This window comes from Hemiscyllium ocellatum, chromosome 2, assembly GCF_020745735.1.
Source record: "Hemiscyllium ocellatum isolate sHemOce1 chromosome 2, sHemOce1.pat.X.cur, whole genome shotgun sequence".
Lineage (NCBI taxonomy): Eukaryota > Metazoa > Chordata > Chondrichthyes > Orectolobiformes > Hemiscylliidae > Hemiscyllium > Hemiscyllium ocellatum.
In genome coordinates, this window is record NC_083402.1 from 43561602 (window position 1) to 43828629 (window position 267028).

Sequence of the window (267028 nt, forward strand, 5' to 3'; positions counted from 1 at the left end):
GATGTGTGGACCTGTCCTGGGCTGTGACTCTGGGAGGGGCTAGGGAGTGGGGGTGGGGGTAGAGGTGTGGACCTGTCCTGGGCTGTGGGGAGGATATGTGGACCTATCCTGGTCTGCCTGACACTGGGAGGGGCTGGGGGAGGATGTGTGGACCCTGTCCTGGTCTGCCTGACACTGGGAGGGGCTGGGGGAGGATGTGTGGACCTGTCCTGGGCTGTGACACTGGGAGGGAGATGGTGCAGGCTGACTCGCTCTGACAGCAACAGCCAGCCACACGGGGTCGTGTCTCTTTAAATCGGTGTCAAAGCGGATTCCAGCTGATCTCTCCCACGTGATTCCCTCTTTACCGTCTGTTCCCTTTTGCTCACCAGCCGCGTTCTCCCTCTGGATGGCCGTGTGTCTGCACTCAGTTCGGAGTTTGCTGTTGGATCCCAATGCCTGGCCCCTCTCTGCTCCGGCTCTGTGTGTGCAGACTTCTCGCAGAGCAGCGGCTGCTCGCCTGTCTAAGTTTCTATCTGTGTTGCTGACTTTGGGGCTAATGGGTTTCTGTCTAAGCCGGGTGTCGGGGGTTCCTGAGGGGAGACAATAATACAACAAAAGTAGTTTTCTCCTCTAACCCTCACCCACCCCCCTTCTCCCTTTAAATAATCATCCCTCCTTTCCCTTCCTTCCCCCCCCCCCCCCCAGCAAAAACAATCTTAACGCGCCAGTCAGACGGAAAATGCAGAAAAGCATCAGGTTGAATGAGGGGCACGCTATGTATTTGGCTCTGATTGCGCGGAAAGAGGGGACGAAACGCGGCTACCTGAGCAAGAAGACAGCGGACATCAGCAAGTGGCAAGACAAGTGGTTCGCGCTCTACCAGAATGTGCTCTTCTACTTTGAGAACGAGCAGAGTAGCAGACCCTCGGGGATTTATCTGATCGAAGGCTGCACTTGTGAGAGGGTCCCGTCCCCCAAGCCACCGCCAATGGGCAAGGAGACGCTGGAGAAACAGGTATGAGACGGTGAGGTGGGAAATCCCGCAGCCTCGGGCACAAGCCCTGACTGTCCATCAGCTCCTCACTGGCTGTTGTAGCTGTCACTTGTGAAGGGGGAAATTTGACCGTACAAGCCATTTGCTGTGATTTAAAAGTACCAGTAAAGGTGACATCGCTCAGTAAAACTCACGTGATTGTATTAACACGATCTAGACCCTCCCTGTTAGAGTCTTGTAAAGAGTATTAGGTCCGGCGTGTAACCTGGGCAGACCTTGCAGTAACTGTGCGCTCCTCATGCCTGTTGCTATCTCGGGAGACCCTGCAGCTTCGCTGAAAAGCCACTCCTGAAAACAACTTTTAGCCACTTATTCATGATCAAATGGAGCGCGCACCTCCTGGGATTAGACATTGCCACCGCCTGAGAAAGCGTGCCCACTTCTGCGTTAAGACGGCGACATTGAGTGAACGGCACGTGTTCGAAGCTGAACATCGCTCGGCAGTTAGCAACACTTCATTCGGAATCGTAGCGCTTTTAACATAGACAGCATGGTGAAAGAATGATGTTCCTTTAGGAACGGAACATTACTGTTTACAGGATTCACACTGATGCAGGCGACATTTGCAGTTTAAATAGAGCTAATAGGGAGACAAAAGGTCAAAGCTGTAGTCATCAGGACGAGGACTCAAGCAGACTTTTAAAAAGGGTAGTTAGCAGCACCTTAGCCCTCTGCTGTATATCATGGTTTCCTCTTTTCTAAATCTGCTTGGATTTTTGAGAGGTGGTTTTGATAGACCCATTAACATGCACGTGGGACAGTCTCTTAAGGAGCAGTGAGAATTTACTCCGTCTTTTCAAAGAAAATTACTCAAGTATTGCTTCTCTTTCTAAAATATTTATTTCAATCCCGTTTGCCACTTCAGGTGACACTTGTTCACCAGACAGCTTGGAAATAAGGCGCACTCGGTCGTTTCTTCCACAACTAATACAGAATGTTAATTCAGCGTGAAATCCAATTCTCTCCCGAAACATTTTGTGACAATTTGCGTTGGAAAACATGCGGTGATGAGTGCATATTATCTAAGTACAAGTAAGGGTATTTTATGGAATCTGGTTAACAGAGATATCCTGTCTTCATTACAAAATACTTCAGAAGACTTTTTGGAAGCAATCCAAGAATTAAGTTTCGAGATATCCCCTTTTACTTTGAACGCCTCCGTTCGCTTCAGCAGCGTATACTTGAGACAATGAGAGTTATCACTCGGTTGTCACCTTAAAGCTTTGAGGGTCAAAGGCACCACGCGAGAGTCCCAGACTGGCTCTGCGCCTATCATTTGAACACACACGCATACAAACAAACAACAAAACGTTGCGGAGTTATGTCATTTGCCCTACAGTCAAACACAACTTATAAATAGAAATGTGTGTGTACCACCTGACCTATCTTTAGTGCTAGGAAAGAGAAAAACACTCCTGTGAAAATATTCAGCCTCGGTGGTTTTCCACTAATTAATACTCTTACATTTTTGTTACAGTGCCTCCCAGCACATTTAAAGATAAGACATAGCATTGCATAATTTTGCATTCATGTTAATTGGACCATATTTTGCATGTCAGCAATTGTTACCTTAAGGAATTATGGATAACATGTAGGAATGCTGCAGTATTTTGAGCGGCCCTAATGTAATAGGGCTCCAAACGTTAATATGCCATGTGTTATTCTGCAAGGTACTGTGTTTGCTGACATTTTCCTTACATGGTGAATTTAATTTTAATTTTTGCTAATACAGGATAGATCAGGATATCTTGGGGAGTAGATGGTAGCATCCCTGCCTCTGGGCCAGAAGCTCCAGGTTTCAGTCCCCCCCCAGGATTTGGGCTTGATGGCCATGGGAGATGAGCAAATAACATGGTAGAATAGGTTGAATATGAATCTGTAAATACTTCTAATGTATGACAGACAGCAAGGGTGGGGATGATTGCTATCAGCCTTGTGATGGAAAGGACATTAAGGCATCCCATCACTATCCACATTTCCAGACTACTTCATACATGCTGGCCTCTTTAACTGCCTTCAACACACCCCATCCACCTGGACACTCTGTGCTGGCCTCTTAATTCGACGGCTGGAGGAAAAGCGCCTCAACTTCCCCATAGGAACCCTCCAACACAAGGGATGAACTCAGATTTCTCCAGTTTCCTCATTTCCCCTCCCCCACCTTGTCTCAGTCAAATCCGTCGAACTCGGCACCGCCCTCCTAACCTGCAATCTTCTTCCTGACCTCTCCGCCCCCACCCCCACTCCGGCCTATCACCCTCACCTTGACCTCCTTCCACCCATCGCATTTCCAACGTCCCTCCCCCCCCCCCTAAATTTTATCTTAGCTTGCTGGACACACTTTCCTCATTCCTGAAGAAGGACTCATGCCCAAAACGTCGATTCTCCTGCTCCTTGGATGCTGCCTGACCTGCTGCGCTTTTCCAGCAACACATTTTCAGCTACATTATACATGTTAAAAGTACATGTTGCAAGGGCACTTGGGATTCCTTGAGTGAGCTTAACGTATCACCAGAGAATATGTCAATGGGTCCACAGCAATTTGCAAAGATAAACACTGCTTACATTTTAAAAATCTCACAAAGCCAGGTTATAGTCAAACATGTTTAATTGGAAGCATACTATCTTTCGGAGCATTGCTCCTTCATCAAGTGATAGTGGAGGGCTCAATTCTAACACAGAATTTGTAGCAAAAATTTACAGTGTGATGTAACTGAAATTATACATTGAAAAATTGATTGTCTGTTAAGTCTTTCATCTGTTTGAATACTATGATAGTTTCACTTCTTTCATGTGTAAATCACAAAACCTTGTTTAAAAAGTTGCATTCTCAGGTTAGTTGTTAACAATGGGTGATAGCTAGACAATATGTTAATGGTGTTAGCCCCCATGCTCTCTGTCTATGACCTGATGTTTAGATTGATTCTAATCTAAAAAGTGAGATAACTGAGTTTTACGTGAATTCATGCAGTTTTTGAGCAAAGTACAATATCATCCTGCAAGCACAAATTCACTCCACAAAATGTATGTGTGTGTGTGTGTCTGTCTGTCTGGGTTGGAGGGTGTGTGTGTAGTGAGTGTAGAGTGTCTTAAGTCTGTGAGGGGGTGCATGTGTGAGTGTGGGGGTGTGTGGGTGCCTGTGTGTGTCCATGTGTATATAGGAGTGCCTCTGTGTGTGTGTGTGTGTGTGTGTGTGTAGTGCAATGGTGGTCACCTGTAATGTGACATGAACCCAAGGTCCCGGTTGAGGCCCTCCCTATGGGTACCGAACTTAGCTATCAGCCTCTACTCGGCCACTTTTTGCTGCTGCCTGTCCTGAAGTCCACCTTGAACGATGGTCACCCGAAGTCTGAGGTCGAATGTCCTGGACCTTCGGGTGACCATCCTCCAAGGCGGACTTCGGGACAGGCAGCAGAGAAATGTGGCTGAGCAGAGGCTGATAGCTAAGTTCGGTACCCATAGGGAGGGCCTCAACCGGGACCTTGGGTTCATGTCACATTACAGGTGATCACCATTGCACTACGCACGCACACGCACACGCACACGCACGCACACACACACTCGCACATGCACCCCCACATAGACCTAAGACACTCTCCACTCATTACATACACACACAAACTTTCTCACACTCTCAACTCCCAACCCAGACAGACACACACAGACGGACAAAGACCCACATGCACAGATATATTTTGTGGGGTGAATTTGTACTTTCAGGGTTACATTGTACTTTGCTCAAAAACGGCATGCATTCATGTAGGGGTCGGGTATGTTTTGGCGCCGCCCTTTTGGTGCCGATCATTTGGTCCTGCCATTTTGGCTCTAAACTGTTTTGGTGCTCATTACTTTGCTGAGCTGTTTTGGCACCAATTCAGAATAAAAGTGTTGTTTGGTTAAAAAAGGGAGGATGACTAACGACCCGATGTAATTTTCTCAACTAGCAAGAGTTGTTAGTCAAAGCTGTAATGACCCGCTATAGATTCAAATCTCGTTTTGTAATCATTTTCTCATTTAACAATTGTTAATAGTCACCTACTGCCTTGATGATAGTTAAGCCCTTCTGTCTTCACATTGGAAAGCTGTAATACAATTTTCTTTCTATTTTCTTGTAGAACCCATACCAGAAATGGCTGAAAACATTTTAAGCAAGAGAGACAAACCAATTTTCACATGATGGTTATCTATATGTACTGGCGCCAAAAGAGCTCAGGGCCAATACGGTAGGGCCAAATTATTGACGCCAAATAGTCCCATTCCGTCATGTAGAACTCTGAGCTCAAAAACTGTATGAATTCATGCAAATCTTCGTTATCTCACTTTTTAGATTACAATCAATCTAAACATCATGGCATAGACAGAGAGCAAAAGGAGCCAACACCTTCAACATATTGTCCAGCTATCACCCATTGTTAACAGCTAACCTGAGAATGCAACTTTTCAAAAAAAAGGTTTTGTGATTTATACATGAAAGAAGTGAAACTAACACTGTATGCAAACAGATGAAAGACTTAACAGACAAACAATTTTTCAATATATAATTTCAGTTACATCACACTGTAAAGTTTTGCTATAAATTTTGTTAGGATTGAGCCCTCCACTATCACTTGATGAAGGAGTGATGCTCCGAAAGCTAGTGTGCTTCCAATTAAACCTATTTGACTATAACCTGCTGTTGTGATTTTTAACTTTGTACACCCCAGTCCAACACCAGCATCTCCAAATCATGCTTACATTTTAGTTATTTTAAGACTGACATTCTTTTGGGTCTAAATTGGTATCAAAAGTCTGGGTGTTACAGACTAATTTGACTGTATTAATATTATGAGCATGTTTAGGATACATTGCTACATGAAACTTCATTCCATCTCATTTTCCCACAGCTGGGAACTAATTCCAACATGTCCTTGTGTTTGTAACATGTTTACCATTTAATCACCAACATCTTTTCCTTTTGAAGCTGCTTAGTCTTTTGCATTCTATTGCACAAAAAGTGTCTCTAAGACATGGGAAACTTCAAAGGATATACAATACCTGATTAACTTAAATGGCCCATTTTTTGGGAGAAAACCCAATGAAAATCTATTTTATTAAATATAGTTTATAGTTTTGTTATACTTGCTAAACATTCCAGTCAAATTCACTGTGTAAATATAATTTGCTAAGTTGTATGAAATGATATTATTCATAGTAGGAAATAGACTCCCAATTCACTAATATGATACTCCTGCACTTACTATTTTACTGTCATTAATTTAATATGTTATCATCATAAACAGCATATTACATCTATGTATGTAAGTTTGCTGGCTGAGCCAGAAAATTCATTTTCAGGCATTTTGTCACTATACTAGGTAACATTCAGTGAGCCTCTGGTGAAGCACTGGTGTTAGTGACCTGCTTTCTATTTGTGTTTAGGTTTCCTTGGGTTGGTGATGTCAGTTCCTGTGGTGTGGCCAGTTCCTGTTCTTTTTCTCAGAATAGCTGATGTGGTTGTTGATAGCTTTCCAGTTGCAATGCCGTACTTCTAGAGATTCTTGAATTCGCTTGCCTGGGGGTGCATCTGTTGTCCCAGTTGAAGTGGTGTCTCTCCTCATCTGTATGTAAGGTTACTCATGAGAGAGGGTCATGTCTTTTTGTGGCTAGTTGATGTTCATGTATCCTGGTGGCTAGTTTTCTGCCTGTTTGTCCAATATAGTGTTTGTTACAGTTCTTGCACGGTATTCTGTAAATGATATTTAGTTTTGCTTGTTGACTGTGTAGGGTCTTTCAAGTTCATTAGCTGCTGTTTTAGTGTGTTGGTGGGTTTGTGGGCTACCATGATGCCAAGGGGTCTGAATAGTCTGGCAGTCATTTCTGAGATGCCTTTGATGTAAGGGAGAGTGGCTCAGGTTTCTGGACGCGTTTTGTCTGCTTGTTTGGGTTTGTTTCTGAGAAATCGGTGGACTGCATTCATTGGGTACCTGTTTTTTTTTAAATATGCTGTGTAGGTGATTTTCCTCTGCTCTTCATAGTTCCTCTGTGCTGCAGTGTGTGTTGGCTCATTGAAATAATGTTCTAATGCAGCTTTATTTATGTGTGTTGGGATGATTACTTCTGTGGTTCAATATTTGGTCTGTATATGTTGTTTTCCTGTAGATGCTGGTTTGAAGTTCCCCATTGGCTGTTTGGTCTGCTGTGACATCTAGGAAAGGCAGTTTGTTGTCCTCTTTAGTGAATTTTATGCCAATAAAGATGTTATTGATGGTCTTGAAATTTTCCTCCTAATTTATTATGTTTAGTGATGACAAGAGTGTCATGGTAGCCCACAAATCCACCAACACATTAAAACAGCAGCTAATGAACTTGAACCATACAGACAACAAGCAAAACCTAATGTCATTTACAAAGTAACTTTACCAGAACTGTAACAAACACTACATTGGACAAACAGGCAGAAAACTAGCCACCAGGATACATGAACATGATCTAGCTACAAAAAAGACATGACCCGCTCTCACTCACTAATATACTTACATATGGATGAGGAAGGACGCCACTTCAACTGGGACAACACATCCATTCTTGGGCAAGCCAAAACAGAGACACACAAGAATTCCTAGAAGCATGCATTCTATCAACAAACACATTGACTTGGACCTCATTTACCACCTTCTGAGAAAAAGACCAGGAACTGACATCACCAACCCAAGGGAACTTAAACACACAAATAGCTGGTTGCTAACACAAGTGCTTCACCGAAGGCTCATGGATCATGTTACCTAGAATGGTGACGAAAAGGCTAAAAATGAACTTTCCAGCTCAGCCAGCAAACATACATGCAGAACCTCAACCTGAGCTACAAGTCTTCTCAAAACTCGCTAATATTACATCTGTGTTAAGAATGTGTTTCTATTAACTTGTAAGATAAACATTTCTAAATACTTTAGTTGGCTCAACTATAACAACCATTGCTTTTATGAAAATCAAGGAGAGATCCTTTGGATGACTATTTTTGGTTCACCCCACCCCTCCCATCATCAATACAGTTGCCCTTAGGTCCCTTTTAGATCTTTCCCCGCTCACCTTAAACCTATGCCCACCAATTTTGGACTCCCCTACTCTTGGGAAAAGACCTTGACTATTCACTCTATCTATTCTGCTCATGATTCCAATTAAACCTGTTGGACTATAACCTGGTGTTGTGATTTTATGAACTTCTAGAAGGTTACCCCTCAGTCTCCAGTGCTCCAGAGAAAATAGCCCCAGCCTATTTAGACTCTCCTATAGCTCAAACACTCCAATCCTGGAAACATGCATGTAAATCTTTTCTGAACCCTTTCAAGTTTCACAACATGAAGCAAGGAGACCAGAATTGAATGCAGTATTCCATAAGTGGCCTAATCAATGTCCTGTACAGTTGCAACATGACCTCCCAACTCCTATACTCAATACACTGATCAATAAAGGCAAATGTACCAAACGCCGCCTTCAGCTCTGAGGGAGGATCACTTGACCCAAAATGTTAACTCTGATTTCTTTACACTGTTGCTGCCAGACCTGTTGAGCTTTTCCCAATTTCTGTTTTTGTGCCTTTTCACTATCCTGTCCACCTGTGACTTTGCTTTCAGGGAACTATGAACCTGCACCCCCAAGGCTTATTTGTTCAGCAATGCTCACCAGGACCTTACTGTTAACTGTACAAGTCCTGTCCTGGTTTGCCTTACAAAAATGCAGGACCTCACATTTATCTAAATTAAGCTCTATTTGTCACTCCCCAGCCCATTTCCCCAACCCATCAAGATCCTGTTGTACTTTGAGGTAATCTTCACTGACCACTAACCCGCCAATTTTGGTGTCCTCTGCAAACTTATCACCCTATATTCACATTATTGGGCAAGAAAAGAAAAGCATCTGGGTTTCAAATGTGCTTGATAGTATTGAAGTAATACTACACTGTCAGATGTGCCATCTTTAAGATGAGGCATAAGTACTATTTGCCTGCTCGGGTGGCCGCATTAGATCCTATGGCACTATTTTGATAGAAAGCAGAGGAGCTATCCCGTGTCCTGGTGAATATTTATCCCTTGATCAACATCACAATAATGAGATTATCTGGTCGTTGCTACTTTGCTGTTTATGGGAATTTTCAGATTACTTATTGGTTGCTGTGCTTCCTATGTTAGGAAAGTGCCTATATTTCACAAGCCCTTCATTGGCTTCAAAGTGTTTTGAGGCATCTGTGGTTATGAAAAGTATAATGAAAACAAAAGTGTTTAAAATTTCTTTGAATGCAAGTAATAGTATTAATTAGGGATTGTTTTCTGAAAGCAAGATACTTCTTCAAAGGTTTTATTCAGGTAAGTTTTTAATGTTGAAGTTTTTTTAAAACAAATACTTGAATCTGTGAATGAGAATAGAAATATGAGAGAGTGTGGTGACTGCACACCTTTCATTTATTTAAATTGTAACCGATTATTTATAGAAATTCTGTGCATACAGCTTCAATTGTATGCTTTAGAAAATCATTTGGATATGAACAGAATGATGAATTTGAATAGGTTTATGCTTAAACTGTAGCAAGCTAATAACATTTTTTTAATTTCATGAAGTATGTCAAGCTGAGAAAGAAATACAGAAACACTTGTCCTACTTGCATTTATTACACCAAAACAAATTGCCATTTACATAAGATCGCTTTTACACTGTGTGTAATGCTCATTAAGTGTTGGGGAGGAAAATCAGTTGATCCTCCAGGTGTAAACACTTCATCAACACTGCATGTTGATAATAGGAACTGAACTTTAAGTTAGAGCGATCAACATTCCATTTTTAAAAGAATCCTTCTACATTCTGTAACTTCATTGATGGTCTGCGTCTCATGTATTTCCAAAGCTTTGATTGGCTAGTGACCTGGGAAGTGCCTGGTATCCTACCTTTCAGCTCCCACATATCATTTTTATTAATCAGCCTTGCTGTGATCAAAACGTGATTGAGACTCCAGAGACCAGCTGGTTCTGATGGCAGGTTTGAACCAAACTTCATCTTTCAGCTGAGTCTGTTCTTGTTAAAGACCCTCCCTCCCAACACCCCCTCAAACCACCTGGCAAACCCTACTGTCACAGTCACCATCACCTGAGGTCTGGTCTCGCGACTGAAGTGTCTTTATTTTATTTTCTAAGAATTGGTCAACATGCTTTAAGATGAAGTTTGAGAAAAACCTTAGCTCAGAGCTGGATTTTGGATAAGACATGGGACAGAACCAAAGACTTATAGAATCCCTACAGTGTGGAAACAGGTCATTCAGTTCGAGTTAACCATACTGCGCCTGTGAAGAGCATTCACCCACCTACCCTATTTCCCATAGCTAATCCACCTAACCTTCATCTCCTTGGAGCCTGATCACTTGCACACCTGTGTATACACAGAAAATATGCAAACTCCAGTCGCCCAAGGGTGGGATTGAACCCAGATCCCTGGCATTGTGAGACAGCAGTGCTAACCACTGAGTCGCTGTGCTACCCAAGACTTTGGTACCTACTTGGATGAATGTAAACCAAAAACAGAAATTGCTGGAAAAACCCAGGTCTGGCTGCATCTGTGGAGAGTTCATATGTCAGATCCAGTGAACCTTTTCCAGAAACCCTGTGGAGTTTTTCCAGCAATTTCTGTTTATGATTTCCAGCAACCACAGTTCTTTGTGTTTTTGAATTGAAATGATTTTGATGTTATTTGAAGAAATCCTGGTGGTATCCAATTTTTCTCTTTCAATAAAATGAGTTTGGTCACTGTACTTCGAGTCAGAATTCCCAAAGTGCAGAGAGAGGCCATTGAGTCTGCACAGACCCTCCAAAGAACACCCTTCCTAGACCCATTCCTCAACCTCTGTAACCTTGCATTTACCATGGTTAACCTGCCTAGTCTGCACAATATGGGTAATTTAGCTTCACCTGTTAATCTAACCTGCACATGTTTGGACTGTGGGAAGAAATTGAAGCACCCGAAATAATCCCATACAGATATGGGGAGAACGTGCAAACTCCATGCAAAACTGGATTCGTTCCCAGGTCCCTGGTGCTATAAGGCAGGAGTGCTAAGCCTCCATGCTGCTCCTAAGTTCTCTGTCTACATTGTGGAGAATTCAGTAAAGATCAATGATTTGGATATTTTGAAAAGATCATATGCCAGAATGACCTTCTGAGATGCTGAAGCATAATGGCATAAAGTCAGGTGACATTCTCCATTACTGCTTTGGTGAAGCATGGGCTCCTGGACATAGCCGCAATTAATTGGCAAATAGGGCTGAAGTCAAGGTAACCTGTTGAACTAGTCCAGTGAAACGTTTAGTCAGTGGTAATCTTCGTGATCCTGATTGTGGAGATTAAATGCCTTTCATTCTTTCCCAGCTCCAAACTCCCCCTCTTATCACCTGACTCAGCAGCAGTGTGAAATTAAGCCAATTTGTTCTCTATTTGTTGTCTTGTGTTATTCTGAGATGAGCTTCTGACCCTATATTAGTACCATCGCTAAAACTGTTTATTTCCATCTATGTAACATGGCTCCGATCTCCCGTTGCATCTGTGGTGACAGTTCTTGAATTACTAGCAGTTTGATACATATGGGGGACTTTGAATAGCAGTCTAAAAATTAATGACTTTGGTATGAAGCTGGAGAAACATAAAGGCCAAGTCAACTGTAGGATCAATTAGAATTTCTTTTCTAAAGGGTTTAAAGTGAGCTGTGTCTATCTTTATGACTCTTGGATATCTTCAAGGTGGTTTTTGTTATCAACATTCATTTAAAAAAAATCAATCCTTAGAATAGCACTGTAGAATTTAAAGACCTGTTCATTGGATTATTCCTGTAACATCACCATGAAACTGTGCCACATTTTAGTTTGAGTGAAGAATAGCGCTGAGGATGGACACACCACGACATTGTTCCTCATCTCTAAATGAATGGGTGACCCTTATAGTTAAGATCTCTGGTTCTAGATTCTCCCACAAGAGAAACATCCTTTAGGTATGAATCCAGTCAAATCCCCTCAGGATCTTATGTTTCAATTAAATCACCCCTAGCCTTTCCTCATAGTCAAATCCATTCATTCCAGGTATTAGTCTAGTAGAGCTTCTCTGAACTGCCTCTAATGCATTTACATTAGGTATAGTGACCAGTACTGTTCACCATTGTTCCAGATGTTGTCTCACCAATACCCTGTCTATTCCAGGTTTAAACTCCTTTCTTTTACACTCAATTACCCTAAAAAAAACTATTAGCTTTCCTGATTACTAGTGGTATCTGCAAACTAACCTTCTGTGATACATACATTAGGACACCAGGATCTCTTTGCATTTTAGAGCTCTACAACCTCTAACCACTTAGATCATATGTCATTATTTTACTCTTTCTACCAACATCATAATTTCACATTTTCTCAGTATATTTCACTTGCCAGATCTTTACCAACTCACTTAACCTATCTATATCTCTTTGTAGGTTCCTTATGTCCTGTTTGCAACTGATTTACCTATCAATCATTATGCCACTAGTAAATGTAGCTACCATTCCTGAAGTCCTTTCATTCCAAATTATTTGTATAAACTGCAAAGAGTTGAGGCAACAGCACTGACTTCCTTGGCACAATATCACTTGTGACAGCCTGAAAAGACCCATTTATTTCTATTCCCTGATTATTGTTCAGCCCACTTCTATCCTTGCTCATACGTTACCTCAACACTGTGCTAATCTTTGCTAATCTCCCATGTTAATCTTTGATGTGGCGCATTGTTTTCTGGAAAAATATGTATGATACATCCACTAGCTCCCCTTTACTGACAGCGTAAGTTGCTTCTTCAAAGAACTACCAAAAGTTAGTTAAACCTTCTTTTTGACAAAACCATGGTGGCTGTGCCTAATCCTAACAGAACACTGGATGATAATAATAACTTCTAACGTTTAATGTCTTTAATAATAGCTTCTAACATTTTCCTATGATAGAATCTTAATCTAACTGGCCTGTAGTTTCTTGTTTACTGCCTCCCTCCTTTTTTTTGAGTTACAGTAGCTTTTAACCAATCGAAAGGAACCTGTCCCAAATCTGCATTTTGGAAAATTAAATCTAATAGGACAACTATTTCACTGTACTTTGAAGACTCTAGGATGAAATCCACTAGGATGCATGAGATACATACATGTCCCTACTTGCAATGTGATTTGGCAGAAGCATTCAAGTCCTAGGTGTCCCTGAGCACACCAAAGTGAAGTGTTGAATGGGTGAATTGGTCAAAAACATAACCAGGAGCAGCAAAAGATGCTGAGGCTGTTGGTTTGCTGATGCTGACTTGCAAAGATGAAGGGTTGATGAGGATGGTGACTGTAGAGACTACAGGGACTTTATTTTGAAGAAGCAGTTGGTTGATGGCCTGGATAAACACATAGTGAGCTGTGGTTAACTGTGACTCACTCTGACCTACATCTTAGGAAAAGAGAGGAAATTGGAAGTGGCATATAAAATAGCGAGTTGGGGGTTTTACTCTGATACAAGCACATGGGAATAAGTTTGCCATTCAATGATAAGATTCTGAAATTGTCAGAAGGCTTTTGAGGAGAAAATTGCAAAAATGTTATTTGATGTACTGGTTGGAATGTGCGAGGTCCTGAACAATCTTGACAAGATGGACATAGAAAAATCCTTTCCATCTGTGGGTCAGTGCAGAATTTGAAAAGGTGTAAAAGCAACACTAGGTCATTCATCCCATTGAATCAACTCTGCTGTTCAATGAGATCGTGGTTGATCTGATAAGCCTCAACAGGGCGGCACGGTGGCTCAGTGGTTAACGGTGCTGCCTCAGCACCAGGGTCCCAGGTTTGATTCCAACCTTGGGTGACTGTCTGTGTGGAGTTTGCACATTTTCCCTGTCTGCGTGGGTTCCTTTCCACAGTCTAAAGAATTTGCTATGACAAATTGTCCATCATGTTAGGTACATTTGTCAGAGGGAAATGGGTCTGGGTGGGTTGCTCTTCGGAGGGTCCAGTGTAGACTGGTTGGGCCGAAGGGCCTGTTTCCACACTGTAAGGAATCTAATCTAATCACTTTCATACATTATTCCCACAGCCTTTGATTCCAATATTTTATTAGTAATCAGTCTCTATTATCCTTGAATATTTGTAATAATCCTGCCTAGAGTGTTCTGTGGTAGAATTCCACAGATTTACTACCCTCCGAGAGAAGAAGTTCTTCCTCCTCTCTGTCTTAAATGCGTGATTCCTTATCTGGGATTATGCCTACTGGTTTTGACTCTCCCCAAGAGGAAACAACCTCTCAGTATCTATTCTGTCAAATCACTTAAGAGTCAATAAGGTTGTCTCTCTAGAGGACGCTATCTTAAAATTAGGGGTCGCCCTTTCCTACTGAGATGAGTAATCTTTTCTCTCAATGTTGTGCAACTTTGGAGTTCTCTACTTGAAGAGGTGGGGTCATTTTAATATTTTTCAGACCGAGATGGGTAGATCCTTGTTGTGGAGGGGAAATTGAGGGTCATTACAGGTGGATGGAAATGTGGATTTGAAACACAAACTAGTCAGTCCTGATCTTGTTGAATGAAGGTTCTGGATGGTTTACTTCTGCTCTTATTTCATACATTAAAATGTTTATCAAGAGTCTGATGTTTTAAAATTTCAACATTTTCCCACCTTTCTTACTGTCATATTATATGAAGGAGAGGAAAATTTCAACTGCTATTTCTATTATTCTACAAGAAACCTCAGCATTAATAGATCAGATCAGATCAGATATAGCCTCGAATTTCTGGGAGTAAGAAAGTCCTCCTCTTAACTTGTAGTTAAAATGCACAAATTTGAGCAGTAAATTTCTATATTGTCATGCCACTTATATTATTTGTTTTGATTTATTTGGCAATTTAAAAATGTTTTAGCTTGTAAATCTTTTTTGAATTGTTGGAAGCAGGCAGGGGCTCTAATTAATGTTCGAACAGTTCATGCAGTGCAGTTATTTAAAGACAGGAGTCAGAAAGTCTTAGATTGCTTGGATGCTGCTGTGAGAATGCCCAGAACTGAATGTCCTGCTGACATTCACATGTGGATAATGAATACTTTGGAAAGACAGTGCAGAGCAACCAGTGTTGAAGGGATTATAATGCACCAGGTTTAATGCCTTTGGAAGAAAAATTCAAAATAAAGTTTACAAATTAATAATTTTCTTAGTTTAAGTTATTTATGTGAGGAAAGTTTGAAAATATACTCACTAAAATTACAGGACATTGCACATAATGTCTTGCATAACAGTTTAAATTAATTTAGTAAGCATGACCTGGTGTATCTAATCAGTTCTTAGAAGCACATAATAATGGAACTTGAATCTCCTTAGTAGTTGACTCAGATTAAGGATTCAATCTAATTCTATTTCTGCAAAATAGAGTTCATTTTAGTGTTTTAAAATTTTATCAAACTATAAAGCATGCATAAGATGTATTTGGAAATAAATGATGAGATATTACTTAAAAATAACAAAGTAGGTTTCTCAGCACCAAAGAATCTGACATTAGGTTAAAACTGCAATTGCTTAAATTGAAACCTATTTCTTTTTAATTTTGTGGATCCTGAAACTCAATTTACAGTATTATTTATTGTGTAGAACTGAGTTTGGATTTCATGAGGGAATGGCAAAACCAGTGATATCTTACATTAGATAATGGAAAGTGTACACCAATGTTCTTTGGTGTAACTGAGTGACAGAAAAATCGTTTCTCTAAATTCCAAAACCAAGGTGTCTTCTTGCACAATCTACAGTGGAATCATTTAAAATTTGCATTTTTCAATTCACTTGCTGGGGTTGAGCCAAATAAGGGGCCATTTTGATATCTCAGGTACGACATTGAAGAACATCAGGGAAAACAAAATCCAGCAGTAGATTTTGTGCAGGCTTCTGTCATCAAAGTCTGCATGTTTTTAGTGTCATGAAAGTGGCTGTAATCTTTACTTTTTTTTCTTCTTTCTGCTCCTCTGTCTTTTTGTTATCCTTTTTTGCAGATTAAGAATTTGTAGAGCAAAAGTGGATCAAGCTTGCTGTTTTGTCAGACTCTATACTCTACTCTATGTGAGATATTCCATCCAAATTTGAGAGTGTGGTGCTGGAAAAGCACAGCAGGTCCGGCAGCATCTGAGGAGCAGGTGCGCATGAGCCCGGCATCCAAATTGTCCAGTGTGTTGTTTGATAACTGGTTAACCTGAGAATATTGATACTCAGATTAAATCCGTGGTGAGAAGCAGAAATTCATCTTGAAAAGTACCCTTTAATAGGTGACATTGGACTTTATATGTTACACTGTTAGTTTTATTGGAGACGCTATATCCGACAGGGAATGTAACAACGCCACACAACATTTCTATCACAGTGTGTCCAAAGCTCTTATCTCAAGTCTGGGGACTACTTTCCTTTGATACAATGGAATATTGTGATTACAATTTTGCAGTGTAATAAGTCCATATATTTCACAACATGTTTGTATTTTTTAATGAATTATAGTGAGTCTTCAATCATTAGTGGGTACCCATTGCCCTTCATCCTGCCATACAGACTGTTCTCTGGCACCATTAAGCTATGTTTATTTCTAAACTGGCACAAACACAGGATCACAATATTAACAGCGTTGATGTGAAAACATTGAATTTCTGTGCAGTAAAAAAAAATGCAAGACAATACAATCCGACAAGATGACCACACTCTCATGAGCAAACCGTAAGTTCTCAGCTAGCAGAGGGTAATAACTTAAGATGGTACAGAATCTTATGTGTCCTTTCTTATAATTGCATCTAAATGGTACAACACGTCTGGCTTCACTTTGTCATGCACCCCCCTCAACTTTGCTCACTATCCCTATCAGCCATGATCAGTTAATTTGCAAAATCTAGCGTAAGATCTTGAAATCATAGAAACTGGTGTGGATTATTCACACAACGTAAGATAACTATTGGATGAACCTTCATGGAAATTATTACAAAGAAAGAACAATTAATTAGATTTAAAAAGTCTTTTTTTCAAATGAAAAGTGGTTGAGGATTGTTCTTTCAATATCTTGCAACACTTTCTTAAATTATGACTTTTCTAATGCTGTAAAATATGAAGAAAAATGTTATATATCTCAACAGATTGCTTGCAAATTGAAACAAATCAATAATGGTGAGGAATTTACAATTCATTCTGTTTCAAAGCCCTCTGTTTAATGTTCTAGAATGTTATTCTAAATCAGGACAAACCAGCAACAGGGATAAATGGTATTGTTCTTCATTCAGAGTCGAGCTAGACTTCCAGATTGTGTGCAATGGTAAAGCTACAGAATCAATATGCTGTGTGCTATATGGGTTCCAGCCTTTTGAGCAGAATATTTCTGGGATCATTGCAGCACAGCATACCTCAGATGTTCATCTACATGTTCATTAAACTCTATGCCTACATCTTTCCCCAAGTATTTTCTTAGTTTCATCAACTAAAATAATTTTTGAATATATTATTGGCTGAAATATTAAACTGGCAATATTTCTCTTTAACTGAATGTATTTCCAACAGCATCATTTGCACTCTGCAAAGTCTCTCGATTGAAGTCCTTTAGAGAGTCTCATTTCTCCCTTATCTGTTCATTCAGAATTCTGTAGGAGGGTAATGATCTCACGGCTGATCTGGAACTGTACTTTTAAGCATCTGAAAGAAATTGTGTAGACCTACAATAAAGAGTGGATGTTTGTTCATCAGATCGTGGTGCTGTCCAGATATAATAAGGAGATATTGTTGGCTATGTGTAAAAGTCCCAAGGCAGGGCATGTAGGAATACAGAAAACGCAAGGATTGATAAACAAGAATTTTTACTGGCCAAGATTTCATAAGAATTCCATGTGGTTCTGTAGGACATGCCGTTGATGTCAGGTAATGGTAAAACCTTAATATACAATCAAACTGGCACCTTTCATATCTATAGTTGGTTCTTCCAAAACTATTAGTTGAGTGTTAGTAAACTGTGTTGGACCATTACTGAAAATAAGTGGGACATCAGTTTATACCTAAAATTATGGGTACCAACTCCATTTCTAGAAGCCTTTCCTTTGAAGAAAATTGCAGCTTAAATAGTGGTGGAAAAAATTGAATCAATTTTCTTACTCATTAGAAACTATGTATGGAAAGGCAGTTGGTCAAACCAAGATTCCAATCTTATGTCTAAAATTTTTTAATACGTCATTTGTGGGATGTGAGCATCACTGGTTGGATAATATCAAAAACTCAGAGAGTTTTAAAAAGCCATCATCCAACTCTCCAAGACCATGATTAAAGCATGGTCATAAATGTTCTCAGGACTGGGACAAAGGTTTGACTTTTCTGTTATTTGCTACCAGAGATACCAAATGAATCTGTTGGATTTAGTCCAACTGAATTAATCTACGGTTGAGAGTTAAATGGTCCATTAGAATTAATCAGAGAAAAGTTTTAATATTGAAAGATGAATCCCAATACTGGCTTATATGACTGACTGACTGTGTTCTCAGGAGCCACAACTGCTTCATCAATGACCTTCACACTATTGTAAGGTGAGAAGTAGAGATGTTTGATGATTCGGTATCATCTGTGAAGACTTCGATATTGAAGCAGTCTGTGTCCACGTGCTGCCATTCCTGGTGAAGGGCTTGTGCTCTCAACATCGATTCTCCTGCTCCTTGGCTACTGCCTGACCTGCTGTGCTGTTCCAGTGCCACACGTTTGACTCAGACCTGGTGATATCCAGGCTTGGGCTGAAAAGTTCATGCTGCATCAGACAATGACCAGCTCCAACAAGAGAGAGCCTAACTATTGCCCCTTGATAGTCAATGGCACTACTGTTGCTGAATCCCCAGCTATCAACTTCCTCAGGGTTGCCATGTACTAGAAACTCACCTGGACTTGTCCTATAAATACTGTGGCTTCAAGAGTTGATTTAGAACCTAGGAATCCTTGAGTAAATATTCTCCTGACTTCCCAGAGCCTGCTCACCATGAAAAGTGTGATGGAATATTCTCCACTTGCAGCTTCAACAACACTCAAAACCTAATATTATCGAGCACAAAGCAACCCACTTGATTGGCACTACATCCATAAGCATCCGTTCCACCTCTCCAGGCCCCCACTACCAATGCTCAGTGTCAGCAGTGTGTACTTCTACAAGATGCAATGCAGAAATTCACCAAAGATCCTTAGTTAACTTGCAAACCCACAACCGATACCATCTAGAAGGACAAGGGCAATAGATGCAACCATCACCTGCAAGTATCCTTCTAAGCCACTCACCATCAAGGCTTGGAAACATATCACTGTTCTTTCAGTGTTGATGGATCAAAATCCTGGAATTCTATCCCTAACAGTACTATGGATATGCCTACATCAAACAAGATGGCAGCAGTTCAAGAAAGCAGCTCACCACCAACTTCACAATAAGTGTTGGTGTCAGTGAAACCTACACCCCGTGCATGAATCGCTTAAATAAAAGAGTATGTAAAATAGCAGAAGAACATTTAAAAACTTCACAGAGAAAGATTAAAGTGTTTGTCATATGCTGGAACCAGAACATTTTGCCATTACTTTATTTGCCATTTCAAGATGATCTCTGAAAGCATGATTCACTGGTACTGAAATACTGAGGAATCATACATGAATCAGAAAATGATATGTAGCTACAGCAAGTGATTAGGAAGGCCAATGGAATGTTGTCTGTTGTAAATGGTCACTAGTCTTTGGAATGCTCTTCCCAGAGAGTGGTATAAGAGGGTCATTGAATCCTTTTAAGGTAGATTCTTGACTAATTATGTCAAAGGGTATCAATGATAGGTAGGAAGCTGTGTTGAGGCTGTAATCGCTTATTAAATAACGCAACAGGCTCAAAGTGGCTGAATGGCCTACTCCTCCTAACAATCCATTCATGAAAGTGTGGGAGAAAAGGCTTTTTCCCATGAGATCTGCCATCATAGTGACAATAGTTTTGGTCAGAGAATTGGTGTGGTTAACCTGTTACTTCACAAAGAACAGAAGTAAGCCTGTGTTAGGGGAATGGAGGGTATACCCAGTAGCATGTCATCAAAAGCTATGGACAAAAAGAAACCAGTACACAAAGGGATCTGAAGATAATATAGAACATATTACATGCAATATTCTGCCCCAAGGGACCTTGTTAAGCCCAGTAAGGACAGGGGTAATAGGAATGCAGCCTGTAGTGCAAACACAATTCTCAGAAATTTTAGCTTATAGTGGGTGGAAAGATTGGCAAGGAGGATGTTGGTGAAATTCACCCTCCACAATAAAGAGATGGATTACAGTTTTGGCAGCAGAGGAGTTGGAGGTGGGCAGTGTTGAGGATCTGAAAATAAAGTCTTTGTGACTGATTAGATTTAGGAAAAAGGGGGAAGTAGAGTTTGGGATTATAAAACTGTTACAAGCTTGACTTTGTTGATTTAAAGAGCTAGGAGCAAGAACTACACTAGAGACGCACTAACAGTTTGAGAAGAGAAAACGGCCAAGACTTTAAGAAGTTCATTCTGTATCCCTTACTCGAATGTTCATGTGTTTGTATTCTTACTACTTCCTGAACGTTTCTTTGTGGCTTTTACCATGAAGATAGATAAAGTATTCAAAATGCCACTTTCTGCACCTCTGCACTTCATTTGAAATGTCACATGGCTTGATTGGTAGTATTGTGGCTGGAAGTTGTTTTTTATTTGCTACTACTGTTCCAGCTTTAGACAAGTTGAGTTACTGGGCAAACCTATGCAGTAGCAAATGCTGTACATTGTGGCTTTGTGAAATTAAATATGATCGTGGATAAAACAGGCACTATTATTTACATGGTGATATACTGAAGTATGGATGCATAAAGAAATCTGAGGGGTCTTACTGAGCAGTCAATGAAAGTAGACAGCCAGAAGTAGAAAGTAGTTAGGAAGGCAAATGGTATATTTGCTCTCATTGCAAGAGGAATTTGTGTCTTGAAGTAGGGATACCTTACTGCGGTTATACTGGGCCTTGGTGAGACCACATCTGGAGTTTAGTTTCCCTAATGAAGAGAGGATATACCTGCAATAGAAGGAGTGCAATGAAGGTTCATCAAGCTGGTATGGGGGATGACAGGACTGTTCTATGGGGAGAGATTGGTTTGAATGGAGAATGGAGTTTAGAAGAGTGAGAGTGGATCTGACTGAAATATATAACTTTCTAACAGGGCTGGACTAGATGCAGGGAGGATATATTCCCTGGAAATAGAACTACAGATGTTGGAAATCATAGTGGATAAAGAGTAGAGCTGGAGAAAGCACAGCAGGTCAAGCAGCATCAGAGGAGGAGGGAACGTGACTATTCAGGTTGGAGCCTTTCATTAGGACATATTCCCTGACTGGGACGTCTTGAACCAGGAAACACTGTCTCAGGATAAAGGATCGAACATTTAGGACTGAGATGAGGAACAATGTATTCACTCAGAGGATAGTGAATCTGTGGAATTCTCTATCACCAAAGACTGTGAAGCCAAATCACTGAATAAATTCAAGACCATAATAGTTCCATTTTTGCCTTTTTAAAGGCATCAGTGAGCATAGGGAGAAAGCAGACAGGAAGGTGACATTGAGAACAAGGATCAGCTATGATCACATTGAATGGTAGATCAAGCTCAAACGGCTGAATGGCCAACTTCTGATTTCTAAATTATTGTGTTTTGCAAGTATTTTTAGCTGAGAAGCAGAATCGATTAGGATGATATTTACCCTCCATTGAAATCATATTTAAGAATGTAGGACTGGATTTTCCGAGGAGTAGCAATCCTACACGGATTGCCACTCTGTTCCTTATTTTTAGGTAAAGGAAAAGTTTTGCATCTCTGATGGGAGATTCTGATCAGTGCTCCTTCAGAAACACCGAGCTGTACCATACATCTGACAGGCCAGTTGTTGACCGAGAGGAAGAAGGTCTTTGGTTACAGGAGAATACAGATGGATTGGTCAGATGGGCAGATCAGTGGCTGATGAAATTTAACCCTGACTTTGGAGGAAGTAACAAGAAAAGGGGGTGCTTAGTGAATGATAGGACACTAGGAAAGTCAGAGCAACAAAGTGATCCGGGGTTGCTTATTCCCAATCACTGGAGATGGCAGGACAGGCTAATAGTGAAGTTAAGAAAGCACATAGGCCACGTGTAATTGCCAGTTATGACATAGATTAGAAAAACAGGGAGGTTCAGATGGAGTTTTAAAGAATTTTGGTTGGGCCACAGCTGGAGTACTAAGTGCAGTTCTGGGCAGCACACATTAGGAGGGGATGCTGAAGAGATTCACCTGGACATTGCCTGGGATAGAGCTGGGATGAAGAAATGCTGGATAAGCTCAGCTTGTGTCCTTTAGGGCAATGAATGCTGAGAGAGGAACTGACAGAGGAACATTAGTTTGAGGGGATGAATAGGATAGACAGCAAACAGCTGGTCCCTGTAACTGAAAAGTCAATAATCAAGCACACCTTTTTTAAGGTAGAAGATAAGGTTTAGAGAGGATTTGAGGAAAACTTATTTCATTTGAAGGGTGGTGTGTGTCTGGAATGCACTGCCTCTCAACCTTTGCATGCTGTGAAAGAATACTTGGGTAAGCACTTTAAATGTCTTAATATACAAGATTTTGGGGCTAGTGCTGGAAAGTGGGACCTAGTACAGGTTAAGTGTAGTTTTGGTGGTATTGACTTGATGGGCTAAAGGGTCTCTTCTGTAATGTATGATTCTACATTTAGTATATTGTCATCTTTTTGTGGAAAGGTGAGAATGGAGTGTATACCTTCAAGAGCTATGCTCATGACTTTGTGTCATTTCAAGTGAACTGAGAATATAATGGTATTTGATTACATCTTAACTCCGCTTATTTGAAACATGACATGATACTGGAAGCATGCTGATCTGTGCTCCTTTATGCATCATAATAGTTTAATGTTAGCCCCAGACACAACTGTGTCTGTGAGATGCAATGATTGTGTATGATTGTTTGCTGTGCGAAATGTGTGCTAAATTCTTCAATGCCATGATAACCACTTCAAGTTTCTGGTGGTACATGGAGTAACATAAGCATTGCGTCATCCGGTAAACTAGTCAGCTGGGGGCAAGACTCCAATCCCTACTGTGTGTTCGAAGTGCTGTGAGCTAACATTCCCTGTAAGCTGCATGGCCACACACATGGCAATTATTCACAGCATTAACTTCCGGTTATGGAAGTCTCTGCCACACTCTAGCCTCAGAGACCCATGCAGCTAGAAAGAAAATTAGACAATGCTTTTCTGAACTATAGTAGAAAGTGAGGATGGCAAATGCTGGATAGTCAGAGTTGAGGTGTGTGGCGCTGGAAAAGCGCAGCAGGTCTGGCAGCATCCAAGGAGCAGGAGAGACGACATTTCAAGCATAAGCCCTTCATCAGGAATGTGGAGGGGGAAGGTGGCTGAGAGATAAATAGCGGGGTGGAGTTTGGGAGGGGAAGGTAGCTGGGAAGGTGATAGGTGGAGGGTGATTGTGATAGGTTGGTTGGATGGGTGGAGCAGGCAGGTGGGAAGGAAGATGGACAGGTCAAGAGGGTGGTGCCAAGTTGGAGGTGGGATCTGGGATGAGGTGGGGGAGGGGAGATTTTGAAACTAGTGAAGTTGCTGTTGATGTCGTGTGTCCCAGAGTTATTTCCTGAAATGCTCCGTGAGTGGCGTCCTGCCTCCCTGACGTAGAGGAGACCACATCGAGAGCAATGGACGCAGTAGATGAGGTGGGTGGATGTGTAGAAAAATCTCGGCTGGATCTGAAAAGATCTTTTGGGGCCTTGGATGGAGGTGGGGGGTTAATGTGGATGCAGGTTTTGCGGCAAGGGAAGGCGCTGGGTGTGGAGGGTAATTTGATGAGGGGCATGGACCTAACAAGGGAGTCATAGGAGGAATTTGGTCTCTGTTGGGAGATAGAAGTGAGGAAGGAAATATTTCTCTAGTGGTGGGGTCTGACTGTAGGTGGTGGTAATGGCGGCGGATAATGCACTGTATTTGGAGATTAGTGGGCTGGGAGGTGAGGACTGGGAGGTCTATCCTTGTTGCAGTTGGAGGGGTAGGGTTCAAGGGTGGAAGTGTGAGAAGTGGAGGAAATATGGTTTATAATGTCTTCCAGCACATGGGAGGGGAAATTGTGATTGTTGAAATAGGCCATCTGGGAAGTCTGGAATTGCTCCTCCTGGGAGCAGATACAGTGGAGATGGAGGAATTGAGATGTCTGTGTTGAGTCTGTTGCTTGAGACAGAGCTGGAGAGGTCCTGGAAGGGGACGGAGGTATCAAAGGTGATCCAGGTGAACTTAAGATTACGGTAGAAGGTGTTAATGAAGTTCATGAACTACTCAACCTCCTCATGGGAGCACAAGGTGGTGCCAATTATAGTCCTCAGTGTAACAGAAGAAAAGGTGGGGGATGGTGCCAGTGTAACTGCGAATGATGAACTGTTCCACATATCCTACGAAGAGGCAGGTATATGCTGGGGCCCATACAGGTGCCCATGGCTACCCCTTTGGTCTGAAGGAAGTGGGAGGATTTGAAGGAGAAGTTGTTGAGGGTGAGGACCAGTCCTGCCAATCGAATGGTTGGGTCAGCGAGAGAGGAAGAAATGGAGAGCCTTTGCCTCCTAGCGGATGGACAAATATAGGGACTGGATGTCCGTGGTCAAGATGAGTCATTGGTGACTGGGGAAACAATAGTCATGGAGAAGATGGAGGGTGTTGGTGGTGTCCTGAATGTATGTGGGGAGTTCTTGGACCAAAGGGACAGCATAGTTTTGAGACATGAGGTACGTTCAGTGGGGCAGGAGCAGACAGATACAACAGGTCAACTGGAGAAGTCAGCTGGATTTTGGGTAAGAGATAGATTTATAGTGAATGGATAGATTGTAGATGGTAGTTTTTCCAAATCCTTACCCATGGTGATGGATTTGGACATCCATGAGTGCACTTCTGGCAGAGTAGGTATTTTACTAGAGGCCATAATTAGGAAAATCTGTTTCCATTATTACATCTCAATTTACAGTACCCATTCAATTAACCGTTTTGTTTGGGGAAGGCATTGGTCTTGTGGTATTATGGCTAGACTATTAATCCAGAGACCCAGTTAATGTTCTGGGTCCCAGCTTCAAATCAAACTATGGCAGGTGGTAAAGTTTGAATTAAGAGTTTAATGATCATGAATCCCTTGTCGATTGTCAGAAAAACCTACTTGGTTCACTAATGTCCTTTAGGGAAGGAAACTGCTATCCTTGGCCGATGCTGTGGGCCCAGAGTCACACAATATAGTTGACCTTTCACTGTCCTCTGGGATGGGCAATAAATACAGGCCTAGCAAGCGATGGCCATCTTCTGTGAACAAATTTTGACAAATTTTTAATAAGTCATTCTGCATATGTGGCACAGAAGTCTTTCATCACTCAAATAATTACAGTATTTAAATCAATTTGTTTGATTTGGTTCTTCAAACCGAAAAATAAAATGGACATCTGAGGATCAAAGGATTGCAGAAAGGAAAGTGGTATATCAATTGTGAGTGAAACATTTTGATCGTATGCTATTTTTTGAATTTTGCTGTTGTACATCTGATCATCAAATATCACTTCACTTTGGCTGTCAAAGATATTTTAAGGTGGGGTTGTGCATTGTGTGACTTGACAGGATTCTGTGATGGGAAAATGCTTGTTAAAATCTACATTTCACAATAAAATGCTTTATGTATTCCAAACATGCTTATTTATTTTCCATGCTTTTAAATCTGTAGCATAGCATTCCTGCTGTCAAAATGGAAGGTTTGAAACTTTTGAGAATAAAATGGAGAATTCCTGCCTTTTTAGCAGTTTCTCTAGATGAATCTTATGTGACCCTAACAAATGATTCTATTCTCCTAATGGCTTTACTGAATGAATCCCCTTCTTAGCAGCTCTATAAGGTCATTCCTTTACCACATATCCCCAGATAATTCCCATGGCATGCAATTTTATTAACAATCCCCATTACAACACAGGTTTTCTTTCTGGTTTAGCCTCATTGTATGCAGTTCAGGAACTGCTTTCTGCATTTCCCATGGTTTAAGAATGGAACTGCCTGCCTTATCTGCGGTCTCAATAGTCTCCTAAATTTCTTTGTGCATTTTGTTCGCTTAGACTTGCAGTAGCTAACAGGTGAAGTTTAAGACAGTACTAAATGAAAGGAAGAAGCTCATAATGTGCAAGGATGTGGTTTTGGGATTCCAGGTTAGGTACAATTTGACATCCAGAGCAATAGCAGGGATTCCAGGTGAACTGGCCAGTCTCCCACTGACCCTTGAACTCTGCCTTCAAGCTGCTAGCTGGAATAAGCCCACTTTGCTTACAAGAAGCTCAGCTCACTGTAGAAAATATTATTGGACACCTAACCTCTGAAAAGCTGTGAAACATCTGAATTGATTTTTCATAGCACTGATTTACCAAAACCTGAGAGTTATAACCTATCTGCTCACCTGTTCTTTTCAATTTACATTGTTTTTATAAATGGAATGGCATAGCATGTACTCAGTTCGGAGAGGCTTGTTCATAATCACTGCCTTGGATTTCAGCTTAAAATATTTTTCAGTCGATTTATTTCCAAAAGTTAAATCTGAGATTCGGGGACAGGGGAAACCCCCTTTGGCTTATCACAGCGAGTGACAGAGTTAAAAGGGAAAAGAGTGAATTAGGTTATACCTGACTCTCTTAGGCTTATGATAGCAAAAGTAATCATAATTTAAATTCATCTTTGTTCCCACTTTGTCCCTGACCTTGTAAATGTGGATCTCTTGGAGGCAGAGACAGAAGAAAATTATGATCGGGAATAAGCAAATGACAGTTATCGCAAATTAATACTTGATATCCATCTTGGAGGTAAAAGGACTTGACAAAACATTCAAAGTTATGAGAACGTTGAAATAGGAACTGAGACATACAAATTGAAACAACCTGCTTCTTAAAATCTTTGTTATTTTCTCTTATAAAATGAATGAATACTTCCAGTTTAGTTCTAGTCTTGAATTGTTTGTTCTTGATTCTGAAGTCAAACTTGGTCTATTTTTATCAATCAATAATATTGAGAGAGAAGGGGAAAAAGTGGTTTTATGGTGGAGGACATGTAGGCCAATGGGGTCTGCAGGGCATGGTGGGGAGAGAGGCTGGTGTGGAAGTTTGGCTCCATGTTGTCTTGGCCATTTTTCCCAGAGGTAGGATTGGAGTTGGTAGGGTTACCCAAAAGAAGCAGGAAGCTAATGAATGACAATTAAAATCTGGTTGAGGGCTATTGCCAGAGGCCAACTAAGAAATTTCAGTCGAATTGTGGTCCTTCTGAGACACTGGGCCCCTGGTTAGCTGCCTGGTGGTAGAGCAGGAGGACAGAACTCCAGACCATGAGGTCTTCCAGTGCACAATGGTGCCCTGGCTCTTGAAGACATTTTGAAATTTAAGAATTTTTAAATGTTGCTGATTGCATGCTCTCTCATTGGAAAGCCAAATTTCTGCATTTTCAGCAATCCACCAATTTAGAGAGCCTACACAGTGCCCTTAAGTGGACAGTGAGCCCACCGTCTGGCTATGACTTGGCTTTTCTATGGATAATCAATGCTAGAGAACATGCCAGACAGGGTTATAATCTACATTTAAACATAATGTTGAAGCCCCAAACCAAAGTACGTGTTTTCGGTTGCTATCAGCCTTGATCACATTGCAGAGGAAGCAGGCTTGAGGGACCTACTCCAGATCCTGAATTGTTACTGTTATTGAACTATCCAATCAAATGGGGAATGCACATGACGTAGGGAAGCAACTTATTGTGACTTCAGATGCATCTAGCATTTGCTGCCTTCTATGACATGACCCATCTCTATTGTCCCAAATACTGATGGAGCTAGATGTTTTCAGCATTTAATTAGCTGTAGATTTGCTTTTTGTTAATAAGTGGCTTTGAAATTTACATTTGCACAATTTTGGTGAAATCTGACTGCCATCAAATTACTACTTGTTCTAATATTTCAGGACACCATCAAAAATCGGTGTGATTAATGTTACCATGTTCTATTTTTGCAGCATTACTTTACCATAAATTTTGGACATGAGGGACATAAACCATTGGAGCTCCGAATTGAGGAAGAGGCTGACTGTGAGACATGGGTGGATGCTATTCAGCAGGCCAGGTACAGCTGCTTACATTCTGTACAATTCTGTCCATCACCCTGCCCAGAGGATGACACCAACTTACATTTAACAACACGCTATTTAAAAGAAAATGTCTTGAGCACAGTATTTTACAGGCAGGAGACTAGGAATGAATCGATTAAAGAAAAAATTTGAGAAAGCAAAATTGCAGAGGAAATCACAGTGGGCGAAGGTGGCAGGAGATAATGGCTGAACATTGCTCAGAAAATTTGGATTAGTGGAAATCTATAAAGAGCGGAACATGAATGTTGGAAAACATTTTAAAATAAAATCATGGTTCGGATTTGGCAAACGTTGAGGTAGAATGAGTGGTGTAAATTGATAATGGCTTCTTCACAATTGTCTTGATTGATTCAATCTGAAGGGATCAGAACTGAAAGTGGTAAGAAGGTACTGAATTGAATGATCACCCATAATTATACTGAATGGCAGAGCATGCTCGAAGCACTGAATAGCCTACTCCTCCTATTTTCTTTACTTTTATGTGACAGAACTTGGTAGTGAAATGTGCAGAAGTGTTACATAATTTTGAGTGATTCAGAATGAGTATTGTTGTTCTATAGTGATTTTGCTGGCCAAAATAGAAGTATAATATCTCTTTGAAATACGTAGATAAAGGTTTAATTTTTCAAAGGAACAATGAAGCATTTTACGATGCATACCACATTCTTGTGGCAAACTGAAGTGTTTTAAAACCAGTCAATTAACTTTGAAATGCAGTCACTGTAGGCAATTGCAAGGTGCCACATGTTGTAAGTTAATAAATAGTTAGATAATTTAATTTGGTATTATCTGAAGGAGAAATGTTGGCCAGAACAGGAGGCCGCCTCAATCTGCTCCAAGTAGTTTCATCATACCTCTGTTTTTGTACTTATTTATTTTCTTCGGATTAACTTAATATGTTTCGTTAGTTTCACTAACCCCGACATTCATTTTACTGTGTAATTAAAGTGAGATTATAATGCAGTGCAGTAAAATATTTACATAAGCTTCTCACAAATAAAACTTGATCTAAAGAAAAGACAATCTGTCTCCTGCCTTTCTATAAATGTGGAAATCAGTAACAAAATCTCGCTTGAAATATTCGTTCCCTAACACAATTTTAAAAATCCCATTTTTGATCCAGCAAGCAAACTTGAGATACTTTTAATTCCTGGTTCTCTCAAAATTAGATGAGGGTATTTCCCTGCACTTGGGGATCATCGTCGTCAGTGGTCCCTCATTATTAAGATGACTGTCTTTCTCTCTCAGGATGAGTCATAGGTAGCTGTACAGACCGATGTGGTTACCGCAGGCTCTGTTACACTTGGGGCAGATGGTGGTCATGTGAAAGAATTGGTGGGGAGTTGGTGTGGCAGTACACTCCTTTTGCTGTTTTCACCTGGCTTCCGTTTTTTTTCCCAACGACCAGTGTCAAGGAGCTTGATACCTTCCCAGATGCTGCTCCTCCACTTTGGACTCCACTTGGGGATACCCAGCTATTTTCAGTACAGTAGCCAACAATTCAACCTGAGCTGTATTTGAAGTGTCAATACTCCTCTTAAAGTAGGATCCTCCTGGGGGTTAACATGGAAAAGGTCAATTTGAAGTGAAAGGTCTAGCCTGTGGCAGGCAGATCCCAAAGAACCAAATGCACCATGCATACAGCTGAGACTGACAGCATAAACCATTGAATCTAAATTCAATGCAAGCAGAACTCATGACTTCGCAAAATGTAGCAAGGGTAGGTAGAATTTTCCAGCTCTCCATCTTTCTCAACAGCATGTGGCAACAATGCTTTCTTTCCTTCTTCAGCATGCTCAACAACTCCATCTCATACATCACAACATTTTGAGTTTGAGTGCATCTTTGAGAATCCATATTTAGGGTTGTGTAAGTAACGTATGTATTATGAGGCAAAAGTGAGGACTGCATTTGGTGGAACCCACAGTCTAGATTTGAGATGTACTGAAAAAGCACAGCAGGTCAGGCAGCATCTGAGGAGCAGGAAAATCGACTTTTCAGGCAAAAGCCCTGAGCCAACCAGAAGTTCGGCCGAAACTATATAGGTTTTTTAAGTACGTTTGCTGAGGTTATAAGTACAAGCACGGATATACAATTTACTGACTGATTTGTTCGTAGAGGGTAAAACCTTTGCTTAGTTGGAACATGCTATCCACCAGGCCAAACAGATGAGCCAGAGGGTATCTCGGGATCCAGACTGAGATGACTGTCTGGTTCTTTAATCCTTTGTCTCTCAACATTTGTTTTTACAGTAGCCCAGTATTTGCATTGTGCATCTGAGGGTCCAATACATTCCATACACCCACTCAACCAGTCCGTTTCAGCTGGTGTGCCCTGACAGTGACAGATGTCCCAAAATGCCATTGTAGTACAGAACCTCACCAATAGAGCTCCAATGAAAGGGACCTCTCCGATTTCGCAAACATCAGAAAGTTCCATGGCAGAGATCTAGCTGTGGGGCAGTTCACTTTGAAATGCATTACTTTGTGGCTACCAGTATTAACAGCAGTAAATTTACTGCTAACTAAACTAATGAAAATTGCAGCTCGAACGAACCAAGTAGAATCTATATTTACAGCAAATGAAAAGTCACACGGGATCTGAAGCATCCTTGCCAGACAATCTGTACAGGAAAATCAGAACTTTATTACTTTCCATTGAATATTAGTAAATCTTGTCAGCCTGTGCAAATAAACACTTTCAATCTCCAGTAAATGTTAGATTGATTTTAATAAATTCTGGATTAGTGGTGCTGGCAGAGCACAGCAGGTCAGGCAGCATCCAAGGAGCAGCGAAATCGACGTTTCGGGCAAAAGCCCTTCATCAGTTGATTTTAATAAAGTCAAGGATGTAAAAGTTGGCAGTTTATAGCAAAATAAATAAAATTTTGATTGTCATTTATATGAATACTTAGTGGGGGAAAAGAAAAGCTGAAGCATTTGCAACCACCTTCGGTCAGAAGTGTTAAATGCATAATTCGTTCTCAGCTTCCTCCTAAGATCTCAAACACCAAGTTTCCACATGGTAGACTAATTAGTAAAGTTAGGTCATGTGGGATTCAGGGTGAACTTACCAATTAGTACAAAATTGGCTTGGTGGCTGGAGGCAGAGGGTGGTGATGGATTGTTGTTTTTCGGACTGTTGGCCTGTGACCAGCAGTGTTCCATAAGGATCGGTGCAGAGTCAACTTTTGTTTGTAATGTTATATAAATAATTTGGGTAAAAGTTTAGGAGACATGGTTACTAAATTTGCGGTGACACCAAAATTGGTGGTTTAGTTGACAGTCAAGAAGGTGATCTTAGATTACAAAGGGACTTTGATCAATTGGGCCAATGAGTTGAGGAGCAGGGCAGGACTTATACAGTAGGGACCTGGGTAGTATTGTCAAACTGAGTGACTTAGGGGTTCAAGTACATAGTTCTTTGAAAGATGCATCAAGATAGACTGGATAGTTAAGCAGGAATTTAGCATGCTTGCCTTGATTGCTCAGATCATTGACTACAGGAGTTGAGGTGTCATGGTGAGGTTGAACAGGGCATTGGTGAGGCCCCTTTTGGAATACTCTTTACAGTTCTGGTCACCCTGCCTTAGGAAGGATATTATTAAATTGGAGTGTGTTTAGAAAAGATTTACTAGGATGTTTCTGGGACTGGAGAGTTTGAATTCTCAGGAACGACTGAATAGGCTGGGATTATCTTTACTGGAGTATAGGAGGCTGAGGGTTGACATTATAGAGGTTTATAAAACCATGAGGAGCATAGATAAGGTGAATAGCAAAGGTCTTTTCCCTAAGTAGGGGAGTTCAAAACTAGAGGGCATATTTTTAAGGTGAAAGGAGAAAGATTTAAAAAGGACATCAGTGTGGCAACATTTTTACGTATAGAGTGGTTTGTGTGTGGAATGAACTGCCAGAGGAAGTTGTGGATGCAGGTACAGTGACAACATTTAAAAGATATTTGGACAGGTACATCGATTGGAAGGGTCTAAAGGGATTTAGGCCAAATTCAGGCAAATGGGACTAATTTAGTTTCGGAAAGTTAGTTGACATGGATGGAGTTGGACCACAGGGTCTGTATCTGTGCTATCCCACTTTATGACAATATCACAGATATAAGACTTTCGCCAATTTGTTTCACTTTATATGAAGTTGCACATTTAACAGAGGGTTTTTTTAACTAAAATATAATGATGGATTTTGGAATAGTCTTGAACATTTGGATGTTTTCATAAGATCTTCTTGAGATATTTTTAATATTATTTTTAATATTAATATTGGGAAGTGACATTGTATATTCTCTCATCAAACACAATATCCTTTGGTCCCTTTACTACCTTACTTAACATGTATGAACTTAGTAAGCTAACAATGAAAACTTATATGGAAAGAGATGTTCACAGATATGATTGTTAGGTCATCTCATTGATAGCACTTATTATTGCCTATCTCCTTCCCAAAGCTATCAGTCTTAGGAAGCTGAAAAATGTGTTGCTGGAAAAGCGCAGCAGGTCAGGCAGCATCCAAGGAACAGGAAATTCGACGTTTCGGGCATAAGCCCTTCAGGAATGAGAAAGTGTGTCCAGCAGGCTAAGATAAAAGGTAGGGAGGAGGGACTTGGGGGAGGGGCGTTGATAGGTGGAAGGAGGTCAAGGTGAGGGTGATAGGCTGGAGTGGGGTGGGGGCGGAGAGGTCAGGAAGAAGATTGCAGGTTAGGAAGGTGGTGCTGAGTTCGAGGGATTTGACTGAGACAAGGTAGGGGGAGGGGAAATGAGGAAACTGGAGAAATCTGAGTACACTTTCTCCTATCAGTCTTAGGAAACCAATCACAAGCTACGCATGTATTCTTTAGCCTGTCAGAGAGAAGCATGTGCTGTTTGTGTGTTAGCAAGCCAACTGGAGTACAGAAATGTCACTGATCATGCTCAGGTGGTGGTTAACAAGATTAGTAAGAAAAAGCACTTAGTTGCTATGTGCACAGTAAAAACACCAAAGAAACACTTCAGGCAACAGGATAAAACAAGGTCCAATCAGCCAAGAGCCAGTGTCCCAAGTATTGTATTGGATAGATAGACTGTGACTTTTTTTTACTGGAAGTTGAGGGGTGACCTTTTACCGTAACTTTCATTTAAGTTCATGCTTTTATATTTTTATGATTAACTTAATACATTGTGAAATTTGCAAAATAAACTTGTAATACAGAGTAGTCTTGCAGAAAATTAGTAGGATTTTCGACTGTCTTGAGTCTAAAAGTGTGACACTGGAAAAGCGCAGTAGGCCAGGCAGCATCCGAGGAGCAGGAGAGTCGATGATTCGGGCATAAGGTCCCTCAACTCAGTTCGAAATTGTAATCAACTTAAGTCTTACAAATAAAGTTAAATTGCACAGTCTGGGCATCACTAAGATAACAGACATATGGGAGCATTTCCCATATATTTCTGTTCAGGTTGTATACCATTTTGATTTCAAACTGAAATGCCATTCCTTCATTGTTCCCAAGTCAAAATCCTGGAAGAACACTGGGAGTGTACCGGCACCACATGGACTATAAAGGTTCAAGAGGCCAATTCACCAACACCAGTTCATGACCAATTAAGATTGACAATTAGTGCTGGCCTGACACATTATTCATGAATAACGAGGAAAAGATTTGCAGATGACCGTCAAAATTTCTGAATCTTTGTGCTTTCCTTTTTGTCACATCTAAATTATCTTTGAAATGATTTGTCAACACTTTCTCAGATTAAATCAGTCATAGGTTTACATGCTTTCTATGAAGAGTATCTGTGAAGAGAGAAACAAATTCACTTGGGGAGAAAATTTCTCCTCTTTAAAAATAGCTAGATTTGGATTGTGCGAGAAGTGAAAATGTTTCACACCAACTCGAACCTGTTTGAAATTTGCCTCCCTCCGTTTTAAAAATGGAGTGACAGTGTACAGCACATATTCATTCTGAGGAAGAGTAGTCTGCTAGTCAGGTATTTAAAGGAGGCTCTGTATTTTCATTGAACAACCATTTCAATGTTTACTCCATGTTAGCTATGCTTCTGCGGTTTTTGAGAGATGGAATAGCTCAAGGCTCAGTTTGCTACACCTTAGTTTTTAATTCATTCACGGGATGTGGGTGTTCCTGACTAGGCCAGCGTTTACTCCCGAGATTGCCCTGGGGGTAGTTAAGGATCAACCACATTTCTGTGATTTGGAAGTCCAGACTGGTGAGGGCAGATGAATGTTTCCCAACAGTTGACAATGGTTTAATAATCATCATTAAATTCTTATTTCTAGATCCTACCATGGCAGGATTTGAACCCTGGTCCCCAGAACATTACCTGTATCTCTGGTTTAATAGTCTAGTGATAATACCACTAGGCCATTGTCTACCCAAAACTTTGGGGCACGCTCACTACCTGTGCAGTCAATGTACCAGTGACATTACTACTCGATATGTCATGGGTAACTTCCTGTCACAAAGAATTTTTTTATTTACAAATGATTTTAAATCCATTCAATTAAAATCCTGGGATTGCTTCCAATATTTGGCTGCCTTACTGCCTCCCCCAGATCTCTGCCCTGTTCCTTTGCTGTACTGTTCTAAGTCGCATGGTCACCTGAACTTCAAACAGGCCAATAGTGAGATTGGCAACGAATGGCAGGAGAGCTGAATGGAGCAGAGACAAAAGTGGGGCAGCAACTAGAATGTCAAATGTAAGTGTGCTGTGAGCTCTCCTTGCCTATAGGGCTGTCAGTGACACTGTCCTCACCACCAATGGGCAGAGTGGATGCCAATTTCTGGAGCTGGACCCAAGTCAATGATGTTAATGTCACAGGCAACCTGAGACAGTGAGGTGCCAGGAGATATAAAAGGCAGAAGGAAAGGCCATGCTTAAAAGATCGGAGTGTTCACAATAATGCATATGGTCCAGGGCAAACACAAATGTTTTCTCTAGTGCAACAAAATTGCACAGTCCCCAAACCCTAAAAGGATCTCTCTGATCCAACTTTCAACTTTGTACATCTCCCCGTGAGACCATCATCTAGCCCTTGGGAAGGCTACAAAAACAAACTGAGGATAACAAAGAGTAATAAGAAAAGAGAGGATCAAATATGAAGGTAGGCTAGCCAGTAATATTAGAAATGATAGTAAAAGTTTCTTTCAATACATAAGAAACAAATGACAGGCAAAAGTAGATATTGGGCCACTTCAAACTGATGCTGGAAGCCTAGTGATGGGCGATAAGGAAATAGCAGGAGAACTTAATGAGTACGTTGCGTCAGTTTTCACAGTGGAAGACATGAGTAATATCCCAACAATTAAAGGGAGTCAGGGGGCTGAGTTGAGTATGGTTGTCATTAGAAAAGAGAGAGTGCTAGAAAAGCTAAAAAGTCTTAAAATTGATAAATCTTCTGGCCCCGATGGGATACATCCTAGAGTTCTGAGCGAGGTGGCTGAGGAAATAGCGGAGGCATTGGTTGAGATCTTTCAAGAGTCACTGGAGTCAGGGAAAGTCCCGGATGATTGGAAGATCGCTGTTGTTAACCCCCTTGTTCAAGAAAGGATCAAGACAAAAGATGGAAAAGTATAGGCCAATTAGCCTAACCTCGGTTGTTGGTAAAATTCTAGAATCCATCATTAAGGATGAGGTTTCTAAATTCTTAGAAGAGCAGAGTCTGATTAGAACAAGTCAACATGGATTTAGTAAGGGGAGATCATGCCTGACAAACCTGTTGGAATTCTTTGAAGAGGTGACAAGTAGGTTAGACCTGGGAAACCCAATGGATGTGATCTATCTAGACTTCCAAAAGTCCTTTGATAAGGTGCCATACGGGAGGCTGCTGAGCAAGGTGAGGGCCCATGGTGTTAGAGGTGAGCAACTAGGATGGATTGAGGATTGGCTGTCTGACAGAAGGCAGATAATTGGGATAAAAGGTTCTTTTTCGGAATGGCAGCCGGTGACGAGTGGTGTCCCGAAGGGTTCAGGGGTGGGGCCACAGCTGTTCGCATTATATATTAATGATCTGGATGAAGGGACTGGGGGCATTCTAGCGAAGTTTGCAGATGATATGAAGTTAGGTGGACAGGCAGGTAGTACTGAGGAAGTGGGGAGGCTACAGAAGGATCTAGACAGTTTGGGAGAGTGGTCCAGGAAATGGATGATGGAATTCAACGTGAACAAGTGTGAGGTCTTGCACTTTGGCAAAAAGAATAAAAGCATAGACTACTTTCTGAACAGTGAGAAAATTCGTAAAGCCAAAGTACAAAGGGATCCGGGAGTGCTAGTCGAGCATTCTCTAAAGGTCAACATGCAGGTTGAGTCCGTGATTGAGAAAGCGAATGCAATGTTGTCACTTATCTCAAGAGGGTTGGAATATAAAAGCACCGTTGTGCTACTGAGAGTTTATACAGCTCTGGTTAGGCCCCATTTGGAGTACTGTGTCCAGTTTTGGTCCCCACACCTCAGGAAGGACATACTGGCACTGGAACATGTCCGGCGGAGATTCACATGGATGATCCCTGGAATGGTTGGTCTAATATATAAGGAATGTCTGAGGATCCTAGGATTGTATTCATTGGAGTTTAGAAGATTAAGGGGAGACTTAATAGACACGTACAAGATAATACATGGCTTGGAAAGGGTGATCGCTAGGAAATTGTTTCCGTTAGGCGAGGGGACTAGGACCCGTGGACACAGCCTTAAAATTAGAGGGGGTCAATTCAGAACAGAAATGCGGAGACATTTCTTCAGGCAGAGAGTGGTGGGCCTGTGGAATTCATTGCCGCAGAGTGCAGTGGAGGCCGGGACGCTAAATGTCTTCAAGGCAGAGATTGATAGATTCTTGTTGTCTCAAGGAATTAAGGGCTACGGGGAGAATGCGGGTAAGTGGAGTTGAAATGCCCATCAGCCATGATTGAATGGTGGAGTGGACTCTGGGCCAAATGGCCTTACTTCCACTCCTATGTCTTATGGCCCCCCAACGCCATACCCAGTGACCCTTGTGCCATGTGTCTGTCCCCTAACCATTGATTTCTCCATCTCCAATATCCACACTCTCCCCATGATCTCTGCCCCATGGTGCTTTCCTCTCACTCTGAAATTTCTCTCTCCATCACTGTTTCCTCTGCGATTTGGTTCACATCATCAAATAATGTCTCAAATTAATCTTGAAGTTGACCTGTTTGTATGTTTCTGAAACATTAAAATTCATAGCAATGTGGTGTAAAGCTGTGAAATTGCAATCTTTCTTTCTTTCTGTTCTCCACTCCTTGCTGTGTTTTCTGGTAGCTTGGTAAGAGTTATATATTCCATCCTCTGAATTTTGATGCTTTGTCTGTTCAAAATTGGGATGAGACTAATTCTGAATATGTAATTTATTCCAATTAGAATAATTATTACTCTTGGATAATGCAGTGTCTGTGAAAGCAAATAAAGCAATACAGAATGATGGTAGAGAAGTTAGTTCAGAGGAACAGTTATGAACTGTTGAAAGGAAAATTGCGATAATAAAAAAAAGACATTTGTAGTAGGTTTTGAATGAATAATTGGCAAATTATTGCCTTATTTTAAAATTAATCCAAAATGGTATCCATGGTGTATTCAGATGGTTGGGGTGAATTGGACCAGATACCATACTGGAGCAGCTGTTTACTGTTTGCACACCAACATTTCTGGAAGTATGTATTGCAAGAGAATCATGATATCTGTTGGTGCACTACCTATTTTGAGTCAGTGGTGTTACTTTGGAGCCCACTGTCCAGCTAACGTTCTCACTTAATCCCTCACAGCAACAACCTGAGAGACATTCTCTCCTCTCACTACATCAAGAGATTATTACTTACAGGCTAGTTCCTGATTGATTTTCATGGAATCCTAAAATCCCTACAGTGTAGAAGCAGGCCATTTGGCCCATCGAATTCACATTGACTCTCTGAAGAGCAGCCCACCCAGATCCACCCTCTACCCTAACCCTGTAATCTTGTATTTCCCAGGGCTAATCCACTTTCCTGGACACTACAGGCAATTTAGCATGGCCAATCCACCTAACCTACACATCTTTTGGACTGTGGGAGGAAACCAGAGTACCTGGAGGAAACTCATGAAGACACAGGGAGAATGTGCAAACTCCAAATAGACAGTTGTCCCAAGGTGGAATCAAACCAAACTCCTTGATGCTGTAGGGCAGAAGTACTGAGCCACCGTCCCATGCCAAATTCTATTGGCTTTTGCCAGGATTCTACAAATGTGTACCTTCCTTCATAATTTTAAGTTAAAATTCTCAACGGTATGGTGTGGCAGTTTGCTGGCATTTTGCTGGCTTCATAACCTGTGCCCAAACCAGTCACTTACAGACATATGTTAGTGCAACTCTATCAAAAAACACATTGAGTTGGACCCCATTTACCACCCCGAGTAAAAGAACAAGAAATGACATCACCAACCAACTTAGTTTGGTGATGAAACGTTTGGAAATGAACCTTCCAGCTCAGTGAGCAAACCTACATCCAGAACAGATGTATGTGTAGTGATTAGCATCGCCCAGAATTCTAGGGAATAATTATCAAAGTTTGATAATTTGATGTTTCATAAAGGATGTGGGGAAATCTGCCAGCTGTTGCAAACACAATTGCAATTTCAGAGCAAGGATTACACTGCCAGTGGCTATGAAGGAGACGGTGATGATTAAATTTCATCGCTTTGGTTCCTGCCAGGTTGAAGTTGAGATATTTGCAATATTTCTGTTCATGATCCTGTACATCATAGAGGAAGTCACTCAGAGTCTCTCTCCAATAAAAATTAAGTCCAAATAATTTTTACTTGCCAGGGAAATGTAGGTTGAGTGAATGCAGTTTTTTTTTTGATGATTTCAGGCTTCTGTGGGTGCTATTGACTTTTGCACATCACACTGCAGTGCTGCATATTAACCCGAATAAAACATAAGGGGTGCAAGAGCAGAAAGCTCTGGGTGTATATGTGCACAGATCATTCAAGGTGGCAGGACAGGTAGAAAGAGCAGTTAATAAAGCTTACAGTGTTCTTGCCTTTGTCAATAGAGGCATGGAGTTCAGCAGCAAGGAGGTGATGTAACTTTGATGTGGAGATGCTGGTTTTGGACTTGGGTGGACAAAGTTAAAAATCGCGTAACACCAGGTTATAATCCACAGGTTTATTTGAAAGTACAATCTTTCGCAGAGCTGCTCCTTCATCAGGTAGCAAGCAGGGCAGGGTCATATAAGGGTGTAGGTAGTGCGATTCTGTGGTAGAGTGGGAAAGGGGGAGGGGAGAAATGCTCAATTGGATCGCTACCCAAAAGTTAGACTAGGCTTTTAATAGTCTAACTTTTCTTGATTGCTATTTTCTTACATTCAGAGGACCCAAGCAAATTCTGTGATTTAAATGGATATTTACAGAAGGGAATTGTCCATCAGTTTCCCAGACAATTCCCAGAGAGTGTGCAATACTGGGAATTCACAGGGTGACTATCTATGTTTCCTGTCATTTTATTTTTCCACAGTGCAGATCTCCAAGGTCCATATACTTCAAGATAGTGGCTTCCAAAGCAGAACTCAAAGCATTGGTGTGCTCATTGGGTACAGCTTAGAAGGAATGTTGGTGCTGATGTGCAACTCCAATCTATGTTGCTGAAGCGAGTAGCTGGCCATCAGAAAATGCAGGCCAGTGTACTATACAGTATATTTCTGTGATGCTACATCTATTTTAAACATCAATGAAAGCGAAATGTATTGTCTTCCAGAATACAAATATCTACCACCAATAGGCTTACCAATTTGCCAGCAACATGGGCATGAGGTCGTAATCTGATACTTTTCTGGGCCAGGATTGCCAGTCCTTTCCTCCCACCTTTTGAGAGGGGGGCCAGTTCACACAGAGCATTCAATACAGTAAGGTCTTTCCTGTACAAGTTTTAGATAATTGTTCCCCACATTCACAAGGATTATTTGGTTCTGTTGCCTTAAATTAGAAGATTTAGTTACACTGAATCAATTGTGTTTGAGGAAAGTTGATGGCATAGTGATTAGGGTTAGTAGGCTTAGGGTTAATGTCATGGTGTTTTTAATCTAGAACCCCAGGTTACAGGGCTCCTACCATGGAAAACATGAATTCAATAAATTTCAAGTGAATAAACTAATCTGATGGTGACCATGTGACCACTGTGTCAATTGTTGTTAGATAAAAAAAATTGATCCAGGAATGCTCTTTCGGGAACACAATCTGCCATATTTATCTGGTCTGGTCTACATACAACCCCAGACTCTCAACAATGTAATTGATTTTTATCTGCCCTCTGGGCAATTAGGGATGAGCAATAATTGCTTAGCTAGTCAGTGATGCACACATCCCATGAATGAAAAATAAGTAGGATGGAAGGGACCAGCAAATAATGGACTGAAAGAGAAACAGAAAATGGTGGAAATATCCAGCAGATCTGACACTGCGTGCAAAGGCAAGAAGCAGTTCATAAAGAGCCATCAGATCTCCATGCAGGTTATTTCTTAATTAAAGAACTTTTGTGCTGAGATTCTAAGCAGACAGAGTTGTGTAAACATTTAGAAAGATAATGTGATGTAAAAAGTCACTGCTAGCTACTTAGGAGAACGTTTGATACAGTCATAGCTGCTCTGATAGTGGCCTCGACTCCACATTCCACTGCCTACCCTGAACCCCTTGCTTTTTGCTATTTTCTAAGGCTTTGCTGATCTCTTTTGCTATTTTAGTGAAATATATATTTGTACTCTGAGATCCCTTTGCTTTGTTCTACCTATCTTTCTGTCTTTTGAGTAATAAGGAAGTGACCTACTCACTCATTTGACTAAAAATGTATGATCTCGCATCTGTCTGATTTTAACTTTGTTTGCCTTTTCTCCTTATGTCTGATCCAATAAACTGCCTCTGCAGTGGAGATATTTAGATTTAACCTGTTCATTACATTTGTAATCAAACCTTGTTCAGGTCATAATCACAAATCTATCTATGCCTTGTTCTGAAAGAGCACAATGCTGTGTCACAATCACACAGACACATGCTTTTTCCTTGTTTCATCTCCATACAAATACTATCTCTTAACAAATCCCCTTTCCACACAATGGTACCAGACATGAGCAAAATGTGAATCTCATTAATGTACACCCACATTTCATAATAACAAAGGTTACATCGGGACAGAAGTTCAGCCGTTTTCCATCACCGGCAAGACGCAGAAAAGAAAAAGACTTGGAGTTATGTAAGGAGTGCTGTATTCATGAAGTGCAGGCGCTACCATAATTCTGGAAACACAGCAATTAATCTGTATGCAATAAGCAGTCATAAACAGCAATGCCACAGTAACCAGAAAGTTTGATTCTGTGACATTTAGGGAAACATATTAGCCAGGACATTTGGAATAATAGTAACCATTGCATCTTTCACATCCACCTGATTGGCATAGCGATATTACCATAGAATCCCTACAGTCTGAAAAGGGGCCATTTGGCCCATAAAGTCCACATTGACCTTCTGAAGAGCAATCCACTCAAATACAGTCTCCCACCCTATCTGCATTTTACCATGGCTAATCCATCTAGCTGGCATGCTACAGGGCAATTTAGCATGGCCTATGCACCAAATTTGCACATCTTTAGACTGTGGGAGGAAGCTAGAGCACCTAGTGCAAGCCTTTCATGCCTGTGAAAAAAATGTGCAAACTTCACGCAGACAGACATTCACCCAAGGCTGGTATTGAACCCAGGTCCCTGGTGCTGTGAAACAGCAGTGCCAACTAATGAGCGAACATACCATCATACATTAGGCATAGTGGTATTTGTACTGGACAAGTAATCAAGGGCTAATCTTGCTAAATAGTAGACCAAGCACAATGGGCTGCATAGAGTACAAGAAAAAATGATTCTTATGGAGATTTATACTATTTTTTATAAATTTCAGTGTTCCAAAACTAGAAGAATTCCTTTATTGCTTACAATAATTGCATGGTTAAATGAAACAAATTGGTGTCGCCTAACTATTGCTCATCTTCTCTACTTCTGGTTTTTAATCACTATGGTATAGGGCATCAAAGCTGGCCATTTGGCCCATAGAGTCCACACTGACCCTCCAAAGAGCCTCCCACCCAAACCCACCGCTACTCTATCCCTGTAACTCTGCACTTCCTATGGCCTATCCACCTAACCTGCACATCTTTTGGATGTTGGGCTCTTGTCTGCATTTCACAATTAAAAAACATAAAAATATTCAGAATTCTGTAAGATTGCAGAGAAAAAAAAAATTTAATTCTAAGTCCACATAAATTTTCAAGCAACATAAAGAACATTGGCTCTAAGAGGGTTCCTTGGTTGGCAAAGAGTTGAAGCCAAGAATAAATACCATGCAGCAATTTCAAAAGTAAATATCTACCACATCACCTAAGGTTTTGAAAAAGCTGCTGGGAGGTGTCCAGAAAGACTGAGAGAACATATCCTTCCTTTGAAACTGCAGCAATCTGCAGCAGTAAAATTAACCATTCACCTTTAGACATCCTTTGCCTGGGGAAGATGCACAGAATCAAAAGTGATAGTAACAAAGGAAGTGGTGTCGGGAAAGAAGGTAATCTTGTGGATGATTTCTTCAAGATTCGTCAGATAAAAGCAAGAAAATTCAATACGTTCCATTTTTTGAATTCCCAGACTCTGGAATTTAGCCTCCTCTAATCAATGGGAAACTGAGTGTGTTCGAGTGGAACAGGTGACTGAATTGAAATTAATGGAAAGTTGTTCCTACCTAACAGCACTGCAGACGTATCTACACATCATAGATTCATTTTAAAAAGGCAGATTATCACCACCTTCTCAAGGGTACTTGGCAATGGGCAATAAGTAGTGACCTATTTCTCAGTTTCGAATCTTGCAATGCACACTATGTCAATGTATGAAAGCAATGACATCCAGGGAACACCACCATTTTCATGTTCCACATGTAGTTTTCTACCATCTTCATTTAGGCATTTACAGACATCTGTTCTTCAGTACTGAACCATAATCCTGGAATTCCTGACCTAATTGCATTGTAGGAGTACCGTCAGCACAAATGGTTCAGTAATTAAACTCACTAACTCCTTCTCCAAATCTTTTTGGGGAGATAATAAGTGTAGTATTGATAATGTTAGCAATGTTCTGATATAAAATAAGGTAATGCATATTTAGGACCAGCAAACTTAATTAGATTTGCACTTAAGTGGTGAAGATAAAAATATAAACAGCAGAGACTGTGCCTGATCACCAGGACACAATTGAGCATTCAAGCAAGGAGGTCTAGAGAGAAGCATCACAATGGTAATTATTAGTGTCAAAGGTTTTAGTTAAGCCTTGAAATTTTCAACTAAAAAGTTATACAGATTGGAGTATGGAAAGGTAAGTTAGGAAAATATATTGCAAGAAGACACCGACTCAGTCTAATAGAAGGCAAATTTGTGAGAAATGAAGTTCACTGCCAAATAATTTTAGTCCGAGTCAAATTCCGAAGCAGTCTTTATTCATACGTTCTTGCAAGCCCGGGTGACCACAAAGTAGGCACACTCCTGAATAGTATTAGTGCACATTTATGCAGTTTCTATGATCCTCCCTGTACTTTCCCTTTTACCTCATATGTGACAGTTGTATTGCTCTGTGCAGCTACTATTCTAATCATTTTACCACATCTGTCTGTGGCCTGTTGTTAGCATGCAACCCCCCATTGATATAAGTCTCATTACTTATGCTGATGCAACACTGAGTCTTATCACTTCTGCACACTGAGTCTTTATGACTTCTGAGTACGTTACTTTTGTAGAAGCAACATTTAAACACACTTTCCACAAATTGAAGACTGATATCTAGAAGTTATCTTCTCCAGGTATGTTGAGCCACATTTTCTGCAACACTGGTGACCATGTATCCCTGGTTCTTAATTATAGAATTAGAGATTTTTTCCACATTGCAGCATTTCCCTGATGGCCTGGGAATGATGATGCTGGCCAGAAAACTTATGTGGTGACTGAACTAATGAGCTCAGTGCAAAGACTGTGCAGCCTTTGTAACTGCCTGGGGGCAGTGCATAAAGTTGAAATTTGGAGGTGATTTTCTATTCTTCCATCAGTGCAGCTCTGCCAGGATGGTCAAGTGAGTGGCTGGACTAAATACTTAGAAGGACCATTAATAGAAATATGGGAAATGTGGTTCATGTTCTGTATGCCAAGAACCATTATTGTTGACTTGCAACTTATTAATTTGCAGTCCACTTTATGGAATAAAACAGCATTTCAGGCACCCATAAAATATTTAATTCTTATCTATAAAAATGTATAGATGTCCCTTGGTATTTATCACTGCAAAATATTAAATATTCAATTTCAACTGAAAATAAGGAAGATAGTTATTGCAGCTGACTGACACACTATTTTATCCCCTAATGTCTGTTTACAACTGCAGAATGGATTTCTCTTCTGAGCAGAAACGTTTTCTCTGAACAAATTTAAAACTCTGATTTCAATTAGCATTAGGGTTTTATTTGCTTTCTTTTGAGGGAGCCTATAGTTTGGCTAAATTTGTAATTTCTAAATGTTGTAATGTTACAGCATAATAGCTTTCAACAGATTCTTCAGTCTTCTGTGGAAAAAGTTGCATGCTGTGCAAGTTATATTGTTGGGAATTTTTAATTTCGTGTTTGGCATAGCAATTTACAACAAAAAAACCTACCTTGGCTTTTTACATCAATACATTTGTCATCTTTGAGTTGCTAAGTTCTTTGTCAGTTATGATCATTAAAATGAATGATGACAAACTCAACTTTCGTTTATATAAAAATTTAGATTTAGCGAAATGTCTGAAGGTTCTTGATGAAATGGGATGAATATTCCAACTTGGGCTGAGATTTTTAAATAAGGATTAGAGGATGTGACTAAAAGATTGATTTAAGAGAGAGCTTCTGCAATTTTGGATTCTTTGGTCAAGTTTTTTTTGTATGAACATATGAGTTAGTAGATCTCTTGAGCCTGCTCTATCTTTCAGTAAGATCATGGATGATCTAATCACTCACATTCAGACTACCCCAATTAACTTTTTTATTCTGGTTGTTGCTGAACAATCTGGCTATCTCTGCCTTAAAAATATTCCAAGGCTCTGCTTTCACCATTTTTTGACAAAGGGTCAACAATGTTCAAACTTAGTGGGAATACAAATTACCGTGTTTCTTAAATAGGGTAACACTCGATTTTTACACAGTAACACCTAGTTCTAGAATCTCACATTTGTAACATCCTTTCCACATGCACCCTGCAACCCTCAGGATCTTGGGTATTTCAATCAAGGTGCCTCTTATTCTTATAAACTACAGTGGACATAAGCTAGCCTTGCTTTCATGATCTTATGATTTTCTTGACTTTAATGTTATAGTAATAAAACAATTTAGTGATCAATACCATTGTTACTGTAATATTGATTTGGTACTGATTTTTATTTTTTGAAATATTTGCTGACATCAACAATTGGTCGATAGTTTCTGACTGTGTATATCACTACCTGCATTCTGTGCATATGCAAATTTTTTAAAAACTACAAAAAATTACTTTGTATAACACTTTATTACATGTTATTCAAATCCTTTTATTTTTGAGTTTGCTTGCTTTTAATTAGTGTTTTAAATCTCTTATCATTCTTATTCTTCTTGGGGGTCAACAGAGGCAGCCTTTAATTTTCATTTGTTTAAAGCATGTGAACATTGCAGACCATTTATTGTCCATCATTAATTGCACTTGAGAAAGTGGTGGTGAACTGTCATTATCACAGCAGTCCATTTGGTGCAGGTGTATCACAGTGCTGTGGGGCATAGAGGCACCCACAATGGGATTTTGACCTAGTGACAATGGTGATATTGTTTCAAATCAAGATGGTGTGTGTCTTGTAGCATCTGTAGAGAGTTTCTCCAGCACTTTGTGTTTTTGCTTCAGATTTCCAGCAGCCACATCCACTCTTTGCTATATTTAAGATGAAGTAGCTGGTACTCCCATGCATCTGCTGTCTTTGTACTTCTAAGTGGAAGAGTAATGGGTTTGGTGGATATTGAGTAAAAAATGAGGTCTGCAGATGCTGGAGATCACAGCTGAAAATGTGTTGCTGGTTGAAGCACAGCAGGCCAGGCAGCTACTCAGGAATAGGGAATTCGACGTTTCGAGCATAAGCCCTTCATCAGGAATGAGAGAGAGTAGCCAAGCAGGCTAAGATAAAAGGTGGGGAGGAGGGACTTGGGGGAGGGGCGATGGAGGTGGGATAGGTGGAAGGAGGTCAAGGTGAGGGTGATAGGCCGGAGTGGGGTGGGGGCGGAGAGGTCAGTAAGGAGATTGCAGGTTAGGAGGGCGGTGCTGAGTTGAGGGAACCGACTGAGACAAGGTGGGGGGAGGGGAAATGAGGAAATTGGAGAAATCTGAATTCATACCTTGTGGTTGGAGGGTTCCCAGGCGGAAGATGAGGCGCTCCTCCTCCAGCCGTCATGTTGTTATGTTCTGCCGGTGGAGGAGTTCAAGGACCTGCATGTCCTCGGTGGAGTGGGAGGGAGAGTTAAAGTGTTGAGCCACGGGGTGGTTGGGTTGGTTGGTCCGGGCGTCCCTGAGGTGTTCTCTGAAGCGTTCCGCAAGTAAGCGGCCTGTCTCCCCAATATAGAGGAGGCCACATCGGGTGCAGCGGATGCAATAGATGATGTGTGTGGAGGTATAGGTGAACTTGTGGCGGATATGGAAGGATCCCTTGGGGCTTTGGAGGGAAGTGAGTGTGGAGGTGTGGGCGCAAGTTTTACATTTCCTGCGGTTGCAGGAGAAGGTGCCGGGGGTGGAGGTTGGGTTGGTGGGGGGTGTGGATCTGACGAGGGAGTCACGAAGGGAGTGGTCCTTGCGGAACGCTGATAGGGGAGGGGAGGGAAATATATCCTTGGTGGTGGGGTCTGTTTGGAGGTGGTGGAAATGACGGCGGATGATACGTTGTATGCGGAGGTTGGTGGGGTGGTAGGTGAGAACCAGTGGGGTTCTGTCTTGGTGGCGGTTGGAGGAGCGGGGCTCAAGGGCGGAGGAGCGGGAAGTGGAGGAGATGTGGTGGAGGGCATCGTCGATCACGTCTGGGGGGAATCTGCGGTCCTTGAAGAAGGAGGCCATCTGGGCTGTGTGGTGTTGGAACTGGTCCTCCTGGGAGCAGATGCGGCGGAGACGAAGGAATTGGGAATATGGGATGGAGTTTTTGCAGGGGGCAGAGTGGGAGGAGGTGTAGTCCAGGTAGCTGTGGGAGTCAGTCGGTTTATAGTAGATGTCTGTGTTGAGTCGGTCGCCCGAGATAGAGATGGAAAGGTCTAGGAAGGGGAGGGAGGAGTCTGAGACAGTCCAGGTGAATTTCAGGTCGGGATGGAAGGTGTTAGTAAAGTTGATGAACTGTTCAACCTCCTCGTGGGAGCACGAGGCAGCGCCGATACAGTCATCGATGTAGCGGAGGAAAAGGTGGGGGGTGGTGTCAGTGTAGTTGCGGAAGATGGACTGTTCCACATATCCTACGAAGAGGCAGGCATAGCTGGGGCCCATGTGGGTGCCCATGGCAACTCCTTTAGTTTGGAGGAAGTGGGAGGATTGAAAAGAGAAGTTATTCAGGGTGAGGACCAGTTCAGTCAGTCGAAGGAGGGTGTCAGTGGAAGGGTACTGGTTGGTGCGGCGGGAAAGGAAGAAGCGGAGGGCTTTGAGTCCTTCGTGATGGGGGATGGAGGTGTACAGGGACTGGATGTCCATAGTGAAAATAAGGCGTTGGGGACCGGGGAAGCGAAAATCCTGGAGGAGGTGGAGGGCGTGGGTGGTGTCCCGAACGTAGGTGGGTTCCGCAAGTAAGCGGCCTGTCTCCCCAATATAGAGGAGGCCACATCGGGTGCAGTGGATATTGGTGGATATTGCCAAAGGATCTTTGGTTAGTTACTGTAGTGCATTTTCTAGACTCTGCCACAGTGTGGCTATAGTAAAGGGGATGAATATTGATGGAGATGCATTGGGGGAGGGGAGGGGAAACGGGGAATGGGGGAGCTTTGTACTAAATGGTGTTGAGATTCTTGAATGTTATTGTTGCATCATGTAGGTAAGTGGAGAGTATGCCGTGACACTCCTAACTTGTGCCTCGTAGATGGGAAATTAGATGATCATTGTCTGGCATTTTGTGGTGGAAATATCACTTACTACTTATAATCCCAAACCTGAATGCTTTCCAGGTCTTTCTGCATATGGTCATGAGCTGATTCTTTATCTGAGGAGTTGCAAATGGTATTGAACATTGTGTAATCATCAGTAAACATCCTCACTCTGATCTTATGACAAAGGGAAAATCATTGATGAAATAGCTAAACATGGTTTGGTCTAGGACAGTACCCTGAGGAATTCCTACATTGAGGTTCTGTGGCTGAGATGATTAATCTGCAACAGTACCGACCATCTTCCTTTTGTGCCATGTTTGACCAGCAGAGACTTTTCTCCTGATTCTTATTGATTCCTTTTTTCTGTTATGCTTGATTGCATACTTGGTCAGATGTTATCCTGACGTCAAGGGCAGTGAAATAGTGGCCTTTATTTCAAGGGGTTGATGTACAAGAGTAGGGAAGTCTTAAAGCAACTGTTTATGGTCCTGGTGAGACCATATCTGGACTGCAAGCAATTTTGGTCCCCTTACCTAAGGAAAGGTAACATTTCACTGGAGATAATTCAGAAAAAGTTCGCTAGAATGATCGCTATTATGGAGAGAATGTCTTATGAGCAAAGGTTAAACTCATTGGAATTTAGAAAAATATGAGAAGATTGCATTGAAACATATAGGATTCTTAAAGGGCTTGACAAACTAAATACTGTAAGGATGTTTTTCCTTGGGGGAGAATAGAGGACCAGAGGGCACAGCCTCAGAATAAAAGGGCATCAATTTAAGATTGAGATGAGAAGAAATCTTTTCTCTCACAGATAGTTGTAAGCGTTTGAGCTCTTTGCTGCAGCGAACTGTGGGGGCAGAGTTCTTGTATATATTTAAGATTGAGATAGATTCTTGATTAGTAGGGGAATCGAGGGTTATGGGGAAAGGGCAGGAAAGTGAATGTGAGGAATGTTAGATCAGCAATGATTATCTTGAATGATGGAGTAGGTTTGGGCTAAACGCCCTATACCTGTTCCAATTTCTTATGGTTTTATGCTCATTCCAATCTTATCTATAGAATTGATTTTTTTTTGTCCATGTATGAACCATGGTGAATTAGATATGATTGCCATGTGTAGAAAATAGAAATAAACACATAAGTCAAATGTTCAACGTTTACAGTCCTTCTGAAATGCTTAGCCATGGGTCTGAATCTGGGCCCTTCCATCCTGACTTTTTGCTGTGCCGCCCATCACTATCTTGCTGCTAACAATGGTGCCTCCACCATGGACTGCACTGTGCAAGTCTCTGCACTTCAGCTGCCGCTGAAGCTGTCAGGTCCCACACTGGACTCTGGGACCAAATTCGCCACCCTCCTCCACCACCAGCCCATCAGGAACACATTCTCGCCTCCCTCCACCACCAGGAACATGGTCTCATCTTCCCACTCCACCACTCCCACCAGGAACATATTCTCATCTGCCTCCACCACCACCCACCAGGAACACCCCTCTCCTCCAACACCACGAGGAATACTCACTGCCCTCCCTCTTCCACAAAGATGGATAGAGGGATAGGTAGCATTGAGGAAGTGGTGTGACTGCAGAAGGATTTGGACAGGTTAGGAGAGTGGACAGAGAAGTGGCAGATGGAATACAACATGGGAAAGTGTGAGGTCATGCACTTTGGATGGAAGGATGGCGACATGGACTATTTTCTAAATGGGATGAAAATTCAGGAGCCTGAAGTGCAAAGAGAATTGGAAGTTCTAGTCCAGGATTCTCTCAAGTTAAGCTTGCAGGTTGAGTCAGTAGTTAGGAAGGCAAGTGCAATGATGGCATTTAATTTCAGAGGACTTGAATTTAAAAGCAAGGATATATTTCTGAGGCTCTATAATGCTCTGGTCAGACAATATTTGGAGTATTGTGTGCAGGTTTGGACCCCATTTATCAGGAAGGATCTACTGGCCATGAATCGGGTTCAGAGAAGGTTCATGAGAATATTCCCAGAAGTGAAAAGCTTAACATATAAGGACCGCTTGGGGACTCTGGGTCTATACTCAATGGAGCTTTGAAGGATGAGGTTGGGGGGTGGGGGGTGGGGATGATCTAATTAGATTACTGAATGGCCTGGATACAGTAGATGCTGAGATGATGTTCCCATTGGTAGGAGAGACTAGGACCTGAGGGCACAGCCTTAGAGTAAAGGAAGATTTTTTAGAATGCAGATAAGGAGAAACTTCTTCAGTCAGTGAATGGTGAATCTATGGAATGCATTTGAACAGAAAGCTGTGGAGGCCAGGTCATTGAGTATATTTAAGACTGAGGTAGATAGGCTCTTGATTGTCAAGGGGATCAGAGGTTATGGGGAGGAAGTATGAACATAGGTTTGAGAACTTTATCAGCCATGATTGAATAGCGGACCAGACTTGATGGGCTGAATGGCCTAATTTCTGCTCCTATGTCTTCTAGCCTTAAGCTGTTGGTGGCCCAGATTACCTAAAAGATGCCCAGTTTTGAGCCTAGCTCTGTCAGTAGGCTGTCTCATGAGTATCCTTTAAGTACCACAGAATACATTGTGTTCCCTTGCCACCCACAGTGCTTCCTCCAAGAGGTGTTCAACATGGAGAAGCACTGATTCATTTTCAAAAGGGTTTGATAGGTGGTAAATGGCAAGAGGTTTTCCTGACCCTGATTGGCCTTTTGCTATGAGGTTTCATGGGATCCAGAATCAATGCTGAGGATGAGTGTGCTGCGTGAGGCTAGGGAAAGATTTTAGACAGAGATTGATGCTGTTGCAGTCTTGTTCATTTTCTGCAGGAGGTGACACTGGGTAGCTATTTAAATTAGTCAATAATTATGGATAATTTGTGCTGTTATTGCCTGAGTAACATTGGATGCATAAGACACCTGTTTCCAACATTGCTGGGTGAACCAATCCATACGTAATTATCCAGACAAGGTCGGAAATGTAGCGGTATGCCAGCTGCTTACAGGTAGATCTTACAACATCAGTGCAACAGGAAATTTGGGGCTGCATGCCCTTTTTATGTTAAAGTGAACCAGAGTTTTTCCAAAACAGCTCTCAAAGTAGCACAATGAGTTACAACTGAAAGAAATAGCAAAGGACATGCATTTCAAGGATTCGTTGAGAGAATATGTGTGTGTGTGTGTGTGTGTGTGTGTGTGAGAGAGAGACAAGGTGAGGATGGATTAGGCTCAAGGCTCAGGTGTGATGCCTTATGGGTAAATAGTCTATCAATTCTCCTTGACTTGGTAACACATGAAGCACAGTATCAAATGTAAATATTGCAGAATTGTTAGGAGTAAAAAAGTGAAAATGTGAGAGTGATTAATCAAGTTGCCAATTTTCCTTCCAGATCTTCTTTGGACATCTTGATACTGACATTTTAAACTGGGAGTCAGTGGAACACATCACTTGTGTTGTGTGAACAACAAATCCTTTGTGCGCTGATAGCACAAATAACATTGAAATGAGACCATTCAGTACAACAGAGCTCAATGTCAATCTTAATGTAAATTAAAGCAAAATTAAAGACTGAAAATGCAGGGAAATGCCTTTGAAGATTTATAAAATTAAAGCTTTCTCTTGAAACATTAGCCTGCTATTTCACCCCTTGCTGACCAATTTCCTGATTAGATGGTTTGGAAAGAACAAGAACTCCTTCCTCCATTAGAATGAGTCATTGTTCTTTTTTTTACATTGGTTAAATCTCCAATCTCAACAAGGAGTCAGCAGTGATGGTTGTAATGAATAATGCACATACCAAAGTGAGTTTGATCACAACAGGAAAATGAATGGCGTGAAAAGAGCTGATCAGATGGTGGAAATCTAATGTACTGAACATTCAGTTATACTTGGGTATCAGAGAAAGAAGAATTTTGGTTGCAGCTGTCCACACAATATGCCCATATGAATTTTGTTCTCAATTACATCAAACAAAAAGGAAATCAACGGTAATTATTCTCTCTGCTACAAAACGCATGCAAAGGGTGGGAGATAAAACTGATGCCACTCCTGGTGGGTGTAAGGCATGGAATACACTGGTTATCCAGTCAAAGAATGGTAGACAATGTGCCTCCATTTTCAATCACCAGATCTTCACAGCAATCAGGCTTAGGAATTCGCTTAACAAACCCTCTAAACACCTATTTATAGGCAAACTGTTCCCAATGTTTTTGCCAAATGAGCTGAGCTACAGAAAAAAAACAGTTGTGATAAAATGACTGTCCAGTACCTCAGATGGATATAAGCATCTTTTGGAAGCATGTAAAGTAGATAAAACTTCCCTCTATTATGTGTGTACCTTTACTTTTCTTTAAATGAATTCAGGACTCCAAGTGCCATACAGTGTTATTATACTGCCTGACTTGAGCCTACTGTCGGTTCGCAAGCGACATAGAAATCAGTAGGTTTGCTGTAATATTTGCTTCATGATGGTGTGGTTTACTGTTTTAAATAAACTCATGCACGATTTGTGACCAAAATGAGGTCATGGCATGCTGGTATATCTGCAATTGCTGGTCTGATGTAGAACATCTACAATATTTACATTGCTTGATTGTAAATGTACCCCAGCTCAGTTGATTCTACACATGAAACTGTTGAATTGTCATTTGCTGAAAGTTTAATGTTGAAATAACTTCCTATTTCTGTGGGTACTTTTGAAGAAATGGGTAGTATATTTGCACTCGTCCTTGAGTCAATCTTGACCAATAATAAATTGTCACCAGTTTTCAGAGGACAGATATTTTGATTTTTGGGAACAGTTTGGACAGCGTGATATTTTCTAAGATTGGCAGTGTGAACATAACATAACATAAGTCAGAACAGGACCAGGCCATCTGGCCCCAGAGCTGTTCTGCCATTCAGTAGGATCATGGCTGATCTTTTTCATGGACTCTGCTCTGCTTACCCACCTACTCACCATAACCCTCAATTCCTTTACTGTTCAAAAGTCTATCTTTGCCTTAAAAACATTCAATGAGGTAGCCTGAACTGTTTCACTGCACAGGGAATGCCACAGGTTCACAACCCTTTGGGAGAAGAAGTTCCTCCTCTGTTCAGTCCTAAATCTCCTGCCCCCTAATTTTAAGGCTATACCCCTTGGTTCTAGTTTCACCTACGAGTGGAAATATATGTTTGACATTTTATGTCTTGTTGTGGACATCATCAGGTTCTGGATTTTGACCATTTTACATATAAGCCTCTGATGGGCTATCAGATGGTCTTCAATGAAGATACTCCTGGAGCTGAGTCTGCTTGGGTTGGTGCACTTTGTAACTGCATCAGCAATTGTTTATGAGCACTGCCTCCATCAATAGTCTTTTGTGCCAGATGAAAATTGATTGAAAGCTGGATGGTTCCTTGGTACAGTCAGAAGGCCAATTCTTTTCCATGTCTTGATAAATTTGAGTGTTCAACCATGCCAACTTCAACTGGTGAGAGTTGCTTTATACTTACTTCCATTCTTCACCAGCTCTTCAATGCTGTAAGTCTAGCAAATCTTTTTTTGAAAAATATCCAGGGGGGTGGATGTGATCACCAGCTAAACAATTCTGTTTGCTAGCTGCCTATCTGTAAAATCACGCAATGAGCCCTTTTCTGCTCGTGATAGATTCTGCAGGTTTTTACATCAATGATGTGAATTCTTGAGCGTACTGGCAAATCTTTAACTGACGTAATTCAGAATGCAGCTGAGCTTTAGTGAAAAATTAGTAATGACAGATTTAAGTTTGATGTCAGATGCTAAGGTGATTCAGAAGAGACAAGTACAAACAGAGAATTTCGTTTCCTTGTCTTTCCAGAAAGCATCCTAAGAGAGATCATCGCAAGTGAGAAATAGTCCTCAAATAGTATGACTGAGGAAGTGTGCATATTATTTTCACCAGTAACACAACCACTGAGAGCAAATGAAAGTGTCCAACCTACTCAACAGGTTGAAATAAAATGTCTTCATGCTTCAACATGGATTTACCAGCAGATTGGGAATAAAACTCTGCTGACACAGATAGAAAACATGGTGCCTACAACTCCACGGAAGCCACCACTGAGAATGGATGATCAATGTCCAAAGATTCAGGATATGGTCAAGAAAAAATTGCTTGGTTCAGAAATCCAGGATGTGCAAAATGAAAGTGTGTCTTTCAAAAATCCTCCACAAAGGAGGTGTTCCAGTTCAAAGGGCCTTGCAGACCTTGCATTGTGATGAATAGAATCAAAGTAATGGTACTCAGGCAATGCATTTTGGGAGAACTTCCAGACCACCTGAATTTGTGGTCATGAAATCTGGGTTGGGGGTTTGAGGGAGATTGAGTGGTTGTAAAATTAACAATATGTATGAATGCTTAAATATGCTTAATGTTGATTTAAAAACATGTGGAGGAAATTTTCTGAAAGTGATGAAAGGTCTGACAGGGTTAATACTGAGGGGTGCCTTAAACATGACCCCCCCCCCCTCTGATAATATCACATGGATATGTGGGGAGATTAGGATCTCGAAGAAATGAGATTCATCACCTGGATCATCTTCATTGTTCCAGAAACTATGTCTAACATATTAGTATAACTTTACCCAATTGTTATCATAAAACAAACCTCATTTTCTTTAAGACAAGAGCCTTTTCTTGTTGTCCCACAACATAGTCTAGTGCGCTTCAGGAAAACTAACTTAGCACTGGAGAAGGATACTGCCAACAAAGGCTACCTTATAGTGAGCAATGACACAGAGAGTTCCTGTAACATGATGAGCAGGAAAATGGATTGCTCATACAACATAGCAGGCTTACGCTATCCTGTGTTTGTCATCCAGCAAGCTGCCTTGGAAGCTTTCCTCTAAGAGTGAGAAGGAACAAGCTATTTTTATTCTTCTTGATTTCTCAACCCAAGTACAGATCCCCAGTCCAGTGGGTTCCACCCAGGGTAGAGCAAAGGGGCAGGTCCTGAAACCACCCCAGCTAGAAATGGGTTTGAACCCTGTTCTGTTGTCACCAATCTGATCCAGACCAGCTATCTAGCCAACCATTTCCCCAGAGTCCCAGTTGCTATGGCAACATACACTTTGCATGTCTGGTGTATCCTGAAGCTATGAATAGCGAAGATGCAGGTTACAATTTTCAATCCAACACATGCTGACCAAGATTGCTCCCACTCTTACTCCCTGCCATGACGTTTTGGAAGGATTTACAGATTAACACTTGGTTTGGCTATCTTATTTGATGGCTGAGGAATATTTGAACCAGGAGCTCCTGGCTCAGAGGTGTGGAAGCTACCCACTGTACCACAAGAATGTCTCTACTTCTGTAATTTTTTAAAAAAATGTCTTAAGATTTTATAAAGATATCATGTGTATCAACCAACAATACCAAAATTAGATAATCAAATCTAGCTAATGATCAGATTATTTGTCAATTGTGGAATTTTGATGTGTAAAACCTAATAGTTGCAATTGTGTAACAACAATGACTACACGTCAAAAATAATTCATTGAGGTTTGAGGTCACCCTGATTCCATGCTAAAGCAGGAAATAAATAAAGTTTATTTCTTTTATTGTATCACACATACTAAAAAATAAAAGGGCAATATTTCCATTACCTCGAACTAATATTGCACAGAGTTAATCATAATTAGCAATTGATTAGAAGAAAAACATGAATATTTTCAGTTTGAGTGGTATCTGTTTGTGTGTACAGGGTAGGGGAGGTATTACTAATTGAATGCATTTCATGTTTTAAAACAATAGAATGGATCTCAGGATTGTCTGTTTTGCTACAGTAAAAACCTATAGCTGAGATCTATAGTGAGCTTCAGATACTGTCAGGGGAAACGTTAATCCATGAGCTAAGTAATAAGGTTTTCATACAGAGGTTGGTATCAGTGGTGAGCTGGCATGATGGATACAGAACTGATTGAGAGACAGGACATAGGAGACAGAGGGTAATGATGGAAAGATACTTTTCGGAATGGAGGGCTGTGACTAGTGGTGTTCCGCAGGGATCTGTACGGTGACTTCTCCTGTTCATGATCTACATAAATGATTTGGAAGAAAACATAGCTGGTCTAACTATTAAGTTTGCAGATGATACAAAGATTGATGAAGTTGTAGATAGTGAGGGGGATTGTCAGAGGATACAGCAGGATAAAGATCAGTTGGAGGTATGAGTCGAAAAATGGCAGATGGAGGGGTCAATCACAAGGGGATACAAGTTGTGTGGGGGATCTTTTGAAAGAGATGTGCAAGGCAGGTTTTTCACACACTGGAACACATTGCCAGAGGTGGTGATGGAAGAAAACACAATAGCACCATTTGAAAAGCACCTGGACAAATACATGAATAGGAAGGGAATAGAGAGATATGGATCCTGTAAGTGAAGACAGTTTTAATATGGAAGGGCAAAATGTGTTGATGGAGGCTTGGAGGACCAAAGGGCCTATTCCTGTGGTGCATTGTCCTTTGTTCTTTGTTCAAATTGTATTTAAATAAACCTGGAGAAGGTGAGGGCTGCAGATGCTGGAGATCAGAGTCGAAAAGTGTGGTGCTGGAAGCTGGAGAAGTTGACTCCTGGTTGTCTGATGCTGTATGACCTGCTGAGCTTTTCCAGCGCAACACTTATTGATTTAAATAAACCTGCCGAGTTTTTGTCTGTGCAAACTTTCTAGCATGTCTCCACCATCAGCATAGATTAAAGCATTTTCTAAAATATCATGAAAAATTAGTATAACTAGTAAACTGAAATGAGAAAATTGGATTGTGTCTGCTATAATGTTCATTCAATAAATCCAGTGTTAGTATCAGATAGATTTATGTAATCTGTAGTCAGCAGAGATTATTTCAGATTACTGAATCAAATTGTGAAAAGTAAATTTGAAAAAAAGCTGCAAAAGTCTGCTATCCTATACCAGGGAATTAAAGACAGAGAGCGGTGATACCGTAGATTAGATTAACTTCTGCAGCCTTGTCGTATCCAGTTGTGAATGATACTGGATTATTAAACCGCTAACTGCAGGCGAGTCCACAAAACTCTCCATCCTCAATGTTGGCAGAGCCCAGTATGTCAATGCAAAAAGCAAGGCTGAAACATTCACAACTATTTACCTGAGGAGCCCAGCGAAGAGATGGCAGTCATCAGCCAACTTGATGCACTTCATGTGTTACCGTGAAATACCTGAAAGTGCCAGATGCTGCAAAGTCCACAGGTCCTGACATTATCTAGTTTGAAGACTTATGATTTATAAATATTTGTTTCTTTAGCTGAGCTGTTACAGTGTAGCTACAATGTACCAATATGGAAAAGTAACCTGGTATGTCCTGTTCCGGAAAAATCAGGACAACTCAAACCAGCTCATTAGTTTATCCCTGATAGTGATGGAAGGTCTCAATTGGCACTGGCACAGTAATTGCCTGCGTGCTGATCAGTTTCTGTTCCATCTAGACCGCTTGGCTCCAGATCTCATTACACTCTCTCTCCAAATATGGACCAAAAAACTGAGTCCTGGCCTTGACAAGAAAATAATATTTGAATGAGTGTTGCATTTGGGAATCTGAATAAAATTAAAATCCATGGGATATTGCAGGGTGGTTCTGTACTGGTTGAAGTCATAATGATCACAAAGCAAGATAGTTATGATTATTAGAGGCCAAATACCTCAGCTAATTAGGAGTTTGTCATGGTATTTATTTTTATCAATGCGACAATGTTATAACACTTCTGGAGCAGGTGGGACTTGAACCCAGGGCCTCCTAGCTCAAAAGTAGGGTCACTACCATTGCACCACAAAAGCCATCAGTTCATTATGTTGTGTCCTTGGCTCAGCCATCTTCAGTCGTTTCATCAATAACTTCCATCTGGCATAAGGATGGAAGTGGGAATCTTCTCTAGTGATTAACATTCAAATTTGTGACAGTGCTTTGCATTAATTGATGTTATTTTTCTCCTAGCTACTGCGATCTTCTAATTGAGCGTGAGGTGCTGATGCAGAAGTATATTCATCTGGTTCAGATAGTAGAAACGGAGAAAATTGCAGCACATCAACTGCGGCAACAACTTGAAGATCAAGACACCGAGATTGAGAGATTGAAAGCTGAGGTGTGTTACCCAAATAATCAGATAAACCAGCTATGATTTATTTTTCACCCACCAGTGCTTTTGTCCTTACATTTTGCTTTGTTCTGAATGCCTTCCCTACAGCTGTAGTGAATGTAGTACACATTGATCTTCAGCATTAATGATAATATAAATCCATTCAGATGAATGATTAATGATGCTGGTGTGAGTTAAACTATATATTTCTATTAACTTCAGGGTTAAGAACTTGATTCACTCGGTTTTGTATTTGATTTAGAAAATAGAAGTTTGGACATCCATGAAGTTCAAAGTGCAGGTTGAATTGCTGTTATGTTACTGAAGGCTTGGAATCAAAATCACTCAAGACAAACAGAAAGAAATCGGGGGATGTATTTTACAAACTCCAGGTGGGGGATTTACTATAGGGACCCCAATAAGTAGCATGGATGTCAAATCAAGCCATGCCCTGCCTACCTGCTCTTGCCATGATGTTACCATCAATGGGGGAGGGAACGCACCAGGGACTGGCCTACACTTGGGCTAATTGAGGACCTCACATGACCAACTAATGACCACTAAAAATCTTATCCCATCACTACTTGGATTTAATTGATGATGGCCCAAGCCAAATGTCCAGTATCCACTATGTGAGTTGATGTTGGACAAGGGTTGGCTGTCTTCTAAACAGGAGGAATGCAGTTAATTGAGGCAACATTTCATTTGCCCTTGCTTGGTCAACTTTGGCGAGCCCAGTTCCCTTGCCTCACTTGCTGGATCCTGCCTGAAACCAACCCCATCCTGAACTGAACTTTAACTCTGGATCCATGTCCCCTCCTGCTGAAAGACTGAATACACTCCAAAGAATGCAGGCACACCTGGAAACGGAGAGCCATTTATTTGGCTGGCAATTCTCAGAAGTGGAAGTTCCTTCCCCAGTGAAGGTAAATATCCTGCTTTAAACCAATTAATGATCCAACAGCCTTCAGGCCACTGCAGGTCATAGGGGAAGGGGAGGGGATATGTGGGGACCCAGTCTCACGTGCCTTATGTTGCGACTGGAACAAAAGGCAAGATGAAGGTATTTAACCCTTTGAGTCTGTTTCACCAATCAATGAGAAAAAGTTGATCTGCGACCCAACCCCCCTTTTGCCATATTACCTTTGGTTAACAAAAACAAAGAGATATAAGATGATGTAAGGGTGAAAAAATGATCACATGACTATGTCTTTTTGCCTTGCAAATAAAGTCTGATTTTTTTTAATGTATTTAACATATTTATTGTATCTGATGAATTTTTGAAGACTGAAGACCAGTTAGCAGTAGGGAGAGGGGAAAAAAGTATAAGGAAAATTGGTTCATATGTTAAATTAGACCCTTCACCATTAAAGGATGTAAATGAAAATTTCTGCTCTTCACTTGTTATTGCTGATTGCTGCTCCTATCAGGCCATCTGCCAGTATGATTCGTCATGCACATCTGTCTTGTGTCATCTTCACGCATCCACTGTCACTCAAATGCTTTGTGATATCCATCATCCACTGGACCCATGTCAATCCCTCTTTCCACTGCTCTTTGCCGGCACGGTGGCACAGTGGTTAGCACTGCTGCCTCACAGTGCCAGGGACCTGGGTTCAATTCCTGCCTCAGGTGACTGACTGTGTGGAGTTTGCACGTTCTCCCTGTGTCTGCGTGGGTTTCCTCCGCGTGCTCCGGTTTCCTCCCACAGTCCAAAGATGTGCGGGTCAGGTGAATTGGCCATGCTAAATTGCCCGTAGTGTTAGGTAAGGGGTATATGTATGGGTGGGTTGCGGGTCGGTGTGGACTTGTTGGGCCGAAGGGCCTGTTTCCACACTGTAAGTAATCTAATCTAATGTCCAGATGTTCTGACCAAATGGCCAAAATGCTGACATTTTATTTTCTGAAAGCCACTTTAACGAGTTCTTTTTGCTTTTGCTATTTCAAGGACTTCATCATTTAATTTGTCTTATGGTCTGTATGTGGGATGCGAAGCATGTTTATTAGCATCACCAATTCAAAGACCTCCCTATTATTTCACAGATCTTTATCAATTGTCCAGGTTTCTGAGTTGTACAGGAAAGTAGATAAAGTGGAGCATGTTATTTTTTTTGTTACAAGCTTGAGTTTTTTAGTTGTGTACACATTATTCACCTTCACAAAATTACTTCTGGCTATTGCTATCCTTGTTATGACTTTAGCATTGCATCTATCAATCTCTGTTATCACTTGTTCTAAAACAAAACTTAGCTATTTTTTCCAGGATACACCATCCATTTCGATCTTCTCTCTAGTTTATTCCAGTGTATTTATCCTACTGGTCTTTTTTTAAATTGGTGTTTTTACTCGAGCTATATCATATATTTTGAGATCTTTCTTATTCTACGTGATATATTGTAGTGTTTCTTTGATTCTTCCATAAATTGCATTATCACTGTACAACATGTTTGATGTACTTGGCTCGCAAGTACATTTAATTTTCTAAATATTTTTTGTGCGCAGATTGAATTATTTTGGCAATATTACACAGTATTGTCACACTCGTTCATGTTTTTGCTTGAAAACAATCTGATAAAGTAGACCATTCAGCACCTTGAAGCTTCTCTCCCATTCAATACAATCATGGCTGACCTGGTGATCGCCTCAAATTCTCATTCTTGCTAATCCCCGATAACCTTTCACTGGCTTGTTTAACAACAATCTATCTACGTCTGCCTTAACAATATTTCAACTCTACTTATACCACATTTTTCAGTGAGAGAATCCCTAAGATTCCTGAGCCTGTGCAAGAATTATAGAGTTGTAGTGTCATACAGCATGGTAACAGACTCTTCAGTCCAGCTCATCCAAACCGACCAAGTTTCCTAACATAAACTAATCCTACTTGCCTGCATTTGGTCCATATCCTACTAAACCTTTCCTATTCATGTACAAAAGTCTTTTAAATGTTGACACAGTACCTTGCATCCACTACATCCTCTGGCAGTTCATTCCAAACATGAACCATTATGGATGTGAAATAGTTGCCCCTCAAAAGTCCCTTTCAAATCATCTTAAAAACATGCCCCTAACCATAGGGAAAAGACCTTTGCTATTCACCTTATCTATGCCCCTCATGATTTATAAACCTCTATAAGGTCACTCCTCAATCTCCTATGCTCCAATGAAGAAAGTCTCAGCCTCTCCAGTCTATATTTGTAACTTAAGTCCTTCAGTCATGAAACATCCTGGTTATTCTTTTCTGAACCCACTCCAATTTAATAATCTCCTTCCAATAACAGGGCGATCAGAGCTGTCCATAGTACTCCAAACATGGCCTCACCAATGTCCTGTACAACCTCACCATGATGTCCCAACTCCTGTATTCAGGTGTCTGAGCAATGAAGGCAAGCACGCAAGTTGCATTCTTAATTACGCTGACTACCTGCGATGCCACTTGCAAAGATCTATGTACCTGAACCCCTAGGTCTCTCTGTTGCACATCTCTATGTAGGGCCCTACCATTAACTGTACAAGTCTTGCGTTTGTTTGTTTTACCAAAATATAATACCTTGCATTTATCCAAATTAAACTCCATCTGTCACTCCTCAGTCCATTGGCCCAATTGATCAAGATCCCTTTGTAATCTTAAATAACCTTCTTCCTTATCTACTATACCAGCAATTCTGATGTAATTCACAAACTTATTAATCATGCCTCCTACATTCTCATCCAAATTGTTCATATAAATCACAAACAAAAGTGGATCCAGCACCAATCCCTGCAGAATGTCACAGGTCACAGGCTTCGAGTCTGAAAACAAACCTCCACTACCACCCTCTGAATCCTACTGTCATGCCAATTTTGTTTCCAATTAGCAAGCTCTCCATAAATCCCATGTGATCGAACTTTACTAATCTACATGCAGAATCTTGTCAAAGACTTTACTGAAGTCCACGTAAGACTATGTCTGTTGCTCTGCCCTCATCAATTGTTTTGGTTACATCCTCAAAACAAGTCAATCAAGTTTGTGAGATACAACTTCCACGCACAAAGCCATGCTGACTACCCCAATCAGTCTTTGCCTCCTATCTCCGAAACCCATCCAACAACAACTTATCCATCACTGATGTCAGACTCATAGGGGTATAGTTGCCAGGTTTCTCCTTGCAGCCTTTCTTAAATAAAGGCACGATGTGCAGGTGCTGGTGTTGGACTGGGGTGGGCAAAGTCAGAAATCACATGACACCAGGTTATAGTCAAACAGGTTTATTTGAAATCACAACCTTTGGGAACATATCCCCTTCATCAGGAGAAGTGTCAGGGAGGCACACAGAACACAGAATTTGTAGGTAGAGAGATGAAAAGATCATTCAAATGGTGTGGGTGGGGTTTCAAATAATAAGCCTCTGGAGGTGACCAAGAGGATTAGACGGTGTGAGTAAAGTATCAAAAAGTGTGGCGCTGGAAAAGCAGTTCAGGATGAAGGGCTTATGCCTGAAACGTTGACTCTCCTGCTCCTTGGACGCTGCCTGATCTGCTGTGCTGTTCCAGCGCCACACTTTTCGACTCTGATCTCCAGCATCAAATGAGGCAGAGAGATAATTACAAAAAATGGAAAATAAGATGGTGCTGGAGACAAACCAATTGACTGGAATAACGTGGAACAAAACCAGGAGTTTCTGGAAAAGCTCAGCAGGTACTGCAGCATCTGTGAAGAAAAACCCGAGAAAGGGTCACCGGATCCTAAACATTACCTCTCAGATGCTGCCAGACCTGCTGCCCATCCCCAGCAACCCCGGACTGCCCCTGCTCCTAATTTACAGTATCCACAAATCTTTCAGTTTTTATTTGACTGGAATAACATGATAGTTATATGAATCGCATGTTGAGGGCCTAACCAAAGTAATAAGTAATCCAAAAGTGTACAAACTAAGGTAGATAGATCATAACAATTTATCAAGGTGCTGGTATGAAAATGGGACAGTAAAGAAGATTTTACAGATACGGGACAGTGTGGTGGAGTCACATGTAATACGACATGAACCCAAGGTCACGGATGAGGTTGTTTTCATGGGTATGGAACTTAGCTATCAATTTATATCAGTAAATAAAAGCATAACATTAGCCACCCTCCAGTCTTTTGCCACCTCACTGTGATTGTAGATGATACAAATATCTTTGTTAGGGGCCATGCAATATCTTTCCTAACTTCCCACAGCATCCTGTGATATATTTGATCAGGTCTTGGAGATTGACCGACCTTTATGTTTTTTAAAAGACCTCCAGCACTTCCTCTTCTGTAATATGGATGATTCTCAAGACATGAATATTTATCGCCCTGGGTTCCCTAGCCTCTATTTCTCTCACCTTCAAAGAGTGAACATAGAAAGTTAGGTACAATGTTTATAAAAAAAAAAACCTCAAAGGTAGTAATCTCTGGATTACTCCTGGTGCCAGGGGCTAGTGAGATTAGGAGGAAGAAGATGGGGCAGATAAATCAATGGCTGAGGAGATGGACATGGATTCAGACTTTGGATCCTTGGAATCTCTCCTGGGGCAGAAAAGATTCAAAGAAGATAGGTTTCACCTGAACTGGAAGGGAACCAACTATTTGAGAACCTTTAACTAGTGGGGAGAAGGGGATGGAGAGATCCCCAGTAGTAATAAGAACAGAAAGCTAGATGAGGATTTGGCTGAATTTAAAAAACCCACAAACCCATTTCCCTCCCCACCCCTATCTGCTTTCCGCAAAGACCGTTCACTCCACAACTACCTGGTCAGATCCACGTCCATTAACGAGCCACCCTCCTCTCCTGGCACCTTCCTCTGCCACCACAAGAATTGCAAAACCTGTGCCCACTCCTCCCCCCTCACCTCCATCCAAGGCCCCGAAAGGATCCTTCCACATTCATCAAAGTTTCACCTGCTCTTCCACACATGTCATTTATTGTATCCGTTGCTCCCGATGCGGTCTCCTTTACATTACAGAGACTGGAGCACCTGCACATCGTGCCTTTATTTAGAGAACATCTCCTAGACACCTGCACCAATCAACCCCACCACCCTGTGGCCGAACAATTCAACTCCCCCGTCCTACTCTGCTGAGGACATGCAGATCATGGGCCTCCTCCACCGCCACTCCCTCACCACCCGATGCCTGGAGGAAAAATGCCTTATCTTCTGACTTGGGACCCTTCAACCACAGGGCATCAATGTGGACTTCATCAGTTTCCCCATTTCTCCTACCCCTACCTTATCCCAGTTCCAACCTTTCAACTCAACACTGTCCTCTGGACCTGTCCCACCTGTCAATCTTCCTTCCCACCCATTCGCTCCACCCTCCCCTCCAACCTATCTGCTTTACCCCCACCTCCATCCACCTATTGCACTCTGAGCTACCTCCCCCCTAGCCCCACCTCCCCATCCATTTATCTTTCCATCCCCGAGGCTTCCAGCCTCCTTCCTGATGAAGAGATTTTGCCCAAAATGTTGATTTTCCTGTTCCTCAGATGCTGCCTGACCTACTGTGCTTTTCCAACAACACACTTTCAACTCTGAATTAAAAACAGCAAGCTAATTTCAAAAGTCAGAGTGTGAGATTACTCTGATGAATTAAAGTATGTTTATTTCAATGCAAGAGTCTTATAGTTTAAGCAGATGAACTCAGGACAGGTCTGGGAACATAGGATTGGGGCATCATAGCTATTACAGAATCATGGCTGAAGGAGGGTCAGAATTGGCAGCTCAATGTTCTATTGTTTAGGCTCTATAGGAAGGATAGAAAGGGAGGCAAGAGAAGTGGGGAAGTGGTCTTTTTGATTAAGGAAAACATTACTGCTGTACTTAGCTTCACTGGATGATCCCTCAGATATATCCTATCTGGGTGGAACTCAGAAATAAGAAGGAGATGATCACTTTTATGAAATTGTACTAGAGGGCCCCCAATAGTCAGAGGGAAATTGAGGAACAAATATGTGTAGAGATCTCAGGTGTACGTAGATCATAGGATCCCTATAGTGTGGAAACAAGCCCTTTGGCCCAGCAAGTCCACACCAACCTTCTGAAGAGTATCCCACCCAAACCCATTTCTCTACATTTACCCCTAACTAACACATCCCTGAAAATTATGGGCAATTTAGCATGGCCAGTTCACCTAACCTGCATACCTTTGGATTGTGGTAGGAAACCGCAGCACCACAGGGAGAATGTGCAAACTCCACACAGACAGTCCCCCAAGGCTGGAATCAAACCTGGGTCCCTGGTGCTGTGAGGCAGTAGTGCTAACCACTGAGTCACCCTGCCACCTGTTAAGAATAACAGGGTACAATAGTAAGGAATTTTAACTTTCTAAGCATAGACTGGGACTGCCATAGTGTTAAGAGCTTGGATGGAGAGAAATGTGTTCAAGAAAATGTTTCTTATTAATGTACAGAGGCACCTCGATTATCCATATGACACAGGCGGGGAGTATTTAGTTCAGATAATCGGATAATCGAATGCCAGATAATGCTGTTTAGCCTAGCACTGGGACCGTATGATCTAGATAATTGAATGCTGGATAATCGAGGTTCCTCTGTAAGATGTACCTACTGGAAGAGGAGCAAATCTTGACCTTCACTTGGGAAATAAGGCAGGGCGAGGGACTGAAGTGTTAGTGGGGGAGTGCTTTGGGACCAGTGATCACAATTTTATTAATTTTAAAATAGTTATGGAAAAAGATAGGCCTTCCTTGTATAAAAGTTAAAGTTCTTGATTGGAATAAAGCAAATTTTGATGATATGAGATAGAAACTTCCAAGAATTAATTGGAGTAGACTGTTTGCAAGTAGTTGGACAATGGCAAGTGAGAGGCTTTCAAAAGTGAGATGAGAGTTCAAAGGCATTACATTTCTGTTAGAGTGCAGGGTAAGGCTGGTAAGAGAAGGGAACAATAGATGAATAAAGATACTGTGGCTCTGGCCATATATTAGGTATGGACAACTGGGATCAAGTGAATATCTTGAAGAGTACAAGAGGTGTACGGGCATTCTTAAGATGGAAATTAGGAGGCAAAAACAGCATAAGAGAGAGCTTTGACAGATAAGGTTCAAGACAACCCAAGAGATTCTACAAGTACCTTAAGAGCAAAAAGAGCAATGAAGAGAGAATAGGGCCTCTTACATATAAAATAGATCATCCAGGCATGAAACTACAAGAGATGGGAATGATACTAAACAAATATTCTGTGTCAAATTTATTGTGGAGAAAGAAGTGGAGGCTAGAGAACTTGGGGAAATAAATATTGATGTAAATTAGTTATTGTCTTATGCCACAACCCCTGTATGTTCCTGTTAAGTTGCCTCTTACTCCTCTAAACTCCAGTGGATACACGCTCAGCCTGTCCAACCTTTCCTCATCAGACAACCCACTCATTAGTAAAGCTTTTCTGAACTTTGTTCAATAGAGTGACTAATACTGTGGTCTCACCAGTGTCCTGTGTGACTGAAGCATAACCTTTGTACTTTTGTGTTCAATTCTTCTCATGATAGATGGTAACATTTCTAAATTTTAGCTTTCCTAATTACTTGCTGTACCTCATGCTAATTCCATGTGATTCATGCACTAGGCCACCCTGACTGCTTTACATCTCAGCACTCAGCATTTGGATAATATACGTCCTTTTCCTTGTTTCTGCCAAAATGGACCATTCCACATTATAATCCATTTTTCAACCCTTTGCCCATTCATGTAACCTATCTGTTTCTTTTTGTAGCCTCGTTACTTCCTACTTATCTTTGTGTCATTAGCAAACTTGGCAAACATACCTTTTTAGGTAAAAACAATGACTGCAGATGCTGGAAACCAGATTCTGGATTAGTGGTGCTGGAAGAGCACAGCAGTTCAGGCAGCATCCGAGGAGCAGTAAAAACAAAGTTTCGGGCAAAAGCCCTTCATCAGGAATAAAGGCAGAGAGCCTGAAGGGTGGAGAGAAAAGCCAGAGGAGAGTGGGAGTGGGGAGGAAGTAACATAGAGTACAATGGGTGAGTGGGGGAGGGGATGATGGTGATAGGTCAGGGGGGAGGGTGGAGTGGATAGGTGGAAAAGAAGATAGGCAGGTAGGACAAGTCATGGGGACAGTGCTGAGCTGGAAGTTTGGAACTAGGGTGAGGTGGGGGAAGGGGAAATGAGGAAACCGTTGAAGTCCACATTGATGCCCTGGGGTTGAAGTGTTCCGAGGCAGAAGATGAGGCGTTCTTCCTCCAGGCATCTGGTGGTGAGGGAGCGTCAGCGTGGATCTGACCAGGTAATCGTGGAGGGAACGGCCTCTCCAAAAAGACCCCACCACCAGGGGTATATTTCCCTCCCCACCCCTTTCCGCCTTCCACAAAGACCGTTCCCTTCATGACTACCTGGTCAGGTCCACGTCCCCCTACAACCCACCATCCCATCCTGGCACCTTCTCCTGCCACCGCAGGAACTGCAAAACCTGCGCCAACACCTCCCCCCTCACCTCCGTCCAAGGCCCTAAAGGAGCCTTCCACATTCATCAAAGTTTTACCTGCACATCACCAATATCATTTATTGTATCCGTTGCTCCCGATGTGGTCTCCTCTACATTGGGGAGACTGGACGCCTCCTAGCAGAGCGCTTTAGGGAACATCTCTGGGACACCCGCACCAATCAACCACATCGCCCTGTGGTCCAACATTTCAACTCCCCCTCCCACTCTGCCGAGGACATGGAGGTCCTGGGCCTCCTTCACTACTGCTCCCTCACCACCAGACGCCTAGAGGAAGAACGCCTCATCTTCCGCCTCGGAACACTTCAACCCCAGGGCAGCAATGTGGACTTCAACAGTTTCCTCATTCCCCCTTCCCCCACCTCACCCTAGTTCCAAACTTCCAGCTCAGCACTGTCCCCATGTCTTGTCCTACTTGCCTATCTTCTTTTCCACCTATCCACTCCACCCTCCTCCTTGACCTATCACCCTCATCCCCTTTCCCACTCACCTATTGTACTCTATGCTACTTTCTCCCCACCCCCACCCTCCTCTAGTTTATCTCTCCACCCTTCAGGCTCTCTACCTTTATTCCTGATGAAGGGCTTTTTCCTGAAACGTCGATTTTACTGCTCCTCAGATGCTGCCTGAACTGCTGTGCTCTTCCAGTACCACTAATCCAGAAACATACCTTTTATCTGGAGATTTCTTTATCAACCTGTTCAGAGATGTTAGTACAAACCTGGAGCAATGGGACTTGAACCCCGGACTCTACCACTATACCACAAGAGGCCTGTCATCCCATCTGCTAAGTTATTCATATAACTAGTAAACAGCTGCAGTTGCAATGTCGATCCCTGTGGCAGATCATTCATTACAACTTGCCAGACTGAAAAAGACCCATTAGTACCTATTCTCTGCTTCCTGTTAGCCAGCTACTCTTTTATCAATGTAAATATGATAGCCACTTCACCATGAGCTTTTACTTTCCTGCCATAACAATTGATATATCACTTTATCAAAAGCCTTCTGGAAATTTAAGTACAGTGCCTGTTACCTCCTGAAAAAAAACTCCAGTAGGTAGGGAAATCATGTTTAAACATTCACAAAACTGTTGACTCTGCATGTTAGCCATGAATTTATCGAAGTAATGTGCTATAACAGATTTAATATTAGCTTCTCACATGTTCTCAGCGGTAGATCTTAAGCTAACTGGCCAGCTTACTGTCTCCCTCTCGTTTTGAATAAAGGAGTCACATTTGTTATTGTCCAATATGAAGGAGAATTGTCAATTCCTGATTCAAGGGAATTTTGGAAATTAAAACCAATGTATCAGGTAACTCACAAACTACTTTGTTTGGGATTCTAGGATGGAATTCTTGCGAACCTGACCACTTGTTCGCCCCCAGCTCCAACAATTTACTTAGAATCTGGTGATTTCTCTGCTGATTGTGGCTTTTCAGGGTTCCTCCCTTCCATTTCCTGATGTATCACTGCTTCTGGAAGACTATTCGTACCCTCTACAGTTAAGACAGATGTGAAAATACCTGTTCAATTAAGTGCCATTTCCTTGTGTTAAATGATTAATTCTCCATTTCAACAGGACCTATGCTCACTTCATTGATTGGGTTTTAAGAATATTTACATAAATGCTAACCATGTTTTATATTTCTGACTAGCTTTGTCTTGTACTCTGTCCTAAATTTTATTATTATTGTTGTTGATTCTTTGGTCAGAATATAAAAAGCAGCAATTTTCTGATCTGCCACATGTCTTGGCACAATTATATGCTTTATGTTTAATACAGTCTTTAATATTTCTGGTTGACAATGGATTCCTTGAGATTTTTTCTTATTGTTTGGATTGTATACATCTGTGTATTCAAAGATATTTCCTTCGATGTGTGCCACTGCATTTGTGTCACTTATCCTTTAACCCTATTTGCCAGTTTGTTCTCGCCAAGTCTGTTTTCATACCCTTGTAACAATGATTTTTTAATACTCTCATAACAATGATTTGTTAATTGTAAGAAAAAGTCTCAAACCAACTTCTCTCTTGCTCAAACTGAATGAAAATCTCAATTATATTTCGGTTACTGCTACATGGAGGTGCCTTCACCATGAGATCATTATTTAATCCTATCTCAGATATAGTATGGCTTGGTCTCTGGTTGGCTCCAGAGTGCTCTTAAAAAAACTCTTCTGAATACATTCCATGAACTCCTCAATTAAGCTTTGCTCATCTGACTTTCCATTCAATAGGATTTAAAGTCTCAGATCATTATTGCTGTTTTTCTGACATTATTTCTCATTATTTCTTGAATTATATCCCACCCTCTGGTATGGTTACTGTTAGGAGCTAGTAGATCATTTCCATACATTACTTATTGTCTTTATCATTCCTCATCTCAATGCCATCAGTTTCCACATCCTGGGTTTCTTAAACTTAAGTCATATACCTCTATTATGTTGATGTCATCATTAACTAACATAGATTCAGAGGGTCATAAAGTCATAGAGTCATACAGCAAGGTATACCCTTTGGTTCAACATATCTATGCTGACCAGGTATTGCAAAGTTAACTAGTCTCATTTACTTGCATTTAGTACATGTCTCTCTAAAACTTTCCTATTCATGTGCATGGCAGTATGTCGGAAGGATTGGTTCTGGTTCCATTGTTGTTTGTCATTTAAATTAACAATATGTATGAGAATAGAGGAGGTATAGTTAGTATGTTTGCATTTGACACAAAAATGGTGCTATAATGGATGGTGAAGAAGATTATCTAAGAGTAAAAAGAGATCTTGATCAGATAGGTCAATGGGCTAAGAAGTGGCAGATGGAATTTAATTTACATAAATGCAAGATGTTGCATTTTGGTAAGGCAAAACCGGTTAGGACTTTCACGGTTAATGGCAGGGCCCTGGGCAGTGTTGAACGTAGAGATCTAGAGGTTCAGGTACATAGTTACTTGAAAGTGGCATTACAGGTTGACAGGATGGCGACCTCATTGATCAGAGCATTGAGTATAGGAGTTGGGACATCATGTTCAGACTGTACAAGAGGCCACTTTTGCAATACTGAGTACAGTTCTGGTTACAAGGTATAGTAAGAACGTTGTTAAACTAGAAAGGGTGCATTAAAAATTTGAGGATATTGCTGGGACTGGAGGACTTGAGTTATAAGGAGAGCCGGATAGGGTGGGACTTTTTTCCTTGAAGTGTCAGAGGGTGAGAGGTGACCTTATTGAGGTTTATAGAATCATGAGGGGCATAGATAAGGTGAATAGTAAAGGTCTCTTTCCAAGGGTACAGGAGGGCATAGATTTAAGATAAGAGGGAAAATATTTAAAAGGGACTTAAGGGACAACTTTTTCATATACACACCACCCTCTATGTGGAATGAGCTGCCAGAGGAAGTGATAGGGGTGGGTACAATTGCATATTTAAAGAATAACAACCTTCTGCTCCCACCTTCTGTCTACTACCTTTGAGTCAATTTTGCATTCAATTGGCCACCTGTCCTGAAGCAATACAGGAATGCAAACACATTAGACTAACAGTGGAGAGTTCAGGACCTTGAACTTGCTCTCTATTCAATACCTTCATATCTGATCTCTGCCTCAACTTCATTTTCCCAACTTCTCAATTGCCCGACAGACCAAAACTCTTTCTATCCCATTGTTAAATATATTCAATAATGGAGCATCTATAAAACTTGCAGCAAGAAAATTCCAAAGATTCACAAACCTTTGAGAAAATAAATTTCTGTTCATCTCAATTGTAAATGATCAGACCCTTCTCCAGAGATGCGCCTCTCCTTTTAGTGAGCTGGCCTCTCCTTCTTCTAAAGAACCTGGATGAGTTACTCTGCCACTCAGGGACAACATTCTCATTCCAGGCTCTAATCCATTCACTGTATAACCTGCAATGCAAATATATTCTGTTTTAATGTGAACACCAAAACTGCACCACGTATGGAGTCAGCTATTACGAGGGGTCATAGCTTTAAATTAAGGGGTGGTAGGTATAGGACTGATGTTAGGGGTAGATTCTTTACTCAGCGAGTCGTGAGTTCATGGAATGCCCGGCCAGTAGCAGTGGTGGACTCTCCCTCTTTATGGGCATTTAAACGGGCATTGGATAGACATATGGAGGATAGTGGGCTAGTGTGGGTTAGGTGGGCTTGGATCGGTGCAACATCGAGGGCCAAAGGGCCTGTACTGCGCTGTATTTTTCTGTGTTCTATGTTCTATGCACCGAGAGCTCCAGCTTGTCTCTTACCAAAGTTCTGTAATGCACTGAAGCCAAACCTGGATGGATACACCTTCCTATGTTGTTGTGAGTAGACCATATAAAGCAGAGAACAACAATTTATTTGATCGTTACAGGTCCAATTTTTTTCAAAGGATTGGCATACCCACGGGAGCAGAACCACCTCCTTGTCTTTTCTTAGCGTTCTGTCCTTTGTAAATGTCCTGTAGCTTATAAGATTCATATTTCCATCCATGTCATTCGATCATCATGGATCTGTAATGGGTATCAGAGAGCACTTACTTATTTAATTTGTGCTGTCAGTTAATTAGTTTTGTTTTGAATGCTACATGCATTCGGGTATAGACTTTATTTTTAATCTCTTAATCGACTATGTAAATTCTAGCCTTATTAGTTGGTTTACTCGTAAATTTATACTCTTATCTTCTCACTGTCTGTTCATCATTTCGCATATCAATACCTTTCTCCTTGGCCTTGACTTTTAGTCTTTGATTTATCACATGTTCCAAAATTGGTCCCTCCCCCCACTCTTTAGTCTAAAATCCTCTCTACTTCCTTCGTCACATTGTTGGCAAGAACCCCAGCCCCAGCATGCTTCAAGTGGAGACCGTTCCGTCAAGTATAGATCCCACTTACCCTAGTATAGGTGCCATAGCACCGGGTATCAGAACCCACTTCTCCCACATTAGTCTTAACCCACACATTGGCCCACTAGTCTGATTTGTCCAATGTCCATGTGTACATGCCTCAGGTAACACACTGGAGATTATGGCTATTGAGGTTCTGCTTCTTGATTTAGCGCCTTGCTCCTTAGACTGACTATGCTGAATCTCTTTCTTGGTCCCACCTATGTACTTGAGACCTAAATAGACTAGGATAACTGGATCCTCCCCCTCCCATTGTAAGTTCCTCCCCAGTCATGAGCAAATGTTGACAACCTAGGCACTGTTGACCGACATAGCCCTCTAGGCTTGTGTACTTTGATGCAGAGAATCATGTCAATCCCTTACCTATATTGTTCCCTATGAGCACATTCATCCCTACTCCCTACTCTTGAATGACTTATTCTACATTGACAAGACAAAGAAAGAGATTCAGCACAGTCAGTATGAAGAGCTAGGAACTAAATTAAGAATCAGAACTTCAAAGGTTGCAGTCAGTTAGCTCATTTCCCCTGAAACCCTCACTCTTACCCAAACAAGTACAAAGAGCCTCAAACCTATTGAACAATTTCAAAAGCTGATGTTCCTGCCCTTTAGCTGCCTTATTTGCTGTCAGACTCTACTGTCTCTGACCAAACCATAAGAGATGTGACTTTTATGATGAACAGACACTCAAGGTAACTTTGTCCCTTCCTGATGGGTTGTAATGTCTGTAGTTCAGCCTCCAGCTCATAAACCATCAATTGAGGCTGCTCAAACCTTGAACAATTACTGCAACATGTTTATTAGCTTTTGGTGATAACACAATTGAACATTTTTTCCATAATCTCAACATTTATGTTTACTTCTAGATATAAAACAAAGCTGTTATCAGGTTAAATATTCCCCCTCATTTCTATTCAGATTTAAATCCAGACTGTGTTCCACCAATTTGTGCTTCAAATGTGTTGTTATTGTGAACATGATTAGTTATAACATAGGTCTGACAGCATCTGCAGAGAGAAAAACCATATTAATGTTTCGAGTCCAATGCTGCTTTGTCAGAAATGGGCGCAGCTAGGAAATGGTGGTATTTATACTGATGTCAAAGAGTGGGGGGGTGGGGGGGGGGCAGTGGGCAGGGCATTGGTGCAGTGCGGTGGTGTTGTTGAGGATTTAAGTCAAATAGATGGAGACAGTGAGGAGAAAGTGAGGACTGCAGATGCTGGAGATCAGAGTCGAAAAGTGTGGCGCTGGAAAACCGAGCAATTCAGGCAGCACATGCTCAGGCGAGAGAGTGTGAAAAAAAAGAAGCAGACAAAGAGGTTGCTGATGATGAGCCAGGAGAAAAGTAAATGCTGATTGAGTCCTAACAGAAAGGGCTAATAATTGAAAATAGCATGGCTGTGCTGGGAGAAACCCATATGGAGTAGGACATGGGGTATGGTGTGGATTATGAACACGTAGAGGGATGTTGATGTTCTGAAATAATTAAACACAATGTTGAGTCCTGAAGGCTGTCAGGTACACAGGCAGAAGGTGAGGCTTTGTTCTTCCAGCTTGCTTCACCACTGCGAACAAAAATAAAAAGAATTTGTCAAAAATTGTAAAACTAGCTTTGTATGCACACTCACTTTTCTGACATTAAATATTTCTCAACATTCAGGATTTGGTTGTAATATAAATAATAGGAACTTTTCAAATTCTTTTGAAATAATGTTTCCTTTATTAAATAGGTCAACATAATATATCTACCTCAAATATTGTATTTGTTGAGCTGATCAATGGATGAAATTGACAGCTTCAGGGACAAATAACAGGGTCAGAATATTGATAATGGTAGTACTACTGGAAAGGTTAGCTCCAATAAAAAGGCTTGCAATATAAAAGTGACAGCTAATATGTTAGAATATTTAGAGTGAATTAAAACAGTGAATCATCAGAATTAGAACTTTGTTTAGTCTCCTGATTGCAATCTGGATATCCAGTGCCATCTTAGGTCAACAGTGCAGTGCAGAGTTTGACAATCAAGATAAAATGATATGAATTTTGCAGTTCAATTTAAGTTTTATGCTTAGGACCTTAACTTGAAATTGTTCTACACCATTCTGGGAAGTCTAAGGAAATAAACTTGATTAGATTAAAGTGTTCACTTGGGAAGACACTGTATGTACATGATTACAAAAAGAGTAGCAGTGACACCTTCTATTTGTTGGAGTCAGATGTAGTCAGGAAATTTGCAGAAAGAATAAGATTTAATGGCATGTAAAATGCTCCATTAAATCAAATAATACTAATTTCTAAAGTCTATAATTAAGGATAACATTACTGAACATGAACATTTTTAATTGAAAGCCAATTTCATTTTTAAAGTGTACTTCATTCTTAACAAACTGGATTGTTTTTATTTTGAAGAAATGGCTGAAATAATGAGTGGAAGAATACCTGGAATGAATAGATTGCTGGATGAGGAAAGGTGAGGCAGGTTAGGCCTGTATCTTCTGCAGTTTGAAAGAGTCTGAGGTGATGTAATTGAATCATATAAGATGCTGAGGGAACTTGACGAGGTGGATGTGGAAGGGATGTTCCTGTTGTGGGAGAATCTGGAACTCGGGGGTCATAATTTTAAAAACAAGACCTTGTTCATTTAAGACTGGGATGAGGAAACATCTTTTTTTCTTGCAGAGGGCTGAGAGTCATTGGAATTCCCTTCCTCAAAAGGTAAGGGATGCATAATCTTTAAATATTCCAATGAAGGGATACGTAGATTCTTGATTATTAGATTAGATTCCCTACAGTGTGGAATCAGGCCCTTCAGCCCAACCAGTTCACACAGACCCTCTGAAAATTAACCCACCCAGACCCATTTCCCACTGACTCATGCACCTAATACTATGGGCAATTTAGCATGGCTAATTCACCTGACCTGCACATTTTTGGACTGTGGGAGGAAACCCACACAGACATAGGGAGAATGTGCAAACTCTACACAGGCAGTCACCCGAGGCTGGAATCAAACCTGGGATCCTGGCGCTGTGAGGCTGCAGTGCTAACCACTGAGCCACTATGCTGCCTATGGATGTAAGGGGATGTAAAATTGTTGGGTATTCACAGGAATGTAGAGGTGAGGTCAAAATCAGATCAACCTTGATCTTATTAATTGCTTGTTAGAAATGACAATGAATGTTATCTGTTAAAAAAAATCACACAACACCAGGTTATAGTCCAACAGGTTTAATTGGAAGCACACTAGCTTTCGGAGCGTCACTCCTTCATCAGGTGATAGTGGAGGGCTCGATCGTAACACAGAATGTATAGCAAAAATTTACAGTGTGATGTAACTGAAATTATACATTGAAAAATTGATTGTCTGTTAAGCCTTTCATCTGTTAGAATATAGTGATAGTTTCACTTCCTTTATGTGTAAATCACAAAACCCTTTTTTTAAAGTTGCATTCTCGGGTTAGCTGTTAACAATGGTGATAGCTAGACAATATGTTGAAGGTGTTAGCCCCCTGTGTTCTCTGTCTATGACCTGATGATTAGATTGATTCTAATCTAAAAAGTGAGATAACAGAGTTTTACATAAATTCATGCAGTTTTTGAGCTCAGAGTTCGACATGAATGTATGCAGTTTTTGAGCAAAGTGCAATGTAACTCTGCAAGTACAAATTCACCACACAAAATATGTGTGTGCATGTGGGTCTTTGTCTGTGCGTGTGTGTGTGGTGAGTGCAGCGTGTCTTAAGTCTGTGAGGGGGTGCATGTGTGAGTGTGGGTGTCTGTGTGCGTGTCTGTGTGTACCTGTGTCCGTGTATATGTGAGAGTGTGTGTGTGTGTGTGTGTGTGTGTGTAGTGCAATGGTGATCACCTGTAATGTGACATGAACCCAAGGTCCCGGTTGAGGCCCTCCCTATGGGTACCAAGCTTGGTTAACAGCCTCTGCTCGGCCATTGTCCTGGACCACTGAAGTGTTCCCCAACTGGGAGGGAACCCTCCTGTCTGTTGATTGTTGTGCAGTGCCCATTCATCCGTTGTCGTAGCCATTGTTGTAGCATTCAGCCTCGGACATTCGGGTGACCATCCTCCAAGGTGGACTTCAGGACAGGCAGCAGAGGAAAATGGCTGAGCAGAGGCTGTTAGCTAAGTTCGGTACCCATAGGGAGGGCCTCAACCAGGACCTTGGGTTCATGTCACATTACAGGTGATCACCATTGCACTACATACACACACACACACTCACACACGGACACAGGTACACACAAATGCGCACACAGACACCCGCACTCTCACACTCCCACACTCTCACATGCACCCCCTCACAGACTTAAGACATTCTGCGCACGCGCACACACACACACACACACTCACTCACTCACTCACTCACTCTCTCACAACCCCCACCCCAGATAGACGCACACACACAGACAGACAAAGACCCACATGCACACATATATTTTGTGGGGTGAATTTGTACTTGCAGAGTTACATTACACTTTGCTCAAAAACCGCATACATTGGGTAACGAACCAGGCCAGGTGTTAGAATTGGAGGTAGGTGAGCACTTTGGGGACAGTGACCACAATTTGGTGACTTTTACTCTAGTGATGGAGAGGGATAAGTGTGCGCTACAGGGCAAGAGTTATAGCTGGGGGCAGGGAAATTATGATGTGGTGAGGCATGACTTAGGATGCGTGGCTTGGAAAAGTAGGCTTCAAGGGAAGGGTGCAATCGATATGTGCAGCTTATTCAAGGAGCAACTATTGAGTGTCCTTGATAAATATGTACCTGTCAGGCAGGGTGGAAAGGGTTGTGTGAGGGAGCCGTGGTTTATTAAGGAATTGGAATCTCTTGTTAAAGGGAAGAGGGCGGCCTATGTAAAAATGAGGCGTGAAGGTTCAATTGGGGCGATTGAGAGTTATAAAGTAGCCAGGAAAGATCTAAAGAGAGAGCTAAGAGCAGCAAGGAGGGGACATGAAAAGTCCTTGGTTGGTAGGATTAGGGAAAACCCAAAGGCTTTCCAGAGGTGTGTCAGGAATAAAAGAATGACTAGGGTAGGAATAGGTCCAGTCAAGGATAGTAATGGGAAGTTGTGTGTGGAGGCTGAAGAAATTGGGGCGACACTGAATGAATACTTTTCGTCAGTATTCACTCAGAAATAGGACATTGGCAACAATGTGAATATTGAGTCACAATTAATTAGAATGGATGGCTTTGAGGTATGTAGGGAAGAGGTGTTGGAAATTCTGGAAAGGTGAAAATAGATAAGTCCCCTGGGCCTGATGGCATTTATCCTAGGATTCTCTGGGAAGCAAGGGAGGAGATTGCAGAGCCATTGGCCTTGATTTTTATGTCCTTGTTGTCTACAGGAATAGTGCCAGAAGACTGGAGGTTAGCAAATGTGGTTCCCTTGTTCAAGAAGGGGAGTAGGGATAACCCTAGTAACTTACAGCACCTGAGACCCGGGTTCAATTCCCGACTCAGGCGACTGACTGTGTGGAGTTTGCACGTTCTCCCCGTGTCTGCGTGGGTTTCCTCCGGGTGCTCCGGTTTCCTCCCACAGTCCAAAGATGTGCGGGTCAGGTGAATTGGCCATGCTAAATTGCCCGTAGTGTTAGGTAAGGGGTAAATGTAGGGGTATGGGTGGGTTGCGCTTCGGCGGGTCGGTGCGGGCTTGTTGGGCCGAAGGGCCTGTTTCCACACTGTCAGTCTTAGAGAGAATTGTAAGTGATAGGATTTATGAACATCTGGATAGGAATAATGTGATCAAGGATAGTCAGCATGATTTTGTGAAGGGCAGGTCGTGCCTCACAAACCTTATTGAATTCTTTGAGAAGGTGACTAAGGAGGTGGGCGAAGGTAAAGAGGTAGATGTGGTGTGTACGGATTTTAGTAAGGCGTTTGATAAGGTTCCCCATGGTAGGCTACTGCAAAAAATACGGAGGTATGGCATTGAGGATGAGTTGGAGGTTTGGATTAGGAATTGGCTGGCTGGAAGAAGACAGAGGGTAGTAGTTGATGGTAAAGGTTCATCTTGGAGTGCAGTTACCAGCGGTGTTCCACAAGGATCTGTTTTGGGACCATTGCTGTTTGTCATTTTTATAAATGATCTGGAGGAGGGGCTAGAAGGTTGGGTGAGCAAGTTTGCGGATGATACGAAAGTCGGTGGAGTTGTTGACAGTGAGGAAGGATGTGGCAGGTTACAGCGGGATATAGATAAGCTGCTGAGCTGGGCAGAAAGGTGGCAAATGGAGTTCAATGTAGGTAAGTGTGAAGTGATTCACTTTGGTAAGAGTAACAAGAAGATGGGGTACTGGGCTAATGGTCGGATACTTGGTAGTGTGGATGAGCAGAGGCATCTTGGTGTCCATGTACACAGATCTCTGAAAGTTGCCACCCAGGTAAATAGTGCTGTGAAGAAGGCATATGGCGTATTGGCTTTTATTGGTAGAGGAATTGAGTTCCGGAGTCCTGAGGTCATGTTGCAGTTGTATAAGACTCAGGTGCGGCCGCATCTGGAGTATTGTGTGCAGTTTTGGTCACCATCCTATAGGAAGGATGTGAGGCACTGGAACGGGTGCAGAGGAGGTGTACCAGGATGTTGCCTGGTCTGGTAGGAAGATCGTATGAGGAAAGGCTGAGGCACTTGGGGCTGTTTTCGTTGGAGAAAAGAAGGTTTAGGGGAGACTTAATAGAGGTGTACAAGATGATTAGGGGTTTAGATAGGGTTGACCATGAGAACCTTTTTTCCACGTATGGAGTCAGCTATTACGAGGGGGCATAACTTTAAATTAAGGGGTGGTAGGTATAGGACAGATGTTAGGGGTAGATTCTTTACTCAGTGAGTCGTGAGTTCATGGAATGCCCTGCCAGTAGCAGTGGTGGACTCTCCCTCTTTATGGGCATTTAAACGGGCATTGGATAAACATATGGAGGATAGTGGGCTAGTGTAGGTTAAGTGGGCTTGGATCGGCACAACATCGAGGGCCGAAGGGCCTGTACTGAACATCAGGTCATAGACAGAGAACACAGGGGGCTAACACCTTCAACATATTGTCTAGCTATCACCATTGTTAACAGCTAACCTGAGAATGCATCTTTAAAAAGAAGGGTTTTGTGATTTACACATGAAAGAAGTGAAACTATCACTGTATTCTAACAGATGAAAGGCTTAACAGACAATCAATTTTTCAATGTATAATTTCAGTTACATCACACTGTAAATTTTTGCTATAAATTCTGTTACGATTGAGCCCTCCACTATCACCTGATGAAGGAGCGACGCTCCGAAAGCTAGTGTGCTTCCAATTAAACCAGTTGGACTATAACCTGGTGTTGTGTGATTTTTAACTTTGTACACCCCAGTCCAACACCGGCATCTCCAAATAATGTTATCTGTAACTACTTCCAGAATGTGTTTCATGTAGTCCCTCAGATGTTTCTGTTAGCAAAGCTTGATATTCATGGAATAGAAAAAAGATATGACAGGGAAGGAGATTCATTGAAAGATAGGAGACAGTATAGAGATAATGATCAGGATATCGATGTCCCACAAAAATTTGTGTTGGGCCCTCAACTTCTGATTGTATTTATTCACTATTTAGCTGATGTAATAGAAAATAATATATCCACATTTGTTGATAATGAAAAGATAGACAACATTATAAACTGTGTAGGTGGTAGCATAACATCACAAAGGAAGACAGATTAATTAAATAAGAAAGAAATATGAGAAATTGATTTCAAATGAATATAGGCAAATGTGAGGTCATCCCTTTGGAATCTACAGAGGATGAAGTGGAATACTTTCTAAATGGTTGAAAGCTAGAAACAGTGGAGATCTGAACTAATACCAGGATCTGTAAATGTCATCAGCTATACAGAAAATATCATAATGGGGAATAGAAAATTGGCCTTCATGTCGAGAGAAGTAGAATGCGGTGGAGGGGGTGGGGGGTGCTGGTGGTCGGTGGTAGAAGTCATGCTTCGGCTATACAAAGTCTTAATTGGACAAACCTGCAATACTGTGAACAGCATCACAGAGAATGCTGATAGAATTTATTACCCTTATTAGGAAAGACTGCAGTGTCAATTTACCAGAATTATACCTGTGGATTCCAAGGGTTGAAATATAAGGAGAGATTAAACAAATTAGTATCACATTCCCTAGAATTTAAAATGTTATGTGGTGATTTGATCAAAAATCCTAAGATATGAGGACGTTGGTGAGGCCACTTTAGAGTTCTGTGTACATTTCTGGTCACCGTGCTTTAGGAAGGATATTATTAAATTGGAGAGGATGCAGAAAAGACTTAAAAGGCTATTACCAAGACTAGGTGGTGTAAGTTATGAAGAGAGGCTGGATAGACTTGGACATTTTTCACTGGAGCATAGGAGGTTGAGGGATGACATCATAGAGGTTTATAGCAAAGGTCTTTTCCCTAAGGTAGGGGAGTTCAAAATGCGAGGGTGTAGGTTTAAGGTGAGAAGGGAAAGATTTAAGAGGGACCTGAGGGATAGCTTTTTCAAACAGAGGGTGATGCACATGTGGAATGAACCACCGGAAGAAGTGGTAGATGCAGATACAGTGACAACATTTAAAAGACATTTGGACAGGCACATGAATAGGGAAGTTTTAGAGGGATATGGGCCAGTACAGGCAAATGGGACTAGTTTAGTTTGAGACATCTGGCCAGCATGGATGAGTGGGGCCGAAGGGTCTGTTTCCATGCAGCATGACTCTATAACAAATAAGATAGAGAGATAGAATTTATTTCTGCTGGAACCAAGTCTAGGAGAAGTCATTGACTAAATCTTCCATCGAGATCTTTCAGGAAATTTGACACCACTTTTAGAAAACAATGGTCATAAAGATGTGGAACACTCTTCCAACAATTACAATTGATTCTCAATCAGTTCAGTTTCAGTCTAAGATTGATAGATTTTTGTTAATGAAAGCTATTGAGGGCTAAGGTTTAAAGGTGAGCATATGGAATTAAGTTGCAAATCAACTATGATCCCAATGAATGGCACAAAAAGCTCCAAGGAATAAATGCCCCACTGCTGTTTGTATATTCCTAACTGTGGTGGTTATATGTAGACATGTAGCAATTATAACATGGGAACAAACCACTCAGTCCAATCAGTCAGTCCTGGATACACCCCTCCACAAATAAGTATTTCTAACTGCATTTACTATAAATCATTCCAAGATCCCTTTGTTCACTTTGCCCTTACCTATCTTGAATGCAATGCCATATTGAATGTTCTTATGATTTCTGCTTCTGTCATTAACCTGGAAATGATCTCCTCTACCTTGTAACTCCCATGTCACAGGCATTCTGTCTTTCTACATCTTGTGTCTGTGATTCTTTGGAGATTTGGTCTGCTTAGTTGAGTGGATGGCTGATTTTGCAGTACAGAGCGGTGTCAACAATGTGGGTTCAATTCCACACTAGGGAACTAAGTAACTAAGGATACCATGACATACTGTCCTCCTCAACTTCTCCCTTTGCCAGGCATGGTGATTGTCAGGTTAAACCATTTGTCTCTCTCACTAATGAGAAGGTAGCCCAGTGATTTGGTAGGACTATGGCAACTTTTCATTTCTCACCCTCTGACTGCAAACCTCAGTTGAAATTGACTGATATTTCACAAACAGCCAGCTTAATTACATAGGAATGTTAATCAAATTAAATATGAATTCATAGACTCATAAAGACTGACAGCATGGAAATAGACCCTTTGGTCCAACTGATCCATGCCGACCGGATATCCTAAATAAAGCTAGTCCCATTTGTCAGCATTTGGCCCATATCCCTCTAAATACTTCCTATTCACATACCCGTCGAGGTGCCTTTTAAATGCTGCAATTGTACCAGCCACCACCACTTCCTCTGGCAGCTCATTCCGTACACCCAACACCCTCTGCGTTTTTTAAAAAAAAGTTGCCCCTTAGGTCTCTCTTAACTCTTTCCACTCTCTCCTTAAACCTATGTCCTCTAGTTTTGGACTTCCCCACCCCAGGGAAAAGACCTTGTCTATTTACCCTATCCATACCCTTCGTGATTTTATAAAACATTACAAGGTCACCCCTCAACCTCTGATGTTCCACGGAAAACAGCCCCAACCTATTCAGCCTTTCCCTATAGTGCAAATCCTCCAACACTGGCAACATCCTTCTAAATCTTTTCTGAACCCTTTCACATTTTGCAACATCCTTCCTATAGTAGGGAGATCAGAATTTAATGCAGTATTCCAATAGTGGCCTCACCAATGTCCTGTACATCTGCAAAATGTCCTCCCAGCTCCCAATGCACTGACCAATAAAGGCAATCATAAAATGATTACAGCTACTGAAGGAAGTCATTTGGCCCAACATGTCCATATTGGCTCTGAAAGCGCATTCAGGTTGTCACATTCAACTGGCCTTACCCCAGACCCCTGTATTCTTTCCTTCAGATGTAATGCTAAATCACTTATTGAAATGATGCTTTGAAATTAATTCATAGCAGACCCTTCTATAGCAGATTTAGCAATGTGAGAAATGCAACTTAAATTCTGTAACAGTTTAACTTCAGGAACCACTGATGAAGATTTTAATGGTAGAAAGAGCAGAAAATGTCCTGTGAAGTTTGCTGCAAGGGAGCAAATAACATTGCATCTAAGTTATTGTCCCGCCATAATGTTCTTCTGGGAAAGAGCTACAGCTTTACTAAAATGACCCAGTAAGTCCAAGGATTGATCAAATATAATTGCACAACCTGGAATTGACCTAACAGACTGATCAATTGATGTTGTGATGATTATTGTTTTACTAAGATTGTCGCTGTGAACAAAACAAAAGAACGGATGCGCCCCTACCAAGGAAATGCTGAGGATGAAGACCCAGACATTAAAAAGATTAAAAAGGTAATCCAATAATGAAATGAAAGTGGAGAAACTATGTTACAAATTGAACCAAAATGGCATTTTTAAGTTTCTCTGTCACTTCAAATGATGCTATGAATCTGATTATATGAATAATTGACTGCAGGGATTATTATTTTCTAAATAAATCACTATTTAGAGGATATTTAATATTACATCTGTGAAGTATTCTTCATACTGTCACATCTAATTGTTGGAAGTTTTCTTTGCTCGAATATTCATTTGTTGTGGTGACGTAAACATATCTCGAATGGAAAAAAGTGTTAAATTGTCTAAATACATTTATGTAAGCCTAGTCGGTCCCTTTCCTCAAATGTACCCCTTATAGGAAGGGTTGGTTGATGCAACTCAGAGTACCTCAGCTGTACAGGATGTGTGTCTCAACCAAAAGATTAGACAGACATCTGGAGATTAGGATAACTGCCTTTCCACAGATGGCTTTCGGTCTTCCTCATACCACCATAAATTGAAGCTATAAATTGAGCGTTCTGTCAATTCATGATAGTTCTTCCCATGATGGAAGACAAGGTACCAATGGACATTCTACTGTTACTTTCAGGGGATCCCCTGAGTATACCTGAATCCCCCTGAATGTGGATGCACCTGCAAATCTAGCATCAGCCTTCAAGCACTCCACTACCCTCCTCATTGGGTCTCGGTACCTCAGCTCTGGTCAGATCCTAGGATTATCTGGTTTCAGAAGGCCCTCTTTCTTGTATGCCTCCGACAATAGTGGCATGGGCTGTCAATCCTGGTCTGATAGACTGCCATTGGCATTCTTTTTTGGCCAGAAGCTCAATGAGGCAAGCCTTCTCCCAGAATTGCACACATCTCCCCTCGCCCCACGCTAATGGACGCTCCTGCTCCTCAAATGGTGCCTGCTGTGCTTTTCTAGGGCCACACTTTTCGATTCTAATGGATGGGTGCTTGCCCAAACTATTCATGGGCAAGTCAGCTAAATGGAGGCAAGTTTGTCTCTGTCATTTTCATTGAGAGGTAAGGGGCCCATCCTTATCAAGTGATCCTTATTGGGTGAAGTTGTAAAGTGTGGCAGAATATTGACTGGCACTCCATCTAGTGGATCAAATTATATAGCAAGTAATACTTTAAGAGGCGCAAGAAATACTTAGATTTGAATTTAAAGCCAACACAAAATCACTCTAATTGACTGATTGTGATGTGGCAAAAATGGTAGGAAAGGACTCCTTGAAGCTCAATCAGTGACAGAATAGTGAACCACTCAAGGAGGAACCAATAAGCGTCATAGAGTCAGAGAAATGTACAGCATGCAAACAGACCCTTCGGTCCAACCCGTCCATGCCGACCAGATATCCCAACCCAATCTAGTCCCACCTGCCAGCACCCGACCCATATCCCTCCAAATCCTTCCAATTCATATACCCATCCAAATTCCTCTTAAATGTTGCAATTGTACCAGCCTCCACCACTTCCTCTGGCAGTTCATTCCATTAATGTACCATCCTGTGCATGAAAATGTTGCCGTTAGGTCGCTTTTATATCTTTCCCCCTCACCTTAAACCTATGACCTCTAGTTCTGGACTACCCGACCCCAGGGATAAGACTTTGCCTATTTACCCTATCCACACCTCTCATAATTTTGTAAACCTCTATAAGGTCACCCCTCAGTCTCTGACACTCCAGGGAAAACAGACCCAGCCTGTTCAGTCTCTCCCTATAGCTCAAATCCTCAAACCCTGGCAACACCCTTGTAAATCTTTTCTGAACCCTTTCAAGTTTCACAACAGCTTTCCGATAGGAAGGAGACCAGAATTGCATGCAATATTCCAACAGTGGCCTAACCAATGTCCTGTACAGCCACAACATGACCTCCCAACTCCTTTTCTCAATACTCTGACCAATAAAGGAACGCATACCAAACACTGTTTTCACTATCCTAACTACCTATGACTCCACTTTCAAGGAGCTATGAACCTGCACTCCAAGATCTCTTTGTTCAGCAACACTCCCTAGGACCTTACCATTAAGTGTATAAGTCCTGCTAAGATTTGCTTTCCCAAAATGCAGCAACTCGCATTTATCTGAATTAAACTCCATCTGCCACTTCTCAGCCCATTGGCCCATCTGATCAAGATTCTGTTGTAATCGGAGGTAACCCTCTTCGCTGTACACTACACCTCTAATTTTGGTGTCATCTGCAAACTTACTAACTGTATCTCTTATGTTTGCATCCAAATCATTTATGTAAATGACAAAAAGCAGAGGACCCAGCACCGATCCTTGTGGCACTCCACTGGTCACAAGCCTCCAGTCTGAAAAACAACCCTCCACCACCACCACCCTCTATCTTTTACCTTTGAGCCAGCTCTGTATCTAAATGTCTAGTTCTCCCTGTATTCTGTGAGATCTAACCTTGCTAATCAGTCTCCCATGGGGAACCTTGTCGAACGCCTTACTGAAGTCCATATAGATCACATCTCTGCCCTCATCAATCCTCTTTGTTACTTCTTCAAAAAATTCAATCAAGTTTGTGAGACATGATTTCCCACGCACAAATCCTCAAATCATTCTGGCCGCGAGTTCGCGTCCAGTTAACTACGGGCGCTGCCCAGCGTTTTGTGGGCGGCACGATGGCACAGTGGTTAGCACTGCTGCCTCACAGCGCCCGGAGACCAGGGTTCAATTCCCGACTCAGGCGACTAATTGTGTGGAGTTTGCACGTTCTCCCCGTGTCTGCGTGGGTTTCCTCCGGGTGCTCCGGTTTCCTCCCACAGTCCAAAGATGTGCGGGTCAGGTGAATTGGCCAGGATAAATTGCCCGTAGTGTTAGGTAATAGGGGTAAATGTATGGGTGGGTTGCGCTTCGGCGGGTCGGTGTGGACTTGTTGGGCCGAAGGGCCTGTTTCCACACTGTAAGTAATCTAATCTAATCAAAGCCATGTTGACGAACCCTAATCAGTCTTTGCCTTTCCAAATACATGTACATCCTTCAAAGTTTGGGAGAAGATTTGTAGCTCGGATGCTCGTTGTGGTTCTGTTCGCCGAGCTGGGAATTTGTGTTGCAGACATTTCGTCCCCTGTCTAGGTGACCTCCTCAGTGCTTGGTAGCCTCCTGTGAAGCGCTTCTGTGATCTTTCCTCCGGCATTTGTAGTGGAGACAGAATCCTGCCTGTCAGGATTCCCTGCAACAACTTGCCCACCACCAACTTCAGGCTCACTGGTCTGTAGTTCCCTGGCTTGTCCTTACCACCCTTCTTAAACAGTGGCACCACATTAGTCAACCTCCAGTCTTCCAGCACCTCACCTGTGACTATCAATGATACAAGTAGCTTAGCAAGAGGCCCAGCAATCACTTCTCCAGCTTCCCACAGAGTTCTAGGATACACCTGATCAGGTCCTGGGGATTTATCCACTTTTAAGACATTTCAAGACATCCGGCACTTTCTCCTCTGTAATATGGACATTTTTCAAGGTGTCATCATTTATTTCCCTACATTCTATATCTTCCATATCCTTTTCCACAGTAAATACTGATGCAAAATACTCATTTTGTATCTTCCCCATTTTTTTGTGGCTCCACACAAAGGCCGTCTTGCTGATCTTTGAGAGGCCCTATTCTCTCCCTAGTTACCCTTTTGTCTTTAATGTATTTGTAAAAACTCTTTGGATTCTCCATAAATCGATTTGCCAAAGCTATCTCATGTCCCCGTTTTGCCCTCCTGAATTCCCTCTTAAGTATACTCCTACTTTCTTTATACTCTTCTAAGGATTCACTCGATCTATCCTGTCTATGCGCTTTCTTCTTTTTCTTAAGCAAACCCTCAATTTCTTTAGTCATCCAGCATTCCCTATCCCTACCAGCAATTCCTTTCACCCTGACAGGAATATACTTTCTCTGGTTTCTTGTTATCTCATTTCTGAAGGCTTCCCATTTTCCAGCCAACCCTTTTACCTGAGAAAATCTGCTCCCAATCAGCTTTTGAAAGTTCTTGCCTGATATCATCAAAATTGGCCTTTCTCCAATTTTTAGATCTGGTCTATCCTTTACGATCATTATTTTAAATCTTTTGGATTATGGTCGCTGGCCCCAAAGTGCTCCCCCACTGACACCTCAGTCACCTGCCCTGCCTTATTTCCCAAGAGTAGGTCAAGTTTTGTACCTTCTCTAGTAGGTACATCCACATACTGAATCAGAAAATTGTCTTGTACACACTTCACAAATTTCTCTCCGTCTAAACCCTTAATATTATGGCAGTCCCAGTCTATGTTTGGAAAGTTAAAATCCCCTAACATAACCACTCTATTTTTCTTACAGATAGCTGAGATCTCCTTACAAATTTGTTTCTCAATTTCCCTCTCACTATTAGGGGTCTATAATACAATCCCAATAAGGTGATCATCCCTTTCTTATTTCTCAGTTCCACCCAAATAACGTCCCTGGATGTATTTCCAGGAATATCCTCCCTCAGCACAGCTGTAATGCTATCCCTTATCAAAAGTGCCACCCCCCAAACCCCTCCTCTCTTACGTCCCTTTCTATCCTTTCTGTAGCAATTGTATCCTGGAACATTAAGCTGCCAGTCCTGCCCATCCCTGAGCCATGTTTCCATAATTGCTATGATATCCCAGTCCCATGTTCCTAACCATGCCCTGAGTTCATCTGCCTTCCCTGTTGGGCCCCCTTGTATTGAAATAAATGCAGTTTAATCTATTAGTCCTACCTTGTCCCTGCCTGCCCTGACTGTTTGACTCACTTCTGTTCTCAGCTGTACCCGTCTCAGATCGATCTCTTTCCTCACTATCTCCCTGGGTCCCACCACCACCCCCTCCCCCCCACCTTACTAGTTTAAATCCTCCTGAGCATCTCTAGCAAATTTCCCTGCCAGTATATTAGACCCCTTCCAATTTAGGTGCAATCCATCCTTCTTGTACAGGTCACTTCTACCCCAAAAGAGATTCCAGTGGTCCAAAAATGTGAATCCTTCTCCCATGCACCAGCTCCTCAACAATGCATTCATCTGCTCTGTCCTCCTATTCCTGCCCTCACTAGCTCGTAGCACTGGGAGTAATCCAGATATTACTACTCTCGAGGACCTCCTTTTAAAATTTCTGCCTAACTCTCTGTAATCACCCTTCAGAATCTCAACCTTTCCCTTTCCTATGTTGTTGGTTCCAATGTGGACAATGACCTCTTGTTGGCTGCTCTCCCCCGTGAGAACATTCTGCACCCTCTCTGAGATATCCTTGATCCTGGCACCAGGGAAACAACACACCATTCTGCTTTTTCTCTGCTGGCCACAGAAACGTCTGTCTGTACCTTGGACTAGAGAATCCCCTAACACAATTGTTGTGATGAAGTTGGTGGCTTGCCAATACCAAGTTGTTTTTTTAATGAAGGGTCATGGAGAATGGTGGCCATGGAGTTACACAGGGGTGTTGTGCAGAAGAAACCGTTTTCCAGTGGTTAGCACATACATTTGGTTAACTACAGCTGCCAGGTGCCCATTCTGTTTTGCTTGTTGGTTTTTTGCACCACTTATTTCTCAATGGCGTTGAGGAGAAATGGATTTGTGATATATGTGAATTGAGAGAACAATAATATCCAAACACATGGAAAAAACTGGTTGCCACACAAAGTCGAGATCAGAATTTGCTATTAAAGTCTTCAGGGGAAAATCGTGCAAGTTGTTCCTTTCATCAAGAGTCTGATTTTTTTCGCTTAACCTATTTAATCACCTCGCTTACCATTACTCTTGCCAGGGAAGAGAAGATTGTGCCTTCTGTTTCCATTAATATCGGAATAATTTCCTCCTGTATCTGTCAGACAAAACAAAACCATTCAAGGATTTAATGAGGAAAGATACAAATGGTTCTGTGGAGAATCATAAAAATTGACACTGTGATAACTCAAAGAAGCGGTCACCATCATGCCGGTCCTTTGGTCGTGTAAATCTCAGGAAGCATTCATTCTGCAATACAATACATTTCCATTTGTATCTCGAGCAGTCCTGCTGCAGAATGAACAATCTATTATGTATGGCTCAAGGGCACTAGCAGCAGCAGAGATGAACTTTCTAACGATTATGTTAAACTAAATTTGAAATTTTAATCAATAGCCAAAATATAATGAAGATCATAATCGTTTAGAATCAATGGACCCCAAGTGTTCAAATTGTGCCAAAAGACTTCAAAGAATGCTGTTAAAACTCTAAAACTGTTATCTGAAAATATAATTCTAAGCAAAAAGAAGTGATCCCAGCAGGTACACTGAGCAGATTTGCCTTCAGATATTAACTCTTGCAATTTTACATCTGAAACTAAGAATTACCTCCAGTTGGAGGTCTGTGCTGTGAAATGAACGAGTGTGATCAGAAGCAACTGTGTATTACTATTCAGCAAGGCGGTCCTTAAAACAAGTCTGAGGTACCTGAATATTTACACCCTATTTTGTTTTTCAAGACAGACTAACTGTCCAAGGGCATTTGAGATTCAAAGGACAGCAACACATGGTGCTGGCTGTCTTATGTAAGAAATTAATGTCAGTAACTCACTTCATACAAAATGGCAAAAATGGTTGAATCCATGGAATGCACAATAGCCTTTATTGGTCCAAATCATCAACCGAGCTTCAACAAACATTGTAAGCACAATATCTATTGACTAATCAGAGCCATCCAGGTGAGAAACCATTAATCCAGCACAAAGTTGATTGTGACTGGGCCTTGCTTGAAGGATGAGACTGATCTTTGTGAGTTACATAGCTGTATTGAGCTTATTGTATGTAACTATTACAATAACTTTATCAACCTAACTGGTGACATTTCTGTTGCCATAGGCAGTGTTCTGAAAGAATTCCAAAAGATGTTTGCAAGATTTAGGACTCCAGATATCTTAATAATGATGAAGGATGTACAGAATATTCCATCTTTGAAAAGAGCTAAAGGTTTAGACATATAATACTATCACCTTAGTACTTGTAGTCCAATGACACAGCAGAAAACAATGTCAAGACTGTCAAACAACTCTTCTCTAAATGCAATGTCGCCAATCAAACTTTTTAACTTTTGTAATTTGGAGCAACTCAACATACCTAGCAAAGAGGTAGGCACAAGATCCTACAAGAGCCTTATGAGTTATATATAGAAGACACTGCTTTCTATTATGGAACCCTCCTACAGCTTAACTATTTCACTGAGGTTGACATTTGGATGCATGAAGCAATGTTAGTGATATTATTATGACAAGAATGCTCAACCACTTCAAGAAATACACTCTGCGAGTACAGTGTGCTTGAAACTCACTAGCTAGAATATTTGCACTGCTTACGGAATGTGCATCTGTTGTGTTTGAGAAGTTGCAGTTTGGATACTCATTGTTAGTTACTGTAAGTTGATGATTTGTCCATGAGTGCTTGAAATTGGGGATATTTTGAAATGTAGGTATGCAGTGGTATCTCTGAACCTTCTACCATCTTCAAAGAAAGATACCACATCTGTATTACCTGAAAAATGTGGTAGGCAAGCACCAGTTGATGATTTCAGAACTAGAGAAAAATGTTTGGCTCCATCTTGATGAAAATGCTTTTTGTTTTATAGTGGCTGCCTCAAATTGTGTGTTTTGTTTCACTTACATTAGTGTAAAAGGAGTGACACTGGATAGAACACCTGGCATTGATCTAGGCTATGGAATGGAAAATGGTAAATTCAGCTCTGTTGACCCTGTAAAATACTCCTTGTTAATGTCTGAGGCTAGTGCCAACATTGGGACAACAATCTCTCAGGAGAAAGTGAGGACTGCAGATGCTGGAGATCAGAGTTGAAAATGTGTTGCTGGAAAGGTGCAGCAGGTCAGGCAGCATCCAAGGAGCAGGAAAATCGACATTTCGGGCATGAGCCCTTCCTGAAGAATGTGTGATTGTGCTAAAAGCAACCCATGTCATAACAGGACTGTCTGTGGAGGGAGTAAAAAACATGTTAGGATGGAACCAAGCTCTATTTCCCATCCCCTCCCTTGTCAGCATTCTGCAGGAATCATTCCCTCTGGGACACCCTGGTCCACTCCTCCTCCATTCTCAATGACTCCTCGCACTCCTATGGCACCTTCCCTTGCAATCACAGAAAGTATAATTCCTGTCCTTTTACTTCCTCTCTCTTCACCATGTACCTTACAGGTGAAGCAGTGACTTACCTGTCCTTCAATCTATCTACAGGATTCCTGAAGAAGGGCTCATGCCCGAAACGTCGATTTTCCTGCTCCTTGGATGCTGCCTGACCTGCTGCGCCTTTCCAGTGACACATTTTCAACAACAATCTCTCGGACTAATAACACACCAGCCTGACATAATCATATTCACAGAATCAAACCTTGCAGACAATCTGTCCCACAGAACAATATCACCATTCTCACATATGTTTGGTGTCACTAGCAAGAAAGACCCAACAAAGTTGGGCTGCACAGCTATATATAGTCAGGGGGAGTTGGCTTGTGAGCCCTCAACATTGACTCCAAACCCTATGAACTCTCATCAGGTCAAGCATAAGCAAGCAAACATCTAGCAGATTACCAATAATTATTCTATGACATTCAATAGTATTACCACCAGTAGCATTACATCCTGGAAGTTACTATAGTCCAGAAACCAAACTTGACTAGCCATATGACTACAATGACACCAAGAGGAAGTGAGAGGCTAGCAATCCTGCAACAAGTAACTCACCTCCTGATTTCCCAGAACCTGCCCACCTTGTAAAAGGCACAAGTCAGCAGCTAGGTGGAATTCCCCACAATTGCCTGGATGAGTGCAGTTCCAGCTTGACGCCATCCTGGACAAAGCAGTCTGATTGATTGGCATCACAGGGGCAAACATCCATCACTGATACTCAGCAGCAGCAATGCGTTCCATCCTGATGAACAAGTGAAATTCATTAAGGCCCCTTTAACAGTACCTTCCAAACCCATGACCATTAGCATCTAAAAAGACAAGGGCAGCAAATAAATAACTACCTTGAAGTTTTTCTTCAAGCCACAGATCATGCTGACTTGGAAATATATTGCTGTTCATTCTCTGCCCTTGGGTCAAAATGCTGTAACTCCCTCCCATCAGCATATTGGGTGTCCATGAACAAAATGGACTACAGCAAGTCAAGGAGGCCACTGAATATCTTCTGAAGGGTAATTAGATTACTTACAATGTGGAAACAGGCCCTCCGGCCCAACAAGTCCACACTGACCCTCTGAAGGGCAATCCCACCCAGATCCATTCCCCTACATTTACCCTTTTACCTAACACTACGGGCAATTTAGCATGGCCAATTCACCTAACCTGCACATTTTTGGACTGTGGGAAGAAACCAGAGCACCTGGAGGAAACCCACGCAGACAAGGGGAGAATGTGCAAACTCCACACAGACCGTTGCCTAAGGCGGGAATTGAACCTGGGTCTCTGGTGCTGTGACGCAGCAGTGCTAACCATTGTGCCGCCCAAGGATGTGAAAAAAAATGCTGGAGAAACCAGTGAAACCCAAATCCATCTAATGAATGTAAAAAAATGTTGAGTTCCTCTGTGTTAACATTTATTTTTGGATCAATTAGGAGAATAACAAGAAATTTCTGGTGATACTTTTTGAAATATTTCATTGCGTTGTGAGCCACAGAACGGAAAATAAAATGCTAAAAACACAAAGTATCAATTTATTAATAGTGCTGTTCTTAGGCTCATGTTTTCTCACTGAAATAAATATAATAAGTATATTTTATTTTAAATCTGCAGACTTTTAGAAAATCTGTGCCTAAAATATCCTGACTGGTTAGGAATGATGTTGAAGGAAAAGTTATCAGTAAGCGTCATTTACAAGATGAAGCAGTTTCCACAGTTAATGTTTTCAGCAACAAAAATAGGATGGTGTTAAGTTTGTAGCATTGCAGGCTACCAGTCAAGGAAGCTGCAAAATAGATTTCGTAAGTCTGTGAAATAAAGCTGGTCTTTGCTGCAGAATTATTCTGTGTAGGTGTGAGTTCGTTAACATTTCTTCAGCTAACTTTATTTTTGTTTCCTTCTCATTCATACCCACAGGTACAAAGTTTCATGAGGGGCTGGCTCTGTCGACGGAAATGGAAGACAATTGTACAAGACTACATTTGCTCGCCACATGCAGAGAGTATGAGGAAAAGAAACCAGATTGTCTTCAACATGGTGGAGGCAGAGTCAGAGTATGTCCAGCAGTTGTATATCCTGGTGAACTGCTTCCTGAGACCCCTACGGATGGCTGCCAGCTCAAAGAAGCCACCAATCAGTCATGATGATGTCAGTAGCATTTTTCTCAACAGGTATTTAGCAAAAGATTCATGTCATCACTGATCTATTTAATATTGTTGAATAATTTTTGCAATAAATATTTCCTTAAGACTTGACACAAATTTATATAAAAACAGCAGCTCTTATGTATTTATCCGTAGACTTTCAGAAAATCGATGTCCAACATTTTGGTGACTGGTTAGGAGTGATGTTGAAAGAAAAGTAAAGGTGTCAATTACAAAATTTAGCCGTTTCCACAGTTAATGTTTGCAGCAACAAAAATAAGATGATGTTGTGTTTGTAGAGCACCAGTCAAGGATGCAGTATCAATATACAGTAAAAGCTCTGTTTTCCCACAGGCTTCCCTGCAGGGCTGTTAATAAGACAAAGCCTTGCCTAAGCGTTAGGAACTGAAACTTCAGGAGTGGATTTTCAACACAAAATCTTCTGATTTAGAGGCTAATAAGCTACCACTGAAGCAAGAGTAACATCTAAAAGTCCAGAACTAATGATGAATCCAAACTGCACCTTAATAAGCTTGAGGATAGTGTTAGGATCCATTATTAAGGTTAGGTAGTGTAAGAAACTTTATTGTTAGGTAGTGCTCACGTAAGGCAGTATTAGCAAGTCTGGAACTTGTTAGCTTCACTAGACAACAGTAAGCCATTATGTTACACTAAGAACAGACTGAAAAGCTGATGGCATAGCCTGAAGAGGCCCCAGGGAGGGTGAGAGATAACAGGACATTGGAGCCGTGTCTAAATGCACGTAGCTCAAACTGAGGTAATAGAATGTTATCAGGTGAGAACCAATGACATACTAAAATTCTGCATTTTACCAAATAAGGATGTAACTCTGGAATGTGAGAGAACAAAAGGATAGACAAATTAAAAATATAGTCAGAACGCGCCTTCTCCAGTGAGCTAGACACCTCACTGTACTGTGTACGATTCTCTCTCATTAAACCTGTTTATGCTTTTAATCAGACCCGGTGTCTCTCTCCTCCAAATGAACACGGGGACAAAAGATCTGTCTCAACAATAGGCATTGGGATTTGCATTCCAGAAAATATTTAAAGGCTTTCAAGAGGGTACAAGAGTTTCATTAGGATGAGAAATGTAAATATAATTAAAGAAAACCTGAAAAATCATGTTGTCATTAGAATAAAGGAAATTATGGGACAATGTGAACTTAAAAAAATAATCAAAGACTGGGAGAGAAGAGCTATAAGCAGACTCTTTCCAATAGTGATAGTACTGAAGATCCCTGTGGGACCCCATTAGTAACATCTTGCCGATGCAAGAACTTGTCTATATTCCAGACTATTTATTCCCTGTCACTTGGCCTAATCCCTAACCAGCTCAATCATTTTCCTTCAATTCCGTGAGCCTCACGTTTATTTAACAATGGAGGAATATATTAAATTTGGGGAATGTATCAAATGTCTCCAGAAATGTTCCTTTGCACTACATTAGTCACATTTTCCAAATTAATTCAAACATGTTTGTCAGATATGACCCACACCTTACGAATCAATGCTGACTCTGTAATCAGATGAATATTTTTAAGGGGTTTGGTTACTCTACCCATAATTGCAGACTTTCCTAAATTTGTCTTCTCTCCTCATCATTCTTAAATTGAGGCGTTTTACATGCTGTATGTCAACCTAAAGGAATAGATCCTGAGTTACAAAAACATTGGAAGGTTATATTTAATGCATTAGTGAAGTTCTCATGTAGAGAAGATTAGATTACTTACAGTGTGGAAACAAACCCTTCTGCCCAACAAGTCCACACTGACCTCCCGAAGCCCAACCCACCCCCCTATATTTACCCCTTCATCTAACATTATGGATAATTTAGTCTGGCCAATTCACCTAACCTGCACATTTTTGGATTGTGGGAGGAAACCTGAGCACCTGGAGGAAACCCACACAGACATGGGGAGAATGTGCAAACTCCACACAGCCTGAGGCGGGAATTGAATCCAGGTCTTCTGGTGCTGTGAGGCAGCAGTGCTAACCACTAATCCACCAACAGTACTTCATTTAAAACGTGGCGTGGAAGCGTTCTGGCCCTGGGAGATTATTGAGTTCCTAGTTCTGATTGCTATGCAGCCATGTCAAGTCCATCACATTGAGCCTGCGATTCAATCAATTTCTTCTTCATGTTTAGTGGCCCAGATTTTTTTCTGATGCCTGTGAAATGGTGATTTGGGCTCTTTTTGTGGTTTTGTATCACATAACTGACACATGTATGGCTTTATTCAGATTTTCTTTTTTTATCGTACAGAGTAGTGTACAATGTTCAGTTCAGGAGCCACAATGCAGTTTGACTGTGGAAACGAACTGATTTGTGGCTTATCTCAGTTGTTAAGGACAACAGCCAACTCCCAAACTCATTCGTCCAGCCCCTGAACCCTTCTCCTTTATCATCATGCTTCCTCTACACACCCTTGTATCTACAAGGCACCCCATGCCTGCAGCTGCTAAACTGTAATGCCATGGACTTGGTGATGGATGATGGTATTAAAACAAATGCAATTTTTTGTTTCCTTCTGGACTTGCACAAACACAATGGGCCAAGGACTGTGTTGGAACCTACACCATTCGGTATGGGATGGAGCCTTGCAGACTAGGAAGGTTACAAGATCAATTCCTGGTTCCTACTGACTTAACGGTCAGTAGGGAGGAGAAAGGATACCAGCCAGGATTCTAATTGTATTTTGGTGTCTAATGATTTTTGCTGAAAATTTAAACATGCACTAAAAGCAGGCAAATCCGATTCAGCTGTGGTATCTACATATTTGATTATACTCAGGCACTGACTTATAAATAATTTCTTTTTGAGTATAAACTCCTTCAATCTTGTTCAATTGGATAAAACATGCCCCTGTCATTTGGATTGCAGGTATTCTGTCCAATGTTCTGTTTGTGACCAAAGGAAAATATGATAGTGTAATTTCCCAAAATACTTCATGGCCCAGGGAGTATTTCAAAGTCTCAGAATTATTACCATGTGGGGAAATGTAGCAAGCAATTTATGCAGATATGTGCCCACTGAAGAGAGCAGATACGGCCTCAATTTAACATGACATGTTTGGGATAGCACGACCAGCAGTACTCCCTCTATATAGCACTGGAGTGCCAGGATGGACCACGTGACACTGGAGTGCCAGGATGATTTATTTGCTCAGATTTCTGATGTGGTTGCATGCCTGAAACCACAATTCTTTGACCAGGATGAGAGTGTTACCACTAAGCTGCGCAGTAGACTTATTATTGACAGTTTTCTGTTCTTCTGATCTAGCTAATTAGATTAATAATTCTGTGTTTCTGAAATATTTCCTTTCAGCGAAACAATCATGTTCCTTCATGAGATATTTTACCAAGGATTGAAAGCACGGATAGCCAACTGGCCTACATTGGTGTTAGGTAAGAACTGATCATGGTAGAAAGTGGGAAAAATAAACTGCATTCATTATGACAGACCAAATTTTTAAATGAACTGTTGAGTTGGAAGGAAAAGGATCTGCTGCTAAGTGCTGTTACATTTACTTAAGCACAAGCTGCGATTTGTTTGTCAGCTCCTTAAAATTAATGGAATTTACTAAAATTTGTGAGAATTAAATTGGTATCATCACTGGGAGGTAACAACATAATGATAGCTAACATTAGCCTTGTTGGATCATTTATTAAAGGTTAAATTTATTCCTTTCTCCCTTTGGGTCTATGTGATCCAGCCTGCCAGATTTTCTGTTTTACCCTCAACTCAGGCAATATTCAGATGTTAAAGATGAAACTCTGCCACTACAATTATCAAGCATCAATCACACTCTCAGTCATAATATGTATTTCCTAAGTCAACTTTGCATCAGGGAAAAGTGTTGTCTAATATAGATTTTTCCTCAACAGTGGATTGGATTATTTATTTACAATCCATCATCTGTCTAAAACCAGAGAAAGATAAATGTTCTGGATTACACAAAACCGATAACAAGCACAAGAAGAAACTACAAACAGAATAATTGACAAACAGAAAAACTCAGCCAGCTATGGTGCAGGGCAGATATATCTGTACACATGCTCTGGTTCCCTATTAGAAAACAAGGTGCTTTCTATTTAACTTTTGGGGTTTTAGCTTCACTGAGTAAACTGCATTTCTAACCATTGTGCAAAACCTGTGAGTTTACTCGAGTTATGAAGAGTAATTTCCCAGCAGCTCAGAAACATGGCCCACACTGGCTTAAATGGCTGAATGGCCTGCTCCTGCTGGTATCTTATATATTTTTTAAAGATTTCACCTGACAATTTCAGGTCAAGCCTGTATTCAAGTTTCTAAATATTTAAGTTTTGTTACAGTGCATGTCTGATTTTTCAATGTACTCGTCTGGTGCTCTTGATATTCTCTCAAGTTTGGAAAATGGCTGCTGTAATATATTACAATATATAATCTGTGACCTGCCTTAGTTTGTCTGATCCACTATTCTTCATGGAGGGAAAATTCTTCAGCTATAACTTTGGCAGTGGATCGTGACATGGTATGATAGGTTCTTGCTATGGGACATAGTTTTCTAGATGCCTTTCTGTGCCAGGTTGCTCCTCCCTACACAGTCATTAATGTATGAGGTTAGGGAGTTAGGGGTTAACTAGATTGGGAGCTCTTAAACATGCATTCTGTCTGGATTTCCAGTTGTATTGACAGAGATATATTTGGGTCTCATCAGGTAGGAAGTGAGGACTGCAGATGCTGGAGATCAGAGCTGAAAATGTGTTGCTGGAAAAGCGCAACAGGTCAGGCAGTATCCAAGGAGCAGGAGAATAGAAGCGCTCATGCTCGAAACGTCGATTCTCCTGCTCCTTGGTTGCTGCCTGACCTGCTGCGCTTTTCCAGCAACACACTTTCAGCTCTCATCAGGTAGCACAAACACCAGAAACCAAAGGGTTTCAATTTGGGATCAGTGTTGAAAAGAGTAGGACCGAAGTGGAATTATGTTTGTGGGTGTCTGTGTGGAGAGTAGAGATCTGAGGAAATGTTCTATTCCATGGTTTTTTCAAACAAGTAAGCAGCCTTGAAACTGAGAGAAGAATTTCATGGGATTATATACATTGATGTGACATTTGACACAGAGTGATTGGGGCCATCTATTTACCACAGTTGAGGCATGGGAGGGGTCAGGCTGAGAGGGACCTGATACCTCTTTAAGCCAATAAATGTCAACTAGTATTTCTAGCTTCCATGGTGGGGACTGTCTCTATCCACCAAATGCCTGGCATCTGTAAGACACCTTTCAGTGACTGCACAAACTGTGAATATGTCAGTGACAGTAATCACTAATGGCTTCTGTCCTTGTGTAATTGCTGGGTGTGCCAAGCCTTTTTGGGTTATCATTTGTAAGAGTACCCTCTGTCTGATGTCTCGAAAAGGTTTTTACGTTCTGAACTCTCTCTTTGGTTTTCCCTATCACAATTATTTCCTTTTAAATTTATTGATAGTTTTGTTTTAAGTGAATACTCTTAAATTTCCACCTCTGTTCTAGACACAACTTTCCCCACAGTCTTCCTTGTGGAAAACCATGAATCAGCTCACTTTTCCCTCTCTCCTATTCAAACACAAAGTCATTATTGCACCTCTGTGCTATTGTCTTCAGACTTGGTGGTGGCTCATAGTGTGGGCCTTGACTGTTCACCTAGGTTTCCCAACATTATAAAGGAACGCATGTTCCAAGTAAAATGTTAGTTTTTGTAGGTTTGGCTCTCAGCCACTCACTGGTGCCATTTCCTTTGGGCTAACACTGACATCATTCAACAGAAGAGTGTTAGATTTTGATACATATGCTGCAGAGATTATGATGCGCAACAAAGGTATTAGTGAATGTTCAAATACGCTATAATAACTGTATTGACATACTTGTGATGTGCTTTATACACTTGAACAGAAGGTCAAGTTTACATGTTACCTACCAATTCTGTCAAGTAGCCATGACCCCACACTAATTACTATTGACAATGTACTACTTCAGGTTCACTATTAAAAAGAGCTCTTGTAAAAAAAAACAAATGAAATGCCCAAATTTCCTGCTGTGTTGTAATTTTCTACCTAAATATTTTAGTGGAATGATAATCATTGGCTGCAAAACACTGAACTATACCCAACGGCCTGAATTATATCTGGGCTGGTGATGTTGACACATTGCTTGCATCGCCCCTCCCCACCCCCACCCAGCACCACCCCATTACAAAATGTGATTGTAAACCAGTGGATTTAAAAAGAAAGGCCACTGCAGAGGGGTGGTCCGAATAAGCAGAAGGTGGGACTTTCACTCCCTGATGGACAGGAGGTACTAACCTGGCGAGCTGCCAGGCTATCAGATTTGACCATCTGCTGCAGCAGGCCCAACAACTCCAGAACTCTGCAAGGGAACGAAACAATGAACCTTGGACTCTGGGAAACCTGGGGCCATTGTTTGGGTTGGGATCAGACTCCTCGGGGATGGGATGAGGAAAGATGTTATTGGAGGCTAGGCAGTGCAAAACAGAAGTGTTTTGTCAGGTATCATTTTAGGCTGCTCCTGATGTTTTTCTTTTATTCATTCGTGGGATGTGGGTGCTGCTGGTTGGCCAGGACTTGTTGCCCTTCCCTAGTTGCCTTTGAGAAGGTGGTGGTTGGCTGCCTTCTTGAACCGCTGCAGTCCACCTGCTGTGGGTTGACATACAATGCCATTAGGGAGGAAATTCCAGGATTTCAACCCAATGACAGTGAAGCAACAGTGATGTGTCTCCAAGCCAGAATGGTGAATGGCTTGGAGGGGAACTTGAACGTGATGGTGGAGTTTCTCATATGTCTGCTATCCTTGTGATACAAGATGGAAGTGGTTGTGAATTTGGAAGGTGCTGTCTCAGGATCTTTGGTGAATTTCTGCAGTGCAGACTGGGAGGTAATGGGTAAATTAGGTGGTGGGGCTATGATCAATAGAGGTATAGGAGCAGTCAATGAGGAGTTTGTGATTGGTCCAAGTCAAGCAGGAGTTTATCTCCCCAAAAGACTATCACTGTCCTGTTCTTCTTCAGCAAGTTTGCCAGCAGTGTCAGGACTGGAGTTGAGAGAATGGGGTGCTGCAACTTTAAAATGAGAAGTTACAATGGCAGGAGAATGGAGAAGCCAAGATAAATGATAGCAAAACAATGTTTTCGATCTGTAAGTGCAAACTGTATAGACTATACTGTATACAGGTGTGCACAACACATTATAGGAAAGAGACAAATTCGTTGGAAAGAGCACAGAGAGATTTACCAGAGAATCTTCAGCTATGAAGATAGATGGAAGAGGTTGGGACTGTTCTCCCTGGATAAAAGAAGGCTGAGAGGAGGTCTGATTTAGGTTTCCAAAAATCATGAGCAAGCTACACAGAGTAGATGGGGAGAAGCTGTTTCTGCTTGTAAACTTAACGAACAAGAAGGGCATACACTTACAATAAAGTACAATTGAAGTAAGGCTGGTGTGAGAGAGAAAAAGAACTTGTTTCACATAGCAATTTGTTGGAGTATGGAGACACTGTTTGGAAATGTCGTGGAGGCCAGTTCAAGAAGCCACTGGATATTTTTTTTTGACAGTAACGGTGTGCTGGGTTATTGGGAATGCAGAAGGTTGGTACAATATAATAGTACCAAACTAGATGATAAATCTGGAGGAGGCACAATGTTCTGAATGGCCTCCTTCTGTGATTCTGTGAACAGTGATACCCATATCCCCGAACTCCGGATCAAATAGCAGACCATTGAAGAATGACCATATAGATATAGTTTCATGAGGGGAAGAAAGAAATTTTGACTAAAAGAATTACTTTATCAGGACAAGATTACTGGATTCCCTTCGAAGACCTGCCAAATAAACTTTGATGTATCCAGATAGTTGAGAGTTAAAGCTTTACACAGTCACAGCATTTCTTTTGACAGGATTTATAACATCCTGGTTGCTGATTAGAAGCTGTGGTGTTAATCAGGCACGGCAATCCATTTCCTTTCTAGCAAAAAAAATCTGAGGCTCCTTGGAAGAACAAAATGACGGCAGATTGTAGTTTAATTGAAAACAGAACAACTTAGGAAATCAAATCTCAACAAAGCATTTCAGATAGACGATGAATCCTCAGAATACAAGTAAGTACTGTCTAAGTGCTACAGAGTTGAAGATATTAAGATGTGCAGATCATACTGTTTCTATGGATACCAAATAATGTTGTTCCTGCAGCTGCTGTTACAAGTTTGCAAAACAGCAGCGGTGATAATTTTTAATATCTTTGTTTCCTCTTCCAGCTGACTTATTTGACATTTTACTACCAATGCTGAATATTTATCAAGAGTTTGTCAGGAACCACCAGTACAGTCTGCAGGTATTAGCAAACTGTAAGCAAAACAGGGATTTCGACAAGCTGCTGAAACAATATGAATCAAACTCAGCATGTGAGGGGCGGATGCTGGAGACCTTTCTTACGTATCCCATGTTCCAGGTAAAATTCAGCTCAGTAGATGGACCAATCAGTTGCACGTACATAGCCATGTAAGGTGTAGGGTGTAGGGTGTAGACCCCTGGATTGCAGAGGCTCCACAATGCCCAATACTTTGTTATTTTTGCTGCATAACCACATATTTGACCAACTCAATGATAAGCAAGTCTTTTGACTGAGGGATTTCTGTGATTATAGTGATGGTGAACCTTATTACAATATGAAATAAAAACTGAAAGAACTGCAGATGCTGTAAATCAGAAACAAAAACAGAAATTGCTGGAAAAGCTCAGCAGGTCTGGCAGCTTCTGTGGAGAGAGAACCGTTCTGAGGAAGGGTCACTTGGCCCAAAATGTTAACTCTGATTTCTCTCCACAGATACTGGTAGAGCTACTGAGCTTTTCCAGCAGCTGTTTTCGTTTCTCATTACAATATGACCTTTTCCAAGTCAGTAAGTGAAGACTCTACATTGTCTTTTGCTTCCATTGGTTAAATTATTGTTAGAGCATTTCTACTCTGGAAACCTAACTTCCAAATGTGCCATCTTTAGCCTTAAAATTACTCTGAGCACTTAGCACTTTGGTATCAAATTCCTTTCATCACTATGTTGCAAGGAGTAACAAATGGGTTTTGTCATTTTTCTTAAAAGTATAGGAAGAAATCCAGTATGAAAATATCAAGTGTTTTATGTAAATCATCATAAACAGTAAGGGCTATTTTCACCTTCACAACTTGGTGGTGCTCTGGGAATATTCGGATCTCTTGTCCATTCTAGAAAACATTCAGTTTTCATCCCAGTGATTTTACCATTTTCTACAAAAGATGCACGATCTGTCTGTAGGAGTACCACCAAAATGGTGCAGATGAAAATTGCCCCCACTAATGAACAATATTTTGCACATGCATTTGTAACCAGAATATCTAATGCACACACATACTTACTCACACACATGCTTGCACTTCTAGATTCTGTGTACCTGATATTACTGGCCTGTTTGGCTTTGGAATTACTTGACCAATGTGCACTTAGAGTGCTCACATTGACAGCACTATTTCAGAATCTGTGGGGCCAAATTATCGTGGTTGAAGAAGTTTTGTGGAAATGATTACAACTTTATAACTTTGTTTTTAATCTTGGTAGTGCTAAGGCAAATATAAACAGATGACTCATATCATTGGTTATAGAGTCATAGAGATGTACAGCCTGGAAACAGACCCTTCGGTCCAACCTGTTCCTGCCGACCAGATATCGCAACCCAATCTAGCCCCACCTGTCAGCGCCCAGCCCATATCCCTCCAAACCCTTCCTATCTTATTTTTTTTGACCCTTACACACCTGAAGTTGTTATTTCAATTGACAAAACTCCAAACTTGGGCCCAAAACTTCCAGCAACCTGTCAACAAAAGACACCCACCATTATGTTTTGCATATTTAACCTCCATGATAGTCTCTGGAGAAATTGCTGGAAATATGAAAAGCAAATAGTGCAGCATCTCCACACGGCATCTGGAATCTGGGGTCTACAGGCAAACAGCTAAGCTGGAATTTTCCCTTTGCTGGAGGTAATGAGAGGTGGCAGAAAAGGGGAACCATTTGGGTGAGTTAGCCCTGGAGAGCTATCTTCTCGCCATTTAAAACAGGTTTTGGCCAACAAGGTTCATGGGCAACCTTCTTGACCCACCACAATTAACCGGCCAAGTAATGGACACTTAAAAGCCTCTGTTTTTCCCCTCCCCAGTTACCTGTCTTTCTGGAGAGTGAAAAAGGTGGCTAATTCCCTAACTGGGAAACTAATGTGACCTGCCTGCCAGATTAAGTGGGTCTTCTATTTGCCCCAATCTGGGAGCAATTGGAGGCATAGTGAGGGGAAATGTATATTGCAGTTTTTGATAAGATTTGTAGCTGAGGCTGAGGATCAGGTTGTAAGTTTGCTCACTGAGCTGGCAAGTTTGTTTTTAGGCGTTTTATCATCACGCTAGGTAACATCATCAGTGAGCCTCCAATGAAGTGCTGGCATACTGTCCTTTTTATTTGTGTGTCTTGGCCTGTTCCAGTGGGTGATATCACTTCTGGTTCTTTTTCTCAGAGATTGTAAATGGGGTACAAATCGATGTGGTTACTGATGGAGTTCCGGTTTGAATGCTAGGCCTCTAGGAATTCCCATGCGTGTCTTTGTTTACCCTGTCCTAGTATGGATGTGTTAGGGCGATTAGGGTGGCACAGTGGTTCAGTGGGCAGCACTGCTGGAATCCAGGTTCATTTCCAGCCTCTGACAACTATCAGTGTGGAGTTTGTACATTCTCCCCGTGTCTGTGTGGGTTTCCACGGGTGCTCCGGTTTCCCCCCTCAAGCCAAAGATGTGCACGTAAAGTCAATTGGCCATGCTAAATTACCCATAGTGTTCAGGGATGTGTTAGTTAGGGGTAAATGTAGAGTAACAGGATAGGAGAATGGGTTTGGATGGAATACTTTTCAAAGGGTTGTTGGGCCAAGGGCCTGTTTCCACACTGTAGAGATTCTACGTTGTCCCAGTCAAAGTGGTGTCCTCCTTCGTCTGTATATACAGAAGCTAGTCATAGTGGGTCATGTCTTTTGGTGGCTGGTTGAAAAAAGACAAGACAAAAAGAATTTGACTGGGATAACACATCCATACTAGGATAGGCTAAATAGAGACATACACAGGAATTCCTTCGAACCATCAATAAACACATCGATTTGGACCTCATTTATCAATCTCTGAGAAAAGAACCAGAAATGATATCTCCCACCACAACAGATCAAGAGATATCAATAGAAAGCAGGACAGAACATAGCACCTCATCGGAGGCTCGCTGATGATGTTAACTAGTGTGGTGATGAAACATCTGAAAACAAACCTGCCAGTTCAGTGAGCAAACATAAAAGCAGCATCATATATTAGATATGAGAACTGTGCTCAGAAAAATCTCTTGAAGAGTATAAGGAAATCAGGAATGTAAGGACGGGATATGAGACAGCCTTGGTAGATAAGGTTAAAGATAATCCAAAGAATTCTACAACTACATTAGGAGCGTGAGAGAACAAGCAGGACCCCTTAAATATCAATGAGGTCAACTTTGTGTTATGACTTTCCTGACCTCAGGAACTGGGAGAGAAATTAAATGAATTTTTTGTGTCAGCATTTACTGTTGAGAAAGAAATGGTGGCTAGAGAATGCAGGGAAATAAATATTGATGTTTTGAAACAGTTCACATTACAGAAGAGCAAGTGCTGGAGGTCTTAGTAAACATAAAGGTAGATAAATCTTCAGAGTCTGATCAAGTGTATCCCAGTACGTTATGGGAAGTTAAGGAGAAAACTGCAGGGCCCCTAGCAGAAATATTTGTATCATCAATAAACTTGGGTGAACTACCAGAGGATGGCTAATGTTGTGCCATTGTTTAAGGAAGGTTGTAAGGAAAAGCCTGAAAACTATACACCTGTGGGTCTGACATCGTTGGTGGGTTAGTTGTTGGAGGTGATTCTGAAAGGATAGGGTTTACATGCATTTGGAGAGACAAGGATTCATTAGAGATAGTCAACATAGTTTTGTGCAAGGAAAGTGGTGTCTCACAAACTTGTTTCAGTTTTTTGAGGATGTAATTAAAAAGATTTATGAGCACAGTGTGGTAGGGGTTATTTACTTGGACTTGCATAAAACCTTTGACAAGCTTACGCATGGAAAACTAATTAATAAAGTTAGATCACATGGAATTCAGGGTGACCTTGTCAGTTGGATACAAAATTAGCTTTATGGTAGGAGACAGAGGGCATAGTGGATGTTTATTGTTTGGACTGGAGACTTATGACCAGTAATGTTCCATAGGAATCGGTACTTGGTCCACTTTTGTTTGTCATTTATATAAATAATTTGGACGAGAATATAGAAGATATGGTTAGTAAGTTTGCAGATGACACTAGAATTGGTGGTATAGTAGACAATGAAGATTACAAAGAGGTCTTCATCAATTGAATCAATGAGCTGAGGAGTAGAGATAAGTGTTTAATTTGGATATATGTGAGATATTGCATTTTGGTATTGCAAACAAGGACAGGATGTATACAATTAATGATAGGGCCTTGAGAAGTGTTGTAGAGCAGAGAGACCCGAGGGTTCAGGTACATAATTCTTTGAAATTTACATAGCCAGGGTGGTTAAGATGGCATTTAGTACACTTGCCTTCATTGCTCAGTCCTTTTTGTATAGGAATTGGAATGTCACATTGAGGTTGTACAGAACGTCGGTGAGACCTCTGCTGGAGTATTATGTGCACATCTGATCTCCCTGTACAGCAAGGATATTATTAAACTGGAGAGGGTTCAGAAAAGATTTAGCTGGGATGTTGTTGGGAGTGAAAGGTTCGAGATATAAAAATAGACAGAAGAGACTGGGTCCTTTTCATTGGATTGTAGGAGGTTGAGGGTGACCTTATAGAGGTTTATAAAGTCATGAGGAGCATAGATAATGTGAATGACAGCAGTCTTTTCCTTAGGGTAGGCGAGTTCAGAATTAGGACGCATAATTCTAAGATGAGAGGAGAAAGATTTAAAAAGAACATGAAGGGTAACTTTTTACACAGACAGTGATTCATGTGTGGAATGAGCTGCCAGAGGAAATGGTGGGTGCAGGTACAATTAGAACATTTAAAAGTCATTTGGATAAGTACGTGAATAGGAAAGTTTTGGAGGGATATAGACCAAAAGCAGGCCGGTGGGACTAGTTTAGTTTGGGAACGTGGTCAGCGTGGACTGGATGGACTGACGGGACTGCTTCTGTGTTGTATGACTCTATGACCTTATTTAGAGAATGGAAGAAATAGAACAAGGAAAAGAATATTAGTTATTAAAACAACACCAATGAATAAAACTTGAATGAAAAGAACACCATATTTATAATGGTTAATTTTGGTGACTGAGAGGTCAGCTAACATTAATTAACATCAGCCACACAGTTCAAAGAGTACTGAAGCATAAACTAACTTGTCCTAATTTTTTTTACATCTTTGAATCAAAGATGGGAAATCATGTCTCACAAACTTGATTGAGTTTTTTGAAGAAGTAACAAAGAGGATTGATGAGGGCAGAGCAGTAGATGTGATCTATATGGACTTCAGTAAGGCGTTCGACAAGGTTCCCCATGGGAGACTGATTAACAAGGTTAGATCTCCTGGAATACAGGGAGAACTAGCCATTTGGATACAGAACTGGCTCAAAGGTAGAAGACAGAGGGTGGTGGTGGTGGAGGGTTGTTTTTCAGACTGGAGGCTTGTGACCAGTGGAGTGCCACAAGGATCGGTGCTGGGTCCTCTACTTTTTATCATTTACATAAATGATTTGGATGCAAGCATAAGAGATACAGTTAGTAAGTTTGCAGATGGCACCAAAATTGGAGGTGTAGTGTACATCAAAGAGGGTTACCTCAGATTACAACAGGATCTTGACCAGATGGGCCAATGGGCTGAGAAGTGGCAGATGGAGTTTAATTCAGATAAATGCGAGGTGCTGCATTTTGGGAAAGCAAATCTTAGCAGGACTTGTACACTTAATTGAAAGGTCTGAGGGAGTGTTGCTGAACAAAGAGACCTTGGAATGCAGGTTCATAGCTCCTTGAAAGTGGAGTCGCAGTAGATAGGATAGTGAGGAAGGCGTTTGGTATGCTTTCTTTTATTGGTCAGAGTATTGAGTACAGGAGTTGGGAGGTCATGTTGCAGCTGTTGTTTAGGCCACTGTTGGAATATTGCGTGCAATTCTGATCTCCTTCCTATCGGAAAGATGTTGTGAAACTTGAAAGGGTTCAGAAAAGATTTACAATGGTGTTGCCAGGGTGGGAGGATCTGAGCTACAGGGAGAGGCTGAACAGGCTGGGGCTGTTTTTCTCTGGAGCGTTGGAGGCTAAGGGGTGACCTTAGAGGTTTACAAAATTATGAGGGGCATGAATAGGGTAAATGGGCAAAGTGTTTTCCCTGGGCTTGGGGAATCCAGAACTGGAGGGCATAGGTTTAAGGTGAGAGGGAAGATATAAAAGAGACCTAAGGGGCAACTTTTTCACATAGAGAGTGGTACGTGTTTAGAGGAAGTGGTGGAGGCTGATACATTTGCAACATTTAAGAGGTATTTGGATGTGTATATGAATAGGAAGGATTTGGAGGGATATGGGCCGGTTGCTGGCAGGTGGGACTAGATTGGGTTGGGATATCTGGTCGGCATGGACGGGTTGGACCGAAGGGTCTGTTCCCATGTCGTACATCTTTATGACTCTATAAACATATAAGTACATTGACTTTGTGCTGCACTGAAATAGGGAGTGAAGCAGTGAGTGATGTGTCATTTTAACAAGAGTATGGAGAAATGAAACATCTCTGACTTCTTGGTTTCTGTATCTAATTGCTTCAGCTTAAAGTGTTGGGGAAATTGGGGAAATAATGGAGATCACTATTTGTTTTCCCATAATTTTGATACCAACATTTAGGCCTTGGTTTGATATCTGTCTCTGAATCTAGCACAATATTTTCAATTATAATTTATCCCTTTCTCTTTTTCTGGGCAGAATGCACTTTCCTCACATTGAAGTTAGTAATAATTATAATCAGGAGCATGCCTGAGAAACTCTGAAGGCAAAATTAAATATGAAAATTTATTATCTGCTGCCATTTAAAACAGTAAAGCAGCCCTCAGAATGAGTGTTATTCAGACTATGTCAGAAACACTGTCTCTAAGACATGTACTGTATGCATCAAGTTCAGCGGATTCGACGCACAATTCCCTGCCATCGTAAACCATTGGTGCTGAGTCTGTGAAGACTGCTTATCGCAGAATCCAAACACACTTTGTTAAGTATGATATTATATTTGTTTTCTCACCCACTTTGTCTTTCCCTGTTGAACAATTTTAGATCCCACGATATATAATCACATTGCATGAACTCCTGGCACACACACCATATGAGCACGTGGAACGAAAAAGTCTGGAATTTGCAAAATCGAAACTAGAAGATCTTTCAAGGTAGGTTAGTATTTGCATGTTTTAGAAACTGCATTTGGTAGATGTTCACCCTTAACTCCAGAATAAACAAATTAGAACCTGCCTAATTTGATGAATTTTGAGAATGGGACTGGTGCCCAACTCCAGTTAGAACATAGAACACAGAACAATACAGTGCAGTAGAGGCCCTTTGGCCCTTGATGCTGTGCTGACCTGTGTACTATTTTAAGCTCAACCCCCCCCCCCCCCATACTATCCCAACATCATCCATCTGCTTAATTGGAGGTCAAATTCATTCTTGCTGGAGATGCACATAAGTGATTGGTGGACCACCTTGCCTGTTATACAGACCCCAACCACTTCTTATTTTCATTGATTTTGGGGAAGAATTAGTGGATTAGACAACAAACAATTGGCACACTGTCACCCACATTGTGTCTCTGTTGGGTTTGAACTGCTATAACTGATTAAGCCATTGATATCTATTAACCATTGCAATGCTTTTGCTATTTATTTGAATTCACTGATTTGGTTATTTCAGTGCACTCATTATGCACTCCTCACTCTAGAGGAGGCTGTGGTCTAGTGGTATTGTTGCTGGACTGTTGATCTAGTCAATGTTCAGAGGGTCTAGGTTTGAATCCTGCCATGGCAGATGGTGAAATTTGAACATAATAAAAAGAAAATCTGGGATTAGGAGTCTAATGATGACCATGAAACCACTATCGGTTTTCAGGAAAAGCCCAGCTGATTCACTGAAGTCCTGAAGGGAAGGAAACTGCCACCCTTACCTGGTCTGGCCTACATTTGAATCCAGACCCACAGCAATGTGGTTGACTCTTAATTGCCCTCTGGGCAATTCGGGGCAGGCAATAAATGCTTCTACCCACATATAGCCAGTCATGTTATGTGTCCTCAGTCATTTGTGGCAGAAAATCCTGCAAATAGTAGGGCCAACAGAATTTTTACTTTCAGTTTTGAACATGACTCAGTCACCACCATAGGACAGGAGGAAGGGGCAAGGCAATGAATTAAAAAAAATGTATTCCAGTGTTCTCAGTAATTATTACAATCTTGCTGATTAGCCAGTGCACTTATTAAGTATTGAAATGTGCTGATTAATTATTCCAGTGTGATTGTAATGACTCTGGCAAAACACCGCTGAAGTGATGGTTCTAAGGTTGGAAGCTAGGATTTCCTATGCAATAAAGACAGTTTAAAGGTAGATAGAAGGAATACATAGATTGCTTGTTCTTTCCTTGCCCCTCCCTCCTGCTATATGATAGTGACTGAATCACCTTCAGAAATTGAAGTAAAAATTCTGCTGGCCCAACCATTTGTAGGATTTCCTGCCAGAAATGACCAAAGATATAACTATATGTGGGTAGAAGCGTTGTAATAACATACATCACCAGCTATATTTCCTGTCAGTTGTGTCACATTTAGTGCTCATGATTGGTTGCACACTCCTTGGGACCAAATTGAAAAATATTTGAACTGATTTAGCAGATTGATAGCAGCAATGTCGAGATGCAGCAGGTCTACAGAACGTTGCCCATTTAAGACAAGCTCACCACAATTGTCTAGCATTGCCATGGTCTGAGGTAAGTGGATTTGTCACCACCCAAAAGTTGTGCTGGAGTTCTTTTCAAGCACAAAATCTAATGTTCAACCTCTGGGAACAAAAGCAAGTAGCTTTTGATTTGATGCGGGAATGGATACATATGAATGGAACGTTAATAATCCTACTGAGAGGAGCGTGGAAACTCACTGTGACTTGCAGGGACACATGAGCAGTACAGGGAACAGAAACTTCAAAAGAATGCATTGCTTTAATTACTAATTACTGACCACAAAGTAAGTGTTGGAACAATAGTGTAGAAGGTGTCCAAACAAAGATAATGAGGGGATTTTTAAGTGCAAAATGTAAGCAGGCTTGCAGTGAGAAGGCAAAATAGCTTGTTGTCCTATAGTGTCAGGGAGCTGACAGCAACACTGACCTGAGCCCATCCTGTGACATGGGAGAAACCGCTGAGGGACTAATTGGTTTCTAATTAATGCTCATTAAGAATCGTTTTAAGACAGGAGTTGAGTTTTAACCATGAGATTGTGGGCATTGTGAAAATCACCCGGGAATTCATGGCAATGAGATTTGAAGGAACTGAACAAGTGAGTGCTAGGAAACCCTTTGAAAACCGAGGCTTCACATCTGCTCCTTGCCTAGAGGAAAGTTTTTTACTCAAAGGGCTTGTTATGAGAATAGTCTTTCACTGCTCAAGAAGTGATTTCCACTTCATTCGAAATAATTTCTGTTACTTCAGAGTTTATTATATTTAATAAAAACTGTAAGATGCTGGAAGTCAGAAACAAAAACAGAAATGGTTGGAAAAGCTGAACATGCCTTGCAGCATCTGTGGAGTACTGTGATTTCTCTCCACAGATGTTGCCAGACCTGCTGAGCTTTTCCAACCATTTGTGTTTTTGTTGATTTTTTTTTATCTGCCCTTTTTCTAGCTGTCAAATTTCTGTGTGACATGGGAGTCTTTACGCAGTTTCCACTTGGACCTCAGATCAGGAACAAGATAAACAGCACCATCAGCAGCAGCTTTCTGCTGAACCACCAGCCATACCCTTCATTTCTTCTCCTGAATCTGCTGATGATAGTTACAGCCATTTCACAGTCAGCAGTCTGCCAATGGATCTCACAGTGACCATGACATGTTGCGAAAAGCTAGACATTATGTGCACTCCTCAACCAATGGAGCCAGCCAGAATATGCTGGACTTTACTGAGCTGACTGACTTCACACATGTTCAGGATTTCGCCAGAGAGTTCAGGGATGATTGAGAGCACCCTGGACCATCCCTGAGTTTTCATCAATAGAAGGCGTTTCCGCTGTATAGATGTGTACTTTGTCTGCAACCACCGAAGGTTTCCCACCAAGCTGCCTGGACCAGTCAAGTGTTCCTGTGATTGCTATATCTCAAAGCAGCTCCTTGGATACAAGAACTGCCTGCTGAAGAGGTGTCTGATGACTCCCGCTCCATGAGACGCTGATGCCTCAGAAAGGTATAATTGAAACCAGCTGACGGTCAGAGTTAGGGTAAAGCAAGCAGTCAGGAGGCTGAAGATGTGCTTCAGGCGCATGGATAAATCTGGGGCATATTTTAGTATGCACTGGCCCAGGGTATCCAGGATGGTGGTGGTCTGGTGACATCTTGCACAACATAGCAGTGAGGACTGGGGTTCTAGTAGTAGTAGTAGGAGGAGGAAGAATGTACTGAGTGCTCTGTTTCTTTGGAGGAGAAGAAGCAATAGCTGGCAGCGAAGAAGCACAGTGTGGCTGCTTGAATTCAGGCAGAGTTCAGTTGGAATGAAGTAGTGCAGCCATGTGGTGCACAAGTTCTGAAGTACGAGCCCTCAGCATAATTAACCATTCATTACTGTCGGAGCGAAAGAGAGGACTGCAGATGCTGGAGATTAGAGTCAAGGTTAGAGTGGTGCTGGAAAAGCACAGCAGGTCAGGCAGCATCCAAGGAGCAGGAAAATCAACGTTTCGGGCAGGAGCCCTTCATCATGGGTTACTGATTACTGTCGGGGCTTCCATTGCTCATCTTATTCAGCTCCTGTCTTACCTTTCTTCACAAGGGAGAAAGCTAGTTTTCAGGCAGTAGGCCAAAATAAATAAATCAGGAAATGGAGCAAATAAATAACTTTCACAGTGCAGAAAAATTGAACAGCAATGTAATGGGTTAAATGGCCATTTGAGTGTCCTTGTGAATCTACAACTCCTTTATCCTTGTCCAACTCTTTTTATAAGGTTTTACCCTGCTGCTTAAAACCCTGCTCAAGGCAGGCTCTTCATGTCCATTCACTCTCTGTCCAGATGTTGATGACCAACTTCTCATTAGTCTTGTAGCCCTTCAGGTTCTACCAAACTCTGACTCACCCATCCCCTTGTCGGGAAATATGTGTTCATTGGGACCATAGGCGGCGTGCAGGGCTCTGATGGGATAGGGGTGATGAATCAGTAGTGGGGCATTTTGAACGGCCATCCAAATGTAATGTCCCATTTTTCTATCATCATTTTTGTGTTAGGCAAAAATTAACTCTAACCTTTAATCTAAACCTAACATTTTACTACACTCCAGTAAGATACTGAACCTAATAGTTAGATTTTTATTACTTGCAAAAACTGGCATTCAGAATGTCCAGGCCTTCCAGACAGCCAGGATGCACTCTGTCAATTGCTGCATCTGATGCTCCAATTGACAACTTTCCATGGATGTAGAAATCAATATGGTGTTCCTCTAGGCACCACAAAGAAACCATGGACCTCACCTATGACTGCGACTTATGCCTGACTGCCTGGGACCATTCCTGAGGATCCATGGCACCTGCCATTAGTTCACTTACCCCATTGTTGGCTATAGACTGGAGTTAGATCATGAACTATATTAATTAAGCTCGGGGATTTACGATGGCCCAGCTCTCAATTCCACCCCATGTTCAACTTTGTCCCAAGATAAAATTGTGATCCACCAGGTTTTCAGCCTCTGCGGAGAGAGAAAGAGAGCTCCCATTCCAAGTCTGATATGATTCTTCTTCAGAACTCTAATTCTGAGAATAGTCATATTGGGCTTGAAACACTCAAGTATTTTTTATTTTTATTTCAGATTTCTATCATCTGCAGTATTTTATAAAGATGTAGCTAATATATCATATTGGAAAGTAACTCATTCTCTAGGAAGAGTACTCCATTACATCAACATAACCTCCATATCCCAGAATCACTTCAAGCTCAGACGCTGTGCGACATCGCCCCAACAAGCCTCCAGAATAAAACAAACGAGAATGAACAACCTGGATAGTGACTGCTTTCTGAGGTACCCATGTGGAGTCAAAATAAACCACATGGGGGCCCTAGAGAACAGAACATCAAGTCCAGTATTGTTTAAAATAAATAGTTTCTAAACCATTTAACAAGCATAAAGTTAAAACAAGGATTTTTAAAACCATGCTAAATTTTATTTAAAGTCATTTTATTCATAATTATGTTCACATTGTCAGAGTAAAACATGAAACTTCAACTGTAAGTTTGATTCTGAGAGTGATGAGCAATAAGTGTGAGGTATGTATTAGACTATGGCCACTTAACTACTTAGAAAGGTATTTGTAACTATATAATTTGCATCAAAATCTAAATTTAGTCATCTGTAACTCAGGACACCATTATCATTTCTTTAATAACAATTAAATGACACTAGATTGTTCCCATGTCATCAAAAAAGTGCCCCTTTTAGGGCATGTGATCCATTATTATCCATGAATATTCTCTGATCTAAAACTTTTTAAAATCTCACCTTTACTTTTCTCTTATTGTACTAGTGCTGTGATCTTTAAAAGCTAGTCAAATAGTTGGTGTTTCATGCGCACCAATTTGTTTGAATATGAAGTTGTAATGATTATTTTTCCAATGCCAATTGAAATGAAATTGAAGTTGTTGATACTTAATGGTGATTTTTCCAGAGGTCTGTCTGGAATTTTCAGTCTATTTTCTAATTGATAGCTGTGAAATTTACTAAGTAGTCTTGTCTCTTGGGAAATTTTCATAAGTTTCGTGAGATTTTGCAAATAAAAAGTCTTGCATATACTTTCCAGTTTAGTATCTAACTTGTCTTGATGAAGATATGCAGCGTCCTTTTTATAAGCATAAAAGGCCTTTCATGGTCATAGGGCTGAATTTTCCCATTTTGTGGCAAAGTGATTTTTCAGTTCACCATGGTCCATGGTAACTTTTCACACACAGTCTTCTGTTCTTCATCTTATGCAGCCAGTCTCTTTAGTTTCCTGGAATCATGCAAGATAGGTTGAAATGTTCAATGCTACAAGAAGTTTGTGATGTTAACTCCTCTGCATCAGATATCAACCCCAGCTTCACATTACTTGAGTCTTACAGGCTGGGAATTGTCCTTCACACTCTGATCCTGCACTGTTATCCCAAGGGAATGTTCCAGAAAGGCAAGCTAACTCCTTGGTTCACTGACTGAGAACTGAAGGTGCTGGTAGATGGTGTGGTGGAAAGGAGGGCAGTTCCATTTTCTGCTGATTGACAAGGTAGTCAAGCCAGCCTGGGATGAGAGAGAAATCTTGATAAATGTGTAGTGTATTGGATGAAACACAGTTCAGGGAGAAAGATAATGATCTTGTGAGCACTGCAAGGGTAAGTCCTGCTACCTTCTCTTTGCTATCTCACATTCACAGGGCCACCACTCAGTTTAATTCTGTCAATATTCACTAAGGCTATTGGACTATAGAATATAGACATTTAAAATAGGAGCAAGATTAGATCATTTAGCCCTTGGAGTCTGCTCTGTCATTCATTGTGATCATGGCTGATTGTTCCTGTTTTTCCCCCTTCATGACTCTCTCAATTGCATGCAGCATGTCCACCCAGTGATTCTCACTGATCTCATCATTCTAAAGTACTAACCTTCCTGCCCTCTGCACTTGCCATTCACTCCCTGGGGACATCTCACCACCAGTCCTGCTCAACTCCATTGTAATCAGTCCTTCATTTTGTTTTACTTTGAATAAAATACCCAACTCCCCAGACTGATATCTCCATTGCACCCTGACTGATGTGCTGTAATCCTTGAACAGTTTGTACCTGACCCGCAGGACTGATCATGACTAACTCCATGGACTGGAATTTGACAAGCCACTTGACTGACTGTCGTGGTACTCCCTGACGGACTGACTGACTGTATTCCTTCTGGTCCCTTCTGACTTCCACACATTACATGTGCTTCAACCAAGTGACAGTGTGTTGTTATGAACCAGACCAGACCAGACCCCCTCAAAATATTTTAAGAAGATCGACCCTAAATGTTTAGTACTTTAAAGGTAAATGCAAAGTGCTGCATTCTCGATCCAATTTGATTGGTCAAACCACCAGAGTTGAAGCAAAACAAATTTTATTCATTCACTCTAGCTAAAACACAACAAAAGAAAGAATAATGAAAAGAATTAGCTTAGCTGTAACTCTATTGGAAAACTTAACAGAATAATAGATTAGTTAGTTACTAAACAGTAACTGTTCCAATATAGTAATATTCCATAAACACACCCTTAGCAAAAGGCAAATTCAGAAAACAGATTGTCTCACGTGCAACTCCAACAGCTGGAAGAAACCCCCTAACTATTAGCTGTAACTGAGAAAGGAAAAAAAATAACTTTCACTTTAAGATCCAAACAGCAACTGCTGCTACTGAAAAACTAAAGAAAAACTAAACTGAAAAAGATGGTTTTGTGAGAGCGTGATCACACCCATTCAGACTCCTTCTATTATTCCAACTTTGAAACAAAGATCAGAGACCTTCACAAGCTGTTTACTCTCATGGCTCTGGTGGACTGCTGGATACCTCTGCCCTAAAAGCTCTTTTTTTAAAAAAAGGACAAAATAACCTCTTAAAGCCACAGTGTTTACTGTGTAAACTGCTGGCACATGCTGAAGCACAGTGCTGAATAGTGACATGTCTACCCATCTGATTGCTCAGTTTTCTGAATTGTGACAAGTTGCTGCCTCTCAGTAAGCATTAAAATGCAATACAACCTCCAGAGGCTGGCAGCACAAAGTGAGGGAGTGCTTAGCATTGAAATTAAAAGTTATCAGATGCATCCTGCATAGCTGCATGTACGCAAAGTAACGTGGCAGAAGCACTCGTAAATTCAGATATTTGGAAACTTTATCAGGTTCTCAAGAAATTTTACTGGAAAAAAAGAAGAGCGATTTGCATTTCCTGAGACTTCTTTCCTTTCTGTTCATTTATGTCTGTGAATATAGAAATCAAATAAGCTTGTAAATAGGAGGCAAACATTGTTTTTGCTTTTGGAGGCCTGTCACCTGCAGTATACCACAGGCATTGGTGCGGGGACCCTTGCTGCTTGTTCTGCACATTAATGAATTGGACGTGAATGTAAAAATTTTAATTAGTAAGTTTGTATTCGACACAAAAATTGGGCGTGTTGTTGATAGTGAAGATGATGGTCTCAAGCTACAGTCTGATATTGGTGAATTGGGCAGAGCATTGGCAGATGGAATTTAATCTTGATAAGTGCAAGATAATACATTTTGGGAGGTCTAATAAGGGAAAGGTATACACAATGAATGGTAGGTTCCCAAGGAGTACTGAGGAACAAAGGGACCTTGGTGTACAAGTCCATGGATCTCTGAAGGCATCAGCAAGGTAGTCGGGCTGGTGAAGAAGGTATGCAGAATGCTTACCTTAATTAGCTGAATTGTAGAATATAGGATCAATGAAGTCTTGTTACAACTTCATAAGAAATTGATTAGGTCACAGATGGAATACTGTGTCACCACACTATTGGAATGTCATGATTGCAATTGTGAAAATGAAAGGATATTCACCAGGATGTTACCTGCGATGAAATGTCAGTTCTGAGGAGAGACTGGACAGGCTGGGTTCATTTTCCTTGGAGCAGAAGAGGCTGAGCAACTATCTCTTTAAGATATATAAAATTATGCAAGGCATAGACAGGGTGGATCATAACAATATTTTCCACATGGCAGATATGTCTAAGACCAGCGGGTGCAAGATTAAGGTGAGGAGTAAGTGGTTTAAAGGAGATCCGAAGAAAGATTTTTCACCCAGATGGTGGTAGATGTATGGAACGTGTTGCCTGAGAAGATGGTGGAGGCAGGTACTGGTAGTTCTCCTATAACACTATAATTGTATTCCAATGCAATGCTGTGTCAGAGAAAATTGTGCAATAGAAATATGGAGCCTATGGGGAAAAACAGGGTAAGGTGCGAACCACTACAAATACCACTAAAATTTGAAACAACAATAGTAGTTAGCCTAACACGAATGATAGCATAGTCTAAGTAAATTTTGACCTGTTGTAACTGTCCTGTTGTATGGTACTATATAGTGGAATTCATCAGAATCTTCAACTGATTACTCTCTATTGGCATCTATACCTACTGGCTGCATTATATTCTAGTCAGTCTTCTGATCCCATCCAATGGTAACACTGCACAAGTCAGAATGCAACATGCCTTGTTAGATTAAGGACTGAATTTTAATTTATTTCACTATGTGTCAGTTTTGTCAAATTTTTCAGAGGGTTTCACACATTCTGGCACCATTATACCATGTGCCATTTCCAAAACAACTCTCCACTTCCTGGATATTCCAGAATTGAACAAAGTTTGTGGTGCAGCAACATCTATAAAAAGATATCGTGCACCCAGACAAGAGCTGTCAGTTTGGAACTGCTTTGCATGATTCCTGACATCAGCCTTGGACAATGGAAAATTGGTGTCTCTCTGTATGGGCAGGGACATGGAGATGCTGCTGATGGGAATGAGGTGATGCAGAGGCAGGATGTCCTTTTCTCCCAGGCCAAAAGAGGACACCATGCTACTGTAGCCACACCAACCTGGACCAGGATTACTATCCAGGCCAGTGTAGTCTCTTCTTCCATCTGAAGGAATGCACAGAATTAGGAAGAAGTTCAATCATCTACTTCACTTTGCCAGTGAAATGCCACCATCTTCCTGATGATACTTCACACTCACTCTATCTCTGATCCTCTACCCACATTTCCTGCAACATTTTCCCCATCCACTCTCATCCTCACTAATATCTGGCCCTGAATAATCCTGAATCTTTTCTGCACAGCCTATTCACCCTCTCAGGACATCTCCACACATACACCAAAAGTAACCGTGTGCCACCCACTTTTCTCTTCCTTACCCTCTATGTGCAGAATTTCCTGACTGACTATGTCCAAGCCTCTGTGCTTGTACTTTTTTGCAGTCGGTTACCATAGTGATTAGTCACTGAAAGAAATTAACATGAGTCTGCAGGTATTCTTTGACACCTGAACATATTTTTTAAACAAAAAGAGTGAAGAAAGCTCTTAATACAAAAAAAAAAGCCAAGTTTCAAAGTGCTCCTCAACACTGTCCTTTCACTGTTGGTCAATTCTATTGAAATTTCACTCTTATCTTACCATTTAAGTTTTAAATTAACAAATTGCTCCCAGCTTCTTGTCCTCAGGCTGTAGAGACATTTTCACAATGCTTGTCCAAGTCCACTAGCACAAACATTTCACAATACTTTCATGAAACTCTTCACGAGAAAGTGCACGAGCCAACTAATCATGTGATGCTAAGATGGAGTCAAGTCCTCCATGCACCATGATTCCTAGTGCTGGGGATGCGAATTGTCTAACAGCGTTTGCTTTATTACAAGAAAAGGTCGGCAATTCACAGATCACCTTACAGACAAATCGCCTTTAATAAATGCCTGTTATAGGAGAACTACCTATACTCTCCCAATATTTAATAAGCATCTGAACGAGCACTTAAAATGGCAAGGCATAGTAGGCTATGGACTAAGTGCAGATAAATGGGATTGGTGTAGTTTGGTGTTTGTTGGCCAGCACAGACATAGTGGGCTAATGGGCTTCTTTCTAATCTATATGGCTCAATAACTTAAAATATAGACAAGGCTGCAAGGAAACCATCAGCACACCAGTCGCCATAGTCTGTTCCATAGCCATGATTTCTAGCAATTAAAGACCATAAACTCTTTCTTTTATCTCCCTAAAAGCTTCAATTGTCTTTTTCTCCAAAGTCATTTCACTTTTTGTGAACAGCAGGTAAGCTGTGGAACTCATTTTCAAAGAAACCAAAGAAGATACACCTCTCACAGACTTATAGCCCTTTACACACACACACACACACACACTCTCACTCTCTCACTCACTCACTCACTCACTCACTCACATGCACATATACATACTCTCACAGACACTCATACCCTCCTGCACGCACACGCCCACATGCACACACAGATATATAAGTTTTTGGGGTGAATTTGTACTTGCAGAATTATATTTTATTTTACTCAAAAACTGCACGAATCCATGGAAGATTCAATAAATCCCTTTTCTAGATTTAGAATCGGTCTGAACAGTTGAACACAGACAGCCTCACCCCTTCAATGCAATATCTGGGCCAACATGGCACCTATTGTTAAAGTTCACTTGAGAATGTAACTTTAAAAGTTCTGGAATTTACAGATGAAAGAACTACAACCTACATGGCCATTCTAAAAGTTGAGAGACTTAACAAACAATTCAGGTCTCTTTCAATATATAATTTCAGTTACATCACACTGTTAGCTTTTACTATAAATTCTGTGTCCTACGATCTTATACTCCACAATCACCTGCTGAAGGAGCAGTGCTCTGAAAGCTAGTGTTTACTATAGCCTGGTTGGACTATAGCCTGGCGTTGTGTGATTTTTAACTTAGTCCACCCCAGTCCAACATCCGCATCTCCAAGTCATGACATCGGAAGAAGCCATTTCAATCTGAAAAGTGACCAAAAGGTTCCATATTTTCCAATTTTGCTCACAGTCTAAGCATATAGATATATATTCCCAACATTTGCAATACCACAGGCTGACTGTTTCCCATGCCAAAGTTGCTATTGAAGTAAACTTTAATGGGCTTTTATAGCTCAAACATTACATTATATAGCATAAATGAATGTTTGGGTGCATGATTTGAATTTTCAGTAATTAATTCAGATACCTCGTAGTATGTTAAATCAAAAGTTATATTTATTGAGACTGGAAACATATTTTTCACTTGCAGACTGAGAAATGAAGGTGATACAGAGATAAGAACAACTTACACACGTTGCTGCAAAGAAATTGCAATACAATAGTGGAGAACAAATATTTTAAAATGGGTTATTGTCTGTTTAAAATAATCGATAAAAGAAAGTTTACAAAAGCCTGTGTAGTGTTGGTGAATTTATCACCGAGATCTTGTAGTGTTCTGGCCAGCTTCAATACTGCACAGTTCACTGTTAGGCAAAATTAGTTTTAGCCTAGGCATAAAATTGATCCTTGACGGAGGTAAAAAGTGAATGATAGTGAATCAGCAGCCCATTTTCCAACTTGCATGATTTTCTCTTCTGTTGAACCATCATTTCTCTATTTTCTACTTTGTGTTACCAGTGAAGACCAATTTCAAACCCTCATGATCAAGTGTGTTAAAAACCAGAACAAAATTATACAAATCGCATGAATTGATGTTTTACACTTAGAATAAAATTAAAATGAGGGAATGTTTGCTTTCTTATTTACACGACTTAATTTAAATTATTATTATTATAATAATGACACATGGCACCTGCAGCATGGTATGGTTAGTCATTTGTTTCACCTAGAATAGACAAGAATGCAATTGTTAAATAACTTAGAATTATGAAACTGATCTGAAGCCATTAAGTTGGTTCTCAAATAGGTTATAAAGCTTTATCCAGATATTATTTGAATAACATTGAAACTTCTGCCAAGCTTTATAATTATAGACACATTATACTTTATAATAATGGAGCATATTCTTGACTAAGTCTCACCCTTGCTAAGTGACCTTCATTCATATTAATTCTCCCTATGTGTATACAGTTAATTACAATAATTTGCTGTGACTAACTTTTCTGTGCAGCAAGAGCAATTAAATGCTGTAAATTGTCTACTGACTATACTGTTCTGCTTATTCAGGGTAATGCATGATGAAGTGAGTGACACAGAAAACATTAGGAAAAATCTTGCAATAGAACGAACAATTGTGGAAGGATGTGACATATTGCTGGATGCAAGTCAGACATTTGTACGGCAAGGTAAGGGTACTTCACCTATCTTGCAGCATTTGTGGTGACAGATTTAATAAAGAAGATTCGATGTGATTCTTCTTCAGAATACTACTTTTTGGCTCTGTATTTTCTGTCATTTTTTGGGGGATGACATAGAAAAGACTTATAAGAATGATTTCAGGCATGACAGACTTCAGTTAAATTGTTCAGACTATTCTCCTTAGAGAAGGGAAGGATAAAAAGAGATTTGATAGAGGTATTTAAAATCATGAGGGGGCTGGGAGGAATAGATTAGGAGGAAGTGTTTCTCCTAATGATGAATTATTTGCAGTGAAGGGCTGTCAAGTTGTTTTATATGGAAAATGTATATAATGAAGAAAAAGTTGATTACTTTCCTTGGCAAATGTTTAGAGAACAGCAAAATTCACCTTCACCTACTCCCAGTTTCTCGCAGTAAGGATTATTTTAAGTTTCTCTTGTGCCAAAGTTCAGGGAGGGAGACTATACTGCTCCAAAGATAATTACTCTTCAGTTCCTGCAGCAGAACATTTAAAGTCGTATAGTGAAAGACCGGCATTTATTTACCCTGGTCTTATTACAGTCATTGCAACTTTACAGACTTGGTTCTGTATTTGCTCATAAAGTCTACGGGGGGAATGGGTTGACATTGGTTTGACCTTGATATCAGTTTGCAGCATTATGCTGGCATGCAGCAATGAGCAGTATCAGGAGATTGTCGAGTTCTATATGTTTTGGAAGTGGTATGCTTGCAGTGATTTAGCATTAGATGAATGCAGAGATAGGATTGAATAAGTGCTCTTACAGGAGAAGGGAAAATGGTAAGAAATAGCTCAGTAGGGGCTCGACACGGTTTGTATCCCCAAAGTAGTTTGTCTCTGTGTGGGATTTCTTATTCAAGCCTTCAGGGATTCCACTAAACCACAACAGATTTCACAGCTTCTTCTTTGAGGTTACTGCGATGGTATAACATTTTCAGAAGCACAAGGGCATTAACTTCTCTCCTAAGTCTGTTATTTATTTTTGGAACTTTTGTTTTTGTGTTGTCAAAACGTTGGTCAAATTTGAATGAACAATGTCGGTGTATGTGGGCAGGCTGATATACAGCTTTTGCTGAAAGGCCACAATGTTAACCTGATTGAGATTCATTTCATTATTAACCTGAATTTAGATTTGAACAAATTGCACTTTCAGTACAATTAAAAGAAGATGAGTTACAGGAAGTACATTTAGTAAAAATCTCTTACAAAGGAAAAATAAAGAAAAAAAGGAAAGAAAAGTAGGGGAGAGGCAGTGGCCCAGTGCTGTTACCTCTTGACTATTAATGATCCAATAATGATCCTGAGGACTCCGGTTCAAATCCCACAATGGCTGATGGATTAAATTGAAAATCTGGAATTAAGAGCATGAAACTGATGTTGATTGTTGGATAACCCATCTGGATCACAAATGTCCTTTAGGGAGAGAAGCTTCCATTCTCACCTGGTAAGGCCTGTATGAGACTCCAGACCCACAGCAATGTGCTTGACTCCTAACAGCCCTCTGGGCAATTAGGGATGGGCAATAAATGTTGGCCTAGCCTGTGATATCCACATCGTACCAAAGAATAAACAATCCAAAATGGATTGGTGTCCTTTGTTTCTCCCATACTTAGCATGAAGTTGCTTAATAACTGGTTAGTGTCATATGACGCAGATTCCAAACCACGCAGACATGTTTAAGATGGTTACATGACATGAGAGTTTTTGGTGTAAAGGTGCCTACCTTATCTTCAGTCATCTCTCTATATAATGAAGTCAGTCAACTACATGTATGTGTAACATACAGTAAGATCAGCAATATTGAACCTAAACTATATGTGTAAGTCTGTGATATCGTAGCATTTAAGTGTTGTAAATACTATATGTAGGAGTAAAAGCCACAAATGTTACCAATGCTGACCTACTAGTCTGAGCTTGGTGTGAGGAACAATTAAGTGAGCCTCTGGTTTCATTTAAATAAGAATAGTGAGCAATTGAATTGTTCTGGCAATTGTAGGCAGCTTGGCAATGGATTAGCATTGACTTTGTGATAGGTGCTGTGATGACGGTAGTGTTCAATATGTGGTGTAGTGAGGTGATAGGGGAACATGATCATAAGGAGAGGAGATGAGCAAGAGCTGACACAAACCATGGCTCTGTAGTCATGATTTGGAGATGCCAATGTTGGACTGGGGTGTACCAAGTTAAAAATCACACAACACCAGATTATAGTCCAACAGGTTTAATTGGAAGCACGCTAGCTTTCGGAGTGACGCCCCTTCATCAGGTGATTCATCAGACAATCACCTGATGAAGGAGCGTCGCTCCGTAAGCTAGTGTACTTCCAATTAAACCTGTTGGACTATAACCTGGTGTTGTGTGATTTTTATGGCTCTGTAGTAGAACATAGCTGAAAATGTGTTGCTGGAAAAGCGCAGCAGGTCAGGCAGCATCCAAAGAGCAGGAGAATCGACGTTTCGGGCATAAGCCCTTCTTCAGGATTCCTGAAGAAGGGCTTATGCCCGAAACGTCGATTCTCCTGCTCTTTGGATGCTGCCTGACCTGCTGCGCTTTTCCAGCAACACATTTTCAGCTCTGATCTCCAGCATCTGCAGTCCTCATTTTCTCCCTGTAGTAGAACATATCAAAGCATTCCTTTTGGCTCCATATTCAGATAAGTATTTTCTTCAAAATTTACAGGATGGTGGTGCTTATGTGTTATATTGGGTGTTGATTTAGCTCAGTTAGCTGGATGTGTTTGTGAAACAGTGTGATGTCAATAGTATGGGTTTAATCCCCACATTGGCTGAGGTTACCACTGTCCTTCCCAACCTCTCCCCTCACCTCTGGTTGGGTTGCCCTCAGGTTAAATCACCAGCAGTCGTCTCTTTCTAATGTGAAAGCAGCCCTACGGTAAGACTTTGGCAACTTGAACACAGCTGACCCAACACAAGATAGTTTAACATCTAATATTAGCTGGTCATTGCATCATTCTAACAAATCAAGCAGTTGCACTATTTTCTTTCCCCTTGACTTTTTGAACACTGACTAAAATCTGCACAATTAACAAATTCAGTGCACGTGGCCTTTTCAGTATTCTTCCGAGTATAGCAACTGATCTGAGTTCTTTTGACATTCCAGGTTCCCTCATACAGCTCCCTTCAGTGGAGAGAGGAAAGCTTGCCAAGGTTCGTTTAGGTTCTCTATCGTTGAAGAAAGAAGGAGAGAGACAGTGTTTCTTATTCACAAAACATTTCTTAATCTGCACAAGAAGTTCGGGAGGAAAGCTGCATCTCTTGAAGGTGACCTTCACTTCTCATTAACTTTTATTGCATCCAGTAATATCTCTCAAGCATACAGACTGTGCATAAGTTAATACTTAAAATGCTTGGAGAAATATTTGGGCTGTACAAACACATACCCAGCCAGTGAAACATTTTTTAACTTCTCATTTAATATTTTTCTTGATCTAAATAGGGAAACAATTGGAGGTATATTTAGTTCAGACAACATGCAAAACTGTATTCTCTACTTATCTAGAACTTATCTCTAATTTGGAGGTTCAGAAAACAGACTGATCAGTGTGTACCAAACTGACTACGTATTAATGCAATTTTTAGCACGGTGGCTCAGTGGTTAGCACTGCTGCCCCATAGCAATAGAGACTGAAGTTTGATTCAAGCCTCGGGCAACCGTCTGTGTGGAGCTTGCACATTCTCCCCGTGTCTGTGTGGGTTTCCTCTGGGTGCTCCAGTTTCCTCTCACAGTCCAAAGATGTGCAGGTCAGGTGAACTGGGCAAACTAAATTGCTCATAGTATTCAGGGATGTGTAGCTTAGTTGCATTAAGTCAGGGATAAATATAGGATGGTAGGGGAATGGGTCTGGGTGGGTTACTCTTCAGAGGTTCGGTGTTGACTTGTTGGGCTGAAGGACCTGTTTCCACACTGTAGGGATTCAGTTGGAGATGTGTAACCTATTCCAAGGGATCTCGACTGCTTTGATTAGCCTCATTTTTTAATGTCATCATTGCCTCTGAGGGCACCTCTACTCTTAAAAACCACACACCCATATTTTCAAAGGACATTTTTGACTGCAAACAATGTTATGTGGATACGTAATGTCAAGAAAGGAAGACTGCACTGACCATTATCTCACCAAATGTATGTGCAAATCCTGGCTGATTTGCCTGGCGATGACTAAAAAGGCTTGTTGTGGAGCTGTGTTTACTGTCTAATGACGGGGCACTGAGTTTTTGCCTATGCTGGTTGTCATGGGCAATGAGAAGGACACCCCTCCCCTTGATCTTGCTCCTCCTCTTCCTTCATTCTCTATCTTCCCACTTCTTCTCCCATCCAAGCTCTGAGTAGCATGTTTTGCTGCTGATGATTGTTTTATTTATTGTCACTTGCATTTTACAGTGAATGATACGGTAAAATACAGTAAAACAAAGCTTCAACAGTTGTCACAATCTGGCCCCATTTTGAATAGTCTAAGAATAAATAGGAGAAAAGAAATAATTGAAAGAGAGTCCTGATCCCTGAGCTGGCTCCTACACTGCCTCCCCTCCTGTACCATTTCACCATCACCTGTGCCAGATTCACCAATATACGAGTCACCATTCTTTAGGTGCCCACCTTGCCAGCAAACAGGAGTCCCTGGCTCTGCTCCTGCCTCCATGATGCTAGGAATACCTGTTCTGGACATACTGCAACCAAGAATCCCCAGCTCCAGAATCCTGCTAGACCAGGCCACTGCTGCTGACTCGCGGCCGCTCCTGCCATCCTCCTCTGAGAGGTTGCCTTGCTGCTGCTGCCATCTTGAAAATTCTGCCACCTCTGCCTCCTATTGCCGGAGGAACTTTGCTGCTGCTGAACCCTGCTGCCAGTCATTGTGAGGAGCCATGTCAACTGTCATCTCCAACAATTAGTACCAATCCACGTACTGCCCGCTCTAGCTGCCTCACTGATTTTGCCAATGAACCTGCTGCAAATGGCTACAAGGATGAGAAAAACAAAAGAAAAAAGTGAAAGAGAAAGAACAGAAGTAAAAAGAAAAAGAAGAACAAAAGCACTCAGGAGTGGGTGAGCCCTGCTACTCTGTTGCCATCTTGAATCTTGCTGAACTTCCCCTCTGCAGACCATAACTATTCAGGTCAGATGAGAAGTGGTCCTTTAACGGCAATTGATTGGCCACTGAAAAGCCAGCCTCAACTGGAGTGAGGGTGAGGGTGAGGGTGAGAGTGCCATCCCAGATTTTGTTTTTCCCCTGTTAATTAAGGACAATTAGGGACAGTTTGGAGGATGGTGAGAAAGTTGACTAAGTAATTTAATAAAACCTTCTACCTGCGAACCTTCCAAAGGTGGACCACTAAATTGTGCCCATGGAGGCCAATCTCTACCATGGCAGCAGCAATACACCCAGTGGCAGCCAAGGCCATGTCCTCTCTCCATTGTTATGTCTCCAACTTCTTCACAGCCAGTATCTGATCATCTGCATCGTGTCCCACTCCAACATCTACAAACTCAGTTACTTACACATGGAGGGAAACTTTGATAGCAATGTGGCAGTCAGGAGTCTCAATCAAACTTCCACCTTTCAGTCACATTAAAACTCACAAAATAAATGCCATGGTGGGAAATTTGTCCGATGTAGACACAGCAAGTGAGGGTAGTCTGGTGCGGTCAGCAGATGCCAGATGAAGCAGAGGCAGACTGACAGAAATCATCTTTTGGCAAAGCGTTTAAATCCCATATAAACAAAGATGCAACATCTCTTTGAAGACTCTATCAAGCCTTGAAGAGGTTTTGATTAAGTTTCTTTATTTTAAAGGTAAAATGACTGCCATGCATGTTCAACCCATTCCTGCTTGAAAGTTGATATTCTGTGTGTGCGTGTGCGTGCACGTTTTTGGTGGGGGGTGGGGGAGGGGTGGTGGTGAGGGGGTGGAGGGATGCTGCAACAGGCTTTGGACTCAATTTGCATAACTAGATAAGAACTGGGTGGCACGGTGGCACAGTGGTTAGCACTGCTGCCTCACAGTGCCAGGGACCTGGGTTCAATTCCTGCCTCAGGCGACTGACTGTGTGGAGTTTGCACGTTCTCCCCGTGTCTGCGTGGGTTTCCTCCGGGTGCTCCGGTTTCCTCCCACAGTCCAAAGATGTGCGGGTCAGGTGAATTGGCTATGCTAAATTGCCCATAGTGTTAGGTAAGGGGTATATGTAGGGGTATGGGTGGGTTGCGCTTCGGCGGGTCGGTGTGGACTTGTTGGGCCGAAGGGCCTGTTTCCACACTGTAAGTAATCTAAGTAATCTAAAAAAAAACTGCTTAGTTTGGGCACAAGTATTACGTCTGTGCTTAAAAGCCTGGTTAAAAGTAGATTTAGGTGGGCACTGTGCCTAGCAGACTGCTTCAAGTAAGAAACGGGTGAAGACCACCTCATTGTTCAGTGATTTAATTCCTTTTGACTCTGAATTTTGCTCCGTGATATTGTTGCCGAAGATCAGTTCACTGCTGCAGTCCAGGAAAGTGCATCTTGCAGATGTACCACAATGGACTAGCAGAATTTCCATTAAAATTTTAGAACAACTTAAATCTCAGACAGAAATTGGATATTGTATGTGTGCCATTCTTCTAAATGATCATATATCCACCTAAATGACTTGAAGAACATAGCAGTGCAATTGCAGGAACTGGATTCAGAGGGTTGGATGAAGCTATAGAAACTTTCAGGGTAGTACTGGACTTTCCTCAAGTCACTGAACGTCTTCCAAATTTATTGCCAGACTTGCTGAGCTATGTAAGAAACAGTCACCCTGACAGTTAGCTCCTATCAGGTACTTTGGATGACTTATTTTCAAGGTAAGTTTCCTCTCGTAGCAGCTGGGAGAATACTCCTCCTCCCTGCTGCAGATATATTTAAAAAAAATCATCTCCAGGTTTGTTCTTTGTCTTTCAGGAATTTTCATTGAGGAGAAATGTCATGAATATTTATACCTCACCAGTTCATGGAAAACGAGCATTTAATTAAAATAGATTACTTGCTTGAGTTTCAAATGTTTTCTTTGTTTTGTTTTATTCATTTGGCGGATGTGGGTGTCGCTGGCTGGGCCATTATTTATTGCTTGTCCCGAACTGCCCTTGAGAAGGTTATTGGCAGGTCATTGGGGAAACTTTTATAGTTGTTGCCATAGCAACTGAGGCTTTTTATTAAAAACAACTCACCATCTGACTATTTCAGTGAAAGATGCAAATGATCTAATTGGATGATCTTGAGCACATAGCATCGTTGCCATTGGAAATTCTTTGATATGAATTAAGCTACATAATCAGGTTCTGAAGAATATTTCACTGGACTTGAAACTTTAACTCTGTTTTCTCTTTGCAGAAGCTCCTGCCAGATCTGAATTTCTCCAGCAATTTCTGTTTTAGTTTGTTTGATCAGTTTCCTTTCTTGTCAAAGTCTCATAATGACTGTGTGGTATACTAAGTGTCATGTCAATTTGTTTTCATTGACTCATGGGATGTGGGCATCCCTGACTGGGCACTTGTCCTTCGTTGCCCTTGAGAAGAGTGTATGGGGTCCGGTTAGCTCAATTGGCTAGACACCTGTATCATGATGCAAACAGCATGGGTTCAATTCCCACAATAGCTGAGGTTATTATGAAAGACTCTCCTTCTCAACCTTGCCCCTTACCTAAGGTGTAGTGACTCTCAGGTTAAACCATTGTCAGTCATCTCTCTCTTTAATGAGAGAGCAGCTCTAACGTTCTCTGAAACGATGGTGACTTTACGTCGTATTATATCTGTTTTAATTTTAATATAATGTTATATCTGAATATGATATGAGAGGTAAAAACATATTGCACTTTGCGGTTATGCAACACTCGCACAGATCTGAGAGCCAGCAACACAGTTAAGAGACTGCCTCACAAGTACAGTCAAGGCTAAATCCAGAATGAAAGATGTGCTGCTGTGCATCAATCAGAACATTTATCTAGATTAATCAAAAGCACAATCTCATGGTCAGTAAGGCAGACAATCCATTTTACTGTATTGATATTATGATATTGGTGCATGTTCCAGGTGATTAAAAGGTTCAGGAAAACCCGAATGAGTCAATTTTTAAACATTCTCCTTTACTTCTGCACAGTGATCAAATGATAGAATTCTGTGCCATGAACCTATAAAACTAGATAGAAGATATCAGAAATAATCAAAATAGGGTGTCTGTAAAAAGATTGTTTTAAATCGTTTTTCTCTTTGCTTCAGACTGGAGGTGTGATTTCTTTGATAGACTGCACCCTAATAGAAGAACCTGATTCAAGTGAAGATGAATGTGAGTACACAAGGAATCTTAATCATATGCTGTAAATACTGAGATTTTAATGATTCCTCAATTTACTTTTTACAATAATAGAATGCATTCTGTATTTTACAAGAATTTTACCTGGTTAAGTCAAGATGTTGATTGCAATTGAACATTTTTAACAAAATACATACAGTGTCTACTGGAGGCAGAATTTTCATCACCCTGCTTTAAATATTCCAAATTACCATTCTGAGAAATCTGCCTGTCGAATTTATTTTTCCTGATGCAAAGCATATGTTGTCTCCCCAGAATATTACAGCCAGTTACTAGTCCAGGAAATCAGGGGAAATATTCCACAATTTGTTGTGCTGTTAGAAACAGGTGGAACTTCCAGCAGCTTCCAACACTTGAGTAAATGGTGGAGATGGGGCCATTCTCAAAAGCTCCCGTTCAGGCTCAGTACCACACCAAACAATGATTTAAACCACAGAATCTCTGAGGAAATTGGACAGATTTTGAATAATGGGAAGAGTTAATGAGACCTGCAAATAGTAAAGAGTCAATTTGATGCACTTCTGGAGATTTCGAGTTAAAAACTTGTCAACTGTGACTGTTGTCAACAAAATTTCTTCCAATTAACCGGTGGGATGGTACAGACCAAAGGAAATGATTAGCTGTTAACATTTATACTTGGAATATATTTATGGGAGTTTCATTGTTTAGGTTTATCGAAAGCCATGCTGCTACTTTATGCAATAAATAATTTTTCATGCATTAAGTTTCATTTATATTTTATAGCGAAAGGCTCTGGTCAGGTTTTTGGGCATCTAGATTTCAAAATTGTGGTTGAATCAGCTGATGCCCCACCGTTCACAGTTGTGTTGCTAGCCCCGTCTAGACAGGAAAAAGCTGCATGGACCAGTGACGTAAGCCAGGTAAATATCATTTATGTTATTCCAAAATGTTCGATTCATTTCTCCAGACAAATCTGAAGTGTTAAAGAAATACATATCCTGATGAATGTTCCACTGTCTTTTCAATTTAATTGAAACTTCATGGTGGAAAACAACTGCAACAGCTCCCATATGAAGCTAGAGCAGATGGCCACTTAAAATTGCTGTAGTAATTTAGCCCACTTGGCATCCCGGTGCCTTTCTGTGGGTTGTGATTTTAATTTGCCCCATTGAGGAAGCAAGCAAGCAAGCTCCTGTTTGGGATCAGAGGGTTCTGTCATTAAATAAGCAGATTAAGCTCTGATGACAACATAGAGTCTGTCTGTAATTTTAACCTGGGGCCCAGCCAGCAGATTCGGGCCAGAAAGGATTTGTTTGTTGCTTCTGGGAATGGATGGAAAAATATGTCACTTCAGACACAATAAGAACCCCTTGGGGTCTCCCTTTTTTTTCCTCTCCCACTCCTGCATTGCCTGGATGAGATGACTGTGTTTTGCAATGGGAACTGTGCTGCAGGTAGACAGACATGTCATGTCCATACACTTCACACTCGATGACCCCACAGATTTCTTTTTTCTATTCAATCACGGGATGTGTAATACCATGGCAACAGTTTTCCTGGGAAGGGTAACTACAGGCAGGAGCAGATAGCACGGGATATAGGATGTAAGAATCACTAGCAAGGCTCTGAGTAGGATTTGCAGATGGTGTGTTTTCCATGTGTGTAATGTCCTTATTTTTGCAGTGAATTGAAATTGTGGGTACACAGAAAGGTCTGAATGAGTTTCCGCAGTGTATCTTGGAGATGGTAAACACTGCTGGCATTGTGCCTCCAGAGGTGGTGGGAGTGATTGTCTATGGTGGCGGATGGGGCACTATCTAGGTGTGTCCTAGATAATGCCAAGCTTCTTGGAAGCTATTGGAACTCGCTGCACAAATCAAAGCAAGTGGAGAGTATTCTGTCACACTTCTGACTTGGCGCCCTATTCACCATTATCTCCCTCTTAGCTTATCATCAACAAACTCTTTGTCTTGCTCTTCTTTATATGTCTCTCTCTGGGCACAGTTTCCATGTATTTTATTCACTCCATTTCTCTACCCCTTAAGCAATCCCCATCCTCTCAACCATCATAAATACCACCCTTACCCAGTTGCATTCAGTTCTGATAAAGGGTCACTAGACTCAAAAAGTTAACTTTGCTTTTTTTTTCAACAGATGCTGTCAGACCTGCTGAGTTTCTCCAGCATTCTCTGTTTTTGTATTTATAAGCTCGTTCCAGTTTTGTTTCTTGTCAACGATAATTCCGTCCAGCTCTATCGAGAGCTCTCATGGTTTTGAATACCTCTTTCAAATCTCCTCTCAACCTTCTCCAAAAAAAAGAATTCCAACTTTTCCAAACTACCTTTGTAACTGAAATTCCAACTTCTTTGCTTTGATCAGATTTATTATTGGCACTTGTACCAAGATACAGTAAAAAATGTTGTTTTGGTCGCACTACCGGCAGATTGTACCGTACAAAATGCATCAGGGTAGCAGATCAGAGTGCAGTATACAATGTTAGCTGCAGAGAGAGAGAGATCAGAATTAGCATTAGAAAGGTCCATTCAAAAGTCTGATAACAGCGGGGAGGAAGCTGTTCTCAAATCCGTTCTTATATGTATTCATACTTTTTAAACGTTCTGCCCGATGGAAGAAGGTGGGAAGAGAATATAATCAGGTGGGAGTGGTCTTTGATTATGTTGCTTGCCTTCCTGAGTAGGAAGGCTAAATGGTGCCATTGGATGGAAGGCTGATTTGCATGATGGACTGGGCTGTGTTCACAACACTCTGTAGTTTCTCACAGTCTTAGGAAGAATTTCTGGAACTATTTGTAAATTGTTTCTGCATTCTCTATATTGCCTTCAGATACTTCCTAAAGTATGGTGTCCAGAACTGGATATAAAACTCCAGCCGAGGCCAAATTGGTGTCTTATTAAAACTTAACATAATTTCCCTAATACTCTTTGTCCCTGCCAATAAAGCCTAGGGTACTGGATTTTTTATTAATTGTGGTCTCAACCTGACCGACCAACTTCATTGACTTATTTCCATACACACCCATGTTCACTCCTGCAGCTTTTTCAGAGTTATATCCCTTATTTTATGTTTTAGACTCTTAGAGGTCTGCAACATAGAAAACAGACCTCAACCCATTAACTCTGAGTCATAAAAACCCACCAAACTATTCCAGTTCCATTTTCCAGCACTTGGTCCATAACCTTACATGCCTTGGCATTGCATCTAAATAAATCCTAAATATTATGACTGTTTCTCCCTCTACAATCCTTGTAGATAATGAGCTCTAGATTCCCACCAGCTTCTGGGTGAATTAAGTTTTCTTCACATCCCTATAAACCTCCTGCCTCTTACTTTAACTTGTGCCTCCGGTCATTAATCTCTCGTCTGAGGAAAAAAGTTCCTTGCTGTCCGTGCCCCTTGCAATGATTTACATCTCAATCATGACCCAGCTCCATCTCTTTGGCTCTAAGGAAAATAACATCAGTCTGTCCAATCTCTCTTCATAACTGAAACTCCCATCCCAGGTAAATTCCCAGTGAATTTCCTCAGCATCCAGTCCAGTGTAATCACATCCCTGCTAGAATTTTCTTTCCCTGTTCCATCCACCAAAACAAATTACATTACACTTCTCCACATTGAACATCACTTGCTACTTTCTTTGTTAGTCGTTCATGTGGTGTGGGCATCAGCTGGTCCAGATTTTATTGCTTGTCCTTAGCTGCCCTTGAGAAGATGGTGGTGTGCTGCCTTTTTGAACCGCTGTAGTCTGTGTGCTATAGGTAGACCCACAATGCTGTTAGGGAGCAAATGACAGAATTTTGATAGTGATGGAATGAGGATATATTTCCAAATTTGGATGATGAGTAGCTTGGAGGGCAATTTGTTCATTCATTCCATCCACATTCTTTTGAAATTCTACATTAATCTTCTCACAGTCCACAATGTTCCCATTTTTGTATGGTCTGAAAGTTATGACATTGTGCAACGAGGTGTGTGTCGTCTTCAGAAGTCACATGACACTAGGATATGGGCCAAAAGTGTGGTGCTGGAAAAGCACAACCAGTCACGCAGCATCCGAGGAGCAGGAGTTTGACAGTTTGAGTATAAGCTCTTCTTTAGGAATGTGCTCGGAATGTCGATTCTCCTCCTCGGTTGCTGCGTGACCGGCTGTCTTCCCTTGCATTAGACATGACTCCATTAAATTTGGAATTGACCCCTCAATTCCCATTGACTTGAATTTTGATACAAGCTAGAATCGACTTCCTCTTGACTTCAGTGGCCACCTCTTTATCTTTGAGGATTTCTCATATCTTCACTTGCAACCATTGAAGTCTTAAGAGAGGAATCAGAAATGCATGGCAACACACAAGGCCATACTGGGTCTCCAGTCTGCTGCTGCTCTCTTGCTTCAGTCAATAGAAAGCTCATTCATAACAGACATTTGCCTGTTAAAATTACTCTTATTTACTAAGTCACCTCCAAGTTAGCTACTCATATCTTTGGTGTTTTGTTGTATGTCAATTGAGTCACAGGGTCATGTAGTGATACAGAATGGAAACAGTCCTTTCAGCCCAACTCATCCATACTGACCAGGTTTCCTGAACTGAACTAGTCCCATGTGCCTGCATTTGGTTCGTGTCCTTCTAAACCTTTTATTATGACAATGTGGATGTACCTTTAAGAGAGTGAAGGACACCCAGTGCTGGAGAATTTACAAAATCACATTTGGTTCAGAACAAACCGCACTTGCTGAGTTGCTATGAGACAAAAACACAAATTTGAATTTGGCCAGTCTGTTTAAATTTTATCCAGAAAAAAATAAATTCCAATCAAGCTTGAATTGAGTATATTGACAATCTTAAAAGCCAATGACATAATCTGATGCTCTGGGGTATAAGACTGGGGAAAAAATTGAACTGTTGAGAGGATAACTGCCAAGTCCTAGCATGTAACAGACGGCTTGAAAAAAAATCGCTCTTTTAAAAAGTCCGTTTTTGATCAGTAACCTGTGATGCAGACATTCCTAACAAGGAGAAAAGAAGACACATGAAAATCTGAAGACAAGAACCTTCAGTTGCTGGTTTTGAGATAAGAAGTGTTGTTTTGTAAATCTTAATTGGGAGTTTTGTAGAACTAGTATTATAGAAGGGAAGGTGAAAGAAATTGTAAGCTGTGGTTAGTTAATTATTCTCTGTTATACTTTAAGAAATCAAATTGTAATTTTTACTTTACATAGTTCTTGGCCACTCAAAGTTTTACAGATTACTACATGGGATAACATTTTTTCTGTGTTGCTGGTTTTAAATTAAGCAAGAGAGTTTACCCCATGTCATAACAGTTTGGGGGCTCAGGACCAGGATTTGAACTAGCTTAGACAGATTTGAATAGATTTGGGGGTACAAAAATTCCCAGCAGATTTTAAACGCTTGCAGGTTAGTGTCCTTTATCTTTAAATAAAACGCAGGTGAGACAATTTGTTTAATTTTGGTGAATTGAGGTTGATTAAATTAAAAGTGAGAGGAATGGTTCTTAAAATTGCAGAAGAGGTTCTGGGATTTGAAGATGATTCTCAAATTTGCCAAGAAAGCTTAGATGGAAAGGAAATGGCTATACTTTTAGAATTAACAGAAGTTAGATTTGCATTTAACAAAGGACAAAAGTAAAGCTGAAATTGTAAAAGGGTTGTAAAAGGGCGGCACGGTGGCACAGTGGTTAGCACTGCTGCCTCATAGCGCCTGAGACCCGGGTTCAATTCCCGACTCAGGCGACTGACTGTGTGGAGTTTGCACGTTCTCCCCGTGTCTGCGTGGGTTTCCTCCGGGTGCTCTGGTTTCCTCCCACAGTCCAAAGATGTGCGGGTCAGGTGAATTGGCCATGCTAAATTGCCCGTAGTGTTAGGTAAGGGTATGGGTGGGTTGCGCTTCGGCGGGTCGGTGTGGACTTGTTGGGCCGAAGGGCCTGTTTCCACACTGTAAGTAATCTAATCAAACACTTAGGTGTGTCAGAGAAACAGCCGAGTGCAGTATAAAGGTAGAAAAACCTAAGTAACAATTGAAGAAAATGTAGTTAAAAGATAAACAAAGGGAGAGAGAAAGGGAAAGAGAAAGAGAAGAGAGGGAGAGAGAGGAAAAAAAGAGAGAGAGATGGTTCTTCGCTGAGCAAAGAGAGAGACAAGAAAGGGAGAAAGAGAATTTGAATTTGAGAAGTTACGACTTAGCAAAGTCAAGTTAACAGGATGGAGATTAAAAGAGAAGGTTGTGATATATAAAAATATGTCAAAACTCTGACACATTTTATTGAAAAAGGTGTTGAAGTTTTCTTTATTTCATTCGAAAAATTGACTAGGCAATTGGAGTGGTCCGACGATTTATGGGTAATGCTTGTTCAGACTAAATTGATCGGCAGTATTTGCTGCACTGTCAGATGAGGTGTCAAGAGATTATGAAGAGGTTAAACGGGCTATTTTAAGTGCTTATGAATTGCTACTAGAAGCATATGGACAGCAATTCAGAAATACGAAGAAGGAACCAGGTCAGACTCGTGTTGAGTTTGAAACAATTAAACATAATCACTTTGATCGATGGGTGCGTGCTTTGAAAATAGATACAACATTTGAGGTTCTAAGAGAGATTATTCTGCTGGAGGAATTTAAAAACTCACTTCCATAGATGGTAAGAATTCACGTAGGTACAGAAAGTTCAGGAAGTGAGAAGGGCAGCAGATTTAGCAGATGAGTACATGATGGTACATAAGGCAAGTTTCCAGCCAAAATTTCATCCTGTCACAGATAGAAGTTGGGAGAAGGGGAGATGCTACACACTAAACCAAGAGTAGAGAGCACTGGCAAGATTTTACCACTGGGTAAAAAAGAAGCCCAAGAGGGTGGAAAAGAGGTGAAAGGCCTCAGATGTTTTCACTGTGGTAAAGTGGGACGCATAAATTTGTAGTGCTGATTGTTAAAGAAAGGCACTTTGGGAAAAGATATGGTAAAAGAAGCTAAGCCAGTGGCATTAGTGAAAGTAGTAAAGGAGACCCCCAAGAAGAGTCGAGGAGCTGCAGGAGAGGGCAGAGGCTGGGTATGGAGTTAGTACCTGATCTCTACAAAGAATTTGCCTCTGTTAGTTAAATTTACTCAGAAAGAATAGGGGGAGAAGGACAAGAAGTTATAATTTTGAGAGATAAAGGATCTAACCAGACGCTGATAGTAGGGGGAAGTGAGGACTGCAGATGCTGGAGGTCAGAGCTGAAAAATGTCTTGCTGGAAAAGCGGAGCAGGAGAATCAATGTTTCGGGCATAAGCCCTTCTTCAGCAATGTAGGGGATGAGCGAATATGCATTCTTTGTGATCTCTTTCATGAAAGTATGGTATTTTGTGGGATGGAATGACAGAAACTAAATGTTCCCCTGTGTAAGATCAGTTTGCAGTGCCAACTGATTGACAGAGTGTCAGTTCCAAGAATTCAGTTTGTTCTTGGGAATGATTTGGCAGGATTTGGGAGTGACACCCCTTGTTGTGGAGAAGCCCAAGGAAGACCAAGAAACTGAAGAGTTCAAAACAGAGATATTCTGGTATTTTCCCAGAATGTCCAGTAACCAGATCTCACTATCATAGTGAAAAGTAAAGACAAAGATGACGGAGTTGAGGTTCAGTTAGCAGGTACTCTGTTTGATGTAATGGTGCAGGAAAAATCTGAACAGGCAGAGGGCAGACAGAAGTGTTTAGCCCTGAAAGGCTAAGAGACTTGCAAGACATGGGTGGGCATGATTTTGCTCAGATAATTGATTATTTGGTTAATTGATTCAATGCCTTTCCTCTGCGGCTCAGAGTTTTTTTAAGTCAGCTCTCCATTCAGGGGACTAGGCAGTAGCACACTGCACGGGAGACCCTGCCCCTGCCCTCCCCCAACCCTGTCCAGCCCTGCGCTCCCTCCTGCCCCCAACCCCGCCCAACACTGCCCCCACCCACCCCTCACCCTCAAACCCGTCCAAGCCTACTCCCGCTCGCCCCATCCCCACTCAACTCTGCCCCCCCGCCCCAACCCAGCTCAACACTGGAACCCCCCACCCACCAAACCCGTCACACACTGCACCCTACCCCCCCCGTGCTCCACACCCCCATCCCCTGCTGGGGCAGCCAGACTGTACATCAACAGTGAGACTTCTGCTGCCTTTGTGGGGTAAATCTCCAAATAGTGTGTGTGTGCATACACACATACGCACACGCACACGTATATACACACAGATTTGCTGCAACGTTTTGGCTGTTTCCACCTTTACCCTGTACAGGACAATGTTGGAGAGATTATCCAGGGAAGGGGGCTTTAGGGTACACCCCTCTGTAGAACTCCAGGGAAAGTGTAGGGAGAGAGAGAGAGAGAAGGCGGGAGGTCAGTCATAATCACTGCAAACAAAAGATGCGAAGTCTGTTGAAAATATGTCTTTAATGTAATGTTTCTAACATGACCTAGAGATCTCCTTCAGATAATCTAATATTTGGACAATCGAAGTTCCTCTGTATATATGAATGCGTACTCTGAAAAGGACCAGTGAATATTCTGGAGTGTTATTGTCTGAAAGATAGAATCCTCAGATGGAAATGGAAACCATGGCTGGTTAGTGCAAGGGGAAATGGGCCAAAGTGCAGCAGACTGTGTTGCCGGTACCATACAGATAGGAAGTGTTACGGGTAGCACATGAACTACTTGTAGGAGGTCACCTAGGGGTATGAAAGACTCAGGCTAAGGTACAAAAACATTTTTATTGGCATGGAATGCACAAGGATGTGGTTAACTTTGCCATACATGTCATACATGTCAAATGGTAGGTAAGCCACAGGCGGTAATAAAACCAGCACCTTTGTTGCTAATTCCTGCACTTGCAGAATCTTTCACGTGGGTTGTAATTGATTCTGTAGGTCCCCTCCTGAGAACTAAAAGTGGGAATCAGTACTTGTTAACCATAATGGATGTGCCTACCAGATTTCCAGAGGCAATTCCGTTACAGAGTATCAAGACAATAAAAGGTGGTAGAGGAATTGGTAGCTTTCTTCACAGAGAGATTCAGTCAGATCAAGGGTCAGATTTTACTGCTAGACTGTTTTAAGGAGGCTATGGATAGCTTAGGTATATAGCATTTTCAATCCAGTGCGTATCATCCTGAATCCTAGGGAACTTCAGAGAGGTGGCATCAGACCTTGAAGACCACTTTGAAAACATACTGTCAGGATTAACTGAATGATTGGGATAATGGTGTCCCATTCATATTGCCTGCCATTAGAGATGACCCAAATGAATCTACTCAGTTCACTCCCTTTGAGTTAATATTCGGTCATGAAGTGAGAGGCCCTTTGACGTTAATTAAAGAAAAATTGGCAGGACCAAAGTCAGAGATGTTGCAATTAGATTATGTTTCGGAGATGAGGGAGAGATTAGGTTGAGTAGGTGAGTTAGCTAAACAGCACCTAAAGAGGGCACAGTGTAGCATGAAACAGGGAACAGATAAAAACTGAGACTTGGATGTTTTCCCGAAAGGATAACGTGTTTGTACTGTTACCGATGATAGGAGATCCCCTCAAAGCCAGGTTTCACGGTCCCTACCAAATTGAGAAAAGTTGAGTCATATTTAGTAAAGATGCCAGATAGAAACACAAAGTATCGGGTATGTCATGTGAACATGTTGAAACTGTATTACACTAGCAAGAAAGAACTGGAGAAATGGGTGTTAGTTACTGCCCCATAGTGAGGAATCAAATCCAGACGATATGGATTTTGATGTGCCTCAAAATAGATTTAAAAATGAAGAAGTTCTTGAGGAGTGAGATAGATTAGTCAGCTATCTGTCTCAGGAGCATAGAAAGGAGTTGAAAGATTTGTTACTACAGTACAAGAACATATGTAAGAATCAGATGGGGATGACTAATGCTATTGTGCATGAAGTAGACATAGGGAATACTACTCCAATAAAGTAACATCCCTATCAGATAATCCTCTCAAAGCCAGGCAGGTCCAGATGGAGGTGGAGGCCATGCTCGACAAGAACATCATCGAATCAAGCCAGAGTGAGTGGAGTTTGCCGATTGTCTTAGTTCCCAAATCTGGTGGAACTGAACGATTGTGCGTGGATTATCGGAAGGACAACACTGTTACAAAATTGGACTCTTATCCAATTCCTAGATTGGAGGACTGTATCGAGAAAGTCAGCCAAGCCAGTTACATCACCAAGTTGGACTTAATGCGTGGTTACTGGCAGGTACCTTTATCAGAGATGGTGAAAGAAATTTCTGCATTTGTAACAATGTCAGTTTAAAGTGATACTCTTTGAAATTAAGAATGCACCCGCCACAATCCATAGACCCATGAACAGAGTTGGTGACTGTGTTAACAAACTGTGCAGTCTATTTGGATGATGTAGTGATCTTTAGTAAGTTCTAGGAAGATCACGTGGTACAGTTGGCAGAGCTCTTTGAACGGCTATGAGAAACAAAACTGGTGATAAACTTAAATAAAGTGGAATTCGTGTAAGCAAAGATGACGCTCTTGAGACATAACATCAGTCATGGAAGGCTGACCCCACTGAACGCAAAGACAAAGGCCATAGAGGAATTTCCATGCCCAGCCTTGAAGAAAGAGGTGCTTCAATTCTTAGCACTCAGCAGATTCCATAGGAAGTTTGTTCCAAACTTCAGCAGTGGCACCATTAACCGATTTGCTGAAGAAGATCGCAAAGTTTTGATGGACAGAACCATGCCCAGGAGGCATTCAACCATTTGAAATCAATATTAATCATTAAACCAGTTTTAGCTACACCAAACTTTTCAAAACCTTTTAAAGTTGCCATCGATGCTAGTGACATTGGAGTTGGAGCTGTACTCCTACAAGAAGATGAGGATGAGATTGAACTGCTAGTTGGTTACTTTTTGAAGAAGATCACCATCCACCAGAGGAAATACTCCACAACCGAAAAGCAACTATTGAGTTTGGTACAGGCCTGACAACATTTTAATGTATATGTCACGAACAATGTGTCGGAGATGGTTATGTACACAAACCACAATCCGCTTACATTCTTAGAATGTTTTAAAGATAAGGATATGAGCTATTTCATTGGAGTCTTATGTTACAGACTTTTAATTTAAAAATCATACAAGTTGCAGGTCAGAAGAATATAATCACAGATCCGTTATCGCAGATTTAACTGATAGAGTTTAGGTGAGGTGTTATGAAGATGTGGGTGTACCTTTAAGAGAGTGAAGGACTTGGCAAGTACGCAAAGTGCTGGAGAATCTATAAAGTCACATTTGATTCAGAACAAACTGAACTCGCTGAGTTGCTATGAGACAAAAACACAAATTCAAATTTGGCCAATCAGCTTAAAGTGTACTGTGAAGAAATACCAAATTCCAATCAAGCATATTGACAACCTTAAAAGCCAATAACACAATCTGATGCTTAGGGGTATGAGGCCAGGGAAATTTGAACAGTTGGGAGGAGAACTGCCAGGTCCTAGCATATAACAGACTGTTTGAAAAAAAATCTCTCTTTAAAAGTCCCTTTTTGATCAGTAACCTGTGATGCAGAAATTCCTAACGAGGAGAAAAGAAGATACACAAAGATCAAAAGATAAGAACCTATAGCTGCCTGGCTTTGAGATAAGAAGTGTTGTTTTGTAAATCTTAATTGGGAGTTTTATCAGACCACTATTATAGAAGGGAAGATAAAAGGTAGGATAGAGAAAGAAATTGTAAATAATGTGTAGTTAATTATTCTCTGTTATACTTTAAGAAATAAAGTTGTTAGTTTTTACTTTACTTAGTTCTTGGCCACTCGAATTCCTACAGATTACTGCACGGGATAATTATTTTCTGTGTTGCTGGTTTTAAAATAAGCAGGAGAGTTTACCTCATGTCATAACACATTTCTATCCATGTACCTGTCCAAATGTCTTTTAAATATTGTAATTGTATCCACCTCTACCACTACTTCTGGTAAGCTCATTCCATATACCCACTTTCTGCATCCAAAAGTTGACTCTCAGGTCCTTTTTGAATCTTTCCTGTCTCACCTTAAACCTATGCTGTCTGGGTTTGGGCTCCCACAACCCCCCACCCAAAACCACCATTCTCCCCCCACCCTGGCCAACCTCCTGCAGAAAGTGATGCCAATTCATCTTATCTATGCCCCTCATGATATTATAAACCTCTACAAGGTCACCCCTCAGCCTCCTACACTGCAGGGGGAAAACAATCCCAGACTAACCAGCCTCTTCTGTAACTCAAGCCTGCCAGTCTCATTATGATCCGTCGATCATGGCTGATCTCTATCTCAATTCCTTTTTCCCGCATTATCCCATATCTCTTGATATAAGCATCCACAAATCTACCTCTGGCTTGAAGATACGTAATGATTGAGCTTTTGCACCCTCTGGGGTTTGAAATTCCAAAGGTTCACCACTCCAAAGTGAAAAGTCTTCCTCTTCATCACAGTCCCAAATGCCTGCCTCTTATCTGAGACTGCGTCCCCTAGTCTTGACCAGCGCCTCCCCTCCATACTGGGCCCAGCAGGGGAGCATCTTGTTAAACTCTGTCAGAGTTTTAAATGATATTGGAGGTGCCGGTGTTGAACTGGGGTGCACAAAGTTAAAAATCACACAACACCAAGTTATAGTCCAACAGGTTTATTTGGAAGGACTAGCTTTCAGAGTGACGCTCCTTCATCAGGTGGTTGTGGAGTATAAGATCGTAGAACACAGAATTTATAGCAAAAGTCGACAGTGTGATGCAACTGAAACTATATATTGAAATAGACCTGGACAATCCAGGTATAGCTTTGAATCCATATATAGCTTTGAAGTCAGGTTATTGCTGGGTTCACCCTGATTTGGGAACCTTGGGCTTCCTGCTAAATATTCCACAGCCTCCAAACTTTTTCATCACTGACCCATGATCTTATTTATCTCTGGGGGAAAACAGCCTGACAACTTACTGAAATAAAAAGCATTTTGCCTTTTCATGCCCCTAGGTTGAATGGCATTTGCATACTCACCCACCTATTTCATTTTAATCCTGATTCAGTTAGTCAGGAGCTTACATTTTACAATTTGTTCTGCACAAAATATGCACAATTTGTCCTGTGCATATTTTGTGCACAAAATATACCTGGTAGATGTTAATGTCGAATCTGTGCTGGAGCAACTTGGCCAGTAGCACAGTAGGGTCAAATGCCTTCTATATTACTTATTGAATGTTGTCAGGCCCCATAACCTTTATGATGTCCAATGTCTTTACCTGTTTCTTGAAATCACAGAGATAATCAAATGGACCTCAGGAGGAGATTCGGATTCGTGGTCCACTTAGCCTTATTTCAAAGCTTTAGCCTCGTCCCTTGGACTGATGTGCTGTGCTCCCCCATTCATTCAGAATGGGGAGCATTGTGAAACCTCTTTGACCAATAATTTGCTTATTTGCTTACTAAGTGGCCCATGACTCGCTGTGGCACAACTGCAGAGATTTGATCTGATCCAATAGTTGTGACACTGTCTATCGCATTCTGCTTCTGTTCTGTGGAATGTGTGTTGTCCTGTGTCGTAGTTTTAACTGGTTGACATCTCATTTTTAAATATGCTTTGTGTGCTCTAAACCAGGGTTGATTTCCTAGTGTAATGTTAGAGTGAAGGATATGCTTTGTCATGAGGTTACAGACTGCTGTGGGTTGCAATTCCACAGCTCCTGATAGCCTATTGTGCCTCAGTTTTGGATCCCAGTTTTGAATTGCTAGATCTGCTCTAAGTCTATTCCATTCAGCATGGAACTAGAGAACAAAATGGAGGATGTATTCCACATGAAGATAGAACTTAACAGCAGCAAAAACTGTGTGGTTGCCCAGGACTGTTATCGATGCCTAGCAGGTAGATTGGTAAAAAGTCAAGTAGGTTATCCCTCTGGTTCTCTCACCACTTGCCACAGACTAACTGGTAGATATCCACATCAGGACATGGCCAGCTCAGTTCATTGTGGTGCTACTATGGTATTAAATGTTGAAGGGTTCCTCCTGAGTACTTTCTGTGTCCTGCAAGTAGTGCTCAACATATTGGAGGTTTACTTAGGCAGCTGATGGTTCTTAGTTCAGAGTTTCCTTGCCAGTGCATTCATGATCATCATTACTGAGACTAGCATTTTCTTATTCCAGATTTATTAACTTAATTTAAATCCCCCCGCTGCCATGGTATGATCTGAGCTCATCTGGAGCATTAGTTGAGTAACATAACCCCACAGTGTTACCGTTTCCTTCGTTGGGCTTAGTGGAAAATGCGGATGAAAGGATAACATTGTTTAATTATCCTTTTTTTAGAATAATTGAATTATCTTGGATTGAATTAATCCAGTTTGAAATGAGGAATTTTGGCAAGTGCAGTGGATTTTCATGTGCAAAGGCTGAATCATCGGTCAGATAATAATTCCACAAGATTCATTAATCTGGCTATTTAATAATGTGCTAGGATGAAGTGATGCATTGCAAAATTAGGAATTTACGACATACGAGTGATCAGCACCCATTTTGGCTTTTGCCATTTGTGCCTTGTCAGTTTTCAAACATTTTATATCTTAACCTACATAGACCCCATTGCAAACTGTTTCTGAACAAGTTAAAGCTGCTATATAAATGCAAGTTATTATTTGTAATTATCCTGACTCATAACAGCATTTTAATGGACTATCACCTACTAAGGCTTCTCTTCTTCTAATCTCTATAGGGACAGATATCTATTTCCATGGTGGTGCTACATTCAGTTATGTATCCCTAGTGTTCTGGAGGGTGTTTGTTTCTTTGCTAGCTTATGGAGCTGTTCCTTGTAACTTCTTGCATGCTCTGAATGTGTTTAAGTTTATCCAAATATTCAATCCTACAGGATAGAGAATAAAAGTAAGTTTAAAAAAAAAACCTCGGTGATAGTGTTCATGACACAACTGTAGCCCTCAAAGGGTTAGAACAGCATTATTAATTTTGTTATCTGCATTTTTCTTCTGAAAGCCTGGAGAATGTCATTTTATTTCTAATTCTCTGGTGTTTGTGTATTTTTGCAGTGTATAGACAACATACGATGCAATGGTTTAATGACCAGTGTGTTTGAGGAATATTCAAAAGTTACTGTGCCTCATATGATTAGGTAAGTTTTGTTCAAATTGTCCAATGGCTGATTCTCACAATGAATGGATCTTAATGGGAGTGAATTAAAGGAAATCACAAAGCAATTGGAACAGAAGTAGACCATTGGGCTCCCTGAGGCTGTGGTACCATTCAGTACAATCTACCGACTCAATTCTACTTTCCCACATTCTTGATTCCCCAAGAGATTAAAAAAACTTTATATTTCGGCCTTAAATGTATTCTATGATGGAGCATCCCTGACCCATTGAGGTACAGAATGCTTTGTTAGACCCACATGAGCAGATCTGGGTACCACATCTTAGGACGGATATATTGGCCTTGGAGGGAGCAATTATACAGGTTTACAAGAATGATGCCTGGACCTCAGGATTTAAATTGAGATTGTACAAATTAGGCTTGTTTTCTCTAGAATGTAGAAGGGTAAGAGGTAATCTGATCAAACTCTTCATGACATTAACAGTAAAAAAAAAGGGCAGATAAACTATTTCCATTGGTTGGGGATTCCAGCACTCGTGGGCAAAGTCTTAAAAGTTAGGGCCAGACCATTCAGCAGAGAGATTAGGAAGCATGTCTACACACAAAGGGTGGTAGACTCTTGGAACTCTCTTCCACAAATGATAGTGGGTGCTAGATCAATTGTTAATTTTAAATCAGAGACAGATGATTTTTCTGTTAAGCAAAAGACAGATATAAGGAATTGGGCCACAGATCAGGCATGATATCATTGAATGGTGGAGCAGGCTTGAGGGGTTGAATGGCCTCCTCCTGTTCTGACAAGGACTCACAACCTGTCAAGTGAAGTCATTTCTCCTGATCTCAATTCCAAATGATGGACCTCTTTATGTTGGGCATGTACCCACAATGCAATTTTGTGAGAGCTTTCCCTGCAGACAGTGCCAAGTCATGGAATAACTAACTCAATACTTCTTTTCTTACAGGACTCTTGCTTGCAGTTAGTCTTGACTTAAAGCAAACAAGGTAGATAGAATGTGATATAAACTGTGAATGCTGGAGAAATTTCCTCAGAAATTGTGGAGAGCAAAACATTTCAGCTCATTTATGCAGAGAAAATTGATATGTGACAGACTTTAGACAAGTACAGATTCAGGAAAGGTTGGGTTGGGTTGGGGAGCACTAGTGAACATAAAGAAGGAAAGAAATTGTGAAGAACTAAATAGGAACATTGTATCACTTTTCATGGTGGAATGCAGTATACTTGAACTTGGAGAGAGTCAGAAGGCAGATTGAGTGTAGTGGCCATCATTAAGGAGAAGATGCAGAGGAAGCTGAAAGGTCTGAAGGTGGACACCTCACCCAGACCAGATGGAATACATCTCAAAATTCTGAATGAGAGAGATTGTGGAGGCATTAGTAGCAATGTTTGAGAATCACTAGAGTCGGGGAAGATGCCAGAAGACTGGAAAATGTTCAAGAAAGGAGGGAGGCAGAAGAAGGGAAATTATAGGGCAGTTAGCCAGGCCTCAGCCATTGTAAGATTTTAGTGTCCGTTATTAAGGATGAGATTGCAGAGTATTCAGATGATCAATTCCAATTCAGCCTTGAGTCTGCAATCTATAGCTCCCTTGCATTAATATGCTTAATGAAATAACATTCATAAGGGTTGTGAAATTAACTAAAAAATTATTATTTTCCTCAGATCTGATATCCGACTCCATAGTGATGATATGGATATCTGCTTCAGCAAGACACTGAACTCCTGTAAAGTTCCACAGATCCGCTATGCCAGTGTAGAGAGACTGCTGGAGAGACTGACTGATCTGCGCTTTCTTAGCATTGACTTCCTCAATACCTTTTTGCACACCTACCGAATATTCACAACTGCACTGGTTGTCTTGGAGAAGTTGGCAGACATCTACAAGAGACCTTTCACCTCCATCCCTGTCAGGTAGGGCCTGATTTAGAGGGATGTTGAATTTGATAAGAATTTGGGTCACTTTTAAACTTTGCTTGTAGGATGTTCACAGCCATTTTTATTGTCCAAGCATAATTGTTCTAAACAGGTGATGAATGGTGGGCTTTCCTGAACTGCTGCAGTCTTTCTTGTGATAGGGTGCCAATAATAATGTTAGGTAGGGAGATCCAGGATAGTAAATATTAAATAATGATTTTTTAAAAAGTGATACAAGTCCAAGATGATGTAAGACTTGGAGAGAGAGTTGGACGTGATATTATTCACATGGCATTTCTTTTAATGTTAGTGGTATTGTCAAAGTGACTGTGATGAGTTGCTGAAACACATCGTGTAAATTGAATAGACTGGAACCAGAATAGATTCATGTTGGAGGGAGTAGATACGGAGTTCAGTTAGTGATGCTTAGCAATTGAACCTTTCTTCCCTTGATGGTGGTGAGCTTCCTGAGTGTTACGGCTGCACCTATTCAGGCAAGTGGTAAGTATTGTCATATTATGATCAGGAGCTTTGTAAATGATAGCTAGAGAAGTTCTGAGGAATCATGAAGTGAGCCGTTCATTATGAAAGACCCATGCTTCCTTGCTCTTGTAGCCAAAGCATTGACATGGTTAATCCATTTTAGCTTCTGGTCAATGGTAAATCCCAGGAAATTGGTTAAGGGGAACGCAGTGGTAGTGTTGTTGTTGAAGGTCAGGGTAGTTGACTGGGTTTTCTCTTGTTTAAGGTGGAGTTACTTAGAATATTATCTGCCACTTTTGTGGTTTTTTTTGGATGTTACCTGCTTTAAGCAGTTATGGGTTGCTTCATATTGTGTAAGTTCCACACAAAGCTGAACCTATGCAAACGGCTTCAATATGAAGAGGGATAGTTATTGATAAAACATGAACATGGTTGAGCCAAGGTCATTGCTCTCAGGACAGTCAGAATACATGAAGTGATTTTTTTGTTGTAGCAATACTGCCAGCACACAGGGAATTGAAAGTTCAAGATCCCAGTAACCTATTTTGAGATGTGTTTTATTAAACTACTACGTTGCACGTAATAAAGGTCATTGGTTGGTCTATAATAATGGAATTTGCTGGAAATACTCAACAAGTCTGGAGAGAGATCAGAGCTACCATTTCAGGTCAAGGATTTGCCCAATACTTACTGTTTTACTTCAGATTTTCAGCATCTGCAGCATTTGATATTTGCTTTCAGCTGACCTGTTTCACTTTTATATTTGGATGATGTCCCATCCAGCAGCATTTACAGCCATTTAGCCATATGTCAAAAAAGAATCTACTTAAAGCCTCAAATTAAGAGATAAGCAGAAATATTTTAAAATGCCTTTCATATTTAAAAATAAGTTATGGAGTAATTATTTTATTTTTGAGATATTGTTTAAACTATTTTCATGTCTTCTAGATCAGGCAAGATGCTCTTATTAAATGAGGGAAACAATATAATCATTGTTACTATTAGTACAGAGGAACAGGTAGTACAGAATTCTGCAGAACTGCAAGGTCCCAAAGGAATGAAGCAGGTTTGGAAGGTCGAGTGACCTACACTTCATATTTTCTGTATTTTTATGTAATCTGAATGGAGTTTTTCCACTGTCAAAATTCATTCCACCTGAATGCAGTACTCTTTGGCAAGTGTCTGTTTCTCTGTAACTCTCATGTGATTGGGAACCATCACAATTATGCTTTACTCGGTGTAAAAAGAAATGGATTTGGCTCCCGGTCAAGCAATGCTTTGGTTTGAAAATTCTTATCCTTGTTTTCAAATCCCTCCCTGGCCTCACCCCTCCCTACCTGTGCAGATTCTGCCAGAGAATCCTCTGAGCTATCTGTTCTCCTTTAATTCCAGCTTCTTGAATAACATGAGTGATTACAGTGTGTACAGTGTGGTTGCATCTGGGAACGATATATATGTTCCTGGAGGTTTCTCATATAGGATATAAGATAAAATGTTATGCTATTTGAATATTAACCCTTTCACTATATTTCTCCCCATGATTCTAATTCAAATTTACATTTCTGCACTATGGTCTTCAGCTATCTAGGGCTTAGGCTCTGGAATGCACTCACTACTCTTCCCTTCCAAATAGCACTATGGATATACTTACACACCAGGTACTGCAGCAATTCAGTAAGATAGCTCACCACCATCTTGCCAAGGACAATTGGAATTGGCAGTGTATTCAGACATGACCAGAGACTACCCACCATCCCTTGAATGAAGTGTTTTTTTAATAAAACTCTTTGCCTCGTTACCTCACTTTCTTTCCTTAATAAAGGAAATCTGTTCCTTTTCATTCTAGCTTTTGGTTATCTGACCTAAAATTTCCTGGTATTGTAATTTGTTTTACAATGCTCCTGTGAAGTGTGTTTTGGTGTTTTATATTTCAAAGGAACATATAAATGTAAGATATTGTCAAAGTCATATTCCATTCATCAGCACTTCTAAGTGATACACATCCTGCAACTGGATTTGTTCCGAAGTTTACAATTGAAATCCTTTGAAACTTTGACTGCAATCAAGCCTTGAATTATAATTTTCAAGGATAATGTGCACCTTTTGGGGGAGAAGTGATTTTAACAGATGGTGATATAAGGCTATTTGAAAGTTTTAATATTTGATGCATATCATTTGAGTAGCCCATGCAATTTGAGGTTGGCTGCCAGCTGATTCAAGACTTACAGCTAAGCTACCTTTTTGAGGAAGGGAACCTGGACTGAGAAACACAGAAGCTCTCCAACACATAGCTTGTCTTCACTTCATTAAGCACCAAACAAGGGATTCGAGAGCTGTGTGCTCCATCACCATCACTCTCTCACACATCATCTTCTGCATTTGTATTTACTGTGCTGGGTCTGAGCATCCAATGTTTTCCCCATTGGAAAGACTAAAATATACTGTAAAGGTGGTGCTTAAGAAATAACTACATTCCTATCGTTGTTCCCATCATCTTACATCACCCGATGAGTTGACAAAATCCAACCTCTCGTTCCCAATGAGATAATTTTCCAATGCTTTGTTCAAATGATGGAACCCTTGCATAGAATATTATGATTCAATTGGTCCTGAAAGTTCCAAAACTTCATTTACGTTTAGAAAGAAATTACAGCATATAAGCTCGCTCTACATTCAGGCTTATGCCACACAGATGATACAGTGCTGAATGAGCTCTCACTTTCCATTATGTCATTTAGAGCTAGTAAACTTAATTAGGAGATGCATTATTAGGAGTTGCTAACTATTGGTTTATCTGAATGTTGTATATAAAGCCAATCAGCAAGTCCAGAATAATCTACCAAGTGGTTTATGTGTGACTTATCTCAATTGTTTACGGTGACATTTGATTGTTAGTATTTGTATGGTGAGACATATCCTGGATTCCTATAGCTATTGATTTGCTTCAATTGTCCAATTCAATTCATTCCCTTTTCATTTGTAGGTCACTGGAACTGTTTTTTGCAACTAACCAAAGCAACAGATCTGAGCACATGAATGACGGAAAGTCTCCAAGATTGTGTCGAAAATTTTCTTCGCCACCTCCGCTGTCTCTTTCTCGAACATCCTCTCCTGTCAGAACTCGGAAACTTTCACTCAGCTCCCCTGTGAATTCTAGAATAGGAGTCCTTGATCTTTCCACATCCTCCATATCTAGTACTTCTACTTTTGCTTATAGCCCAGCTACCTCTCCACCTCCCCTAGCAAGCAAAACCCCACTGGATCTGAGCAAAGGTTCTTCGTCCCCAGATCAGTGCCCTCTGTCCACAGAGGAAAATTCAGAGCATCCCCGCATTGACATATGCAGCAAGTTAAGAAGAAGCATCAGGAGAGGTACAGAAAATTCTTCACTTACTTATTGTTGTGAGATTTGGACCCTTTTCTATGCTTGCCTACTTTTTCTGCTACATTTCTCTTCTAATGTCATATCCTTTGAGGTTACTTGCCAATGTTTATTCTTCTGATTATAGATTTTGTCGTTGCCTTTGTAGTTCCAAAAGAGAGAGGTTAGCAAATGGGTTAAGTTCAATTTTTTAAAAATATATATATTTTCCTACTTAGCTCTTCATTTACGTAATATAAACCACTTTGATTAGCACAGAGGATGGCTTGTATCTCCATGTACAAGGTTAAGCCTTACAGGGAGTGTACCTAAGAAAGGTGATGGCCTTTCCTCTCCCATCCAACTGATTCAACTGAAATAATCAAACATCCATTGAATGTAAGAATTGGGAGGAAGAGGAGGTTCTTGAATCTTTGAGACTGCTGTGCTATTTAATAGTCATAGATCATATTTTTATTTCAGTTTTGCATTCATACCTGATAATTCCCTTCATACCAAAAACATACTGATTGTTGCCTGGGAAAAAATGCTCAATAACAGAATATCTATAGTACTCTGGGGTTGCGAACTACACTCCCTCTAACTTTTTTCGCTGCTGCATGAACCTCCAAAGACCGTGCATAGCATTAGCTTCCACAGCTCAGAGGAAGCGTTGTTGTAAATTTCCAAGATTCGCAACTCCTTGAGTAAAGAAAGTTCTCCCCTCTCAAGTATGGCTGACTCCCTATTTTGAGACTCTTTTCAAGACTCCAAGTGATCTGTCATTCTTCCAATTATATGGGATAGACCCAGTATACTTGATAAAGATTGAGTCTTCCTAATAAGACTGGTATAATCAATAAGCAATGTCCCAAGACTACCTGGCTATCATAGAATCCCTGCAGTTTGGAAATAGGCCATTCAGCCTAACAAGTTCACACTGAGCAACCTGGCCAGACCCATAGCCTTACCCTACAGGACCTGTAGATAAGACAGCTAACCTACACATCCATGAACGCTGGGTAATTTAGCATGGCTGAACCATCCAACTTACATATCTTTGGACTGTGGGAGGAAACTGGAGTACCCATCGGGAACACATGAAGACACAGGGAGAATGTGCTAACTCCACACCAACAGTCACCCAAGGTTAGGATTGAATCTGGATCCCTGGCACTGAGACAGCAGTGCTAACCGTTGAGCCACTGTGCTGCCCTGCATCTAAGTATTGCTGAGAAAGGATATGTTGTGTAAAAGCTTTTTTGGTTTTATAAGAATTCATAAGAAACGCCAATGGAAAGGGAAAACAACATTTTTAGTGTAATTGGGAGGGATTCCACTCTACCAATCAGAGTGTATCAAAGTGAATCTTCCCTTGTCTCTCATATTGTATTAATGTTATGTCCTCTTTATGTTAGTATTTCTTGCAAATTGTCAAGATGTGTGCAAGGCAAAAAGCTTTAAAAACATGTCTTCTTTTCAGAAATACTAAAGTTATGCAGTACCAAATAACTATTTTTGATGGAGTTATCTGACAAACAGACTTGAAAGATTATCCATAGACCTTAGAGACAGTTTACCATTTTACATAATTGGGAATGTGGAGGAGTTCAAGGCTAAGACAGTCATAACATCTCATGTTAAGAAAGAATACTCCTTTCCAGCAAGGTCTATCATTTTGTGACCTAACTGATAATGGAGAAATCCAGTAGCATTAATTAACAACAACTGACTGGCAGAATTTTCTTACAATCACTCAGGAAATATTTAGGATAATGTTACAATTCTCATTTTCAGTACATTTTAATTAGCTTCATTTTAGCAATGTATAACCCATATTTGTATTGTTTCCATTGATTTTCATTAACATTTTGCTGGAGGTAGTTGAAGGCTAGTCAGAGGTCAATGGATAATTGCTACTAAAGTAAAAAGAAAATAAGAGAGGCCCGCTGCTAGATTTTGGTGCTTTAACTCATTTATCATTTATTTATGATTAAAACTTCAGTTTTTGTTACCTTTTAATATTCTTGGGGCTCTTGTGATGCAGTGGTAGTGTCCCTTCTCTAGATTCAGAGGCACAGGGTCAAGTCCCACCTGCTACAGACGTGTGTAATAACATCTCTGAACAGGTTGACTATTAAAAAAGGTAAATAACAAAATAACATTCTGAGGGTTCTTGTGGTGCAGTGGTAGTATTCCAAACTATGGGCCTGGAGGTCTGAGTTCAAGTCCCAGCTGCTCCTGAAGTTTGTTGTACTATCTATGAACAGGTTTATTAGAAAATATTTTTGAACCTTCTGTCCAATTGGTTCCAAAATTTAAGGTAATCCTCATCGTATTACAATGCTGGTTCAAAGCATTTAGAGGGAGGGAAACTTGGTGCTAATAAATAACAATGTGAAAAACAGTGATATATCAACACAACTATTGCCAAAAATTAGTTACATTTTAGATTAAGAAATTAAATAAACCACTTAAGAGATTAATTCACTGACTAACTTCACAGTCATTTATTGCCCCTGTTATTCAGGTACCATATCTAGGATGCTAGCTAATTTTTACAACATAATAAAAAAAGTCTTTTTTTTAATTTACTTTGATGTTTGAAAGGAATCTGGACCTTACCATTACTGACATTGTTACTCTTCAAAACATGCAACTCAGGAGATATCTTTCTATGATGTAAGCAAGAGAATTTTATTTTGTAGTCAGTGGAATGGTATTCCAGATTTGATCTTTATTATTGTTTTCAAGTTTGACATTTTTTGAAGCGCTGGAGTTTTTAGAAAACATTAAAGCTGGATAAATCCCTAGGAGCTTACCAAGTACATCCCAGGACACTGTGGGAAGGTGGGGAAGAAAATGCGAGGTGCCTAGTAGAAATATTTGTAACATCTATAACCATGAGTGAGGTTCTGGAGGATTAGAAGGTGTCTAATGTTGTGCCTTTATTTAAGTGAGGTGGTATGGTGGCTCAGTGGTTAGCACTGCTGCCACACAATGCCAGGGGACCCGGGTTCAATTACCACATCGGGCAGCTGTCTGTGTGGAGTTTGCACATTAGTCATGGGTAAATATAGGGTATGGGAATAGGTCTGGGTGGGTTACTCTTTGGAGGGTCAATGTGGACATGTTGAGCCAAAGGGCCTGTTTCCATTCTGTAGGGAATCTAATCAAAGGCTGTAAGGAGAAGCCTGAGAACTATAGACCTATGAGCCTGACATTAGTGGTGGAGAAGTTGTTGAAGCTGTAGATTTACATGCATTTAGAAAGACAAGGACTAATTAGAGATAGCCAGCATGGTTTTATCCAAGGGAAGTCATGTCTCTCAAACTTGATTGAGTTTTTTTGAGGAAATAACCAAAAAGATTGATGAGGGCAGTGTGGTAAATGTTGTTTGTATGGACTTTAGTAAAGTCTTTGACAAGGTTCCACATGGTTGACTAATTAGTAAAGTTAGATCACATGGGATTCAGGGCAAGCTTGTCAGTTGGATACAAAGTTAATTTGACGTTAGGGGGTTGTTCTTTGGACTGCATGCCTGTGCCCAGTGGCTTTCCACGGGAATGAGTACTGGGTTCACTTTTGTTTGTTATTTAAATAAATTATTTGGGTGATAATATAGAAGGCATAGTAAGTATGTTTGCAGATGACAACAAAATTGGTGGTATATTGGACAGTAAAGAAGGTTATCTAAGATTACAAAGAGATCTTGATCATAGGGTTAAGTGGGCTGAGAAGTGGCAGATGGAGTTTAATTTGGATAAATGTGAAGTAAGGCATTTTTGTAAAACAACAAGGGCAGGAAGGTATAAAAGACATTGGTGAGGCCTCTTCTGGAGTACTCTGAGCAGTTCTGGCTGCCCTGCTATATAAAGGATATTATTAAATTGTAGAAGGTACAGAAAAGATTTACCAGCATGTTGTTGGGAATGGAGAGTTTGAGTTATAAAAATAAGCTGGATAAACTGTTTTTTTTTCACTAGAGCATTGAAGGTTGAACAGTATCCCTCTGGAGGTTTATAAAATCATGAGGGGCATACATAGGGTGAATAGCAAGAGTCTTTTCCCTTGGATGGGCAAATTCTAAACGAGGGAATTTTTAACGTAAGAGGAGAAATTTTTAAAAAGAATATGAGGGACAACTTTTCTACACTGTGTGTGGAACGAACTACCCGAGGAAGTGCCGGAATGTAGGTACAGTTTCAACATTTCAAAGACATTTGGATAAGTACATGAATTGGAAAGGTTTGGAGGGATATGGGCCAAATGCAGGCAAGTGGGATGAGTTTAGTTTGGAAAAATGATTGGCAAGCACTACCTGGACCGAAGGGTCTGTTTCCATGCTGTATGACTGTGGTTTATGTGCTGTGTCTTACTGCCTTACTATATTCTATTTTTGTCTCCCAAACCTGTGGTCACTTTTCTCAGAAGTCCATGTTTGAATCCCTTGAATCAGGCTTCCTTCCCTGTCACAGAGCTGAAATTACTGTTCCAGAAAGTTGCAAATGATAATCTACGGCAAGCTATCCCTCCTCATCTTATCCACAGCTTTTGACCAGGTTGACCACAAGACATGAGGTTCTTCCAAAGTCTCTCCTTGCCCAGTAGGGGGGCTTGTGATCATCTGTTTCCGTTCATTCACAATCTCCCCCAACACCACTGCCACCACCACCACTCTGACAAATTCATGCTCGACCACGTCCTATTTTTAACCAAAATGCCGCCATTCTTTATCACCATCATTTCTCATGGCTCGCGCACTGTTTCTAATTTCTCTGACATTCGGTGCTGGATGAGAATAAATTTCCATCAGCTAAGCACTGGGGAAAATAAAATATTTAAAATATTCAAAACCCTTACCATTACCTTTGATCTTCACCACAAATTAGTCTCCTAATCACCGTTCCCCATCCCTTTTCCAGGCAATAGCTTGAGGTAAAAATCTAACCATATGTAACTTGGTGCTGTATTTGACCGACAGATGACTCACTGACCACATATTTACTCCATCACCAAGATTCACTTCCAGCTCCATAACATCTTCCAACTTTATACCCTCAGCTACCGGAGTTTTTATTTTTATATTGAATATTCTAATGCCCTACTGGCCAACATTCTTTCTTCCACCTTATACATACTTGAAGTTCATCCAAAATTCTGTTGTCTGCAACGTAACTAGGACAAAATCTACCTCAAAAAGTGATGGAGGCAGAATGATGTAAAAGTTTGAAGTTGGAGGAAGATAGATTCTTGTAGGGCAATGGAATCAAATGTTACCAGCGGTCAGTGCAAATGTGTAACTCAGCACAAACAGATAAACTATGATCTAATTGAATAGCAGAGTTGGCGGAGGGACTCAATGGCCCACTTTTGCTTCTAGTTCCTGTGTTTGTATGCAAGTCCCATTAACCCCTCAATTCTGTGCTCACTGAGCGACGATAATTCAGACCAGAAATAGCTCAGTTTAAAAATTCCCAGCCTTGTATTCCAATCCCTTCATTGTCTTGCTCCTCCTGATCTCTTCAATCTCCTCTAAACCTTTAACCTTTCTGACATCTTTGCATTCCCCTCCTCCAATTCTGGTCTCTTGAGTATTCTGATTTCTACTTTTCCCTAATTTCATTTGATAATGCTCCAGTAAAACTCCTTAGAAAATTTATGATCCCATGGTGCAGGCATAATTCAAAATAATCAAATTTACTGAAAGACCCACAAATGCAAAATAAAATAAACAAGGTTCCACTTTTTATAACTTCTATTTTAATGTCAGAATCAGAACCGACTTTAAACATTAACAGACAAATGACACTTTGTATATAAAGATCACTTTCGTTTAAAATAGTTGATGTCACAGAGGTATGTGTTACATAATGACAGCAGCTGAGGCACTCCCTGTAAACTTGTGGCATGAGAGCGCTGCTCAGTTCCATGTCGTAATAGCGTTTATTCATGTGTGATATCTCCTATCCCCTATCTCCTTCTTGGTCTTGTCCTTTTTGTCTGTGTAAATGTAACAGTTGCTGTTGCTTTGTTTATTCTTATGATGATTCCCAGTTATCCACCACACCATAGTGTTTTAAACAATCCCATTTAAATTAACCATGAGTAGTTTAAATTATTGCTGGGAGCCTCGCTTAATTCCAAAACGTGACAGACAAATTGTTCACTTCGAGGACTGGTGTGAGAAACGCTGGCTGGTATATAGTGATTCCTCGAAGTTTACTTCAAAATGCATGGCCTCTTATTTTTGTCAAAGTATGATACCCATGAATTTAAAAGGACAGTTCTGAGCTGTCATTATGGTTTAGAAGGATCATTAATGGAATTCTTGCCCCCACAACCATTCTAAAGTTTTAACCCCTGTAGTGAAGCATGTTACTGAGAGAAATGTTGGTCTATTATTGTATTAAGATTTTGATAGCATTATTATTTTTCTAAACATGCAGCTTTTCCATCATCATTTTCACGAAGTCTAATCATATGTTTACAATGGAGAGGAATTGTAGATGCAAAATTTGCCTGAAATCTGAGAACTAAATAGTTATTTGAATGTTGATACAACTGACCCCCAAAGAAAATCTTGCTTGATTGACAACTCTAGTTCTTTGACCCATGTTGTCAATCACACAATGTTTACTTAAACAAGGTTAAATCATTTCCAGTGCTTGCAGTTTCTTATACTGATACTTTAAAGGATCTGGAAACTGTAGTAAGTGGAATGTTATGATCTAATTACTTTTTTCACATTCTGTTGTCACTATAGTGTTCTGTTTCTGTGCACAGTGTATGGGGTAAATGAGTGTGGAAGTCTTGTAGGTGAAAGTGAGGACTGCAGATGCTGGAGATTAGAGTTGAGAGTGTGGTGCTGGAAAAGCACAGCAGGTCAAACAGCATCTGAGAAGGAGGAAAATCAGGCCTCATTCCTGATGAAGGGTTCTTGCCTGAAACATGGAAGCCTTGTAGCCTGGTACAAGGGTATGAGTCATGGGGGTGAATGGGGTAGTATAGCCTGTTATGAGCAATCATTGGCAATGAATGGAGGAAATTGTCTGGCATCAGCAGCATGAAGAGCCATAAATTGGGACATAGTCTGGCATAGAGATAGTGAGGGCCAAAAGGAAGTGAATGGGGCAGTTTGGTTATCAGAGGAGGATTTTTTTAACTTAACATTCACAATTTTCCTAATTTAATCTATGATTCACAAGATTTCTGAGGTTTCATGAGCCCTTTAAAGCTGGCTGAACTCCATGGAAGTTGTAGAGGACTCAGAATTTTCTTTTTCCTGAATAGAACCAGCCAGGTCAGGAGTTCCAGGTCTGGTTTGTAACCTGAACCAGCACACATCCTTACAACACATACCTGAGAATCAGGAACCCTGGAATGGTGTCAGGAACCCTGGAATTAGGACCCACCACTATTATTAAAGGACTCCCATGTCCATTCTGGCTGAGTAAAGATCAACGTTGAACATCCTTCAAAGTGATACAGAGAGGATAGATGATGTGGCAAAAAATTAGCAGGTAGTGTATAATGAGGGAAAGTGTGAGATTAGCCATTTTGGCAGGAAGCATAGAAAAGCAGCATGTTTCTTTTTAGAAAGAAAGAGACTTCAGGAGGACCTGGGTGTCCTTTTACAAGATCACATAAAGTTAGCATGCATGTAAGAGTAAATAATTAGGGAAAGGCAAAAGGAATTTTGTTCTTTACTGGAAGGGGCTACGTTCTAAATGTAGGGAATTCTTGGTGAGACCACACCAAGAATATTGTGTGCACTTTTGATCTCCATTCTTTAAGGACGGAGATAGTTGTCTTGGAAGCAATCCAACAATGGTTTACGAGGATAAATCCTGGAAGATTGCCTTGTGGGGAATTGTTGAGCAAGTTGGATCTATACTCTTATTAAAACATAGAAAATTCTGAAGTTTCTTTTACTTTTTTCACTGGAAATGGACATCACTGTAGGCTGTCATTTATTGTCCAAGTCTAATTTTTCTTTAGCATCTTTTTGTGGTGATAGGGTATTTGCTAAGATGATGTTTGCTCTTGATAGAGGAATCTAGAACAAAGGGATACAAATGAAAAATAAAATGTTCCTCATTAAACACTAAAATGTCTTTTCTCATTGGGTTATTACTCCTTAGAATTCTCTTCCATAGAGACTATTGGAGCTGGGTCATTGTCTAAGTCAACATTGAATAGATTCAGTGTTTGATCTAGAAGGGAGTTAAGGATTATGTAGGGCAGGCAGGAAAGTACAGTTAAGGCCATATTTTGATTGACTTTGCTTTTTAGTGAATGGCATAGCAGGCTCAAAGGGCTAAATAGTCTACTTCTGCTATTTCTGATCTACTTAAGGAATTAGAATAAACTAACAAAACCAAATATTTGCCTCTTGTATCAAATTTCCAATATCATATTTTGCACCAAAGCTTGCAATGTACTATAGTTGAAAAGTGTGGTGCTAGAAAAGCACAGCAGATCAAGCAGCATCCTGATGAAGGGCTAATGCCTGAAATGTTGACTCTCCTGCTCCTCAGATGCTGCCTGACCTGCTTTGCTTTTCTAGTGCCACACTTTTCGATTCTGACTCTCCAGAATCTGCAGTCCTTACTTTCTCCTTACAATGTACTTTAGCCATATTTGCAAATGATACAAAAATAGGTGGAAGGACAATTTGTGAGGATCACTCAAACAGTCTGCAGAGTGATATAGACAGGTTAAGTGAGTGGACAAAAACTTGAGAGATAGGTTATAAGGTGGGGAAATGTGAGGTCATGCACGTTAGTATGAAGAATAGAGGAGCTGAATTTTATTTAAATGGAGAAAGATTGCAGAAAGCTACATAACAGATGAGTTGAGAAATCCTCATCCATGAATCACAAAAAGCTAACATCCAAGTTCAAAGGTAATGGGGAAGGCAATTTTTATGTTGGCCTTTTATACTCCATTCCTTTTGAAATAAAAGTGTGAAGGTGTTATTAAACTATGCCTGGCGCTCGTCAGACCACAGTTTTGGGGTCCTTCTCCAAGGGAAGATATAATAGCTTTAGAGACAATCCAGAGAAGGTTCACTTGGCTCAAAACAGGCCTGGAGGGACTGTATTATGGGGAAAGGTTGAGTACATTTGGATCTGTACTTGAAATATAGATAAATGAGAGGTGACGTTATTGAAACATATAAGATTTTTAGAGGTAAAAATGAAAATTGTTTTTACACAGCGCCTGTGGGAAAAAAGCAGAGTTAACATTTTGATTAACTTGATGGTAGGAAGCAGAAGGTAACAGTGGAAGGATGCTTGTCGGACTCCAGGCCTGTGACTAGTGATGTGCCTCAGGGATCGATGCTGGGCCCATTGCTGTTTGTTATTCATATCAATTACTTGGATGAGAATGTACAAGAAGTGATTGGTAAGTATGCAGATGACATTAAAATAGGACGTATCGTGGACTGTGAGGAAGATTATCAGAAATTACAGCAGGACGTTGGTCAGCTGGGGAAGTGGGCTGAGAAATGGCAAATGGAATTTAATATGTGAGGTCTTGCATTTTGGAAAGTTAAATCAAGATAGGAGTTTCATGGTGAATGGTAGGGCCTTAATAAGGAGTGTATGGAACAGAGGGACCTTGGAATTCAGGTGCACGGTCCTCTAAAAGTGGAGTCACAGGTATACAGGGCATTGAAGAAGGCTTTTGGCACACAGGCCTTCATCAGTCAGGGCATTGACAATAAAAATTGGGAAGTTATATTGCAGTTGTTCAGGAGGATAGATCAAGTGAATCCTTAGAAGAGTATAAAGGCAGTAGGTGTATATTTTAGAGGGAAATCAGGATGGCAAAAAGGGGACATAAGATACCTTTGGCAAATAGAATTAAGGAGAATCCAAAGGGTTTTTACAATTATGTTAAGGACAAAAGGGTAACTAGGGACAGAATAGGACCCCTCAAAGATCAGCAAGGCGGCCTTTGTGTAGAGCCGCAGAAAATGGGGGAGATACTAAATGGGTATTTAGCATCAACATTTATTGTGGAAAAGGATTTGGAAGATATAGAGTGTAGGGAAACAGATGGTGACACCTTGCGAAATGTCCAAAATACAGAGGATGAAGTGCTGGATGTCTTGAAACGTATAAAGGTGGATAATTCACCAGAACCTGATCAGGTGTACCCTATAACTCTGTGGGAAGCGGGAGAAGTGATTGGTGGACCTCTTGCTGAGGTATTTGTATCATCGATAGTCACAGGTGAAGTGCCGGAAGACTGGAGGTTGGCTAACATAGTGCCACTGTTTAAGAAGGGTGGTAAGGACAAGCCAGGGAACTATTGACCAATGAGCCTGACGTCAGTGGAGGGCAAATTGTTGGAGAGAATCCTGAGGGACAGGATGTATATGTATTTGGAAAGGCAAGGACTGATTAGGGATGGTCAACATGGCTTTGTGCATGGGAAATCATGTCTCACAAACTTGATTGAGTTTTTTGAAGAATGAACAAAGGGGATTGATGAGGGTAGAGTGGTAATGTGATCTATATGGACTTTAGTAAGGCAATCGACAAGGTTCCCCATGGGAGACTGATTAGCAAGGTTAGATCTCACGGAATTAAGGGAGAACTAGCCATTTGGATACAGAACCGGTTCAAAGGTAGAAGACAGAGGGTGGTGGTGGAGAGTTGTTTTTCAGATTGAAGGCCTGTGACCAGTGGAGTGCCACAAGGATCGGTGCTGGATACTCTACTTTTTGTCATTTACATATATGATTTGGATCCAAGCATAAGAGGTACAGTTACTAAGTTTGCAGATGACACCAAAATTGGAGGTATAGTGAACAGTGAAGAAGGTTACCTCACATTGCAACAGGACTAGATGGGCCAATGGGCTGAGAAGTGGCAGATGAAGTTTAATTCAGATAAATGCGAGGTGCTGCATTTTGGGAAAGCAAATTTTAACAGGACTTATACACTTAATGGTAAGTTGCTGGGGAATGTTGCTGAACAAAGAGATCTTGGAGTGCAGGTTCATAGCTCCTTGAAAGTGGAGTCGCAGGTAGATAGGATAGTGAAGAAGACATTTGGTATGCTTTCCTTTATTGGTCAGAGTATTGAGTACAGGAGTTGGGAGGTCATATTGCGGCTGTACAGGACATTGGTTAGGTCACTTTTGGAATATTGCATGCAATTCTGATCTCCTTCCTATTGGAAAGATGTAAAACTTGAAAGGGTTCAGAAAAGATTTACAAGGAGGTTGCCAGGGTCGGAGGATTTGAGGTGTTGGGAGAGGCTGAATAGACTGGGGATGTTTTCCCTGGAGTGTCAGAGGCTGAGGGGTGACCTTATAGAGGTTTATAAAATTATGAGGGCCATGGATAGGATGAATAGACAGTCTTTTTCCTGGGTTGGGGGAGTCCAGAACTAGAGGGCAGAGGTTTAGGGTGAGAGGGGAAAGATATAAAAGAGACCTAAGGGGCAACTTTTTCACGCAGAGGGTGAGACATGTATAGAATAAGCTGCCAGAGGAAGTGGTTGGATGGGTATATGAATAGGAAGGGCTTGGAGGGATCTGGGCCGCGTGCTGGCAGGTGGGACTAGATTGGGTTGGGATATCTGGTCAGCATGGATGGGTTGGACTGAAGGATCTGTTTCCATGCTGTATGTCTCTATGACTCTGACTCTGTGACCTTGGTATGGCCGCACTTGGAATATTGTGTTCAGTTTTGGCCACCTTGCTATAGGAAGGACTTTATTAAACTGGAAAGAGTGCAGTAGAAATTTATAAGGATGTTGCCAGGACTCAACAGTCTGTATTATAGAGAGAGGTTGGACAAGCTAGGACTGTTTTTCTTTAAAGCGTAAGAAACTGAGGGGGGATAATTATAGAAGTGTGTAAGATCATGAGAGGCATGAATAGGGTGAATACACTCAGTCTTTTTTCCCAGTGTTGGGCAATCGAGGACTAGAGACATCAGTTTAAGTTTAGAGGGGAAAGAATAAAAGGGAACCTGAGGGGCAACTCTTTTACACAGAATGTGGTACGCATATGGAATGAGCTGACAGTGGAAGTGGTTGAGGTGGGTACATTAACAACAGTTAAAAGGCATTTGGACAAATACATGGATAGGAAAGAATTAGAAGGATAGAGCCAAATGGGGTTAGCATTGATGGACAGTTTGGTCGGCATGGACCAGTTTGGGACAAAGGGCCTGTCTCCATGCTGTGGGACTCTTTGACTCTATGACTCTGAGTCCACTGACTCTTCATCAGAACTATTAGTAGAGAAATCAAAGCAGATGGTAAACAATGAGGTTATGGATAACAGGTCAGGACAGAAGAAAGGCTGATTAAGTGATAATAAAGACTAAGAGTAGAAAATGTGTTAGTTGTGCTGAATGTAAGCAATATAATGTGATAATGGACCTAGAATTATGTAGGAATGTGTGATTGTGCTAAAAGCAACCCATGTCATAACAGGACTGTCTATGGAGGGGGTAAAAAAACATGTTAGGATGGAACCAAGCTCTATTTCCCAACCCCTCCCTTGTCAGCATTCCGCAGAAATCATTCCCTCTGGGACACCCTGATCCACTCCCTCTCCATTCTCAATGTCTCCTCGCACTCCTGTGGCACCTTCCCATGCAATCACAGAAAGTATAATTCCTGTCCTTTTACTTCCTCTCTCTTCACCATGTACCTTACAGGGGAAGCAGTGACTTACCTGTCCTTCAATCTATCTACAGGATTCCTGAAGAAGAGCTCATGCCCAAAACATCGATTCTCCTGCTCCTTGGATGCTGCCTGACCTGCTGCGCTTTTCTAGCAAAAAATTTTCAGCTCTGAACTCCAGCATCTGCAGTCCTCACTTTCTCCTTCAATCTAGCTGTCTACTGTATTTGCTGTTCATCACGCAGTCACCTGTACACTGAGGAAATGAAATGCAGACTGGGTGACTGCTTTGCAGAGCACCTTTGTCTGGAAAAATTACCCAGAGCTTCAAGTTACCTGCTACTTCAACCATGTTCTCATGCCAACATTTCTGTGGCAGGTCTGCTGCAGTGTTCCAGTGAACCTCAGTGCAAATTTGAAGAACAACACCTCACCTTTTACTCAGGGGTCCTGTGGCCTCTAGGACTCCATCTCAAATTCAATAACTTTAGAGCCTGATTCTATCCTTCCATTTTTTTAAAAACCCACCCTGTTATGACATAGGTTTGTTTTAACACAATCACCCATCCTCACATACTCGTTGGCCCATTATCCCATTATATGGGTTGCATTCAGCAAAGCCAACCCATTTTCCCACTCTTAGCTCTATTATCACTTATTCAGCTTTTCATCTGGCTTGAGTGCTATCCCTTTACTTAATCTTCTTTACATGCCCTTTCACATCTCCCTCTCTCGCTGGGCTCTATTTCTACCAATCTGCTCGCCTCTTCCCTCTACCTTCCTGCTTTTGCATTTTGCCTTCAGCACAAATATCACAATTTCCTTGCTACTAGCAGTCCTGATGAAGAGTCATTGGACTCAAAATGTTAACTCTGTTTTCGCCCACACATGCTGCTGGACCTGCTGAGTCTCACCAGCAATTTCTAGTTTTGTTTCAGATCTCTAGCATCTGCAGCTTTGCTAAAATTCTTAGAGGACTTGACAGGACTGATGCGGAAAGGTTGTTTTCCTTTGTGAGAGAGTGTAAAAGCAAAAGGCATAATCTCAGAATAAGGGTTGCACATTTAAGACATTGATGATGAGAAACAAAAACAGAACAAGCTGGAGAAAGACAGCAGATCCAGCAGCATCTGTAGAGAGGAAATGGAGTTTTAAGTGCAGTGACCCTTTGGCAGAACTCTGTTTTCTCCTCACATTTACTGCTGGAACTGCTGTATATCTCCATCACACTCTGTTATTGTTTCAGATTTCCAGTATCCCCATTTCTTTGTCTTTTTTTTAAGAGATGAGGAGGTATTTATTTCCTGATGGTTGTCAATCTATTTAAATGATTTGGATGTGAATATAGAAAGTATGATTAGCAAGTTTGCTGATGACACCAAAATTGGTGATGTAGTGGTCAGGGAAGAAGGGTATGTCAAAGTACAATGGAACCTGGATTAGGTGGGCCAATGAGCTGAGGAGTGGCATTTGGACTCCACTCTAGTTAAATGTAAGGTGCTTCATTTTGGTAGGGCAAATTAAGGCAGGACTTTTACACTTAATGGTAAGGTTTTGCTGAACAAAGGGACCTTGGAGTGCAGGTTTATAGTTCCTTGAAAGTGGATTTGCAGGTAGAAAGGATAGTGAAGGAGGTGTTTGGTACACCTGCCTTTACTGGTCAGTGCATTGAGTATAGGAGTTGGAAGGTCATGTTGTGGCTGTACAGGACATTGGTTAGGCTACTTTTGGACTACTGTATTCGATTTTGGTCTCTCTGCAACAAGAGATTTGTTGTGAAGCTTGAGAGGGTTTAGAAATGATTTACAAGGATGTTGTCTTGAGCTACAGGGAGTGGCTGAATAGTTTGGGGCTATTTTCCCTGGAGCATTGGAGGCTGAGAGGTGATCATATATAAGTTTATAAATTCATGAGGGGCATGGATAGGGTGAATAGTCGAGGTAAAGGGCATAGATTTAAGATGAAAAACTAAAAATTTATAAGGGATCTAAAAGGCAACTTTTTCATGCAGAGGGAGGTGTGTAAATGGAATGAGCTGCTAGCGGAAATGGTGGAAGCGGGTATAATTACAATGTTTAAAAGTCATCTGGATGGATATATGAATAGGAAGGGTTTAGAGGAATATGGGCCAAATACTGGCAAATGGGATAACTGTTCAATGTGAATGAGCTGACCATCTGTGCTGTACATCTCTATGACTCTAATCTGGGGAATTCTTTACTGCAGAGGGCTGTCAAGATTGTGTTGTTAAATGCATTCAGGGCTGAGATGATAATATTTTGAATCATAGAAGGCCCTTACAGTGCGAAAGCAGGCCATTCAGCCCATCAACTCAAACCAACCTGCATCCCATCCAGACCCTACCCTATCCCTGTGACTCCACATTTCCCATGGTTAAGCCACCTACCCTGCATATCCAGAGTTGCTATGGGCAATTTAGCATAGCCAATTCACCTAACCTGCACATGTTTAGACTGTGGGAGGAAACTGGAGCACGCAGAGGAAACAGAAGCAGACACTGGGAGAATGTGCAAACTCCACATAGACAGTCACTCAAAGGTGGAATTGAACCCAAGTTCCTGGAGATGTGAGGCAGCAATACTAACCTCTGAGCCATCATGCCACCACAGGAAAGGAATCAAGGGTTAGGGAGAAAAGGCAAGGCAGTGGAGTTTAGGATTATCAGATCAGCTGTGATCTCATTGAATAGTGAAGCAGTTGGTGAGCTAAATGCTTCACTTCTACTCCTGTGTTTTATGATCTTATGTTTCTCTAGCTGACATGATTGAATCATCCTTTATGTTTTCATCACAGTGAGTGATAATGTGTTTCCTTTTTGTTCGTGCATAAGCACTTAAATATTTGTGGTAAAAAAAATCTAAAGTTCTTGAAAACGATGTGCTGACTGTTGGTTTTAAAAAGAAATTAATACTTCACACTTGGCACACTCAGGACTACGGCAGAAATATTATATTAGAAACATTCCCCTCAGCCAGCAGCTGCTCAGACTTAATGGTAAGCTGTATCGATGAACCTTAGATAAGGCACTCAAAGTAGTTGGATTGCACATAGGAGAGAGCTAAAGCTAGATCCCAATGATGGAGGTCAGGTGCATCTGTAGACTAATGAAGCTTTAGTTTCTTGGTTTATGGTATCATGGTGAATTTTATCAGGGCTTCTTCTGTTTGGCTACGAGCAGAGTTCTGCCAAAACCCTGTTCGAACCAATAGAACAAAAGAAGACTCAATGAAATTCATTCCCATGGTTTCAGTCTCCTGATTGGATTGGTGCCTTATAATCTGAACAGCGGAGTGAATATTCCCAATGTTTATTTTTACATACCATAGACTGTGTAAAATTAGTAGCATGTCCTGGGGAGAAAAAAAAGGAATATTTTCCATAAAATCAATATTGCTTGAGGTTATGCATTTTTAATCAGCATTGGGAACAAAACACTACAATAGGAGAATGAAGAATTATGCTGGAAATTCACTCCCTGAAATGTATTATAATGCAGGCAGTGATCTAGCTGTAGAGTTCAAATGACAAACAAATTACTTTCATGGTAGGACATCATTTGAACTCCCCAATGTGATTACAGCCTTGCAATTCACTGAGGGGTGCTGACAATTTCTCCTTGCATTAGTTTATTACTCTGTTCTCAAATGCATCGTAAACTAAAAGTGCGGATTTTCTGGCTGCTTATTCCACCATTTGGGATCATCCTCATTGTTAGATCAAGTCCCAGGAAAATGCCAGGTGGTGTTTTATTGTAGCTTTTCAAATTAGGATTTTGCAGTAATAAGCAATATCATAGGTGTAGTGGATAGTGCATAGAAAATTACAGTAATTTCTTAGAGACCCTAGTGACATTTTTTGAGCCATTTTTCAAATTTCTTTGAAATTAAACTAGTCTGTAAATGGAGACAATATACATACAACCGCTATTCATTAAGCAGCTATACATTGGTTTTTAACAGTGTGTATCCAGCTTGCTAACTTAAATAGAGGTACTTGGAGATTGCATTGATTGGTCACATAGGAAATCATCAAGACTTATAATTCTTTCAGTGACTTCTTTGAATACAATGAACAATCACTAAGATCAGGAAACTTTCGTGTGATTGATAATTCAGTGCAGCTTCCTTGAATTTTTTAGCTTGGTTTATTTTATTTGCAAATGGCTTTCACAGCTCACAGCTCCTTTTTTTTTTGCTTGTTCATTTTCCTGATAACTTCTATGTTATTCTCTTGTGGACATGGATGTGGCTTGTTAGATCAATTTTTATTGTTCACCCCGTAGTTACTCTTGAGAATTTACTCTTGGTGGTGAGCTGCATTCTTGATCCACTGCAGTTCATGTTTTATAGGTAGACCTACAAAGCTGTTAAGGAAGAAGTTGTAGGATTTTGTCCCAACAATGCTGAAGGGACAATGATCTATTCCCAAGTTAGGATAGTGAGTGGCTTGGGATGGAAGATGCAGGTGGTGGTATTCTTGTGTATCTGCTGCTTTTGTCCCTTGTCCTACTAGATGGAAGTTAAAATCACACAACACCAGGTTATAGTCCAACAGGTTTAATTGGAAGCACACTAGCTTTCAGAGTGACGCTCCTTCATCAGGTGATTGCCTGATAGATGGAAGTTGTTATGGATTTGGAAGGTGCTGTTGGAGGACCTTCGATAAATTTCTGCTGTGCATCTTGTAGATGGTACACTTCAACTACTGAGTGTTCATGGTGGTGAGAGTGGATGTTTGTGAATATGATGCCAATCAAGTGGGCTTCTTTGTCCTGGATGGTGTAAAGCTTCTTGAGTGTTGTTGGAGTTGCACCCATCCAGGGAATGGGGAATATTCCATCACACTCTCGACTTGTGTCTTGTAGGTGGTGGACAGGCTTTAGGAAGTCAGGAAGTGAGTTATTCACTGCAGTATTTTTTGCCTTTGATCTGCTTTTGTAGCCACTGTGTTTATATGTTCAGCTCAGTTTACAGTTTCAGGATTTTAATAGAAGGGGATTCAATAGTGCTAACACTGAATTTCAAGGAATGGTGGTTAGAATGTTTCTTGCCTGGTGAATAGTCTCACCTTAATTTGGTGCAAATATTACTTGCAACCTCTCAGCCAAAGCCTGGATATTGTTCAGATCCTGCTTCATTTGGACCTGGGCTCCTTTAATTTCTGAGGAGCTGCAAATGGTGTAGAACATTGTGCTGTCTTCAGCAAACATCCCCATTTCTGACCTTGTGATAGAGGGAAGGTCAGTGATGAAGCATCTGAAGGTAGTTGGGATGAGGACACTACCTTGCGGAACTCCTGTAGAAATGTCCTGGAGCTGAGATGACTGATCTCCAACATCCACAGACATCTTCCTGTGTCAGGTATGACTCCAGCCAGTGGAAAGATTTGCCCCAATTCCTACTGACTCCAGTTTTAATTGAGATCCTTGATGCCACACTCAGTTGAATGCAGCTTTGATGACAAGGGCAGTCATTCTCACCTCACCTCTTTCTCAGCTCTTCAGTCTCGGCTTTGAATATCCGTTCATTGCTTAGCTGTAATCAGACAAGGTGTAAGGTTCATCAGGGTTCTTCCTGGAGTTTAGCAAAGAACATTCACAAATCTCACCTATGTTTGCATATACTCCATTAGCTTACCAGTCATGAGTCTGCACAACAATAATAATGTTATCTTTATCCACTTTCTAGCAACCCCATACAACTATCTGCCTTTATCTTACATCTGCTCACTTGACTGTTGTCTCTCTGACAATAGGTCACAGCTAACCACTTTCTGAGCTCTGCTTCCCATATTTATTGATTGCTTCCTGTGTGTTTACAATTGACACAGATTGATGTGTATATAATTTAGAGTGGTGGAAGGTGTTTGGGATTGTGCAAGACAGTGTTACAAGTCAGGGAAATTGTAGTTTTACTTACTTGAGATGGGTTAGTAGTTTGAATGTTCCCTAAAGTGCGTGAAAAATGTGGTGGTCCCTGTGTAAAGGAGGTGAATAGGGCTAGTGGGGTGGCATGCTATTCTTGCCTGCCTTTGTCAAGTATTTTTTATTCTTGTATTGTTGATCAGTTGTGGACATGAAGAGTTGGAAGCAGTGCCTTAATCGAAGTCCGAGATGGTCAAATCAAAACACCTTTGTGATAAGGATTCAGGTGAAAGATTCAAACCCCTAATTCTCTCTTTTAAAGTCTCTCCTTATCTTTTGAAAATTCTTGTTCAGTCTCTCTACGGTCAGTTAAAACACTTATTTATAAAACAATTCTTAAAGAGAATAAACACAACTTGCTTTAAAATATTTTCATTGTTATCCGGCCTATGTGGTTGCTGATCTTGCTATTGTCTTCTGGGAAGCAAATTTATCACATTCTCATAGACAAGCAGACTAAAGGAAAAATACAGAAGTACAGGTTGATTCCTTCACTCTTCCTTCTGGACAGCTTAAGTCTGCCCCAGGTGGATACAACATGACCAACAGAATGATCCAGGAATCTACTGGACTCCTGTAAGATTATGGATTAGTGGTGCTGGAAGAGCACAGCAGTTCAGGCAGCATTCGAGGAGCAGTAAAATTGACGTTTCGGGCAAAAGCCCTTCATCAGGAATAAAGGCAGAGAGCCTGAAGGGTGGAGAGATAAGCTAGAGGAGGGTGGGGAGAAAGTAGCATAGAGTACAATAGGTGAGTGGGGGAGGGGATGAAGGTGATAGGTCAGGGAGGAGGGTGGAGTGGATAGGTGGAAAAGAAGATAGGCAGGTAGGACAAGTCATGGGGTCAGTGCTGAGCTGGAAGTTTGGAACTAGGGTGAGGTGGGGGAAGGGGAAATGAGGAAACTGTTGAAGTCCACATTGATGCCCTGGGGTTGAAGTGTTCTGAGACGGAAGATGAGGCGTTTTTCCTCCAGGTGTCTGGTGGTGAGGGAGTGGCGGTGAAGGAGGCCCAGGACCTCCATGTCCTCTGCAGAGTGGGAGGGGGAGTTGAAATGTTGGGCCACAGGGCGGTGTGGTTGATTGGTGCAGGTGTCCCGGAGATGTTCCCTAAAGCGCTCTGCTAGGAGGCGCCCAGTCTCCCCAATGTAGAGGAGAATGCATCGGGAGCAACGGATACAATAAATGATATTGGTGGATGTGCAGGTAAAACTTTGATGGATGTGGAATGCTCCTTTAGGGCCTTGGATGGAGGTGAGGGGGGAGGTGTGGGCGCAGATTTTGCAGTTCCTGTGGTGGCAGGAGAAGGTGCCAGAATGAGATAGTGGGTTTAGGGGGGGGCGTGGACCTGACCAGGTAGTCACTGAGGGAACGGTCTTTGCGGAAGGTGAAAAGGGGTGGGGAGGGAAATATATCCCTGATGGTGTATGTTGGAGGTGGCGGAAATGTCGGCGGATGATTTGGAAAGGGGTGGGGAGGGAAATATATCCCTGACGGTGTATGTTGGAGGTGGCGGAAATGTCGGCGGATGATTTGGTTTATCCGAAGGTTGGTAGGGTGGTAGGTGAGCATCAGGAGTGTTCTGTCCTTGTTACGGTTGGAGAGGTGGGGTCTGAATGGCAGAGGTGCGGGCTGTGGACGAGATGCATTGGAGAGCATCTTTAACCACGTGGGAAGGGAAATTGTGGTCTCTAAAGAAGGAGGCCATCTGCTGTGTTCTGTTGTGGAACCGGTCCTCCTGGGAGCAGATACAGCGGAGGCGGAGGAATTGGGAATACGGGATGGCAGTTTTGCAAGAGGTAGGGTGGGAAGAGGTGTAATCCAGGTAGCTGTGGGAGTCGGTGGGTTTGTAAAAAATGTCAGTGTCAAGTCGGTCGTCATTAATGGAGATGGAGAGGTCCAGGAAGGTGAGGGAGGTGTCAGAGATGGTCCAGGTAAATTTAAGGTCAGGGTGGAATGTGTTGGTGAAGTTGATGAATTACTCAACGTCCTCGCAGGAGCACGAGGTGGCGCCAATGCAGTCATCAATGTAGCAGAGGAAGAGGTGGAGAGTGGTGCTGGTGTAATTACGGAAGGCCCAGTTCGGTCAAATGAATGAGTGTCGGTGGAAGAGTACTGCTGGGGACGTTGGGAGAGGAAAAAATGGAGGGCTTGGAGGCCCTGGTCATGGTGGATGGAGGTGTAGAGGGATTGGATATCTATGGTAAAGATGAGGCGTTGGGGGCCAGGGAAATGGAAGTCTTAGATGAGGTGGAGGGCTTGGGTGGTGTCTCGAACATATGTGGGGAATTCCTGGACAATTGGGGGAAATAGGACAGTGTCGAGGTAGGTAGACATGAGTTCAGTGGGGCAGGAGCATGCTGAGACAATGGGTCAGCAGGGTGGTCAGGCTTGTGGATCTTGGGAAAGAGGTAGAACCGGGCAGTGTGGGGTTCCTGGACTATGAGGTTGGAAGCTGTGGGTGGGAGATCTCCTGAGGTGATGAGGTTCTATATGGTCTGGGAGATGATGGTTTGGTGCTGGGGTGGGGTGGGGTCATGGTCGAGGGGGCGGTAAGAAGAGGTGTCCTCGAGTTGGCGTTTGGCTTCAGCGGTGTAGAGTCAGTGCTTCAGACTACCACTGCGCCCCTTTTATCTGCTGGCTTGATGGTGAGGTTGGGATTGGAGCAGAGGGATTGGAGGGCTGCGCATTGTGAGGGTGAGAGGTTGGAGTGGGGGAGTGGGGTAGACAGGTTGAGGCGGTTAATGTCCCGACAGCATTTGGAAATGAAGAGGACGAGGGCAGGTAATAGGCCAGCGCAGGGTGTCCAGGTGGATGCAGTGTGTTGGAGGTGAGCGAAGGGGTCCTCAGAAGGTGGGCGGGAATCCTGATTGTAAAAGTAAGCTCGGAGGTGGAGGTGGTGGAAGAATTGTTTGACGTCACGGCGTGTATTAAATTCATTGATGCGTGGACGGAGGGGGATGAAGGTGAGTCCTTTGCTGAGGACTGATTGTTCGTCTTCAGTGAGGGGAAGGTCTGGAGGGATGGTGAAAACTTGGCAGGGCTGGGAGCTCGGGCCTGGTGTAGGTGTGGAGCTGGGAGTGGGGGTGAAGCCGGTAACTGGAGTGGGTGTGATGGTGGGGGGAATGGGGGTGGAGTCATGAGCAGGGATGATGTTCTCCTCAGGGTTCTGGGGGCCGGGAATGGTGACAGTGGGATCTGTGGGGGGCGTGTCAGCAGAATGCAGGTGAGTGGCGTTAGTGGGGGCAGAAGTGGTGACAGACATGGCATTTGGGGTGGCGGACGCCACTGAGCGTGTGACATCAGCGATGATGTGAGGGGTGGAAGTGATGTCATGTGTGATGCATGAGGAATTGTGAGGGGCAGAAGTGGTTGTGGGAGTGGCCATGATGGAGGCAGAAGTGACATCATCAATCAGCATGGAGTGGCAGCTGCACCAGCTGCATAGCTAATGGTGTCCGAGTAGTTCCAGAGGCCGGGGGATTTTCTGGAATGTTTGAGGAGCGCTAGTTATGGAGATGGGTAAATAAAAGTTTGTTGTACTTACAGTTTTTGCTGTTTGAGATGTGTTGAAATACTGTGTGTTGAGAGTATGAATTCTCCTGAGGATATAGTAAAGGAGGGGTCCTTTGCAAATCTGAGAGAGTGCGGCCCTCAGCTGAGGCAGGGCTGACTGTTTATGTCCATAGCTCCGTATATGCCCCCAGTTAATTTATGATTATCTTCTAGTCTTGCTGGATGTGATAGTGATGTTCACCTTGGCTTTGAACAGGATTAGCCAAATTAAGCATGATAAATATTATTATAATATTCATCATGTAGAGAACCTCCATCTATTAGCATTTTTTTGAGAGTTAATATGGTGTTTATTCCCTTAAAGTCTAGGTAAATTTCTCTTCGAGTATTTGACTAAGGATCTCATATCAAGTTATTTTATCCAACTTCAGAAGCAATTATGCCTAGGTTTGGGTGGGTTTGAATCGTGCTTTTATATGAGAAACCCAAGTGGTTGCAGTCAGTTTAGAGATAACATGCACATCACTAATTTTTAAATGGTAATAACTGAAACCGACTGGACAAGGTTAATTCTCTGAAAGCAAAGCCTTGAGTCCAAGTTTAATATCTTTGGGTAGGATCTTAAATTTGCTAGTCTCCTGGGTCTCCTGCTGTGGGACCAGTGCTTGTATAGCAATAAAAACCTGTTTAAAAATCACAAATTCAAAGCTCGTGTCTCTGGTTTGTAGCCCAATTCATTAATAATGTCCAATTATATCTGCTAATTTAGAAACTTGACTTTTTAGCAATGATCTTTCGCAATATGAAAGTTGTGTGGAAAATTGTTAAGTTTTCAGCAAAAGGTTTTATTTCCTCTTTGTATCTCTGAGGAAATCAAATTCTTTAAGTCGACGGAAATCTTGTTACACTTGCAATTACCCGTAAAGAAAAGGGAATGAAGGTTTATCCTGCTCAAAGCAGACCAAGTATACAGCATTTCAACCTGCTATCTGAAAGAGTAGATGGTTTATCATTCTCTTTCTCCACTTCTGAGTTCAAACTATTAATCCTGCCAAGATTTGAGCCTTAAATATAGAAATGTATCCTTTTAACAGCTTTTGTTTTTCTTAGCACAGTAACTTGCAACATTTTGGATTAATGTCAATATTTTCCAAATTTCAGTTTTCTTTCTAAACCAATTTTTAAAATCTTTGTTTTCAGGTGTCTGTTGTTGACAAACAACTTCAGAGCTTCCTACTGTCCTGACATTCATTGGGTCCTCCCTTGCCCTGAAACTCCTTCCTAAGTGTATCACCACGCATTTCACTATTAAATTCCATCTGCCACTAGTCTGCCTATCTGACCAACCTATCTCCATCTTCCTTTAAGCTAAGACCTTATTCCTTTCTAGTGACCACGTGCCCAATCTTCATGTCATCCAGAAATTTACTTATCAGCTCCACCACCACCCCCCCACCATATCTTTATTGTTTTATATATAAAACAAACAATAAGGGGCCAAACATTGATTACTATGAAATGCCACTGGACACTGGGCTCCGTTTACACAAACATCACACTCTGTATCTTGCCACTACCCAGTTTCAGATCCAACTTACCAAGATACCTTGAATCCAATGTGCCTTTCTTGTCTTTATCAGTCTTCCATGTGGGTCATTGTCAAAGGCTTTGCTGAAATCCATTTAAAATACATCAACAGCATCACCATAATCTACACACCTTCCCCAAAATTTCAGTCAAATTTGTTCATCATGACCTCCCTCCAACAAAGCTATGCTGACTATCCTTGAGCAAACCTTGCTTCTCTAAGTAGAGATTAATTCTTTCCATCAGAATTTTCTCCATGAGTTTCCCTACTCTTGATGTGAGACTCACTAGTCTGTAATTTCTTGATTTATCTCTACCCCATTTCTTGATAAATGGACTCTACTCCTCATAATCTCAATCTCTTTGTTTATCAATAATTAATATATTTTTAGGATCATAGCTGTATAGAGATGTACAGCATGGAAACAGACCCTTGGGTCTAACTCACCAACACTGATCAGATGTCCTAACCTAATTTAGTCCCATTTACCAGCACTTGGTCCATATCCCTCTAAACTCTTCATGTTTATTCATATATACATCCAGATGCCTGTTAAATGTTGTCATTGTACCAGCCTCCATCACTCCCTCTGGCAGCTCATTCCATACGTGTACCACCTTCTGCGTAGAAAAGGTTGCTACTTGGGTCCCTTTTAAATCTTTCTCCTCTCACTCTAAACCTGTGCCCTCTACTTCTGGACTCCACCACACCAGGGGAAAGACCTTGTCTTTTTATCCTACCCATGACCCTCATGATTTTATAAACCTCTAACATCACCCCTCCGCCTTTGACTCTCCAGGGAAAACAGCCTGAGCCTATTCAGCCTCTCCCTGTAGCTCAAATCCTCCAACCCTGGCAACATCCTTGTAAATCTTTTCAAGTTTCACAACATTGTTTCGATAGGAGGGAGAGCAGAATTGCACACAATATTCCAAAAGTGGCCTAATCAATGTCCTGTGCAGCTGTAACACGACCTCCCAACTTCTACACTCAGTGTTCTGACCAATTAAAAAAAAGCATACCAAACACCACCTTCACTGCACTATTTCCTGCAACTCCACTTTCAAGGAACTATGAACCTGCATTCCAAGATCTCTTTGTCCAGCAACACTTCCCAGGACCTTACTATTTAAGTGCATAAGTTCTGCTCTGATTTGCCTTTCAAAAATGCAGCTCCTTACATTTATCTAAGTTAAACCCTATCTGCCACTCCTCAGCCCATTGGCCCATCTAATCAAGGTCCTGTTGTCCTCTGAAGTAATCTTCTTTGCTGTCCACTACACCTCCAATTTTGGTGTAATCTGCAAACTTACTAATTATACCTCCTATGTGTACATCCAAATCATTCATATAAATGATGAAAAGCAGTGGACCCAGCACCGAACCTTGTGGCACTCCACTCCACTGGTCACAGGCCTCCAGTCTGAAAAACAACCCTCCACCACCATCCTCTGTCTTCTACCTTTGAGCCAGTTCTGTATCCAAATGGTTAGTTCTCCCTGTATTCCATTTGAACTAATCTTGCTAACTGGTTTGCCATAAGGAACCTTGTCGAACGTCTTACTGAATACCATGTAGATCACATCCATTGCTCTGCCCTCATCAATCCTCTTTGTTACATCTTCAAAAAAAACTCAAAGTTTGCGAGATGTGATTTCTCACTCACAAAGCCACGTTGACTATCCCTAATCAGTCCTTGCCTTTCCAAATACATGTAAATCCTGTCCCCCAGGACTCCCTCCAACAACTTGCTCACCGCTGAAGTCAGACTTGCCAGTCTTTAGTTCCCTGGCTTTTCCTTACCACCTTTCTCAAATATTGGCACCATGTTAGCCAACCTCCAGTCTTCTGGCATCTCACCCGTGACTATTGATGACTCAAATATCTCAGCAAGAGGCTCAGCATTCACTTCCCTAGCTTCCCATAGAGTTCTAGCTCTATCCTAAAATTATTCAAAGTCTTCTACCACCTTTTGTGGAAGACAGTTCCAAAGATTCTCAATTCCTTGTGAGAAAACAAAATCCCCTCATCTTTGTTTTAAATGAATGACCCTCCAATTTTAAACTCTGACCACTGTTTTTTACAACATGAGATTCTTATCCACATCTATTCTGTCAGGACCTATTAAAGATTTATTTTCAATCATGTTGCTTCTTATTATTATAAACTCCAGTCAAGATTAGAGTGGTGCTAGAAAAGCACAGCAGGTCAGCAGCATCCGAGGAGCAGGAAAATCAATGTTTTGGGCAAAAACCTGATTTCCTGATGAAGGGATTTTTTTTAAACTTCCCTTCAGAGTAAGCAATAACATAAGTTTTCCTCTAGGTTTTTAATTTACTGTACCTATACACTAGCTGTTTGTGATTTATCTGTTAGTTCTCTCACCAGGAGCAGTCCACTGGTCAGTGCAGCTAGACACAATTCACAAAGCTTTTCACCATAGAGGAGTACCCACTATGCCCTGTCCTCTAGCCTATCCCTCAGCTATCAGTGACAATATACATGATTACTTTTTCTCCTAACCTCCTTTTATGCTTATTTTCAGACTTCCAGCCACTCTGCCACCATTCCAACGTTTGTGAACCTTGAGGTGTTGAGGAGGTCAGAATAGTCAGTTAAAGCTGCGGGAGATATAATGTAAACAATGGGCAACCTCTGGTGCCTGCTCTCAATGAAGCCATCCCTTAATTGAAGCCTTCAGTGGACTCTGCTGGCTGTGCCAAGATGTGCGACCTGTGCCAGTCTTGATGTCAGAGATGGTTCAGTCAAAAACATTTTATTGCAAACATCTTGGCAAAAAAATGCAAACTCTTAAATTTCCGTCCTAACATTTCTTTAAAACATCTTCTCTAAAATTAACCAACACAATTGATTTCCAAACCTTCTCAGTCTTAGCTGCTTGAGTTGGTCTGAGCCTTGTCATTACCTTCTGAAATGCACATCCAATTACATTCTCACCGACATCAGGCAAGTAGGAAAATAGGGAAGAATAGGCTTTTGTTCTCCACATCGCTGGTTTGTCTAATATTGGTGTCCATCTTGGTGAAAGGTAAATCCAGGACAGAGAGTCTCCTGTCTCCTAAATATTTAAGGAGGACTTCTGACTTCATCAGAAAAGTCAATTTTGTTTGGTGTGTATGTGGTGATACCTAGGTACCCAATGGATACCAAAATAGGCACAGTTGTGCCAACAGGTGTCACCAAAACCTCTTGTTTGTTGCTTTAATGTTGGAGAGGGTTCTGTTGCTTTTGGATTTCTGTTCAGTGTTCGTAAAGAGTTATGGCATTGTTCTTTGAAGTTTCCTGGTGGGTTGAGCATACACTAGCAAGTTATGCAAGAATTCATTTAGACTTTGGGTTATACAATAAAACTAGATTAACCATTCAGTGTGTGTCTCATAATTTTTAATTCCAAAATTTCCCAAAACCAAAATAGCCTCTTCACTCGAGTACATCAGGGTAACTCTCTCCACCGGAAAAATATATAACTTGCCAGTGCAATAATGGTATCATTATCATTGAGGAAATTTAGGGCCCAGATGTTATATATTGCACATGCAAAGACACAATGTGCTGTATATAACTATATAACAGTAAACCTTCCATAGATTTCTAAAGTTGATTTCTGCAATATATCCTGAAGATATATGGATAGATGCACATTAAAGTCTTATGAAAGAAAATTTTGTAACAATTACTTGATATTCTGCATAGCCTAGTATTAAAGTTTCATTTGGAAACATTTTAAAATATTCTGCAACTGACAAAGGAATTCACATCTCACTAATGGCTTAAATAATGTCATTAGGGTCAAGCATAAAGTATTAGAATAACATACTATTTATTGCTGAAACTTTGCTTTAACTGCATGTGCTTACGTACTGGTAAAATTCAGACTTCTCTTTGTGTGATTAAATGATACAGTTCAATCCGGTGTTTTGGGACCTGGCTGCAGGGAGATGGACAATGTACGATGCTCTGTATCTCCTACTTCAGCATTTGCCATTGCCACAGCAGCAGCAGGACATGGGAGTCCACCATCCGAAAACTCTGGAGTGCAGGAAAAGTTTAGACGAGTTTCAATGGGAGGTAATGCTACCTTCTTCTTTTCATTTTTATATCTTCAAAATGCCAATTGGTTGAAATTATCAAAAGGGATTCCTTGAAGAGCCAAAGCAGGTTAGTGAGCAAATGAAAGAGAAAGACAGCCGTTACTGCAAATGACAGGTATCCTTCTGTGTCTTTGTTCATTGATGCCTGGGCCTCCTAACAGTGGCTCACATGTACTCTCCCTCAAAGTCACCCCCTGTGCAGTTTCTGGCTTCCTCTATACTGAAGAACGCAAAAGGATATTAGGTAACCTCAGCAGATTTCTGTGACTTCTATTAACAAGACAGCCTCTCAATTATTCCCTTATCATTATGTAAGAAACCATTTCATTGTCACTATCTGACTAAACAAATCAAGACAACCTTTCAGAAATATATTTCACCTTGTTCTGAGACACAGTTTGTAGGTTGTTCTTAGGTGTAGGGTGAGAGGGGAAAGCTGTTAAAGGGACCTACGGAGCAACATTTTCACACAGAGGGTGGTGCATGTATGGAATGAGCTGCCGGAGGAAGTGGCTGGTACAATTACAGCATTTAAAAGGCACCTAGATGGGTATATGAATAGGAAAGGTTTAGAGAAACATGGGCTAAGTGCTGGCAAATGGGACTAGATTAGGTTAGGATCAGTTTCCGTGCTGGACGTCTCTATGACTCTATGTCTATGGCTCTATCTTCTAAAAAAAAAATCTTTTGACTTGTGGGTTGACTTCAAAATCTTCAAAAGTTTGGTTACATTTCTGATTTTCTTTTGGGATTCTTCTATTCACATTTCCTCTGCTGTCTTCTATTTTTGAACCATGTTTAATACTGCCTGGTTTTACTAATATTTGTTTTCAGGTCTGCCTGAGATGAACTTATGTGATGCATAATTCTTTGCATTTCCACTTTGTAATTTATGGTGAACTGTGCTATTTTGCATAATTACTCAGCAATGGGTTTCTAGACTCAGAATAACGCTTACCACTTGCTTAATAGACAAGTGATCATCTTCCTTTGGCAGGGAAGTTTGAAGGCTTTTTTTAGGGGATGGATTTGACTCCAATATGGCACACACAGGCATAAACGTTTGGAACTGTTTATCATCTATGACAGGCCAGATTCTGGTAATGATTTTCATTCCTGATGAAGAGCATACGTTCAAAATGTAGACCCTCCTGCTCCTTGGATGCTACCTGGCCAGCTGTGCTTTTCCAGTGCTACACTTTTTGACTCTGACCTCCAGCATCTGCAGTCCTCAGTGTCTCCAGTAATGATATTCCAACTAACCTGGCTCATTACTGGACCTGAAGGAGATAACTACCATTGTAACTGCAACCAGTGAAATTGCAAGACAATGTCTAATAGAGAAGTGTCCAGGTTGTTTGTCTTCATGGCCTCCAAATCAAAGTGTTGTCACATCATATTGCAATTATAAATCTAAATTTTATTTCATATTTTAATATATTAAGTTGCAATATTACTAGATGATGTACTCAAATTTAAGATTCATACATTAACGAGCAGTAACATTAAGATCAACATTTTGAAAGCCATCAGGCCAATCAATGTCAAACAGGATAAAATTACAAAAACACCATAAACACAAATAAAACTGAAATTACAAACTTCAGTGGGCCAGGTTGTCAGATGTTCCATGTATCACTTGGGCTGTTTTGAACACCCGTAGGTAGCGTGTAGCGCCTAATGTGTAATAAAAGGTAATTAAATTAGGAGACTTCAATTTCCTGAAATTAATTGGTGTAAAGGGTTCAGAGATGGTGGATTTCTTGAAATGTATTCAGGAGAGCTTTTTATGTCAACCTGTAGAAGGATCAACAAAGAGCAGTGCTAGACCTAATTCTGGGGAATGAAACCAGACAGTGTTTGAGGTGAGTATGGGAACATTTTAGCATTGCATCCACAACACAGTGTGATTAATGTTTGTTATGGAAAAAGAGAATGACTGTTTGCAAGAAAGTGTCTTGACTTGGTAAAAGACAGATTTTATTAAAATAAGGGAGGATCTGGTCCAAGTAAACAGGGAAAACCTTCTTATGGGAAAATCCTCAACAGAGCAGTGTGGGTAGGACCATGTTCAAATGTAAATGGGGAGAATTCTAACCAAACCCATTCCTGTTAGGCTGAAAAGGAGGGACAACAAGTCCAGAGAACCCTGGATGTCTGGAAATATTCACGATTCGAGAAGAAAGGAAAAAGTAGACTTTAAGCAGACACAAAGGAAGCAAATCAACAGAGAACCTAGTGATGTTTAGAAAGTGAATGGTCACAGGGGTGGAGAAACATTTTTTAAAAAAAGCAATTCGGATAATAAAGAGGGAGCATGAGAAAACATTATTGGGTAAAAATTAGGCAGAATCCAAATATGCCCCCAAGCCATTTTTTGGGAAAGGAGCCAGTAAATTACTTTAATTAAAGCTCATGGATCAGATGCCAACCATGTCATTGCTGTCCCTGCACAGTGCAGGTGTGTGGCAAATGCCAGTGACAGATCAGACACTTGCACTCCAGTATAACATTGAGAGCCCTCCTACCTACTTGGCTACAACTGTGACCGCAGTCAGCACTGAACTCCAATAGCTGTGACCGTTGCGTTTGAAGTCCTTTAAGTGTGTTAAGAGGTTCCCTCAAGGTGGAGGTATCATCTGCAACAGGCCGAAGTTCATCAAGTTATCCAGATATTAAAACCCTCCCCACTCCTATTGTTGGATGTTAAGCATGTCCTTCAACCACTAGTTAGCTAATTCAGGAGCAATGAATGCAGTCATCGTCCACATTTGATGTTAATGATGGAGGCCTGACTTAGAGCAGAAAACCTGCTCTTTAACACTCTGTCTCTTTCCCCAGTTGCTGCCAAACCTCTGGAGCAATTCAGGCATTTTGAATTTTTCTTTTAGATATCCAGCGTCTGCAGTATTTTGCTTTAGTGTTCTATCTTAGCTGAGATTGTTTTGCTGTGGGGTTCCAGCATTTGCAATTTCATCTCGAGATGAAAGTGGCAAACATCTACTGATACTTCTATTGACACAGAAAATGTATAATTCAAGAAAGCCTTATTATTGCAAGTGAAATATCACTGTGCTGGTACACTAAATCTGGAGGATGTAATCCTGGCAGTTATAGCAGGAGACTAGCAGAACTAGCTTCTATTTTGAAGGATGTTCTACATTTCATGATGCCTTTTAACAGTCTTTCCCAGGCTATCCAGATGCAATGGATTATTGTCCAGGATAGTTACAGTGTCTAGTTTTGTGATACTAACAGCTCCTTGCAGTTCTAAACTTCTGACTATTTTTAACTGAGTGATGCTCTAATAAGAATGCTTACCTGCACCTGGCTGTTTATCATTGTTTGATCTCCTGAATAAATTCTGCAGAGAAATGCAATGACAAAGATAACCTACAACATGAGAGCAAATGTTGGATTAGCTTTTTTTGAAGCCTAATTTTCTGCGGTAATTTTCCAGCTCAGCGAGCAAACCTACATCCAGAACCTCAACCTGAGCTACAAATCTTCTCAAAACTCGCTTTCTGAAGTAAGTTTGAACATATCCAAAGGTTGCGTGCAACAACAAAAATTGGCTGCCAAAATCTAGCAGGTGGCATAAGAAATGAGAAGGCAGGAAACTGAGTTTCGAGGTTAGTGCCAGAACAATGCAGCCCTCACATTTCCTTTTTTTAAAAGCTTGTGACTTGGAAGTGCTGCTGCATGAAGTGGGTGTGAAGGAAGGTTTGCCACTTCAGAGACTGTGCTGAACAGAAAGCCGGTAACAAACCTGGCAGTGGATGATGGTTAAGTTCACCTCTGTATATATAATATCCACAGATTTGACAGCCCACATGGAAAATGTTAGCACAAATTATATTGTACTTACATTTTTAGGAGGCATTTGATAAGATACCACATCAAAGGAAAATAAAAGCCTGTGTTATAGTGTTTAACCTATTGCGGTGGATCAAGATTGTTTGATTTGATTTATTATAGTCACATGCCTACATACAATGAAAAAGCTTTGTTTTGTGAGCAGTACAGGCAGACTCTAGGAAGCAACGAAATACAGATCATAGGGAGCTTAGACAGAGTGAGGCATACAAAGTTATTGTAGCACAGGAGGTGTACAAAGCAAGATCAACATTATTTGAGGTTAGAGAGATCAATGCAGCAGTCTAATGCAGGGAAGAAGCTGTTCTTGAACCTGGTAAACAGGAATCAGGGAGATGGAATAAATGGGTCTATTTCAGGCTAGCAGGATATCAAACGTGATGTGCCCCAGGGGTCAGTGCTGGGGCGTCAACTCTTTACAATTTATATAAATGATTTGGATGAAGGGACCAAAGATATGGTAGCTAAGTGTGCTGATGACACAAAGATAGGTAGGAAAGTAAGTTTTGAAGATGACAGAAGGAGCCTATAAAGGGATATAGATTGGTTAAAGGAGTGGGCAGAGATCTAGCAAATACAGTATAATGTGGGAAAGTATGAAATTGTTCATTTTGACAGAAAGAATAAAAACAATGTATATTATCTAAATGGTAATAAGTTATGTCCATGTCCTAATGTGCAATTGCTGAAAGTTAGCATGTCACTCCAGCAAGTAATCAGAAAAGCTAGTAGAATGGTATGTTTTATTGTGAGAGTATTGAATGGAAGAGTAGGGAGGCTATGCCTCAGTAAGACAGGGCATCGGTGAACCTGCATCTGGGGTAATGTGTACTGTATTGGTCACCATTCTTCTGGAAGGATGCTAATGATTGGAAGCTGTCCAGAAAAGATTAGGTAGACAAATACTGAGAATGAGCAGTTTGTCCTATAAGGCAAAGCTAGGCAAGCTAGACCTGTATCCACTGGAGTTTGAGTATCAGACGTAACTTACTAGAACTTGAGGAGGCTTGACTGGGTGAATATTGTCCTGTGGGAGAGCCTAAAGCTAGCGATCAAAGTTTAAAATAAGATGTCACCCATTTAAGGCAGAGTTATGGAAATATCTTATGTTTTTCTGAAGATTGTGTATCTTTGGAATTCCTTTCCTCAAAAGGCAGTGGATACAGAATCATTGAATATTTTTAAGACAGAGCTAGATAGATTCTTGTTAACCAGGGGATTTAGAGATGATCAGGGGTTTGCAGGAAAGTAGATTAGAGGTGCAAATAAGATCAGTCATGATCTGAATAAATGACACAGTAAGTGCAATGGGCCAAGTAGCCTACTCTGTATGCTTGTTCGTAACTGAAGGAAGCAACCACGAGAAAACTACACTATGGTTTTACCAGGTGTAGGATGTATATGTCTACGTTGCAAAGTGTTGCCAAGCAACCTGTCCTTACACTTACTGCTGATTAGCGCAGTTTTTTTCATTTGAACTGCAGTGAATCAGAAACAAGGTGAGATAGACAATCACTTGACATTCCTGAACTAAAGTCCAAACTATTTCCTGAACATTATTTAATCCCAGTAGCCAATGCCAGTGGGATTGGTGGGAAGTGAGAATATCACATGGCCTAGTGATAGTTAGGGGCAGTCTCTCGCTCTCATTGATGAAATGACAGTAAGGCTCAACACCAGAGGAGACTTAATTTTTCCCTCTGGGAACCAAGAGCAGTATTCGGTTTTCTTTACTTCCAATAGGAAGGAATGTAACACTGGGTCATAGAGTTGTCGGAATAAACAGAATGGAAACAGGCCCTTCAGCCCAGCTTGTCATGCTGACCAGTATGTTTGCTGAATTTTACCTCGTGCTCAGTAGATTTAGTTACAGTTTAGATTGATGAGTTCCTGGTGCCTTTCTGACTGTTAAATCATCTAGCTGATGTTTTGAACTTCCCAATTGTCAGACAAATAGAGTCAAAATTAATCCCAAGTTTCATTCAATGTTAGCCATGTAAACCCACAGGACACACATTCACATATCTCCAATGAGCTTCATGCAAGAATTCATTCTAAGACACATGAGCTGCATAATTTATTGTCATTAAATCGAAGACATTTATAATGGATTAGATTTTCTACAGTATGGAAACAGGCCCTTCAGCCCAACCTGACCCCCCAAAGAGTAGCCTACCCAGACCCATTCCCCCTACCCTATATTTAGCCCTGATTAATGCACCCAACACTATGGGCAATTTAACATGGCCAATTCACCTGACCTGCACATCTTTGGACTGTGGGAGGAAACCCATGAAGACACAGGGAGAATGTGCAAACTTCACACAGATAGTCGCCCGAAGTGGGGATTGAATCCGGGTTCCCTGGCGCTGTGAGGTAGCAGTGCTAGCCACTGAGTCACCGTGCCATCCTTTATCTTCGGCCTCTATCTGCATTAACTATCTGCGTTTTTAAAATTAGTATTAGGTCAAGACTATAGAGAATTCAGTTGCACGGTATCATATTTTGTTTGGCTACTATTTGGATGCCAAGGATTAAATTGTGCTGTGTGGTATGCATACACTCACCCCAAATTTTGTTTTAATACTTCATTTGAAAAATGGGCTCTCTCATAAAGCAACGTTTTCTCAGCCCTGCATCCAGGTACTAAACTACATTATGTTAAACTTACTATTTTGCAGTATCTTGCAGAGTCTCAGATCCGTAAGTTTCTCTATAATGTGATTAACTAACAAACTGCTGCTTTTGCTACATGAAAACATGAGGACAATATATTAAACACTTGAAAAAAAACACGCTCAAATGAATTTTAGCATATTTTCTTCCTATTCCTTTTTCTTCAGACTGCATGCAGCTTTTCTTTGATCTAGAGCTATGATAGACAAACAACCTCCAGGACAAGACCTCCTCCAAACATTGGAAAGGGAAATGGGCCTTCCATAGAGCTCCATTACATGCTGCACATAGACAGGCTCCTACATCAAAGGGGATTGAGTGTGATTTGAGCATGGGAGCAGTAATGGAGTGCTTTTCCTGCAGTGACTGATGGGATTGTTAGCCATGCAGTTTTGTGCTTCTAATTTATGGAGATTCTGCTATCAAGAACAATGGCATCTGGCAGAAACTTTCCCATCAATTTCAGTCAAGCACATGTTTTGCATGTTTGGGGCGCGGTAAAAACGAAAAGGTGACATCCTTCAACACAGAAAGCTGACTACAGAGGAACATTGCAACAGCACTGGGGGTCAGGAAAGTCAGTGAACAAGCATAAATAACCATTGCTTGAGGAAACGTAGATCATGGATCTGAGAGAATTGCTGGGGAATCTTCACTGCACAGTTGAGAAATGCACATCGACTGACCAGAGCAATAGGGCATCTGGTCTAAATTGCTCATGAACTGATGTGTAAAATACGAAGTCAGTCTTATCCCAATATCACTGTTACAAACGGATCTATTGTGTGATATTACAGACGTACGTTTATCTGCTTTGGTTAAGAAGAATAATAATAAGGCAATATAATATCACTGTAGCTATGACAATTAAGTATCCAACAATCCATGCATGGATTTATTTAGTAAATTGTTATGGATCTTCAAATATAATGTTTTGTTTTCATACTGATTTGCCTGTGTCGGTTGTAAATTCATTAATACACGTCACTGAATTTCTCCTACTTCCCAAATTCTTTATTGAACACAATCAATCGTGTAATCACAGATCAAATCATCATCTTGCTTTGTTTGGAATCAGGCATATCTGGATTTTTTGGCAATCTGCAGTGGGATTCTTGCATCGATAGGGGGGTGAGTCTTGGGAAAGGTTCACTTTCACCAAGCGGCTGATCAGCTTGCGAGTAACTACGTTAGACAAGAAGGGCTTTTGAATTCTCAAAGCAGCATGCCTGAACATTCAAAGATGTTTGCCTCTGGCACAAGTGATGAAGTATAGGTTGAATGTTATTTTTCAATCATTAGTGTGGCTCCTGTCATTTTTGCATCTTATTTTCTCTTCAATTATTGCTTTCCCAGAATTCCCAACTCCTGTTTAGTTCAGCTGCTTGGGAGATAGGGGACGGTTATGGGATTTTGCAGTATTTAAATGAACTCCCTAAGCTTTGCTATTACTGAGAGGTAATCCTTTGAGTTTATGGAGAACTGGGGCCAGGCTCCTCATGTTCATTAATACTAGACTTTGAATTGAACACTAGAACTAAGACCATCATCCCATTGTGTAGTGTTTTTGTTGCTGGCTTGGTGACATAGAGTGAGGGAATAGTAGCAAATCTGAGGGTCTCAGTCTTTATTTTTAGTTTCAAGTAATGGGAGAAATTAAGATCTAGGAATTTGGTGAACTTGAAAGAAATAAAAGTAATTTTGTTTTCCATGAAAGCAACAAACAAGAAACCAGCAAAAAGATGGAGTCACACTGAATGACAATCTTCAATTATTTCCATTTTGCAGACACCATCATGAATGACCTCAGTAAGAGTTCCAAAAGTTCTGGCAAGTACCGTCTCACAGAAATAATCGAGGCAAGGGTCGTGTGGCTAGTGGGTGGTGAACAGACTTTGGGGAGTCAGGATGTGGGTTCTTATTGCAAGATTCCTAGCTTCTAATCTGTTCACCTAGAATCTTGAATGCAGTCATGGTTGGAAACTTTCTCTGGGGATCAGCTAAACTAGGTGAAACAATAAGGTAGTATGACTGATTTATGGACCAAAACATAACAGCAAACTTAAAACTTTCAATTTAATTTTTGTTTTTGTTTTTGATTTGTTATACAGCTTGCATTTTACCTTCCGTAAAGTTTCACTCGATGAAAAGCAAGCAGGAAAGTAATTACATAATCCTAATAATTGAACAAATACAATGCACTAATCTGGGGAAAAAAAGAACACTTTCAGTAAAAATAACAAGTAATAACAGTGAAAATGGCAACTAATATTCATGCCACATAAATGTCCAACAATGACCATCTCCAAAAAGAGGCAATCTAATCATTGCCCCTTGGCATTTCATGGCATTGCCATCACTGAATCCCCCATTACAAATAACATTTGGAAGTTTACAACTGACTAGAAACAGAACAGGATTTGCCAGATAAATACAATGGCTACAAGAGGTGGCCAGAAGCTAGGAATCTTGCAATAAGTAACCCACGTCCTGACTCCCCAAAGTCTGTTCACCATCCGCTAGGCACATGTCCAGAATTAATCGAGGCAAAGGCTCTCTGGAGCAGGAAGGGTTGTTCATGGCCTTCCCACCTTGTCACCAACGAAGCTCTTTAAATTGGACTATTAATGACTTTATCCAGCCTCCAGTAATATTCAGCTAGCACTAGGTCTGGCAGTTGCTATGCAGGGAGCCCAAATATCATGTCTACTTGCAGGCTCCTTGACAGGTTTCCCTCCTTGTCAGGCATTCAGTGCCTGAAAGAATTTTCCGGCATTGGGAAATGGGGAGGCCACTAAGTGTCCACCATTAACTGTGCCTCCAACTCTCCTCACACCATCCCACCCCCTCCATTCAATAACTCCCATCCCACATTCACTCTCCTGTAGCCTGGGTCCCTCTTCAATCCTGCTTCTCCTGTGAGTGAGCTGCTGGCAGCTACTGCCATTCCTCTGGAGACTGTGCTGGCAACCTCTGATTGACTGCCAGCCATTGGGTATCTGCATCTCAGGGTCCTGGATCCCAGGGGAGATTCATTACTGACCATTTAAATGCCTGACTGTTCTTTAATACAATGGGCCTTCCTGAAAGGTGGTCTCTTCCATAGCTCTCCAACCAGCAGGTGAACCACAAGCCTGTGACCAGTGGAGTGCCACAAGGATCGGTGCTGGGTCCACGACTTTTCATCATTTATATAAATGATTTGGATGTGAGCATTAGGGGTTTAGTCAGTAAGTTTGCAGATGACACCAAAATTGGAGGTGTAATGAACAGTGAAGAAGGTTACCTCAGATTACAGTGGGATCTTGATCAGATTGGCCAATGGGCTGAGAAATGACAGATAGAGTTTAATTTCGATAAATGCAAGGAACTGTGTTTTGGGAAAGCAAGTCTTAGCAGGACTTATACAATTAATGGTAAGTTTCTAAAGAGTGTTGCTGAACAAAGAGACCTTGGAGTGCAGGCTCATAGCTCCGTGAAAGTGGAGTCGTAGCTAGATAAGATAGTGAAGAAGGCATTTGGTATGCTTTCCTTTATTGGTCAGAGTATTGAGTACAGCAGTTGGGAGGTCGTTGTTGCGGGCTGTACAGGACATTGGTTAGGCCACTGTTGGAATATTGTGTGCAATCTGGTCTCCTTCCTTTTGGAAAGATATTGTGAAACTTGAAAGGGTTCAGAAAAGATTTACAAGGATGTTGCCAGGGTTGGAGGATTTGAGCTAAAGGGAGAGATTGAAGAGGCTAGGGCTGTTTTCCCTGGAGTGTCGGAGGCTGAGGGGTGACCTTACAGAGGTTGACAAAATTGAGGGGCATGGATTGGATAAATTGGATAAATGTCTTTTCCCTGGGGTGGGAGAGGCCAGAACTAGAGGGCATAGGTTTAGGGTGGGAGGGGAAAGATATAAAAGAGACCTAAGGGGTACCTTTTTCATGCAGAGGGTGGAATGTGTATGGAATGATCTGCCAGAGAAAGGGGTGGAGGCTAGTACAATTGCAACATTTAAAAAGTATCTGGGTGGGTATATGAATAGGAAGGGTTTGGAGGGATGTGGGCCAGTTGCTGGCAGGTGGGACTAGATTGGTTTGGGATAGCTGGTCAGTATGGACAAGTTAGACCGAAGGGTCTGTTTCCGTGCTGTACATCTCTATGACTCTAAGTCACCTCGATTAAATTCCACCTGTTGGTTTGAGATACAGGAGTAGTAGTTTTAGCTGTACGTTTGTCTACACCATTGATGTTTGCCATTATCATAATTTGACAGAAGAAATGCTTTAGCAGAGTACACGATTTGCCACCTTCAAAATCCACAGAAGAACCACACCTGTAGCTGTAGAGCATCACAACATCTTTTCGTTCCTCAAGGTAATGCAATGATGTCACTGTGGAGAAGTAATGAGACCTGTTGTTTCCATCAAACTGACATCCTCACTTATGTCATCATTCACCATTTTCTTCCACTGCCATCCCAAGAGTTTCACATGTGAAGTTGCAAACTAAAAAACATTTATTAACAATTTACAATATTTACCGAGAAATGGTTCAGTGACTCCATTAGAGCCGCCTTCCCTCCCATGCCTGTTCCATGTGATGGGGCATCTTCTAACCATATACGCGGGTGCACACACACTCTCCACCCACCCCGCCCCACCTCACCAGGCACTTCTGTTATTCTACCCATAAACTATTCCATAACAAACTAATCACATTTATATTCTACTGCCCCTCACTAAAAGGATAGAAAAAGAAACCGAAAACTACAGGGAAGAAAATAGAATAAATTATCGCCTGATTACATACAAAATGAGAAATAGATACCGGAACAAAAGAGGTGGCCTAGAAGAGAGAGGATAAAGAAGAAAATAATAAAAATATGAAGCAGAAGTAGAGGATTTTAGAATATGACTTGGTTTCAGTCCTTGAGAATCAATAATAAGCACATGGCAGGGTAAGTACATGACGTTCCTACTTATGATCTCCATCCCAAAGTTACTTTAAAACAATGTAATTTTGCATATCGGAATGTTAAACTAGCGTTGCATCCTGAAAATTACTGTTTGATACTGACAAGCTAGCAACAGGAAATAAAATTATTTCCAATGTAATGAAAAGAAAGCTTGTGCCCTTTGGGTAGACAATAGCATCATGATAATGTCGATGGGCCAGTAATCTACAACCCCAGGGTAAAACTTGACAGGCATAGGTTCAAATCTCTATTACATCTAGTAAATTTTAAGGGGCTCCTGTGGTGCAGTGGTAGTGTCCCTACCTCTGGGCCAAGAAGTCTGAGTTCAAGTCCTGCCTACCCCAGATGTGTGTCATAATAGTTTTGAACAGGTTCTTTAAAGCAATAACTTATCTATTGAGTGAGATTGGACTCCGACTGAGTGTCCAACATTGAACTTCACATCGGAAAATACATCATGACATCACCAAGATCTGTTTGAGGGGAAATGCCCACTCTCATGGTAGCAGCAAGTTAAGTTTTACTATGCAAGTTTAGTAATTTCATAACATAATTAATTGCAACTGAAGGATCACTGATATTTTTCTGATTTGTCGAGGCTAACGGCACATCAGAGAGTCACAAGATGTCCAAAGATTTATTGTGAATTGGGGTTTTTGGCATTGTTTCTTTTCACTGCAAACTTTCTAATTTTTCTTCTTCCACCAATGATGGGTGTGTGAATGCATCATGATATTTTGGACACTTGAGTACTGACATGTCATCAGGAATATTTTGAGCTTAGCAAATGGAACATCTCTCCACCTTATATTTGATTTTGCATCATTTTTTTTCTCAAAGTTCACTTTGAATTGATAGTCAATTTAGGAAACTTTACAGAGAAATTCTATTGTTACTGAACACAAAGCCACTTGTTTCCTTCACCGAGCACTTCTGTCTGCTAATCAGAAGCTGACACTGAATCTAAACATTTTTGAGGCATTGTTTCTACTGTGATACTAATAAATAAAAAAAAATTATTATGCTAAAACTGTTCTTTTTTCCCTTTTTTTGTAGGATTTAACAACTCAGAGCGTATGTGCGACAAAGAATTTATAATACGTAGGGCAGCTACAAACCGTGTTTTGAATGTCCTTCGACACTGGGTTTCCAAGCACACTCAGGTAAAGAATTTTAGACCATTTGACTTTGAGAATAGCGTACACAATACAAATTCAAACAACTTCTGTTCAACAATGAATCTAATTCCCACAATGTGCTCACTTTGCTGAGAAGTGGAGTATACAATTGGTTTCCTGTTGTGAAGTTCCGTGCATACTTCACTATAATGGGGATTACTCAAAAATTAAAATTTTCCTTTCACCAATCTATTTTTGGATGTTTGGATTGTTGAACTAATAATCTTGTGAATTTAGATCTGTTTAATTTCAGTGGTGAACATGGGAACTGTGTACTGTTGGTGAAAATACTTTTGTATAATTAGAGAAAAGCATGACATCACTTAGTTGACCATTGTAAACTCAACTGTGGGTAGAAAGTAATGTGAGGTGTGCCATAGGAAGTCAGCAGCATGCTGATACTGCCAACATGTACAGAGAAATATTTAAATGAGCTGAGTGAGACTAATGTAAGGCAGTCATGTCATGGTGTGTTTCCCTAAAATTAATCACCATACAAGATTTTTGAAAGCTGCTACAACTTTCAAACTAATCCTGTTGAAAATGATGCAAACTTAGTTTTTCAATTGTACAACTATGCCAAACACTTCTCAATATATGAGCACTTCTCTCTCAAATGTTATAAATTTTGCCTGATGTTGCACAGGTTAACAGAGCCGTTCAGGGATAATTATAAAGGAAGAAAGAGCTATATGGTACTTTGTACAATCCTCAAGCATCTCAAAGCACTTCTCAGTCCAATTAATTACTTTTGAACTGTAGTAATTGTTCTAATGACTCAACCCATGGCCACTAATATGTGCTCAGCAAATGCCTACAGATAGTAATGTGATAACCTTGTCTTGATCTTAAATGAGGGGTAAATATTGCTCCGTACACCAGAGAAAGGTCTCCTATTCTTCTTTGAAAGAGTCCTATGGGATGTTTTACATCCGTACCTCCAACTGCAGTAATGCACTTGAATATTAATGTAGAATTGTTGAGCCCTGGAACAGGACTTGAACCCAGAACCTAAAGATATGAGGCAAAAGGGCTACCTATTGAGCCACATCTGTCAAATGTTGGTGTCATTTATAATCCAAAATGAGCTTTTCTTTCCTTCCTGAAATATGAAGATAAATGATCATAAAAATAGTAAAGTCAGGTACATTAATGTCTGCACTGGTTTGGAACACAGAGATTAATTGACAATAATTTAGTGATGTGAATTCAATAGGATGTCTGCTTTGGACAGATATAGTTTAGCATCAGTGGTAACAAAATAAGTTCTTCCTTGTAATTTCAAACATTTTACTTCCACATTTACTTATCCTCAACATAAATAAAATTAGGCTTGTTATTGAGTACAGTGTTCATTGGGACATTTGGTTGATCTGGCCATTACAGTAATGAGAATCAAGTCCCCTATTGGAATCTCAATTTTTCTTGGTTTCATTTTGGACACTCATTTTCTATTGAGAAAGCTGATCCAGGTGACAGTTACAATTCCCAACATGGCATTAGTATAATTATTTAAGGAAGTGTTTGCTAGCTAATGTTGCAGAAAGGTTGCATTAAATATGTAGCCACTCTCTCTCCTTCTTCACCAACTGCTTCCCCCCACCCCCCCCCCCCCTTCACGCACACACTCACACTCACACTCACACTCACACTCACACTCACACTCACACACTCTCCACCTCCATCTCCAAAATAAGACAATGAAGGAAACATTACATGTGATGGCAACTGATTGTCCATATTTAGCTTTGATGGATGGTATTACTCTGAGATGGATCTGATGATGTATATAACCCTTCTTCTATCCATTATATTTTGGACTTAAATAACTGAAGATTTTGCTTCTACCCAGTCATTACTTTTCATTTGAAGAATTGTTGAGAAAGAGAGAAGGTTAGCTTGGCATCTCTATAATGTACAGAAGAGTCCAATTCTCAAAACTGCTGAAAGAAAGTGTTGGACAATAACTCTAGAAACTTAATTGTGCCGTGCTTATTTTTGTGGTACTAAACAGGCACCTCATCCTTCAGTAAAATGCTTCTTAAAACTAAAGCTGAGGATGTTTGTGCCTAGGACTCCACCCTGATTAACTTGGGGCTGAAATGGTTGAACTCCAATAAATACAACCATCTTACTTTGTATTGGGTATGACTCCAACCAATGGAGAGTTTTCCTCTTTGACTTCAATTTTGCTAGACTCTTTATCATTGTACTTTGACAAATGCCTGAATGTCAAGAGCAGTCACTTTTACTTCATTTCCAGTGTTTGGGTCTTTTGTCCTGAAGCCTTCTGCCTGCCATAAGGTTAGGAGCTGAGTGGCCTTGATGGAACCAACATGGGCATGAGAGTGCTACTTAGTTTTGCTGTTAACCATCACTTTGCTGATCTTTGAAAATAGACTGATGTGCAATTTGGTAATTGCACATTTTGTATTTGCCCTGTTTGTTTTGTGGACAGGACGTACCTGGATAATTTTCTATGTTGTCAGGTAGATACTAATGTTGTAACTATACTGCAACAACTTCATTCTGGATGTGGCAATTTCTGGATAGCAAGTCTTCAGTATTATTGCAGAATGATGTCAGAGTCTATAGCCTTTGCAGTATCCAGCGGATTCAGTCATTTCCAAATATCAGATGGAGTGAATTGAATAGGTTGAAATCTGGCAGCTATGATCCCACAGTCCTCTGGAGGAGGCTGAGATGGATGACCACTTGGCACTTCTGGTTAAAGTGCAATCTCAATTCAAGCCGGAAATATACTGACCACCATGTTATATCTGGCTTCTGCAGAGTCATACAAAGTGGAAGTCAGAGCTAGTTAATGAATACTATGATCCTATACCTCTTGGAGAACTCTATTTTGATTTTGATATGGCCTAGGCCTTAGTACAAGTTATGTCAATGTTAAACAGTTGGCAGGAAGAGTGCATAATTTGTGCAGGTCTTAATTCTTTCCACAGGTGGCCATTTGCTTAGTTGGTTATATATCTAGCATGTGCTTGAGAATAATGGAAATGGCATGGATTCAATTTCTGTTCCCAATGCAAGAAAATGACTCAGGATGAAATATCTGACTAGGTGGCATGGACCTGCCTTGGGCCTGATGATGATGATGATGAATTCCTCCTAACAACACTCGTGCTGTTATGTTTGATGCATTGTTAGAGAGAAATTGAAGTTGCATAACACAAATAATGACAAATTAATTTCAGCGGAAGTGAGAAATCACACTGTTGTAAAGTTGTTTTTGTTTGCTTTATGTTACCTCTGATAATCATTTTCAGTCCCAAAGAACCTTGCACAGATTGTACCACAGACTGGCTTATGGAGATTAAACCACACATAACTGAGGCACATAAAACTGAAATACAGCAAGATCACTTCATCACAGTATCAGAAAATACTGGAAAAATGCAGCATCCTTGGTTAAGAGGAAGGTAAAGTTAATATTTTTGGAGATAACCCAACATCAGAACAGTCAGGTAGGCAGTTTCTCTTGTCAGTCACACTGCACACTGTGCATTGATGTCACTGCATTAATGGAATTGCATTTGATTAGGGTCATTTGAGCAAAATTCCCCAATATATATTTTACAGTTCCTGATCTCAAAAATAATGTCAGGAGGCAGAACAGATTGTTCACCTTTGAAAAAAAGAATACACTTAATGTTGCAGTTTAAATAGATATGCTGGTTTCAAATTGACCAATGGATAATAAAAATTATGCAACTTTTCCAGCCTTTCTGTATTTGATGTTTTTTTTTGCCCTATCTATTCAAATGACTATAAAAATAAAAAACAAAATATGGAACAAGGTAGTGTCTATCCTGCAATGACATCCTCCAGGGATTATGATTTTTATTCTAGAACGCTAGCAAAGCCTTTGACTGAATCTGATTAATGAGAAGCAGTGTTGGTTTGCTTGAATTGGACTTTAGACAGGGACTTCTCAAAATCCATGGCATAAAATTATAATTGCCTTAAATTTTAAAGCAAAATGTCAGATCTGTTCTATAAGTATCATAATTTATTTGACAATTTGACAATCCCTTGTGGCACTAGGATACTTTCAAATTCTGACATTATGTTTATAATACAAACAGATTATAAAGGAGGCAGGATTTGAAAACCTATTATGGTAGTGACTGAATTTAATGATGGGATTGAATCCGATGTAATCTGTCACATGAAAATAGATTTACAGAAACCCAAAGAAATAGCATCCAATAAAATGCAAAGTTTACCGCATTTTCCTTTATCACAGAGACAAACACACCCAAGGAACTTTTTTGTCAGTTCTAATTTATATGAGTAGGTCCAGCAATGTTTTGGTGTGATTGCATTCAAATTCTTGAAACGAATGAATCACCGTCTCCTCCAGGATTCTTGAAATTTATCGTCTTTAAGTCAGAGCTGGAAAAGTGGTTTCAAATATTAATAAAATATTAATGAAGTATTTAAAAGTTGTACAAGTCGATATGTTGCAAACAAGCTTTTATAGCAGTCAGCTGAGTGGAAATCCACGACTTACTATTCAACTGCACGACTGCATCCACTTCCAGTCACACACTTGCAAGGAGTGTGATTGTTGTGGAGAAAGTGCTGAGGAAATTGATTATGATGATGTCAGGAACAGAAAATATGAAATGTGAGGATTGATTGGCTTGGTTGGGACTGTTTTCTTTGGTACAGAGGAGAGATTTAATTGATGCATGTAAATTATGAGGTGTAAATATAGAGTGGTTAGGAAGAACTTGCATTCCTTAAAGCAGATTAATACAGAGGAGGCAGACATTTAAAATAAATGTTCGAAGAAGTAGAGGAGAATTAAGGAGAAATTTTAAATTCAATGAGTGTTGGTGGTTTCCTCCTTACTATTTGAGAAATAGGAGAGGTAGAATGTTTCATCATTTTAAAAAATACATAGATATGCAATTAACATTTTCTAACTTCCAGAGCTATGGGACAAGAACGAGATTAGGCTCGATCATTCTTTATTAGCTGATGTCCATACATTATTAACAAAGCGTACAAACTTATATACATTTGTAAAGAGGAAGGCTATATGAATGCTCCAGACCCTTCATCAGAACCTGATGTTAAATGAGTTGCTCATGGATAATGGAAGCAATGTCAGCCAAAGCTGAACTTTAGCATGTGTGAATTAAACCCACAAAGAATAGGAATAGCTAAGGTTAAGGGAAAATGGTTCAAACTTGCATTAATCCATATCAACAGTCAGAGTGCCATCTTTTGGTAGTATTTGTTTTTACAGTCTGCGAGAATTTGTTTAAATGGGTTCAAATGTTAGATGCTTTGCTTAGTATTATTAGCATGATGCTTTCATGGATTGGTTCTGTGGAGGGGTGGATCTTTCTTTTCTGAATTAGGGCTGCATGACCTGGCTACTTTATTTGAAATTACTTTGCTCACAAAAATAATTTTATTTTAAAGCAATCTTTTTGCATTCTTTCTATTCACTTGTGGGCTGCTGGCATCACTGGCTGGCCAGCATATATTGCCTGTCCCTGTTTGTGCTTGAGGTGATGATTTTTAAAAATTCATTCATAGGATGAGAGCATTGCTGGCTAAACCAGCATTTATCACCCATCCCTAATTACCCAGAGGAGTGTTAAGAGTCAACCACAAGAGTCGCATGTAGGCCAGACCAGGTAAGGATAGCAGTTTCCTTCTGTAAATGACATTAGTGAACCAGATAGGTTTTTCCGAATATTGACAATTATTTTTATGGTCATCATCAGATTTCTAATTCCAGATTTTTATTGAATTCCAATTCCACCATTTGCCATGGTGGGATTCAACCCTGGGCTCCCAGAACATCACTGGGATTTCTGGATTAATTGTCCAACAATAATACTACAAGGCCATCGCCTCCCTCCATGAGCTGCCTTCTCGAGCCGCTACAGTACCCAGGCTGTTGGTAGATCTACAATTTAGGTCGTTAAGGAAGAGGTTCGAGGATTTTGATCCAAATGAAGGAAGAGCGATATTTTTTCAAAACAAGATGGTGTTTGGCTTGGAGGGGAAGTTGCAAATGGATGATGTTTCCGTGTATTAGCTGTCATAGGACATAGAATATTATAGCACAGTACAGGCCCTTCGGCCCTTGATGTTGCGCTGATCTATGGAACCAACCTGAAGCCTATCTATCCTATACTATTCCATTTTCATCCATAAGTTTATCCAATGACCATTTAAATGCCTTTAAAGTTGGTGAGTCTACTACCGTTGCAGGCAGTGCATTCCACACCCTTACCACACTCTATCCTTGGCCTTCTGGATGAAAGTGGCCATGGGTTTGGAGGTACTGTCATAGGATGTCCTGTGAATTGCTGCAGTGTGCCTTGTGGATGATACACACACTACTGCACTCTGTTAGCAGTGAAGAAAGTGAATGTTGAAGGTGGTTGATAGGGTGCCAGTTGTGCAGTTTGCTTGCTCGGGGGTGGTGGTACATTTTTTGTGGATTGTTGAACCTGCAACCATCCAGTTAAGCAAAGAATGTTTCATCACCTTCCTGACTTGTGGCTTGTATGTGGTGGAGAGGCTTTGGGAAGACAGGAGGTGAGTTACTCACAGTAGAATTCCTAGCCTCTGACCTTCTTTTGTAGGACATGGTGTGGACAATATTCAGGCTGGGCAGATAAGTGGAAAGTGAATATCGCAATGACCATCTCAAATAAGAGAGAATCTAATTAGCATCCTTTGGTGTTCAATGGCCATCAATGAATCTTCCACGAGCAACATGCTGCAAGTTAGCATTGACCAAAAACTGAACTGGACTAGCCATAAAATTGTTTGAAGATTGGCATCTATGATCATGCAGACTTCAACAGGAGGCAAGATGGATCCTACAGTCTCACTTCTGACTGAAGATGAGTACAAATGCTTCACTCTTATTTTTTGCATTGATGTGCCATGTATCACCATCATTGAGGATGGGCATATTTGTGGAGCTTGCTCCTTCTGTTCATTCTATAATCAACCATCACTATTCACATCAGTGTGTGGAAGGACTGCAGAGTTTAGCTCTGAACCATTGTTGTGGGATTATATTTAATGTTGCTTCCACTGTGTGGCATGTGCTATCACTACGCCACCACCCCTACTTTAACATTGTAAACCGGCAAATAGCTTTTACAGGAGCATTATATAACAAAATATGACTGAACCACATAAATAGATGTCCAAAAGCTTACTCAAAGAGGTAGATTCAATATGATAAACAGCATATTACGGGAGGAATGTGATTTAGAGAAGTAGAGAAATGTCAGTCTTGAATTCTAAAGTTTAAGGCTTCAGTAACTGAAAGCATGGCTAACGGTGGTGAAATAAGAGCTTTGAATCTATTGGTAACACTGCATGAATTAGGGTTACAGCAATAGATGGAGCTGAGGCAGGAGCCAAATCCAATGCTATTACAAAGACAAGAATAGTTGCTCTTTGTGATTATGCAAGTATGTGGTCAGGATTGATCTTTGAGCCAGTTGAGCAATCAAGGATACAAACAGTTTGGCTTAGTCTCAGACTGCGCCAGGGAAGGAGGATAGAGTGTGGAGGGCAAATAAAGTCAGTGGCCTTGGTATTCCCAGTATTTAATTGAACAACGTTTCTGCTTATCCAGTACTGGAAATCATGTGAGCAATCTGATAACTTAATAGCAATGGAGGAATTGGGAAATACGACAGTGAATTGCTGGTGAAAGTCATTGGTGTACAGTTAAGACTAATGCTCTGTTTTTGAATGATCTTGTTGAGCGACAGCATACCAATGAGAAAAAGAGAGAGCTAAGGATAAATTACAAAAGCTAGCCAAGGAGACTTTGAGCTATTCCCCCCCTACCCCTGCAACACACACCCATACACATGCACAAATCTACAAACACAAACATGCAAACATCCCAGCAGGCTGAGTTTTTAGTTGGATGTGCATGTAAAATGGCTAACCTTCTGCTTTAATGCCTTCATCTGGCTATTCCCTAATATGATGGGCAGTTAAACCATCAGTCAGCAGCTCCCCCTCCCCCAACCTTAGGCCTACTAATACTAATAATTAATAGGTAGTTAAGGGACTAATATCTCGTTTGGTACCATAATGCATTGGGTGGAGGAGAGGAGAAGAAAGTGGCTAGCCTACCTTTTCAGTCTCAGGTGAGAAGGCAGGAAGGAAGGAGGGGAGTTTACCTCATTTGAAAATTACTCCGGCGTCTATGTTCTGATCTTCCGGGATGGTACTTCCCACCTCTGGACAGGCAGAAGTTCCACATATGTTAAGGTCACCCCTAAAGTAGTCTTTTAAAAAGTTGATTTTCTTTGTCTTTTCCATTAGGGAAATATTCTCACCCCCAAGCTCCCATAAAATTTACCCAACAGTGCTAGATCAGGAAGAGAAGCCAGTACAAGTGATATCTGGAGAGGTGTACGAGGAAAAGGAGAATATATATCAGGCTGAGGAGAGCTGGATTATCCCTTGAACAGTCACACAGAATGCCATTTTTATATTTGATAAGCACCATACTGTGATAATGGTGGAAACGTAATTGGAGGGATTCAAAAATGGAATTCTGGAAAATAGAGACGTGAATTTGGGAGATAAATAATGGAAAAGAAACGTTCAGGAGATAGGGGGATAATTTTCAAAGATGTAGGACCAAGGATAGTTTTTTGTTTTGAGAAGAGAGATGATGAATGCAGATTTAAAGGAGAGGGACAACATCAGAAGAGCAATTTGGATAAGAGTTCCATTCTAGACCTGATCTTTGCAGATTGCTTTTTGCATGTGGTGTCAAAGCATTGGAAATGTTGTTTGTGTGTGTTTAATATGTAGCAATAGTCAGGGACTCTTTTCATTTGATATTTTTCTCCTCTCCGGTCTCAGAATGCCAAGGTCAATTATGTAACCTCTACTGTCGTTGCCCTGGTTGATATCTGCTAACTGGATAAGGAACTGTGTCTGGTGCAGTGAATGCAGTTATTTTTAACTTGCCGCCAACAGAGTTTAGATCCTGAACAGTTTGATTTTATAAGATTGCAGCATTTACAGTGGCAGACAGCAGGCTAATGCCCAAATAACTAAATATGATGGGTAGGTTTGAATGATCGATAGGAGTTCATTATACAACTGAATAGAGACAGGAAGATGGACTGATAGTGTGGTATAGCTTTTTATAGATATATTTCATGAATATGCAACCATAATATATCCCAAAACAATTGGACTTTTGACATGCATTCATTTTTATATATAAAAATAATGCCCACAAATAGTGTGCACCTGCAGGTTCCCATTTCTAAAGCATTGCATGAACCTGAGTGAATGGTAACAATTATACCATTGTTGTGCCCCTGCTTTCAAATGTGTCAAAGCAAGCCTGGCATTTTGATAATCTTATGTCGTTTTTAAAACAGATGTTATTTTGCCACATGCACTCTGGCGATTTTCTTTGTGATATAGTAAAATGTTAGAAGTTTGCATCTGTAGATGTGTGCTCAGTGTACACATGGTAATCTGTACATATTACTCCAGTGTTTATAGTTACCAATGATTCACATCATAGACAAATGCTCTTGGACTTCCCTAAAGGTGGTGCTAAGAAATTTAGGGGATGGTGGCATTTTGCTTAATGGTATTAGATGGATTTTGTGATGGAAACGGATTAACTTTATTAATGAGTCTGTTATTATTGTCTCAAGCTGTAATTTAACCATGTTTGTGGGTGAGACTATGTGAAAAGGTAGGCCAGACAATTGAATTCTGCTTTACCCCATTCATCTAGTTAAAGTAAGTATGTTCTTGATTATTAGCTAATGTCTTGCCTCTGGGCAAAGATTATTATGGTTGATTTAATATGTGAATTTTTGTTATATATTTCCCTATCATAGAGAACATTAAACTGAAAAAATCGATTCCAATGAAATTAAATTTCTGTTTCATTGTAATTCCCGAAGCACTTTGCTGTACTTTTTTTACTAGCCAACATTGGCACACGTCATTCACCACCTGAAATCAGAAATTAATTGGAAATGTCAGCGTGCATTCAATTTAATGTGTGGTAAATCGTAGATATCACACAGTTGAACTTGTCACAGGTGTTCTAACCATTGGGATTACTATCTGGGAAAACAAATTTGCAAAATATTACACGTTAAAATAAATCAAAGAACTGCAGATCTTGGAAATCTGAAACAGAAACAGAAATTGTTGGAGAAACTCAGCAGAGTCTGGCAGCATCTGTGGAGAGAAAACAAAGTTAATCTTCCAAGAGCAGTGACCATTCTTCAGAACAGTAAAGTTCACCCTTACCTTATCTGTTAATAATTCACTATACTTCATTTGATTAAGTGGTTTTCACTGAATTTTGCAATTACACATTCACAACAGAATGTAAGAGCTGTCAATATAATATGCAGATGTTGGTATGACCCACTTAGGGAGTGTAAATATTCTCTCCTTGTCCCACTTTTCCATTGGCCACCAGAAAGTTTGAATTTGAAAAGGGAGGTGATATTGCCAAAAATATTAGATTATATATGGCTCCATTTGGAAACAAGGCAGCCAAGTTCCTTTACTTAACAAATAAAAAGCTAAGTCATTTTAAAAAGAAGTTTAATATGTACGGCACGGAAAGAGGCCATTTGGCCCATAGTGCATGTGTTGGTCATAGAATCATAGAGATGTACATTGCAGAAATAGAGCCTTCATTCCAACTCGTCCATGCTGACTAGATACCCTAACCTAATCTAGTCCCATTTACCAGCACTTGGCCCATATCTCTCTCATTCCTCCCTGTTCATATATCCATCTAAATGCCTTTTAAATACTGCAACTATACCAGCCTCCAACACCACCTCTGGCAGCTCATTCCATACATGCACCATCATCTGTGTGAAAAAGTTGCCCCTTAGGTCCCTTTTTATATCTTTCCCCTCTCACCCTAAACCTGTGCCCTCTAGTTCTGAACTCCCCCACCCGACGGAATAGACTTAGTCTATTTATCCAATCCATGCCCTCATGATTTTATAAGCCTCTGTAAGGTCACCCCTCAGCCTCTGACGCTCCAGGGAAAACAGCCTCTGCCTATTCAGTCTCTCTCTATAGCTCCAATTCTCCAACCCCGGCAACGTCCTTGTAAATCTTTTCTGAGACCTTGCAAGTTTCACAACATCCTTCTGATAGGAAGGAGACAAGAACTGCATGCAATATTCCAAAAGTGGCCTACCCAATGTCCTATACAGCCACAACATAATCTCCCAACTCCTGTACTCAATGCTCTGACCGATATGGAAGCATACCAAACGCCACCTTCACTATCCAATCTCCCTGTGACTCTACTTTCAAGGAACTATGAACCTGCACTCCAAGGTCTCTTTATTCAGCAACACTCCCTGAGACCTTACCATTAAGTGTATAAGTCCTGCTCTGATTTGCTTTTCCAAAATGCAGCTCCTCACATTTATCTAAATTAATCTCCATCTAAGATTCCTCAGTCCATTGGCCCATCTGATCGAGATCTGTTGTACTCTGAGGTAACTTTCTTCACTGTCCACTACACCTCCAATTTTGGTATCAAACTTACTAACTATACCTCCTATGTTAACATCCAAGTCATTTACATAAATGATGAAAAGTCGTGGATCCAGCACCGCTCCTTGTGGCCTTCACTGGTCACAGGCCTCCAGTCTGAAAAACAACCCTCCACCACCACCCTCTGTCTTCTACGTTTAAGCCAGTTCTGTATTCAAATGGTTAGTTCTCCTTGTATTCCAATCTTGCGATCTAACCTTGCTAATGAGTCAAACGCCTTACTGAAGTCCATATAGATCACGTCCACCATTCTGCCCTCATCAATCCTCTTTTTCACTTCAAAAAACTCAATCAAGTTTGTGAGACATGATTTCCCACGCACAAAGCCATGCTGTCTATCCCTAATCAGTTCTTGCCTTTCCAAATGCCTATAAATCCTGTCACTCAGGATTCCCTCCAACAACGTATCCACCGCTGATGTCAGGCTCTCCGGTCTTCTGTTCCCTCGTCAACAAGGACCTGACTACACTATTTGGATTTTCCAGTTCTTGCCCCATGCCCTACAGGCTTTTGCAATGCCACTGCATATCAAAATGCTGCTTAAATATTGCAAGAGTTTCTGAATCAATAACCCTTTCAGGCAGTAAGTTCCAGTCTTTCACCATCCTCTGGTGAAAACATTTCTCCTCAACTTTCCTCTTGGCCTTCCATCTCTTATCTGATATCTAATATCTCGGCTACAGACTCCACCACCATTGAAAAAAGGTGCCTTTCTATCCATCCTATCTATGACCATTTGGAATCTCAAGCTCTCGCTTTTGCACTATTTCTCCAATATTCTATCCTTTGCTCATTACTCAATGGCATCAGAAAATTATTACCTCCAAAGTCCTGCTTTTTAATTTCCTACCTAACTTCCTTGAGTCTGTTTGCAGGACCTCGTTTATGTTTCTTCCTTTGTCATCTGCCCCAGCATGGACTATGACCTTTTCATCCCTCTCCTTCAGAACACCCTGAAGCTCTTTTATGATGCCCTTGATCCTGGCACCCTGGTAACATACGAATCTGGAGTTACATTTACGGATGTAAAAAGGCCTGTCTCTTCTCCTTACTGATGAATCGCCTACCACTATTGCTCTTTCCCATGCTCCTTCCTCCCCTCCTGAGCAAATGGACTTACACAGAGCCATAGTCTTGGCACTGGCTGACCTGCACAGAGGAACTGTCACTTTCTGTTTGCCATGGTTGATAAATGGTTTTCAAGCAAGATGTACTTGGGAGGTTTCTGCACTACATGCTCAGTCCCTTTTTTCTGTCTGGCAGTTAACACTTCCCTTTCTGTCTGCATGCCCTCAAACTGTGTGGAGAGATCATGTCCTGAATTGAACTTATTCACAAACCTTTTAGCCTCTTGAATGTAGTGTGGTGTCCCTAGCTACTGCACAACTTCCAATATCTGGAGCTCAAGTTGCCCCAGCCAGAGGTACCTACCTATACCTGTTCATCCAGACGGCTAGGTGTGTCTACGATTTCAAACCATGTCCAGGATATCGTTTCATTTTAATCTTAATCCGACTTAAGCATAGACTAAAACATCTTATTTGTGCTTATATCCTGAGTTCCACTCAGGCCCATCACTAGTCCTGCTACTTCTCTGTGATTGTCCTTACCTCAATTGCTCCTCTCACTGATGCTGGCTGCCTGTCACAGCGTCTTCACATTATCCATTCTTTTCAAGAACCTACTCAAGTAAAGATTATTAACAGAAGGTTAATAAATGTGTAATATATATGTGTAAATATATCTAACTGCTCTTCTTGAGGAATTCCATACACAAGCACAATTCACTACAAGCATAAAAGTTCTTAACTCTGTAGAATACTATCTTAAAAGTATTTTGAATGCATAACAGTTAAATTTGGAAAAAAAATAGCTACCGATTTTTCAAATGCTACCCTGCAACTAAAGTCACTTTCTGCTCAAGCTGATAGTAATGTGGTCTATTCCTGGATCAGTTATGACTTTGAGCTTTCTTTCCCTGGAGACAATAGTTGAGATTCAAGATTTTCCATTCAGAACCCTCAACCTATGGTGATGAGGTCATCAAGTGGATCTTCAAACCACAAACTTTGAAAGGAGTTTCAGAGAGAAAAAGGGAGAGGCCGATGTCTTATTTCCATTGTGGTATGTTCTCTTTGATTGTCTGTATTCAAAATCAACGTATTTTACAGCCATAAATCAGGTGATGAGACCATTCTTTGAAAGCAATTCAGCCCGAGTGACTCGAGTGAAGCATCTTTTGTTATTTGCAATTGCAACATCTTTTGCTGTTGTAGCCAATGTCCTTGGCTTGGGAGAGTGTTATTTTCAAAAGATCAATATATATGTTCAGCTGATAATGTAAATTATTATTTCAGTTAACACATATTCATAATAATGTGCATACTAATTGCCAAGTCTTACCCTTTCATCTTGTGGTTGGAAGATCGACACTGCAACATCATTAATATGAGTTAGACAGGTATCCAAATCAATAACTTTTCTCAAGGACCAGAATATTGTTATTGATTTTTTAAAATATTTGTGGCTCCAACAAAGTGGGTGAATTTTGCGAAATCAATGAACATATAAATAGGAGCATGAGTAGGCCATTTAGCTTCTCAAGACTGGTCCGTCATTCATTTAGGTTATAGCAGATCTTCAGCCTCAGTGCTATTCTCCCACGCCAGGTCTTCCTCCACCCTCATCTTCACTGATGCATATTGGTGATTAATGGCTACTTGAGAATGTCATCAATGTGGTCAACTAAGAAACAGGTATTCTAAGCCATTGCCCTGTGTTATACTGTGGGGTTATATGTAACATCTGTACCCTTTATCTTTGGACTCTTCATGTCTATCTCCATACTTTTAAAAAAAATTGTTCAGGGGATGTCAGCACCACTGGCTAGGCCAGTCCCTAATTCCTACTTTGCCTTGAGAAGGTGGTGTGGAATTGCCTTCTTGACCCACTGCGTCCTAGGGATGTCGATATAGGATTTTCACACTGAAGAAGCAGTGTAAAGGTCCAGGCTGGGATAATGAGTGGCTTGGAGGAGATCCTGCAGGTGGTGTGTTCCGATGTATCTGCTGCTTTTTACCTTCCAGGTAGTAGAGCTCACAGCTGTCGAAGCCTTGGTGAGTTATGCTGTGCATCTTGTAGATGATACATACTAGTGCATTGTTAAAAATCACACAACACCAGGTTATAGTCCAACAGGTTTAAGTGGAAGCACACTAGCTTTCGGAGCGACGCTCCTTCATCAGGTGATAGTGGAGGAATCTGTTCATTCTAACAGATGAAAGGCTTAACAGACAATCAATTTTTCAAAGTATGATTTCAGTTACATCACACTCCAAATTTTTTATATAAATTCTGTGTTACGATCGAGCCCTCCACTATCACCTGATGAAGGAGGGTTGCTCCGAAAGCTAGTGTGCTTCCAATTAAACCTGTTGGACTATAACCTGGTGTTGTGTGGTTTTTAACTTTGTACACCCCAGTCCAACACTGGCACCTCCAAATCATGACTACTAGTGCATTGGTAGTAAAGGGAGTGAATGTTAAAGAAGGTTGCTATTGTGCCAGCCACAGGATTACTTTGCTGTGGTTGCTGTTGTGCTTTTTGAGTGTTGTTGAACCTGCAGCTATCTGGGCAAATGCAGAGCATTCCATCATATTCTTGACTTGTACCTTGAAGATAGGAGATAGACACTGGAGAGTAGGTGAGTTCTGTACTGTAGGAGTCAATGCTTCTAACTTGCTCTTATAGCCACAATAGTTATATGGCTGGTCACATTCAGTTTCCGGTCCTCTAGGATATCTACTGTGGGGTTTCAACAATAGTAATGCTATTGACAATCAAGAAACATGGTTAAATTAAACTTTTATTGATGATTTTCATTGCCAAGCTTTTGAGTGATGTGAATGTTACTTTCCACTTATCATCATAAGCCTGGATGTTGTCCAAATCTTGCTGCATTTGGACACAGGCTGCTTAAGTATCTGAGGAGTGTAAATAGTTTTCATAATTGTACAATGATGAGCCATGTGCCCACTTCTGATGGGGAGGGGGAGGGCGGGTGTGAAGGTCAATGACTTAACAATTGAATATTTTTTGTGGTTCAGTACTATTTGCAACCTTGTCCACTGCAGGTTTAAAAATGCATATGAGCTGTCAGTTAATGGACATTCATAAACATGGAACAGCAGTCTTTTCTGCTACTTGTTGCACTTCAATACATCTCATTAATGTTGAGCTAAGGTTGGGAAATGTAAATGGACTGTTCATAGTTGCTTAGAAAGACCAGCTGCAAAAATGTTCATTGCATTTGTAACTTATGTGATCATTCAAATCCTTTCAGTGCAAGGATTCAGTAGAAGAGAAAGGTTTGTTCTTGCAAAATCTAATTGCTTGGTCACTTAAGTAATGGAAACCAGTTTCAGTGCTTCATTCACTGTTGGATCAGCTAGAATTGTTTTAAACACATTTGGATCATGCCATTGATAACTGCAAGAGCTTTGGATGCTTCAGATCTTCACCCTCCATTGTATAGAACATAGACAGCCAATGCTGTTGGCACCAAACATTATTTGTCTATGCCATTAACTATGAGCTGGTATTTTGATGTAGAGTATAATTGTCCTTGTGCAGCCCTAACTAATGAAGCATCAGTAAGTTGTAACTCATTGCAGCTAAATAGTGGAAATAAAATGGAATTCTGGAAATCTGAAGTGAAATAAAGATTGGCTATGCACTATTGCTTGAACATCATGAGATATTTGAATCGTAGGGAAGCAGTGTATGTAGAAATCCTGAAATTTTGGTGATCATGCAAGAACTTTACTCAGAAGAATTCATGTATAAGGCTGAATCTAGCATCCAGAGATATGTACATTAGAAGGAGCAAACTAGGTAACTGATATTTTCTCATTCTATGTTGTTTTGGACAAGGTGAAAAATGGTTTTACGTATTGGAAATGTTGACAAGGTTCAATTTGATTGTTCTTGCAATATAGTTGTGTTATTAGACATGCCCTGGACTGTGAGGAAGAAATTTTCTTAATAATGGACTGCACAGGTTTTATCTAAATACTTCAATAAATATTATCCTTCCCTTTCAACACTGCTAGAAATAATTGACTGTGAGGAAATACTTAGACTGATAAAAATATCAAATGCTTTTCATTTTTGAAAGTTTACTGGCAAGATGTGTACACTCACCTTTGAATGGTAATAGGTTCATTATTTTCTCATTGTTCAGGATTTTGAGATGAACAGTGAACTGAAATCAAACATTGTAAATTTATTAGAGGAAGTGATGCGTGACCATGATCTGCTACCCCAAGAAAGGAAAGCCACAGCCAACATTTTAAGGTGATATCTTTATACTGTGCTCATAATTTGTTATTGCAGGCTATCTTTACCACCTCTTAAAAATTAAATTGTTGGATGACAGAATTTTCTTAGTGTATTATAGGATTTCACTGCTTAAAAAAAATGTTTTTCATTAGAAGTTTGAAATGCCATATCCAGAAGGTAATATTAAATATTAGTTCCTAATTAAGCAAGTTTTGTTCACAATTCCTCACCCAACGCATTATGGACAGGTTAGACAATAGGAAAGTTGCAGTGTAGGTTAACTGGCTTGTTACGAGGACAAGAGTTTATTGTAAAAAGGTAAGAGTGGACAAATTAGAACATTTTTCAGTGAGACAGTAAAGGTTCTAGTAGCAATTTGATAGAGGCATTCATGATTGTGTAAATTTGAGATAAATGATGGCTGGTTAGTTCAGGTTGGTGACAGCATAACAAGTAGATGAAAATGTGTTGCTGGTTAAAGCATAGCAGGTTAGGCAGCATCCAAGGAATAGGAAATTCGACGTTTCAGGTATAAGCCCTTCAGCAGGAATGCCCGAAACGTCGAATTTCCTATTCCTTGGATGCTGCTTAACCTGCTGTGCTTTAACCGGCAACACATTTTCAGCTGTGATCTCCAGCATCTGCAGACCTTATTTTTTACCCTATAACAAGTAGATGCAAATTTAATGTAATTGTAAATGACAAGAGGGGAGGAGTGGGTGAGCGAAGACTCTAAGGCAAGAAAGTTGGCAGCATCCAGTAGAGCAGGTGAGAGAAGGACTCGGAGACTGGAGTTAGCAGCACTTAGAGGAGTGGGTGAAACAAGAACTCCAGGGCAGGCAGTAACCTGCCTGATCATTTTCTAGTGTAGATTGGTGTACAAGGACATCTAGAACCTTTGTATCCACATTTCACAACATACCACCATTTAAATAAAACTCTGCCTCTCTATCTTCCACACTGAAGTGACTTCACATTTCGCTCTGTTGAACTGCATCTGTCATGTGTTTACTCACTTACTATGGGGTGGGACATTGTGGTGGGAGATCTCAGAGGGGATGATGTCGCTGGCATTACCACTGAAGAGAATGAATGTTGAAGATGATTGATGGGTTGCCAATCAAGTGGACTGCTTTGACTTTGGTGTTGTCAAGCTTTGAGTGTTCTTGGACTTGCATTCAGCCAGTCAAGTGAACAGTATTCCATCACACTCATGACTTGTGCCTTGTAGAAAGAGGACAGACTTTGGGAACAAAGCAGGTGAGTAACTTGCTGCAGAACTCCCAGCTTCGGACCTGCTTTTGTAGCTATTGTAGTAATATGGCTGGTCCAATTCAGCTGCTGGTCAACTGTAAAATGTTTAAGGCTAGACTTTAGAATGAATAGGTTTTGTGCACCAGCAATGGATTTTCATTATTTTAGATTGTTGTGTGACTGAGCAAGGTAAATAATGGAGTCTCAAGGTTTTGTTTAGAGACTTCTAGAACTTGTTTTTATTCAGCCTTAAGAGAAACATCCAAAGATTAGAGAGGGAAACTTCTGGGTTTTAGTTTTTTCGTTGAGTGAGACAATTTTCGGAAGCTGTTGGATTAGGAATGGCTCTGTAGAGCAGAGCTCCTGAAAAGAGAGGGATATTTAATTAATTGAGCATGAAGAGTTATTGCTGGTCCCAACAATGGGCTAAAACCCTGAAAAGGTTTCCGAAAGCTGAGTACATTTAAGCAGATGTATAATGGCTCTGGGAAGAAGCTTATCTGTAATTCCAGCCTAAATATTGAAGTTATAAGTGATATTAAGAATATGTCATATTAAATGTATGACATTTGATGGATGGATCACCTTATTTTTAATCCATGAGAACAGGACTTTTCTCCTATTAACTATTAGGAAGACCACAAATTAATCTCCACTAAAAAACTCCATTCCCTTAACCACCAAATCCATCCCTTTCTTTGGCAAATATCAGTATATTGCTTATTTTTACCCCTGTCAGCAGATTCTATACCTGACACAGATGGAAGTGCTGGCTGAAACCCTCAGCCATGCATTGGCTGCCATGGCTGGATAGCTACCCACACTTTAACCTCCATGGCCAGAGAGTGGTGAATCTATGGAATTCATTGCCACAGAAGGCTGTGGAGGCCAGGTCATTGAGTATATTTAAGACTGAGATAGATGGATTCTTCAATATCAAGGGAATCAAGGGCCACGGAGAGAAAGTGGGAGAATGGGGTTTAGAAACGTAACAACCATGATTGAATGGTGGAGCAGACTAGATGGGCTGAATGGCCTAATTTCTGCTCTGATGTCTAAGGTCTTATAAACTTTAAGTCATCCAGAATTCTGCTACTCATGTCCAAACTTTCACTAACTCTTGTTCACCCATTACGTATGTGCTCACTGATTTATATTGGTTTCTAAATAAGCAAAACCTCCATTATGTAATGGTTTTCTTTATTTTCAAATTCTCTCATGGCCTCAACCTTTCCCTTTTTTGTGTCTACTCAGCCTCACAATGCTCGAGATATTTTTACATTTATAATTCCAGCATCTTCAGCATTTCTTGCTGCATAATTGACCTTCATTACATGAAAGTCTTGAAACTCTTGAATTCCTGTTGGATTCCTTTCCACCCCTCTCTCTTTCTTTGTGGTGTTCCTCAAAATCGGCCTCAGTGACTAAATTTGTTGGTCATCTGTCCAAGTATCTCTTCTAATTGCTCACTGTCAAATTTTACTTTAAAATGCTAGTAACTTTAAAAGTTAGTAAGTTTGCAGATGACACCAAAATTGGAGGTGTAGTGGACAGTGAAGAGGGTTACCTCAGATTACAACAGGATCTGGACCAGATGGGCCAATGGGCTGAAAAGTGGCAGATAGTGTATAATTCAGATAAATGCATGGTGCTGCATTTTGGGAAAGCAAACCTTAGCAGGACTTATACACTTAATGGTAAGGTTCTAGGGAGTGTTGCTGAACAAAGAGACTTTGGAGTGCAGGTTCATAGCTCCTTGAAAGTGAAGTCGCAGGTAGATAGGATAGTGAAGAAGGTGTTTGGTATACTTTCCTTTAATGGTCAGAGTATTGAGTACAGGAGTTGGTGGTCATGTTGCAGCTATACAGGACATTGGTTAGACCACTGTTGGAATATTGCGTGCGATTCTGGTCTCCTTCCTATCGGAAAGATGTTGTGAAACTTGAAAGGGTTCAGAAAAGATTTACAAGGATGTTGCCAGGGTTGGAGGATCTGAGCTACAGGAAAGGCTGAATAGGCTGGGGCTGTTTTCCCTGGAGCACAGAGCCTAAGGGGTGACCTTATAGAGGTTTACAAAATTATGAGGGGCATGGATAGGATAAATAGACAAAGTCTTTTCCCTGGGACCGGGGAGTCCAGAACTGGAGGGCATAGGTTTAGGGTGAGAGGGGAAAGATATAAAAGAGACCTAAGGGGCAACATTTTCACTCAGAGGGTGGTATGGGTATGCAATGAGCTGCCAGAGGAAGTGGTGAAGGCTGGTACAATTGCAACATTTAAGAGGCATTTGGATGGGTATATGAAAAGGAAGGGTTTGGAAGGATATGGGCCGGGTGCTGGCAGGTGGGACTAGATTGGGTTGGGATATCTGGTCAGCATGGACGGGTTGGACCGAAAGGTCTGTTTCCGTGCTGTGCATCTCTATGACTCTATGCTCCTGTGAGGCCCCTTGAGATGTTTTGTTCCTCTAAATTGTTCCTGTCCCAAAGGGTACGCAGTATGGTGTAGGCTTTTGGAAGCCTTTTGTTTTCAGAAGTCATGACAGAGATTATCTCATAAAGTACACTGCTACTTCTATGTCAACGCATTAGACTGCAACATGGTAACGTCAGTCAATACAACTAGAACTTAGATAATATTAGAACCGAGTCCCATAGAATGTTTTAACTCTGTGCAAAAATCTGTTTACAGAAATTGCAGCAAAATAGTTTATTTGCATATTCCCCCCAAAAAACTGCAGGTTAATTAATCTATTTTATACAATAATGATTCAAAATGTATTAGCAGTTCAATGATTTGATTTTGTTAAATTCAACTCCATGGTGTATTTCTTTCTAATCTGCATTGAACTCTCTGTCAGTGTGCTTTCACAAGATGAGTTGGATGATCCTCAGCTGCGGATGGAAGTTTTAATACAGATGGTGAGTATGTCAATTCACAGATGAACCCACATGGTGTCCCAATTAATGAACTGGTTCTTGGATTCAATTTAATATCAGAAATAATAAACCAGCCATGCATATCATTAAATAATTAAAAATAAGCTAACTTCTCCATGCCACTTGTTTGAATGCTATTTATTTTTATGAAATTAATTACTTTTTTTTTACATGGCATTCATTTTACAACACTTTTACAAGGAACACACTAGCCAAAGTTACAGTCCTTCAGGTTGACTAATAATACGGCTTTGATACATTTACAGAAAGTTAATTGAAGTTATAATTTTTAAACCGGTTGATATTAATGAAGCAACATATTGAAGATTTTTTTTCACAACAATTTTATGGAGGATAGGTTATCCACTGAATTAGGTACCAGCCTTTCACAGTAAGACTTAGGTCAGAATTTTTCTGGTCTGACGAGGGGTCTCACCCATCAGTCAGGGAATCAATGGGGAAACCCTGTCAGTTTTAACAGGGAGACCCTGCCAGAATCAAATGCCCTTCAGGTACTTAAGAGGCCATCATGAAGCCTTTCCACAATTGCGAACTCCAGTTGTGCAAGTTCAGAGGCCAGCACTATCATTGGCAGAATCATCGCATCATGGAGTGGAAGATGCATTGCTGGGGGAAAGACGGTGGAAAGGAGTGGACTTAAGTTTTTGAGGCACGTGCAGAGTCATCGTTTTTAGCAATAACTTTGCTTGATGCCAGGTTCCTTGAGGATGAGGGTACCTGGCCTTTACCAATCTCCCATTCTTCCTCCATCTGACCACACCCAAAACTGCTGACAAATTCAACAGGATCTGCTGAGCTGAGCTGCCTTTGAGAAGTGCAGGAAAACTAGGTTAAATTGAGCATGTCAACTGACTCATGAATTAATCTAATTGACATTCCTCCAATGGTGGTGGTGATTCCTGTCAGGCCCTTTGGCGGTTTAAACGGTGGGGGAGTTTTGTCCTTTCCCCCGGGAGATGGATGCACGGCTTCTCCCACAATATTGCAACCAGCCATCTGTTCTCAGACATCACAAGTTGCCTTGGCACCAGCTCTAGATAAAAATGTTGACCAGACCCATAGCATGTACATTTTTTCCATCTGTTGCCTGTAAAGTTATGGTAGACCTAATTTAATTCCTAAATAGCATGGCCTTATACCAATCCCCTGATTACCTACACCGTTGATTGTCAGCACTCGATTAACAATTAACAATTGAACTTTACTGGATCTTGAACCATTTATGTGTTATTAGTGCACTGCCGGAAGGGAAAGATTGGCACTCTCCCTTTCACACTGATTGTTTCCAGGATCTCTGAGTTCTTCCTGCCTTATTCAACATTGATGCATCTAGACCACATCAATCCGTAACTCAGGTCTTCATTGGCTCTGCCAGTATTTTGATAAATCTAACAACAATCCAAAATTGTGAGGAAGAATTTCCTAATTACAAAATAACAACTTTAGTCATAAGCATACATTCTTTTTAGCCTCTTATTTTCTTAGAAAGTTTTGTGTTTCTTCATTTCAAGTAAAACCACAACATTATTCAATAGAAGTAAACTAAATAAACACTCAGGTTTTCAAAGGTTACTACTGAGCAAAAAGCTGCAGAATGAAAGATATTCTTATTGCTATTTCTTACTATACTCTCAGAAGAAAAGCTACAATAATCATTTGTGAGTATTTCATGAATTATGTTTCTGGATATTTTTATATGTACTAATTTTATTAGCACAATTTCTATTAAATATTCCCATGGAGCAAAACCTCAAAATCAAAAGTCCTGTAATTTAACCCAGATGATGCCCCATTTCCTTTGTTGTACTAATCAGCCTCATAATATGATTCTTTACAGACAGATGGCCCCAGGATGGAAACCTTTGAGACACTGTCAGTCATGGAAATAGCAGAGCAGTTAACGCTCCTTGATCATATTGTTTTCAGAAGCATACCATATGAGTGAGTTTGAATGTGTCTTGGAAAAAGTATTTTTTGGGGTTAACATTCTGGGTGCAAACTTTCTGACATATGCTGACAACTTTGAAATAGAATATAAATTGATTCTCACTACACGAGAAGGAATAGCTGATCTAAAAATGTTTTCAGGGATTTCCCTCCCTTTTGGTAAATCACTTAAAACTTTATGAAATGTTGGGGGTCAGTGACCCTAGTGAAAGTCTCTAGACACTGCATTTTATCTGGGAATTCTCATTCTAATAGGAATGTGAGGAAGGGGCTAGATCTTATGACCATTTCCAACTAAGCTAACATTTTGAGTCAATTTTCAGCATAAATGTGTTCGGGTTTTTTTTAAAGTTACCTTTTCCTTTGTACAGGAGATGATATGTTGGTAGTAATTACCATTTGAATGCTATAATACTCTCTGACTGCTGATAAAGTGTAATATCTTTACACCTTTGCACACTGACAAAGTCCCTTCTTCACCTAATTGTGAAAAGGTTGATCCAGTTTGTTAGGGATCATATCTATCTAATGAACACATAGTATTGTTTAGAAAACCCCTTATGGGCCTTTATATTACTAGTCATCTGAACTGAAAAGGGAACGTGCCCTCCAAGAGTTGACTACTTAGCAGCTATTTAAGCAGCATTAATTGATTAAGTTTGAAACATCTGCGAAGTCCTGCCTCAGAGAGCTGTTGACCAATCTCATTGAGACTGTTGGGACTCTGCTCAGTTCCGTTGAAGAAGAGGTTATGGAATCCAAACCAACAGAGAAGTTCAGGATAGCAATGGGAGCTGCTGACAGACCTCAACAAAGGAGGTGAGGGCTGTTAGGTTAAGTGGGCGTAATGACAAATGGGCATTTTGCAGTGAAAGCTGCTGGGTTGTATACTTTTGCCCGAGACTTCCCCTGCTGCAGGTAAAGTAGCTGTGGAGGCAGGATGAGGCCCTTGAATGGGCTACTTCAGTGTCTTAATAGACCCAAGGATGAGGGATATCTTTCCCACCTACCAGAAAATAGAAGACAATGCAGGGCTGGGTGGGGAGGCCACACAGTATTTCACAAGAATGTATCACAGCCTTCAATACATTGGCAGGGGAGCCATGGATTATAGCCCTGAAATACAGCAAGAGAATCTCAGTAATTTGAAAACTTTCTTCCAGGGAGTTTCTTGGTCAGGGGTGGATGAAAGTTGATAAAACTGAACGAACACCATACATCATGAAGACTAGTCAGCATTTTAATGATGTAAGTATCGATACATATCCATAAAGCAACCAGCAAAAAATACAAATGTTGAATGTGCATCTCCATAGCTGTTTGTCTGTCACATAAGGTTAATAACATTGCAATGCATTATTATTTTTTCCACTGGTATTTTGACTAATAGAATAGAAACATTCTACAGTTATTACAGATTGTCCTGAAGTACAATTCTGCTGTTGATGGCCCAGAGTGCCTCATGGATGCCCAGTCTTGAGTTGCTAAATAGGTAGATTGTTGATCAGTAGATGAATGGGGCAAGGGCAGGACAGTGGGTGTGAGGAATGTCGGATCAGCCATAATACTACTGAATGGCCAAGAAGGCTCAAGGGACCTATTGGCGTATACCTGTTCCTATTTCTTATGGTTAAATGGTCTGTCTGTTCGGAGTCTTTCCCATTTAGCAACACGATAGCAGTTCTTCTGAAAGTGAAAGTGTGACTTAGCCTTCACAAGGACTGTGAGGTGGCCACTCTCACTGACATTGTCATGGGCTGATATATCTGTGGCAGACAGATTGATGAGGATGAGGTCAAATATGTTTTGCCCTCTTGTTGGTTTCCTCATCACCTGCTACAGACCCAGTTTAACAGGTCTTAAAGACTTTACCAGCTCAACAGTAGTGCTGCTGCCAAACCACATTGTTGGTGATGAACATTGAAGATGCCCATCCAGAGTACGTTCTGCACACTTGACCCCCTCCCTCACTGTTTCCTCCAAGTGGGGTTCAACATGGAGGAATACTGATTTGTTGGTCGAAGGAGGGTAGTACATGGTAATCATCAGGAGATTTCCTTTCCCACGTTTGACTTGATGCAACAAGGCTTCATGAGGTCTGGAGTCAATGTTGAGGACTCCAAGTGCAACACCCTCTTGACTGTATAACATTGTGCTGCCACTCCTCTGTCACCAGTGGGATATGACATACCCAGGGTTGGGTACTAGCCCCAAGATGTTAGCAAGAAGATTTTGCAAGGTTGACTAGGCTATGTTTGCCTTTGTCATTTCCAATGCCATAGTTGATGCCGATTTCATTCATGTTTTCCCTTTCTAGCAGTTGATAGCTTGCTAGGCCATTTTAGAGGGCAGTTAAGAGTCAACCACATTGCTGTGTGTCTGGAGTCACATGCATGCCAGACCAGTTAAAGATGACAGTTTCCTTCCCTGAAGAACATTAGTGAGCCTGAAGAGTTTTTACAGCAATCGGCAATGACCATGGTTAGACTTTTAATTCCAGATATGTTAAACCGAATTGAAATTCTACCATCTGCTTTGGTAGAATATTATCTGTGTCTCTGAATTACTTATTCAGGCCATCACCTCCTTAAGTTTTCCAAGTATTCATCATCAGTTTTTACTTTATCAACAGAATCACATGGTAAGTTCAGGTGATGAAAGAAACCTTTGGAAACACATACGGCTAAATTTTATAATCAGTGGCAATAATCCCAAATCAGACATAAATGGGTGACATGAGTTTGTCTATTTTATTAGCTCCCCGGGTGTCTGCCACTGTGCTGATCTCTGCAATACGATTTACATAGCGATATCCAGCTGAATGCCTCACTGGTAGAAGTGGGCACTGCTGAAGTAGGCAGGCGTGCACGAGACTGCCTCATTGTGGAAGGAGGTCCCTCAGCTGCTTTCATTGAAACTTTAAATGGAAGAGGTCCAAAGCCAGTGAAAGCAGCAGGTTGAAGTAGGAACCTCTTCACAGAACTATTAATGGACAGGGTTATGACTTTTCATCTGTGCACTGCAGTTTTGGAGAATGGAATCAGTATTCTGATGACGCACAGGCCTGCTACTGGGAGGACATCTTAATTAAGCTGCAAGGCTTCCAGACATGGCATGGAGCTGGGACCTGTTTAGATATTGGTTAAAAAATAGTGCTGGCAGAACATTATCCGTAGGGGGGCATTCAGAAATGGAAACTTCTGGTTTTCTTAAATATGCTGAATACGTATAATTCAGGGATAATTTGTCTGCAGTCTTGGCACTTTTTGTGTTATTTTGCTTATCTCCAGGTGTGTTGCTTTCAGTTAATATTTTATCACAGAAACTGTAAGGAGTGTATTACATTAATATTATAATTACTGAAATAAAGAAAAAATTGAATGCTGCAATAATGCAATCAATGTTAACATCCATTGGTTTGGTGACCTTTCACTGCTGTAGCTGACTATGCTGAAGAGTAAAAAATGAGGTCTGCAGATGCTGGAGATCACAGCTGCAAATGTGTTGCTGGTCAAAGCACAGCAGGCCAGGCAGCATCTCAGGAATAGAGAATTCGACGTTTCGAGCATAAGCCCTTCATCAGGACTATGCTGAAGGACATCATCTATTTTCCTTCCTTTATTTTGTCAAAGCTGCAAATCAGTTGTTCTGTGCACTTATTCCCTCCTGACATTAACACTGTATAGGAATGGGAACTCAACATGTCTTCTTTCTTTCAAACTCATTCTTTTCTCACCTCCTCCTCTACACTCAGCTCCGAAAACCTTTCCTGATCCAGTGCTTAGTTTCACCCAAGATTGATTTATTGTCTTGTGTGCTTCTGTTTTTACTCTTTTTTTTTAAAGATATTTTTATTAGAAATTTAATATTTTGACAGATTTACAAAAATAAACAGAACTTTCAAGCACAAACATTAATATAAAAATAGATCTTAAATATATAATCATCAAAATTCAAAGGAATGATACTAAAGAAGAAAGAAAAACAATGAAACTCAGTTAACTACTAATCTAATCCACAATTATCCAGAGTGTATAGTTGAGTCACTTACATCCTTCAAACAAGAGAAAATGTTCTCTAATACACTCATAACAGTATAATAAAAAGGAAACTATTTCCAAACAATAAGAACAAAAAAAACCATGTTTGAATGGAGATCCTCCCCCTTGTTCTCAGGGGGCCTTACTTCCTTTCTAAAGGTCCACCATATCCTCTCCCAAACAGTGTCCCACCCTTGACCCGGGCGCTCCTTAATAGGATTTAGATATAATACCGAGCTAGAGTTAACAGTGAGCGCCCCACCCCCACCCCTCCCCACCCATACCTGAGTATATCTGATAGCATCAATGCCACGTACAAACACACATAACTATAAAATTACAACTCCAACAAATTACAGTTAAGTATAATAACATAAAATAGCAAGGGAAGACAACCCTGCTCCCAGAAGCAAAAGTAAAGTAGAGTAAAGTATCCATTTCTCCCCACGGAGTGTGGAAGAGGCAAGCCAACATAAATTGTCTCTTACGATTTATTTAAACGAGTCTAAAAGTTCCTTAGCCTCTTCTGGTGATCTAAAATTATACTCGGATCCTTCGTGGTTAAAGCATAACGTCGCTGGGTAGCGTAAGGTGTATTGAATATTTAAGTTCCTTAGACATTTCTTCACCTCATCAACTGCCTTCCTCCTTCGTGCCAAAGCCGGGGAGAAGTCCTGAAATAACATAATCTTGGATCCTTCATGAATCATAGCTTTAGGATCCTTTCCAAGCTTTCTGGAGGCGTCCAGGAGTATCTGCCTCTTCCTATAACTCTGCAGCCGGAACAGGACCGGGCGTGGGCGCTGGTTTGGGCCAGATCCGCGTACTGCGACCCGGTAGGCCCACTCCACCCGTACCCGGTCAGTTTCAGCCCCCAGGTTTAAAAGCTGGGGCAACCATCGCTCCAGAAATACTGCTAACTGTCCCTTCTCTTCTTGTTCAGGGAGGCCCAGAAGACGGATATTCTTTCTCCGATTTCTATTATCCAGGTCATCCATGTAGATTTCAAAGGCCCGGACTCTCTGCTCCAGAGCTCGCACCTGTTCTGCAGCTGTTTGTGCTGCAGCCTCGGAGGTCGTGGCCTTTAGCTCCGCCCCCTTCACTCGGCCCTGTAATTCCTCGAGAGCCCGGCTGTGCTTTTGTAACTTTTCTTCGAATGAGTTCCATCTCTGTCTGGATTCTACAATGAAATTGACGAGTGTCGTTTCCAGCCTGGCAATCATCTCTTCAAGGCCTGTTTTTACATCAGCTGCAGCCAGAGGAGGAGAGGAGGGTGGGGGAGGGGTCTTTGTTTTCTGAGAGCTGCGGGATCCCTTTGGTTTACTCATTATCCACTTAATATTAAACTGCTTAAATATAATAGTAAACAGCTAATTAAGGTTAGAATTTTTTTTTTGGGTGGTTTGGTAAGTGTGGTGGGGGTGAGTAACTCACTTTACCCAGGTTTTGGGAAGAGCACTGTAAACTCAGACTTGCTGAGTCGCCGCCATCTTGGATCTCCTGTTTTTACTCTTGATGACATTCTGCATTGTTGGTTCTGACTTCTCATCTCGATTTCTCAAAAATAAAAACTATTCATCAACGAGATGCTGGCAGCATGCCAAAAATTATCTGCAACTAATTTATCAGCTGCACTTTTCCTTTTACTTTCTTATCTCATACAGGGTCCAGAAAGAGCATGGCAAATAAAATGAGTAGACAAACAAAATTAGTGCCTTGCATAAATGTTAAATAATAACTAATACAGGGGAATTATTTAAAGTCTGTAATAAAATGTCAGTCTATACCCTTTATTAAATTACAGTCATTGTAATTATGTCCTGCCAGTCATTGTTGTTCTCAATGATAATCAACTCATTTCCCTAACGCTACAATTTTTCCTTCAGATGAGTAATCTTGTTGCTTCTCAAATCATGATGCATGCTGATGTCAGTTCACGCACAATTTCCATTGAGAAATGGATAGCAGTGGGAGATGTTTGCAGATGTCTGCACAACTACAATGGAGTCCTTGAGATCACATCAGCCCTGAACAGGAGTGCAATCTATAGGCTGAAGAAAACCTGGGCAAAGGTTTCCAAACAGGTAATGAGTGTCAATCATGAGGGTTTCTGTGCAAGATCCTCAAATGTTACTCGTGATTTTATTGTCAAAATGCTTCCCCTTCTGTTCAAACAAAAGGCAGAGAAAAGGCCTATTGGAAATTAAATTCCAGGTGCTTTACTAATTCCATACTGCTTATTTCCCTCCGATGTATCTGAGCAAGAAATCGCATTGTTAAAGGGTAAAGAAAAATCTATGTTTGGGGAAAAAGATATTAAAGCATATACATATGGAGTTTCTAGATTTTTTTTCATTTTCTATGAATGGACGCAATTGAATTTATCCAATTAACAAAGCTCAAGTCGTAGGGTACCTTCTATTATCCTGTTCCCTTTTAGGGCTCTACAAATTGGCAGAATTCTACCTGCATCTTGGTGAGAGATTTCGAGAGTTGGGGAGGGGGCGTGTCGCAACAGGTGGGAATCTTTATGGAGCAGAACCCTAATGTCTTTCTATGGTCAGACAAGTTTCTCAGGGTGCTAGCAGCATTAAGGAATTCAGAGGCTTTGAGGGCTACAGATGTACATTCCAGGTTTGACTCTGGCTTTTCCCACCATAAGGAGTGCAGTTGATCTAGCCAGATTTGCAATAAGGGATGGTGGAATCTTGTGGAGGAGGGCACAAAGGCCAAAAAGGTAAGCTAATTCCCAAATAAGTGCTTTCAATCTAAAAGATTTTACAGAGATTTTATTACAATCTTATGCCATAACGTCTCTGAAGATGATATCTCTGTAGTAATGGTCATCAAGCTGTTCAGAATGCTGGAGGTTTTATTGGCCGCCAAGATTACCAGTGTCTTGAGGGAGTCAAGGGGACTGGGGCACTTAATATTTGCTCTTTAAAATCATTTCTGGGATTATTTGGAAATATCTGTCTGATTTCCCAATTGGTGGGCTATCAAACAAATAATGGATGATGTGCACCAGGAAACTGGGCTGTCATACCACTTAGAGTAAAAAGTGAGGTCTGCAGATGCTGGAGATCAGAGCTGAAAATGTGTTGCTGGTTAAAGCACAGCAGGTCAGGCAGCATCCAAGGAACAGGAAATTCGACGTTTCGGGCCAGATTCCTGATGAAGGGCTCTGGCCCGAAACGTCGAATTTCCTGTTCCTTGGATGCTGCCTGACCTGCTGTGCTTTAACCAGCAACACATTTTCAGCTATCATACCACTTAGACCAGTCAGTCTGGGAGGGTGATCAGATTCAAGAACATCATTGCAATCTCATGTAGAGGAGTTGACCAGATAATGACCCCTGTGACAGACAGTCAGTGTCACTGAGAAAAGCAGGCAAGACGACGATCCCCTATTGGGAAGTCAGTGTGACTCAGAGGGTGGGTGAGCTGAGGATCCTAGAACAGGCATTCAGCTTCACAGAGAGGAGTGGGTGAGGTCAGGATCCTAGAACAGGCATTCAGCTTCACAGAGAGGAGTGGGTGAGGTCAGGATCCTATAACAGGCATTCAGCATCACAGAGAGGAGTGGGTGAGGTCAGAATCCTATAACAGGCATTCAGCATCACAAAGAGTGGGTGAGGTCAGGATCCTATGACAAGGTTGTAAATATGACATGGAGAGACTGGAGTGAATCAAATCAAAAATCACACGACACTGGGTTATAGTCAATAGGTTAATTTGAAGCTATAAGTTTTCACAGCGCTGCTCATTCCTCAAGCAGCTAGTGAGAGAGAATACATCGGACACAGAATTTATAAGTAAAAGATCATAGGGTCATATGCAAATGTATTGAACAAATCTAGATGGCTGTTAAGTCTTTAATCAGTAAGAATGGAGATGCAGATTTCAACTGATTAATATGTAAATCCCAGAGTTCCTTTCAAGTCACTGCCTCAAGATAACTTATCAGTGTAAAGTTGATGTCTCAGGTCAGCCATTTTAGGTGTGAGGCCCCTTGTTTTGAATCTGTTTATGTCTCAAACCTGGAGTCAGGTTTTACATCCAAAGTAGAAATTTATAAAATGCCACATTGACTGACTGTCTACAAATCATGTGCTTTTAGAACAAAATAGAATGTATCTGCAAATGCAAATTCACCCCAGAGATTTGTGTGTGTGTGCGCACCTGAATTGCAGTGGGACCCCATTCCTTTCAGAGGTTTTACTATTAGTGGTGGTTTGAAATAATTTGGCAGGGAATGGGTTACAGAGTGGAGGGACAGTAGCAGATGATGCACAACGAAGTGTAGATGAGAAACCGAGTCAGTCTGGAAAGCAGAGCATTTATAGCTAAGGGTTGGCAAAGTTGGATGGCATTTGTTTTAATGCAAAGAGTCTTGTGAGTAAGGCAGATGAGTTGAGGGTATTGATTAATACATGGAATTGTTATCGCAGAGCCATGGTTGGTAGAAAGGTAGGACTGGCAGCTGAATATTCAGGCAAGATGGGAGTTAATATAAAAGAGGAGGTGGTATTCCAATATCAATCAAGGAGTCAATTATTGCTTTAAAGAGGGATAGTATCTTGCACAATTCAATAAATGAGGCCATATGCGTAGAACTTAAAAATGTAAAGGAGTTGGGTGTTTTCCTGGGAATAGCCAAAGAGTCAGAGAGAGATGGAAAGTCGAGGTATGTAGGCGAATTGAGAGAAGTGTAGAAGTAATAAAGTAATAATAGAGGATTTCAACTTCCCTAATATTATCTGGGAGGGCAAAGTGTAAAAGATTTAGAGGGAGCAGAATTCTTAAAATGTGCCCAGCAGAGATTTTTAAGTCAGCACATAGAAAGTCCTACAAGAGAAGAGGTGGTACTGGACCTAAATTTAGGAAACAAAGCTAGGTGAGTGTAGAAATGTCAGTGGGACTTCGGTAATAGTGATAGTCCCACAGCAAGATTTAAGGTAGTTACGGAAAAGGTAAAAGATGGACCACAAGTAAAAGTTCTAAACCGGCAAGAGGCATATTTCAATATTTTAAAAAATATTGGGTGTTGTCAAAGTGGACTGAGAGCAACTACCTGTAGGAAAATCCATATTAAAGCAGTGGGAGTCACTTAGCAGGATAATAGTGACAGTGCAAGACCAGTATGTTCCCGTAAAGGTAAATGGTGGGATCAACAAGTCCAGACTACACTGAATATCAAGACATGGGTTGGATAAGGAGCATAAAGGGAGCCTGTGACATATGCTGAAGGCTCAAGAATTATTTAAAGGAAATAGAAAATCAAAGTACAGTACAGTCATGATAAAACACTAGTGAGGAAAATGAAAGAAAATCCAAAGGCAGTTTATCAATATATTAGAGGCAACTGTAACTTGGGAAAGAGCAGAAGGCCTTTAGGTGCCAAAATAACAATATAGGGATAGAAACCAGGAAGGGGTCTACGATATATTTGTAAACATTCACATTGAGAGGGAGCAATTTCTAGAAATTTTAGCAGGCCCAAGTGAAATGTACCCTTACCTGCTGTGGGAGGGAAAGGAGAAAGTTGCAGGGGCTCTGACATTAATTTTCTAATCCTCACTGGCCACATGAAAAGTGCCAGAAGATGAGAAAGCAGCTAACATGGCATCATTATTTAAGAAAGGTAGTAGGGATAAACCTGAAAGCTATAAACCAGTGAGTTTTACATCTGTGGTATGAAATTATTGGAAAAAGTAATTCTGAGGGACAGAATTTGGAGAGGCAAGGAATAATCAAGAATATCAGACATGATCTCACCCTGACAAAGCCATGCTAACAAATTTGATTGCACATTTTGAGAATATGACAAGGTGTATAGATGAGGGTGGTGTAGTTGATGAATTTCAGTAAACCTGTTAACAAGGCATCCTGGTGAGAAGGCAGACATACATGGATTCGAGGGCAATTTGGCAAATTTGATCCAGAATTAGCTTAGTGGCAAGAAGCAGACTATGATGGTTAAAGGTGGTGTTGTGATTGGAAGCTTGTGTCCAGTGGTGTACCAAGACGTAAATGATCAGTATGAGATATGAATAGTAAATTTGCAGATGACATGAAAATTGATGGTGTGATAAATAGTGAAGAGGAAGGCCTTGGACTGTAGAATGATATAGATGGGCTGAAATAGAATTTAAACTTGAAAAATGTGAGATAATGCATTTTGGGAGGACTAACGAGAAAAAGGACACCATGAATGGTAGGGTTCCAGGACTTACACAGAATCAGCAGAATCTCAGTCTGCATGTCCATAGATTCTTGAAGGCAGATAGATAAGAAGGCATGTGGGATACTTAGCTTTATTAATTGAGGCATTGAATATAAGAGAAAGGAGATTATGTTGGAGCTGTATATAACATTAGCAAGGCCTTAGCTGGAGTACTGTGTGCTGTGCTAGTGACTATACTGCAGGAACCATGTGATTACACTAGAGAAAGTGCAGAAGACATTTACTAGGATGTTGCTGTTGTTATGGGGAGAGCCTAGAAGGTTGTTTTCCTTAGAGCAGAGAAGGCTGAGTGGGGACCTGATTAAGGTTTGCAAAATTATTAGATGCACAGATAGCGTAGATAGGAAGAAGTGTTTCCCCATATTAGAAGGGTCAGTAACCAGGTAACAAAGATTTAAGGCAATGGGCAGGAAATTTAAAGGGATTTGAAGAAAATTCCTTTTACCCAGAGGCTGAGATGATAGGGAATACTTAGAATTCATTACCTGAAACTGCAGTAGAGGTAGCAACCCTCAAAGGCATTTAACAAATATCGAATGAACACAAATAAGTCTACAGGCCAACTGCAGGAAAATGGAATGAGACTAGATAAATGCTTGATGACTGACACAGACTCATAGAAACATGGAGAAAAGGAGCAGGAGTAGGTCCTTTGATCTTGCTCCACTATTCAATATGATTATGAATATGGCCGATCGTTCAACTTAGTTTTCTCCCCAAACTCTTTAGTCATAAGAAACATATCTACTTCTTGAAAACATTCTCTGTTTTGGCCTCAATTGTGTTCTGTGGCAGAAAATTCTGCAGCTTTTCCACTCTCTGGGTGAAGAAATTTCTCCTCATCCCAGTCCTAAATGGCTTACTCTGCATCCTTAAACCATGACCCCTGTTCTGGACTCCCTGGTCATCAGGAACATGCTTCCTACATTTTCCCTGTCCAGTCCTGCTGGAGTGGGACCTACAATTGGCTTCACTAAACTTTTTTTCTTCACATACCTATAGAGACTTTTGCAATCAGTTTATATATTCCCTGCAAGCTTATACTCTTGATTTATTCTTCCTCTCTTCATAAATCCCCTCTTCCAAAATACAACCTCTTGTGCCCCATCATCTCAGGTTGTCACCAGCTGATGCAGAAGTAAATTGTTATTTCCTGAATTGCAAGACTTCAAAGTGGGACTGTTATGGACCAGGCCAGACCCCCTCCAAACATTTCAGGAAAGTAGCCTAGACCTTAATGCTTCCAGTTGTTTTAAGCAAGTGTAAAGTGGATATTCCAGCTGGTCGAGCCACTTTGGTTTAAACAAAACAGAATTTATTTACATGATTACCAAATGAAACATAAACATAAGAGAACAGAATACCAAGTAACGTGACCTATCCGAAAACCCAACAAATGATACCAACTTAATGATGCTGTTCCAATACATGTAATATTCTCATAAACACCCCTTGGCACAAAAGGTAAATCCAACACAGGCTCTTTCAGGAGAGAAGTCAGAGAGAGAAGGGTCAGCATGGATCTGCTTCTCTTCGGCCCAACAGCTTCACAACTGCCTGTTTTCAGTGAGCAGCCAGACCAAACCAAACTAGAGAAAAGCCGAGCTGGGAGAACTGGCCACCCCTCTTTCATTGTACAAGTGTATTTTTTTAAATTGAAAGTGTTTTGCCTGAGTATCTGTTAGCTATAATCAAACTGGCCCTAAAACCCATCCAAGTCAGACTTTTTTTTGGAGCTACTGCTTTTATGAACTCTGAAAAAAAATGCCAAGGACAACATAACCTTGTTAAAGGAACAAAACGTGACAGGATGTATATCAAATCTTTTGGAATTTGTCACAAAATAATCCCCTAGTGAGACCTCAAGATGGATTGATGTGACCCAATCAGCTGCTCCTCCATGGTACTCCTCAGTGCAGCCAGCAGTATCTGTGATAGCTAAGGCAGATGTCCTTTGGGTATCTGATGGTTGGTGAGGGAAGTATCAGCATTTCTGCAAGGACTACTTCTGTTACCAGATCTTCCTGAGTATCAATATCACCATCCAGGATCCACCAACAATGCAAAGGATGCCTCAGGCAGGTCTTCCGTAATCCTTCAAAAAAATACCAACCTTTCCTTACTTGCCTAGTGCCTGCACTGTGTCCAGGTGGCCTGGGGCTATTTAGCTTTCCCATCGCTCAGCACAGCTCATGGATAAGGCCATACTATGAAAAGTGATGGTGCATCATTTGCATCCACGGAGTAAAATGCTGATTTTGGCTCTCTATTAGGGTCACCTCTCTCTCAATGGACAATGTCATATGTTCACACGCCAGATGCAAAACATGTTATTGCTTCACCATCTGCCAATTTGCTCATGATTCCACACACTCACCATTTACAGGAGCCTAAGCATCGTCTGACCTTTCCTTCGACCTCTGATGTGGAGTGGCTGCAGACACTCTGTCAATGTCTCCACTACCTGCCCGTATGTATCTACACAATCCTCACAACCTGCTGCCACTCTTACAAAATGTGCCTTAATGCCAACTGACAGGAGGGTATCTGAGCTAGTGGCGGGTGAATGCACTGGATTGATGTGATACTGTGGGATGCTGTCCCCTCAGATGGTGGACCCTCCTTTGATCTGTGGTCCCACAGCTGTCATCAGTCCCATCACCTGCCTCTGGAAGTGACAAAAGTGAAGGTAGTGCTTTGCACTTTCTGTCAAGTCCTGTAGCCTGCCCTTGATCTAGAGCTTCCTGTGTTTTAGGTTAGATTACCTACAGTGTGGAAACAGGCTGTTCAGTCCAATCAGTCCACACTGACCCGCCGACCAGTAACCCACCCAGACCCATTTCCCTCTGACTAGTGCACCTAACACCATGGGTAATTTAGCACGGCCAATTCACCTGACCTGCATGTCTTTGGACTGTGGGAGGAAACCTGGAGCACCCAGAGGAAACCCACATAGACATGGGGAGAATGTACAAACTCCACACAAACAGTAGCCTGAGGCTGGAATTGAACCTGGGACCCTGATGCTGTGAGGCAGCAGTGCTAACCACTGAGCCACCGTGCGTGTTCATTAGGATAACATAGATGCTGTAGTTAGTACTTGTCTGGAGGATTGATGGCTGTATCAATTGCATTGCTCACCCTATAACAAGCTGCCTTAATGTAAGCCATTCTATTTTCACTGCATCCTCCTCCATTAGAACGATTAGTGCCATGAAATGCACATCAGCTCCACTTCTTCTACGTTCCCTAGTACTCTTAACATGATTCCCCTTCTCCCACAAGAATACAAAAATTAGGAGCAGAAGAAGATCATTCAACCCTTCAAAGCTGCTCCCCTTTTTTATAAATCCAAGATTAATCTGATTGTGGTCTCAATTCTATTTTCCAGCTTGCCCCTTGTAACTCGGATTGTTTTGTCCTTTAAAATTGATCTCTTTCAGCCTTAACCTAATCCACAATGTAAATAGTGTCATGTGTCTCTCATAGGCTCGTGGTGGTCCTCAATCAATGCCAGCTTCCTTGTCAAGAATTGGGCCTTTGGGAAGTCTGCCACAAGTAGCCATTTTGTCTTGGTAATACAGCATTCACCCCTGACTGATCTTGCGTCTCCAATTCTGCTTCTCTCTGGGGATGTTAATGTCAGGTGATATGTGAATTTGCCGTGCAGGCTTCCACTTTTGATCTCCAAGAATGCCGTTTGCTAATTATGAACTCACTATGGTCAGCAAACCCAGCCATTAGATGACTGCATTCGGAAAAGTCTCCATCGATGTCTGGTCACCTGTCCTTGCAGCCATGTGACCTGCATTGAGCCCCGTCAGGACTTCCTCTCTTTTGATAAAATCAGCCCAGAGCCCCGACAGGATTTTCCCACCATGGGCCTAGTCATTTCCATGACTGAATTTCCACAGTCTGCTCCTGTCAAACAAAACCCCAACATATTTCTTCTGCTTATCGAACCTGGTAAATTTACTTTTACACCTGATTAAAGTTAGAAAAATTCCAACTCTGCATTAAAGATGCTCCAATAATGAATATCATGCCTGATGTATAGGTGAGGTACACCGATCAGAAATGCTTAGAAATTGCCCCCAGTTATGTTCTAATGTAAATGTTAGCAGTTGGGATAATGTGCAGGTCTCTGGACTCCTTGGGCTAAGGAAGATGGAAAGCCATCGCATGACTTTCTGTTGATCTGCCTTGCAATTCCCTATTAAAGAGCTGAAAATCATCTTTCCAATCTACTGAAAATAGAATTAGATTTGAAGATTGGTGCTTTAATCTATGTACTTTGTAATATATTTTTATATCATCAAGTATTTATAGTGTGTGAACTAGTTTTATTAATTGGGATTTTTTTTAAAATTGTGATTATTAAAAATGTGATGTTGTTTGTTTTAGACCAAAGCTCAAATGGACAAGCTTCAGAAAACTGTCTCATCAGAAGGAAGATTTAAAAATCTGAGAGAAACTCTGAAAAAGTTAGTTCTGTTTTGAGTTGCTATTTTCTGGATAATAAATATTATCAAATGTGCTTGCTGATTCTTCAGTGTGAATGGACCTTTGTTGCGTTTGTTATGTTACATCTCAAACCAACTAAACACTTAGAGTCTATTAAGCTTTCTTTTATAAAATAATTTTCCTTACAGACTGAATCCTAACAATTAGCTGTGGCACCATTCCCATCAATAAGGGTGTAGAAAGTATTATTTTTGCTGACTGCAAAGGTAATTGATGTATGAACCACTTTGAAATATTCTGAAATGGTAATCAAGAACCATGTGAACATGAGACCATTTTTGTTTCTTCTCAGATACATATGATGTACTATCATATTGCATAAGTGTTGGTGAAGTGGGCACATTGTGGCATAATGTGTCTCAGAATATTATCAAACTAGATCAGGTCCAGGAGATAGTCTAATTTAGATGGGTCCTAAGACCCAGTTTCAATTGAACCTTGACACATTGATCATTCTCCACACCCAACTCACTCCATGAGGTCTTAATACGTTTTGATGAAAGATCATGAACTGAATCATTGCTTTGAGCTAGATTTCATCCTAGCCAGTGAGTAGGCCCAGAAAACGTGAGGGACTCTGGTATAGGGAGGGTGTGGCCACCTGGACCTGATCCAGTGGGTAGCAAGTTCCTGAATATGTACAACATGAGTTTGATGTTAGAACAAGTGGGAGGGGAAACCGTGAGATGGAGGACGTCACATCACCTGATATTTCACCAGGATAAAACACCACATTGAAAGGGTAGAAAGGCCTTTTTGAAGAGCTGAGATTCTCCACACAGGCCCTTTGAAGGAGGACTGTAATTATACTGGTCAATTGTGTCAATGTTGTAACAGAACACCATTGAGGGTACAGAGAGGCGAATTCTCTATCTTTGTAAGAGTTCGCTGGGTATTAAGCATGGAGGTACCACAATTGACCCAATACCTTGCTGCAAGGTTCAGTGAGAGTTTGATGTGTGAATTCCAGGATATTCAAGAATGTAGAGAGATTCTGTTTCCAGCTGATGGTTGTTAAAGACCATCATGGATGACCAAGACAGTCTGGATGTAGGTCACCATGGAGATGAGTGGCCAGGGGCTCCATGTGAAATACTGGACTCAGTGCCAATAAAGGACCAATGAACCCCTCTGCACTGTTATGTGGGAATGCCAGCTCACTACACTGTATGAGCTTTCACTTATCTGCAGGACTTGCTTGGTCTAGTATGTCGAGGGAAACCACTCTTTTGACTAATTAGAATAGTTTCTTAAAGTTAATAAGATATAACTTATGATGTGTTAGCAACTAGTTTCAGTTTACATTGACATGCTGGACGCTGTTAGAGACTTTGAGGAAGTCCAGATATTTGGTCTCAGTCCTTTGAGACCCTAAGTTACCTACAAGTTCATAGACCCTCAAGAGAATGGGTAATGCTTATTGACCTTTTCCAACAATCACAGTGAACTTGGTACTGTTCTGTCAAAGTGAATAGAGTAGAAAGTAGGGGCACTGAATGGTTAATATTTGTGGAGTAAATGGTTAACTATACCTTTACCTTAAAAATAGTTACCAATCATGCGCATAAGGAACTGGTTCATAGTGACTTCGGACCACATGGAAGTGGCACTTGAGTCTGTGGGGTTGAATTGAATTGAAATGAAATTATTGTCACATGTACCAAAGCACAGTGAAAAGCATTGCCTTGCCAGCAATACAAGCAGATCAGAGTTAGTAGCATAGATAGTAAATAATAGATGAATAGCAGCAAAATCACAGGTACAGGCGAAGGTTAAGAGTTTGAGAGTCCATTCAGCATTCAAACAACAGTAGGGTAGAAACTGTTGCAAAACCAGCTGGTGTATGTGTTCAGGCTGATGGGAGAGGGTGTAGAAAAACATTGCCAGGGTGGGATTGATCTTTAAGAATGTTAGCGGTCTTTCCTTGACAGTGGGCCTGGTAGATGGATTCTATAGATGGGAGGTTGGTCTTTGATTGTCTGGGCTGGGTTACCACTCTCTGTAACCATCTCTGATCTTGAATGATACAGTTGCCATACCAGGTAGTGATACATCCAGACAAAATGCTCTTGGTGGCGCACCTACAAAAGTTGGCAAGGGTATTCACTGTCATGCCAAATTTCCTCAGCTGCCTGAGAAAACAGAGACGTTGTTGGGCCTTTGTAACCAGTGCATGCACATGCTTTCCAGAAATGTCCTCTCTTAATTTATTATATGTTATCATGTTCAAGAATGCCTCTTAATTTTTACTCATCTGAGTGCTGACCTGATCTTCTAACGATACGGAGGAACATTGGTGAAGTGTAAAGTGTTCCTTATCACTAGTTTGCATAATTACTCAGGCTGCATGTGTCGGTGCCCCCTCTGTTTGTGCATCTTCTACTGTGCCTTACCCAGATTTCCTGAGAAGGTGAAGGCACCCTGAAACCTCACAGCTGTGAGGCACGAGGGCATTCTCCTCAACATCTCTGGAAACCTCTCCCTCAAAACTTGGAGGATAAAGAGCCTATTATGCCAGAGAAAGAACCAAGTGGAAGACAGTGGAGTGTTGGAGTTTTCTCTGCCTGTCGAGATGAAGCTGGGATTCCTGGATCTGGCAGTCTAACAGTGTGGCCAGTCCATATCAGCAGGTGTGGACAGTAAGGAGGAACTGATTTGAGATTAACCCATAATCTCTAGATGCCATGGCAATCTGGTGTACCCATGGCTTTAGCAGTCCATATTGCCACCATGGAAGCAGTTATTTTTATGCTTCATTTGTGGGATTGGCTGCCATGGTGAATTGTGACCAGCCCCATGTTCCACCTCAAGCCTCCCCAGCAGGTGACAGTCCACATATCTCTGAGGACACAGTATCTCACTTGTCCATCTGCAACCAGTCTCAACAGGGATACACTTACTCTGTGAGTGTGGTTGGTGCCTTAAACCCTCTGCAGTGACCTAGGCTCCTCCAGCACTGGTGAAAGAGAGCCCTAGCCTGGAAGCCAAGTGCTGCTGAAGGATACCTGACAAAGTCATCACAGGACATTGGGCAGAGAGCATTGATGGATATTGGGATACACCTCACCACAATACACGACTCTCTCACACGGAATATACAAATCTAGTGTTAATATGTTATTAAGGAAGACTTCTTCATGTTAGTGTTGCCTTAAAATTATTCTTTGTTCAGTGTTTTTTCTGATGTTTCCCCTTCAGATGTGTATGATGTTTAATGTCATGTGTTTGAGGGCAGAAGCTGTTCGTAGATTGAGATGTGGTATCTGTGTGATGACTGAAGAAGACTGTTTGATGTGTTGTTGCATCTGAAAACTGATGTTCATTTTATACCACTCAGTGGTGGCCAGATGTTTGGAAGTGGGTCCATATGAGGAGAGGGTCTCTGCCTCTCATGCACTAATTTCCACAGCAGGCATAAGCAGCAGACCACTGCTGTGCATCCCCTTCCTTGTCAATCTTTACTTTCCCAGCCACCTCATCAGATGAAGCTTGTGCCTTCTTATATTCACCCAGGTTTGTTGCATACAGCAATGAGAAAAGTTGAACATATGGACTTGCAGGATGCAGACAATCACTATTGAAGAGGCAGCAGAGAGAGAAATGTACCAAAATGCTCAGATCTTACAATATATTGCAGGGTTGATGTATCCTCTCAGCAGCAGTGTTATTTGGTGCACAGCATATGGCGATCTATGACCCCATAACTGGATTATATTGGGGATACTCCCCAGAATAATTTAAACAGCAGGAACACACCTTCACAGACCCATGGTTTGCTTTTTTAAAATGGTTTGCTTTTTTCCTTGTGGTGGGATTTGCGTTGGACTAAACTTCCGGTTTTACTATGAGGGTTTCTGAGCTGAAAATGTGTTGCTGGTTAAAGCACAGCAGGTCAGGCAGCATCCAAGGAACAGGAAATTTGACGTTTCAGGCCAGAGCCCTTCATCAGGAAGGGCTATGAGGGATTCTGCCAGTCATCATCAACCATGTGTCTTTGTCACTTCTGATCCAACCCTGGATTGGTTGCTTTGGCAAAAACGACTGTGACACCTGTGAGTGTTGAAGCACATGGGCATGTGCCTCTGCCAGATAGGAAGCTCGCGCCTGTGCGTTTCACCATTTATGTTCAGAGTTAACTGCACATTGAGGGAACAGGATCCTCTCTGTGAGTAAACACAGCCTGGCTGCTCAGATGCTCCATGATGGAAACATAAGTGTAAGCGATTACATTTTGAATAGACTGGAGCTGGAAATGGATGCAAATCCATTGCTGTCTATCTCTGCCAGGCTGGCCTCATCTCTCTGGATTATTATAAATTCTTCATCCTTCTTCCACACCATCTCTGTGATAGAATAGTGGTTGGCTGCCTAGGCACTGTTTCTATGACAGTCTTCCTCGAGAGGCACAGTTTCTTCAGGAACTCGCTCTACAACATTTGGGAATTCATCATCCTGGTCAGCAAACACTTGGAATATGTTGGGTGTATCTATCTCATCTTTTCCATCAGGTCTTCTCTCTTCCTGTTCTCTCTTTTTGCTAGGCTGCTTGCACTGGTTCCTGTGCAGTGTTCCCCAGGATGAAGGAGTACAAGGTCAGTGATGCACTGTTTTAATAAGGGAAACCTTAGTCACCATTCTACTTGTTGCCTCTTGAATTTCTTGAACCAACCCTTAAGGGTTAGTCACTCTTTACCTCGGGCTCCATCTGTCAGAATGTCAGTTTATCAAATTCGAACACCGAGAAAAGGTCTCCAAAGATAATGCAAACCTGCAAGTCAAAGGACCTCAGTTAAACAGCCAGTGTTCCATGGGGATGTTGTTAAGGCACAGAAGATTTGTTGATTTCATTTCAATACATTCCTGCAATAAATCAGTGTGTAGTACATTTAAACGGCATATAAATGCTCATTGTAGATATTGATGAGGTTCTTCTTGATGACCAATAACTTTCCAAGTTGCTTAGCCTCTTGTCTTTGACAACATTGCAAGCTAATTTTGATGTGCCTGAGCCCATCTGCCATTTTGCCTGCTCCAGAGGGCACAGTTTCTCCCTCCACAGGTGGTGCCAGACCTAATGATGGTTTTGAGCTCTTTGTGTTTATTTCTGATTTCCAATATCTGCTGTATTTTGCATTGGTTTCTTGTGTTGTTCAAAGTTCTTCATGTTTTGAATGCATGACTGCTGCTCTATATCTTGATATCCATGTTCTTATTTTCTGTACCTTGTAAACCATGATCTGAAATACTTAGTGATGTCATGTTAATAATAAGCTGTAAGGAATGATTCTGTGATGCTGTATTGCTAAGAGTGATAAGTGCTGCTAGAGAGTGTGTCCCAGAAAATTATGTGCAGAGCCTATTATTTTCCATTCAATAAAATGGATGGAAATGCCCTTGTGAGCTGCACCAAATTCTGAAGTGCACAGTTTTAGCTGTGGCCTTTAATCATGATTCACATAACTTGATTTTATATGATGCCGTTAATAATTATCCCGAAGCCAATAAACAGAATCTGTCAGTGAACCAACAAAACGGACAGTTAGTTAGGTTTTACTGAATATTAAACACGGTGGCTCAGTGGTTAGCACTGCTGCCTCACAGCACATGAGACCCGGGTTCAATTCCCGACTCAGGCGATTGACTGTGTGGAGTTTGCACGTTCTCCCTGTGTCTGCGTGGGTTTCCTCCCACAGTCCAAAGATGTGCGGGTCAGGTGAATTGGCCATGCTAAATTGCCCGTAGTGTTAGGTAAGGGGTAAATGTAGGGGTATGGGTGGGTTGTGCTTCGGCGGGTCGATGTGGACTTGTTGGGCCGAAGGGCCTGTTTCCACACTGTAAGTCTAATCTAATCTAATCTAAAGTTGGGGGAAAGGAAGTGCGTAGTGGAAGGCAAAGACATTTAGGAATGAAATTCTGGAGTTTACGGGATTGATGAAGGCACAGACTCCAATGGTGAAGCATAGTCAGAGATGCATGAGACTGGAATTAGCAAAATGTATAGTTTCTTGGAAAAGTGTAGTACTGGCGGAGGTCATATAGCCAGAGGGAGCTGAGTTGATTAGGAAGATTTGAACATAAGGGTGAGACTTTTTAAGTTGAGCTTTTGCTGGACTGAAAGTTCCAAGTTAGTGAGGCTAGGAGTGTTGTGTAAATGGGGCTTAGTGCCAGCAAGGATACAGAGTTTTGGATGATTAGCTTCTATGGTTCAAATTTATTCACAACAAAAGAAGTTTTCTCCCTGTTTCTGTATTGTTAAAAAGTTATCAAACTCTTGCATTGAATTAAAAGTTATAGGTTGGGGTGGAGAGTTCTGCAAGTAGTTCAATGCATCAACGCATTGCTTAATGTGGGACTGAATTAAGCAAAGTTTGAATAAACTCTGGTCTGGAGTAGTAAAGTCTGGCTTCAATTGTATAAAAGCTTGGTTAGAGAAGGAGTACTTTGTGTGCAGTTTCAGTCTCCTTCTCTCAGGAAAGATATTGTTGTGGAAGGAGAATTTTGAGGGTTCACCAGATTTGTTCCCAGGGTGGTGAGATTGCCTATGAAGAGAGATTGAGCAAAATGGGATTGTATTCTCTACAGCTTCAAAATGGGAGGTGACTTAATTTAAACCTGCAAATAGAGTAGATGCGAGTCAAATGTTTCCATTGATTGGGGAAGCCAAAAATTGTGGGATATAATTTGAAAATAAAGAGGATGCCACTTAGGTCCTGGATGGGGAGAAATTTATAGATGTCTGACTACCCATGTGAGTAAAAAAATCATTGAAGTGTGTGATCAGCCATGATCATATTGAATGGTAAGGCAGGTTTGATGGGCTGAATAGCCTATTCCTTTTCCTGTGTCTCCAGTGCTTTAGGGCAGTGCTGGTATTGGCATCACAGTTAGTTTTAACACTTATTTTTAGGAAGGGGATCAGACAGGGCACCCTCAAAAGACCACTTTGCAGTAAATCCTGTTGAAAATGTTTTTGAAGATATCTTTGCATGGAGGTGTGTTGGAAATATAGCCTGCCAATACTTATATCTAAACTCATGCATGCAAGATATCAACTTGGTTCAAAACCTCTGCTCTAAACAAAGAGTTGAAAACCTCTGACTATCTGGAGAGCCTGAGTTAAGTCCTTTGAGAGAAATGAAACAAATGTAACACAGAGAGCTTTGAGGGTCATCGATCAAAAACATGTAGCCCATTCTGACATGGTTGTAAACACACAAGATTTTTGTGGATGTAATGTTCTTGAAGCTTTTATTTTTGTATCTTCATTTGGCAAGCTGCTACTCTGCATTTATTTTACAGGCTAAATTGAAGCTGGTACTGTTGCAACCTGTTTGCTCAGGCACAATTTGAATTATTATACTATGCTTCGAGTGTTGATTAGGCATATGCCCTTACACAGACACTGGAAACATAATTTAAATATGTGATGCCTCCTGAGAGCAATCTGCTGTTTGTCCATCTTGTAAAATTGGAATTCTCTATTTATTTACTTACATGGCATTGATTATTGTATACATTAATAGTGGTTATTAAAATTTAACCTTTTCCTTCTTCACAGTTGTAATCCACCATGTGTTCCATATCTCGGGATGTATTTGACTGATCTAGCATTTATAGAAGAGGGTACTCCAAACTTTACTGAAGAAGGTCTTGTAAACTTTTCCAAAATGAGAATGGTAAGCAGGATCAATGATCTAAGACGTTGGTCATTTCACTTTCATTAAAAGTAACCTGATCTTTCGATTGTGTTGGAGGTGCATACAGGGCTTAAACTTGGCAACAGTTGCTGATCATAACATTAGTAATGACACATTTCTTTTATGAAATTATTTAGTTCTTTAATTTCAGAAATTCCCCTGTAACTTTCTGGACCCTAACTCTGCCGTTCTAAGTGTGGCAAAGCAACATCTGTGCCTTAAGATCAATGATTCATCTCAAAATCTACATAAGAAAACATAAACTATATCAGCAGGAGTAAGCCATTTAGTTGCTCAAACTTGGCAGAGAAAGGTGGTGCTGAACTGCCTTCTCAAGGACAACTAGGGATGGGCAATGAATGCTGACTCAGCCCGTGATGCTCACATTGCATCAGTGAATTTTAAAAAAAACATTTAAAAAATGGCTGATCTGATTGTAACCACTTTTTCAGTTATCACTGATATCATTTACTTCTTGCTTAACAAGAGTCTATCTCTGCATTAACAATGTTACAGGATTCCGTTCCTGCCACCTTTTCAGGCTGAGTGTTACAAAGACTCATGACAATCAGACAGAATTTTTTGTTGCCTTATCTCTGTTTTAAATGAGTGACCTCTCATTTGAAAACAGTGACCCCTAGTTCTAAATTTTCTGCTAAGAGGAAGCATCCTCTCCATACCTATCCTGGAAAGACCCCCTCAGGAACATTTATGTTCCAGTCAGGTCACCTCCCACTTCTCCAAACTCCATTGAATACAATCCCTTGTCTGCCTTCTGCAGGGACCATTCCTTCCAGGCAACTCTGGTCTAATTTTCCTTTACTCTCAACAACCCCCTCCAAAGCCCCACAAAACTTTCCTTGCAACTCCTGAAGGTGTAACACCTATTAATTTACCTCCTTCCTCCTCAGTATGCAAGGGCTCAAACATACCTTCCAGGTGAAGTAGCACTTTACCTGCACTTCACACAATCGAGTCTACTGCATTCGCTGCTCACAATGTGGTCTCATCTACATTGGGGAAACAAAGCGTAAATGGGGTGACTGCTTCACAGAACATCTGCGTTCTGTCTGCAAAAAAGACCCTGAGCTTCCAGTTGCCTGCCACTTTACCATACCACCCTGTTCCCGGGCCAACATCTCCGTCTCAGGTTTGCTGCAATGCTCCGGCGAAGCTCAGCATAAGCTGGAAGAACAGCATCTCATTTTCCACTTAATTTTATAACCTGAAATCTCCCTAACCCCACACATCAGACCTTGTTATCACATAGTCTGCCATTATACACTACCTATTGTTAGCCACTAATAGTCTCTATTAAAAGCTATTCACCCTCCCAGCCAGATCATTATCGAATCCTTTGTCTGTCAAACTGTCCTTCTCTCTCTTTAAGCTCTATCCCCACGTATCGGTTACCCCTTCATCCCTTCCCCCATCCTACCTTCTGTATATAAACTGACAGTTTCCTGGCTACCATCACTTCTGAGGAAGTGTTACTGGAACTGAAAGATTAACTGTGATTTCTCTGCACAAATGCTGCCATACCTGCTGAGCTTTTCTAGCAACTTCTGTTTTTTTTGTCTGTCCAACTTTTCTTCATAAGTCGACTCACCCATTCTAGGTATTAGTCTGATAAGCGTTCTCTGAATTGTTTCCAATGCATAAACATGCCTCCTTAAATGCTGTTCTCAGGAATCCAGATGTGGTGTCACCACTGTCCGATATAACTGAGTCATTATCTCCTACTATTTTGTTCAATTCCCCTCACGGTAAACAATAATGTCCTATTAGCTGTCCCAATTATTTGTTTTAACTGTATACTAACCATTTCTTATTTATGCATTAGGCCACCCAGATTTCCCTGCATCTCAGAGTTCTGTAATCTCTCACCATTTAGACCAAAAAAAATTATATTTTATTCTTCCTGCCAAAATGGACAAATTATATTTTTTCCACATTATGTTTGCTTCACTTGCCACTCCCTCTATCCACCTGTATAGGTTTTTTTAGCCTCGTTATGTCCTATTCATAACCTTCTACCTTATCTTCGGGCTCTTAACGAATTTGGTAACCATACCTCTATCTAAGTAATTTATATCAGTTGTAATGACATTGATGTTCCAACACTGATTCCTGTGGAACAGCAATCATTATCTAACACCACTTTAAAAAAAGACTTCCTTATACCTACTGTCTGCTCCCTGTCAGCTATCCAACCTTCTATTCATGCTACCCCCTACACTACAAGTTTTTATTTTTGCAATAAACTTTGATATCGAATATTTATGAAAAACTAAATGTAATCCATCCACTGGTTCCCTTTTATCCAGAGCACATGTTACTCCTCAAAGGATAACAATAGATTGGTAAAATATGTTTTCTCTTTGACAAAACTGTTATACCAACTCCCGTAAGTAACTCCCTGCCTTTATCATTTCTACCCAAACAGTTTTCACATCTTGACATCGTGAACTTACGTCATTCCTCACTATTGTGTTTATGTCATCATTAACTAACAAAACCACAAAAAAGTTATTTACATAAACAGGGTAGGCTGCCTGGGACAGGGTAAGGATAGGCCACCAAAACTGATAAGACTGCATGAGCTTCAACTGTCCTGTCTTTAGAATGTTTCCCTATTTTAAGGCAGAATGATAACCTCCTCAGGCCCAGATTGGCAGTGATTATTTTAACATGATTCAGCTGTGAATGCTGGAAAACTGAAACAAACACAAATAGAAATTGCTGGAGAAACTCAATAGGTCTGGTACCATCTGTGAAGATAAAAGAGTTAATGTCTCCAGTCTAGTGACACTTCTTTAATTCTGACTCGAAATGTTAAATCTATTTTATCTTCACGCCTGCCAGGCCTGCTGTGTTTCTCCAGAAATTGCTGATTTTGCTTGTTCCAAATTGTTAAAGTTTGATAAATCAGTTATCCATCTATTTCAATGATAAGAATTGTCAAGGTGTGTGGGTGAAAGAGGGACAATCCTCAGGGAAGTCCCTGCTATCGTAAATCACAGCTTATATAGCTGAGAAGTTTTTACTTGATAGTGTGTGGGAAAAATAACCCCAGAATTTCTGCTGAAGTGTTTTTCATTATTGGACAGTTTTAGTAAAAGTGCTGCAAAGAAAATTTGATCCTTTACAATCTCTCATACTGTTGGAAGTTCTCTTTCTGTAATCAGAAACATTTTACTGCAGTCCAGTAACCTTACTTGCACGTGTTGATTTTGAAACGTATGGATGAAAATATATTCACTCTCTTGTTGCACTTGATTTTATAAAACCGTGACTAATTATTGAATTATTTTAACTAGATATCACATATTATCAGGGAGATACGACAGTTCCAACAAACACCATACCGAATAGACCATCAACCAAAGGTATACTTGTGTTGTACTGTTTATTTTCAGTTCTGTTATAAATTTTGTAGCCAAATGTATTCATTTGGATTTCAGATGATTCAATTACTAGCTTCAGAGATCATTTAGATTCAAAATGTATATTAGAATACAGTTTTGCATTGTATAGACCGCATCAAATGTCAGACCCTACATTTAATTCTATCAGTAACACTTGAAATAACTTTGCTTTGTGGTGCAGTAACAGGGTATTGTTTAAGTTGCCAGTTTTGAGTGAGAATGCTGAAAAGAAAGCGACTTCCTCCAGAAAAAGAACAATCGATTCAGGCAGTACCTCAACCCATAACGGCCCCACTTCATCCTCAAGTGACTGACTGATTGTACAGCAGTGTCAATTTGCATGCCTAGACTTGGACCTTTCTGAATTTGTGGTTATTCCATTGCAACCATTGGAGTACCCTCCTAGAGCAACATACCACATGCAAAACCTGATGAAAGTTTAAGTTGACTTAACAGTAATTTGGTTGGTGTGTCTCAACAAATTTTTACACTTCTCCATGTGAAGTTGGCAGGAAAACCTTCGATGTGTCTACTGATATGCTGTATTGTGCTGTACTTAACCAATTTTTTTGTAGTGGGGCATCACACCACATTCTGAGAGTTTTGTTATCAAGCAGTACTGTTAGTATTTTGCCAAGAGCAAGAAAAAAGGATGTGAGATGGACAAATACTAAAGAGCTGTGTCTACATATTTAGATATATGTTAAAATGAGTGAGAGGAGAAGCACCCGTTTCCTCAGACATGACTAATTCTCAAATGAAATATGTCGTATATAAATATTCCAATGTCTACAAATAGCCAGATCCATTTCCTTAATTACCTTTAAATTGTTTGTTCAGTGAAATACAATGCAGCTGCAGTACTGTTGCTCTTTGAATGATAATTTTTGACATTTCCCTCCTTGCTGTTTTAGGTCATTCAATACTTACTTGACAAATCAATTATTATGGATGAAGATACGTTGTATGAGCTGTCCTTAAAAATTGAACCTAGGCTCCCTGCATGAGAACCAGCAAACCTGTGGCTGCAAAGATTCAGCAGCTTAGTAAGACAACCCAGAGTGTATGTGGCGAGCTGCATGGAGTGTGACTTATCTACCCAGGGTAAATGTGAGTGTGAGTTTTCCTAAAGGAAAGATGGAACCTTACGGGAAGATTGCTTAACACACATTGGAAGATGAAGAACTTCTGCTTGGGGTGAAAGATTAAGGTCATTTATATCCAGAAAAAATTGACACTATGAATGAGCATAATTTCTCAGAATGGAAAATATGAAGATAAGTTAAAATGAAAGTCATTATATTAAAATATAAAAAGAACACATTATAGTGTGCACAAAAAAATGGCAAGCATCGAGGTAACTGTTCATCTGCAAGTCTGGACATTCAATATGATACAAATTATTTCCTTCCTAGGAGCTGTTTTAGTCATAAGCAGTTTGATTGGCTGTTGGTAGGCTTTTGTTTTTCAGAGAGGGGTGTTCAGCATAAGACATGAAAACTGAAGGACTGTCTCAGCGTCTGAGAGAAATGATGTCTAAAGAACAACCTGAAGAATATAGCAGTGTTGCGTTTTATGAAGCATAGCGTGAAAGATGGTGAAATGCCACCACAGTTCTTAGTGGCTTCAAGAAATGAGCTCTTCAAACTTAAGTTGAGAAGTTCTAATGGCATGAGCTTTAAAAACATCTGCTTACTGTACCATTGCAGCATCGTTGCACACATGAGCCATTCATGAAATTACAAGTCGTACTGAAATAGTGATTTAGAGTATCACTGCTTGTTTATACTTTAACAGGCGTCAGTTTTGTATGTTGTATCTGGGATGTTCAGTAGTAGCTTTCGAAGTGGAATGTTAAATGTCTTTGAAATATGCTGATATTTAGTCACATCATCTTTGTGTTGAGCTAAGTATTACGTTGTGCTGCTTGTTTGTGCTTTCCTACTTCCAAAGTCTTAAAAAATGTTATGAAATCTTGAATCAAAGCAGCCACAGACAGGGTGTGGGTCTATGTGAATAATAAACTACTGACCGTTTTAATGATGCTTCAATACATCTCCTGGAACACTATCATTTAATATTTAAAAAAAAATGATATTCCCAAGAATTTGAAAACTCATACATCCACAATGCCAAGGATTTTGCTCAAGACGATCCGCTAAGAACCAACTTTCAAAAAAGAATTTTAAAAAATGGATTTATTCAATGTACAGTGGGTGACAATGTTCTAGGTTTTACAGTTTCTGGCAAGGCACAGACCTGAAACAGGAAGTGTGTGTTATACCTCTCTGCCCCCTCTCTTGTCAGCATGTTGAATCCAATGTCAACTAACCAAGTAGGGGCTGGTCAAAAGGAATGTTTGCTGTGTTTAAAAAGAGGACTCTATGCCCCATTGGTTATTGATTGGGAAAGAGGTTAAACCAAGAATTTAGTCAGGTAAATGATATAGTCTGCTCCCCCATCCTTCCCTTTGCCTATGTAAAACACATCAGTCAGTTCTCCCCATGCTCTCTGTGGTTTATATGTGTCAGGCTATAAAAAGTTAAATAATAAAGTCTGCTAAATGCTGTCACCTTCAAAAGCAAACTCTGCTTTTGAAGATGACCCCTTTTCATCCACCTGTACATTGCCTCCTCTTTCTTGTTGGTACAGTCTCCCAATGTATTTATCATATGACTAGGGAAAAGTAGAGTGGGAAATGAAATGGTGATCAACTTGTTAACAAACTAAACAGATTGCTAATTGGTTATTTGAAAAGAGCCGTGTTCTTCCAATTCTAGCACCAACTTGCCTTCCATATTTTTGGAGTCTGGCTGGATAGCATTGGATCACTGACCCAATGTCATTGCATCAAATTTTACATATGCACATTTGGTGGATGGAGGTGGGGAGGTGTGCCCTGCATGATTTCTGCTAGTGAATTCCAGCCCACTGGCTTCTCTCCACAATCTTCACACATTAGCAATCCATGTTATGTTGAGGCCTATTGGGAAAACATTTTTAATAAGATCTCTGCAGTTAAAGCTGGCTAGCTAGTATCAGAAATGGGTTCTGAAGAAAATATTTCACTACATCTAGCCGTAATAATTTTGAATCAACGTGAAAGACTGTCAAACCTAGACCAGCAGTTTCAGAGACTTGGTAAAAACTCTCAGTAATGGAGCATGCTTTCCTTTTACTCTCACCCTGGAACTTTAACAAAACATCACTAACAGTAAGTTAATACATCATTCTGTTTGTGTGATTACATAAGCATTTATATGATATTCTTTATAATAACATGAAAATTTAGATTATGGTGTCCTATTTTAAGATGAGAAAATGTGGAAAAATGTCCTTCATATTTTATGAAAATATATTTTTAAGAGGGACAATACAAAATGAGGGCTATTTATTTACAAAAGATAATAAAGCAACTCTCAGGGAGTCAACTCTTTAATGTACTAAAATCAAACAGTTGCAGGTGATATTATTCTTAAATTCTTTTTTATTTAATTTTCTACTCAATATACTTTATGCTAAGTTAAATAACAATGGTTGTTTGATCTGAAAGTTTCAGTTCTGTGCTTATATAATAGTACTGTTCAATTGCACAACTGCAAGTGTGCTGTCAATGTCATAGTAGGCAATATGCAATCATAGCAATCAGCAGGCAAAGTAGTTAATGACTCTTTCAATATTGATTGAATATAAGGTACAAGTATACAGAATAATAGTAAATAGACATTGGTTAACTCAGTTGGCTGGGCAGTCAGTTTATCATACCAACAGGGTGGGTTCAATTTCTGCACTGATTGACAGTACTATAGAGTACTCTCCATCTCAATCTCTCTTTTTGCCTGAGGCGTGGTCACCCACAATTTAAACCACCATCTCACACCTCTCTCTAAAGACAGAGCAGCCCTATGGTCTGTTAGGACTACAGTGACTACTTTTAATAGTAAATAAAAGTTGTTTAGGGATTTTCTTTTAACAACGAGCAGTATGTCAGTAAGAGGTTACGATTTGATGAAAATGTGACAATGTACATGTAGTGATTGTAATGAGGTCAGCCAGGTGGACCTCATAGAATATGAGTTCCCTGATTGGGGCTGTTAATCTAGTCTGCTCAGGGAGCCATGGCTGACAGATATAAATAGGAGTGTCTAATAATAAAAATTTAATAATAATAAAAAATAGGAGTGTCAGAGGTTCTGTTTACTCAGAGCTGGCTCTGAGGGAGCTGGATCAGTGTCAGGAACTCTACTTTTAAATAAAGAGTGACTTGGTGACTGCCTCTGTGGAATTATTTCAGTTCAGAAGCAACTTTGTTACACCTGCTTCCTTATTGAATTCTGGTGTGTAAACTTGCATATGCGTAAACCTCCCAAGAGAGGCTAATAAAAATTTTAATAATTCAATGACATTTCAACTGACATTTAAATTTATATAAAAAGCTTTCTAAAACATGCCTTTGAAATTGAAGTGACTACAAATAGCAATAGGATCCCTGTAAAAGCCAATCATATGACATCAACAAATGCTCAGTATTCATAGCTGCAACCTTACCTCATTGTGAATGAGATTGATTTAGATTACTCGTGGTTCGTGGCTAACTTGTGCACTCTCCAGGAATTGAGATCTTAGATCAGAATGGGCAGCATAGTGGCTCAATTGGATGAGGAGCAAGGTGGCCAGCAGCAGCAGCACCAGCCTGTTCTAGATTGTCACACAGGTGGGCAGCAGAGTAGGGAATAATGGAGAAGAGCGCAGTAGAAAGGCATTGCTTGTATAACAGATTGTACAGTCAGATGCCCAGTTTCCTTGACCTCTTGGAAGACTGATATACCTGGAGGCTTGGAATGCTGTCTCAGATAGTTACAGGGGTGACCACCTCCCACAACAATTTTGCTTTTGATTTCTTCCATGTTTATGATTTCCTATAAATACATCTGGCAGGTTGGTAATTGATCGTTTTCCTTTATCGACAATGTCATGAACATTTTCCAAAAGTGGACAGAACGAGTGGGCTTTCTGCTGTGTGTTTCTGGATGGTTTCTCACGGTGCTGAATATCATTGACCCAACGCATACGGTAATCTGTTCAGCCCTGCCTGACCAACCAAGAATATCTATCAACTGCAAATGATTCCACTCTTTTTAATACTTAGCTGGTGTGCTGTGTACAGGCAGGAGTGACTACCACTGAAGCTATGTACGCAGTACAAAGACATCCTTATGACAGAATGTGTCATTGAACAAACAAACCAGGTAGTTAACATGCGATACAGGTCCTTGAACAGATCTGTAGGAGATCAGAATTTGTGAAGCAGAGTGCCTAAAGTGATTTTAGTGTGCCGTACTCAGTGCAACTCTCCAGTGGATTGGATTGGAATGATAGAAAAACAAGGAGCAGACGACAAACCATCAGCAGTTGACTCCACTAAAGAGATGCAGAAACAGGAGGGAAGATGGTGATCTGAAAGCAGCACTAACTGCTCCCCTTGTTTCCTGGGATGTCAAGGATTCTGTTATGACATCCATGTTCACTTACCTCCCTCAGTCCCCCTTCCTTTCCTACATTACCCATCATCAACCAGTTCCATAAATTCAAAGCAGTCCTGTGAATAATCAACCACACATTTCACACCTTTCCTCTTGGTCCTTGAATTCGCTATCAAACCACTGAATAAAGTAAATTGCCGCCTGACAACTAACAATTCCAACGGGAAATGTGATGCAAACTTTTATAGTATTGTACTAAACGCCAGAAAGTTAATGATATAAACTTTTCTCAAAAAAGGCACACATTACATAGTTTTGCTCTCCCCTTTACTATTACTCCCACTATGTACAACCTTTACACCTTCAGAGGTGTGCAGTCCATCTACTCAGATCCTGGCTGTGACAGTTGAGAAGCTCTTAGCCAACACCGTTGGAATCTGCGAGGGCCCCACTTAAGATTTATTCACCAGTATCTATGCAGGGGCTGACTTGATTGTCAGAAGAGAAGACAATGTGTAAGGTTCTAGCATGGGTTTGGATAACTCACAATGACTGACAAGTGGAAGACACTGGGCAAAAGTGAGGATTGCAGATGCTGGAGATTAGAGTTGAGAATGTGTGCTGGAAAAGCACAGCAGGTCAGGCAGCATCCGAGGAGTAGGAGAATTGATGTCTCAGGCAAAAGCCCTTCATCAGGAATGACTGGAAGACATTGCCTTGGCTGTTCACTGTCTCACTAAAGTGCAGCAAAGTGTTCTTTTGGGAGGTTGGTGGGGGGGACGGGGGAAGTGATCATTACAGAGAAGATGGGAGACATGAAATTAGAACTTAGTTCAAAGTGCTTCCCATTTTAACCCCTTGCCACTCCCCTCAGTAGGAGGTGCTGCCTCCTGTTCCAATGTCACATACCTTCAACCATGTCTTTCATGGTAGCATTTCCAAAGTATCATTGGCTAGTTGTGCCTCAAAGTATGCAAAGCTCAAAAAGGTTTGTCCAGTAAATAAATACAGCATGGCATGTTCATGGTGAACTTCAGGCACATGCATGATGCACCTATAGTGATTGAAGGTCAGCTGGAGGTTAATTGAGTGGAAACCCATTTCAGTTGTTGAAAACATTCTTGGTGGTCTCAAGATGCTTTGATTGCCCCTTGTGTTTCAAGACTCACGTGACTCGTGGAAAACTAGCCAGAATAGTAAATGAGAACATTTGCTCATCTAACTTGTTTCATAAGGAATGACGTTCACAAACATGAGATCCATTGCCTGCGAGGTACACCTGGCAGCAATTTGTGAGATTCAAACAGTATTGCCAGAGGTTCCTGAAAGGAGGCAGCGGTAAAGTTGAGGTGACCTTCACCAGCACTGTCAATGAGTTCCCAACTGGTTCATTTGGTATAGGACCATTTATTAGGCAAGTCTGAGGTTCCTGAGTTACTAGCTCAGTTGTTTCTGAAAAAACTTTGCCCGTGTGCACCAACTCGGGGTATTCCCTCCTGTGAGCTACATTTCCATTTTCATCTCATGTGTCTTACAAAGTGAAAGGTGGGTTGAGGAGAAGGCAGCTGCTGCTACTGTTTCTCTCATTCCCATTGGACAGCCAGTGTAAAATAGGGGTGCTCATCTAAACATTGGCAGCTGGGAAGTGCTGGTTAACAGTGGGGGAAAAAAATCCAAGATAATGGAAATATTCTGCAAAGTAGTGGAAGTCACCTCCAAAGCAGCGGAAATGTGCTGTCAAAATAACCTGAGAGCCTTATCTGTGTAAGGAAGCAGCTGCCGAATCTCTGTAGAAACTTAGAAAAATGACAAAATAGAAAGCCAGCATTCAGGCAATTGTGTCAGCATTGTGTGAATAAACTAACGGCCCCTTTTAACTTGATTCAAGCATTTCTTTCTTCTCACTCTATTTACCCTGGAGGGTTCCAGGAAGTGCACACTGTTAAATTCAGGATTCTGTGTGAAAGAGAAACTAACGTGCACATCATTTGTATAAGTGGTACGTGCAGGGGTTTCCCATCTGCTGCAGATAGTGGTTCGTTAAATACGAATGTCAGTTGTTTTCCCACAGCATCTTGACTCACCATCAGTTTTCACCATTTTTCACCTATCAGCCACACAGGGAAGCCACCCATTTTACCCCCATTAAAATTCCAAAACTCTGGCATTCTGTTTCCCATGATCTTTTAGACTGTTGTAAGATACAATTTAAAATCCCACCCCAAAACCAGCCATGGTCCAAGTCGAAATCTAAATTGCATTCAATTTCATAAGCGCAGTCAGTAATCAGTGGATTTTTAAAGTTTTCATATCAAAAAATGTTTATTTTGTTAATGTACACAGTTTGGTGATTTTATGTCTGTTTATTCAGAGGACTCACTTTTATTAAAATTGCTTATTTTACCTTGTTTTAACAAAAGTACCTGGGATTACAACTCTTAAATACAACAGTATATTGCTTGCAAATGAGAAAAGCAACACACTTAAATTCTATTAGACTGTCTGTTTACTTAAGTTCCTTGAAGATTCTAGATTTGTGGTTCAACTAATGAACATTAAGTGAAAGTTTGAAATATAATCAAGCCAGCATAATTTCAAATGCATCTTAAATGCAAATTCTCAAGAGCAGAAGCTCTACCCTTTGAAATTGAATTACCTTGCTGCAGTGGTTTCGGAGGTGGATGTTCTGCAGATTTAAAAAAAAATTATGTTAGTTAGATCTGAATGCGAGTGAGATGATCAGAGCATTGGATAATTTCATGGAAGCCAACAGCAAAGAGAGCTGAAGCAGCAGACAATATTTATCCTCAGTATTAGGTCTTGTTGAGATTTCATCTCTGAGGTCAATTTCAATTCCTGACCTTGTCAAGAACTTAAAGTCAATCCCAGGCTAATATTTGCAGAACATGGGTTCAAATCCCACCATGGCAGATGGTTTATTTGAATTCAGTAAGGGTCTGGAATAAAAAGCTGGCTTTGGCAACCATGTGACCACTGTTAATTTTCATATAAAGCCATTTTATTCACTAATGTCCTTTAGGGAAGGAATTCTGCCATCCTGACTTGGTCTGGCCTGCATCTGACTCCAACCCTACAGGAAATGTGGTTGACTCTTCTCTGCCCACTGGGTAATTTAGGGATGGGCAATCAATGTTGGCCTAGCTAGTGAATAAAAATATTTCCTAAGATATTTCCCATGAATGGAAATATTTCTTAGATCTTTCCCCTTGCTAGTTAGATATGAATGTTTTTCTCAATGTCATGAACAGGAAATTTCCTTGCAACTGCTCCCACTATACTAACACATTGTTTTCATGGCAACAGGCACAATTTGCACCTGAATTCATGGAATTTCCATCTGATTTCCTGTGAAGTTTGAGGAATTTCTGACCCTTGGTATTTTAAGTTGTAAATTTCAAACACAACCTCTCTTGAGAAAGTTGAAATTTCCTAATAGTGTTAAAAATTGGTGCTTATTTTTTGTTTTATCCTAAGAATGGGTTATAATAAACAATAAGTTTAAGGTACTTTCTCTGAATTGAATTTGTGAAATTTATGCAGTACCCCTTTATGCCCCAAAATATATCATTACTCTGTCTAGGTCAAATTAGACCGAACAATATGCTTTAGGACTGACTGGTAACCTCGGAGCTTTCTGCTTGGTGTTGCAGAAGGCTTTGACCTCAAAAATCATATGGAGGACTTAGAACGGTAAGTGTATGTATCTCACTAGCCTGCTCAGATCCTTCAATATGTTATTAGACTTTCAATAGGAAGTAACGTCTAATAACAGTTTCTTCATGCATCTAAACACCCTTGCTGCAGAATTGGAAGAAACTGAGATGTGAGAGCTGGGTACATTCCCTGCTGCAACCTCAACATATTCCCCAGCTGTTGTTGGTATCGATAAAAGTGTGACTATTAGAAGAAGCTGTGGGAATTGCCAGACAATGCAAAGGGAATGGAAACTCAGAAGTAGGGGGAGGGGTCTCTGCCCAAATTCTCATGCTTCACACCTAGATAATAGTTATCTGCCATAGCATAGTACATAAGAGTATTAAAGTGCAGTAGCAAATAGCAGTAGATGTGAATTGATCTGAGTGATCACTCATTCTAATCCTATTACCAGTTACAGTCATGCTATCTAGGAGTCAAAATACTTCATCGAAGGAACGGACTAAGGATTGGGCTGCTGCTGCTTTCTTAGTTTGATGTGGATTGAGAGATCAAGCTAGATCAACATCCATGTCATAACCCACATGGGCCACAAAAGAATAGAAAAAAGAGAAAATATGATATAAAAAAAATCTCAAGTCACCCCCCCAAAAATTACTTGTCACCATAGTAAACAACAATTGATGAGTTTAGTGTGATTTATGGAAAATGAAAATATCATTGTCACTTTGCTTTATGAAGACAGTACCTCTTTAGTCTGAATATTTTCCAAATGCTTACCAAAGTAAAATCAAACTGTAATTTTTCTTACTGTTCAATTAAATAAATATCTTGACTTTCACGTCACAGTTTGAGGATATATGAAACGTCTGTGTTGCTTTGGCAGACCTTGAGTCCTGCTCCAGATTATTAAACTAATGTTTTCTGCTTTAAATTGCATGAAATGTCATTCAATAAGTTTCCTGTTTCTAATTCCAAAAATACTTCCTGCTGAACATCTTTATTAAGTGCTGAGGTCTCAGAACAAAACCTTTCGAAAACTAAATTGTGAAATATTAAACTTGTGTCTAAAAAGTCGTAATGATGACAGTGTTCCTGTGTTGGTTGTTTTCTGTTGTGTTTAGTTACCTCTTCTTTGGTCTGTACTGAGATAAACCCAAAGTAAAATATATTGTTAAATGTTAGAAATCTATCTGTCAAGTTTCTGTTTAGAGTGTCTTGTAACATATTGTTCTTTTTAACGTATTGTTGAATGTATAAAAAAGAACTGCATTTTGAGTAAAAAAAAAGGACTGCAGGAGGATACTTCCAAACCAAAATGTTTAGAATGTCAGATCAGAGTGAGGTGTTTTGAATTGTGGTGTTTTGGTCATAAATATCAAGTATGATCATTCACGTGCTTTTATATTGTTATTGTTATTGTTAAATGTGCTAAGTGTTAAATTGTAGACAACTACACTGTGAAACTTGTTTCAGCTTATCTATTTTGGTTATCTTTGATTCAGTAGAATTGGGAAATTCCAAATAGATCTGTTAGCAGAAGAGATGAGATTCATGGAGGATTTAGTGAATCTAATGAATATCCATTCCTCATGCTGTCATTGCCGTCCATTGACAGTGCAAATTGTAAAGAGTGTCATTTTGTTATTTATTATGCACATGACATGAAATGCAAACTGACTGTTTCAGCATGGATTAGTAGTTTGAACTTTATCCTGCTTCAATCTGTTCATTTTGCTAATGAGTGAACCTGGCTCAAAATAATACTACAAATAGTCTCTGGCAATTTAGTACAATATTTATTTTAATTAATGCATCTTACAATGTCAGATTCTATATGATTAAAAACAAGATTAAAATGCATGGCTTGGCAGATTGTGCAAGACCTTTTCTATGTATAAAGACATAAGTTGAATTGTACAAAGCATGAGATTGTACAGCAAATTTGATCTCTGCAAATAAATAAAATGCTATCTTTTGCTGGGTAACAAATGATCTTGGATTTTTATTACTCAGCATCCATTTCACTGTAAATCTGTAACATTGTATATTTTGGTATATTCATAAAATTAAAGTGTACACGCAAAGCACATATATTGGAGCACCACCAGTGTAAATTCTCCTCAAGACCACACAACATCCTAACTTGAACTTTATCATCTTTCCTTCACTGCTGGGTCAAAATTCTGGAATTCCTTTCCAAATGGCATTGTGTGTACCTACACCACATGGACTACAGCATTTTAAGCGGGCAATTCCCCACCACTTCTCTATGGCAGTTGGGGGTGGGCAATAAATACAGACCTAGCTAGTAATGTTTGCCCCATGAATGAATAAAAACATTGCAATGTATGTGATACAAATATACCAGTTGCTTTCGTAATTATTTAGATAAAAGGGAAGAAACATTATGCTTAATATCCTGTTAATTTTTCATTTGTAGACTCCTTTAATATTTTTTAGTCAACATTAGGGATTGTTGGATGAGGGAGTGAGTTGAGGCCCCTGTACTAAGCTGCCTGTTTGTCCGCAGGTTGTAATGTACTTATTTTTATTCTTGCATAGGATGTGGGCTTCACTAATGAAGCTAATATTTATTGTTCATCCTCATTTGCTCTAAAAATGTTTGTGAGCTGTCTTCTTGTAATCCATGTCATGTACACAATGTACTTTGAGAAAGAGTTTCAGGATTTTTACCAGCAACACTGAAGGAAAAGTGATATATTTCCAAGTCAGGATGATGAGTGACTTGAATAGGAATTGCAGCTGGTACTGTTATGTTCCCATGTATCTGCTACCCTTGTCCTTCTAGATTGTAGTGGTCATGGGATTGGAAAACACTGTTGAAGGACCCTTGGTGATTTACTGCAGTGTAACTTGTAGATGATACACTCTGTTACTACTGAGCATCAATGGCAGAGAGAGTTGATGTTTGTGGATATATTGCCAACTATATAAACAATCAAATTCCAAGAGGACAATTCGGTCCCTTGAACCTGTTCTGCCATCCAATAAGGTCATGGCTAAACTGTTTGGCTTGAATTCCATGTTCCCTTTTACCCCAATAACCCTTGATTCGCATCTGAACGGAATCTATCTGCACTCATAAAAATACTCAATAACCCCACCTTCAACATCCTCTGAGACAGAATTCCCAAAGACATGCAACCCTCTGAAAGAAAAATATTCTGCTCCCACCGTATGAAAGAATTACTCCTAATTTTAAAATTGTTCCCTTTAGTTCTGGACTGACCCACAAGAGGAACCATCCTAATACATCCACCTTGCTAAGACCATTCAAGGTCTTATACACATTGATCAAATCACCCAATACTCTTCTAAACTTGTAGTCCAACCTATCCTTTTCAACAATCCTCAACAATAAAAAGAGGGCTGTTCTGTTCTGGATGATATCAAATTTCTTGATCATTGTTGGAGATGCACTAGTGGGTTGTTTTCCATCGAACTCCTGACTCGTGCCATGTAGATGATAGACAGACTCTGGAGGGCAAGTAGTTAAGTTACTCACTATAGCGTTTCTGACTTGATCTTGCAGCCACGATACATGATATGATTAGCTTGTTTCTGGCCAATGGTAAACATTAAGACTTTGGCAGTGGGAGATTTAGCCTCGGTAATTCCATTGAAAGCCAAGGGATGATGGTTAGATTCTGTCCTGTTGAAGATGTTTATATATTTGGCATTAGTTTGGCAGGGATGTTATTTGTCACTTGAATATTGTTTTGGTCATGTTGTATTTGTCCATGAATGCTTCATCATCTGAGGAGTTGTGCTGAGTCCTAAAGATTGTGCGAACATCAGTGAAAATCACAACTCGGACTTAATGATGAAGGGAAAGTTATTGATGAGGAGCTGAAAATGGTGAGGCCTAGGATGCTATCCTGAGGAGCCCCTGCAGAGATGCCCCGGAACTGAGATGATTGACCTCCAATAACTACAATCATCTCCCTATGTGCCAGATATGACTCCAGTCAATGGAGATTTTTCTCTTGATTCCCACTGACTCTAAATTCACAAGGGTTCCTTGATGCTATTCTCTGCATTAATAACTTGAATTCATTAACAATCATATGCACAAGTAGACGTAATAGTGTAGAACGGAGTATATCAATTTAGCTTTCTACATTCACCAGTTTTCCTTGCCAATTAAGGGAATTCAAATCAAAATCAGGCAACAATATGACAGGCAACTGAATTGAGATCACTTTGTTTACATGATCATCTAAAGTCGAACTTGCCTCCTTTGTGTCTGTTAAAAATTATAATTGTATTCGTGTAGAAATCCAAAAATGTATTTTCTGTAGGCCTGTCAGAACTTACTATTCAGGGGTTCACATTAATGGTTCATAGGTTCACAGGTCATGGTGCTAGATCAGTAATCTAAGGGTTGTAAATTCATAATTCCCTCAATGCAGGTTCTGGGATTTTAAGTGACCAAGTCTTATAGATTAACACATTAAAAATGGCAATTAAATCTCATAGATTGCTGCATTACTTCAGCTGACTCACTAATGTCTTTAGTTAAGAGATCTTGCCAATTATAGCTGAACTGGTTTACTCTAACCGGCTGTTTCAGGCCTAGCTTTTCCATCTCCCACCAGAGAAGCAGAATTAATAACATTTGCTTGCCAATGTCACTCAATGCTGCAGATGTTTTACTCTCCATTGCCAAGGTAATGCTACAGGTTGAGATAGGCTGAAAATTTGGGAACTCTGGTGTGAAGTTGCCTAAGAAATTAAGGAGAAAGTGAGGACTGCAGACGCTGGAGATCAGAGCTGAAAATGTGTTGCTGGAAAAGTGCAGCAGGTCGGGCAGCATCCAATGAGCAGGAGAATCGACATTTCGGGCATGAGCCCTTCTTCAGGCTCATGCCCGAAACATCGATTCTCCTGCTCCTTGGATGCTGCCTGACTGCTGCGCTTTTCCAGCACCACATTTTCAGCAAAGAAATTAAGGTGCAACCTTCTTGGTCTGTTGGCCATCCACTATGATTATTTATTGGTCGTGTTTTGGGTATGTCTATGACACCAGATTTCCCTGGCTTAGATTTGTCTTTTCCTCCTGAATAATATCACAATTCTGCTTCTCAAAGCAGATGAACAAAGAATGTACTAGAAATAAATCTCTACTTTCCAAAAAAGTATGGAAGGTTTTTCAATTAATGATCACAGTAATGTCCAAGATCTTTCTAAACCATCACATGTCCTGCGACTTAGATGTCGTCAACTGCTGAATTACAACAATATCATTACTATGTCTCACAGTAATGTACAGAATATGATACCTGGCTTTGCATCATCTGGACATGTAGAAAATGGAATCCCTTCCAATTGATGGAATTAATGAAGATTTTAGATGACGTTTATACAACCACATCAATGGCACCTTGGATTTTTGAGAATCCCAACCAAATTGTTCAAAGTTGATGGCTCGCTCACTCTCTCCTTTTCTCTTCCCTGTTGTCTCATTCTCTGCTGGGTTCAAGTAGAATTGATTAAACTCCGGTACATGCCTAAGCAAAGTATTATGAAAAGCGATCTCACTGAAACTTACAAAATACTTGTAGGGATGTATATGGTAGGTACAGGTAAGATGTTTCTTCTAGTTGGGGAGACTAGTAACTGGGGCACAATTAGAAAATAAGGAGAGTTGCCACTTACATCTGAGATGAGGAGAATTTCCTTTATTCAGAAGGTTGTGAACCTTTGGAATTCTCCACCACAGGGGGCTGAGGAGGATCAGTCTTTGAGTATGTGTAGAGATTGACTGATTTCTGATTCCCAGTGGTGTTTTAAGAATGGGGCAAGTAAAAGGCATTGATTGGTTTGATCATTCAAATTCGAATTAGGTTTATTGTCACATACTCAACTGCAAAGTACAGGAGTACAGTGGAATGTGTACAACATTGCTACACAAGGTGCCATCTTGGATACAAAGTACCTAAGTACAAAATTAGATTAGTTACAAAAATATCTCCATCAGAGGAAGGGCACCTGGTATGAGCTCCAGGTCAATTGCCCTGTCTAGCTTTGCCTTTGATGTTGAGCACCTATGGTGATTGAAATTGACTGCAGGTCCGTGGACGTATCCTGAAAACGGGTTCTTCATGATGGCCACCAATCTATTGAAAGATACAACTAGATGCATTTATGTCAGTATGGTACTGATAATGCGGTCGACTCTTCAATCCTTCAGCACGATTTACCGAGTGCCTCTGATAAACTTTCCCAATGCTTCTGTATCTATGCATATTGACCAATTCCAGAATGGCCGAGACCATGTGATTGTTTCCTCTCTGGGTAAACATAGAAACATAGAAAGATACAGCGCAGTACAGGCCCTTCGGCCCTCGATGTTGCGCCGACCGAATCCTACCTAACCTACACTAGCCCAATAACTTCCAAATGCCTATCCAATGCCCGCTTAAATGACCATAAAGAAGGAGAGTTCACCACTGCTACTGGCAGGGCATTCCATGAACTCACAACCCGCTGTGTAAAGAATCTACCCCTAACATCTGTCCTATACCTACCACCCCTTAATTTAAAGCTGTGTCCCCTAGTAACACCTGACTCCATTAGCGGTAAAAGGTTCTCAGTGTCGACCCTATCTAAACCCCTATCATCATATACGCCTCTATCAAATCTCCCCTAAACCTTCTCTTCTCCAATGAGAACAGCCCCAAGTGCCTCAGCCTTTCCTCATAAGATTTTCCTACCATTCCAGGCAACATCCTGGTAAACCTCCTCTGCACTCGTTCCAATGCCTCCACATCCTTCCTATAGTATGGCGACCAAAACTGCACACAATACTCCAGATGAGGCCGCACCAGAGTCTTATACAGTTGCAACATGACCTCAGGACTCCGGAACTCAATTCCTCTACCAATAAAGCCCAGTACACCATATGCCTTCCTCACAGCACTATTTACCTGGGTGGCAACTTTCAGAGATCTGTGTACATGGACACCAAGATCCCTCTGCTCATCCACACTACCAAGTAGCCTACCATTAGCCCAGTAATCCATCTTCTTGTTACTCCTACCAAAGTGAATGACTTCACACTTAGCTACATTGAATTCCATTTGCCACATTTCTGCCCAGCTCTGCAACTTATCTATATCCCGCTGTAACCTACCATTTCCTTCCTCACTATCCACAACTCCACCGACTTTTGTGTCATCCGCAAACTTGCTTACCCAGCTTTCAAGCCCTTCCTCTAGATCATTTATAAAGATAACAAAAAGCAATGGTCCCAAAATAGATCCTTGTGGTACACCGCTAGTAACTGCACTCCAAGATGAACATAGTCCATCAACTATTACCCTCTGTCTCCTTCCAGCCAGCCAATTCCTAATCCAAACCTCTAATGTATCCTCAATGCCATACCTCCGTAGTTTTAGCATTAGCCTACCATGGGGAACCTTATCGAACGCCTTACTAAAATCCATATACACAACATCTACTGCTTTACCCTCGTCCACTTCCTTAGTCACCTTCTCAAAGAACTCAATAAGGTTTGTGAGGCACGACCTGCCCTTCACAAAACCATGCTGGCTATCCTTGATCACGTTATTCCTATCCAGATGTTCATAAATCTTATCCCTTACCATTCTCTCTAAGACTTTGCCAACCACTGAAGTCAGACTCACTGGCCTATAGTTACTAGGGCTATCCCTACTCCCTTTCTTGAACAAGGGGACCACATTTGCTATCCTCCAGTCCTCTGGTACTATTCCCGTTGACAATGACGACATAAAAATCCAGGCCAATGGCTCTGCTATCTCCTCCCTAGCTTCCCATAGGATCCTAGGGTAAATGCCATCAGGCCCAGGAGACTTATCTATTTTCATCCTCTCCAATATTCCCAGAACCTCTTCCCTGCATATTTCCAGGCCATCCATTCTAATCATTTGTGACTCCATATTCACATCAGCAACAGTGTCCTGTTCCTGAGTGAATACTGATGAAAAGTATTGATTTAGTGTCTCTCCAATCTCCTCCGCCTCCACACACAACTTCCCACTACTATCCTTGACTGGACCAATACCTACCCTAGTCATCCTTTTATTCCTGACATACCTATAGAAAGCCTTTGGGTTTTCCCTAATCCTACCAGCTAAAGACTTTTCATGTCCCCTTCTCGCTTCTCTTAGCTCTCTCTTTAGATCCTTCCTGGCTACCTTATAACTCTCTATCGCCCCAACTGAACCTTCACGCCTCATCTTTACATAGGCCGCCTTCTTCCCTTTCACAAGGGATTCCAATTCCTTACTAAACCACGGCTGCCTCACAAGGCCCTTTACACCATGCCTGACTGGTACATACTTATCGAGGACACGTAGTAGCTGCTCCTTGAACAATCCCCACATCTCATTAGTGTTCTTCTCTTGAAGCCTGTTTTTCCAATCCACACATCCTAAGTCATGCCTCACTGCATCATAATTTCCCTGCCCCCAGCTATAACTCTTGCCCTGCGGCGCATACTTATCCCTCTCCATCACTGAAGTAAAAGTCACCGAGTTGTGGTCACTGTCCCCGAAGTGCTCACCTACCTCCAAGTCTAACACCTGGCCTGGTTCATTACCTAGAACCAAATCCAGTACAGCCTCGCCTCTTGTTGGCCTGTCTACATATTGTGTCAGGAAACCCTCCTGCACACATTGGACAAACACCGACCCATCTAATGAACTCGAGCTATAGCTCTCCCAGTCAATATCTGGGAAGTTAAAGTCCCCCATAACAACCGCCCTGCTACCTTCACTCTTTTCCTGAATCATCCTCGCAATATTATCCTCTACTTCTCTAGGACTATTAGGAGGCCTGTAGAAAACACCTAACAGGGTGACCTCACCTTTCCTATTTCTAACCTCAGCCCAAACTACCTCAGATGGCAAGTCCTCTTCCATCGTCCATTCCACTGCGGTAATACTATGTTTGACAAGTAATGCCACACCTCCCCCCTTTTTACCCCCATGTCTGATCCTACTAAAACATTTAAACCCTGGAACCTGCAACAGCCATTCTTGTCCCTGTTCTACCCACGTCTCTGTAATGGCCACAACATCGAAGTCCCAGGTACCAACCCACGCTGCAAGTTCACCTACCTTATTTCTTATACTTCTGGCATTGAAGTATACACACTTCAATCCACCCTTCTGTTTACAGGCACCCTCCTTCGAGATCGCTGCATTATTCATAACCTCCCTACACTCAAGGTCCTGTACCCTAAAGCTACAGTCCAGGTTCCCATGCCCCGGCGGAGTTAGTTTAAACCCTCCCAAAGAGCACTAGCAAACCTCCCCCCAAGGATACTGGTGCCCCTCAGGTTCAGGTGTAGACCATCCTTTTTACAGAGGTCCCACCTTCCCCAGAAAGAACCCCAGTTGTCCAGAAACCGGAATCCCTCCCTCCTGCACCATCCCTGAGTACTGGGTACTGAGCAGATGCCTGGTCTCTGGCTATCCTCCGCGTGTCAGTGACTTGGGGCATCAACCAGCTGTCAGACGTGTCAGTGATGTGCTCACCAGACTGTGCTCCTGAGTGTAATTGAGGTGTAGTATCCACCAAAGTGAAAGTCTCTGAGCTGGTGGAGGCTGCAGCTGAAGCCTTATCAATGAGTGTTCAATGGATTCCTCCTCGAAAGTGGAGGTGAAGTTAGATTCTTTGTGGGATAAACTGGGGTATTAGTTGTATAAAAGGGATAAAATCTTGTGCACATTGAGAATGAGTCAGCATTGGTGTTAATGGGGAGCAGCACAGCAGAGCAGAGCAGAGCAGAGCAGAGCTTACTGGGCTGATTGGTTAATGAGATCTCCCCATTCCCTCTTCTTCAGCAAATACAAGAATCATTGCTTTTTATGGTGCAAGGAGTTAGCTGTCCATTAATTCCCTGCCAACCACAGACCATTGAGACAAACAGAGGGATTAAATAAGATGAAAATGGGTGAAAGAGCAGTTAGTGGTGATAAGGTGTCCCCAACGAGCACGGAGGGCAAGAAGGTTTAGTACTGTGGAAAGAGGGGAGGTACCCACAAGTATTGATGAGTGATGTGGTAGGGTCTACATGAACCTTAGGAAGGCTTTATGATAAGGTCCCTCATGACAAACTGGTCAAGAAAGTCAGAGCTGATTGGTTCCAAAGCAAAGTGGCACATTTGAATCCAAAAATAGCTAAACAGTAGGAAGCAGAAGCTGATAGGAGATGGCTCTTTCAATTACTATTTTCAATAGGGTTCCACAGGATTTGGTACTGAGGCCCTTGCTGTTTGTGGTGTGCACTGATGAAATGAACTTAAACATTAAGGGTATGATCAAGAATTTCACAGCTGAAATGAAAATTAGTAAGGCGGTTAATGAGGAGAATAAAATGCAAGAGGATATCAACAGAGTAATCAAGTGGGCAGAGCAATGGCAACTGAGCTTCAACCTAGAAATAACAAGGTGATGCACTTGGGAGGGTTAACAATGCAATGGATTACACAGTCAATGTTAGGACTCTGCTAACATATGCTGAAAATCAGAGAGACCTTGTTGTAAGTATTCACAAATTCATGACAATAGCAGGGCAGGTAGATACGGTGGTTAAGAAGACAGGGGATACTTGTATTTATTAGCAAATACATAGAATGCAAGTGCAAAGAGGTTACCACTGGAAATATATTAACTGGTGAGGCCAGGGCTGAAGCTCTGTGTGCAACTCTCGCATATTAAAGGAAGGACATGACTTTACCACTTACAATGCATACCACTTACATGACTTACCAGGATATTGCCTAGGCTGAAGAGTGAGCTATGAGGAGAGATTGAATAGACTGGGTTTGTTTTCCTTGGAACAGCAAAATTTCAGAGTAGTAAAAGTGAAGAAGATTATAAGTTAGGAACTACAATGAAGGATCACACATAAATAAACATCCATTTAAAATACTGTAATCTGAAATTGCAGTTTGGGAAGTTGCACATGCTATAAATCAGGTAGGGCTAATAGGAAGGCATTTTCTCCTTGTGTAGAAGGATCAATAACTAAGGGTCAGAGATAAGAGTAAAGACTAAGATGGGACTTGAGGAGAAATCTTTTTCACCCAAAGGATGGCAGGAGTCTGGCATTACTCCCTTAAAGGGTAGCTGGGTCAGACTCTCTCAACATGTAAGTAATAATTAGATATTTATTTGCTGGCTATAGACTCTAGAGCTATGGGTCAAAAGCTGGAAAATGGGGTTAGTTTAGTCAGCTCTTTGCTGATCAGTGTAGACACTATTGCTTCCTTCTGTGCTGTAATGTTTATGAGATGAGGTGGGTGGGAACCAGTGAGTGGATATGATCTGTTCAATACTGACAGCCACATACCATGAACATTGCTCAGATGCTTGTGCAGTGGCAGAATTAGAATGTGCAGTGACCCTTTGCCTTTGGTGTATCAGAGAGAAAATGGTGCATTTATCCTTGCAGAGCACAGGTGATTATTAACCTTCTTCCTGCACTGTTGTGCATCCTTTCTGACTTGGGACACAACACTGACATGGGCTGCTATCTAGCTTGGTCTGGTGGCATGGCCTCCTGTCCACAAGCACCTCCAGGTCCCTGTGAGCTGCATTCCTTCCTGTGCCACAGTAGTCAAGCAGCACAAGAACCAGCCCTGGCTTACAGTGATACCATACATTGCTAGTTTTGATGCGTTTGCCTAGAAGACTTTGAAAGATCCAGTTGCATGTGACCTTAATTTCCATAACGTGGAGATGCCGGTGTGGACTGGGGTGGACCGAAAGCTCCAAAAGCTTGTACTTCCAAGTTAGCTGAACTATAAACGATTTTAACTTAATTTCTATATGAAGCAACGTCCTATTGTCTGAGTCATCCTATAGTTGGTAATATAGGCTGCTTTGGAAACTGAAGATGATGATGTCAGAAAGGAGCTTTGGTTATATGTCCAAACTGGTGATAGCTGCACATAGAATCTACTCTTCCATCTGCATTAGTGGCTCCTCACAAACCCTTCTTCCTCATCTAAAGCATTGACATGAAAATGATGAACTGGGGTAAAACGTGTCCCTTGTTCACAGTAAGGATCAAACTTAATGAAGGATCAAATTTAAATAAGCATCCTTTTAAAATACTAAAAGGTCACCTGAAATTGCAGTTTGGGAAGTTGGCCATGCTATAAATCAGATTACCAGATTTTTATTGCCCAATAGAATCTCAGCACATAGTGACTGAGAGATATATTTAATCATTTTACTGTGAAATATGTAACTTTATATCTTTATGATATTACAAGCTTTATTCTCAACTGTAATGATTTCTGTAAGTGAGATAAATCAAATTAAATTTGAGAAATATTTTGATTGATTTTCTTGGTTCTCTCTTTCATTGATTGCCTAATCATTTTCATCAGGCCCGGCTTGCTCCTCCTTGGAAGTGTATCTGTTTTCTTTCCTAACACCATATTTGTAAATTTTCAAATGTGCAGCTGTAATTTTTTACTATTTATGCATGTAACCTTGAGGTGATCAGATATAAGTATGACACAGTGACCTCCCAATATAGTATCCACTCTGTTTCTTCACGACAGGAATTCTACAACAGGTATCTCTCTATTAAAGCCAGTTTTACACTCTGGACTATTTTTTTCGAATTCATTCACAGGGTGAAGGCATCAGCCTTGTTGCTGATCCCTAATTACCCAGAATTACATGTAAGCCAGACCAGGTAAGGGTAGAAGCTTCTTTCTCTAAAAGACAATAATGAACCTAGATGGGTTTTTCCCTGACAATCCAATCATGATCATTGTTAAACTCTTAATTACAGGTTTGACTTCAAATTCCACCATCTGCCATGGTGGGATTTGAACCAAAGTCCCCTGAACATCACTTGGGTCGCAAGATTAACAGGCTAGTGATAATACCATTAAGCTATTGTCTCTCTACTGCTGTGCTGTTTTCTATCTGACAACCAAATGTTTCAGGTATATCCTCTGCAACTCTAGTTAGTGCAAGGAAACTAACTCAAATGTCCCAGAGCACGTCAATTTCTTCAGTTTATGTTAATTACCAAGTCAATGCCGTCTGTATTGGCTTGGCCACATTCACCAAATGGATGATCAGATTCTCTACAATGAACAATGTTGGATGGCCCTGCCAAGGCCATGTGTAATCAAGACATCATGATGATAGATATAAAAGCAGACAACTGTAGGACAGTTACAGATGGCCAGGATGTCTGGAGGCTGGATGTTGGAAAGGGTTTTAGTAGCCAGAAGGCAAAATGGAAAACTTTAGCTGGCCGTGAAAAGAGCCCAAAGAAAACAAAGGCCAGTAAATCCTGCACCTCCTCAGCCCTTTGCCTTCAGCTGCAGTAAAGGAACTGGATAGGGCCTGCCTGGCTGAGGTTTCTGTTCCCTCCAAGCAATGTCTAATATGAAACTTGTTATCACAATGCAAATATTCATCTCACCAAACAGAAGGCTGCCAGCTACAGGAAAACTTCAAAATACTACATTGTTTCTTTTTCACTTTGGTTGACATGAACTGGCATATTATATATCCTGAAGATGTTCAAGTTATTATGCAAATGCTTCTTTTCTTTAAAGATTAAGTTGCAAATTACTACCCAGAAGTTTCATTTGTAAAGATTTGGAGATGCTGGTGTTGGACTGGGGTGGAGGAAGTTAAAAATCACACAACACCAGGCTATAGTCCAACAGGTTTAATTGGAAGTACACTAGCTTTCGGAGTGACGCTCCTTCATCAGGTGGTTGTGGAGGGCTCAATTGTAGCACACAGAAAATATAGCAAAAGTTTACAGTGTGATGTAACTGAAATTATACATTGAAAAATATCTTGATTGTTTGGTGAGTCTTTCATCTGTTCGAATACCATGGTAGTTTCACTTCTTTCATGTGTAACTCACAAAACTTTTTTGTAAAAGTTACATTCTCAGGTTAACTGTACCAATTGTTGAAGGTGTTAGCTCCCTGTATTCTCTGTCTGTGTCATAATGTTTAGACTGATTCTAATCTAAAAAGTGAATTAACAGTCTTACAGGGATTCATGCAGTTTTTGAGCAAAGTACAATGTAACTCTGCAAGTACAAATTCACCCCACAAACGTATATGTATATGTGTGCATGTGGGTTTTTGTGTGTGTGCGTGCGTGTCTGTCTGTGTGGGTTGGGGTTTGTGAGTGTGAGAGAGAATGCATATGTGAGTGTAGAGTGTCTAAGTCTGTGAGGGGGTGCGTGTGAGAGTGTGGGAGTGTGTGTGTCTGTAGGAGTGTGTGTGTGTATGGGGTTGGGGTTTGTGAGTGTCTATGAGAGAGAGTGTGTGTGTGAGTGTGTGAGTGTAGAGTGGTCTAAGTCTGTGAGAGGATGCATGTTTGAGTGTGGGAGTGTGTGCATCTGTAAGGGTGCGTGTGTCTCTGTGTGCGTGTCTGTGTATGCGTGTATGTATAGGAGTGCCTGTGTGTGTGTGTGTGTGTGTGTATTGTGCAATGGCGGTCACCTGTAGAGTGACATGAACCCAAGGTCCCGGTTGAGGCCCTCCCTATGGGCACGGAACTTAACCAACAGCCTCTGCTCGGCCACTTTTTGCTGCTGTCTGTCCCGAAGTCCACCTTGGAGGATGGTCACCAGAAGGTCCGAGGTCGAATATCCTGGACCACTGAAGTGTTCCCCAACTGGGAGGGAACCCTCCTGTCTGTTGATTGTTGTGCGGTGCCCATTCATCTGTTGCCGTAGCCTTTGCTCGGTTTCCCCAATGTACCATGCCCCAGGGCATCCTTGCCTGCAACGTATAAGATAGACAATGTTGGCTGAGTCACATGAGTACCTGCCATGTACACTTGATAGGGCGGGCCTCAAACAGGACCTGGGGTTCATGTCACACTACAGGTGACCACCATTGCACTATACACACAGACAGACACTCCTATACACACACACACACACACACACTCCTATACACTCACATACACACGGACACATGTATACACAGACATGCACACATACACACCCCTACAGATACACACACTCCCACACTCACACATGCATCCTCTCACAGACTTAGACCACTCTACACATACACACACATATACACTCTCTATTGAAATGTCTATTCTATTTCACAAGGTTGTCTCAATCAATTAACATAAATGTGGAGTTCTTATACTCCACAACCACCTGATGAAGGAGTAGCACTCCGAAAACTAGTACTTCCAATTAAATCTGTTGGACTATAACCTGGTGTTGTGTGATTTTTAACACACGTAAAGAGCAATGGTTGGTTAACTGCGAATATTATTGCAGTCACAGACTTTGTCCCCAAGATGGCAGTATGCTATAAGATATAATACCATGGTATTTATGTCCATGCTAGATCTGTTTATCACATTGTAGTTAACGTTTTAGGTTTTGATAATGCGTTAAACAGATTGACTCAATATATTTTACTGTGGTTTCCTCTGCAATCCCACCTGAAATTGGACAGGATAGCAACAGAAAAGAGAACTGTGTATGTACAGCAACCTCCCACCACAACCTTCATGTCTACCCTGTATTTAGGTGAATAGAGATTTGGAAATCTCAAGGGAAAAGGTGAGACAATAGAATGGTGATTAAAATAAAAGCAAACACAGTGGGATATGAAGGGATTGAAACATGTACTGTGTCATACATCAGTGAAGAACAACAAATAACTGTTAAATTCTTATTGTCTGATTGTGCCAAGCATTCACAATAAGATAGATGACCTAGCAGCACAAATAGAGATAAATGATTTAGACCTAATTCCCATTCCAGACACATGTACTGACTACAGTATTTAAGGCCTACTCGGTGTGGAGGTGGGCAGGGGATGATAGTGCCTTGACTCCTCTCATGGTTCCTGCTGCCAGTGAGTTTTATCAGTTCCGGCTATGTTAACTTGTTTGATTTCCGAATGAATCCAGTTAAGGTTGTCAAAGGGCTAAAGAGAGGTCGTAAAGAAGTGTGTTGCCGTTCTGGTAAGGCCACGTAGGCTGCACACTGGGTCAGGGAAGACTAATTGGTATTGGGATGAAAACACAGCAGGGAGTCAGCCATGGCTGCACCAAACAATTTGGAAGCACATAAAGGTAATACAAAGGACATAAAAACATGAAATTGTATGAATTATGTGTATGAGTGAATTTAGGGCTCTTTGAGCTGATCTCCCATTTGATAAAATGATGGCCGATCTGATAATGGCCTCAACTCTACTTTTCTGCTTAACCCCTCTACCCTGTGATTCTCTTGTCAAATCAAGGATTTCTCTAATTTTGCCATAAAAACGCTAAAGTCAGCACTGCAGGCTAATCAGTTTCAATTTGATGGTGGAGGAGCTTATATTAGTAGTCGCTTGGGCAAATATGGACTCAATAAAAAAAGAATGCACCAATTTACTAAGGGCAAATTGTGATTAACTAGCTTGCTAGTTTTTTGTGAGGAGGGGGGGGAAATGCTAGCCTTAAGGTGTAGTTAGTAGATTAGTAATCCAGAGACGTTCTGGGGACCAGGTGTGAATCTGGGGTTTGAATTCATTAAAAAGTCTGGAATTAACAATTGAATGTTGACCTTTGTCAACATATTGGTTCACTAATATCATTCAGACAAGGAATGCTGCTGTCCTTAGCTGGTGTAATGTACACGAGACACCAGATCACAGACAGTGGTTGATGCATAACTTCCTTTGGAAATCA

At 40.9% G+C, this 267028-nt stretch overlaps 1 protein-coding gene across 1 annotated transcript; it reads left to right on the forward strand.

Annotated features, from left to right (window-relative positions):
• Positions 1 to 429: 429 nt before the first annotated feature.
• Positions 430 to 242372, forward strand: rasgrf2b (Ras protein-specific guanine nucleotide-releasing factor 2b). The gene is made up of 26 exons (XM_060844008.1): positions 430 to 997; positions 28156 to 28262; positions 58395 to 58542; positions 83732 to 83821; positions 93890 to 94143; positions 97465 to 97544; positions 102423 to 102616; positions 109525 to 109634; positions 122225 to 122343; positions 125496 to 125656; positions 130624 to 130690; positions 131462 to 131598; positions 145755 to 145837; positions 147497 to 147745; positions 151215 to 151603; positions 179217 to 179381; positions 191976 to 192082; positions 208948 to 209060; positions 213160 to 213220; positions 215097 to 215200; positions 216370 to 216454; positions 221133 to 221330; positions 229898 to 229977; positions 237576 to 237693; positions 241035 to 241103; positions 242057 to 242372. Exons 1-26 carry the CDS (start codon positions 722 to 724, stop codon positions 242147 to 242149), a joined length of 3657 nt encoding a protein of 1218 aa, XP_060699991.1. The 5' UTR covers positions 430 to 721; the 3' UTR covers positions 242150 to 242372.
• Positions 242373 to 267028: the final 24656 nt, after the last annotated feature.

Excerpts from the sequence above, each read along its gene's own strand:
- rasgrf2b (XM_060844008.1), top strand. The coding sequence starts at position 722 with ATGCAGAAAAGCATCAGGTTGAATGAGGGGCACGCTATGTATTTGGCT. Across the intron at positions 83,822-93,889 it reads ACATTAAAAAGATTAAAAAG|GTACAAAGTTTCATGAGGGG; the intron begins GTAATCCAATAA and ends TCATACCCACAG. Across the intron at positions 94,144-97,464 it reads AGTAGCATTTTTCTCAACAG|CGAAACAATCATGTTCCTTC; the intron begins GTATTTAGCAAA and ends ATTTCCTTTCAG.